Consider the following 274,903-nt stretch of genomic DNA (forward strand, 5'->3'; position numbering starts at 1 on the left):
TGTTCCGGTAAAACACCCGGGGTGGGGTCAGGTATAGGTCCCGATAAAAACACCCAGGGTCGGGTCGGTTGTCTGTTCCGGTAAAACACCCGAGGGGGGTGGGGTCAGGTATAGGTCCCGATAAAAACACCCGGGGTCGGGTCGGTTGTCTGTTCCGGTAAAACACCCGGGGTGGGGTCAGGTATAGGTCCCGATAAAAACACCCGGGGTCGGGTCAGTTGTCTGTTCCGGTAAAACACCCGGGGTGGGGTCAGGTATAGGTCCCGATAAAAACACCCAGGGTCGGGTCGGTTGTCTGTTCCGGTAAAACACCCGGGGTGGGGTCAGGTATAGGTCCATAGGTCCCGATAAAAACACCCGGGGTCGGGTCGGTTGTCTGTTCCGGTAAAACACCCGGGGTGGGGTCAGGTATAGGTCCCGATAAAAACACCCGGGGTCGGGTCGGTTGTCTGTTCCGGTAAAACACCCGAGGTGGGGTCAGGTATAGGTCCCGATAAAAACACCCAGGGTCGGGTCGGTTGTCTGTTCCGGTAAAACACCCGAGGGGGGGGGGATCAGGTATAGGTCCCGATAAAAACACCCAGGGTCGGGTCGGTTGTCTGTTCCGGTAAAACACCCGGGGTGGGGTCAGGTATAGGTCCCGATAAAAACACCCGGGGTCGGGTCGGTTGTCTGTTCCGGTAAAACACCCGGGGTGGGGTCAGGTATAGGTCCCGATAAAAACACCCGGGGTCGGGTCAGTTGTCTGTTCCGGTAAAACACCCGAGGGGGGGGGGGTCAGGTATAGGTCCCGATAAAAACACCCAGGGTCGGGTCAGTTGTCTGTTCCGGTAAAACACCCGAGGGGGGGGGGGGTCAGGTATAGGTCCCGATAAAAACACCCGGGGTCGGGTCGGTTGTCTGTTCCGGTAAAACACCCGAGGGGGGGTCAGGTATAGGTCCCGATAAAAACACCCGGGGTCGGGTCGGTTGTCTGTTCCGGTAAAACACCCGGGGTGGGTGGGGTCAGGTATAGGTCCCGATAAAAACACCCAGGGTCGGGTCGGTTGTCTGTTCCGGTAAAACACCCGAGGGGGGGGTGGGGTCAGGTATAGGTCCCGATAAAAACACCCAGGGTCGGGTCGGTTGCCTGTTCCGGTAAAACACCCGGGGTGGGGTCAGGTATAGGTCCCGATAAAAACACCCAGGGTCGGGTCGGTTGTCTGTTCCGGTAAAACACCCGGGGTGGGGTCAGGTATAGGTCCCGATAAAAACACCCAGGGTCGGGTCGGTTGTCTGTTCCGGTAAAACACCCGGGGTGGGGTCAGGTATAGGTCCCGATAAAAACACCCAGGGTCGGGTCGGTTGTCTGTTCCGGTAAAACACCCGGGGTCGGGTCAGGTATAGGTCCCGATAAAAACACCCGGGGTCGGGTCGGTTGTCTGTTCCGGTAAAACACCCGGGGTGGGGTCAGGTATAGGTCCCGATAAAAACACCCGGGGTCGGGTCGGTTGTCTGTTCCGGTAAAACACCCGGGGTGGGGTCAGGTATAGGTCCCGATAAAAACACCCGGGGTCGGGTCGGTTGTCTGTTCCGGTAAAACACCCGGGGTGGGGTCAGGTATAGGTCCCGATAAAAACACCCAGGGTCGGGTCGGTTGTCTGTTCCGGTAAAACACCCGAGGTGGGGTCAGGTATAGGTCCCGATAAAAACACCCGGGGTCGGGTCGGTTGTCTGTTCCGGTAAAACACCCGGGGGGGGTGGGGTCAGGTATAGGTCCCGATAAAAACACCCGGGGTCGGGTCGGTTGTCTGTTCCGGTAAAACACCCGAGGGGGGGGGGTCAGGTATAGGTCCCGATAAAAACACCCAGGGTCGGGTCGGTTGTCTGTTCCGGTAAAACACCCGGGGTGGGATCAGGTATAGGTCCCGATAAAAACACCCGGGGTCGGGTCGGTTGTCTGTTCCGGTAAAACACCCGGGGTGGGGTCAGGTATAGGTCCCGATAAAAACACCCAGGGTCGGGTCGGTTGTCTGTTCCGGTAAAACACCCGGGGTGGGGTCAGGTATAGGTCCCGATAAAAACACCCAGGGTCGGGTCGGTTGTCTGTTCCGGTAAAACACCCGGGGTGGGATCAGGTATAGGTCCCGATAAAAACACCCAGGGTCGGGTCGGTTGTCTGTTCCGGTAAAACACCCGAGGGGGGGGGGGGTCAGGTATAGGTCCCGATAAAAACACCCGGGGTCGGGTCGGTTGTCTGTTCCGGTAAAACACCCGGGGTGGGGTCAGGTATAGGTCCCGATAAAAACACCCAGGGTCGGGTCGGTTGTCTGTTCCGGTAAAACACCCGGGGTGGGGTCAGGTATAGGTCCCGATAAAAACACCCAGGGTCGGGTCGGTTGTCTGTTCCGGTAAAACACCCGGGGTGGGGTCAGGTATAGGTCCCGATAAAAACACCCGGGGTCGGGTCGGTTGTCTGTTCCGGTAAAACACCCGGGGTGGGGTCAGGTATAGGTCCCGATAAAAACACCCGGGGTCGGGTCGGTTGTCTGTTCCGGTAAAACACCCGGGGTGGGGTCAGGTATAGGTCCCGATAAAAACACCCAGGGTCGGGTCGGTTGTCTGTTCCGGTAAAACACCCGAGGGGGGTGGGGTCAGGTATAGGTCCCGATAAAAACACCCGGGGTCGGGTCGGTTGTCTGTTCCGGTAAAACACCCGGGGTGGGATCAGGTATAGGTCCCGATAAAAACACCCGGGGTCGGGTCAGGTATAGGTCCCGATAAAAACACCCAGGGTCGGGTCGGTTGTCTGTTCCGGTAAAACACCCGAGGGGGGGTCAGGTATAGGTCCCGATAAAAACACCCGGGGTCGGGTCGGTTGTCTGTTCCGGTAAAACACCCGGGGTGGGGTCAGGTATAGGTCCCGATAAAAACACCCAGGGTCGGGTCGGTTGTCTGTTCCGGTAAAACACCCGGGGTGGGGTCAGGTATAGGTCCCGATAAAAACACCCAGGGTCGGGTCGGTTGTCTGTTCCGGTAAAACACCCGGGGTGGGGTCAGGTATAGGTCCCGATAAAAACACCCGGGGTCGGGTCGGTTGTCTGTTCCGGTAAAACACCCGAGGTGGGGTCAGGTATAGGTCCCGAGAAAAACACCCGGGGTCGGGTCAGTTGTCTGTTCCGGTAAAACACCCGGGGTGGGGTCAGGTATAGGTCCCGATAAAAACACCCAGGGTCGGGTCAGTTGTCTGTTCCGGTAAAACACCCGGGGTGGGGTCAGGTATAGGTCCCGATAAAAACACCCGGGGTCGGGTCGGTTGTCTGTTCCGGTAAAACACCCGGGGTGGGGTCAGGTATAGGTCCCGATAAAAACACCCGGGGTCGGGTCGGTTGTCTGTTCCGGTAAAACACCCGGGGGGGGGTCAGGTATAGGTCCCGATAAAAACACCCGGGGTCGGGTCGGTTGTCTGTTCCGGTAAAACACCCGGGGGGGGGTCAGGTATAGGTCCCGATAAAAACACCCGGGGTCGGGTCGGTTGTCTGTTCCGGTAAAACACCCGGGGTGGGGTCAGGTATAGGTCCGATAAAAACACCCAGGGTCGGGTCGGTTGTCTGTTCCGGTAAAACACCCGGGGTGGGGTCAGGTATAGGTCCCGATAAAAACACCCAGGGTCGGGTCGGTTGTCTGTTCCGGTAAAACACCCGGGGTGGGGTCAGGTATAGGTCCCGATAAAAACACCCGGGGTCGGGTCGGTTGTCTGTTCCGGTAAAACACCCGGGGTGGGGTCAGGTATAGGTCCCGATAAAAACACCCGGGGTCGGGTCGGTTGTCTGTTCCGGTAAAACACCCGGGGGGGGTGGGGTCAGGTATAGGTCCCGATAAAAACACCCGGGGTCGGGTCAGTTGTCTGTTCCGGTAAAACACCCGGGGTGGGGTCAGGTATAGGTCCCGATAAAAACACCCGGGGTCGGGTCAGTTGTCTGTTCCGGTAAAACACCCGGGGTGGGGTCAGGTATAGGTCCCGATAAAAACACCCGGGGTCGGGTCGGTTGTCTGTTCCGGTAAAACACCCGGGGTGGGGTCAGGTATAGGTCCCGATAAAAACACCCAGGGTCGGGTCAGTTGTCTGTTCCGGTAAAACACCCGGGGTGGGGTCAGGTATAGGTCCCGATAAAAACACCCGGGGTCGGGTCGGTTGTCTGTTCCGGTAAAACACCCGGGGTGGGGTCAGGTATAGGTCCCGATAAAAACACCCGGGGTCGGGTCGGTTGTCTGTTCCGGTAAAACACCCGGGGTGGGGTCAGGTATAGGTCCCGATAAAAACACCCGGGGTCGGGTCAGTTGTCTGTTCCGGTAAAACACCCGAGGGGGGGGTCAGGTATAGGTCCCGATAAAAACACCCGGGGTCGGGTCGGTTGTCTGTTCCGGTAAAACACCCGGGGTGGGGTCAGGTATAGGTCCCGATAAAAACACCCGGGGTCGGGTCGGTTGTCTGTTCCGGTAAAACACCCGGGGTGGGGTCAGGTATAGGTCCCGATAAAAACACCCGGGGTCGGGTCGGTTGTCTGTTCCGGTAAAACACCCGAGGGGGGGGTGGGGTCAGGTATAGGTCCCGATAAAAACACCCGGGGTCGGGTCGGTTGTCTGTTCCGGTAAAACACCCGAGGTGGCTCAGGTATAGGTCCCGATAAAAACACCCGGGGTCGGGTCGGTTGTCTGTTCCGGTAAAACACCCGGGGTGGGGTCAGGTATAGGTCCCGATAAAAACACCCGGGGTCGGGTCGGTTGTCTGTTCCGGTAAAACACCCGGGGTGGGGTCAGGTATAGGTCCCGATAAAAACACCCAGGGTCGGGTCGGTTGTCTGTTCCGGTAAAACACCCGAGGGGGGTGGGGTCAGGTATAGGTCCCGATAAAAACACCCGGGGTCGGGTCGGTTGTCTGTTCCGGTAAAACACCCGGGGTGGGGTCAGGTATAGGTCCCGATAAAAACACCCGGGGTCGGGTCAGTTGTCTGTTCCGGTAAAACACCCGGGGTGGGATCAGGTATAGGTCCCGATAAAAACACCCAGGGTCGGGTCGGTTGTCTGTTCCGGTAAAACACCCGGGGTGGGGTCAGGTATAGGTCCCGATAAAAACACCCGGGGTCGGGTCGGTTGTCTGTTCCGGTAAAACACCCGGGGTGGGATCAGGTATAGGTCCCGATAAAAACACCCGGGGTCGGGTCGGTTGTCTGTTCCGGTAAAACACCCGGGGTGGGGTCAGGTATAGGTCCCGATAAAAACACCCGGGGTCGGGTCGGTTGTCTGTTCCGGTAAAACACCCGGGGTGGGGTCAGGTATAGGTCCCGATAAAAACACCCGGGGTCGGGTCGGTTGTCTGTTCCGGTAAAACACCCGGGGTGGGGTCAGGTATAGGTCCCGATAAAAACACCCGGGGTCGGGTCGGTTGTCTGTTCCGGTAAAACACCCGGGGTGGGGTCAGGTATAGGTCCCGATAAAAACACCCGGGGTCGGGTCGGTTGTCTGTTCCGGTAAAACACCCGGGGTGGGGTCAGGTATAGGTCCCGATAAAAACACCCAGGGTCGGGTCAGTTGTCTGTTCCGGTAAAACACCCGAGGGGGGGATCAGGTATAGGTCCCGATAAAAACACCCGGGGTCGGGTCGGTTGTCTGTTCCGGTAAAACACCCGGGGTGGGGTCAGGTATAGGTCCCGATAAAAACACCCGGGGTCGGGTCGGTTGTCTGTTCCGGTAAAACACCCGGGGTGGGATCAGGTATAGGTCCCGATAAAAACACCCAGGGTCGGGTCGGTTGTCTGTTCCGGTAAAACACCCGGGGTGGGGTCAGGTATAGGTCCCGATAAAAACACCCGGGGTCGGGTCGGTTGTCTGTTCCGGTAAAACACCCGGGGTGGGGTCAGGTATAGGTCCCGATAAAAACACCCGGGGTCGGGTCGGTTGTCTGTTCCGGTAAAACACCCGGGGTGGGGTCAGGTATAGGTCCCGATAAAAACACCCGGGGTGGGGTCGGTTGTCTGTTCCGGTAAAACACCCGGGGTGGGGTCAGGAATAGGTCCCGATAAAAACACCCGGGGTCGGGTCGGTTGTCTGTTCCGGTAAAACACCCGGGGTGGGGTCAGGTATAGGTCCCGATAAAAACACCCGGGGTCGGGTCGGTTGTCTGTTCCGGTAAAACACCCGAGGGGGGTGGGGTCAGGTATAGGTCCCGATAAAAACACCCGGGGTCGGGTCAGTTGTCTGTTCCGGTAAAACACCCGAGGGGGGGTCAGGTATAGGTCCCGATAAAAACACCCGGGGTCGGGTCGGTTGTCTGTTCCGGTAAAACACCCGGGGTGGGGTCAGGTATAGGTCCCGATAAAAACACCCGGGGTCGGGTCGGTTGTCTGTTCCGGTAAAACACCCGAGGGGGGGGTGGGGTCAGGTATAGGTCCCGATAAAAACACCCAGGGTCGGGTCGGTTGTCTGTTCCGGTAAAACACCCGGGGTGGGGTCAGGTATAGGTCCCGATAAAAACACCCGGGGTCGGGTCGGTTGTCTGTTCCGGTAAAACACCCGAGGGGGGGGTGGGGTCAGGTATAGGTCCCGATAAAAACACCCAGGGTCGGGTCGGTTGTCTGTTCCGGTAAAACACCCGGGGTGGGGTCAGGTATAGGTCCCGATAAAAACACCCGGGGTCGGGTCGGTTGTCTGTTCCGGTAAAACACCCGGGGTGGGGTCAGGTATAGGTCCCGATAAAAACACCCAGGGTCGGGTCGGTTGTCTGTTCCGGTAAAACACCCGAGGGGGGTGGGGTCAGGTATAGGTCCCGATAAAAACACCCAGGGTCGGGTCGGTTGTCTGTTCCGGTAAAACACCCGGGGTGGGATCAGGTATAGGTCCCGATAAAAACACCCAGGGTCGGGTCGGTTGTCTGTTCCGGTAAAACACCCGAGGGGGGTGGGGTCAGGTATAGGTCCCGATAAAAACACCCGGGGTCGGGTCGGTTGTCTGTTCCGGTAAAACACCCGAGGGGGGTGGGGTCAGGTATAGGTCCCGATAAAAACACCCGGGGTCGGGTCGGTTGTCTGTTCCGGTAAAACACCCGGGGTGGGGTCAGGTATAGGTCCCGATAAAAACACCCAGGGTCGGGTCGGTTGTCTGTTCCGGTAAAACACCCGGGGTGGGGTCAGGTATAGGTCCCGATAAAAACACCCGGGGTCGGGTCGGTTGTCTGTTCCGGTAAAACACCCGGGGTGGGGTCAGGTATAGGTCCCGATAAAAACACCCGGGGTCGGGTCGGTTGTCTGTTCCGGTAAAACACCCGGGGGGGGTGGGGTCAGGTATAGGTCCCGATAAAAACACCCAGGGTCGGGTCGGTTGTCTGTTCCGGTAAAACACCCGAGGGGTGGGGTCAGGTATAGGTCCCGATAAAAACACCCAGGGTCGGGTCGGTTGTCTGTTCCGGTAAAACACCCGGGGTGGGGTCAGGTATAGGTCCCGATAAAAACACCCGGGGTCGGGTCGGTTGTCTGTTCCGGTAAAACACCCGGGGTGGGGTCAGGTATAGGTCCCGATAAAAACACCCAGGGTCGGGTCGGTTGTCTGTTCCGGTAAAACACCCGGGGGGGGGTCAGGTATAGGTCCCGATAAAAACACCCGGGGTCGGGTCGGTTGTCTGTTCCGGTAAAACACCCGGGGTGGGGTCAGGTATAGGTCCCGATAAAAACACCCGGGGTCGGGTCGGTTGTCTGTTCCGGTAAAACACCCGAGGGGGGGGGGGTCAGGTATAGGTCCCGATAAAAACACCCGGGGTCGGGTCGGTTGTCTGTTCCGGTAAAACACCCGGGGTGGGGTCAGGTATAGGTCCCGATAAAAACACCCGGGGTCGGGTCAGTTGTCTGTTCCGGTAAAACACCCGGGGTGGGGTCAGGTATAGGTCCCGATAAAAACACCCAGGGTCGGGTCGGTTGTCTGTTCCGGTAAAACACCCGGGGTGGGGTCAGGTATAGGTCCCGATAAAAACACCCGGGGTCGGGTCGGTTGTCTGTTCCGGTAAAACACCCGGGTTGGGTCGGGTATAGGTCCCGATAAAAACACCCGGGGTCGGGTCAGTTGTCTGTTCCGGTAAAACACCCGGGGTGGGGTCAGGTATAGGTCCCGATAAAAACACCCAGGGTCGGGTCGGTTGTCTGTTCCGGTAAAACACCCGGGGTGGGGTCAGGTATAGGTCCCGATAAAAACACCCGGGGTCGGGTCGGTTGTCTGTTCCGGTAAAACACCCGGGGTGGGGTCAGGTATAGGTCCCGATAAAAACACCCGGGGTCGGGTCGGTTGTCTGTTCCGGTAAAACACCCGGGGTGGGGTCAGGTATAGGTCCCGATAAAAACACCCGGGGTCGGGTCGGTTGTCTGTTCCGGTAAAACACCCGGGGTGGGGTCAGGTATAGGTCCCGATAAAAACACCCAGGGTCGGGTCGGTTGTCTGTTCCGGTAAAACACCCGAGGTGGGTGGGGTCAGGTATAGGTCCCGATAAAAACACCCAGGGTCGGGTCGGTTGTCTGTTCCGGTAAAACACCCGGGGTGGGGTCAGGTATAGGTCCCGATAAAAACACCCGGGGTCGGGTCGGTTGTCTGTTCCGGTAAAACACCCGGGGTGGGGTCAGGTATAGGTCCCGATAAAAACACCCGGGGTCGGGTCGGTTGTCTGTTCCGGTAAAACACCCGGGGTGGGGTCAGGTATAGGTCCCGATAAAAACACCCAGGGTCGGGTCGGTTGTCTGTTCCGGTAAAACACCCGGGGTGGGGTCAGGTATAGGTCCCGATAAAAACACCCAGGGTCGGGTCGGTTGTCTGTTCCGGTAAAACACCCGGGGTGGGATCAGGTATAGGTCCCGATAAAAACACCCAGGGTCGGGTCGGTTGTCTGTTCCGGTAAAACACCCGAGGTGGGGTCAGGTATAGGTCCCGATAAAAACACCCGGGGTCGGGTCGGTTGTCTGTTCCGGTAAAACACCCGGGGTGGGGTCAGGTATAGGTCCCGATAAAAACACCCAGGGTCGGGTCGGTTGTCTGTTCCGGTAAAACACCCGGGGTGGGGTCAGGTATAGGTCCCGATAAAAACACCCGGGGTCGGGTCGGTTGTCTGTTCCGGTAAAACACCCGGGGGGGGTCAGGTATAGGTCCCGATAAAAACACCCGGGGTCGGGTCGGTTGTCTGTTCCGGTAAAACACCCGGGGTGGGGTCAGGTATAGGTCCCGATAAAAACACCCAGGGTCGGGTCGGTTGTCTGTTCCGGTAAAACACCCGGGGTGGGGTCAGGTATAGGTCCCGATAAAAACACCCGGGGTCGGGTCGGTTGTCTGTTCCGGTAAAACACCCGGGGTGGGGTCAGGTATAGGTCCCGATAAAAACACCCGGGGTCGGGTCAGTTGTCTGTTCCGGTAAAACACCCGGGGGGGGTGGGGTCAGGTATAGGTCCCGATAAAAACACCCGGGGTCGGGTCGGTTGTCTGTTCCGGTAAAACACCCGGGGTGGGGTCAGGTATAGGTCCCGATAAAAACACCCAGGGTCGGGTCGGTTGTCTGTTCCGGTAAAACACCCGGGGTGGGGTCAGGTATAGGTCCCGATAAAAACACCCAGGGTCGGGTCGGTTGTCTGTTCCGGTAAAACACCCGGGGTGGGGTCAGGTATAGGTCCCGATAAAAACACCCGGGGTCGGGTCAGTTGTCTGTTCCGGTAAAACACCCGGGGTGGGGTCAGGTATAGGTCCCGATAAAAACACCCGGGGTCGGGTCGGTTGTCTGTTCCGGTAAAACACCCGGGGTGGGGTCAGGTATAGGTCCCGATAAAAACACCCAGGGTCGGGTCAGTTGTCTGTTCCGGTAAAACACCCGGGGTGGGGTCAGGTATAGGTCCCGATAAAAACACCCGGGGTCGGGTCAGTTGTCTGTTCCGGTAAAACACCCGGGGTGGGATCAGGTATAGGTCCCGATAAAAACACCCAGGGTCGGGTCGGTTGTCTGTTCCGGTAAAACACCCGGGGGGGGTGGGGTCAGGTATAGGTCCCGATAAAAACACCCGGGGTCGGGTCGGTTGTCTGTTCCGGTAAAACACCCGGGGTGGGGTCAGGTATAGGTCCCGATAAAAACACCCGGGGTCGGGTCGGTTGTCTGTTCCGGTAAAACACCCGGGGTGGGGTCAGGTATAGGTCCCGATAAAAACACCCAGGGTCGGGTCGGTTGTCTGTTCCGGTAAAACACCCGGGGTGGGGTCAGGTATAGGTCCCGATAAAAACACCCAGGGTCGGGTCGGTTGTCTGTTCCGGTAAAACACCCGGGGTGGGGTCAGGTATAGGTCCCGATAAAAACACCCGGGGTCGGGTCGGTTGTCTGTTCCGGTAAAACACCCGGGGTGGGGTCAGGTATAGGTCCCGATAAAAACACCCGGGGTCGGGTCGGTTGTCTGTTCCGGTAAAACACCCGGGGTGGGGTCAGGTATAGGTCCCGATAAAAACACCCAGGGTCGGGTCAGTTGTCTGTTCCGGTAAACACCCGGGGTGGGGTCAGGTATAGGTCCCGATAAAAACACCCAGGGTCGGGTCAGTTGTCTGTTCCGGTAAAACACCCGGGGTGGGGTCAGGTATAGGTCCCGATAAAAACACCCAGGGTCGGGTCGGTTGTCTGTTCCGGTAAAACACCCGGGGTGGGGTCAGGTATAGGTCCCGATAAAAACACCCGGGGTCGGGTCGGTTGTCTGTTCCGGTAAAACACCCGGGGTGGGGTCAGGTATAGGTCCCGATAAAAACACCCGGGTCGGGTCGGTTGTCTGTTCCGGTAAAACACCCGAGGTGGGGTCAGGTATAGGTCCCGATAAAAACACCCAGGGTCGGGTCGGTTGTCTGTTCCGGTAAAACACCCGAGGGGGGGGGGATCAGGTATAGGTCCCGATAAAAACACCCAGGGTCGGGTCGGTTGTCTGTTCCGGTAAAACACCCGGGGTGGGGTCAGGTATAGGTCCCGATAAAAACACCCGGGGTCGGGTCAGTTGTCTGTTCCGGTAAAACACCCGAGGGGGGGGGGTCAGGTATAGGTCCCGATAAAAACACCCAGGGTCGGGTCAGTTGTCTGTTCCGGTAAAACACCCGAGGGGGGGGGGTCAGGTATAGGTCCCGATAAAAACACCCGGGGTCGGGTCGGTTGTCTGTTCCGGTAAAACACCCGGGGGGGGTGGGGTCAGGTATAGGTCCCGATAAAAACACCCAGGGTCGGGTCGGTTGTCTGTTCCGGTAAAACACCCGGGGTGGGGTCAGGTATAGGTCCCGATAAAAACACCCAGGGTCGGGTCAGTTGTCTGTTCCGGTAAAACACCCGGGGTGGGGTCAGGTATAGGTCCCGATAAAAACACCCGGGGTCGGGTCGGTTGTCTGTTCCGGTAAAACACCCGAGGGGGGGTCAGGTATAGGTCCCGATAAAAACACCCGGGGTCGGGTCGGTTGTCTGTTCCGGTAAAACACCCGGGGTGGGTGGGGTCAGGTATAGGTCCCGATAAAAACACCAGGGTCGGGTCGGTTGTCTGTTCCGGTAAAACACCCGAGGGGGGGGGGGTCAGGTATAGGTCCCGATAAAAACACCCGGGGTCGGGTCGGTTGTCTGTTCCGGTAAAACACCCGGGGTGGGGTCAGGTATAGGTCCCGATAAAAACACCCGGGGTCGGGTCGGTTGTCTGTTCCGGTAAAACACCCGGGGTGGGGTCAGGTATAGGTCCCGATAAAAACACCCAGGGTCGGGTCGGTTGTCTGTTCCGGTAAAACACCCGGGGTGGGGTCAGGTATAGGTCCCGATAAAAACACCCAGGGTCGGGTCGGTTGTCTGTTCCGGTAAAACACCCGGGGTGGGGTCAGGTATAGGTCCCGATAAAAACACCCGGGGTCGGGTCGGTTGTCTGTTCCGGTAAAACACCCGGGGTGGGGTCAGGTATAGGTCCCGATAAAAACACCCGGGGTCGGGTCGGTTGTCTGTTCCGGTAAAACACCCGGGGTGGGGTCAGGTATAGGTCCCGATAAAAACACCCGGGGTCGGGTCGGTTGTCTGTTCCGGTAAAACACCCGGGGTGGGGTCAGGTATAGGTCCCGATAAAAACACCCAGGGTCGGGTCGGTTGTCTGTTCCGGTAAAACACCCGGGGTGGGATCAGGTATAGGTCCCGATAAAAACACCCGGGGTCGGGTCGGTTGTCTGTTCCGGTAAAACACCCGGGGTGGGGTCAGGTATAGGTCCCGATAAAAACACCCAGGGTCGGGTCGGTTGTCTGTTCCGGTAAAACACCCGGGGTGGGGTCAGGTATAGGTCCCGATAAAAACACCCAGGGTCGGGTCGGTTGTCTGTTCCGGTAAAACACCCGGGGTGGGGTCAGGTATAGGTCCCGATAAAAACACCCAGGGTCGGGTCGGTTGTCTGTTCCGGTAAAACACCCGGGGTGGGGTCAGGTATAGGTCCCGATAAAAACACCCGGGGTCGGGTCGGTTGTCTGTTCCGGTAAAACACCCGGGGTGGGGTCAGGTATAGGTCCCGATAAAAACACCCGGGGTCGGGTCGGTTGTCTGTTCCGGTAAAACACCCGGGGTGGGGTCAGGTATAGGTCCCGATAAAAACACCCAGGGTCGGGTCGGTTGTCTGTTCCGGTAAAACACCCGAGGGGGGTGGGGTCAGGTATAGGTCCCGATAAAAACACCCGGGGTCGGGTCGGTTGTCTGTTCCGGTAAAACACCCGGGGTGGGATCAGGTATAGGTCCCGATAAAAACACCCGGGGTCGGGTCAGGTATAGGTCCCGATAAAAACACCCAGGGTCGGGTCGGTTGTCTGTTCCGGTAAAACACCCGGGGTGGGGTCAGGTATAGGTCCCGATAAAAACACCCAGGGTCGGGTCGGTTGTCTGTTCCGGTAAAACACCCGGGGTGGGGTCAGGTATAGGTCCCGATAAAAACACCCGGGGTCGGGTCGGTTGTCTGTTCCGGTAAAACACCCGGGGTGGGGTCAGGTATAGGTCCCGATAAAAACACCCGGGGTCGGGTCGGTTGTCTGTTCCGGTAAAACACCCGGGGGGGGGTCAGGTATAGGTCCCGATAAAAACACCCGGGGTCGGGTCGGTTGTCTGTTCCGGTAAAACACCCGGGGGGGGGTCAGGTATAGGTCCCGATAAAAACACCCAGGGTCGGGTCGGTTGTCTGTTCCGGTAAAACACCCGGGGTGGGGTCAGGTATAGGTCCCGATAAAAACACCCGGGGTCGGGTCGGTTGTCTGTTCCGGTAAAACACCCGGGGTGGGGTCAGGTATAGGTCCCGATAAAAACACCCGGGGTCGGGTCGGTTGTCTGTTCCGGTAAAACACCCGGGGGGGTGGGGTCAGGTATAGGTCCCGATAAAAACACCCGGGGTCGGGTCAGTTGTCTGTTCCGGTAAAACACCCGGGGTGGGGTCAGGTATAGGTCCCGATAAAAACACCCGGGGTCGGGTCAGTTGTCTGTTCCGGTAAAACACCCGGGGTGGGGTCAGGTATAGGTCCCGATAAAAACACCCGGGGTCGGGTCGGTTGTCTGTTCCGGTAAAACACCCGGGGTGGGGTCAGGTATAGGTCCCGATAAAAACACCCGGGGTCGGGTCGGTTGTCTGTTCCGGTAAAACACCCGGGGTGGGGTCAGGTATAGGTCCCGATAAAAACACCCGGGGTCGGGTCAGTTGTCTGTTCCGGTAAAACACCCGGGGTGGGGTCAGGTATAGGTCCCGATAAAAACACCCGGGGTCGGGTCGGTTGTCTGTTCCGGTAAAACACCCGAGGGGGGGGTGGGGTCAGGTATAGGTCCCGATAAAAACACCCGGGGTCGGGTCGGTTGTCTGTTCCGGTAAAACACCCGAGGTGGGGTCAGGTATAGGTCCCGATAAAAACACCCGGGGTCGGGTCGGTTGTCTGTTCCGGTAAAACACCCGGGGTGGGGTCAGGTATAGGTCCCGATAAAAACACCCGGGGTCGGGTCGGTTGTCTGTTCCGGTAAAACACCCGGGGTGGGATCAGGTATAGGTCCCGATAAAAACACCCGGGGTCGGGTCGGTTGTCTGTTCCGGTAAAACACCCGGGGTGGGGTCAGGTATAGGTCCCGATAAAAACACCCGGGGTCGGGTCGGTTGTCTGTTCCGGTAAAACACCCGGGGTGGGGTCAGGTATAGGTCCCGATAAAAACACCCGGGGTCGGGTCGGTTGTCTGTTCCGGTAAAACACCCGGGGTGGGGTCAGGTATAGGTCCCGATAAAAACACCCGGGGTCGGGTCGGTTGTCTGTTCCGGTAAAACACCCGGGGTGGGGTCAGGTATAGGTCCCGATAAAAACACCCAGGGTCGGGTCGGTTGTCTGTTCCGGTAAAACACCCGAGGGGGGGGGGGGTCAGGTATAGGTCCCGATAAAAACACCCAGGGTCGGGTCAGTTGTCTGTTCCGGTAAAACACCCGGGGTGGGGTCAGGTATAGGTCCCGATAAAAACACCCGGGGTCGGGTCGGTTGTCTGTTCCGGTAAAACACCCGGGGTGGGGTCAGGTATAGGTCCCGATAAAAACACCCGGGGTCGGGTCGGTTGTCTGTTCCGGTAAAACACCCGGGGTGGGATCAGGTATAGGTCCCGATAAAAACACCCGGGGTCGGGTCAGTTGTCTGTTCCGGTAAAACACCCGAGGTGGGGTCAGGTATAGGTCCCGATAAAAACACCCAGGGTCGGGTCGGTTGTCTGTTCCGGTAAAACACCCGAGGGGGGGGGGGTCAGGTATAGGTCCCGATAAAAACACCCGGGGTCGGGTCGGTTGTCTGTTCCGGTAAAACACCCGAGGTGGGGTCAGGTATAGGTCCCGATAAAAACACCCGGGGTCGGGTCGGTTGTCTGTTCCGGTAAAACACCCGGGGTGGGGTCAGGTATAGGTCCCGATAAAAACACCCGGGGTCGGGTCGGTTGTCTGTTCCGGTAAAACACCCGGGGTGGGGTCAGGTATAGGTCCCGATAAAAACACCCGGGGTCGGGTCGGTTGTCTGTTCCGGTAAAACACCCGGGGTGGGGTCAGGTATAGGTCCCGATAAAAACACCCGGGGTCGGGTCGGTTGTCTGTTCCGGTAAAACACCCGGGGTGGGGTCGGTGGGGTCAGGTATAGGTCCCGATAAAAACACCCGGGGTCGGGTCGGTTGTCTGTTCCGGTAAAACACCCGGGGTGGGGTCAGGTATAGGTCCCGATAAAAACACCCAGGGTCGGGTCGGTTGTCTGTTCCGGTAAAACACCCGAGGGGGGGGGGTCAGGTATAGGTCCCGATAAAAACACCCGGGGTCGGGTCGGTTGTCTGTTCCGGTAAAACACCCGGGGTGGGGTCAGGTATAGGTCCCGATAAAAACACCCGGGGTCGGGTCAGTTGTCTGTTCCGGTAAAACACCCGAGGGGGGGATCAGGTATAGGTCCCGATAAAAACACCCGGGGTCGGGTCGGTTGTCTGTTCCGGTAAAACACCCGGGGTGGGGTCAGGTATAGGTCCCGATAAAAACACCCGGGGTCGGGTCGGTTGTCTGTTCCGGTAAAACACCCGGGGTGGGATCAGGTATAGGTCCCGATAAAAACACCCGGGGTCGGGTCGGTTGTCTGTTCCGGTAAAACACCCGAGGTGGGGTCAGGTATAGGTCCCGATAAAAACACCCGGGGTCGGGTCGGTTGTCTGTTCCGGTAAAACACCCGGGGTGGGGTCAGGTATAGGTCCCGATAAAAACACCCGGGGTCGGGTCGGTTGTCTGTTCCGGTAAAACACCCGGGGTGGGGTCAGGTATAGGTCCCGATAAAAACACCCGGGGTCGGGACGGTTGTCTGTTCCGGTAAAACACCCGGGGTGGGGTCAGGTATAGGTCCCGATAAAAACACCCGGGGTCGGGTCGGTTGTCTGTTCCGGTAAAACACCCGGGGTGGGGTCAGGTATAGGTCCCGATAAAAACACCCGGGGTCGGGTCGGTTGTCTGTTCCGGTAAAACACCCGAGGGGGGGTCAGGTATAGGTCCCGATAAAAACACCCGGGGTCGGGTCGGTTGTCTGTTCCGGTAAAACACCCGGGGTGGGGTCAGGTATAGGTCCCGATAAAAACACCCAGGGTCGGGTCGGTTGTCTGTTCCGGTAAAACACCCGGGGTGGGGTCAGGTATAGGTCCCGATAAAAACACCCGGGGTCGGGTCGGTTGTCTGTTCCGGTAAAACACCCGGGGTGGGGTCAGGTATAGGTCCCGATAAAAACACCCGGGGTCGGGTCGGTTGTCTGTTCCGGTAAAACACCCGGGGTGGGGTCAGGTATAGGTCCCGATAAAAACACCCGGGGTGGGGTCGGTTGTCTGTTCCGGTAAAACACCCGGGGTGGGGTCAGGAATAGGTCCCGATAAAAACACCCGGGGTCGGGTCGGTTGTCTGTTCCGGTAAAACACCCGGGGTGGGGTCAGGTATAGGTCCCGATAAAAACACCCGGGGTCGGGTCGGTTGTCTGTTCCGGTAAAACACCCGGGGGGGGGTGGGGTCAGGTATAGGTCCCGATAAAAACACCCAGGGTCGGGTCGGTTGTCTGTTCCGGTAAAACACCCGGGGTGGGGTCAGGTATAGGTCCCGATAAAAACACCCGGGGTCGGGTCGGTTGTCTGTTCCGGTAAAACACCCGGGGTGGGGTCAGGTATAGGTCCCGATAAAAACACCCAGGGTCGGGTCGGTTGTCTGTTCCGGTAAAACACCCGAGGGGGGTGGGGTCAGGTATAGGTCCCGATAAAAACACCCAGGGTCGGGTCGGTTGTCTGTTCCGGTAAAACACCCGGGGTGGGATCAGGTATAGGTCCCGATAAAAACACCCAGGGTCGGGTCGGTTGTCTGTTCCGGTAAAACACCCGAGGGGGGTGGGGTCAGGTATAGGTCCCGATAAAAACACCCGGGGTCGGGTCGGTTGTCTGTTGCGGTAAAACACCCGAGGGGGGTGGGGTCAGGTATAGGTCCCGATAAAAACACCCGGGGTCGGGTCGGTTGTCTGTTCCGGTAAAACACCCGGGGTGGGGTCAGGTATAGGTCCCGATAAAAACACCCAGGGTCGGGTCGGTTGTCTGTTCCGGTAAAACACCCGGGGTGGGGTCAGGTATAGGTCCCGATAAAAACACCCGGGGTCGGGTCGGTTGTCTGTTCCGGTAAAACACCCGGGGTGGGGTCAGGTATAGGTCCCGATAAAAACACCCGGGGTCGGGTCGGTTGTCTGTTCCGGTAAAACACCCGGGGGGGGTGGGGTCAGGTATAGGTCCCGATAAAAACACCCGGGGTCGGGTCGGTTGTCTGTTCCGGTAAAACACCCGGGGTGGGGTCAGGTATAGGTCCCGATAAAAACACCCGGGGTCGGGTCGGTTGTCTGTTCCGGTAAAACACCCGAGGGGTGGGGTCAGGTATAGGTCCCGATAAAAACACCCAGGGTCGGGTCGGTTGTCTGTTCCGGTAAAACACCCGGGGTGGGGTCAGGTATAGGTCCCGATAAAAACACCCGGGGTCGGGTCGGTTGTCTGTTCCGGTAAAACACCCGGGGGGGGGGTCAGGTATAGGTCCCGATAAAAACACCCAGGGTCGGGTCGGTTGTCTGTTCCGGTAAAACACCCGGGGGGGGGTCAGGTATAGGTCCCGATAAAAACACCCGGGGTCGGGTCGGTTGTCTGTTCCGGTAAAACACCCGGGGTGGGGTCAGGTATAGGTCCCGATAAAAACACCCGGGGTCGGGTCGGTTGTCTGTTCCGGTAAAACACCCGAGGGGGGGGGGGTCAGGTATAGGTCCCGATAAAAACACCCGGGGTCGGGTCGGTTGTCTGTTCCGGTAAAACACCCGGGGTGGGGTCAGGTATAGGTCCCGATAAAAACACCCGGGGTCGGGTCAGTTGTCTGTTCCGGTAAAACACCCGGGGTGGGGTCAGGTATAGGTCCCGATAAAAACACCCAGGGTCGGGTCGGTTGTCTGTTCCGGTAAAACACCCGGGGTGGGGTCAGGTATAGGTCCCGATAAAAACACCCGGGGTCGGGTCGGTTGTCTGTTCCGGTAAAACACCCGGGTTGGGTCGGGTGTACGTCGCAATAAAACACCCGGGTTGGGTCGGGTGTACGTCGCAATAAAACACCCGGGTTGGGTCGGGTGTACGTCGCAATAAAACACCCGGGTTGGGTCGGGTGTACGTTCCGCTAAAGCACTTGGGGTCGGGTCGGGTGTACGTTCCGATAAAACTGGCTGCATCGGGTCCAATAAAAAGTTGAATTAAATGTATTACTAAGCCCATATATGTCACCATATACTACCCTGAGATTCGTTTTTTTGTGGGCATTCACAACAAATCTAAAGAAGCGCAATATAATTAATGAAAACCCGCACTCAAGGCGGACAATCAATGTGCAAAAAAATAATGTCCACAAATACAAAAATAAACCAAAATAATATCGTGGAGGATCCTGGAATCATGTGAATATACAGCAGATATTAATTCGAGCATCACCAGTCCTTCTGCAGGCAAATCGTAAATTGTTAGTGGTAACCTGAAGTTAAAAGCTCACCTTTGCAAATGAACAAGAGTCTGTATGAGAAATGATTTGCAGGGTGATGATCATGAGATATTTGTATATGTATCAGGCAAACGTTATGACAATGGGGTTGTGTTAATTGGCCTGCATCAATCCAGACAACTATGGGTTTCATCTTCCTCTCTATCTTCAGACTTGTTTTTTAAGAATATCTGTGCGAACTAGTCAATTACAATACTTTATACCTTATTGTCGCCAACAATTGATACTAGAACGTACAATCATCACAGCGATACTTGATTCTGCGCTTCCCGCTCCCTGGATTAAAAATCAATAGTAAATGTGCTTCCACTGTAAAAATGTACCTCAAAGAAACCATTTGTCAACCCAGAATATTATAGTAAACAGTATAATTGTAACTACTGACATTGTATTGAATGAGCCACTGCTAACTTTGATCTTAAGGGTATAAAATGTGGGTTTGTGAGCCTCTACTGAGGGTGTCTCCACCAAGAATGTCTCCTGATCATGATGAAAAAAGACTTTCATATCCACATCCTAGTGTCTCTCAGATGAATTCAATCACAGACACAGCTATAATGATGAATAAGTACAATAAATATTGAGAACTAGAGATGAAGAGTCATTCAATGTGAGTCCATGTGTTGTGTCTGTTTCAATGATGGGAGCGAGTGAAGTTAAATGAAGTTATCACCTCTGGTGCAAGAGCCTGATAGTTGAGGGGTAATAACTGTTCCTGAACTTGATGATGTGACTCCTGAGGCTCCTGTGCCTTCTTCCTGATGGCAGTAGTGAAAGATGGCGGGGGTCCGTGACGATGGTCGCTGCTTTGCTGTGACAGCATTTCATCTGGATATGTTCGATGGTGGGGAGGGCTATACCTGTGACGGACTGCGCTGTATTCACTACATTTTGTAGGTTTTTTCCAAAATTAGAATCAGGTTTAATATCACCGGCATATGTTGTGCAAATTTGTTGTTCTGGGGCAGAGGTACACTGTAATATATAATAAAAATGATAAATTAGGACAAGAAGTATACAGTGCCTATAAAAAGTACTCAACCCTTGGAGGTTTTCATGTTTGGTTGTTCTACAACAGCGGTCCCCAACCGCCGGGCCGCGGACCGCTACCGGGCCGCAGAGCGTGTGCTACCGGGCCGCGACGAAACGATATGAATTGGCGATAGGAGTCGCTGCACCTTTCCTCATTCCCTGTCACGCCCTGTTCAGCTTGAACGCATGCGAGGTCATTGCCCGCACGTCATCCATGTCAGCGCGGGAAGAAGATCAACTCCTCGAGCTTGCAAATGACGGCGGGCTGAAAAGTATGTTTGACATAACATCTCTGCCGGCATTCTGGATCAAAGTCAAGGCTAAATATCCTGAGATCGCCATGAAAGCACTGAAAACGTTGCTTCCATTTCCAACATATCTCTGCAATGAATGCAACGAAAACTAAATTGCGGAATAGACTGGACATTAGGAACCCCCTTCGAGTATCGCTGTCTCCTGTCAGCCCGCGATAGGGCCGTCTTGTTGCAGGAAAACAATCCCAGAGCTCCCACTGATTCAGCGATATTGGTGTGTTGCAATGGTGTGTTATATGTTCATACGGGGAAAATATATGCTGCGTGTTTAATGTCCAAACGATACTTAAAATGTTACGATGCGATTGACTTATATAACCATATAACAATTACAGCACGGAAACAGGCTATCTCTGCCCTCATAGTCCGTGCTGAACGCTACTCTCACCTAGTCCCACCGACCTGCACTCAGCCCATAACCCTCCATTCCTTTCCTGTCCATATAGCTGTCCAATTTTTCTTTAAATGATAATATCGAACCTGCCTCTACCACTTCTACTGGAAGTTCGTTCAACATTTACTTCGTTCCTCTGTCCTCCCCTGATAATTGACTTATCACTATATTCATGCGAGGAAAATATGCGCTGTGTGTTTAATATTAAATTCGTTAGATAAACCCTTTTAGAAACGAAATGGAGTGTATTAGCTAATTATCATCTGTATTCCGGTCGTGATTAACATCCCCCCCCCCCCCCGGAACAGAATCGCCAAAAACGGTAAGTTAAAAAAAAAATCGTACACGCATGCGCACTGGTGACCGCGCAAGGCTTCATGGTCATTGTAGTCTATCTTGGGGAATCCCAGCATATTTGACTGCTACTCTTGTTCGTTGACAACCCTTACCCCCCGCCCCACCCCGCCCCGTTCGGCCGGTCCGCAAGAATATTGACAATATGAAACCGGTCCGCAGTGCGAAAAAGATTGGGGACCCCTGTTCTACAACATTGAATCACAATGGATTTAATTTTGCTTTTTTGACATTCATCAACAGAAAAAGGCTTTCATGTCAAAGGGAAAACAGATCTCTACAAAGTGATCTAAATTAATTTCAAATGTAAACCACAGAATAACTGATTGCATAAGTATTCACCCCCTTCAAGTCAGCATTTAGTAAATGCACCTTTGGTAGCAATTACAGCCTTGAGTCTGTGAGGATAGGTCTCTATCAAATTTACACATCTTGCCACTGCAATTTCCCCCCATTCTTCTTTACAAAACTGTTCTCAATTGTATTGGGATCATGAGTGAACAGCCCTTTTCGAGTCCAGCCATAAATTTTAATTTGACTTGAGGTCTGGACTCTGACTTGGTCACTCCAGGAGATTAACTTTGTTGTTTTTAAGCCATTCCTGTGTAGCTTTGGCATAATGCTTGAGGTCATTGTCTTTCTGGAAAACAAATCTCCCAAGTCACAGTTCTCTTGCAGACTGCATCAGGTTTTCCTCCAGGATTTCCCTGTCTTTTGCTGGATTCATTTTGCCCTCTACATTCACAAGTCTTCCAGGGACTGCTGCAGTGAAGCATCCCCACAACATGATGCAGTCACCACCATGCTTCATGGCAGGGATGCTGTGTTTTTGATGATGTGTGGTGCTTGGCTTATGCCAAATATAGCGTTTAGTCTGATGGCCAAAAAACTCAATTTTGGTTTCAGCAGACCATCAAACCTTCTTCCAGCTGACTTCAGAGTCTCCCATATGCCTCCTAGCAAACTCTAGCCAAGATTTCATGTGAGTTTTCTTCAATGGTGGCTTTCTCGTTGCCACTCTCCCATAAAGTTGCAATTGGTGAAGCACCCAGGCAACAGCAACAGTATGCACAGTCTGTCCCATCTCAGCCACTGCAGACCGTAACTGCTCCAGAGTTCTCATAGGTTTCTTGGTGGTTGCCTTCTTGCAGCCACTCAGCTTTTGAGGACAGCCTGCTCTAGGCAGATTTACAGCTGTGCCATATACTTTCCATTTCTTGGTGATTAACTTAACTCTACTCCAAGGGATATTCAGTAACTTGGAAATTTTCTTGTATTCATCTCCTGACTTGCAGTTTTCAATAACCTTTTCATGGAGTTACTTAAGAGTGTTCTTTTGACTTCAAGATGTAGTTTTTGCCAGGATACTGACTCATCAGCAGTTGGACCTTCCAGATACAGGTGTATTTTTACTACAATCAATTGAAACACCTTGACTCCACATTAGTGATCTCCAGAGAGTCTTTGATAACATACCAATTCTCTTTAAGCTCCTAATGTGAATAATTACATGACTTCTAAAACCAATTGGCTGCACCAGTGATGATTTGGTGGGTCATATTAACGGGGGTGAATACTTACACTTTATATTTGTAATTAATTTAGATCACTTTGTAGAGATCTTTTTCACTTTGACATGAAAGAGTATTTTTCTGTTAATCAGTGTAAAAAAAAGCCATTTTAAATTCACTGTGTAAAACAATACAACATGAAAACTTCTGGGAAGGGGAGGGCGGTGAATACTTTTTACTGGCACTGTATATCATTAAGTTAGATAAGTATTGCAGCAAGTAGTAGTCATAGTACTCATACTTTATTGATCCTGAAGGAAATTGGTTTTTTGTTACAGTTGCATACTGGGGAATTGTTCAGAAATCCGATGGCAGAGGGGAAAAGGCTGTTCCTGAAACTTTGAGTGTGTGTCTTCAGGCTCTTATACCTCCTCCTTCATGGTAGCAATGAGAAGAGGGCATATTCTGGGTGATGAGGGTCTTTAATGATGGATGCCCACCTTTTTGATGCATCAGCTTATGAAAGTGTCCTCCATGTTGGGGAGGAGGTGGGGGGTGTGATAGCCCATGATGGAGTTGGCTGTGTTTCTAATGTTCTACAACTTTGTCCAGTCCTGTGCCGTTGCCCCTCCAGTATTACAACCAGCCAGAATGCTCTCCACCGTACATCTGTAGAAATTTACGAGAGTCTTTGATGACATACCAATTCTCTTCAAACTCCTAATGAAATATTTCTGCCTATTTCTAACTGCATCTATATGTTGGGCCCAGGGTAGATCTTCAGAGATTTTAATGCCAGGAACATGAAACTGCTCATCCTATTCACGACTGATCCCTCAATGAGAGCTGGTGTGTGTTCCCTTGACTTCCCCTTTCTGAAGTCCACAATCACTTGCTTGGTCTTAGTGACGTTGAGTGCAAGGTTGGTGTTGCACTCCAGGTTTGAGCACTCTATGCCTCCAGGTTTGAGCATTAGATGGGGTCAGAGGCTCAGGGTTTGGAGCTTGTTAATGAGAAGTGAGGGTACGATTGTGTTATACGAATGCTGAGCTGTCATCGATAAACAGCAGGCTGATGTACGTATTACTGTTGCCCAGGTGATCCAAGGTCAAATGCAGAGCCAGTGAGACTGCATCTGCCGTAGACCTATTGTGGCAATAGGCAAACTGCAGTGGGTCCAGGTCCTTGCCTCAGCAGGAGTTGATTTTTGCTATGACCAACCTTGCAAAGCACTTCAACACAGTAGATAAAAGTGCCACTGGATGATAGTCATTGATGCAGCTCACCCTGTTCTTCTTGGGCACTGGTATGATCATCACTCTTTTGAAGTGGGTGGGAACCTTCGACTGCAGCAGTGAGAGATTGAGAATGCCCTTGATTGATTGCACGGGTTTTCAATGCCCTACCAGGTACACCATCAGGGCCTGACACCTTGCAAGAGTTCATCCTCTTGAAAGATGTTCTGACATCGGCCTTCGAGACAGACATCATCAGGTCACCAGATGCTGCAGGATTCAGACAGGCTAGTTTTATTTTCCCTTTCGAAGTGTGCATGACTTATCTGGGAGTGAAGCATCACGGCCATTCACGATGTTAGGTTTCACTTCATAGGAAGAAATGGCCTGCAAACCCTGCCAGAGCTGATGTGCATCCAATTCTGACTCTAATCTCAATCGGAATTGGGTTTTTTTTTTGCCCTTAAAATAGCATTCCAAAGGTTGTACCTGGATTTAGTGTTTGGCTCTGGATCGGCAGTCTTGAATGCCACAGATCTAGCCCTCAGAAGACTACAGATCTCTGGGTTCATCCACAGCTTTAGGTTTGGGTATGTCCAGTATATTCCCAAAGGTAAACACTTATCCACACAGGTCTTGATGAAGTTGGTGACAATGGTGGGACCTCTTTTGGGGTAGGTGTGACCTGTACGAAAGGGACCGGTTGCACTTGAATCTGGGAGGAACCAATATCCTTGCGGACAGGTTTGATAGAGCTGTAGGGAGTGGTTTAAACTAATATGGCAGGTGGTTGTGAACCAGCAGGTTTACCAGTAGATGATGTAATATGTGATATCAACATAAGGAAGGACAAGCCAATGATTGGGTATACAGTAACTGCAGACAGAGCAAAGAGTTAAATTGTACCACAAAGGCAAAATTCAAAAGGGCAAAGAATGCAGGACTGAAGGTGCTGTATTTAAATGCACGTAGCAATCAGAATAAGGTGGATGAACTCATGGCACAATTAAAGATTGGTTGGTATGACGTTGTGGGCATCACTGAATCGTGGCTGAAAGAAGGTCATAGTTAAGAATTGAACATCAAAAGATATACTTTGTATTGAAAGGACAGGCAGGAAGGCATAGGTGGAGGTGTGGCTCTGTTGGTAAGAGATGGAAATACATCTTCAGAAAGAGGTGACATAGGGTCAGAGAATGTCAAATCTTTGCGGGTGGAGTTAAGAAACAGCAAGGGTGAGAAAACCATTACGGGAATCATACATAGGCCTCCAAATAGTAGCCAGGATGTGGGGTTGAGATTGCAGTGGGAGCTGGAAAAGGCATGTAATAAGAGTAATGACACAGTTGTATGGGGGCCTTCAATATGCAAGGAGATTAGGAAAATCAGACTGGTGTTGCAAGAGAGGGAATTTGTTGAATGCCTATGAGATGGCTTTTTAGAGTAGCTTGTGCTTGAGCCCACTAGGGGAAAGGCCATGTTAGATTGGATGTTGTGTAATAATCCAGATTTTATTAGTCAGATTAATGTAAAGCAACCCTTAGGAGGCAGTGATCATTTGAGGGGGAGAAACATAAGTCACATGTATCAGTATTACAATGGAATAAGGGGATTTACAGAGGCAAGAGAGAGGAGCTTTCCCACGTAGATTGGAGGGGGATACTGGTAGGGATGAGGGCAGAACAGAGGTGGCTGAAGTTTCTAGGAATAGTTCACAAGGCACAGGATAGATATGTCCCACAGAAGAAGAACTTCTCAAGTGGCAGGGCTAGATAACCGAGGCTGACAAGGATAGTTAAGGACTGCATAAAAGCCAAGGAAAGGGCATATAAGGAAGCAAAAGTGAGTGGGAGGTTGGATGATTTGGAAGCTTTTAAAATCCAACAAAAAGGCAACTACAAAAGCTATAACAAGGGAAAAGATGAAATATGAGGGCAATCTAGTCGGTAACATAAGGTCGGATACTAGAAGTATTCTCAATTATATAAAGAATAAAAGGGAGGTGAGACTTGACACTGGACCACTGGAAAATGATGCTAGTGAGGTAGTAATACGGAACAAAAAATGGCAGATGAACTTAATAAGTACTTTGTTTCAGTCTTTACTGTAGAAGACACTTAGCTGTATGCCAGAAGTCCAAGAGTGTCAGGGAACAGGAGTGAGTGCCATTGCGTTTACAAAGGAAAAAGTGCTAAGCAAACTGAAAGGTCTTAAGGTGGATAAGTCACTTGGATCAGACGGACTACATCCTGGACTCCTGAGAGAGGTTGCTGAGAACGGATACATTAGTCACAATCTTTCAAGAATCACTTGATACTAACATGGTCCTTGAGGACTGGAAAATTGCAGACGTCACTCCCCTCCTTAAGAAGGGAGGAAGACAAAAGAGAGGAAATTATAAGCCAAACTCAGTAGTTGGGAAAGAAATGGAGTCTTTATACTTTATTGTCACCAAACAATTGATACTAGAACGTACAATCATCATAATGATATTTGATTCTGCGCTTCTCGCTCCCTGGATTACAAATTGATAGTAAATATTAAAAATTTAAATTATAAATCATAAATCGAAAATAGAAAAATGGAAAGTAAGGTAGTGCAAAAAAACCAAGATGCAGGTCCAGATATTTGGAGGGTATGGCCCAGAGTCTATTATTAAGGACGAGGTTTTGGGGTACTTGGAGACTGATGATAAAATAAGTCAAAGTTAACATGGCTTCTGTAAAGAGAAATGTTGTCTTCTTCGAGGAAGTAACAAGCAGGGTGGACAAAGGAGAGGTAGTGGATGTCATTTACTTAGATTTTCAGAAGGCATTTGATAAGGTGCCACACACGAGGGTGCTTAACAAGATAAAATCCTATGGTGTTACAGGAAAGATACTAGCATGGACAGAGACTGACAGGCAGGAGGCAGTGAGTGGGAATAAAAGGGGCTTTTTCTGGTTGGCTGCCGGTGACTAGTGGTGTTCCCCAGGGTTCAGTATTGGGACCACTACTTTTCATATTGTTTGTCAATGATTTACATAGTGGAATTGATGGCTTTATGGCAAAGTTTGTGGATGATATAAAGATAGATGGGAGGGCAGGTAGTACTGAGGAAGCAATGTGATTGTAGCAGGACAGACAAATCGTAAGAATGGGCAAAAAGTGGCTGATGGAATAGTGTTGGGAAAATATGATAATACATTTTGGTAAAAGGATCAATAGTGCAATTTGTTATCTAAATGCCAGAAAATTCAAACATCAGAGGTGCAGAGGGACTTAGGAGTCTTTGTGTAAGACTCCCAGAAGGTTAATTCATAGGTTGAGTCTGTGGTAAAGAAGGCAAATGTAATGCTGCCATTTATTTCAAGAGGAGTAGAATATAAAAACAGGGAGATAATGCTGAAGCTTTATAAGACACTAATCAGGCTGCACTTGGGAGTATCGTTGCCAGTTTTGGGCCCCATATCTCAGAAAGGATGTGTTATCATTGGAGAGAGTCTAGAGGAGGTTCATGAGGATGATTCTGGGAATGAAGGGGTTAACATATGAGGAGCATTTGGCAGTTTTGGGCCTGTACTCACTGGAATTTAAAAGAATGCATGGGGATCTCATTGAAACCTACTGAATGTTGAAAGGACTAGATAAGGTGGATGTGGAGAGGATGTTTCCAATGGGAGCCTCAATTTTGAGGAGCGACCTTTTAGAATAGTAGAGAGAAATTTTTTTAGCCAAAGAGTCGTGAATCTGTGGAATGCTCTGCCAGCCACTGCGGTGGAGGCCAAGGCCGTGAGTATGTTCAATGTGGAAGTTGATAGCTCCTGAACGGCTGGGGCATCAAGGGATTTGGTGAGAGGGTGAGTGTGTGGGGTTGAACGGGATCCAGGATCAGCCACAATGAAATGGTGGAGCGCACTCAATGGCCTATGTTTTATAGCATTAACTGTGAGGTAGTCATTCAGATCTGAAGATGGTTCCCTGAATATTGTCCAGTCCACCAACTCAAAGCACTCCTCCGCCACCCTGATCATAACTTCTTAGTCCTCACCACTGGTCTGCCTATATGCTGGGAGTATAAGAACAGGTGATAAGAGTTTGCAAAGTTGGGCATGGGACAGTACAATAAGTGTTCTTGATGGCAGTTTAACAGTGGTCAAGTGTGTTGGCTCCTCTTGTTCCATTTAAGGGCACTGGTGTTTCCACACCAGGCCATGATGCAACCGGTCAGTATACTCTCCATCGCAATCTATAGAAGTCTGTCAATGCTTAGATGACTTGCCAAATCTACGCAACCTTCTAAGAAGTAGAGGTGTTGTGCTTTCTTTGTAATGGGGCTTATATCCTGGATCTAGGACAGATCCCCTGAAATGATAATGGTGAGGAACTTAAGGTTGCTGACCCTCTCCACCTCTGATCTCCTGTGAATACTGGTTCACAGACCTCCCAATTTCTCCTCCTGTAGTCAATAATCAGCTTTGGTTTTGCTCGCATCCAGCGAGAGGTCGTTGTTGTGGCACCACTCAACCAGATTTTCAATCTCCCTCCTACATGCTGATTCGACCTATGACATCGGCAAATTTAAATATGGCACTGGAGCTGTGCTTGGCCACACTTGCTTAAGTATAAAGTGTGTAGAGTGGGAGACTATGCACACAGCGATGTGGAGCACCTGTGCTGATGGAGATTCTGGAGGAGATGTTGTTGCCAATCCGAATTGTCAGGGATCCAGTTGCACAAGAAGGTATAGAGGTCTAGGCCTTGGAGCTTATTGATTAATTTTGAGTGGATGATAATGTTGAACGTCAAGCTGTAGTCAATGAAGAGCATCCTGATGTGTGCATCTTCACTGTTCAGATGTTCCAGGGTTGAGTGAAGGGCCAATGAAATGGCATCTGCTGCTCGGCCTGTTGTTACGGTAGGCAAAATGGAACGTATTCAATTCGCTCCTCAGGCTGATGATACAAAGCAATTCATGACAGTGGACGTATTACAACTGCTACAGGAAAAGCCTCGCTGAGGCAGGTTACCACGTTCTTCTAGATGTAAGACACTCTGGCTCGGGCCAGGTGTATGTTGTGATAAAACACCCAGAGTCAGTTCGGGTGTGCATCATGATAAAACACCGGGGTCGGGTCGGGTGTAGGTTCCAATAAGACACCCAGGGTCAGGTTAGGTGTGCGTCACGATGAAACATGAAACACTGGGTGTCTAGTGCTCTGTTAGGGTGTTGTAGGTACACATCCTTGGCTCTCATCTCCGAGTGTGGTGTCCGTTTGTGACACCATTTTGCCTAATTGCAGGGTTCAGTGGGGACACTACTAATCTGGATGAAAACCCAGCAAAATTTGGGCTCAGGGATGTCCTGTGCAGGTTGCGGAGACCCAGGGGATGAGCCAATTGGTGCAGCTAGTGCGGATCCGTCCAGTGCAGAAACGGGTTGATCATGGCTCCGCTCGCGGAGCAGTTCCCAACCACTCAAATGTCCTCGCTATGAACAGTCACAGGGATTGGGCGGGGGAGTTAACCTGGGCTTGTTATGGGGTTCAGGGAATACCCACAGCCTTTCACCATTCGGGAACCTTTACTGTTCCTGTGTGTGTGTGAGACAGTGAGAGAGAGTGTGTATGTGTGTGAGAGAGAGGGGGTGTATGTGTATGTGTGAGTGAGTGTGTGTGTGTGTGATGTGTGTGTGTGTGTGTGTGTGTGTGTGTGTGTGTGAGAGACAGCGAGAGAGAGGGGGTGTATGTGTGAGAGAGGGTGTGTGTGTGTGAGAGAGAGGGGGATGTATGTGTATGTGTGAGTGTGTATGAGAGAGTGTGTGTGTGAGAGAGAGGGGTGTGTATCTGTGTGAGAGAGAGGGGGTGTATGTGTATGTCTGAGTGTGCGTGTGTGTGAGAGAGCGAGCGAGAGGGGGGGTGTATGTGTGAGATAGAGAGGGGTGTGTATGCGTGTGAGCGAGTGGGGGTGTATGTGTGAGAGAGGGTGTGCATGTGTGAGTGTGTATGAGAGAGAGAGAGAGTGTGTGTGTGAGAGAGAGGACTGTGTATATATAAGTGCGTGTATGAGAGAGAGTGACAGTGTGTGAATGTGTGGGTGGTGTGTGTGTATATGAGTGTGAGTGTGTGATATTTGTATGTGTGTGTGTGTGTGTGTGCGCGCACGTACGCGACATTAACAGTGCAGTTTTGTCCGTGCTTCAGTACGATACGTTTTTCATTTGATGAATGTTTCACTGGTAAAACTGTGTTCAAATGAGCTTTCAGTGTGATTGTAGGTGACACTATTTGTAGGCGCGCCTGTTTGTGAGCCCCTCCCCATCCCCACCCCCACCCCTCTCTCTCAGTAACTGCGTAGGGACTGCCCTCTCTTGGTCAGTCTCCCCTGGGTCTGACTTTTAATGAACGGAGCCCCCGCGTCCAGTTCCCTTTAACAGAAGGAGCGAGAGCGTGTGACTGGGACGGAGACACGAGAGTGATCAGCAGCGGGAACAGACTGAAACGGGAATCGTTACAAAGGGAGCGCAACGCTTGAAATATCCGGATGGACGGGACGGGACGGGAGGAAGAGGAGGAGAGGGCAGAGGCCAGCGAGACCCGTTCGCGCTGAGAGTGGAGGTTTGTAAACGCTGGCCGCTGCCCCCTTCCTTATCTGTGAGCCGGAGCAGCTGCTTGCTGTTTTGTGGTCATTAAAGTGTCGCCTCCAGGAAGGAGGGTGGGAACGGGCAGAGAGGAAAATAGAGGAGCGTGCGTATGTACTGAACATGGCGACTGTTTTGAGCGGGGGGGACGCTGAAGATGCAGCGGGCAGTGGGTGGGGGGTCAGTGCGGGTTGGAGAACAGCGAGGACTCGGGGTGCGCTGCCCAGGAGACGGCCGAGATTGTGGAAGGGCCCACAGCTCCCGCACCTCCGTGCTCCTCACTCCCCTCTGTCCCTCTCTCTTTCCACTCTCCACCCCTTTCCTCTCTACAGCCCCCTTTCCCTCTCTCTGTCCACTCTCCACCTCTCTCCACTCCCCTTTTTCTCTTTCCACTGTCCACTTCTTTCAATTTTTCTCCACTTTTCTCCCCTTTCTCTCTCCTTCCATTTATCACTCCTTTCCTGTCTTTTCTGTTCTCTTCATTTCTATTTCCACACCATCTTCCTCTTTCCTTTCTTTCCCTCTTCCCCTTATCTCCTTCCCTGTCTCTCTCAACTCTCTCCTCTTCCTCATCTTTTCTCTCCTCTCTCTGCTTCGTTCTTTCTTTCTCCCTTTCCTTACTTTTTCAATCGTTTCATTTCTCCCTCCTTTTGCCCTCTAATTTGCTTCACCCTCTATCTCATTCACTCTCTCCTCCCTCTCTTCAACCCCTCCTGTTCTGTTTGAATATTCTCCTGATCATTGCATTAAATCTGAGATGTCCTCGTATGCACACCCACACACACAGACATCTCTATCTCAGTGGCATGCAAGGACACAATCGCACTGTTTTCTTTGACCAGCAGCTGAGGACCAAGGTTGCAGTTCCCCACCCTGACAAATTCCTCAATTCCTATTTCAGTCACAGAAAGGAGAAACACTTAAATGTTTTATTCTCATCCTGCCACAATCAGTATGTATGCCTGGATGAGATTAGGGTCATGCAGCACAGAGACAGGTTATTCTGCTCAGTGTTGACCAAGATCCCCAAACAAGTTAGGCCCCATTTCCCACCGAACCTTTCCTCTCCGTGTACCTGTCCAAGTGCCTTTTAAAGAATGGACACTCAAGAAGAGGGTCCCACCCACCAGCTGGAGTCTCTGCACATGAGGCTACCTAGATGTTCCTTCCTAATTCTATCATTGGATTGATCTAGCTGAATGCCCAGAACTGCAACCAGGTCTCTCTAACCATAAAAATAATCACACCCTTGAAAAAACAGCATCAGCCGCAGTCCTGACATCCATGATCAAAAGGCCACTCATAGCTAATGTTCACAAAACTATATAGACTCTTATTCACTTGCAACCTAGGCCATTAAATCTACAATTGGAGAGTCAGAGATGGGCAGTGTGTGACGGTGCGTCAGAGATGGGCTGTGTGTGACGGTGTAAGAGATGGGCTGTGTGTGATGGTGTCAGAGATGGGCTGTGCGTGATGGTGTGTCAGAGATGGGCTGTGCGTGACGGTGTGTCAGAGATGGGCTGTCTGTAATGGTGTCAGAGATAAGATGTGCGTGATGGTGTGTCAGAGATGGGCTGTGTGTGACGGTGTGTCAGAGATGGGCTGTGCGTGACGGTGCGTCAGAGATGGGCTGTGCGTGACGGTGTGTCAGAGATGGGCTGCGCGTGACAGTGTGTCAGAGATGGGCTGTGCGTGACGGTGTGTCAGAGATGGGCTGTGTGTGATGGTGTCAGAGATGGGCTGTGTGTGATGGTGTCAGAGATGGGCTGTGCGTGATGGTGTGTCAGAGATGGGCTGTGCGTGATGGTGTGTCAGAGATGGGCTGTGCGTGACGGTGTGTCAGAGATGGGCTGTCTGTAATGGTGTCAGAGATGAGATGTGCGTGATGGTGTGTCAGAGATGGGCTGTGCGTGACGGTGCGTCAGAGATGGGCTGTGCGTGACGGTGTGTCAGAGATGGGCTGTGCGTGACGGTGTGTCAGAGATGGGCTGTGTGCGATGCTGTGTCAGAGATGGGTTGTGTGCGATGGTGTTTGAGATAGGCTGTGTGTGACGGTGTCTGAGATGGGCTGTGTGCGACGGTGTGTCAGAGATGGGCTGTGTGTGACGGTGTGTCAGAGATGGGCTGTGTGTGATGGTGTCTGAGGTGGGCTGTGTGGGGCTGTGTGTGACTGTGTCAGAGATGGTCATTGTGTGACGGTGTCAGAGATGGGCTGTGTGTGATGGTATGTCAGAGATGGGCTGTGTGTGATGGTGTGTCAGAGATGGGCTGTGTGTGATGGTGTGTCGGAGATGGGCTGTGTGTGATGGTGTCAGAGATGCGTTGTGTGTGCCGGTGTGTCAGAGATGCGTTGTGTGTGATGGTGTCAGAGATGCGTTGTGTGTGACGGTGTGTCAGAGATGGGCTGTGTGTGACGGCGTCAGAGATGGGCTGTGTGCGATGGTGCCTCAGAGATGGGCTGTGCGCGACGGTGTGTCAGAGATGGGCTGTGTGTGACGGTGTCAGAGATGGACTGTGCGTCATGGGGTCAGAGATGGGCTGTGCGTGATGGTGTCAGAGATGGTCTGTGTGTGACGGTGTGTCAGAGATGGGCTATGTGTGACGGTGTGTCAGAGATGGGCTGTGTGTGACGGTGTCTGAGATGAGCTGTGTGTGACGGTGTCAGAGATGGGCTGTGTGTCATGGTGTCAGAGATGGGCTGTGCGTGATGGTGTCAGAGATGGGCTGTGTGTGACGGTGTGTCAGAGATGGGCTGTGTGTGACGGTGTGTCGGAGACGGGCTGTGTGTGATGTTGTCTGACGGGCTATGTGAGACGTCAGAGATGTCTCACACAGCCCGTGTGTGACTGTGTGAGTGTCAGAGTTGGGCTGTGTGAGACAGTGCGTCAGAGACGGGCTGTGTGTGACGGTGTGTCGGAGATGGGCTGTGTGTGACGGTGTGTCGGAGATGGGCTGTGTGTGACGGTGTGTCTGAGATGGGCTGTGCGTGATGGTGTCAGGGATGGATTGAGCGTGATGGTGTCAGGGATGAGCTATGTGTGACAGTGTGTCAGAGATTGGCTGTCTGTGACGGTGTGTCAGAGATGGGCTGTGCGTGACGGTGTGTCAGAGATGGGCTGTGCGTGACGGTGTGTCAGAGATGGGCTGTGCGTGACGGTGTCAGAGATGGGTTGTGCCTGACGGTGTCAGAGATGGGCTGTGCGTGACGGTGTCAGAGATGGGTTGTGCCTGATGGTGTCAGAGATGGGTTGTGCCTGATGGTGTCAGAGATGGGTTGTGCCTGATGGTGTCTGAGATGGGCTGTGTGTGATGGTGTGTCAGAGATGGGCTGTGTGCGATGGTGTCAGAGATGGGCTGAGTGCGATGGTGTCAGAGATGGGCTGTGTGTGATGGTGCGTCAGAGATGGGCTGTGTGCCGGTGCGTCAGAGATGGGCTGTGTGTGCCGGTGTGTCAGAGATGGGCTGTGTGTGACGGTGTCAGAGATGGGTTGTGTGTGACGGTGTCAGAGATGGTCTGTGCCTGATGGTGTCTGAGATGGGCTGTGTGTGACGGTGTATCAGAGATTGGCTGTGTGCGATGCTATCAGAGATGGGCTGAGTCCGATGGTGTCTGAGATGGGCTGTGTGCGATGGTGTGTCAGAGATGGGCTGTGTGCGATGGTGTGTCAGAGATGGGCTGTGTGCGATGGTGTCAGAGATGGGCTGAGTGCGATGGTGTCAGAGATGGGCTGTGTGTGCCGGTGCGTCAGAGATGGGCTGTGTGCGATGGTGTCAGAGATGGGCTGTGTGTCATGGTGTCAGAGATGGGCTGTGTGTGATGGTGTCAGAGATGGGCTGTGCGTGACGGTGCGTCAGAGATGGGCTGTGTGTGCCGGTGTGTCAGAGATGGGCTGTGTGTGACGGTGTCAGAGATGGGCTGTTCGTGACGGTGTGTCAGAGATGGGCTGTGCGTGACGGTGTGTCAGAGATGGGCTGTGCGTGACGGTGTCAGAGATGGACTGTGCGTGACGGTGTCAGAGATGGGCTGTGCGTGACGGTGTCAGAGATGGGTTGTGCCTGATGGTGTCAGAGATGGGTTGTGCCTGATGGTGTCTGAGATGGGCTGTGTGTGATGGTGTGTCAGAGATGGGCTGTGTGCGATGGTATCAGAGATGGGCTGAGTGCGATGGTGTCAGAGATGGGCTGAGTGCGATGGTGTCAGAGATGGGCTGTGTGTACCGGTGTGTCAGAGATGGGCTGTGTGTGACGGTGTCAGAGATGGGTTGTGTGTGACGGTCTCAGAGATGGTCTGTGCCTGATGGTGTCTGAGATGGGCTGTGTGTGACGGTGTATCAGAGATTGGCTGTGTGCGATGCTATCAGAGATGGGCTGAGTCCGATGGTGTCAGAGATGGGCTGTGTGTGATGGTGTGTCAGAGATGGGCTGTGTGTGATGGTGTCAGAGATGGGCTGTGTGTGACGGTGTCAACAGATGGGCTGTGTGAGATGGTGCGTCAGAGATGACTGTGTGTGACGGTGTGTCGGAGACGGGCTGTGTGTGATGTTGTCTGACGGGCTATGTGAGACGTCAGAGATGTCTCACACAGCCCGTGTGTGACTGTGTGAGTGTCAGAGACGGGCTGTGTGTGACGCTGTCAAAAGATGGGCTGTGTGTGACGGTGGGTCAGAGATGGCTGTGTGTGACGGTGTGTCGGAGATGGGCTGTGTATGATGGTGTCTGAGATGGGCTGTGTGTGATGGTGTCAGGGATGGATTGTGCGTGATGGTGTCAGAGATGAGCTGTGTGTGACGGTGTGTCAGAGATGGGCTGTGTGCGATGCTATCAGAGATGGGCTGAGTGCGATGGTGTCAGAGATGGGCTGTGTGTGATGGTGCGTCAGAGATGGGCTGTGTGCTGGTACGTCAGAGATGGGCTGTGTGTGATGGTGTCAGAGATGCGTTGTGTGTGCCGGTGTGTCAGAGATGCGTTGTGTGTGATGGTGTCAGAGATGCATTGTGTGTGACGGTGTGTCAGAGATGGGCTGTGTGTGACGGCGTCAGAGATGGGCTGTGTGCGATGGTGCCTCAGAGATGGGCTGTGCGCGACGGTGTGTCAGAGATGGGCTGTGTGTGACGGTGTCAGAGATGGACTGTGCGTCATGGGGTCAGAGATGGACTGTGCGTCATGGGGTCAGAGATGGTCTGTGTGTGACGGTGTGTCAGAGATGGGCTGTGTGTGACGGTGTGTCAGAGATGGGCTGTGTGTGACGGTGTCTGAGATGAGCTGTGTGTGACGGTGTCAGAGATGGGCTGTGTGTCATGGTGTCAGAGATGGGCTGTGTGTCATGGTGTCAGAGATGGGCTGTGCGTGATGGTGTCAGAGATGGGCTGTGTGTGACGGTGTGTCAGAGATGGGCTGTGTGTGATGGTGTCTGAGATGGGCTGTGTGCGACGGTGCGTCAGAGACGGGCTGTGTGTGATGTTGTCTGACGGGCTATGTGAGACGTCAGAGATGTCTCACACAGCCCGTGTGTGACTGTGTGAGTGTCAGAGATGGGCTGTGTGAGACAGTGCGTCAGAGACGGGCTGTGTGTAACGGTGTCAAGAGATGGGCTGTGTGTGACGGTGGGTCAGAGATGGTCTGTGCGTGATGGTGTCAGGGATGGATTGAGCGTGATGGTGTCAGGGATGAGCTATGTGTGACAGTGTGTCAGAGATTGGCTGTCTGTGACGGTGTGTCAGAGATGGGCTGTGCGTGACGGTGTGTCAGAGATGGGCTGTGCGTGACGGTGTGTCAGAGATGGGCTGTGTGTGATGGTGTCAGAGATGGGCTGTGTGTGACGGTGTCAACAGATGGGCTGTGTGTGACGGTCGGTCAGAGATGACTGTGTGTGACGGTGTGTCGGAGACGGGCTGTGTGTGATGTTGTCTGACGGGCTATGTGAGACGTCAGAGATGTCTCACACAGCCCGTGTGTGACTGTGTGAGTGTCAGAGATGGGCTGTGTGAGACAGTGCGTCAGAGACGGGCTGTGTGTAACGGTGTCAAGAGATGGGCTGTGTGTGACGGTGGGTCAGAGATGGCTGTGTGTGACGGTGTGTCGGAGATGGGCTGTGTATGATGGTGTCTGAGATGGGCTGTGTGTGATGGTGTCAGGGATGGATTGTGCGTGATGGTGTCAGAGATGAGCTGTGTGTGATGGTGTGTCAGAGATGGGCTGTCTGTGACGGTGTGTCAGAGATGGGCTGTGTGTGACGATGTGTCAGAGATGGGCTGTGCGTAACGGTGTGTCAGAGATGGGCTGTGTGTGTGACGGTGTGTCAGAGATGGGTTGTGCCTGATGGTGTCAGAGATGGGTTGTGCCTGATGGTGTCAGAGATGGGCTGTGTGCGATGGTATCAGAGATGGGCTGAGTGCGATGGTGTCAGAGATGGGCTGAGTGCGATGGTGTCAGAGATGGGCTGAGTGCGATGGTGTCAGAGATGGGCTGAGTGCGATGGTGTCAGAGATGGGCTGTGTGTGATGGTGCGTCAGAGATGGGCTGTGTGCCGGTGCGTCAGAGATGGGCTGTGTGTGATTGTGTCAGAGATGCGTTGTGTGTGATGGTGTCAGAGATGGGCTGTGTGTGATGGAGTCAGAGACGGGTTGTGTGTGACGGTGTCAGAGATGGGCTGTGTGTGACGGTGTGTCAGAGATGGGCTGTGTGTGACGGTGTGTCAGAGATGGGCTGTGTGTGACAGTGTGATGGTGTCAGAGATGGGCTGTGTGCGATGCTGTGTCAGATGGGCTGTGTGCGATGGTGCGTCAGAGATGGGTTGTGTGCGATGGTGCGTCAGAGATGGGCTGTGTGTGACGGTGTCAGAGATGGGTTGTGTGTGACGGTGTCAGAGATGGTCTGTGTGTGACGGTGTCAGAGATGGTCTGTGCCTGATGGTGTCTGAGATGGGCTGTGTGTGATGGTGTGTCAGAGATGGGCTGTGTGCGATGGTGTCAGAGATGGGCTGAGTGCGATGGTGTCTGAGATGGGCTGTGTGTGATGGTGTGTCAGAGATGGGCTGTGTGCGATGGTATCAGAGATGGGCTGAGTGCGATGGTGTCAGAGATGGGCTGAGTGCGATGGTGTCTGAGATGGGCTGTGTGTGATGGTGTGTCAGAGATGGGCTGTGTGCGATGGTATCAGAGATGGGCTGAGTGCGATGGTGTCAGAGATGGGCTGAGTGCGATGGTGTCAGAGATGGGCTGTGTGTGATGGTGCGTCAGAGATGGGCTGTGTGCCGGTGCGTCAGAGATGGGCTGTGTGTGCCGGTGTGTCAGAGATGGGCTGTGCGTGACGGTGTCAGAGATGGGCTGTGCGTGACGGTGTGTCAGAGATGGGTTGTGCGTGACGGTGTGTCAGAGATGGGCTGTGCGTGACGGTGTCAGAGATGGACTGTGCGTGACGGTGTCAGAGATGGGCTGTGCGTGACGGTGTGTCAGAGATGGGCTGTGCGTGACGGTGTGTCAGAGATGGGCTGTGCGTGACGGTGTCAGAGATGGACTGTGCGTGACGGTGTCAGAGATGGGCTGTGCGTGATGGTGTCAGAGATGGGTTGTGCCTGATGGTGTCAGAGATGGGTTGTGCCTGATGGTGTCTGAGATGGGCTGTGTGTGATGGTGTGTCAGAGATGGGCTGTGTGCGATGGTGTCAGAGATGGGCTGAGTGCGATGGTGTCAGAGATGGGCTGTGTGTGACGGTGTCAGAGATGGTCTGTGTGTGATGGTGTCAGAGATGGTCTGTGTGTGATGGTGTGTCAGAGATGGGCTGTGTGTGACGGTGTGTCAGAGATGGGCTGTGTGTGACGGTGTCAGAGATGGGTTGTGTGTGACGGTGTCAGAGATGGTCTGTGCCTGATGGTGTCTGAGATGGGCTGTGTGTGACGGTGTATCAGAGATTGGCTGTGTGCGATGCTATCAGAGATGGGCTGAGTCCGATGGTGTCAGAGATGGGCTGTGTGTGATGGTGTGTCAGAGATGGGCTGTGTGTGATGGTGCCAGAGATGGGCTGTGTGTGACGGTGTCAACAGATGGGCTGTGTGAGACGGTGCTTCAGAGATGACTGTGTGTGACGGTGTGTTGGAGACGGGCTGTGTGTGATGTTGTCTGACGGGCTATGTGAGACGTCAGAGATGTCTCACACAGCCCGTGTGTGACTGTGTGAGTGTCAGAGATGGGCTGTGTGAGACAGTGCGTCAGAGACGGGCTGTGTGTGACGGTGTCAAAAGATGGGCTGTGTGTGACGGTGGGTCAGAGATGGGCTGTGTGTGACGGTGGGTCAGAGATGGCTGTGTGTGACGGTGTGTCGGAGATGGGCTGTGTATGATGGTGTCTGAGATGGGCTGTGTGTGATGGTGTCAGGGATGGATTGTGCGTGATGGTGTCAGAGATGAGCTGTGTGTGACGGTGTGTCAGAGATGGGCTGTGCGTGACGGTGTGTCAGAGATGGGCTGTGCGTGACGGTGTGTCAGAGATGGGCTGTGCGTGACGGTGTGTCAGAGATGGGCTGTGTGTGTGACGGTGTGTCAGAGATGGGCTGTGCGTGACGGTGTGTCAGAGATGGGCTGTGCGTGACGGTGTGTCAGAGATGGGCTGTGCGTGACGGTGTCAGAGATGGGCTGTGCGTGACGGTGTCAGAGATGGGTTGTGCCTGATGGTGTCAGAGATGGGTTGTGCCTGATTGTGTCTGAGATGGGCTGTGTGCGATGGTGTGTCAGAGATGGGCTGAATGCACTGGTGTCAGAGATGGGCTGAGTGTGATGGTGCGTCAGAGATGGGCTGTGTGCCGGTGTGTCAGAGATGGGCTGTGTGTGATGGTGTCAGAGATGCGTTGTGTGTGCCGGTGCGTCAGAGATGCGTTGTGTGTGATGGTGTCAGAGATGGGCTGTGTGTGACGGCGTCAGAGATGGGCTGTGCGTGACGGTGTCACAGATGGTCTGTGCGTGACGGTGTCAGAGATGGTCTGTGCCTGATGGTGTCTGAGATGGGCTGCGTGTGATGGTGTGTCAGAGATGGGCTGCGTGTGATGGTGTGTCAGAGATGGGCTGTGTGTAATGGTGTCAGAGATGGGCTGTGCCTGATGGCGATGTTATCAGAGATGGGCTGTGCCTGATGGTGTCTGAGATGGGCTGTGTGTGATGGTGTGTCAGAGATGGGCTGTGTGTGACGGTGTCAGAGATGGGTTGTGTGTGACGGTGTCAGAGATGGTCTGTGCCTGATGGTGTCTGAGATGGGCTGTGTGTGACGGTGTATCAGAGATTGGCTGTGTGCGATGCTATCAGAGATGGGCTGAGTCCGATGGTGTCAGAGATGGGCTGTGTGTGACGGCGTCAGAGATGGGCTGTGCGTGATGGTGTCAGAGATGGTCTGTGCGTGACGGTGTCAGAGATGGTCTGTGCCTGATGGTGTCTGAGATGGGCTGTGTGTGATGGTGTGTCAGAGATGGGCTGTGTGTGATGGTGTGTCAGAGATGGGCTGTGTGTAATGGTGTCAGAGATGGGCTGTGCCTGATGGCGATGGTATCAGAGATGGGCTGTGCCTGATGGTGTCTGAGATGGGCTGTGTGTGATGGTGTGTCAGAGATGGGCTGTGTGTGACGGTGTCAGAGATGGGTTGTGTGTGACGGTGTCAGAGATGGTCTGTGCCTGATGGTGTCTGAGATGGGCTGTGTGCGACGGTGTATCAGAGATTGGCTGTGTGCGATGCTATCAGAGATGGGTTGAGTCCGATGGTGTCAGAGATGGGCTGTGTGTGATGGTGTCAGAGATGGGCTGTGTGTGACGGTGTCAACAGATGGGCTGTGTGTGACGGTCGGTCAGAGATGACTGTGTGTGACGGTGTGTCGTAGACGGGCTGTGTGTGATGTTGTCTGACGGGCTATGTGAGACGTCAGAGATGTCTCACACAGCCCGTGTGTGACTGTGTGAGTGTCAGAGATGGGCTGTGTGAGACAGTGCGTCAGAGACGGGCTGTGTGTGACGGTGTCAAGAGATGGGCTGTGTGTGACGGTGGGTCAGAGATGGCTGTGTGTGACGGTGTGTCGGAGATGGGCTGTGTGTGATGGTGTCTGAGATGGGCTGTGTGTGATGGTGTCAGGGATGGATTGTGCGTGATGGTGTCAGAGATGTGCTGTGTGTGACGGTGTGTCAGAGATGGGCTGTGCGTGACGGTGTGTCAGAGATGGGCTGTGCGTGACGGTGTGTCAGAGATGGGCTGTGCGTGACGGTGTGTCAGAGATGGGCTGTGTGTGTGACGGTGTGTCAGAGATGGGCTGTGCCTGATGGTGTCTGAGATGGGCTGTGTGTGATGGTGTGTCAGAGATGGGCTGTGCGTGACGGTGTCAGAGATGGACTGTGCGTGACGGTGTCAGAGATGGGTGGTGCCTGATGGTGTCAGAGATGGGCTGTGTGTGATGGTGTCAGAGATGGGCTGTGTGCGATGGTGTCAGAGATGGGCTGAGTGCGATGGTGTCAGAGATGGGCTGTGTGTGACGGTGGGTCAGAGATGGGCTGTGTGTGCCGGTGCGTCAGAGATGGGCTGTGTGCCGGTGCGTCAGAGATGGGCTGTGTGTGATGGTGTCAGAGATGCGTTGTGTGTGCCGGTGTGTCAGAGATGGGCTGTGTGTGATGGTGTCAGAGATGGGTTGTGTGTGACGGTGTGTCAGAGATGGGCTGTGCGTGACGGCGTCAGAGATGGGCTGTGCGTGACGGTGTCAGAGATGGTCTGTGCGTGACGGTGTCAGAGATGGTCTGTGCCTGATGGTTTCTGAGATGGGCTGTGTGTGATGGTGTGTCAGAGATGGGCTGTGTGTGATGGTGTGTCAGAGATGGGCTGTGTGTGATGGTGTGTCAGAGATGGGCTGTGTGTAATGGTGTCAGAGATGGGCTGTGCCTGATGGTGTCTGAGATGGGCTGTGTGTGATGGTGTGTCAGAGATGGTCTGTGCCTGATGGTGTCTGAGATGGGCTGTGTGTGACGGTGTATCAGAGATTGGCTGTGTGCGATGCTATCAGAGATGGGCTGAGTCCGATGGTGTCAGAGATGGGCTGTGTGTGATGGTGTGTCAGAGATGGGCTGTGTGTGATGGTGTCAGAGATGGGCTGTGTGTGATGGTGCGTCAGAGATGGGCTGTGTGCCGGTGCGTCAGAGATGGGCTGTGTGCCGGTGCGTCAGAGATGCGTTGTGTGAGATGGTGTCAGAGATGGGTTGTGTGTGACGGTGTGTCACAGATGGGCTGTGTGTGACGGCGTGAGAGATGGGCTGTGTGTGACGGTGTCAGAGATGGGTTGTGTGTGACGGTGTCAGAGATGGTCTGTGCCTGATGGTGTCTGAGATGGGCTGTGTGTGACGGTGTATCAGAGATTGGCTGTGTGCGATGCTATCAGAGATGGGCTGAGTCCGATGGTGTCAGAGATGGGCTGTGTGTGATGGTGTGTCAGAGATGGGCTGTGTGTGATGGTGTCAGAGATGGGCTGTGTGTGATGGTGTCAGAGATGGGCTGTGTGTGACGGTGTCAACAGATGGGCTGTGTGTGACGGTCGGTCAGAGGTGACTGTGTGTGACGGTGTGTCGGAGACGGGCTGTGTGTGATGTTGTCTGACGGGCTATGTGAGACATCAGAGATGTCTCACACAGCCCGTGTGTGACTGTGTGAGTGTCAGATATGGGCTGTATGAGACAGTGCGTCAGAGACGGGCTGTGTGTGACGGTGTCAAGAGATGGGCTGTGTGTGACGGTGTCAAGAGATGGGCTGTGTGTGACGGTGGGTCAGAGATGGCTGTGTGTGACAGTGTGTCGGAGATGGGCTGTGTATGATGGTGTCTGAGATGGGCTGTGTGTGATGGTGTCAGGGATGGATTGTGCGTGATGGTGTCAGAGATGAGCTGTGTGTGACAGTGTGTCAGAGATGGGCTGTCTGTGACGGTGTGTCAGAGATGGGCTGTGCGTGACGGTGTGTCAGAGATGGGCTGTGCGTGACGGTGTGTCAGAGATGGGCTGTGCGTGACGGTGTCAGAGATGGGTTGTGCCTGATGGTGTCAGAGATGGGTTGTGCCTGATGGTGTCTGAGATGGGCTGTGTGCGATGGTGTGTCAGAGATGGGCTGAGTGCGATGGTGTCAGAGATGGGCTGTGTGTGATGGTGTCAGAGATGGGCTGTGTGTGATGGTGTCAGAGATGGGCTGTGTGCCGGTGCGTCAGAGATGGGCTGTGTGCCGGTGCGTCAGAGATGGGCTGTGTGCCGGTGCGTCAGAGATGGGCTGTGTGTGATGGTGTCAGAGATGCGTTGTGTGTGCCGGTGCGTCAGAGATGCGTTGTGTGTGATGGTGTCAGAGATGGGTTGTGTGTGACGGTGTGTCAGAGATGGGCTGTGTGTGACGGCGTCAGAGATGGGCTGTGTGTGACGGCGTCAGAGATGGGCTGTGCGTGACGGTGTCAGAGATGGTCTGTGTGTGACGGTGTCAGAGATGGTCTGTGTGTGACGGTGTCAGAGATGGGTTGTGTGTGACAGTGTCAGAGATGGTCTGTGCCTGATGGTGTCTGAAATGGGCTGTGTGTGACGGTGTATCAGAGATTGGCTGTGTGCGATGCTATCAGAGATGGGCTGAGTCCGATGGTGTCAGAGATGGGCTGTGTGTGATGGTGTGTCAGAGATGGGCTGTGTGTGATGGTGTCAAGAGATGGGCTGTGTGTGACGGTGTCAACAGATGGGCTGTGTGTGACGGTTGGTCAGAGATGACTGTGTGTGACGGTGTGTCGGAGACGGGCTGTGTGTAATGTTGTCTGACGGGCTATGTGAGACATCAGAGATGTCTCACACAGCCCGTGTGTGACTGTGTGAGTGTCAGAGATGGGCTGTGTGAGAGAGTGCGTCAGAGACGGGCTGTGTGTGACGGTGTCAAGAGATGGGCTGTGCGTGACGGTTTCAGAGATGGGCTGTGCGTGACGGTGTGTCAGAGATGGGCTGTGTGTGTGACGGTGTGTCAGAGATGGGCTGTGCGTGACGGTGTGTCAGAGATGGGCTGTGCGTGACGGTGTCAGAGATGGGCTGTGCGTGACGGTGTCAGAGATGGGCTGTGCGTGACGGTTTCAGAGATGGGTTGTGCCTGATGGTGTCAGAGATGGGTTGTGCCTGATGGTGTCAGAGATGGGTTGTGCCTGATGGTGTCAGAGATGGGCTGTGTGCGATGGTGTGTCAGAGATGGGCTGAGTGCGATGGTGTCAGAGATGGGCTGAGTGTGATGGTGCGTCAGAGATGGGCTGTGTGCCAGTGCGTCAGAGATGGGCTGTGTGCCGGTGCGTCAGAGATGGGCTGTGTGTGATGGTGTCAGAGATGCGTTGTGTGTGCCGGTGCGTCAGAGATGCGTTGTGTGTGATGGTGTCAGAGATGGGTTGTGTGTGACGGTGTGTCAGAGATGGGCTGTGTGTGACGGCGTCAGAGATGGTCTGTGCGTGACGGTGTCAGAGATGGTCTGTGCGTGACGGTGTCAGAGATGGGCTGTGCGTGACGGTGTCAGAGATGGGTTGTGCCTGATGGTGTCAGAGATGGGTTGTGCCTGATGGTGTCAGAGATGGGTTGTGCCTGATGGTGTCAGAGATGGGCTGTGTGCGATGGTATCAGAGATGGGCTGAGTGCGATGGTGTCAGAGATGGGCTGAGTGCGATGGTGTCAGAGATGGGCTGAGTGCGATGGTGTCAGAGATGGGCTGTGTGTGATGGTGCGTCAGAGATGGGCTGTGTGTGCCGGTGCGTCAGAGATGGGCTGTGTGTGATGGTGTCAGAGATGCGTTGTGTGTGATGGTGTCAGAGATGGGCTGTGCGTGATGGTGTCAGAGATGGGCTGTGTGCGACGGTGTGTCAGAGATGGGCTGTGTGCGACGGTGTGTCAGAGATGGGGTGTGTGCGATGCTGTGTCAGAGATGGGGTGTGTGCGATGCTGTGTCAGAGATGGGGTGTCTGTGATGGTGTCAGAGATGGGCTGTCTGTGATGGAGTCAGAGACGGGTTGTGTGTGTCGGTGTCAGACATGGGCTGTGTGTGACGGTGTGTCAGAGATGGGCTGTGTGTGACGGTGTGATGGTGTCAGAGATGGGCTGTGTGCGATGCTGTGTCAGAGATGGGGTGTCTGTGATTGTGTCAGAGACGGGCTGTCTGTGATGGAGTCAGAGACGGGTTGTGTGTGACGGTGTCAGAGATGGGCTGTGTGTGACGGTGTGTCAGAGATGGGCTGTGTGTGACGGTGTGATGGTGTCAGAGATGGGCTGTGTGCGATGCTGTGTCAGATGGGCTGTGTGTGACGGTGTCAGAGATGGGTTGTGTGTGACGGTGTCAGAGATGGGTTGTGTGTGACGGTGTCAGAGATGGTCTGTGCCTGATGGTGTCTGAGATGGGCTGTGTGTGACGGTGTGTCAGAGATTGGCTGTGTGTGATGGTGTCAGAGATGGGCTGTGTGTGACGGTGTCAACAGATGGGCTGTGTGTGACGGTCGGTCAGAGATGACTGTGTGTGACGGTGTGTCGTAGACGGGCTGTGTGTGATGTTGTCTGACGGGCTATGTGAGACGTCAGAGATGTCTCACACAGCCCGTGTGTGACTGTGTGAGTGTCAGAGATGGGCTGTGTGAGACAGTGCGTCAGAGACGGGCTGTGTGTGACGGTGTCAAGAGATGGGCTGTGTGTGACGGTGGGTCAGAGATGGCTGTGTGTGACGGTGTGTCGGAGATGGGCTGTGTGTGATGGTGTCTGAGATGGGCTGTGTGTGATGGTGTCAGGGATGGATTGTGCGTGATGGTGTCAGAGATGTGCTGTGTGTGACGGTGTGTCAGAGATGGGCTGTGCGTGACGGTGTGTCAGAGATGGGCTGTGCGTGACGGTGTGTCAGAGATGGGCTGTGCGTGACGGTGTGTCAGAGATGGGCTGTGTGTGTGACGGTGTGTCAGAGATGGGCTGTGCCTGATGGTGTCTGAGATGGGCTGTGTGTGATGGTGTGTCAGAGATGGGCTGTGCGTGACGGTGTCAGAGATGGACTGTGCGTGACGGTGTCAGAGATGGGTGGTGCCTGATGGTGTCAGAGATGGGCTGTGTGTGATGGTGTCAGAGATGGGCTGTGTGCGATGGTGTCAGAGATGGGCTGAGTGCGATGGTGTCAGAGATGGGCTGTGTGTGACGGTGGGTCAGAGATGGGCTGTGTGTGCCGGTGCGTCAGAGATGGGCTGTGTGCCGGTGCGTCAGAGATGGGCTGTGTGTGATGGTGTCAGAGATGCGTTGTGTGTGCCGGTGTGTCAGAGATGGGCTGTGTGTGATGGTGTCAGAGATGGGTTGTGTGTGACGGTGTGTCAGAGATGGGCTGTGCGTGACGGCGTCAGAGATGGTCTGTGCCTGATGGTTTCTGAGATGGGCTGTGTGTGATGGTGTGTCAGAGATGGGCTGTGTGTGATGGTGTGTCAGAGATGGGCTGTGTGTGATGGTGTGTCAGAGATGGGCTGTGTGTAATGGTGTCAGAGATGGTCTGTGCCTGATGGTGTCTGAGATGGGCTGTGTGTGACGGTGTATCAGAGATTGGCTGTGTGCGATGCTATCAGAGATGGGCTGAGTCCGATGGTGTCAGAGATGGGCTGTGTGTGATGGTGTGTCAGAGATGGGCTGTGTGTGATGGTGTCAGAGATGGGCTGTGTGTGATGGTGCGTCAGAGATGGGCTGTGTGCCGGTGCGTCAGAGATGGGCTGTGTGCCGGTGCGTCAGAGATGCGTTGTGTGAGATGGTGTCAGAGATGGGTTGTGTGTGACGGTGTGTCACAGATGGGCTGTGTGTGACGGCGTGAGAGATGGGCTGTGTGTGACGGTGTCAGAGATGGGTTGTGTGTGACGGTGTCAGAGATGGTCTGTGCCTGATGGTGTCTGAGATGGGCTGTGTGTGACGGTGTATCAGAGATTGGCTGTGTGCGATGCTATCAGAGATGGGCTGAGTCCGATGGTGTCAGAGATGGGCTGTGTGTGATGGTGTGTCAGAGATGGGCTGTGTGTGATGGTGTCAGAGATGGGCTGTGTGTGACGGTGTCAACAGATGGGCTGTGTGTGACGGTCGGTCAGAGGTGACTGTGTGTGACGGTGTGTCGGAGACGGGCTGTGTGTGATGTTGTCTGACGGGCTATGTGAGACATCAGAGATGTCTCACACAGCCCGTGTGTGACTGTGTGAGTGTCAGATATGGGCTGTGTGAGACAGTGCGTCAGAGACGGGCTGTGTGTGACGGTGTCAAGAGATGGGCTGTGTGTGACGGTGGGTCAGAGATGGCTGTGTGTGACAGTGTGTCGGAGATGGGCTGTGTATGATGGTGTCTGAGATGGGCTGTGTGTGATGGTGTCAGGGATGGATTGTGCGTGATGGTGTCAGAGATGAGCTGTGTGTGACAGTGTGTCAGAGATGGGCTGTCTGTGACGGTGTGTCAGAGATGGGCTGTGCGTGACGGTGTGTCAGAGATGGGCTGTGCGTGACGGTGTGTCAGAGATGGGCTGTGCGTGACGGTGTCAGAGATGGGTTGTGCCTGATGGTGTCAGAGATGGGTTGTGCCTGATGGTGTCTGAGATGGGCTGTGTGCGATGGTGTGTCAGAGATGGGCTGAGTGCGATGGTGTCAGAGATGGGCTGTGTGTGATGGTGTCAGAGATGGGCTGTGTGTGATGGTGTCAGAGATGGGCTGTGTGCCGGTGCGTCAGAGATGGGCTGTGTGCCGGTGCGTCAGAGATGGGCTGTGTGCCGGTGCGTCAGAGATGGGCTGTGTGTGATGGTGTCAGAGATGCGTTGTGTGTGCCGGTGCGTCAGAGATGCGTTGTGTGTGATGGTGTCAGAGATGGGTTGTGTGTGACGGTGTGTCAGAGATGGGCTGTGTGTGACGGCGTCAGAGATGGGCTGTGTGTGACGGCGTCAGAGATGGGCTGTGCGTGACGGTGTCAGAGATGGTCTGTGTGTGACGGTGTCAGAGATGGTCTGTGTGTGACGGTGTCAGAGATGGGTTGTGTGTGACAGTGTCAGAGATGGTCTGTGCCTGATGGTGTCTGAAATGGGCTGTGTGTGACGGTGTATCAGAGATTGGCTGTGTGCGATGCTATCAGAGATGGGCTGAGTCCGATGGTGTCAGAGATGGGCTGTGTGTGATGGTGTGTCAGAGATGGGCTGTGTGTGATGGTGTCAAGAGATGGGCTGTGTGTGACGGTGTCAACAGATGGGCTGTGTGTGACGGTTGGTCAGAGATGACTGTGTGTGACGGTGTGTCGGAGACGGGCTGTGTGTAATGTTGTCTGACGGGCTATGTGAGACATCAGAGATGTCTCACACAGCCCGTGTGTGACTGTGTGAGTGTCAGAGATGGGCTGTGTGAGACAGTGCGTCAGAGACGGGCTGTGTGTGACGGTGTCAAGAGATGGGCTGTGCGTGACGGTTTCAGAGATGGGCTGTGCGTGACGGTGTGTCAGAGATGGGCTGTGTGTGTGACGGTGTGTCAGAGATGGGCTGTGCGTGACGGTGTGTCAGAGATGGGCTGTGCGTGATGGTGTCAGAGATGGGCTGTGCGTGACGGTGTCAGAGATGGGCTGTGCGTGACGGTTTCAGAGATGGGTTGTGCCTGATGGTGTCAGAGATGGGTTGTGCCTGATGGTGTCAGAGATGGGTTGTGCCTGATGGTGTCAGAGATGGGCTGTGTGCGATGGTGTGTCAGAGATGGGCTGAGTGCGATGGTGTCAGAGATGGGCTGAGTGTGATGGTGCGTCAGAGATGGGCTGTGTGCCAGTGCGTCAGAGATGGGCTGTGTGCCGGTGCGTCAGAGATGGGCTGTGTGTGATGGTGTCAGAGATGCGTTGTGTGTGCCGGTGCGTCAGAGATGCGTTGTGTGTGATGGTGTCAGAGATGGGTTGTGTGTGACGGTGTGTCAGAGATGGGCTGTGCGTGACGGCGTCAGAGATGGTCTGTGCGTGACGGTGTCAGAGATGGTCTGTGCGTGACGGTGTCAGAGATGGGCTGTGCGTGACGGTGTCAGAGATGGGTTGTGCCTGATGGTGTCAGAGATGGGTTGTGCCTGATGGTGTCAGAGATGGGTTGTGCCTGATGGTGTCAGAGATGGGCTGTGTGCGATGGTATCAGAGATGGGCTGAGTGCGATGGTGTCAGAGATGGGCTGAGTGCGATGGTGTCAGAGATGGGCTGAGTGCGATGGTGTCAGAGATGGGCTGTGTGTGATGGTGCGTCAGAGATGGGCTGTGTGTGCCGGTGCGTCAGAGATGGGCTGTGTGTGATGGTGTCAGAGATGCGTTGTGTGTGATGGTGTCAGAGATGGGCTGTGCGTGATGGTGTCAGAGATGGGCTGTGTGCGACGGTGTGTCAGAGATGGGCTGTGTGCGACGGTGTGTCAGAGATGGGGTGTGTGCGATGCTGTGTCAGAGATGGGGTGTGTGCGATGCTGTGTCAGAGATGGGGTGTCTGTGATGGTGTCAGAGATGGGCTGTCTGTGATGGAGTCAGAGACGGGTTGTGTGTGACGGTGTCAGACATGGGCTGTGTGTGACGGTGTGTCAGAGATGGGCTGTGTGTGACGGTGTGATGGTGTCAGAGATGGGCTGTGTGCGATGCTGTGTCAGAGATGGGGTGTCTGTGATTGTGTCAGAGACGGGCTGTCTGTGATGGAGTCAGAGACGGGTTGTGTGTGACGGTGTCAGAGATGGGCTGTGTGTGACGGTGTGTCAGAGATGGGCTGTGTGTGACGGTGTGATGGTGTCAGAGATGGGCTGTGTGCGATGCTGTGTCAGATGGGCTGTGTGTGACGGTGTCAGAGATGGGTTGTGTGTGACGGTGTCAGAGATGGGTTGTGTGTGACGGTGTCAGAGATGGTCTGTGCCTGATGGTGTCTGAGATGGGCTGTGTGTGACGGTGTGTCAGAGATTGGCTGTGTGTGATGGTGTCAGAGATGGGCTGTGTGCGATGGTGTCAGAGATGGGCTGTGTGCGATGATGTCAGAGATGCGCTGTGTGTGATGATGTCAGAGCTGCGCTGGGTGTGATGATGTCAGAGATGCGCTGGGTGCGATGGTGTCAGAGATGGGCTGTGTGCGACGGTGTGTCAGAGATGGGGTGTGTGCGATGCTGTGTCAGAGATGGGGTGTGTGCGATGCTGTGTCAGAGATGGGGTGTCTGTGATGGTGTCAGAGATGGGCTGTCTGTGATGGAGTCAGAGACGGGTTGTGTGTGACGGTGTCAGACATGGGCTGTGTGTGATGGTGTGTCAGAGATGGGCTGTGTGTGACGGTGTGATGGTGTCAGAGATGGGCTGTGTGCGATGCTGTGTCAGAGATGGGGTGTCTGTGATTGTGTCAGAGACGGGCTGTCTGTGATGGAGTCAGAGACGGGTTGTGTGTGACGGTGTCAGAGATGGGCTGTGTGTGACGGTGTGTCAGAGATGGGCTGTGTGTGACGGTGTGATGGTGTCAGAGATGGGCTGTGTGCGATGCTGTGTCAGATGGGCTGTGTGTGACGGTGTCAGAGATGGGTTGTGTGTGACGGTGTCAGAGATGGGTTGTGTGTGACGGTGTCAGAGATGGTCTGTGCCTGATGGTGTCTGAGATGGGCTGTGTGTGACGGTGTGTCAGAGATTGGCTGTGTGTGATGGTGTCAGAGATGGGCTGTGTGCGATGGTGTCAGAGATGGGCTGTGTGCGATGATGTCAGAGATGCGCTGTGTGTGATGATGTCAGAGCTGCGCTGGGTGTGATGATGTCAGAGATGCGCTGGGTGCGATGGTGTCAGAGATGGGCTGTGTGCGACTGTGCGTCAGAGATGGGCTGGGCGCGATGGTGTGTCAGAGATGGGCTGTGCGCGATGGTGTGTCAGAGATAGGCTGTGCCTGATGGTGTGTCAGAGATGGGCTGTGTGAGACGGTGTCAGAGATGGGCTGTGTGCGATGGTGTGCCAGAGATGGGCTGTGTGCGACGGTGTGTCAGAGTTGGGCTGTGTGCGACGGTGTGTCAGAGACGGGCTGTGTGCGACGGTGTGTCAGAGACGGGCTGTGTGTGACGGTGCGTCAGAGACGGGCTGTGGAACGGTGTCAGAGACGGGCTGTGTGCGACGGTGCGTCAGAGACGGGCTGTGTGTTGCGACGGTGCGTCAGAGACGGGCTGTCTGCGACGGTGCGTCAGAGACGGGCTGTCTGCGACGGTGCGTCAGAGACGGACTGTGTGCGACGGTGTGTCAGAGACGGGCTGTGTGTGACGGTGTGATGGTGTCAGAGATGGGCTGTGTGCGATGCTGTGTCAGATGGGCTGTGTGCGATGGTGTGTCAGAGATGTGTTGTGTGTGACGGTGCGTCACAGATGGGCTGTGTGTGACTGTGTTAGAGATGGTCTATATGTGACGGTGTCAGAGATGGTCTATGTGTGGGTGTCTGAGATGGGCTGTGTGTGACGGTGTCTGAGATGGGCTGTGCCTGATGGTGTCAGATGGGCTGTGTGTGACGGTGTGTCAGAGGTGGGCTGTGTGTGATGGTGGCAGAGATGGTCTGTGTGTAATTGTGGCAGAGATGGTCTGTGCCTGATGGTGTCTGAGATGGGCTGTGTGTGACGGTGTGTCAGAGATGGGCTGTGTGCGATGGTGTCTGAGATGGGCTGTGTGCGACGGTGCGTCAGAGACAGGCTGTGTGTTGCGACGGTGCGTCAGAGACGGGCTGTCTGCGACGGTGCGTCAGAGACGGGCTGTCTGCGACGGTGCGTCAGAGACGGACTGTGTGCGACGGTGTGTCAGAGACGGGCTGTGTGTGACGGTGTGATGGTGTCAGAGATGGGCTGTGTGCGATGCTGTGTCAGATGGGCTGTGTGCGATGGTGTGTCAGAGATGTGTTGTGTGTGACGGTGCGTCACAGATGGGCTGTGTGTGACTGTGTTAGAGATGGTCTATATGTGACGGTGTCAGAGATGGTCTATGTGTGGGTGTCTGAGATGGGCTGTGTGTGATGGTGTCTGAGATGGGCTGTGCCTGATGGTGTCAGATGGGCTGTGTGTGACGGTGTGTCAGAGGTGGGCTGTGTGTGATGGTGGCAGAGATGGTCTGTGTGTAATTGTGGCAGAGATGGTCTGTGCCTGATGGTGTCTGAGATGGGCTGTGTGTGACGGTGTGTCAGAGATGGGCTGTGTGCGATGGTGTCTGAGATGGGCTGTGTGTGACGGTGTGTCAGAGATTCGCTGTGTGTGACGGTGTCAGAGATGGGCTGTGTGTGACGGTGTCAGAGATGGGCTGTGTCTGATGGTGTCTGAGATGGGCTGTGTGTGACGGTGTGTCAGAGATGGTGTGTGTGTGACTGTGTTAGAGATGGTCTATGTGTGACGGTGTCAGAGATGGTCTATGTGTGGGTGTCTGAGATGGGCTGTGTGAGACGGTGTCTGAAATGGGCTGTGCCTGATGGTGTCAGAGATGGGCTGTGTGCGACGGTGCGTCAGAGATGGGCTGTGTGCGACGGTGTGTCAGAGATGGGCTGTGTGTGAGACGGTGCGTCAGAGACGGTGCGTCAGAGACGGGCTGTCTGCGACGGTGCCTCACAAATGGGTGTGTGCCTTGGTGTGTCAGAGATAGGCTGTGTGTGACGGTGCATCAGAGACGGGCTGTGTGTGATGGTGTGATGGTGTCAGAGACGGGCTGTGTGTGACAGTGTCTGAGATGGGCTGTGTGTGACGGTGTCTGAGATGGGCTGTGCCTGATGTCAGAGATGCGCTGGGTGTGACGGTGTCAGAGATGGGCTGTGTGAGACGGTGTCAGAGATGGGCTGTGTGCGACTGTGCGTCAGAGATGGGCTGTGTGCGACTGTGCGTCAGAGATGGGCTGTGTGCGACTGTGCGTCAGAGATGGGCTGTGCGCGACTGTGCGTCAGAGATGGGCTGTGCGCAATGGTGTGTCAGAGATGGGCTGTGCCTGATGGTGTGTCAGAGATGGGCTGTGTGAGACGGTGTCAGAGATGGGCTGTGTGAGACGGTGTCAGAGATGGGCTGTGTGCGACGGTGTGTCAGAGATGGGCTGTGTGCGACGGTGTGTCAGAGACGGGCTGTGTGCGACGGTGTGTCAGAGACGGGCTGTGTGTGACGGTGTGTCAGAGACGGGCTGTGGAACGGTGTCAGAGATGGTCTCTGTGTGACGGTGTCAGAGACGGGCTGTGTGTGATGGTGTCTGAGATGGGCTGTGTGTGATGGTGTGATGGTGTCAGAGACGGGCTGTGTGCGATGCTGTGACAGATGGGCTGTGTGCGATGGTGCGTCAGAGATAGGTTGTGTGTGATGGTGCGTCAGAGATGGGCTGTGTGTGATGGTGCATCAGAGATGGGTTGTGTGTGGTGGTGCGTCAGAAACGGACTGTGTGCGACGGTGTGTCAGAGACGGGCTGTGTGTGACGGTGTGATGGTGTCAGAGATGGGCTGTGTGCGATGCTGTGTCAGATGGGCTGTGTGCGATGGTGTGTCAGAGATGTGTTGTGTGTGACGGTGCGTCACAGATGGGCTGTGTGTGACTGTGTTAGAGATGGTCTATGTGTGACGGTGTCAGAGATGGTCTATGTGTGGGTGTCTGAGATGGGCTGTGTGTGACGGTGTCTGAGATGGGCTGTGCCTGATGGTGTCAGATGGGCTGTGTGTGACGGTGTGTCAGAGGTGGGCTGTGTGTGATGGTGGCAGAGATGGTCTGTGTGTAATTGTGGCAGAGATGGTCTGTGCCTGATGGTGTCTGAGATGGGCTGTGTGTGACGGTGTGTCAGAGATGGGCTGTGTGCGATGGTGTCTGAGATGGGCTGTGTGTGACGGTGTGTCAGAGATTCGCTGTGTGTGACGGTGTCAGAGATGGGCTGTGTGTGACGGTGTCAGAGATGGGCTGTGTCTGATGGTGTCTGAGATGGGCTGTGTGTGACTGTGTTAGAGATGGTCTATGTGTGACGGTGTCAGAGATGGTCTATGTGTGGGTGTCTGAGATGGGCTGTGCGTGACGGTGTCTGAAATGGGCTGTGCCTGATGGTGTCTGAGATGGGCTGTGTGTGACGGTGCGTCAGAGATGGGCTGTGTGTGACGGTGCGTCAGAGATGGGCTGTGTGTGACGGTGCGTCAGAGATGGGCTGTGTGCCGGTGCGTCAGAGATGGGCTGTGTGTGATGGTGTCAGAGATGCGTTGTGTGTGCCGGTGCGTCACAGATGCGTTGTGTGTGATGGTGTCAGAGATGGGTTGTGTGTGACGGTGTGTCAGAGATGGGCTGCGTGTGACGGCGTGAGAGATGGGCTGTGTGTGACGGTGTCAGAGATGGGTTGTGTGTGACGGTGTCAGAGATGGTCTGTGCCTGATGGTGTCTGAGATGGGCTGTGTGCGATGCTATCAGAGATGGGCTGAGTCCGATGGTGTCAGAGATGGGCTGTGTGTGATGGTGTGTCAGAGATGGACTGTGTGTGACGGTGTCAACAGATGGGCTGTGTGTGACGGTCGGTCAGAGATGACTGTGTGTGACGGTGTGTCGGAGACGGGCTGTGTGTGATGTTGTCTGACGGGCTATGTGAGACGTTAGAGATGTCACACACAGCCCGTGTGTGACTGTGTGAGTGTCAGAGATGGGCTGTGTGAGACAGTGCGTCAGAGACGGGCTGTGTGTGACGGTGTCAAGAGATGGGCTGTGTGTGACGGTGGGTCAGAGATGGCTGTGTGTGACAGTGTGTCGGAGATGGGCTGTGTATGATGGTGTCTGAGATGGGCTGTGTGTGATGGTGTCAGGGATGGATTGTGCGTGATGGTGTCAGAGATGAGCTGTGTGTGAAAGTGTGTCAGAGATGGGCTGTCTGTGACGGTGTGTCAGAGATGGGCTGTGCGTGACGGTGTGTCAGAGATGGGCTGTGCGTGACGGTGTGTCAGAGATGGGCTGTGCGTGACGGTGTCAGAGATGGACTATGCGTGACGGTGTCAGAGATTGGCTGTGCGTGACGGTGTCAGAGATGGGTTGTGCCTGATGGTGTCAGAGATGGGTTGTGCCTGATGGTGTCTGAGATGGGCTGTGTGCGATGGTGTGTCAGAAATGGGCTGAGTGCGATGGTGTCAGAGATGGGCTGTGTGTGATGGTGTCAGGGATGGATTGTGCGTGATGGTGTCAGAGATGAGCTGTGTGTGACGGTGTGTCAGAGATGGGCTGTCTGTGACGGTGTGTCAGAGATGGGCTGTGCGTGACGGTGTGTCAGAGATGGGCTGTGTGTGTGACGGTGTGTCAGAGATGGGCTGTGCGTGACGGTGTGTCAGAGATGGGCTGTGCGTGACGGTGTCAGAGATGGACTGTGCGTGACGGTGTCAGAGATGGGCTGTGCGTGACGGTTTCAGAGATGGGTTGTGCCTGATGGTGTCAGAGATGGGTTGTGCCTGATGGTGTCTGAGATGGGCTGTGTGCGATGGTGTGTCAGAGATGGGCTGAGTGCGATGGTGTCAGAGATGGGCTGAGTGTGATGGTGCATCAGAGATGGGCTGTGTGCCAGTGCGTCAGAGATGGGCTGTGTGCCGGTGCGTCAGAGATGGGCTGTGTGTGATGGTGTCAGAGATGCGTTGTGTGTGCCGGTGCGTCAGAGATGCGTTGTGTGTGATGGTGTCAGAGATGGGCTGTGTGCGATGGTGTCAGAGATGCGTTGTGTGTGCCGGTGCGTCAGAGATGCGTTGTGTGTGATGGTGTCAGAGATGGGTTGTGTGTGACGGTGTGTCAGAGATGGGCTGTGTGTGACGGCGTCAGAGATGGTCTGTGCGTGACGGTGTCAGAGATGGTCTGTGCGTGACGGTGTCAGAGATGGTCTGTGCGTGACGGTGTCAGAGATGGTCTGTGCCTGATGGTGTCAGAGATGGGCTGTGTGTGATGGTGTGTCAGAGATGGGCTGTGTGTGATGGTGTGTCAGAGATGGGCTGTGTGTAATGGTGTCAGAGATGGTCTGTGCCTGATGGCGATGGTATCAGAGATGGGCTGTGCCTGATGGTGTCTGAGATGGACTGTGTGTGACGGTGTATCAGAGATTGGCTGTGTGCGATGCTATCAGAGATGGGTTGAGTCCAATGGTGTCAGAGATGGGCTGTGTGTGATGGTGTCAGAGATGGGCTGTGTGTGACGGTCGGTCAGAGATGACTGTGTGTGACGGTGTGTCGGAGACGGGCTGTGTGTGATGTTGTCTGAGGGGCTATGTGAGACGTCAGAGATGTCTCACACAGCCCGTGTGTGACTGTGTGAGTGTCAGAGATGGGCTGTGTGAGACAGTGCGTCAGAGACGGGCTGTGTGTAACGGTGTCAAGAGATGGGCTGTGTGTGACGGTGGGTCAGAGATGGCTGTGTGTGACGGTGTGTCAGAGATGGGCTGTGTATGATGGTGTCTGAGATGGGCTGTGTGTGATGGTGTCAGGGATGGATTGTGCGTGATGGTGTCAGGGATGAGCTGTGTGTGACGGTGTGTCAGAGATGGGCTGTCTGTGACGGTGTGTCAGAGATGGGCTGTGCGTGACGGTGTGTCAGAGATGGGCTGTGCGTGACGGTGTGTCAGAGATGGGCTGTGTGTGTGACGGTGTGTCAGAGATGGGCTGTGCGTGACGGTGTCAGAGATGGACTGTGCGTGCCGGTGTCAGAGATGGGCTGTGCGTGACGGTGTCAGAGATGGGTTGTGCCTGATGGTGTCAGAGATGGGTTGTGCCTGATGGTGTCAGAGATGGGCTGTGTGCGATGGTATCAGAGATGGGCTGAGTGCGATGGTGTCAGAGATGGGCTGAGTGCGATGGTGTCAGAGATGGGCTGAGTGCGATGGTGTCAGAGATGGGCTGAGTGCGATGGTGTCAGAGATGCGTTGTGTGTGATGGTGTCAGAGATGGGCTGTGCGTGATGGTGTCAGAGATGGGCTGTGCGTGATGGTGTCAGAGATGGGCTGTGTGTGACGGTGGGTCAGAGATGGCTGTGTGTGACGGTGTGTCAGAGATGGGCTGTGTATGATGGTGTCTGAGATGGGCTGTGTGTGATGGTGTCAGGGATGGATTGTGCGTGATGGTGTCAGGGATGAGCTGTGTGTGACGGTGTGTCAGAGATGGGCTGTCTGTGACGGTGTGTCAGAGATGGGCTGTGCGTGACGGTGTGTCAGAGATGGGCTGTGCGTGACGGTGTGTCAGAGATGGGCTGTGTGTGTGACGGTGTGTCAGAGATGGGCTGTGCGTGACGGTGTGTCAGAGATGGGCTGTGCGTGACGGTGTCAGAGATGGACTGTGCGTGACGGTGTCAGAGATGGGCTGTGCGTGACGGTGTCAGAGATGGGTTGTGCCTGATGGTGTCAGAGATGGGTTGTGCCTGATGGTGTCAGAGATGGGCTGTGTGCGATGGTATCAGAGATGGGCTGTGTGCGATGCTGTGTCGGATGGGCTGTGTGCGATGGTGCGTCAGAGATGGGTTGTGTGTGATGGTGCGTCAGAGATGGGCTGTGTGTGACGGTGTCAGAGATGGGTTGTGTGTGACGGTGTCAGAGATGGGTTGTGTGTGACGGTGTCAGAGATGGTCTGTGCCTGATGGTGTCTGAGATGGGCTGAGTGCGATGGTGTCAGAGATGGGCTGTGTGTGATGGTGCGTCAGAGATGGGCTGAGTGCCGGTGCGTCAGAGATGGGCTGTGTGTGATGGTGTCAGAGATGCGTTGTGTGTGATGGTGTCAGAAATGGGCTGTGCGTGATGGTGTCAGAGATGGGCTGTGCGTGATGGTGTCAGAGATGGGCTGTGTGCGACGGTGTGTCAGAGATGGGCTGTGTGCGACGGTGTGTCAGAGATGGGGTGTGTGCGATGCTGTGTCAGAGATGGGGTGTGTGCGATGCTGTGTTAGAGATGGGGTGTCTGTGATGGTGTCAGAGATGGGGTGTCTGTGATGGTGTCAGAGATGGGCTGTGTGTGATGGAGTCAGAGACGGGTTGTGTGTGACGGTGTCAGAGATGGGCTGTGTGTGACGGTGTGATGGTGTCAGAGATGGGCTGTGTGCGATGCTGTGTCAGATGGGCTGTGTGCGATGGTGCGTCAGAGATGGGTTGTGTGTGATGGTGCGTCAGAGATGGGCTGTGTGTGACGGTGTCAGAGATGGGTTGTGTGTGACGGTGTCAGAGATGGGTTGTGTGTGACGGTGTCAGAGATGGTCTGTGCCTGATGGTGTCTGAGATGGGCTGTGTGTGACGGTGTCTGAGATGGGCTGTGCCTGATGGTGTCAGATGGGCTGTGTGTGACGGTGTGTCAGAGGTGGGCTGTGTGTGATGGTGGCAGAGATGGTCTGTGTGTAATTGTGGCAGAGATGGTCTGTGTCTGATGGTGTCTGAGATGGGCTGTGTGTGACGGTGTGTCAGAGATGGGCTGTGTGCGATGGTGTCTGAGATGGGCTGTGTGTGACGGTGTGTCAGAGATTCGCTGTGTGTGACGGTGTCAGAGATGGGCTGTGTGTGACGGTGTCAGAGATGGGCTGTGTCTGATGGTGTCTGAGATGGGCTGTGTGTGACTGTGTTAGAGATGGTCTATGTGTGACGGTGTCAGAGATGGTCTATGTGTGGGTGTCTGAGATGGGCTGTGCGTGACAGTGTCTGAAATGGGCTGTGCCTGATGGTGTCTGAGATGGGCTGTGTGTGACGGTGCGTCAGAGATGGGCTGTGTGTGACGGTGCGTCAGAGATGGGCTGTGTGTGACGGTGCGTCAGAGATGGGCTGTGTGCCGGTGCGTCAGAGATGGGCTGTGTGTGATGGTGTCAGAGATGCGTTGTGTGTGCCGGTGCGTCAGAGATGCGTTGTGTGTGATGGTGTCAGAGATGGGTTGTGTGTGACGGTGTGTCAGAGATGGGCTGCGTGTGACGGCGTGAGAGATGGGCTGTGTGTGACGGTGTCAGAGATGGGTTGTGTGTGACGGTGTCAGAGATGGTCTGTGCCTGATGGTGTCTGAGATGGGCTGTGTGTGACGGTGTATCAGAGATTGGCTGTGTGCGATGCTATCAGAGATGGGCTGAGTCCGATGGTGTCAGAGATGGGCTGTGTGTGATGGTGTGTCAGAGATGGGCTGTGTGTGATGGTGTCAGAGATGGGCTGTGTGAGACAGTGCGTCAGAGACGGGCTGTGTGTGACGGTGTCAACAGATGGGCTGTGTGTGACGGTCGGTCAGAGATGACTGTGTGTGACGGTGTGTCGGAGACGGGCTGTGTGTGATGTTGTCTGACGGGCTATGTGAGACGTTAGAGATGTCACACACAGCCCGTGTGTGACTGTGTGAGTGTCAGAGATGGGCTGTGTGAGACAGTGCGTCAGAGACGGGCTGTGTGTGACGGTGTCAAGAGATGGGCTGTGTGTGACGGTGGGTCAGAGATGGCTGTGTGTGACAGTGTGTCGGAGATGGGCTGTGTATGATGGTGTCTGAGATGGGCTGTGTGTGATGGTGTCAGGGATGGATTGTGCGTGATGGTGTCAGAGATGAGCTGTGTGTGAAAGTGTGTCAGAGATGGGCTGTCTGTGACGGTGTGTCAGAGATGGGCTGTGCGTGACGGTGTGTCAGAGATGGGCTGTGCGTGACGGTGTGTCAGAGATGGGCTGTGCGTGACGGTGTCAGAGATGGACTGTGCGTGACGGTGTCAGAGATGGGCTGTGCGTGACGGTGTCAGAGATGGGTTGTGCCTGATGGTGTCAGAGATGGGTTGTGCCTGATGGTGTCTGAGATGGGCTGTGTGCGATGGTGTGTCAGAAATGGGCTGAGTGCGATGGTGTCAGAGATGGGCTGTGTGTGATGGCGTCAGAGATGGGCTGTGTGCCAGTGCGTAAGAGATGGGCTGTGTGCCGGTGCGTCAGAGATGGGCTGTGTGTGATGGTGTCAGAGATGGGCTGTGTGCCAGTGCGTAAGAGATGGGCTGTGTGCCGGTGCGTCAGAGATGGGCTGTGTGTGATGGTGTCAGAGATGCGTTGTGTGTGCCGGTGCGTCAGAGATGGGTTGTGTGTGACGGTGTGTCAGAGATGGGCTGCGTGTGACGGCGTCAGAGATGGGCTGTGCGTGACGGTGTCAGAGATGGTCTGTGCCTGATGGTGTCTGAGATGGGCTGTGTGTGATGGTGTGTCAGAGATGGGCTGTGTGTGATGGTGTGTCAGAGATGGGCTGTGCGTGACGGTGTGTCAGAGATGGGCTGTGTGTGTGACGGTGTGTCAGAGATGGGCTGTGCGTGACGGTGTGTCAGAGATGGGCTGTGCGTGACAGTGTCAGAGATGGACTGTGCGTGACGGTGTCAGAGATGGGCTGTGCGTGACGGTGTCAGAGATGGGTTGTGCCTGATGGTGTCAGAGATGGGCTGTGTGCGATGGTGTCAGAGATGGGCTGTGCGTGATGGTGTCAGAGATGGGCTGAGTGCGATGGTGTCAGAGATGGGCTGTGTGCGACGGTGTGTCAGAGATGGGGTGTGTGCGATGCTGTGTCAGAGATGGGGTGTCTGTGATGGTGTCAGAGACGGGCTGTGTGTGATGGAGTCAGAGACGGGTTGTGTGTGACGGTGTCAGAGATGGGCTGTGTGTGACGGTGTGATGGTGTCAGAGATGGGCTGTGTGCGATGCTGTGTCAGATGGGCTGTGTGCGATGGTGCGTCAGAGATGGGTTGTGTGTGATGGTGCGTCAGAGATGGGCTGTGTGTGACGGTGTCAGAGATGGGTTGTGTGTGACGGTGTCAGAGATGGTCTGTGCCTGATGGTGTCTGAGATGGGCTGAGTGCGATGGTGTCAGAGATGGGCTGTGTGTGATGGTGCGTCAGAGATGGGCTGTGTGCCGGTGCGTCAGAGATGGGCTGTGTGTGATGGTGTCAGAGATGCGTTGTGTGTGATGGTGTCAGAAATGGGCTGTGCGTGATGGTGTCAGAGATGGGCTGTGCGTGATGGTGTCAGAGATGGGCTGTGTGCGACGGTGTGTCAGAGATGGGCTGTGTGCGACGGTGTGTCAGAGATGGGGTGTGTGCGATGCTGTGTCAGAGATGGGGTGTGTGCGATGCTGTGTCAGAGATGGGGTGTCTGTGATGGTGTCAGAGATGGGGTGTCTGTGATGGTGTCAGAGATGGGCTGTGTGTGATGGAGTCAGAGACGGGTTGTGTGTGACGGTGTCAGAGATGGGCTGTGTGTGACGGTGTGATGGTGTCAGAGATGGGCTGTGTGCGATGCTGTGTCAGATGGGCTGTGTGCGATGGTGCGTCAGAGATGGGTTGTGTGTGATGGTGCGTCAGAGATGGGCTGTGTGTGACGGTGTCAGAGATGGTCTGTGCCTGATGGTGTCTGAGATGGGCTGAGTGCGATGGTGTCAGAGATGGGCTGTGTGTGATGGTGCGTCAGAGATGGGCTGTGTGCCGGTGCGTCAGAGATGGGCTGTGTGTGATGGTGTCAGAGATGCGTTGTGTGTGATGGTGTCAGAAATGGGCTGTGCGTGATGGTGTCAGAGATGGGCTGTGCGTGATGGTGTCAGAGATGGGCTGTGTGCGACGGTGTGTCAGAGATGGGCTGTGTGCGACGGTGTGTCAGAGATGGGGTGTGTGCGATGCTGTGTCAGAGATGGGGTGTGTGCGATGCTGTGTCAGAGATGGGGTGTCTGTGATGGTGTCAGAGATGGGGTGTCTGTGATGGTGTCAGAGATGGGCTGTGTGTGATGGAGTCAGAGACGGGTTGTGTGTGACGGTGTCAGAGATGGGCTGTGTGTGACGGTGTGATGGTGTCAGAGATGGGCTGTGTGCGATGCTGTGTCAGATGGGCTGTGTGCGATGGTGCGTCAGAGGTGGGTTGTGTGTGATGGTGCGTCAGAGATGGGCTGTGTGTGACGGTGTCAGAGATGGGTTGTGTGTGACGGTGTCAGAGATGGGTTGTGTGTGACGGTGTCAGAGATGGTCTGTGCCTGATGGTGTCTGAGATGGGCTGTGTGTGACGGTGTCTGAGATGGGCTGTGCCTGATGGTGTCAGATGGGCTGTGTGTGACGGTGTGTCAGAGGTGGGCTGTGTGTGATGGTGGCAGAGATGGTCTGTGTGTAATTGTGGCAGAGATGGTCTGTGCCTGATGGTGTCTGAGATGGGCTGTGTGTGACGGTGTGTCAGAGATGGGCTGTGTGCGATGGTGTCTGAGATGGGCTGTGTGTGACGGTGTGTCAGAGATTCGCTGTGTGTGACGGTGTCAGAGATGGGCTGTGTGTGACGGTGTCAGAGATGGGCTGTGTGTGACGGTGTCTGAGATGGGCTGTGTGTGACTGTGTTAGAGATGGTCTATGTGTGACGGTGTCAGAGATGGTCTATGTGTGGGTGTCTGAGATGGGCTGTGCGTGACGGTGTCTGAAATGGGCTGTGCCTGATGGTGTCTGAGATGGGCTGTGTGTGACGGTGCGTCAGAGATGGGCTGTGTGTGACGGTGCGTCAGAGATGGACTGTGTGTGACGGTGCGTCAGAGATGGGCTGTGTGCCGGTGCGTCAGAGATGGGCTGTGTGTGATGGTGTCAGAGATGCGTTGTGTGTGCCGGTGCGTCAGAGATGCGTTGTGTGTGATGGTGTCAGAGATGGGTTGTGTGTGACGGTGTGTCAGAGATGGGCTGCGTGTGACGGCGTGAGAGATGGTCTGTGCCTGATGGTGTCTGAGATGGGCTGTGTGCGACGGTGTATCAGAGATTGGCTGTGTGCGATGCTATCAGAGATGGGTTGAGTCCGATGGTGTCAGAGATGCGTTGTGTGTGATGGTGTCAGAGATGGGTTGTGTGTGACGGTGTGTCAGAGATGGGCTGCGTGTGACGGCGTGAGAGATGGGCTGTGTGTGACGGTGTCAGAGATGGGTTGTGTGTGACGGTGTCAGAGATGGTCTGTGCCTGATGGTGTCTGAGATGGGCTGTGTGTGACGGTGTATCAGAGATTGGCTGTGTGCGATGCTATCAGAGATGGGCTGAGTCCGATGGTGTCAGAGATGGGCTGTGTGTGATGGTGTGTCAGAGATGGGCTGTGTGTGATGGTGTCAGAGATGGGCTGTGTGTGACGGTGTCAACAGATGGGCTGTGTGTGACGGTCGGTCAGAGATGACTGTGTGTGACGGTGTGTCGGAGACGGGCTGTGTGTGATGTTGTCTGACGGGCTATGTGAGACGTTAGAGATGTCACACACAGCCCGTGTGTGACTGTGTGAGTGTCAGAGATGGGCTGTGTGAGACAGTGCGTCAGAGACGGGCTGTGTGTGACGGTGTCAAGAGATGGGCTGTGTGTGACGGTGGGTCAGAGATGGCTGTGTGTGACAGTGTGTCGGAGATGGGCTGTGTATGATGGTGTCTGAGATGGGCTGTGTGTGATGGTGTCAGGGATGGATTGTGCGTGATGGTGTCAGAGATGAGCTGTGTGTGAAAGTGTGTCAGAGATGGGCTGTCTGTGACGGTGTGTCAGAGATGGGCTGTGCGTGACGGTGTGTCAGAGATGGGCTGTGCGTGACGGTGTGTCAGAGATGGGCTGTGCGTGACGGTGTCAGAGATGGACTGTGCGTGACGGTGTCAGAGATGGGCTGTGCGTGACGGTGTCAGAGATGGGTTGTGCCTGATGGTGTCAGAGATGGGTTGTGCCTGATGGTGTCTGAGATGGGCTGTGTGCGATGGTGTGTCAGAAATGGGCTGAGTGCGATGGTGTCAGAGATGGGCTGTGTGTGATGGCGTCAGAGATGGGCTGTGTGCCAGTGCGTAAGAGATGGGCTGTGTGCCGGTGCGTCAGAGATGGGCTATGTGTGATGGTGTCAGAGATGGGCTGTGTGCCAGTGCGTAAGAGATGGGCTGTGTGCCGGTGCGTCAGAGATGGGCTGTGTGTGATGGTGTCAGAGATGCGTTGTGTGTGCCGGTGCGTCAGAGATGGGTTGTGTGTGACGGTGTGTCAGAGATGGGCTGCGTGTGACGGCGTCAGAGATGGGCTGTGCGTGACGGTGTCAGAGATGGTCTGTGCCTGATGGTGTCTGAGATGGGCTGTGTGTGATGGTGTGTCAGAGATGGGCTGTGTGTGATGGTGTGTCAGAGATGGGCTGTGCGTGACGGTGTGTCAGAGATGGGCTGTGTGTGTGACGGTGTGTCAGAGATGGGCTGTGCGTGACGGTGTGTCAGAGATGGGCTGTGCGTGACAGTGTCAGAGATGGACTGTGCGTGACGGTGTCAGAGATGGGCTGTGCGTGACGGTGTCAGAGATGGGTTGTGCCTGATGGTGTCAGAGATGGGCTGTGTGCGATGGTGTCAGAGATGGGCTGTGCGTGATGGTGTCAGAGATGGGCTGAGTGCGATGGTGTCAGAGATGGGCTGTGTGCGACGGTGTGTCAGAGATGGGGTGTGTGCGATGCTGTGTCAGAGATGGGGTGTCTGTGATGGTGTCAGAGACGGGCTGTGTGTGATGGAGTCAGAGACGGGTTGTGTGTGACGGTGTCAGAGATGGGCTGTGTGTGACGGTGTGATGGTGTCAGAGATGGGCTGTGTGCGATGCTGTGTCAGATGGGCTGTGTGCGATGGTGCGTCAGAGATGGGTTGTGTGTGATGGTGCGTCAGAGATGGGCTGTGTGTGACGGTGTCAGAGATGGGTTGTGTGTGACGGTGTCAGAGATGGTCTGTGCCTGATGGTGTCTGAGATGGGCTGAGTGCGATGGTGTCAGAGATGGGCTGTGTGTGATGGTGCGTCAGAGATGGGCTGTGTGCCGGTGCGTCAGAGATGGGCTGTGTGTGATGGTGTCAGAGATGCGTTGTGTGTGATGGTGTCAGAAATGGGCTGTGCGTGATGGTGTCAGAGATGGGCTGTGCGTGATGGTGTCAGAGATGGGCTGTGTGCGACGGTGTGTCAGAGATGGGCTGTGTGCGACGGTGTGTCAGAGATGGGGTGTGTGCGATGCTGTGTCAGAGATGGGGTGTGTGCGATGCTGTGTCAGAGATGGGGTGTCTGTGATGGTGTCAGAGATGGGGTGTCTGTGATGGTGTCAGAGATGGGCTGTGTGTGATGGAGTCAGAGACGGGTTGTGTGTGACGGTGTCAGAGATGGGCTGTGTGTGACGGTGTGATGGTGTCAGAGATGGGCTGTGTGCGATGCTGTGTCAGATGGGCTGTGTGCGATGGTGCGTCAGAGATGGGTTGTGTGTGATGGTGCGTCAGAGATGGGCTGTGTGTGACGGTGTCAGAGATGGGTTGTGTGTGACGGTGTCAGAGATGGGTTGTGTGTGACGGTGTCAGAGATGGTCTGTGCCTGATGGTGTCTGAGATGGGCTGTGTGTGATGGTGTGTCAGAGATGGGCTGTGTGTGACGGTGTGTCAGAGATGGGCTGTGCGTGACGGTGTGTCAGAGATGGGCTGTGTGTGTGACGGTGTGTCAGAGATGGGCTGTGCGTGACGGTGTGTCAGAGATGGGCTGTGCGTGACGGTGTCAGAGATGGACTGTGCGTGACGGTGTCAGAGATGGGCTGTGCGTGACGGTGTCAGAGATGGGTTGTGCCTGATGGTGTCAGAGATGGGCTGTGTGCGATGGTATCAGAGATGGGCTGAGTGCGATGGTGTCAGAGATGGGCTGAGTGCGATGGTGTCAGAGATGGGCTGTGTGTGATGGTGCGTCAGAGATGGGCTGTGTGCCGGTGCGTCAGAGATGGGCTGTGTGTGATGGTGTCAGAGTTGCGTTGTGTGTGATGGTGTCAGAGATGGGCTGTGCGTGATGGTGTCAGAGATGGGCTGTGCGTGATGGTGTCAGAGATGGGCTGTGTGCGACGGTGTGTCAGAGATGGGGTGTGTGCGATGCTGTGTCAGAGATGGGGTGTCTGTGATGGTGTCAGAGACGGGCTGTGTGTGACGGAGTCAGAGACGGGTTGTGTGTGACGGTGTCAGAGATGGGCTGTGTGTGACGGTGTGATGGTGTCAGAGATGGGCTGTGTGCGATGCTGTGTCAGATGGGCTGTGTGCGATGGTGCGTCAGAGATGGGTTGTGTGTGATGGTGCGTCAGAGATGGGCTGTGTGTGACGGTGTCAGAGATGGGTTGTGTGTGACGGTGTCAGAGATGGGTTGTGTGTGACGGTGTCAGAGATGGTCTGTGCCTGATGGTGTCTGAGATGGGCTGAGTGCGATGGTGTCAGAGATGGGCTGTGTGTGATGGTGCGTCAGAGATGGGCTGTGTGCCGGTGCGTCAGAGATGGGCTGTGCGTGATGGTGTCAGAGATGGGCTGTGCGTGATGGTGTCAGAGATGGGCTGTGTGCGACGGTGTGTCAGAGATGGGCTGTGTGCGACGGTGTGTCAGAGATGGGGTGTGTGCGATGCTGTGTCAGAGATGGGGTGTGTGCGATGCTGTGTCAGAGATGGGGTGTCTGTGATGGTGTCAGAGATGGGGTGTCTGTGATGGTGTCAGAGATGGGCTGTGTGTGATGGAGTCAGAGACGGGTTGTGTGTGACGGTGTCAGAGATGGGCTGTATGTGACGGTGTGATGGTGTCAGAGATGGGCTGTGTGCGATGCTGTGTCAGATGGGCTGTGTGCGATGGTGCGTCAGAGATGGGTTGTGTGTGATGGTGCGTCAGAGATGGGCTGTGTGTGACGGTGTCAGAGATGGGTTGTGTGTGACGGTGTCAGAGATGGGTTGTGTGTGACGGTGTCAGAGATGGTCTGTGCCTGATGGTGTCTGAGATGGGCTGTGTGTGACGGTGTCTGAGATGGGCTGTGCCTGATGGTGTCAGATGGGCTGTGTGTGACGGTGTGTCAGAGGTGGGCTGTGTGTGATGGTGGCAGAGATGGTCTGTGTGTAATTGTGGCAGAGATGGTCTGTGCCTGATGGTGTCTGAGATGGGCTGTGTGTGACGGTGTGTCAGAGATGGGCTGTGTGCGATGGTGTCTGAGATGGGCTGTGTGTGACGGTGTGTCAGAGATTCGCTGTGTGTGACGGTGTCAGAGATGGGCTGTGTGTGACGGTGTCAGAGATGGGCTGTGTGTGACGGTGTCTGAGATGGGCTGTGTGTGACTGTGTTAGAGATGGTCTATGTGTGACGGTGTCAGAGATGGTCTATGTGTGGGTGTCAGAGATGGGCTGTGCGTGATGGTGTCAGAGATGGGCTGTGCGTGATGGTGTCAGAGATGGGCTGTGTGCGACGGTGTGTCAGAGATGGGGTGTGTGCGATGCTGTGTCAGAGATGGGGTGTCTGTGATGGTGTCAGAGACAGGCTGTGTGTGATGGAGTCAGAGACGGGTTGTGTGTGACGGTGTCAGAGATGGGCTGTGTGTGACGGTGTGATGGTGTCAGAGATGGGCTGTGTGCGATGCTGTGTCAGATGGGCTGTGTGCGATGGTGCGTCAGAGATGGGTTGTGTGTGATGGTGCGTCAGAGATGGGCTGTGTGTGACGGTGTCAGAGATGGGTTGTGTGTGACGGTGTCAGAGATGGGTTGTGTGTGACGGTGTCAGAGATGGTCTGTGCCTGATGGTGTCAGATGGGCTGTGTGTGACGGTGTGTCAGAGGTGGGCTGTGTGTGATGGTGGCAGAGATGGTCTGTGTGTAATTGTGGCAGAGATGGTCTGTGCCTGATGGTGTCTGAGATGGGCTGTGTGTGACGGTGTGTCAGAGATGGGCTGTGTGCGATGGTGTCTGAGATGGGCTGTGTGTGACGGTGTGTCAGAGATTCGCTGTGTGTGACGGTGTCAGAGATGGGCTGTGTGTGACGGTGTCAGAGATGGGCTGTGTCTGATGGTGTCTGAGATGGGCTGTGTGTGACTGTGTTAGAGATGGTCTATGTGTGACGGTGTCAGAGATGGTCTATGTGTGGGTGTCTGAGATGGGCTGTGCGTGACGGTGTCTGAAATGGGCTGTGCCTGATGGTGTCTGAGATGGGCTGTGTGTGACGGTGCGTCAGAGATGGGCTGTGTGTGACGGTGCGTCAGAGATGGGCTGTGTGTGACGGTGCGTCAGAGATGGGCTGTGTGCCGGTGCGTCAGAGATGGGCTGTGTGTGATGGTGTCAGAGATGCGTTGTGTGTGCCGGTGCATCAGAGATGCGTTGTGTGTGATGGTGTCAGAGATGGGTTGTGTGTGACGGTGTGTCAGAGATGGGCTGCGTGTGACGGCGTGAGAGATGGGCTGTGTGTGACGGTGTCAGAGATGGGTTGTGTGTGACGGTGTCAGAGATGGTCTGTGCCTGATGGTGTCTGAGATGGGCTGTGTGTGACGGTGTATCAGAGATTGGCTGTGTGCGATGCTATCAGAGATGGGCTGAGTCCGATGGTGTCAGAGATGGGCTGTGTGTGATGGTGTGTCAGAGATGGGCTGTGTGTGATGGTGTCAGAGATGGGCTGTGTGTGACGGTGTCAACAGATGGGCTGTGTGTGACGGTCGGTCAGAGAGGACTGTGTGTGACGGTGTGTCGGAGACGGGCTGTGTGTGATGTTGTCTGACGGGCTATGTGAGACGTTAGAGATGTCACACACAGCCCGTGTGTGACTGTGTGAGTGTCAGAGATGGGCTGTGTGAGACAGTGCGTCAGAGACGGGCTGTGTGTGACGGTGTCAAGAGATGGGCTGTGTGTGACGGTGGGTCAGAGATGGCTGTGTGTGACAGTGTGTCGGAGATGGGCTGTGTATGATGGTGTCTGAGATGGGCTGTGTGTGATGGTGTCAGGGATGGATTGTGCGTGATGGTGTCAGAGATGAGCTGTGTGTGAAAGTGTGTCAGAGATGGGCTGTCTGTGACGGTGTGTTAGAGATGGGCTGTGCGTGACGGTGTGTCAGAGATGGGCTGTGCGTGACGGTGTGTCAGAGATGGGCTGTGCGTGACGGTGTCAGAGATGGACTGTGCGTGACGGTGTCAGAGATGGGCTGTGCGTGACGGTGTCAGAGATGGGTTGTGCCTGATGGTGTCAGAGATGGGTTGTGCCTGATGGTGTCTGAGATGGGCTGTGTGTGATGGTGTCAGAGATGGGCTGTGTGCCAGTGCGTAAGAGATGGGCTGTGTGCCGGTGCGTCAGAGATGGGCTGTGTGTGATGGTGTCAGAGATGCGTTGTGTGTGCCGGTGCGTCAGAGATGGGTTGTGTGTGACGGTGTGTCAGAGATGGGCTGCGTGTGACGGCGTCAGAGATGGGCTGTGCGTGACGGTGTCAGAGATGGTCTGTGCCTGATGGTGTCTGAGATGGGCTGTGTGTGATGGTGTGTCAGAGATGGGCTGTGTGTGATGGTGTGTCAGAGATGGGCTGTGTGTAATGGTGTCAGAGATGGGCTGTGCCTGATGGCGATGGTATCAGAGATGGGCTGTGCCTGATGGTGTCTGAGATGGGCTGTGTGTGACGGTGCGTCAGAGATGGGCTGTGTGTGACGGTGCGTCAGAGATGGGCTGTGTGTGACGGTGCGTCAGAGATGGGCTGTGTGCCGGTGCGTCAGAGATGGGCTGTGTGCCGGTGCGTCAGAGATGGGCTGTGTGTGATGGTGTCAGAGATGCGTTGTGTGTGCCGGTGCGTCAGAGATGCGTTGTGTGTGATGGTGTCAGAGATGGGTTGTGTGTGACGGTGTGTCAGAGATGGGCTGCGTGTGACGGCGTGAGAGATGGGCTGTGTGTGACGGTGTCAGAGATGGGTTGTGTGTGACGGTGTCAGAGATGGTCTGTGCCTGATGGTGTCTGAGATGGGCTGTGTGTGACGGTGTATCAGAGATTGGCTGTGTGCGATGCTATCAGAGATGGGCTGAGTCCGATGGTGTCAGAGATGGGCTGTGTGTGATGGTGTGTCAGAGATGGGCTGTGTGTGATGGTGTCAGAGATGGGCTGTGTGTGACGGTGTCAACAGATGGGCTGTGTGTGACGGTCGGTCAGAGATGACTGTGTGTGACGGTGTGTCGGAGACGGGCTGTGTGTGATGTTGTCTGACGGGCTATGTGAGACGTTAGAGATGTCACACACAGCCCGTGTGTGACTGTGTGAGTGTCAGAGATGGGCTGTGTGAGACAGTGCGTCAGAGACGGGCTGTGTGTGACGGTGTCAAGAGATGGGCTGTGTGTGACGGTGGGTCAGAGATGGCTGTGTGTGACAGTGTGTCGGAGATGGGCTGTGTATGATGGTGTCTGAGATGGGCTGTGTGTGATGGTGTCAGGGATGGATTGTGCGTGATGGTGTCAGAGATGAGCTGTGTGTGAAAGTGTGTCAGAGATGGGCTGTCTGTGACGGTGTGTCAGAGATGGGCTGTGCGTGACGGTGTGTCAGAGATGGGCTGTGCGTGACGGTGTGTCAGAGATGGGCTGTGCGTGACGGTGTGTCAGAGATGGGCTGTGCGTGACGGTGTCAGAGATGGACTGTGCGTGACGGTGTCAGAGATGGGCTGTGCGTGACGGTGTCAGAGATGGGTTGTGCCTGATGGTGTCAGAGATGGGTTGTGCCTGATGGTGTCTGAGATGGGCTGTGTGCGATGGTGTGTCAGAAATGGGCTGAGTGCGATGGTGTCTGAGATGGGCTGAGTGCGATGGTGTCAGAGATGGGCTGTGTGCCAGTGCGTAAGAGATGGGCTGTGTGCCGGTGCGTCAGAGATGGGCTGTGTGTGATGGTGTCAGAGATGCGTTGTGTGTGCCGGTGCGTCAGAGATGGGTTGTGTGTGACGGTGTGTCAGAGATGGGCTGCGTGTGACGGCGTCAGAGATGGGCTGTGCGTGACGGTGTCAGAGATGGTCTGTGCCTGATGGTGTCTGAGATGGGCTGTGTGTGATGGTGTGTCAGAGATGGGCTGTGTGTGATGGTGTGTCAGAGATGGGCTGTGTGTAATGGTGTCAGAGATGGGCTGTGCCTGATGGCGATGGTATCAGAGATGGGCTGTGCCTGATGGTGTCTGAGATGGGCTGTGTGTGACGGTGTTAGAGATGGGTTGTGTGTGACGGTGTCAGAGATGGTCTGTGCCTGATGGTGTCTGAGATGGGCTGTGTGTGATGGTGTGTCAGAGATGGGCTGTGTGCGATGGTGTGTCAGAGATGGGCTGTGTGCGATGGTATCAGAGATGGGCTGAGTGCGATGGTGTCAGAGATGGGCTGTGTGTGCCGGTGCGTCAGAGATGGGCTGTGTGCCGGTGTGTCAGAGATGGGCTGTGTGTGATGGTGTCAGAGATGAGTTGTGTGTGACGGTGTGTCAGAGATGGGCTGTGTGTGACGGCGTCAGAGATGGGCTGTGCGTGACGGTGTCAGAGATGGTCTGTGTGTGACGGTGTCAGAGATGGTCTGTGTGTGACGGTGTCAGAGATGGGTTGTGTGTGACAGTGTCAGAGATGGTCTGTGCCTGATGGTGTCTGAAATGGGCTGTGTGTGACGGTGTATCAGAGATTGGCTGTGTGCGATGCTATCAGAGATGGGCTGAGTCCGATGGTGTCAGAGATGGGCTGTGTGTGATGGTGTGTCAGAGATGGGCTGTGTGTGATGGTGTCAAGAGATGGGCTGTGTGTGACGGTGTCAACAGATGGGCTGTGTGTGACGGTCGGTCAGAGATGACTGTGTGTGACGGTGTGTCGGAGACGGGCTGTGTGTGATGTTGTCTGACGGGCTATGTGAGACGTCAGAGATGTCTCACACAGCCCGTGTGTGACTGTGTGAGTGTCAGAGATGGGCTGTGTGAGACAGTGCGTCAGAGACGGGCTGTGTGTGACGGTGTGTCAGAGACGGGCTGTGTGTGACGGTGGGTCAGAGATGGGCTGTGTGTGACGGTGCGTCAGAGATGGGCTGTGTGCCGGTGCGTCAGAGATGGGCTGTGTGTGATGGTGTCAGAGATGCGTTGTGTGTGCCGGTGCGTCAGAGATGCGTTGTGTGTGATGGTGTCAGAGATGGGTTGTGTGTGACGGTGTGTCAGAGATGGGCTGCGTGTGACGGCGTGAGAGATGGGCTGTGTGTGACGGTGTCAGAGATGGGTTGTGTGTGACGGTGTCAGAGATGGTCTGTGCCTGATGGTGTCTGAGATGGGCTGTGTGTGACGGTGTATCAGAGATTGGCTGTGTGCGATGCTATCAGAGATGGGCTGAGTCCGATGGTGTCAGAGATGGGCTGTGTGTGATGGTGTCAGAGATGGGCTGTGTGTGACGGTGTCAACAGATGGGCTGTGTGTGACGGTCGGTCAGAGATGACTGTGTGTGACGGTGTGTCGGAGACGGGCTGTGTGTGATGTTGTCTGACGGGCTATGTGAGACGTTAGAGATGTCACACACAGCCCGTGTGTGACTGTGTGAGTGTCAGAGATGGGCTGTGTGAGACAGTGCGTCAGAGACGGGCTGTGTGTGACGGTGTCAAGAGATGGGCTGTGTGTGACGGTGGGTCAGAGATGGCTGTGTGTGACAGTGTGTCGGAGATGGGCTGTGTATGATGGTGTCTGAGATGGGCTGTGTGTGATGGTGTCAGGGATGGATTGTGCGTGATGGTGTCAGAGATGAGCTGTGTGTGAAAGTGTGTCAGAGATGGGCTGTCTGTGACGGTGTGTCAGAGATGGGCTGTGCGTGACGGTGTGTCAGAGATGGGCTGTGCGTGACGGTGTGTCAGAGATGGGCTGTGCGTGACGGTGTCAGAGATGGACTGTGCGTGACGGTGTCAGAGATGGGCTGTGCGTGACGGTGTCAGAGATGGGTTGTGCCTGATGGTGTCAGAGATGGGTTGTGCCTGATGGTGTCTGAGATGGGCTGTGTGCGATGGTGTGTCAGAAATGGGCTGAGTGCGATGGTGTCAGAGATGGGCTGTGTGTGATGGCGTCAGAGATGGGCTGTGTGCCAGTGCGTAAGAGATGGGCTGTGTGCCGGTGCGTCAGAGATGGGCTGTGTGTGATGGTGTCAGAGATGGGCTGTGTGCCAGTGCGTAAGAGATGGGCTGTGTGCCGGTGCGTCAGAGATGGGCTGTGTGTGATGGTGTCAGAGATGCGTTGTGTGTGCCGGTGCGTCAGAGATGGGTTGTGTGTGACGGTGTGTCAGAGATGGGCTGCGTGTGACGGCGTCAGAGATGGGCTGTGCGTGACGGTGTCAGAGATGGTCTGTGCCTGATGGTGTCTGAGATGGGCTGTGTGTGATGGTGTGTCAGAGATGGGCTGTGTGTGATGGTGTGTCAGAGATGGGCTGTGCGTGACGGTGTGTCAGAGATGGGCTGTGTGTGTGACGGTGTGTCAGAGATGGGCTGTGCGTGACGGTGTGTCAGAGATGGGCTGTGCGTGACGGTGTCAGAGATGGACTGTGCGTGACGGTGTCAGAGATGGGCTGTGCGTGACGGTGTCAGAGATGGGTTGTGCCTGATGGTGTAAGAGATGGGCTGTGTGCGATGGTATCAGAGATGGGCTGAGTGCGATGGTGTCAGAGATGGGCTGAGTGCGATGGTGTCAGAGATGGGCTGTGTATGATGGTGCGTCAGAGATGGGCTGTGTGCCGGTGCGTCAGAGATGGGCTGTGTGTGATGGTGTCAGAGATGCGTTGTGCGTGATGGTGTCAGAGATGGGCTGTGCGTGATGGTGTCAGAGATGGGCTGTGCGTGATGGTGTCAGAGATGGGCTGTGTGCGACGGTGTGTCAGAGATGGGGTGTGTGCGATGCTGTGTCAGAGATGGGGTGTCTGTGATGGTGTCAGAGACGGGCTGTGTGTGATGGAGTCAGAGACGGGTTGTGTGTGACGGTGTCAGAGATGGGCTGTGTGTGACGGTGTGATGGTGTCAGAGATGGGCTGTGTGCGATGCTGTGTCAGATGGGCTGTGTGCGATGGTGCGTCAGAGATGGGTTGTGTGTGATGGTGCGTCAGAGATGGGCTGTGTGTGACGGTGTCAGAGATGGGTTGTGTGTGACGGTGTCAGAGATGGGTTGTGTGTGACGGTGTCAGAGATGGTCTGTGCCTGATGGTGTCTGAGATGGGCTGAGTGCGATGGTGTCAGAGATGGGCTGTGTGTGATGGTGCGTCAGAGATGGGCTGTGTGCCGGTGCGTCAGAGATGGGCTGTGTGTGATGGTGTCAGAGATGCGTTGTGTGTGATGGTGTCAGAAATGGGCTGTGCGTGATGGTGTCAGAGATGGGCTGTGCGTGACGGTGTCAGAGATGGGCTGTGTGCGACGGTGTGTCAGAGATGGGCTGTGTGCGACGGTGTGTCAGAGATGGGGTGTGTGCGATGCTGTGTCAGAGATGGGGTGTCTGTGATGGTGTCAGAGACGGGTTGTGTGTGACGGTGTCAGAGATGGGCTGTGTGTGACGGTGTGATGGTGTCAGAGATGGGCTGTGTGCGATGCTGTGTCAGATGGGCTGTGTGCGATGGTGCGTCAGAGATGGGTTGTGTGTGATGGTGCGTCAGAGATGGGCTGTGTGTGACGGTGTCAGAGATGGGTTGTGTGTGACGGTGTCAGAGATGGGTTGTGTGTGACGGTGTCAGAGATGGTCTGTGCCTGATGGTGTCTGAGATGGGCTGTGTGTGACGGTGTCTGAGATGGGCTGTGCCTGAAGGTGTCAGATGGGCTGTGTGTGACGGTGTGTCAGAGGTGGGCTGTGTGTGATGGTGGCAGAGATGGTCTGTGTGTAATTGTGGCAGAGATGGTCTGTGCCTGATGGTGTCTGAGATGGGCTGTGTGTGACGGTGTGTCAGAGATGGGCTGTGTGCGATGGTGTCTGAGATGGGCTGTGTGTGACGGTGTGTCAGAGATTCGCTGTGTGTGACGGTGTCAGAGATGGGCTGTGTGTGACGGTGTCAGAGATGGGCTGTGTCTGATGGTGTCTGAGATGGGCTGTGTGTGACTGTGTTAGAGATGGTCTATGTGTGACGGTGTCAGAGATGGTCTATGTGTGGGTGTCTGAGATGGGCTGTGCGTGACGGTGTCTGAAATGGGCTGTGCCTGATGGTGTCTGAGATGGGCTGTGTGTGACGGTGCGTCAGAGATGGGCTGTGTGTGACGGTGCGTCAGAGATGGGCTGTGTGTGACGGTGCGTCAGAGATGGGCTGTGTGCCGGTGCGTCAGAGATGGGCTGTGTGTGATGGTGTCAGAGATGCGTTGTGTGTGCCGGTGCGTCAGAGATGCGTTGTGTGTGATGGTGTCAGAGATGGGTTGTGTGTGACGGTGTGTCAGAGATGGGCTGCGTGTGACGGCGTGAGAGATGGGCTGTGTGTGACGGTGTCAGAGATGGGTTGTGTGTGACGGTGTCAGAGATGGTCTGTGCCTGATGGTGTCTGAGATGGGCTGTGTGTGACGGTGTATCAGAGATTGGCTGTGTGCGATGCTATCAGAGATGGGCTGAGTCCGATGGTGTCAGAGATGGGCTGTGTGTGATGGTGTGTCAGAGATGGGCTGTGTGTGATGGTGTCAGAGATGGGCTGTGTGTGACGGTGTCAACAGATGGGCTGTGTGTGACGGTCGGTCAGAGATGACTGTGTGTGACGGTGTGTCGGAGACGGGCTGTGTGTGATGTTGTCTGACGGGCTATGTGAGACGTTAGAGATGTCACACACAGCCCGTGTGTGACTGTGTGAGTGTCAGAGATGGGCTGTGTGAGACAGTGCGTCAGAGACGGGCTGTGTGTGACGGTGTCAAGAGATGGGCTGTGTGTGACGGTGGGTCAGAGATGGCTGTGTGTGACAGTGTGTCGGAGATGGGCTGTGTATGATGGTGTCTGAGATGGGCTGTGTGTGATGGTGTCAGGGATGGATTGTGCGTGATGGTGTCAGAGATGGGCTGTGTGTGATGGTGTCAGAGATGGGCTGTGTGCCAGTGCGTAAGAGATGGGCTGTGTGCCGGTGCGTCAGAGATGGGCTGTGTGTGATGGTGTCAGAGATGCGTTGTGTGTGCCGGTGCGTCAGAGATGGGTTGTGTGTGACGGTGTGTCAGAGATGGGCTGCGTGTGACGGCGTCAGAGATGGGCTGTGCGTGACGGTGTCAGAGATGGTCTGTGCCTGATGGTGTCTGAGATGGGCTGTGTGTGATGGTGTGTCAGAGATGGGCTGTGTGTGATGGTGTGTCAGAGATGGGCTGTGTGTAATGGTGTCAGAGATGGGCTGTGCCTGATGGCGATCGTATCAGAGATGGGCTGTGCCTGATGGTGTCTGAGATGGGCTGTGTGTGACGGTGTTAGAGATGGGTTGTGTGTGACGGTGTCAGAGATGGTCTGTGCCTGATGGTGTCTGAGATGGGCTGTGTGTGATGGTGTGTCAGAGATGGGCTGTGTGCGATGGTATCAGAGATGGGCTGAGTGCGATGGTGTCAGAGATGGGCTGTGTGTGCCGGTGCGTCAGAGATGGGCTGTGTGCCGGTGTGTCAGAGATGGGCTGTGTGTGATGGTGTCAGAGATGAGTTGTGTGTGACGGTGTGTCAGAGATGGGCTGTGTGTGACGGCGTCAGAGATGGGCTGTGCGTGACGGTGTCAGAGATGGTCTGTGTGTGACGGTGTCAGAGATGGTCTGTGTGTGACGGTGTCAGAGATGGGTTGTGTGTGACAGTGTCAGAGATGGTCTGTGCCTGATGGTGTCTGAAATGGGCTGTGTGTGACGGTGTATCAGAGATTGGCTGTGTGCGATGCTATCAGAGATGGGCTGAGTCCGATGGTGTCAGAGATGGGCTGTGTGTGATGGTGTGTCAGAGATGGGCTGTGTGTGGTGGTGTCAAGAGATGGGCTGTGTGTGACGGTGTCAACAGATGGGCTGTGTGTGACGGTCGGTCAGAGATGACTGTGTGTGACGGTGTGTCGGAGACGGGCTGTGTGTGATGTTGTCTGACGGGCTATGTGAGACGTCAGAGTTGTCTCACACAGCCCGTGTGTGACTGTGTGAGTGTCAGAGATGGGCTGTGTGAGACAGTGCGTCAGAGACGGGCTGTGTGTGACGGTGTGTCAGAGACGGGCTGTGTGTGACGGTGGGTCAGAGATGGCTGTGTGTGACGGTGTGTCGGAGATGGGCTATGTATGATGGTGTCTGAGATGGGCTGTGTGTGATGGTGTCAGGGATGGATTGTGCGTGATGGTGTCAGAGATGAGCTGTGTGTGACGGTGTGTCAGAGATGGGCTGTCTGTGACGGTGTGTCAGAGATGGGCTGTGCGTGACGGTGTGTCAGAGATGGGCTGTGTGTGTGACGGTGTGTCAGAGATGGGCTGTGCGTGACGGTGTGTCAGAGATGGGCTGTGCGTGACGGTGTCAGAGATGGACTGTGCGTGACGGTGTCAGAGATGGGCTGTGCGTGACGGTTTCAGAGATGGGTTGTGCCTGATGGTGTCAGAGATGGGTTGTGCCTGATGGTGTCTGAGATGGGCTGTGTGCGATGCTGTGTCAGAGATGGGCTGAGTGCGATGGTGTCAGAGATGGGCTGAGTGTGATGGTGCATCAGAGATGGGCTGTGTGCCAGTGCGTCAGAGATGGGCTGTGTGCCGGTGCGTCAGAGATGGGCTGTGTGTGATGGTGTCAGAGATGCGTTGTGTGTGCCGGTGCGTCAGAGATGCGTTGTGTGTGATGGTGTCAGAGATGGGTTGTGTGTGACGGTGTGTCAGAGATGGGCTGTGTGTGACGGCGTCAGAGATGGTCTGTGCGTGACGGCGTCAGAGATGGTCTGTGCGTGACGGTGTCAGAGATGGTCTGTGCGTGACGGTGTCAGAGATGGTCTGTGCGTGACGGTGTCAGAGATGGTCTGTGCCTGATGGTGTCTGAGATGGGCTGTGTGTGATGGTGTGTCAGAGATGGGCTGTGTGTGATGGTGTGTCAGAGATGGGCTGTGTGTAATGGTGTCAGAGATGGTCTGTGCCTGATGGCGATGGTATCAGAGATGGGCTGTGCCTGATGGTGTCTGAGATGGACTGTGTGTGACGGTGTATCAGAGATTGGCTGTGTGCGATGCTATCAGAGATGGGTTGAGTCCGATGGTGTCAGAGATGGGCTGTGTGTGATGGTGTCAGAGATGGGCTGTGTGTGACGGTCGGTCAGAGATGACTGTGTGTGACGGTGTGTCGGAGACGGGCTGTGTGTGATGTTGTCTGACGGGCTATGTGAGACGTCAGAGATGTCTCACACAGCCCGTGTGTGACTGTGTGAGTGTCAGAGATGGGCTGTGTGAGACAGTGCGTCAGAGACGGGCTGTGTGTAACGGTGTCAAGAGATGGGCTGTGTGTGACGGTGGGTCAGAGATGGCTGTGTGTGACGGTGTGTCAGAGATGGGCTGTGTATGATGGTGTCTGAGATGGGCTGTGTGTGATGGTGTCAGGGATGGATTGTGCGTGATGGTGTCAGGGATGAGCTGTGTGTGACGGTGTGTCAGAGATGGGCTGAGTGCGATGGTGTCAGAGATGGGCTGAGTGCGATGGTATCAGAGATGGGCTGAGTGCGATGGTGTCAGAGATGGGCTGAGTGCGATGGTGTCAGAGATGGGCTGTGTGTGATGGTGCGTCAGAGATGGGCTGTGTGCCGGTGCGTCAGAGATGGGCTGTGTGTGATGGTGTCAGAGATGCGTTGTGTGTGATGGTGTCAGAGATGGGCTGTGCGTGATGGTGTCAGAGATGGGCTGTGCGTGATGGTGTCAGAGATGGGCTGTGTGCGACGGTGTGTCAGAGATGGGGTGTGTGCGATGCTGTGTCAGAGATGGGGTGTCTGTGATGGTGTCAGAGATGGGCTGTGTGCCAGTGCGTAAGAGATGGGCTGTGTGCCGGTGCGTCAGAGATGGGCTGTGTGTGATGGTGTCAGAGATGCGTTGTGTGTGCCGGTGCGTCAGAGATGGGTTGTGTGTGACGGTGTGTCAGAGATGGGCTGCGTGTGACGGCGTCAGAGATGGGCTGTGCGTGACGGTATCAGAGATGGTCTGTGCCTGATGGTGTCTGAGATGGGCTGTGTGTGATGGTGTGTCAGAGATGGGCTGTGTGTGATGGTGTGTCAGAGATGGGCTGTGTGTAATGGTGTCAGAGATGGGCTGTGCCTGATGGCGATGGTATCAGAGATGGGCTGTGCCTGATGGTGTCTGAGATGGGCTGTGTGTGACGGTGTTAGAGATGGGTTGTGTGTGACGGTGTCAGAGATGGTCTGTGCCTGATGGTGTCTGAGATGGGCTGTGTGTGATGGTGTGTCAGAGATGGGCTGTGTGCGATGGTATCAGAGATGGGCTGAGTGCGATGGTGTCAGAGATGGGCTGTGTGTGCCGGTGCGTCAGAGATGGGCTGTGTGCCGGTGTGTCAGAGATGGGCTGTGTGTGATGGTGTCAGAGATGAGTTGTGTGTGACGGTGTGTCAGAGATGGGCTGTGTGTGACGGCGTCAGAGATGGGCTGTGCGTGACGGTGTCAGAGATGGTCTGTGTGTGACGGTGTCAGAGATGGTCTGTGTGTGACGGTGTCAGAGATGGGTTGTGTGTGACGGTGTCAGAGATGGTCTGCGCCTGATGGTGTCTGAAATGGGCTGTGTGTGACGGTGTATCAGAGATTGGCTGTGTGCGATGCTATCAGAGATGGGCTGAGTCCGATGGTGTCAGAGATGGGCTGTGTGTGATGGTGTGTCAGAGATGGGCTGTGTGTGATGGTGTCAAGAGATGGGCTGTGTGTGACGGTGTCAACAGATGGGCTGTGTGTGACGGTCGGTCAGAGATGACTGTGTGTGACGGTGTGTCGGAGACGGGCTGTGTGTGATGTTGTCTGACGGGCTATGTGAGACGTCAGAGATGTCTCACACAGCCCGTGTGTGACTGTGTGAGTGTCAGAGATGGGCTGTGTGAGACAGTGCGTCAGAGACGGGCTGTGTGTGACGGTGTGTCAGAGACGGGCTGTGTGTGACGGTGGGTCAGAGATGGCTGTGTGTGACGGTGTGTCGGAGATGGGCTATGTATGATGGTGTCTGAGATGGGCTGTGTGTGATGGTGTCAGGGATGGATTGTGCGTGATGGTGTCAGAGATGAGCTGTGTGTGACGGTGTGTCAGAGATGGGCTGTCTGTGACGGTGTGTCAGAGATGGGCTGTGCGTGACGGTGTGTCAGAGATGGGCTGTGTGTGTGACGGTGTGTCAGAGATGGGCTGTGCGTGACGGTGTGTCAGAGATGGGCTGTGCGTGACGGTGTCAGAGATGGACTGTGCGTGACGGTGTCAGAGATGGGCTGTGCGTGACGGTTTCAGAGATGGGTTGTGCCTGATGGTGTCAGAGATGGGTTGTGCCTGATGGTGTCTGAGATGGGCTGTGTGCGATGGTGTGTCAGAGATGGGCTGAGTGCGATGGTGTCAGAGATGGGCTGAGTGTGATGGTGCATCAGAGATGGGCTGTGTGCCAGTGCGTCAGAGATGGGCTGTGTGCCGGTGCGTCAGAGATGGGCTGTGTGTGATGGTGTCAGAGATGCGTTGTGTGTGCCGGTGCGTCAGAGATGCGTTGTGTGTGATGGTGTCAGAGATGGGTTGTGTGTGACGGTGTGTCAGAGATGGGCTGTGTGTGACGGCGTCAGAGATGGTCTGTGCGTGACGGCGTCAGAGATGGTCTGTGCGTGACGGTGTCAGAGATGGTCTGTGCGTGACGGTGTCAGAGATGGTCTGTGCCTGATGGTGTCTGAGATGGGCTGTGTGTGATGGTGTGTCAGAGATGGGCTGTGTGTGATGGTGTGTCAGAGATGGGCTGTGTGTAATGGTGTCAGAGATGGTCTGTGCCTGATGGCGATGGTATCAGAGATGGGCTGTGCCTGATGGTGTCTGAGATGGACTGTGTGTGACGGTGTATCAGAGATTGGCTGTGTGCGATGCTATCAGAGATGGGTTGAGTCCGATGGTGTCAGAGATGGGCTGTGTGTGATGGTGTCAGAGATGGGCTGTGTGTGACGGTCGGTCAGAGATGACTGTGTGTGACGGTGTGTCGGAGACGGGCTGTGTGTGATGTTGTCTGACGGGCTATGTGAGACGTCAGAGATGTCTCACACAGCCCGTGTGTGACTGTGTGAGTGTCAGAGATGGGCTGTGTGAGACAGTGCGTCAGAGACGGGCTGTGTGTAACGGTGTCAAGAGATGGGCTGTGTGTGACGGTGGGTCAGAGATGGCTGTGTGTGACGGTGTGTCAGAGATGGGCTGTGTATGATGGTGTCTGAGATGGGCTGTGTGTGATGGTGTCAGGGATGGATTGTGCGTGATGGTGTCAGGGATGAGCTGTGTGTGACGGTGTGTCAGAGATGGGCTGTCTGTGACGGTGTGTCAGAGATGGGCTGTGCGTGACGGTGTGTCAGAGATGGGCTGTGCGTGACGGTGTGTCAGAGATGGGCTGTGTGTGTGACGGTGTGTCAGAGATGGGCTGTGCGTGACGGTGTGTCAGAGATGGGCTGTGCGTGACGGTGTCAGAGATGGACTGTGCGTGACGGTGTCAGAGATGGGCTGTGCGTGACGGTGTCAGAGATGGGTTGTGCCTGATGGTGTCAGAGATGGGCTGTGTGCGATGGTATCAGAGATGGGCTGAGTGCGATGGTGTCAGAGATGGGCTGAGTGCGATGGTGTCAGAGATGGGCTGTGTGTGATGGTGCGTCAGAGATGGGCTGTGTGTGATGGTGTCAGAGATGCGTTGTGTGTGATGGTGTCAGAGATGGGCTGTGCGTGATGGTGTCAGAGATGGGCTGTGCGTGATGGTGTCAGAGATGGGCTGTGTGCGACGGTGTGTCAGAGATGGGGTGTGTGCGATGCTGTGTCAGAGATGGGGTGTCTGTGATGGTGTCAGAGATGGGCTGTGTGTGATGGAGTCAGAGACGGGTTGTGTGTGACGGTGTCAGAGATGGGCTGTGTGTGACGGTGTGATGGTGTCAGAGATGGGCTGTGTGCGATGCTGTGTCAGATGGGCTGTGTGCGATGGTGCGTCAGAGATGGGTTGTGTGTGATGGTGCGTCAGAGATGGGCTGTGTGTGACGGTGTCAGAGATGGGTTGTGTGTGACGGTGTCAGAGATGGGTTGTGTGTGACGGTGTCAGAGATGGTCTGTGCCTGATGGTGTCTGAGATGGGCTGAGTGCGATGGTGTCAGAGATGGGCTGTGTGTGATGGTGCGTCAGAGATGGGCTGTGTGCCGGTGCGTCAGAGATGGGCTGTGTGTGATGGTGTCAGAGATGCGTTGTGTGTGATGGTGTCAGAAATGGGCTGTGCGTGATGGTGTCAGAGATGGGCTGTGCGTGATGGTGTCAGAGATGGGCTGTGTGCGACGGTGTGTCAGAGATGGGCTGTGTGCGACGGTGTGTCAGAGATGGGGTGTGTGCGATGCTGTGTCAGAGATGGGGTGTGTGCGATGCTGTGTCAGAGATGGGGTGTCTGTGATGGTGTCAGAGATGGGGTGTCTGTGATGGTGTCAGAGATGGGCTGTGTGTGATGGAGTCAGAGACGGGTTGTGTGTGACGGTGTCAGAGATGGGCTGTGTGTGACGGTGTGATGGTGTCAGAGATGGGCTGTGTGCGATGCTGTGTCAGATGGGCTGTGTGCGATGGTGCGTCAGAGATGGGTTGTGTGTGATGGTGCGTCAGAGATGGGCTGTGTGTGACGGTGTCAGAGATGGGTTGTGTGTGACGGTGTCAGAGATGGGTTGTGTGTGACGGTGTCAGAGATGGTCTGTGCCTGATGGTGTCTGAGATGGGCTGTGTGTGACGGTGTGTCAGAGATTGGCTGTGTGCGATGGTGTCAGAGATGGGCTGTGTGCGATGATGTCAGAGATGCGCTGTGTGTGATGATGTCAGAGCTGCGCTGGGTGTGATGATGTCAGAGATGCGCTGGGTGCGATGGTGTCAGAGATGGGCTGTGTGCGACTGTGCGTCAGAGATGGGCTGTGTGCGACTGTGCGTCAGAGATGGGCTGTGCGCGATGGTGTGTCAGAGATGGGCTGTGCCTGATGGTGTGTCAGAGATGGGCTGTGCCTTATGGTGTGTCAGAGATGGGCTGTGTGAGACGGTGTCAGAGATGGGCTGTGTGCGACGGTGCGTCAGAGATGGGCTGTGTGCGACGGTGTGTCAGAGATGGGCTGTGTCTGACGGTGTCTGAGATGGGCTGTGCCTGATGTCAGAGATGCGCTGGGTGCGATGGTGTCAGAGATGGGCTGTGTGCGACTGTGCGTCAGAGATGGGCTGTGTGCGACTGTGCGTCAGAGATGGGCTGTGTGTGACGGTGCGTCAGAGATGGGCTGTGTGCGACTGTGCGTCAGAGATGGGCTGTGCCTGATGGTGTGTCAGAGATGGGCTGTGCGCAATCGTGTGTCAGAGATGGGCTGTGCGCAATGGTGTGTCAGAGATGGGCTGTGCCTGATGGTGTGTCAGAGATGGGCTGTGTGAGACGGTGTCAGAGATGGGCTGTGTGCGACGGTGTGTCAGAGACGGGCTGTGTGCGACGGTGTGTCAGAGACGGGCTGTGTGTGACGGTGTGTCAGAGACGGGCTGTGGAACGGTGTCAGAGACGGGCTGTGTGCGACGGTGCGTCAGAGACGGGCTGTGTGTGACGGTGTCTGAGATGGGCTATGTGACGGTGTGTCAGAGATGGGCTGTGTGCGATGGTGTCTGAGATGGGCTGTGTGTGACGGTGTGTCAGAGATTGGCTGTGTGTGATGGTGTGATGGTGTCAGAGACGGGCTGTGTGCGATGCTGTGACAGATGGGCTGTGTGCGATGGTGCGTCAGAGATGGGTTGTGTGTAATGGTGCGTCAGAGATGGGCTGTGTGTGATGGTGCGTCAGAGATGGGCTGTGTGTGATGGTGTGATGGTGTCAGAGACGGGCTGTGTGCGATGCTGTGACAGATGGGCTGTGTGCGATGGTGCGTCAGAGATGGGCTCTGTGCCGGTGCGTCAGAGATGGGCTGTGTGTGATGGTGTCAGAGATGCGTTGTGTGTGCCGGTGCGTCAGAGATGCGTTGTGTGTGATGGTGTCAGAGATGGGTTGTGTGTGACGGTGTGTCAGAGATGGGCTGTGTGTGACGGCGTCAGAGATGGTCTGTGCGTGACGGTGTCAGAGATGGTCTGTGCGTGACGGTGTCAGAGATGGTCTGTGCGTGACGGTGTCAGAGATGGTCTGTGCGTGACGGTGTCAGAGATGGTCTGTGCCTGATGGTGTCTGAGATGGGCTGTGTGTGATGGTGTGTCAGAGATGGGCTGTGTGTGATGGTGTGTCAGAGATGGGCTGTGTGTAATGGTGTCAGAGATGGTCTGTGCCTGATGGCGATGGTATCAGAGATGGGCTGTGCCTGATGGTGTCTGAGATGGACTGTGTGTGACGGTGTATCAGAGATTGGCTGTGTGCGATGCTATCAGAGATGGGTTGAGTCCGATGGTGTCAGAGATGGGCTGTGTGTGATGGTGTCAGAGATGGGCTGTGTGTGACGGTCGGTCAGAGATGACTGTGTGTGACGGTGTGTCGGAGACGGGCTGTGTGTGATGTTGTCTGACGGGCTATGTGAGACGTCAGAGATGTCTCACACAGCCCGTGTGTGACTGTGTGAGTGTCAGAGATGGGCTGTGTGAGACAGTGCGTCAGAGACGGGCTGTGTGTAACGGTGTCAAGAGATGGGCTGTGTGTGACGGTGGGTCAGAGATGGCTGTGTGTGACGGTGTGTCGGAGATGGGCTGTGTATGATGGTGTCTGAGATGGGCTGTGTGTGATGGTGTCAGGGATGGATTGTGCGTGATGGTGTCAGGGATGAGCTGTGTGTGACGGTGTGTCAGAGATGGGCTGTCTGTGACGGTGTGTCAGAGATGGGCTGTGCGTGACGGTGTGTCAGAGATGGGCTGTGCGTGACGGTGTGTCAGAGATGGGCTGTGTGTGTGACGGTGTGTCAGAGATGGGCTGTGCGTGATGGTGTCAGAGATGGTCTGTGCGTGACGGCGTCAGAGATGGTCTGTGCGTGACGGTGTCAGAGATGGTCTGTGCGTGACGGTGTCAGAGATGGTCTGTGCGTGACGGTGTCAGAGATGGTCTGTGCCTGATGGTGTCTGAGATGGGCTGTGTGTGATGGTGTGTCAGAGATGGGCTGTGTGTGATGGTGTGTCAGAGATGGGCTGTGTGTAATGGTGTCAGAGATGGTCTGTGCCTGATGGCGATGGTATCAGAGATGGGCTGTGCCTGATGGTGTCTGAGATGGACTGTGTGTGACGGTGTCAACAGATGGGCTGTGTGTGACGGTCGGTCAGAGATGACTGTGTGTGACGGTGTGTCGGAGACGGGCTGTGTGTGATGTTGTCTGACGGGCTATGTGAGACGTCAGAGATGTCTCACACAGCCCGTGTGTGACTGTGTGAGTGTCAGAGATGGGCTGTGTGAGACAGTGCGTCAGAGACGGGCTGTGTGTAACGGTGTCAAGAGATGGGCTGTGTGTGACGGTGGGTCAGAGATGGCTGTGTGTGACGGTGTGTCGGAGATGGGCTGTGTATGATGGTGTCTGAGATGGGCTGTGTGTGATGGTGTCAGGGATGGATTGTGCGTGATGGTGTCAGGGATGAGCTGTGTGTGACGGTGTGTCAGAGATGGGCTGTCTGTGACGGTGTGTCAGAGATGGGCTGTGCGTGACGGTGTGTCAGAGATGGGCTGTGTGTGTGACGGTGTGTCAGAGATGGGCTGTGCGTGATGGTGTCAGAGATGGGCTGTGCGTGATGGTGTCAGAGATGGGCTGTGTGCGACGGTGTGTCAGAGATGGGCTGTGTGCGACGGTGTGTCAGAGATGGGGTGTGTGCGATGCTGTGTCAGAGATGGGGTGTGTGCGATGCTGTGTCAGAGATGGGGTGTCTGTGATGGTGTCAGAGATGGGGTGTCTGTGATGGTGTCAGAGATGGGCTGTGTGTGATGGAGTCAGAGACGGGTTGTGTGTGACGGTGTCAGAGATGGGCTGTGTGTGACGGTGTGATGGTGTCAGAGATGGGCTGTGTGCGACGGTGTGTCAGAGATGGGCTGTGTGCGACGGTGTGTCAGAGATGGGGTGTGTGCGATGCTGTGTCAGAGATGGGGTGTGTGCGATGCTGTGTCAGAGATGGGGTGTCTGTGATGGTGTCAGAGATGGGGTGTCTGTGATGGTGTCAGAGATGGGCTGTGTGTGATGGAGTCAGAGACGGGTTGTGTGTGACGGTGTCAGAGATGGGCTGTGTGTGACGGTGTGATGGTGTCAGAGATGGGCTGTGTGCGATGCTGTGTCAGATGGGCTGTGTGCGATGGTGCGTCAGAGATGGGTTGTGTGTGATGGTGCGTCAGAGATGGGCTGTGTGTGACGGTGTCAGAGATGGGTTGTGTGTGACGGTGTCAGAGATGGGTTGTGTGTGACGGTGTCAGAGATGGTCTGTGCCTGATGGTGTCAGAGATGGGCTGTGCGTGACGGTGTGTCAGAGATGGGCTGTGTGTGTGACGGTGTGTCAGAGATGGGCTGTGCGTGATGGTGTCAGAGATGGGCTGTGTGCGATGGTGCGTCAGAGATGGGTTGTGTGTGATGGTGCGTCAGAGATGGGCTGTGTGTGACGGTGTCAGAGATGGGTTGTGTGTGACGGTGTCAGAGATGGGTTGTGTGTGACGGTGTCAGAGATGGTCTGTGCCTGATGGTGTCTGAGATGGGCTGTGTGTGACGGTGTGTCAGAGATTGGCTGTGTGCGATGGTGTCAGAGATGGGCTGTGTGTGATGGAGTCAGAGACGGGTTGTGTGTGACGGTGTCAGAGATGGGCTGTGTGTGACGGTGTGATGGTGTCAGAGATGGGCTGTGTGCGATGCTGTGTCAGATGGGCTGTGTGCGATGGTGCGTCAGAGATGGGTTGTGTGTGATGGTGCGTCAGAGATGGGCTGTGTGTGACGGTGTCAGAGATGGGTTGTGTGTGACGGTGTCAGAGATGGGTTGTGTGTGACGGTGTCAGAGATGGGCTGTGTGCGACTGTGCGTCAGAGATGGGCTGTGTGCGACTGTGCGTCAGAGATGGGCTGTGCGCGATGGTGTGTCAGAGATGGGCTGTGCCTGATGGTGTGTCAGAGATGGGCTGTGCCTTATGGTGTGTCAGAGATGGGCTGTGTGAGACGGTGTCAGAGATGGGCTGTGTGCGACGGTGCGTCAGAGATGGGCTGTGTGCGACGGTGTGTCAGAGATGGGCTGTGTGTGAGACGGTGCGTCAGAGACGGGCTGTGTGTGATGGTGTGATGGTGTCAGAGACGGGCTGTGTGTGACAGTGTCTGAGATGGGCTGTGCCTGATGTCAGAGATGCGCTGGGTGCGATGGTGTCAGAGATGGGCTGTGTGCGACTGTGCGTCAGAGATGGGCTGTGTGCGACTGTGCGTCAGAGATGGGCTGTGTGTGACGGTGCGTCAGAGATGGGCTGTGTGTGACGGTGCGTCAGAGATGGGCTGTGTGTGATGGTGTGATGGTGTCAGAGACGGGCTGTGTGTGACAGTGTCTGAGATGGGCTGTGTCTGACGGTGTCTGAGATGGGCTGTGCCTGATGTCAGAGATGCGCTGGGTGCGATGGTGTCAGAGATGGGCTGTGTGCGACTGTGCGTCAGAGATGGGCTGTGTGCGACTGTGCGTCAGAGATGGGCTGTGTGTGACGGTGCGTCAGAGATGGGCTGTGTGCGACTGTGCGTCAGAGATGGGCTGTGCCTGATGGTGTGTCAGAGATGGGCTGTGCGCAATCGTGTGTCAGAGATGGGCTGTGCGCAATGGTGTGTCAGAGATGGGCTGTGCCTGATGGTGTGTCAGAGATGGGCTGTGTGAGACGGTGTCAGAGATGGGCTGTGTGCGACGGTGTGTCAGAGACGGGCTGTGTGCGACGGTGTGTCAGAGACGGGCTGTGTGCGACGGTGTGTCAGAGACGGGCTGTGGAACGGTGTCAGAGACGGGCTGTGTGCGACGGTGCGTCAGAGACGGGCTGTGTGTGACGGTGTCTGAGATGGGCTATGTGACGGTGTGTCAGAGATGGGCTGTGTGCGATGGTGTCTGAGATGGGCTGTGTGTGACGGTGTGTCAGAGATTGGCTGTGTGTGATGCTGTGACAGATGGGCTGTGTGCGATGGTGCGTCAGAGATGGGTTGTGTGTAATGGTGCGTCAGAGATGGGCTGTGTGTGATGGTGCGTCAGAGATGGGCTGTGTGTGATGGTGTGATGGTGTCAGAGACGGGCTGTGTGCGATGCTGTGACAGATGGGCTGTGTGCGATGGTGCGTCAGAGATGGGCTCTGTGCCGGTGCGTCAGAGATGGGCTGTGTGTGATGGTGTCAGAGATGCGTTGTGTGTGCCGGTGCGTCAGAGATGCGTTGTGTGTGATGGTGTCAGAAATGGGCTGTGCGTGATGGTGTCAGAGATGGGCTGTGCGTGATGGTGTCAGAGATGGGCTGTGTGCGACGGTGTGTCAGAGATGGGCTGTGTGCGACGGTGTGTCAGAGATGGGGTGTGTGCGATGCTGTGTCAGAGATGGGGTGTGTGCGATGCTGTGTCAGAGATGGGGTGTCTGTGATGGTGTCAGAGATGGGGTGTCTGTGATGGTGTCAGAGATGGGCTGTGTGTGATGGAGTCAGAGACGGGTTGTGTGTGACGGTGTCAGAGATGGGCTGTGTGTGACGGTGTGATGGTGTCAGAGATGGGCTGTGTGCGATGCTGTGTCAGATGGGCTGTGTGCGATGGTGCGTCAGAGATGGGTTGTGTGTGACGGTGCGTCAGAGATGGGCTGTGTGTGACGGTGTCAGAGATGGGTTGTGTGTGACGGTGTCAGAGATGGGTTGTGTGTGACGGTGTCAGAGATGGTCTGTGCCTGATGGTGTCTGAGATGGGCTGTGTGTGACGGTGTGTCAGAGATTGGCTGTGTGCGATGGTGTCAGAGATGGGCTGTGTGCGATGATGTCAGAGATGCGCTGTGTGTGATGATGTCAGAGCTGCGCTGGGTGTGATGATGTCAGAGATGCGCTGGGTGCGATGGTGTCAGAGATGGGCTGTGTGCGACTGTGCGTCAGAGATGGGCTGTGTGCGACTGTGCGTCAGAGATGGGCTGTGCGCGATGGTGTGTCAGAGATGGGCTGTGCCTGATGGTGTGTCAGAGATGGGCTGTGCCTTATGGTGTGTCAGAGATGGGCTGTGTGAGACGGTGTCAGAGATGGGCTGTGTGCGACGGTGCGTCAGAGATGGGCTGTGTGCGACGGTGTGTCAGAGATGGGCTGTGTCTGACGGTGTCTGAGATGGGCTGTGCCTGATGTCAGAGATGCGCTGGGTGCGATGGTGTCAGAGATGGGCTGTGTGCGACTGTGCGTCAGAGATGGGCTGTGTGCGACTGTGCGTCAGAGATGGGCTGTGTGTGACGGTGCGTCAGAGATGGGCTGTGTGCGACTGTGCGTCAGAGATGGGCTGTGCCTGATGGTGTGTCAGAGATGGGCTGTGCGCAATCGTGTGTCAGAGATGGGCTGTGCGCAATGGTGTGTCAGAGATGGGCTGTGCCTGATGGTGTGTCAGAGATGGGCTGTGTGAGACGGTGTCAGAGATGGGCTGTGTGCGACGGTGTGTCAGAGACGGGCTGTGTGCGACGGTGTGTCAGAGACGGGCTGTGTGTGACGGTGTGTCAGAGACGGGCTGTGGAACGGTGTCAGAGACGGGCTGTGTGCGACGGTGCGTCAGAGACGGGCTGTGTGTGACGGTGTCTGAGATGGGCTATGTGACGGTGTGTCAGAGATGGGCTGTGTGCGATGGTGTCTGAGATGGGCTGTGTGTGACGGTGTGTCAGAGATTGGCTGTGTGTGATGGTGTGATGGTGTCAGAGACGGGCTGTGTGCGATGCTGTGACAGATGGGCTGTGTGCGATGGTGCGTCAGAGATGGGTTGTGTGTAATGGTGCGTCAGAGATGGGCTGTGTGTGATGGTGCGTCAGAGATGGGCTGTGTGTGATGGTGTGATGGTGTCAGAGACGGGCTGTGTGCGATGCTGTGACAGATGGGCTGTGTGCGATGGTGCGTCAGAGATGGGCTCTGTGCCGGTGCGTCAGAGATGGGCTGTGTGTGATGGTGTCAGAGATGCGTTGTGTGTGCCGGTGCGTCAGAGATGCGTTGTGTGTGACGGGGTGTCAGAGATGGGTTGTGTGTGACGGTGTGTCAGAGATGGGCTGTGTGTGACGGCGTCAGAGATGGTCTGTGCGTGACGGTGTCAGAGATGGTCTGTGCGTGACGGTGTCAGAGATGGTCTGTGCGTGACGGTGTCAGAGATGGTCTGTGCGTGACGGTGTCAGAGATGGTCTGTGCCTGATGGTGTCTGAGATGGGCTGTGTGTGATGGTGTGTCAGAGATGGGCTGTGTGTGATGGTGTGTCAGAGATGGGCTGTGTGTAATGGTGTCAGAGATGGTCTGTGCCTGATGGCGATGGTATCAGAGATGGGCTGTGCCTGATGGTGTCTGAGATGGACTGTGTGTGACGGTGTATCAGAGATTGGCTGTGTGCGATGCTATCAGAGATGGGTTGAGTCCGATGGTGTCAGAGATGGGCTGTGTGTGATGGTGTCAGAGATGGGCTGTGTGTGACGGTCGGTCAGAGATGACTGTGTGTGACGGTGTGTCGGAGACGGGCTGTGTGTGATGTTGTCTGACGGGCTATGTGAGACGTCAGAGATGTCTCACACAGCCCGTGTGTGACTGTGTGAGTGTCAGAGATGGGCTGTGTGAGACAGTGCGTCAGAGACGGGCTGTGTGTAACGGTGTCAAGAGATGGGCTGTGTGTGACGGTGGGTCAGAGATGGCTGTGTGTGACGGTGTGTCGGAGATGGGCTGTGTATGATGGTGTCTGAGATGGGCTGTGTGTGATGGTGTCAGGGATGGATTGTGCGTGATGGTGTCAGGGATGAGCTGTGTGTGACGGTGTGTCAGAGATGGGCTGTCTGTGACGGTGTGTCAGAGATGGGCTGTGCGTGACGGTGTGTCAGAGATGGGCTGTGCGTGACGGTGTGTCAGAGATGGGCTGTGTGTGTGACGGTGTGTCAGAGATGGGCTGTGCGTGATGGTGTCAGAGATGGTCTGTGCGTGACGGCGTCAGAGATGGTCTGTGCGTGACGGTGTCAGAGATGGTCTGTGCGTGACGGTGTCAGAGATGGTCTGTGCGTGACGGTGTCAGAGATGGTCTGTGCCTGATGGTGTCTGAGATGGGCTGTGTGTGATGGTGTGTCAGAGATGGGCTGTGTGTGATGGTGTGTCAGAGATGGGCTGTGTGTAATGGTGTCAGAGATGGTCTGTGCCTGATGGCGATGGTATCAGAGATGGGCTGTGCCTGATGGTGTCTGAGATGGACTGTGTGTGACGGTGTCAACAGATGGGCTGTGTGTGACGGTCGGTCAGAGATGACTGTGTGTGACGGTGTGTCGGAGACGGGCTGTGTGTGATGTTGTCTGACGGGCTATGTGAGACGTCAGAGATGTCTCACACAGCCCGTGTGTGACTGTGTGAGTGTCAGAGATGGGCTGTGTGAGACAGTGCGTCAGAGACGGGCTGTGTGTAACGGTGTCAAGAGATGGGCTGTGTGTGACGGTGGGTCAGAGATGGCTGTGTGTGACGGTGTGTCGGAGATGGGCTGTGTATGATGGTGTCTGAGATGGGCTGTGTGTGATGGTGTCAGGGATGGATTGTGCGTGATGGTGTCAGGGATGAGCTGTGTGTGACGGTGTGTCAGAGATGGGCTGTCTGTGACGGTGTGTCAGAGATGGGCTGTGCGTGACGGTGTGTCAGAGATGGGCTGTGTGTGTGACGGTGTGTCAGAGATGGGCTGTGCGTGATGGTGTCAGAGATGGGCTGTGCGTGATGGTGTCAGAGATGGGCTGTGTGCGACGGTGTGTCAGAGATGGGCTGTGTGCGACGGTGTGTCAGAGATGGGGTGTGTGCGATGCTGTGTCAGAGATGGGGTGTGTGCGATGCTGTGTCAGAGATGGGGTGTCTGTGATGGTGTCAGAGATGGGGTGTCTGTGATGGTGTCAGAGATGGGCTGTGTGTGATGGAGTCAGAGACGGGTTGTGTGTGACGGTGTCAGAGATGGGCTGTGTGTGACGGTGTGATGGTGTCAGAGATGGGCTGTGTGCGACGGTGTGTCAGAGATGGGCTGTGTGCGACGGTGTGTCAGAGATGGGGTGTGTGCGATGCTGTGTCAGAGATGGGGTGTGTGCGATGCTGTGTCAGAGATGGGGTGTCTGTGATGGTGTCAGAGATGGGGTGTCTGTGATGGTGTCAGAGATGGGCTGTGTGTGATGGAGTCAGAGACGGGTTGTGTGTGACGGTGTCAGAGATGGGCTGTGTGTGACGGTGTGATGGTGTCAGAGATGGGCTGTGTGCGATGCTGTGTCAGATGGGCTGTGTGCGATGGTGCGTCAGAGATGGGTTGTGTGTGATGGTGCGTCAGAGATGGGCTGTGTGTGACGGTGTCAGAGATGGGTTGTGTGTGACGGTGTCAGAGATGGGTTGTGTGTGACGGTGTCAGAGATGGTCTGTGCCTGATGGTGTCAGAGATGGGCTGTGCGTGACGGTGTGTCAGAGATGGGCTGTGTGTGTGACGGTGTGTCAGAGATGGGCTGTGCGTGATGGTGTCAGAGATGGGCTGTGTGCGATGGTGCGTCAGAGATGGGTTGTGTGTGATGGTGCGTCAGAGATGGGCTGTGTGTGACGGTGTCAGAGATGGGTTGTGTGTGACGGTGTCAGAGATGGGTTGTGTGTGACGGTGTCAGAGATGGTCTGTGCCTGATGGTGTCTGAGATGGGCTGTGTGTGACGGTGTGTCAGAGATTGGCTGTGTGCGATGGTGTCAGAGATGGGCTGTGTGTGATGGAGTCAGAGACGGGTTGTGTGTGACGGTGTCAGAGATGGGCTGTGTGTGACGGTGTGATGGTGTCAGAGATGGGCTGTGTGCGATGCTGTGTCAGATGGGCTGTGTGCGATGGTGCGTCAGAGATGGGTTGTGTGTGATGGTGCGTCAGAGATGGGCTGTGTGTGACGGTGTCAGAGATGGGTTGTGTGTGACGGTGTCAGAGATGGGTTGTGTGTGACGGTGTCAGAGATGGGCTGTGTGCGACTGTGCGTCAGAGATGGGCTGTGTGCGACTGTGCGTCAGAGATGGGCTGTGCGCGATGGTGTGTCAGAGATGGGCTGTGCCTGATGGTGTGTCAGAGATGGGCTGTGCCTTATGGTGTGTCAGAGATGGGCTGTGTGAGACGGTGTCAGAGATGGGCTGTGTGCGACGGTGCGTCAGAGATGGGCTGTGTGCGACGGTGTGTCAGAGATGGGCTGTGTGTGAGACGGTGCGTCAGAGACGGGCTGTGTGTGATGGTGTGATGGTGTCAGAGACGGGCTGTGTGTGACAGTGTCTGAGATGGGCTGTGCCTGATGTCAGAGATGCGCTGGGTGCGATGGTGTCAGAGATGGGCTGTGTGCGACTGTGCGTCAGAGATGGGCTGTGTGCGACTGTGCGTCAGAGATGGGCTGTGTGTGACGGTGCGTCAGAGATGGGCTGTGTGTGACGGTGCGTCAGAGATGGGCTGTGTGTGATGGTGTGATGGTGTCAGAGACGGGCTGTGTGTGACAGTGTCTGAGATGGGCTGTGTCTGACGGTGTCTGAGATGGGCTGTGCCTGATGTCAGAGATGCGCTGGGTGCGATGGTGTCAGAGATGGGCTGTGTGCGACTGTGCGTCAGAGATGGGCTGTGTGCGACTGTGCGTCAGAGATGGGCTGTGTGTGACGGTGCGTCAGAGATGGGCTGTGTGCGACTGTGCGTCAGAGATGGGCTGTGCCTGATGGTGTGTCAGAGATGGGCTGTGCGCAATCGTGTGTCAGAGATGGGCTGTGCGCAATGGTGTGTCAGAGATGGGCTGTGCCTGATGGTGTGTCAGAGATGGGCTGTGTGAGACGGTGTCAGAGATGGGCTGTGTGCGACGGTGTGTCAGAGACGGGCTGTGTGCGACGGTGTGTCAGAGACGGGCTGTGTGCGACGGTGTGTCAGAGACGGGCTGTGGAACGGTGTCAGAGACGGGCTGTGTGCGACGGTGCGTCAGAGACGGGCTGTGTGTGACGGTGTCTGAGATGGGCTATGTGACGGTGTGTCAGAGATGGGCTGTGTGCGATGGTGTCTGAGATGGGCTGTGTGTGACGGTGTGTCAGAGATTGGCTGTGTGTGATGCTGTGACAGATGGGCTGTGTGCGATGGTGCGTCAGAGATGGGTTGTGTGTAATGGTGCGTCAGAGATGGGCTGTGTGTGATGGTGCGTCAGAGATGGGCTGTGTGTGATGGTGTGATGGTGTCAGAGACGGGCTGTGTGCGATGCTGTGACAGATGGGCTGTGTGCGATGGTGCGTCAGAGATGGGCTCTGTGCCGGTGCGTCAGAGATGGGCTGTGTGTGATGGTGTCAGAGATGCGTTGTGTGTGCCGGTGCGTCAGAGATGCGTTGTGTGTGATGGTGTCAGAGATGGGTTGTGTGTGACGGTGTGTCAGAGATGGGCTGTGTGTGACGGCGTCAGAGATGGTCTGTGCGTGACGGTGTCAGAGATGGTCTGTGCGTGACGGTGTCAGAGATGGTCTGTGCGTGACGGTGTCAGAGATGGTCTGTGCCTGATGGTGTCAGAGATGGGCTGTGTGTGATGGTGTGTCAGAGATGGGCTGTGTGTAATGGTGTCAGAGATGGTCTGTGCCTGATGGCGATGGTATCAGAGATGGGCTGTGCCTGATGGTGTCTGAGATGGACTGTGTGTGACGGTGTATCAGAGATTGGCTGTGTGCGATGCTATCAGAGATGGGTTGAGTCCGATGGTGTCAGAGATGGGCTGTGTGTGATGGTGTCAGAGATGGGCTGTGTGTGACGGTCGGTCAGAGATGACTGTGTGTGACGGTGTGTCGGAGACGGGCTGTGTGTGATGTTGTCTGACGGGCTATGTGAGACGTCAGAGATGTCTCACACAGCCGTGTGTGACTGTGTGAGTGTCAGAGATGTGCTGTGTGAGACAGTGCGTCAGAGACGGGCTGTGTGTAACGGTGGGTCAGAGATGGGCTGTGTGTGTGATGGTGTGTCAGAGATGGGCTGTGCGTGACGGTGTGTCAGAGATGGGCTGTGCGTGACGGTGTCAGAGATGGGCTGTGCGTGACGTTGTCAGAGATGGGTTGTGCCTGATGGTGTCAGAGATGGGTTGTGCCTGATGGTGTCAGAGATGGGCTGTGTGCGATGGTATCAGAGATGGGCTGAGTGCGATGGTGTCAGAGATGGGCTGAGTGCGATGGTGTCAGAGATGCGTTGTGTGTGATGGTGTCAGAGATGGGCTGTGCGTGATGGTGTCAGAGATGGGCTGTGCGTGATGGTGTCAGAGATGGGCTGTGCGTGATGGTGTCAGAGATGGGCTGTGTGCGACGGTGTGTCAGAGATGGGCTGTGTGCGACGGTGTGTCAGAGATGGGGTGTGTGCGATGCTGTGTCAGAGATGGGGTGTGTGCGATGCTGTGTCAGAGATGGGGTGTCTGTGATGGTGTCAGAGATGGGCTGTGTGTGACGGAGTCAGAGACGGGTTGTGTGTGACGGTGTCAGAGATGGGCTGTGTGTGACGGTGTGATGGTGTCAGAGATGGGCTGTGTGCGATGCTGTGTCAGATGGGCTGTGTGCGATGGTGCGTCAGAGATGGGTTGTGTGTGATGGTGCGTCAGAGATGGGCTGTGTGTGACGGTGTCAGAGATGGGTTGTGTGTGACGGTGTCAGAGATGGGTTGTGTGTGACGGTGTCAGAGATGGTCTGTGCCTGATGGTGTCTGAGATGGGCTGAGTGCGATGGTGTCAGAGATGGGCTGTGTGTGATGGTGCGTCAGAGATGGGCTGTGTGCCGGTGCGTCAGAGATGGGCTGTGTGTGATGGTGTCAGAGATGCGTTGTGTGTGATGGTGTCAGAAATGGGCTGTGCGTGATGGTGTCAGAGATGGGCTGTGCGCGATGGTGTCAGAGATGGGCTGTGTGCGATGCTGTGTCAGAGATGGGGTGTGTGCGATGCTGTGTCAGAGATGGGGTGTCTGTGATGGTGTCAGAGATGGGCTGTGTGTGATGGAGTCAGAGACGGGTTGTGTGTGACGGTGTCAGAGATGGGCTGTGTGTGACGGTGTGATGGTGTCAGAGATGGGCTGTGTGCAATGCTGTGTCAGATGGGCTGTGTGCGATGGTGCGTCAGAGATGGGTTGTGTGTGATGGTGCGTCAGAGATGGGCTGTGTGTGACGGTGTCAGAGATGGGTTGTGTGTGACGGTGTCAGAGATGGGTTGTGTGTGACGGTGTCAGAGATGGTCTGTGCCTGATGGTGTCTGAGATGGGCTGTGTGTGACGGTGTGTCAGAGATTGGCTGTGTGCGATGGTGTCAGAGATGGGCTGTGTGCGATGATGTCAGAGATGCGCTGTGTGTGATGATGTCAGAGCTGCGCTGGGTGTGATGATGTCAGAGATGCGCTGGGTGCGATGGTGTCAGAGATGGGCTGTGTGCGACTGTGCGTCAGAGATGGGCTGTGTGCGACTGTGCGTCAGAGATGGGCTGTGCGCGATGGTGTGTCAGAGATGGGCTGTGCCTGATGGTGTGTCAGAGATGGGCTGTGCCTTATGGTGTGTCAGAGATGGGCTGTGTGAGACGGTGTCAGAGATGGGCTGTGTGCGACGGTGCGTCAGAGATGGGCTGTGTGCGTCGGTGTGTCAGAGATGGGCTGTGTGTGAGACGGTGCGTCAGAGACGGGCTGTCTGCGACGGTGCCTCACAAATGGGTGTGTGCCTTGGTGTGTCAGAGATAGGCTGTGTGTGACGGTGCATCAGAGACGGGCTGTGTGTGATGGTGTGATGGTGTCAGAGACGGGCTGTGTGTGACAGTGTCTGAGATGGGCTGTGTGTGACGGTGTCTGAGATGGGCTGTGCCTGATGTCAGAGATGCGCTGGGTGCGATGGTGTCAGAGATGGGCTGTGTGCGACTGTGCGTCAGAGATGGGCTGTGTGCGACTGTGCGTCAGAGATGGGCTGTGTGTGACGGTGCGTCAGAGATGGGCTGTGTGCGACTGTGCGTCAGAGATGGGCTGTGCCTGATGGTGTGTCAGAGATGGGCTGTGCGCAATGGTGTGTCAGAGATGGGCTGTGCCTGATGGTGTGTCAGAGATGGGCCGTGTGAGACGGTGTAAGAGATGGGCTGTGTGAGACGGTGTCAGAGACGGGCTGTGTGCGACGGTGCGTCAGAGACGGGCTGTGTGCGACGGTGTGTCAGAGACGGGCTGTGTGTGACGGTGTGTCAGAGACGGGCTGTGGAACGGTGTCAGAGACGGGCTGTGTGCGACGGTGCGTCAGAGACGGGCTGTGTGTGACGGTGCGTCAGAGACGGGCTGTGTGTTGCGACGGTGCGTCAGAGACGGACTGTCTGCGACGGTGCGTCAGAGACGGGCTGTGTGCCTTGGTGTGTCAGAGATGGGCTGTGTGTGATGGTGTGTCAGAGATGGGCTGTGTGTGACGGTGTGTCAGAGATGGTCTGTGTGTGACTGTGTCAGAGATGGGCTGTGTGTGACGGTGCGTCAGAGACGGGCTGTGTGTGATGGTGTGATGGTGTCAGAGACGGGCTGTGTGCGATGCTGTGACAGATGGGCTGTGTGCGATGGTGCGTCAGAGATGGGTTGTGTGTGATGGTGCGTCAGAGATGGGCTGTATGTGATGGTGCGTCAGAGATGGGCTGTGTGTGATGGTGTGATGGTGTCAGAGATTGGCTGTGTGCGATGCTATCAGAGATGGGCTGAGTCCGATGGTGTCAGAGATGGGCTGTGTGTGATGGTGTCAGAGATGGGCTGTGTGTGACGGTGTCAACAGATGGGCTGTGTGTGACGGTCGGTCAGAGATGACTGTGTGTGACGGTGTGTCGGAGACGGGCTGTGTGTGATGTTGTCTGACGGGCTATGTGAGACGTCAGAGATGTCTCACACAGCCCGTGTGTGACTGTGTGAGTGTCAGAGATGGGCTGTGTGCGATGCTGTGTCAGAGATGGGGTGTGTGCGATGCTGTGTCAGAGATGGGGTGTCTGTGATGGTGTCAGAGATGGGCTGTGTGTGACGGAGTCAGAGACGGGTTGTGTGTGACGGTGTCAGAGATGGGCTGTGTGTGACGGTGTGATGGTGTCAGAGATGGGCTGTGTGCGATGCTGTGTCAGATGGGCTGTGTGCGATGGTGCGTCAGAGATGGGTTGTGTGTGATGGTGCGTCAGAGATGGGCTGTGTGTGACGGTGTCAGAGATGGGTTGTGTGTGACGGTGTCAGAGATGGGTTGTGTGTGACGGTGTCAGAGATGGTCTGTGCCTGATGGTGTCTGAGATGGGCTGAGTGCGATGGTGTCAGAGATGGGCTGTGTGTGATGGTGCGTCAGAGATGGGCTGTGTGCCGGTGCGTCAGAGATGGGCTGTGTGTGATGGTGTCAGAGATGCGTTGTGTGTGATGGTGTCAGAAATGGGCTGTGCGTGATGGTGTCAGAGATGGGCTGTGCGCGATGGTGTCAGAGATGGGCTGTGTGCGATGCTGTGTCAGAGATGGGGTGTGTGCGATGCTGTGTCAGAGATGGGGTGTCTGTGATGGTGTCAGAGATGGGCTGTGTGTGATGGAGTCAGAGACGGGTTGTGTGTGACGGTGTCAGAGATGGGCTGTGTGTGACGGTGTGATGGTGTCAGAGATGGGCTGTGTGCAATGCTGTGTCAGATGGGCTGTGTGCGATGGTGCGTCAGAGATGGGTTGTGTGTGATGGTGCGTCAGAGATGGGCTGTGTGTGACGGTGTCAGAGATGGGTTGTGTGTGACGGTGTCAGAGATGGGTTGTGTGTGACGGTGTCAGAGATGGTCTGTGCCTGATGGTGTCTGAGATGGGCTGTGTGTGACGGTGTGTCAGAGATTGGCTGTGTGCGATGGTGTCAGAGATGGGCTGTGTGCGATGATGTCAGAGATGCGCTGTGTGTGATGATGTCAGAGCTGCGCTGGGTGTGATGATGTCAGAGATGCGCTGGGTGCGATGGTGTCAGAGATGGGCTGTGTGCGACTGTGCGTCAGAGATGGGCTGTGTGCGACTGTGCGTCAGAGATGGGCTGTGCGCGATGGTGTGTCAGAGATGGGCTGTGCCTGATGGTGTGTCAGAGATGGGCTGTGCCTTATGGTGTGTCAGAGATGGGCTGTGTGAGACGGTGTCAGAGATGGGCTGTGTGCGACGGTGCGTCAGAGATGGGCTGTGTGCGTCGGTGTGTCAGAGATGGGCTGTGTGTGAGACGGTGCGTCAGAGACGGGCTGTCTGCGACGGTGCCTCACAAATGGGTGTGTGCCTTGGTGTGTCAGAGATAGGCTGTGTGTGACGGTGCATCAGAGACGGGCTGTGTGTGATGGTGTGATGGTGTCAGAGACGGGCTGTGTGTGACAGTGTCTGAGATGGGCTGTGTGTGACGGTGTCTGAGATGGGCTGTGCCTGATGTCAGAGATGCGCTGGGTGCGATGGTGTCAGAGATGGGCTGTGTGCGACTGTGCGTCAGAGATGGGCTGTGTGCGACTGTGCGTCAGAGATGGGCTGTGTGTGACGGTGCGTCAGAGATGGGCTGTGTGCGACTGTGCGTCAGAGATGGGCTGTGCCTGATGGTGTGTCAGAGATGGGCTGTGCGCAATGGTGTGTCAGAGATGGGCTGTGCCTGATGGTGTGTCAGAGATGGGCCGTGTGAGACGGTGTAAGAGATGGGCTGTGTGAGACGGTGTCAGAGACGGGCTGTGTGCGACGGTGCGTCAGAGACGGGCTGTGTGCGACGGTGTGTCAGAGACGGGCTGTGTGTGACGGTGTGTCAGAGACGGGCTGTGGAACGGTGTCAGAGACGGGCTGTGTGCGACGGTGCGTCAGAGACGGGCTGTGTGTGACGGTGCGTCAGAGACGGGCTGTGTGTTGCGACGGTGCGTCAGAGACGGACTGTCTGCGACGGTGCGTCAGAGACGGGCTGTGTGCCTTGGTGTGTCAGAGATGGGCTGTGTGTGATGGTGTGTCAGAGATGGGCTGTGTGTGACGGTGTGTCAGAGATGGTCTGTGTGTGACTGTGTCAGAGATGGGCTGTGTGTGACGGTGCGTCAGAGACGGGCTGTGTGTGATGGTGTGATGGTGTCAGAGACGGGCTGTGTGCGATGCTGTGACAGATGGGCTGTGTGCGATGGTGCGTCAGAGATGGGTTGTGTGTGATGGTGCGTCAGAGATGGGCTGTATGTGATGGTGCGTCAGAGATGGGCTGTGTGTGATGGTGTGATGGTGTCAGAGATTGGCTGTGTGCGATGCTATCAGAGATGGGCTGAGTCCGATGGTGTCAGAGATGGGCTGTGTGTGATGGTGTCAGAGATGGGCTGTGTGTGACGGTGTCAACAGATGGGCTGTGTGTGACGGTCGGTCAGAGATGACTGTGTGTGACGGTGTGTCGGAGACGGGCTGTGTGTGATGTTGTCTGACGGGCTATGTGAGACGTCAGAGATGTCTCACACAGCCCGTGTGTGACTGTGTGAGTGTCAGAGATGGGCTGTGTGAGACAGTGCGTCAGAGACGGGCTGTGTGTGACGGTGTCAAGAGATGGGCTGTGTGTGACGGTGGGTCAGAGATGGCTGTGTGTGACAGTGTGTCGGAGATGGGCTGTGTATGATGGTGTCTGAGATGGGCTGTGTGTGATGGTGTCAGGGATGGATTGTGCGTGATGGTGTCAGAGATGAGCTGTGTGTGACAGTGTGTCAGAGATGGGCTGTCTGTGACGGTGTGTCAGAGATGGGCTGTGCGTGACGGTGTGTCAGAGATGGGCTGTGCGTGACGGTGTGTCAGAGATGGGCTGTGTGTGTGACGGTGTGTCAGAGATGGGCTGTGTGTGATAGTGTCAGAGATGGGCTGTGTGCCAGTGCGTCAGAGATGGGCTGTGTGCCGGTGCGTCAGAGATGGGCTGTGTGTGATGGTGTCAGAGATGCGTTGTGTGTGCCGGTGCGCCAGAGATGGGTTGTGTGTGACGGTGTGTCAGAGATGGGCTGTGTGTGACGGCGTCAGAGATGGGCTGTGCGTGACGGTGTCAGAGATGGTCTGTGCCTGATGGTGTCTGACATGGGCTGTGTGTGATGGTGTGTCAGAGATGGGCTGTGTGTGATGGTGTGTCAGAGATGGGCTGTGTGTAATGGTGTCAGAGATGGGCTGTGCCTGATGGCGATGGTATCAGAGATGGGCTGTGCCTGATGGTGTCTGAGATGGGCTGTGTGTGACGGTGTTAGAGATGGGTTGTGTGTGACGGTGTCAGAGATGGTCTGTGCCTGATGGTGTCTGAGATGGGCTGTGTGTGATGGTGTGTCAGAGATGGGCTGTGTGCGATGGTGTCAGAGATGGGCTGTGCCTGATGGTGTCTGAGATGGGCTGTGCCTGATGGTGTGTCTGAGATGGGCTGTGTGTGACGGTGTCTGAGATGGGCTGTGTGTGACGGTGTCAGATATGGGTTGTGTGTGACGGTGTCAGAGATGGTCTGTGCCTGATGGTGTCTGAGATGGGCTGTGTGTGACGGTGTATCAGAGATTGGCTGTGTGCGATGCTATCAGAGATGGGCTGAGTCCGATGGTGTCAGAGATGGGTTGTGTGTGATGGTGTCTGAGATGGGCTGTGTGTGATGGTGTGTCAGAGATGGGCTGTGTGCGATGGTGTCAGAGATGGTCTGTGCCTGATGGTGTCTGAGATGGGCTGTGTGTGATGGTGTGTCAGAGATGGGCTGTGTGCGATGGTATCAGAGATGGGCTGAGTGCGATGGTGTCAGAGATGGGCTGTGTGTGCCGGTGCGTCAGAGATGGGTTGTGTGTGATGGTGCGTCAGAGATGGGCTGTGTGCCGGTGCGTCAGAGATGGGCTGTGTGTGATGGTGTCAGAGATGCGTTGTGTGTGATGGTGTCAGAGATGGGCTGTGCGTGATGGTGTCAGAGATGGGCTGTGTGCGACGGTGTGTCAGAGATGGGCTGTGTGCGACGGTGTGTCAGAGATGGGGTGTGTGCGATGCTGTGTCAGAGATGGGGTGTGTGCGATGCTGTGTCAGAGATGGGGTGTCTGTGATGGTGTCAGAGACGGGCTGTGTGTGATGGAGTCAGAGACGGGTTGTGTGTGACGGTGTCAGAGATGGGCTGTGTGTGACGGTGTGATGGTGTCAGAGATGGGCTGTGTGTGACGGTGTGATGGTGTCAGAGATGGGCTGTGTGCGATGCTGTGTCAGATGGGCTGTGTGCGATGGTGCGTCAGAGATGGGTTGTGTGTGATGGTGCGTCAGAGATGGGCTGTGTGTGACGGTGTCAGAGATGGGTTGTGTGTGACGGTGTCAGAGATGGTCTGTGCCTGATGGTGTCAGAGATGGGCTGTGTGTGACGGTGCGTCAGAGACGGGCTGTGTGTTGCGACGGTGCGTCAGAGACGGACTGTCTGCGACGGTGCGTCAGAGACGGGCTGTGTGCCTTGGTGTGTCAGAGATGGGCTGTGTGTGACGGTGTGTCAGAGATGGGCTGTGTGTGACGGTGTGTCAGGGATGGTCTGTGTGTGACTGTGTCAGAGATGGTCTCTGTGTGACGGAGTCAGAGATGGGCTGTGTGTGATGGTGTCTGAGATGGGCTGTGTGTGATTGTGTCAGTGATGGGCTGTGTGTGACGGTGCGTCAGAGACGGGCTGTGTGTGATGGTGTGATGGTGTCAGAGACGGGCTGTGTGCGATGCTGTGACAGATGGGCTGTGTGCGATGGTGCGTCAGAGATGGGTTGTGTGTGATGGTGCGTCAGAGATGGGCTGTGTGTGATGGTGCGTCAGAAACGGACTGTGTGCGACGGTGTGTCAGAGACGGGCTGTGTGTGACGGTGTGATGGTGTCAGAGATGGGCTGTGTGCGATGCTGTGTCAGATGGGCTGTGTGCGATGCTGTGTCAGAGATGTGTTGTGTGTGACGGTGCGTCAGAGATGGGCTGTGTGTGATGGTGTCTGAGATGGTCTGTGACTGATGGTGTCAGAGATGGGCTGTGTGTGACGGTGTGTCAGAGATGGGCTGTGTGTGATGGTGTGTGAGATGGTCTGTGTGTCATTGTGTCAGAGATGGGCTGTGTGTGACGGTGTGTCAGAGATGGGCTGTGTGTGACAGTGTCAGAGATGGGCTGTGCGTGATGGTGTCAGAGATGGGCTGTGCCTGATGGTGTCTGAGATGGGCTGTGCGTGACGGTGTGTCAGAGGTGGCCTGTGTGTGATGGTGGCAGAGATGGTCTGTGTGTAATTGTGTCAGAGATGGTCTGTGCCTGATGGTGTCTGAGATGGGCTATGTGACGGTGTGTCAGAGATGGGCTGTGTGCGATGGTGTCTGAGATGGGCTGTGTGTGACGGTGTGTCAGAGATTGGCTGTGTGTGATGGTGTGATGGTGTCAGAGACGGGCTGTGTGCGATGCTGTGACAGATGGGCTGTGTGCGATGGTGCGTCAGAGATGGGTTGTGTGTGATGGTGCGTCAGAGATGGGCTGTGTGTGATGGTGCGTCAGAGATGGGCTGTGTGTGATGGTGCGTCAGAGATGGGTTGTGTGCGACGGTGTGTCAGAGACGGGCTGTGTGTGACGGTGTGATGGTGTCAGAGATGGACTGTGTGTGATGGTGTCTGAAATGGGTTGTGTGTGACGGTGTGTCAGTGATGGGCTGTGTGTAACGGTGTCAGAGATGGTCTGTGACTGATGGTGTCTGAGATGGGCTGTGCGTGATGGTGTCAGATGGGCTGTGCGTGATGGTATCAGAGATGGTCTGTGCCTGATGGTGTCAGAGATGGGCTGTGTGTGATGGTGTGTCAGAGATGGGCTGTGTGCGATGGTGTCAGAGATGGGCTGTGCCTGATGGTGTCTGAGATGGGCTGTGCCTGATGGTGTGTCTGAGATGGGCTGTGTGTGACGGTGTCTGAGATGGGCTGTGTGTGATTGTGTCAGTGATGGGCTGTGTGTAACGGTGTCAGAGATGGGCTGTGTGTGATGGTGTCAGAGATGGGCTGTGTGTGATGGTGTCTGAGATGGTCTGTGACTGATGGTGTCTGAGATGGGCTGTGTGTGACGGTGTGTCGGAGATGGGCTGTGTGTGATGGTGTGTGAGATGGTCTGTGTGTCATTGTGTCAGAGATGGGCTGTGTGTGACGGTGTGTCAAAGATGGGCTGTGTGTGACAGTGTCAGAGATGGGCTGTGCGTGATGGTGTCAGAGATGGTCTGTGCCTGATGGTGTCTGAGATGGGCTGTGTGCGATGGTGTCAGAGATGGGCTGTGCCTGATGGTGTCTGAGATGGGCTGTGCCTGATGGTGTCTGAGATGGGCTGTGCGTGACGGTGTGTCAGAGGTGGCCTGTGTGTGATGGTGGCAGAGATGGTCTGTGTGTAATTGAGTCAGAGATGGTCTGTGCCTGATGGTGTCTGAGATGGGCTATGTGACGGTGTGTCAGAGATGGGCTGTGTGCGATGGTGTCTGAGATGGGCTGTGTGTGACGGTGTGTCAGAGATTGGCTGTGTGTGATGGTGTGATGGTGTCAGAGACGGGCTGTGTGCGATGCTGTGACAGATGGGCTGTGTGCGATGGTGCGTCAGAGATGGGTTGTGTGTGATGGTGCGTCAGAGATGGGCTGTGTGTGATGGTGCGTCAGAGATGGGCTGTGTGCGAATGTGCGTCAGAGATGGGCTGTGTGCGACTGTGCGTCAGAGATGGGCTGTGTGCGATGGTGTCACAGATGGGCTGTGCCTGATGGTGTCTGAGATGGGCTGTGCCTGATGGTGTGTCTGAGATGGGCTGTGTGTGACGGTGTCTGAGATGGGCTGTGTGTGATTGTGTCAGTGATGGGCTGTGTGTAACGGTGTCAGAGATGGGCTGTGTGTGATGGTGTCAGAGATGGGCTGTGTGTGATGGTGTCTGAGATGGTCTGTGACTGATGGTGTCTGAGATGGGCTGTGTGTGACGGTGTGTCAGAGATGGGCTGTGTGTGATGGTGTGTGAGATGGTCTGTGTGTCATTGTGTCAGAGATGGGCTGTGTGTGACGGTGTGTCAAAGATGGGCTGTGTGTGACAGTGTCAGAGATGGGCTGTGCGTGATGGTGTCAGAGATGGTCTGTGCCTGATGGTGTCTGAGATGGGCTGTGTGCGATGGTGTCAGAGATGGGCTGTGCCTGATGGTGTCTGAGATGGGCTGTGCCTGATGGTGCCTGAGATGGGCTGTGCGTGACGGTGTGTCAGAGGTGGCCTGTGTGTGATGGTGGCAGAGATGGTCTGTGTGTAATTGAGTCAGAGATGGTCTGTGCCTGATGGTGTCTAAGATGGGCTATGTGACGGTGTGTCAGAGATGGGCTGTGTGCGATGGTGTCTGAGATGGGCTGTGTGTGACGGTGTGTCAGAGATTGGCTGTGTGTGATGGTGTGATGGTGTCAGAGACGGGCTGTGTGCGATGCTGTGACAGATGGGCTGTGTGCGATGGTGCGTCAGAGATGGGTTGTGTGTGATGGTGCGTCAGAGATGGGCTGTGTGTGATGGTGCGTCAGAGATGGGCTGTGTGCGAATGTGCGTCAGAGATGGGCTGTGTGCGACTGTGCGTCAGAGATGGGCTGTGCGCGATGGTGTGTCAGAGATAGGCTGTGCCTGATGGTGTGTCAGAGATGGGCTGTGTGAGACGGTGTGTCAGAGATGGGCTGTGTGTGATGGTGGCAGAGGTGATCTGTGTGTAATTGTGTCAGAGATGGTCTGTGACTGATGGTGTCTGAGATGGGCTGTGTGTGACGGTGTGTCAGAGATGGGCTGTGTGTGATGGTGTCTGAGATGGTCTGTGTGTCATTGTGTCAGAGATGGGCTGTGTGTGACGGTGTGTCAGAGATGGGCTGTGTGTGACGGTGTGTCAGAGATGGGCTGTGCGTGATGGTGTCAGAGATGGGCTGTGTGTGATGGTGTTTCAGAGATGGGCTGTGTGCGATGGTGTCAGAGATGGGCTGTGCCTGATGGTGTCTGAGATGGGCTGTGCCTGATGGTGTGTCTGAGATGGGCTGTGTGTGACGGTGTCTGAGATGGGCTGTGTGTGACGGTGTCAGAGATGGGTTGTGTGTGACGGTGTCAGAGATGGTCTGTGCCTGATGGTGTCTGAGATGGGCTGTGTGTGACGGTGTATCAGAGATTGGCTGTGTGCGATGCTATCAGAGATGGGCTGAGTCCGATGGTGTCAGAGATGGGTTGTGTGTGATGGTGTCAGAGATGGGCTGTGTGTGATGGTGTCAGAGATGGGCTGTGTGTGATGATGTCAGAGATGCGCTGTGTGCGATGGTGTCAGAGATGGGCTGTGTGCGACTGTGCGTCAGAGATGGGCTGTGTGCGACTGTGCGTCAGAGATGGGCTGTGTGAGACGGTGTCAGAGATGGGCTGTGTGAGACGGTGTCAGAGATGGGCTGTGTGAGACCGTGTCAGAGATGGACTGTGTGCGACGGTGTGTCAGAGATTGGCTGTGTGTGATGGTGTCAGAGATGGGCTGTGTGCGACGGTGCCTCACAGATGGGCTGTGTGCCTTGGTGTGTCAGAGATAGGCTGTGTGTGACGGTGTGTCAGAGACGGGCTGTGTGTGACGGTGTGATGGTGCGTCAGCGATGGAATGTGTGTGATGCTGTGTCAGATGGGCTGTGTGTGATTGTGTCAGTGATGGACTGTGTGTGATGGTGTCTGAGATGGGCTGTGTGTGATTGTGTCAGTGATGGGCTGTGTGTAACGGTGTCAGAGATGGGCTGTGTGTGATGGTGTCAGAGATGGGCTGTGTGTGATGGTGTCTGAGATGGTCTGTGACTGATGGTGTCTGAGATGGGCTGTGTGTGACGGTGTGTCAGAGATGGGCTGTGTGTGATGGTGTCTGAGATGGTCTGTGTGTCATTGTGTCAGAGATGGGCTGTGTGTGACGGTGTGTCAGAGATGGGCTGTGTGTGACAGAGATGGGCTGTGCGTGACGGTGTCAGAGATGGGCTGTGCCTGATGGTGTCTGAGATGGGCTGTGTGTGATGGTGTGTCAGAGATGGGCTGTGTGTAATGGTGTCTGAGATGGACTGTGTGTGATGGTGTCTGAGATGGGCTGTGTGTGATTGTGTCAGTGATGGGCTGTGTGTAACGGTGTCAGAGATGGGCTGTGTGTGATGCTGTCAGAGATGGGCTGTGTGTGATGGTGTCTGAGATGGTCTGTGACTGATGGTGTCTGAGATGGGCTGTGTGTGACGGTGTGTCAGAGATGGGCTGTGTGTGATGGTGTCTGAGATGGTCTGTGTGTCATTGTGTCAGAGATGGGCTGTGTGTGACGGTGTGTCAGAGATGGGCTGTGTGTGACGGTGTCAGAGATGGGCTGTGCCTGATGGTGTCTGAGATGGGCTGTGTGTGATGGTGTGTCAGAGATGGGCTGTGTGTAATGGTGTCAGAGATGCGCTGTATGTGATTGTGTCAGAGATGGTCTGTGCCTGATGGTGTCTGAGATGGGCTGTGTGACGGTGTGTCAGAGATGCGCTGTGTGTGATGATGTCAGAGCTGCGCTGGGTGCGATGATGTCAGAGATGCGCTGGGTGCGATGGGGTCAGAGATGGGCTGTGTGCGACTGTGCGTCAGAGATGGGCTGTGTGCGACTGTGCGTCAGAGATGGGCTGTGGGCGACTGTGCGTCAGAGATGGGCTGTGTGCGACGGTGTGTCAGAGGTGGGCTGTGTGTGATGGTGGCAGAGATGATCTGTGTGTAATTGTGGCAGAGATGGTCTGTGTGTGATGGTGTCTGAGATGGGCTGTGTGTGACGGTGTGTCAGAGATGGGCTGTGCGCGATGGTGTGTCAGAGATAGGCTGTACCTGATGGTGTGTCAGAGATGGGCTGTGCCTGATGGTGTGTCAGAGATGGGCTGTGTGTGATGGTGTCAGAGATGGGCTGTGTGCGACTGTGCGTCAGAGATGGGCTGTGTGCGACGGTGTCAGAGATGGTCTGTGCCTGATGGTGTCTGAGATGGGCTGTGTGTGACGGTGTATCAGAGATTGGTTGTGTGCGATGCTATCAGAGATGGGCTGAGTCCGATGGTGTCAGAGATGGGTTGTGTGTGATGGTGTCAGAGATGGGCTGTGTGTGATGGTGTGTCAGAGATGCGCTGTGTGCGATGATGTCAGAGATGCGCTGGGTGCGATGGTGTGTCAGAGATGGGCTGTGCCTGATGGTGTGTCAGAGATGGGCTGTGTGAGACGGTGTCAGAGACGGGCTGTGTGTGACGGTGTGATGGTGCGTCAGCGATGGAATGTGTGTGATGCTGTGTCAGATGGGCTGTGTGCGATGGTGTTGCAGAGATGGGTTGTGTGTGATGGTGTCAGAGATGGACTGTGTGTGATGGTGTCTGAGATGGGCTGTGTGTGATTGTGTCAGTGATGGGCTGTGTGTAACGGTGTCAGAGATGGGCTGTGTGTGATGGTGTCAGAGATGGGCTGTGTGTGATGGTGTGTCAGAGATGGGCTGTGTGTAATGGTGTCAGAGATGCGCTGTATGTGATTGTGTCAGAGATGGTCTGTGCCTGATGGTGTCTGAGATGGGCTGTGTGACGGTGTGTCAGAGATGGGCTGTGTGCGATGGTGTCTGAGATGGGCTGTGTGTGACGGTGTGTCAGAGATTGGCTGTGTGCGATGGTGTCAGAGATGGTCTGTGCCTGATGGTGTCAGAGATGGGCTGTGTGACGGTGTGTCAGAGATGGGCTGTGTGCAATGATGTCAGAGATGCGCTGTGTGCGATGATGTCAGAGCTGCGCTGGGTGCGATGATGTCAGAGCTGTGCTGGGTGCGATGATGTCAGAGATGCGCTGGGTGCGATGGTGTCAGAGATGGGCTGTGTGCGACTGTGCGTCAGAGATGGGCTGTGTGCGACTGTGCGTCAGAGATAGGCTGTGCGCGATGGTCTGTCAGAGATGGGCTGTGTGTGACGGTGTGTCAGAGATGGGCTGTGTGTGACGGTGTCAGAGATGGGCTGTGCCTGATGGTGTCTGAGATGGGCTGTGTGTGATGGTGTGTCAGAGATGGGCTGTGTGTAATGGTGTCAGAGATGCGCTGTATGTGATTGTGTCAGAGATGGTCTGTGCCTGATGGTGTCTGAGATGGGCTGTGTGACGGTGTGTCAGAGATGCGCTGTGTGTGATGATGTCAGAGCTGCGCTGGGTGCGATGATGTCAGAGATGCGCTGGGTGCGACTGTGCGTCAGAGATGGGCTGTGTGCGACTGTGCGTCAGAGATGGGCTGTGGGCGACTGTGCGTCAGAGATGGGCTGTGCGCGATGGTGTGTCAGAGATGGGCTGTGCCTGATGGTGTGTCAGAGATGGGCTGTGTGCGACGGTGCGTCAGAGATGGGCTGTGTGCGACGGTGCGTCAGAGATGGGCTGTGTGCGACTGTGCGTCAGAGATGGGCTGTGTGCGACTGTGCGTCAGAGATGGGCTGTGCGCGACTGTGCGTCAGAGATAGGCTGTGCGCGATGGTCTGTCAGAGATGGGCTGTGCCTGATGGTGTGTCAGAGATAGGCTGTGTGAGACGGTGTCAGAGATGGGCTGTGTGCGATGGTGTCTGAGATGGGCTGTGTGTGACGGTGTGTCAGAGATTGGCTGTGTGCGATGATGTCAGAGATGGGCTGTGCGTGACGGTGTGTCAGAGATGGGCTGTGCCTGATGGTGTGTCAGAGATGGGCTGTGTGCGACGGTGCGTCAGAGATGGGCTGTGTGCGACGGTGCGTCAGAGATGGGCTGTGTGCGACGGTGTGTCAGAGGTGGGCTGTGTGTGATGGTGGCAGAGATGATCTGTGTGTAATTGTGGCAGAGATGGTCTGTGTGCGATGATGTCAGAGATGGACTGTGTGCGACGGTGTGTCAGAGATGGGCTGTGTGTGATGGTGTCAGAGATGGGCTGTGTGCGACGGTGCGTCAGAGATGGGCTGTGTGCGACGGTGTGTCAGAGGTGGGCTGTGTGTGACGGTGTCAGAGATGGTCTGTGCCTGATGGTGTCTGAGATGGGCTGTGTGTGACGGTGTATCAGAGATTGGTTGTGTGCGATGCTATCAGAGATGGGCTGAGTCCGATGGTGTCAGAGATGGGTTGTGTGTGATGGTGTCAGAGATGGGCTGTGTGTGATGGTGTGTCAGAGATGCGCTGTGTGCGATGATGTCAGAGATGCGCTGGGTGCGATGGTGTGTCAGAGATGCGCTGTGTGTGATGATGTCAGAGATGCGCTGGGTGCGATGGTGTCAGAGATGGGCTGTGTGCGACTGTGCGTCAGAGATGGGCTGTGTGCGACTGTGCGTCAGAGATGGGCTGTGCGCGACGGTGTGTCAGAGATGGGCTGTGCCTGATGGTGTGTCAGAGATGGGCTGTGTGAGACGGTGTCAGAGACGGGCTGTGTGTGACGGTGTGATGGTGCGTCAGCGATGGAATGTGTGTGATGCTGTGTCAGATGGGCTGTGTGCGATGGTGTTGCAGAGATGGGTTGTGTGTGATGGTGTCAGAGATGGACTGTGTGTGATGGTGTCTGAGATGGGCTGTGTGTGATTGTGTCAGTGATGGGCTGTGTGTAACGGTGTCAGAGATGGGCTGTGTGTGATGGTGTCAGAGATGGGCTGTGTGTGATGGTGTGTCAGAGATGGGCTGTGTGTAATGGTGTCAGAGATGCGCTGTATGTGATTGTGTCAGAGATGGTCTGTGCCTGATGGTGTCTGAGATGGGCTGTGTGACGGTGTGTCAGAGATGGGCTGTGTGCGATGGTGTCTGAGATGGGCTGTGTGTGACGGTGTGTCAGAGATTGGCTGTGTGCGATGGTGTCAGAGATGGTCTGTGCCTGATGGTGTCAGAGATGGGCTGTGTGACGGTGTGTCAGAGATGGGCTGTGTGCAATGATGTCAGAGATGCGCTGTGTGCGATGATGTCAGAGCTGCGCTGGGTGCGATGATGTCAGAGCTGTGCTGGGTGCGATGATGTCAGAGATGCGCTGGGTGCGATGGTGTCAGAGATGGGCTGTGTGCGACTGTGCGTCAGAGATGGGCTGTGTGCGACTGTGCGTCAGAGATAGGCTGTGCGCGATGGTCTGTCAGAGATGGGCTGTGTGTGACGGTGTGTCAGAGATGGGCTGTGTGTGACGGTGTCAGAGATGGGCTGTGCCTGATGGTGTCTGAGATGGGCTGTGTGTGATGGTGTGTCAGAGATGGGCTGTGTGTAATGGTGTCAGAGATGCGCTGTATGTGATTGTGTCAGAGATGGTCTGTGCCTGATGGTGTCTGAGATGGGCTGTGTGACGGTGTGTCAGAGATGCGCTGTGTGTGATGATGTCAGAGCTGCGCTGGGTGCGATGATGTCAGAGATGCGCTGGGTGCGATGGGGTCAGAGATGGGCTGTGTGCGACTGTGCGTCAGAGATGGGCTGTGTGCGACTGTGCGTCAGAGATGGGCTGTGGGCGACTGTGCGTCAGAGATGGGCTGTGCGCGATGGTGTGTCAGAGATGGGCTGTGCCTGATGGTGTGTCAGAGATGGGCTGTGTGCGACGGTGCGTCAGAGATGGGCTGTGTGCGACGGTGCGTCAGAGATGGGCTGTGTGCGACTGTGCGTCAGAGATGGGCTGTGTGCGACTGTGCGTCAGAGATAGGCTGTGCGCGATGGTCTGTCAGAGATGGGCTGTGCCTGATGGTGTGTCAGAGATAGGCTGTGTGAGACGGTGTCAGAGATGGGCTGTGTGCGATGGTGTCTGAGATGGGCTGTGTGTGACGGTGTGTCAGAGATTGGCTGTGTGCGATGATGTCAGAGATGGGCTGTGTGCGACGGTGCGTCAGAGATGGGCTGTGTGCGACGGTGCGTCAGAGATGGGCTGTGTGCGACGGTGTGTCAGAGGTGGGCTGTGTGTGATGGTGGCAGAGATGATCTGTGTGTAATTGTGGCAGAGATGGTCTGTGTGCGATGATGTCAGAGATGGACTGTGTGCGACGGTGTGTCAGAGATGGGCTGTGTGTGATGGTGTCAGAGATGGGCTGTGTGCGACGGTGCGTCAGAGATGGGCTGTGTGCGACGGTGTGTCAGAGGTGGGCTGTGTGTGACGGTGTCAGAGATGGTCTGTGCCTGATGGTGTCTGAGATGGGCTGTGTGTGACGGTGTATCAGAGATTGGTTGTGTGCGATGCTATCAGAGATGGGCTGAGTCCGATGGTGTCAGAGATGGGTTGTGTGTGATGGTGTCAGAGATGGGCTGTGTGTGATGGTGTGTCAGAGATGCGCTGTGTGCGATGATGTCAGAGATGCGCTGGGTGCGATGGTGTGTCAGAGATGCGCTGTGTGTGATGATGTCAGAGATGCGCTGGGTGCGATGGTGTCAGAGATGGGCTGTGTGCGACTGTGCGTCAGAGATGGGCTGTGTGCGACTGTGCGTCAGAGATGGGCTGTGCGCGACGGTGTGTCAGAGATGGGCTGTGCCTGATGGTGTGTCAGAGATGGGCTGTGTGAGACGGTGTCAGAGATGGGCTGTGTGAGACCGTGTCAGAGATGGACTGTGTGCGACGGTGTGTCAGAGATTGGCTGTGTGTGATGGTGTCAGAGATGGGCTGTGTGCGACGGTGCCTCACAGATGGGCTGTGTGCCTTGGTGTGTCAGAGATAGGCTGTGTGTGACGGTGTGTCAGAGACGAGCTGTGTGTGACGGTGTGATGGTGCGTCAGCGATGGAATGTGTGTGATGCTGTGTCAGATGGGCTGTGTGCGATGGTGTTGCAGAGATGGGTTGTGTGTGATGGTGTCAGAGATGGACTGTGTGTGATGGTGTCTGAGATGGGCTGTGTGTGATTGTGTCAGTGATGGGCTGTGTGTAACGGTGTCAGAGATGGGCTGTGTGTGATGGTGTCAGAGATGGGCTGTGTGTGATGGTGTCTGAGATGGTCTGTGACTGATGGTGTCTGAGATGGGCTGTGTGTGACGGTGTGTCAGAGATGGGCTGTGTGTGATGGTGTCTGAGATGGTCTGTGTGTCATTGTGTCAGAGATGGGCTGTGTGTGATGGTGTCTGAGATGGTCTGTGTGTCATTGTGTCAGAGATGGGCTGTGTGTGACGGTGTGTCAGAGATGGGCTGTGTGTGATGGTGTCAGAGATGGGCTGTGTGCGACGGTGCCTCACAGATGGGCTGTGTGCCTTGGTGTGTCAGAGATAGGCTGTGTGTGACGGTGTGTCAGAGATGGGCTGTGTGTGATGGTGCGTCAGAGATGGGCTGTGTGCGACTGTGCGTCAGAGATGGGCTGTGTGCGACTGTGCGTCAGAGATGGGCTGTGTGCGACTGTGCGTCAGAGATGGGCTGTGCCTGATGGTGTGTCAGAGATGGGCTGTGTGAGACGGTGTGTCAGAGATGGGCTGTGTGTGATGGTGGCAGAGATGATCTGTGTATAATTGTGTCAGAGATGGTCTGTGACTGATGGTGTCTGAGATGGGCTGTGTGTGACGGTGTGTCAGAGATGGGCTGTGTGTGATGGTGTCTGAGATGGTCTGTGTGTCATTGTGTCAGAGATGGGCTGTGTGTGACGGTGTGTCAGAGATGGGCTGTGTGTGACGGTGTGTCAGAGATGGGCTGTGCGTGATGGTGTCAGAGATGGGCTGTGCGTGATGGTGTCAGAGATGGGCTGTGCGTGATGGTGTCAGAGATGGTCTGTGCCTGATGGTGTCAGAGATGGGCTGTGTGTGACGGTGTCTGAGATGGGCTGTGTGTGACGGTGTCAGAGATGGGTTGTGTGTGACGGTGTCAGAGATGGTCTGTGCCTGATGGTGTCTGAGATGGGCTGTGTGTGACGGTGTATCAGAGATTGGCTGTGTGCGATGCTATCAGAGATGGGCTGAGTCCGATGGTGTCAGAGATGGGTTGTGTGTGATGGTGTCAGAGATGGGCTGTGTGTGATGGTGTCAGAGATGGGCTGTGTGTGATGGTGTCAGAGATGGGCTGTGTGTGATGGTGTCAGAGATGGGCTGTGTGTGATGGTGTCAGAGATGCGCTGTGTGTGATGATGTCAGAGATGCGCTGTGTGCGATGGTGTGTCAGAGATGCGCTGTGTGCGATGATGTCAGAGATGCGCTGTGTGCGATGGTGTCAGAGATGGGCTGTGTGCGACTGTGCGTCAGAGATGGGCTGTGTGCGACTGTGCGTCAGAGATGGGCTGTGTGAGACGGTGTCAGAGATGGGCTGTGTGAGACGGTGTCAGAGATGGGCTGTGTGAGACCGTGTCAGAGATGGACTGTGTGCGACGGTGTGTCAGAGATTGGCTGTGTGTGATGGTGTCAGAGATGGGCTGTGTGCGACGGTGCCTCACAGATGGGCTGTGTGCCTTGGTGTGTCAGAGATAGGCTGTGTGTGACGGTGTGTCAGAGACGGGCTGTGTGTGACGGTGTGATGGTGCGTCAGCGATGGAATGTGTGTGATGCTGTGTCAGATGGGCTGTGTGTGATTGTGTCAGTGATGGACTGTGTGTGATGGTGTCTGAGATGGGCTGTGTGTGATTGTGTCAGTGATGGGCTGTGTGTAACGGTGTCAGAGATGGGCTGTGTGTGATGGTGTCAGAGATGGGCTGTGTGTGATGGTGTCTGAGATGGTCTGTGACTGATGGTGTCTGAGATGGGCTGTGTGTGACGGTGTGTCAGAGATGGGCTGTGTGTGATGGTGTCTGAGATGGTCTGTGTGTCATTGTGTCAGAGATGGGCTGTGTGTGACGGTGTGTCAGAGATGGGCTGTGTGTGACAGAGATGGGCTGTGCGTGACGGTGTCAGAGATGGGCTGTGCCTGATGGTGTCTGAGATGGGCTGTGTGTGATGGTGTGTCAGAGATGGGCTGTGTGTAATGGTGTCTGAGATGGACTGTGTGTGATGGTGTCTGAGATGGGCTGTGTGTGATTGTGTCAGTGATGGGCTGTGTGTAACGGTGTCAGAGATGGGCTGTGTGTGATGCTGTCAGAGATGGGCTGTGTGTGATGGTGTCTGAGATGGTCTGTGACTGATGGTGTCTGAGATGGGCTGTGTGTGACGGTGTGTCAGAGATGGGCTGTGTGTGATGGTGTCTGAGATGGTTTGTGTGTCATTGTGTCAGAGATGGGCTGTGTGTGACGGTGTGTCAGAGATGGGCTGTGTGTGACAGAGATGGGCTGTGCGTGACGGTGTCAGAGATGGGCTGTGCCTGATGGTGTCTGAGATGGGCTGTGTGTGATGGTGTGTCAGAGATGGGCTGTGTGTAATGGTGTCAGAGATGCGCTGTATGTGATTGTGTCAGAGATGGTCTGTGCCTGATGGTGTCTGAGATGGGCTGTGTGACGGTGTGTCAGAGATGCGCTGTGTGTGATGATGTCAGAGCTGCGCTGGGTGCGATGATGTCAGAGATGCGCTGGGTGCGATGGGGTCAGAGATGGGCTGTGTGCGACTGTGCGTCAGAGATGGGCTGTGTGCGACTGTGCGTCAGAGATGGGCTGTGGGCGACTGTGCGTCAGAGATAGGCTGTGCGCGATGGTGTGTCAGAGATGGGCTGTGCCTGATGGTGTGTCAGAGATGGGCTGTGTGCGACGGTGCGTCAGAGATGGGCTGTGTGCGACGGTGCGTCAGAGATGGGCTGTGTGCGACGGTGTGTCAGAGGTGGGCTGTGTGTGATGGTGGCAGAGATGATCTGTGTGTAATTGTGGCAGAGATGGTCTGTGTGTGATGGTGTCTGAGATGGGCTGTGTGTGACGGTGTGTCAGAGATGGGCTGTGCGCGATGGTGTGTCAGAGATAGGCTGTACCTGATGGTGTGTCAGAGATGGGCTGTGCCTGATGGTGTGTCAGAGATGGGCTGTGTGTGATGGTGTCAGAGATGGGCTGTGTGCGACTGTGCGTCAGAGATGGGCTGTGTGCGACGGTGTCAGAGATGGTCTGTGCCTGATGGTGTCTGAGATGGGCTGTGTGTGACGGTGTATCAGAGATTGGTTGTGTGCGATGCTATCAGAGATGGGCTGAGTCCGATGGTGTCAGAGATGGGTTGTGTGTGATGGTGTCAGAGATGGGCTGTGTGTGATGGTGTGTCAGAGATGCGCTGTGTGCGATGATGTCAGAGATGCGCTGGGTGCGATGGTGTGTCAGAGATGGGCTGTGCCTGATGGTGTGTCAGAGATGGGCTGTGTGAGACGGTGTCAGAGACGGGCTGTGTGTGACGGTGTGATGGTGCGTCAGCGATGGAATGTGTGTGATGCTGTGTCAGATGGGCTGTGTGCGATGGTGTTGCAGAGATGGGTTGTGTGTGATGGTGTCAGAGATGGACTGTGTGTGATGGTGTCTGAGATGGGCTGTGTGTGATTGTGTCAGTGATGGGCTGTGTGTAACGGTGTCAGAGATGCGCTGGGTGCGATGGTGTGTCAGAGATGCGCTGTGTGCGATGATGTCAGAGATGCGCTGGGTGCGATGGTGTCAGAGATGGGCTGTGTGCGACTGTGCGTCAGAGATGGGCTGTGTGCGACTGTGCGTCAGAGATGGGCTGTGTGAGACGGTGTCAGAGATGGGCTGTGTGAGACGGTGTCAGAGATGGGCTGTGTGAGACCGTGTCAGAGATGGACTGTGTGCGACGGTGTGTCAGAGATTGGCTGTGTGTGATGGTGTCAGAGATGGGCTGTGTGCGACGGTGCCTCACAGATGGGCTGTGTGCCTTGGTGTGTCAGAGATAGGCTGTGTGTGACGGTGTGTCACAGACGGGCTGTGTGTGACGGTGTGATGGTGCGTCAGCGATGGAATGTGTGTGATGCTGTGTCAGATGGGCTGTGTGTGATTGTGTCAGTGATGGACTGTGTGTGATGGTGTCTGAGATGGGCTGTGTGTGATTGTGTCAGTGATGGGCTGTGTGTAACGGTGTCAGAGATGGGCTGTGTGTGATGGTGTCAGAGATGGGCTGTGTGTGATGGTGTCTGAGATGGTCTGTGACTGATGGTGTCTGAGATGGGCTGTGTGTGACGGTGTGTCAGAGATGGGCTGTGTGTGATGGTGTCTGAGATGGTCTGTGTGTCATTGTGTCAGAGATGGGCTGTGTGTGACGGTGTGTCAGAGATGGGCTGTGCGTGACGGTGTCAGAGATGGGCTGTGCCTGATGGTGTCTGAGATGGGCTGTGTGTGATGGTGTGTCAGAGATGGGCTGTGTGTAATGGTGTCTGAGATGGACTGTGTGTGATGGTGTCTGAGATGGGCTGTGTGTGATTGTGTCAGTGATGGGCTGTGTGTAACGGTGTCAGAGATGGGCTGTGTGTGATGCTGTCAGAGATGGGCTGTGTGTGATGGTGTCTGAGATGGTCTGTGACTGATGGTGTCTGAGATGGGCTGTGTGTGACGGTGTGTCAGAGATGGGCTGTGTGTGATGGTGTCTGAGATGGTCTGTGTGTCATTGTGTCAGAGATGGGCTGTGTGTGACGGTGTGTCAGAGATGGGCTGTGTGTGACAGAGATGGGCTGTGCGTGACGGTGTCAGAGATGGGCTGTGCCTGATGGTGTCAGAGATGGGCTGTGTGTAATGGTGTCAGAGATGCGCTGTATGTGATTGTGTCAGAGATGGTCTGTGCCTGATGGTGTCTGAGATGGGCTGTGTGACGGTGTGTCAGAGATGCGCTGTGTGTGATGATGTCAGAGCTGCGCTGGGTGCGATGATGTCAGAGATGCGCTGGGTGCGATGGGGTCAGAGATGGGCTGTGTGCGACTGTGCGTCAGAGATGGGCTGTGTGCGACTGTGCGTCAGAGATGGGCTGTGGGCGACTGTGCGTCAGAGATGGGCTGTGCGCGATGGTGTGTCAGAGATGGGCTGTGCCTGATGGTGTGTCAGAGATGGGCTGTGTGCGACGGTGCGTCAGAGATGGGCTGTGTGCGACGGTGCGTCAGAGATGGGCTGTGTGCGACGGTGTGTCAGAGGTGGGCTGTGTGTGATGGTGGCAGAGATGATCTGTGTGTAATTGTGGCAGAGATGGTCTGTGTGTGATGGTGTCTGAGATGGGCTGTGTGTGACGGTGTGTCAGAGATGGGCTGTGCGCGATGGTGTGTCAGAGATAGGCTGTACCTGATGGTGTGTCAGAGATGGGCTGTGCCTGATGGTGTGTCAGAGATGGGCTGTGTGTGATGGTGTCAGAGATGGGCTGTGTGCGACGGTGTGTCAGAGATGGGCTGTGTGTGACGGTGTCAGAGATGGGCTGTGACTGATGGTGTCTGAGATGGGCTGTGTGTGACGGTGTGTCAGAGATGGGCTGTGTGTGATGGTGTCTGAGATGGTCTGTGTGTCATTGTGTCAGAGATGGGCTGTGTGTGATGGTGTCTGAGATGGTCTGTGTGTCATTGTGTCAGAGATGGGCTGTGTGTGACGGTGTGTCAGAGATGGGCTGTGTGTGACAGTGTCAGAGATGGGCTGTGCGTGACGGTGTCAGAGATGGGCTGTGCCTGATGGTGTCTGAGATGGGCTGTGTGTGATGGTGTGTCAGAGATGGGCTGTGTGTAATGGTGTCAGAGATGCGCTGTATGTGATTGTGTCAGAGATGGTCTGTGCCTGATGGTGTCTGAGATGGGCTGTGTGACGGTGTGTCAGAGATGGGCTGTGTGCGATGGTGTCTGAGATGGGCTGTGTGTGACGGTGTGTCAGAGATTGGCTGTGTGCGATGGTGTCAGAGATGGGCTGTGTGCGATGGTGTCAGAGATGGGCTGTGTGCGATGATGTCAGAGATGGGTTGTGCGTGACGGTGTGTCAGAGGTGGGCTGTGTGTGATTGTGTCAGAGATGGTCTGTATGTGATTGTGTCAGAGATGGTCTGTGCCTGATGGTGTCAGAGATGGGCTGTGTGACGGTGTGTCAGAGATGGGCTGTGTGCGATGATGTCAGAGCTGCGCTGGGTGCGATGATGTCAGAGCTGTGCTGGGTGCGATGATGTCAGAGATGCGCTGGGTGCGATGGGGTCAGAGATGGGCTGTGTGCGACTGTGCGTCAGAGATGGGCTGTGTGCGACTGTGCGTCAGAAATGGGCTGTGCGCGATGGTCTGTCAGAGATGGGCTGTGCCTGATGGTGTGTCAGAGATAGGCTGTGTGAGACGGTGTCAGAGATGGGCTGTGTGCGATGGTGTCTGAGATGGGCTGTGTGTGACGGTGTGTCAGAGATTGGCTGTGTGCGATGATGTCAGAGATGGGCTGTGCGTGACGGTGTGTCAGAGATGGGCTGTGTGCGACGGTGCGTCAGAGATGGGCTGTGTGCGACGGTGCGTCAGAGATGGGCTGTGTGCGACGGTGTGTCAGAGGTGGGCTGTGTGTGATGGTGGCAGAGATGATCTGTGTGTAATTGTGGCAGAGATGGTCTGTGTGTGATGGTGTCTGAGATGGGCTGTGTGTGACGGTGTGTCAGAGATGGGCTGTGCGCGATGGTGTGTCAGAGATAGGCTGTGCCTGATGGTGTGTCAGAGATGGGCTGTGCCTGATGGTGTGTCAGAGATGGGCTGTGTGTGACGGTGTCAGAGATGGGTTGTGTGTGACGGTGTCAGAGATGGGTTGTGTGTGACGGTGTCAGAGATGGTCTGTGCCTGATGGTGTCTGAGATGGGCTGTGTGTGACGGTGTGTCAGAGATTGGCTGTGTGCGATGGTGTCAGAGATGGGCTGTGTGCGATGATGTCAGAGATGCGCTGTGTGTGATGATGTCAGAGCTGCGCTGGGTGTGATGATGTCAGAGATGCGCTGGGTGCGATGGTGTCAGAGATGGGCTGTGTGCGACTGTGCGTCAGAGATGGGCTGTGTGCGATGCTGTGTCAGATGGGCTGTGTGCGATGGTGCGTCAGAGATGGGTTGTGTGTGATGGTGCGTCAGAGATGGGCTGTGTGTGACGGTGTCAGAGATGGGTTGTGTGTGACGGTGTCAGAGATGGGTTGTGTGTGACGGTGTCAGAGATGGTCTGTGCCTGATGGTGTCTGAGATGGGCTGTGTGTGACGGTGTGTCAGAGATTGGCTGTGTGCGATGGTGTCAGAGATGGGCTGTGTGCGATGATGTCAGAGATGCGCTGTGTGTGATGATGTCAGAGCTGCGCTGGGTGTGATGATGTCAGAGATGCGCTGGGTGCGATGGTGTCAGAGATGGGCTGTGTGCGACTGTGCGTCAGAGATGGGCTGTGTGCGACTGTGCGTCAGAGATGGGCTGTGCGCGATGGTGTGTCAGAGATGGGCTGTGCCTGATGGTGTGTCAGAGATGGGCTGTGCCTTATGGTGTGTCAGAGATGGGCTGTGTGAGACGGTGTCAGAGATGGGCTGTGTGCGACGGTGCGTCAGAGATGGGCTGTGTGCGACGGTGTGTCAGAGATGGGCTGTGTCTGACGGTGTCTGAGATGGGCTGTGCCTGATGTCAGAGATGCGCTGGGTGCGATGGTGTCAGAGATGGGCTGTGTGCGACTGTGCGTCAGAGATGGGCTGTGTGCGACTGTGCGTCAGAGATGGGCTGTGTGTGACGGTGCGTCAGAGATGGGCTGTGTGCGACTGTGCGTCAGAGATGGGCTGTGCCTGATGGTGTGTCAGAGATGGGCTGTGCGCAATCGTGTGTCAGAGATGGGCTGTGCGCAATGGTGTGTCAGAGATGGGCTGTGCCTGATGGTGTGTCAGAGATGGGCTGTGTGAGACGGTGTCAGAGATGGGCTGTGTGCGACGGTGTGTCAGAGACGGGCTGTGTGCGACGGTGTGTCAGAGACGGGCTGTGTGTGACGGTGTGTCAGAGACGGGCTGTGGAACGGTGTCAGAGACGGGCTGTGTGCGACGGTGCGTCAGAGACGGGCTGTGTGTGACGGTGTCTGAGATGGGCTATGTGACGGTGTGTCAGAGATGGGCTGTGTGCGATGGTGTCTGAGATGGGCTGTGTGTGACGGTGTGTCAGAGATTGGCTGTGTGTGATGGTGTGATGGTGTCAGAGACGGGCTGTGTGCGATGCTGTGACAGATGGGCTGTGTGCGATGGTGCGTCAGAGATGGGTTGTGTGTAATGGTGCGTCAGAGATGGGCTGTGTGTGATGGTGCGTCAGAGATGGGCTGTGTGTGATGGTGTGATGGTGTCAGAGACGGGCTGTGTGCGATGCTGTGACAGATGGGCTGTGTGCGATGGTGCGTCAGAGATGGGCTCTGTGCCGGTGCGTCAGAGATGGGCTGTGTGTGATGGTGTCAGAGATGCGTTGTGTGTGCCGGTGCGTCAGAGATGCGTTGTGTGTGACGGGGTGTCAGAGATGGGTTGTGTGTGACGGTGTGTCAGAGATGGGCTGTGTGTGACGGCGTCAGAGATGGTCTGTGCGTGACGGTGTCAGAGATGGTCTGTGCGTGACGGTGTCAGAGATGGTCTGTGCGTGACGGTGTCAGAGATGGTCTGTGCGTGACGGTGTCAGAGATGGTCTGTGCCTGATGGTGTCTGAGATGGGCTGTGTGTGATGGTGTGTCAGAGATGGGCTGTGTGTGATGGTGTGTCAGAGATGGGCTGTGTGTAATGGTGTCAGAGATGGTCTGTGCCTGATGGCGATGGTATCAGAGATGGGCTGTGCCTGATGGTGTCTGAGATGGACTGTGTGTGACGGTGTCAACAGATGGGCTGTGTGTGACGGTCGGTCAGAGATGACTGTGTGTGACGGTGTGTCGGAGACGGGCTGTGTGTGATGTTGTCTGACGGGCTATGTGAGACGTCAGAGATGTCTCACACAGCCCGTGTGTGACTGTGTGAGTGTCAGAGATGGGCTGTGTGAGACAGTGCGTCAGAGACGGGCTGTGTGTAACGGTGTCAAGAGATGGGCTGTGTGTGACGGTGGGTCAGAGATGGCTGTGTGTGACGGTGTGTCGGAGATGGGCTGTGTATGATGGTGTCTGAGATGGGCTGTGTGTGATGGTGTCAGGGATGGATTGTGCGTGATGGTGTCAGGGATGAGCTGTGTGTGACGGTGTGTCAGAGATGGGCTGTCTGTGACGGTGTGTCAGAGATGGGCTGTGCGTGACGGTGTGTCAGAGATGGGCTGTGTGTGTGACGGTGTGTCAGAGATGGGCTGTGCGTGATGGTGTCAGAGATGGGCTGTGCGTGATGGTGTCAGAGATGGGCTGTGTGCGACGGTGTGTCAGAGATGGGCTGTGTGCGACGGTGTGTCAGAGATGGGGTGTGTGCGATGCTGTGTCAGAGATGGGGTGTGTGCGATGCTGTGTCAGAGATGGGGTGTCTGTGATGGTGTCAGAGATGGGGTGTCTGTGATGGTGTCAGAGATGGGCTGTGTGTGATGGAGTCAGAGACGGGTTGTGTGTGACGGTGTCAGAGATGGGCTGTGTGTGACGGTGTGATGGTGTCAGAGATGGGCTGTGTGCGACGGTGTGTCAGAGATGGGCTGTGTGCGACGGTGTGTCAGAGATGGGGTGTGTGCGATGCTGTGTCAGAGATGGGGTGTGTGCGATGCTGTGTCAGAGATGGGGTGTCTGTGATGGTGTCAGAGATGGGGTGTCTGTGATGGTGTCAGAGATGGGCTGTGTGTGATGGAGTCAGAGACGGGTTGTGTGTGACGGTGTCAGAGATGGGCTGTGTGTGACGGTGTGATGGTGTCAGAGATGGGCTGTGTGCGATGCTGTGTCAGATGGGCTGTGTGCGATGGTGCGTCAGAGATGGGTTGTGTGTGATGGTGCGTCAGAGATGGGCTGTGTGTGACGGTGTCAGAGATGGGTTGTGTGTGACGGTGTCAGAGATGGGTTGTGTGTGACGGTGTCAGAGATGGTCTGTGCCTGATGGTGTCAGAGATGGGCTGTGCGTGACGGTGTGTCAGAGATGGGCTGTGTGTGTGACGGTGTGTCAGAGATGGGCTGTGCGTGATGGTGTCAGAGATGGGCTGTGTGCGATGGTGCGTCAGAGATGGGTTGTGTGTGATGGTGCGTCAGAGATGGGCTGTGTGTGACGGTGTCAGAGATGGGTTGTGTGTGACGGTGTCAGAGATGGGTTGTGTGTGACGGTGTCAGAGATGGTCTGTGCCTGATGGTGTCTGAGATGGGCTGTGTGTGACGGTGTGTCAGAGATTGGCTGTGTGCGATGGTGTCAGAGATGGGCTGTGTGTGATGGAGTCAGAGACGGGTTGTGTGTGACGGTGTCAGAGATGGGCTGTGTGTGACGGTGTGATGGTGTCAGAGATGGGCTGTGTGCGATGCTGTGTCAGATGGGCTGTGTGCGATGGTGCGTCAGAGATGGGTTGTGTGTGATGGTGCGTCAGAGATGGGCTGTGTGTGACGGTGTCAGAGATGGGTTGTGTGTGACGGTGTCAGAGATGGGTTGTGTGTGACGGTGTCAGAGATGGGCTGTGTGCGACTGTGCGTCAGAGATGGGCTGTGTGCGACTGTGCGTCAGAGATGGGCTGTGCGCGATGGTGTGTCAGAGATGGGCTGTGCCTGATGGTGTGTCAGAGATGGGCTGTGCCTTATGGTGTGTCAGAGATGGGCTGTGTGAGACGGTGTCAGAGATGGGCTGTGTGCGACGGTGCGTCAGAGATGGGCTGTGTGCGACGGTGTGTCAGAGATGGGCTGTGTGTGAGACGGTGCGTCAGAGACGGGCTGTGTGTGATGGTGTGATGGTGTCAGAGACGGGCTGTGTGTGACAGTGTCTGAGATGGGCTGTGCCTGATGTCAGAGATGCGCTGGGTGCGATGGTGTCAGAGATGGGCTGTGTGCGACTGTGCGTCAGAGATGGGCTGTGTGCGACTGTGCGTCAGAGATGGGCTGTGTGTGACGGTGCGTCAGAGATGGGCTGTGTGTGACGGTGCGTCAGAGATGGGCTGTGTGTGATGGTGTGATGGTGTCAGAGACGGGCTGTGTGTGACAGTGTCTGAGATGGGCTGTGTCTGACGGTGTCTGAGATGGGCTGTGCCTGATGTCAGAGATGCGCTGGGTGCGATGGTGTCAGAGATGGGCTGTGTGCGACTGTGCGTCAGAGATGGGCTGTGTGCGACTGTGCGTCAGAGATGGGCTGTGTGTGACGGTGCGTCAGAGATGGGCTGTGTGCGACTGTGCGTCAGAGATGGGCTGTGCCTGATGGTGTGTCAGAGATGGGCTGTGCGCAATCGTGTGTCAGAGATGGGCTGTGCGCAATGGTGTGTCAGAGATGGGCTGTGCCTGATGGTGTGTCAGAGATGGGCTGTGTGAGACGGTGTCAGAGATGGGCTGTGTGCGACGGTGTGTCAGAGACGGGCTGTGTGCGACGGTGTGTCAGAGACGGGCTGTGTGCGACGGTGTGTCAGAGACGGGCTGTGGAACGGTGTCAGAGACGGGCTGTGTGCGACGGTGCGTCAGAGACGGGCTGTGTGTGACGGTGTCTGAGATGGGCTATGTGACGGTGTGTCAGAGATGGGCTGTGTGCGATGGTGTCTGAGATGGGCTGTGTGTGACGGTGTGTCAGAGATTGGCTGTGTGTGATGCTGTGACAGATGGGCTGTGTGCGATGGTGCGTCAGAGATGGGTTGTGTGTAATGGTGCGTCAGAGATGGGCTGTGTGTGATGGTGCGTCAGAGATGGGCTGTGTGTGATGGTGTGATGGTGTCAGAGACGGGCTGTGTGCGATGCTGTGACAGATGGGCTGTGTGCGATGGTGCGTCAGAGATGGGCTCTGTGCCGGTGCGTCAGAGATGGGCTGTGTGTGATGGTGTCAGAGATGCGTTGTGTGTGCCGGTGCGTCAGAGATGCGTTGTGTGTGATGGTGTCAGAGATGGGTTGTGTGTGACGGTGTGTCAGAGATGGGCTGTGTGTGACGGCGTCAGAGATGGTCTGTGCGTGACGGTGTCAGAGATGGTCTGTGCGTGACGGTGTCAGAGATGGTCTGTGCGTGACGGTGTCAGAGATGGTCTGTGCCTGATGGTGTCAGAGATGGGCTGTGTGTGATGGTGTGTCAGAGATGGGCTGTGTGTAATGGTGTCAGAGATGGTCTGTGCCTGATGGCGATGGTATCAGAGATGGGCTGTGCCTGATGGTGTCTGAGATGGACTGTGTGTGACGGTGTATCAGAGATTGGCTGTGTGCGATGCTATCAGAGATGGGTTGAGTCCGATGGTGTCAGAGATGGGCTGTGTGTGATGGTGTCAGAGATGGGCTGTGTGTGACGGTCGGTCAGAGATGACTGTGTGTGACGGTGTGTCGGAGACGGGCTGTGTGTGATGTTGTCTGACGGGCTATGTGAGACGTCAGAGATGTCTCACACAGCCCGTGTGTGACTGTGTGAGTGTCAGAGATGTGCTGTGTGAGACAGTGCGTCAGAGACGGGCTGTGTGTAACGGTGGGTCAGAGATGGGCTGTGTGTGTGATGGTGTGTCAGAGATGGGCTGTGCGTGACGGTGTGTCAGAGATGGGCTGTGCGTGACGGTGTCAGAGATGGGCTGTGCGTGACGTTGTCAGAGATGGGTTGTGCCTGATGGTGTCAGAGATGGGTTGTGCCTGATGGTGTCAGAGATGGGCTGTGTGCGATGGTATCAGAGATGGGCTGAGTGCGATGGTGTCAGAGATGGGCTGAGTGCGATGGTGTCAGAGATGCGTTGTGTGTGATGGTGTCAGAGATGGGCTGTGCGTGATGGTGTCAGAGATGGGCTGTGCGTGATGGTGTCAGAGATGGGCTGTGCGTGATGGTGTCAGAGATGGGCTGTGTGCGACGGTGTGTCAGAGATGGGCTGTGTGCGACGGTGTGTCAGAGATGGGGTGTGTGCGATGCTGTGTCAGAGATGGGGTGTGTGCGATGCTGTGTCAGAGATGGGGTGTCTGTGATGGTGTCAGAGATGGGCTGTGTGTGACGGAGTCAGAGACGGGTTGTGTGTGACGGTGTCAGAGATGGGCTGTGTGTGACGGTGTGATGGTGTCAGAGATGGGCTGTGTGCGATGCTGTGTCAGATGGGCTGTGTGCGATGGTGCGTCAGAGATGGGTTGTGTGTGATGGTGCGTCAGAGATGGGCTGTGTGTGACGGTGTCAGAGATGGGTTGTGTGTGACGGTGTCAGAGATGGGTTGTGTGTGACGGTGTCAGAGATGGTCTGTGCCTGATGGTGTCTGAGATGGGCTGAGTGCGATGGTGTCAGAGATGGGCTGTGTGTGATGGTGCGTCAGAGATGGGCTGTGTGCCGGTGCGTCAGAGATGGGCTGTGTGTGATGGTGTCAGAGATGCGTTGTGTGTGATGGTGTCAGAAATGGGCTGTGCGTGATGGTGTCAGAGATGGGCTGTGCGCGATGGTGTCAGAGATGGGCTGTGTGCGATGCTGTGTCAGAGATGGGGTGTGTGCGATGCTGTGTCAGAGATGGGGTGTCTGTGATGGTGTCAGAGATGGGCTGTGTGTGATGGAGTCAGAGACGGGTTGTGTGGGACGGTGTCAGAGATGGGCTGTGTGTGACGGTGTGATGGTGTCAGAGATGGGCTGTGTGCAATGCTGTGTCAGATGGGCTGTGTGCGATGGTGCGTCAGAGATGGGTTGTGTGTGATGGTGCGTCAGAGATGGGCTGTGTGTGACGGTGTCAGAGATGGGTTGTGTGTGACGGTGTCAGAGATGGGTTGTGTGTGACGGTGTCAGAGATGGTCTGTGCCTGATGGTGTCTGAGATGGGCTGTGTGTGACGGTGTGTCAGAGATTGGCTGTGTGCGATGGTGTCAGAGATGGGCTGTGTGCGATGATGTCAGAGATGCGCTGTGTGTGATGATGTCAGAGCTGCGCTGGGTGTGATGATGTCAGAGATGCGCTGGGTGCGATGGTGTCAGAGATGGGCTGTGTGCGACTGTGCGTCAGAGATGGGCTGTGTGCGACTGTGCGTCAGAGATGGGCTGTGCGCGATGGTGTGTCAGAGATGGGCTGTGCCTGATGGTGTGTCAGAGATGGGCTGTGCCTTATGGTGTGTCAGAGATGGGCTGTGTGAGACGGTGTCAGAGATGGGCTGTGTGCGACGGTGCGTCAGAGATGGGCTGTGTGCGTCGGTGTGTCAGAGATGGGCTGTGTGTGAGACGGTGCGTCAGAGACGGGCTGTCTGCGACGGTGCCTCACAAATGGGTGTGTGCCTTGGTGTGTCAGAGATAGGCTGTGTGTGACGGTGCATCAGAGACGGGCTGTGTGTGATGGTGTGATGGTGTCAGAGACGGGCTGTGTGTGACAGTGTCTGAGATGGGCTGTGTGTGACGGTGTCTGAGATGGGCTGTGCCTGATGTCAGAGATGCGCTGGGTGCGATGGTGTCAGAGATGGGCTGTGTGCGACTGTGCGTCAGAGATGGGCTGTGTGCGACTGTGCGTCAGAGATGGGCTGTGTGTGACGGTGCGTCAGAGATGGGCTGTGTGCGACTGTGCGTCAGAGATGGGCTGTGCCTGATGGTGTGTCAGAGATGGGCTGTGCGCAATGGTGTGTCAGAGATGGGCTGTGCCTGATGGTGTGTCAGAGATGGGCCGTGTGAGACGGTGTAAGAGATGGGCTGTGTGAGACGGTGTCAGAGACGGGCTGTGTGCGACGGTGCGTCAGAGACGGGCTGTGTGCGACGGTGTGTCAGAGACGGGCTGTGTGTGACGGTGTGTCAGAGACGGGCTGTGGAACGGTGTCAGAGACGGGCTGTGTGCGACGGTGCGTCAGAGACGGGCTGTGTGTGACGGTGCGTCAGAGACGGGCTGTGTGTTGCGACGGTGCGTCAGAGACGGACTGTCTGCGACGGTGCGTCAGAGACGGGCTGTGTGCCTTGGTGTGTCAGAGATGGGCTGTGTGTGATGGTGTGTCAGAGATGGGCTGTGTGTGACGGTGTGTCAGAGATGGTCTGTGTGTGACTGTGTCAGAGATGGGCTGTGTGTGACGGTGCGTCAGAGACGGGCTGTGTGTGATGGTGTGATGGTGTCAGAGACGGGCTGTGTGCGATGCTGTGACAGATGGGCTGTGTGCGATGGTGCGTCAGAGATGGGTTGTGTGTGATGGTGCGTCAGAGATGGGCTGTATGTGATGGTGCGTCAGAGATGGGCTGTGTGTGATGGTGTGATGGTGTCAGAGATTGGCTGTGTGCGATGCTATCAGAGATGGGCTGAGTCCGATGGTGTCAGAGATGGGCTGTGTGTGATGGTGTCAGAGATGGGCTGTGTGTGACGGTGTCAACAGATGGGCTGTGTGTGACGGTCGGTCAGAGATGACTGTGTGTGACGGTGTGTCGGAGACGGGCTGTGTGTGATGTTGTCTGACGGGCTATGTGAGACGTCAGAGATGTCTCACACAGCCCGTGTGTGACTGTGTGAGTGTCAGAGATGGGCTGTGTGAGACAGTGCGTCAGAGACGGGCTGTGTGTGACGGTGTCAAGAGATGGGCTGTGTGTGACGGTGGGTCAGAGATGGCTGTGTGTGACAGTGTGTCGGAGATGGGCTGTGTATGATGGTGTCTGAGATGGGCTGTGTGTGATGGTGTCAGGGATGGATTGTGCGTGATGGTGTCAGAGATGAGCTGTGTGTGACAGTGTGTCAGAGATGGGCTGTCTGTGACGGTGTGTCAGAGATGGGCTGTGCGTGACGGTGTGTCAGAGATGGGCTGTGCGTGACGGTGTGTCAGAGATGGGCTGTGTGTGTGACGGTGTGTCAGAGATGGGCTGTGTGTGATAGTGTCAGAGATGGGCTGTGTGCCAGTGCGTCAGAGATGGGCTGTGTGCCGGTGCGTCAGAGATGGGCTGTGTGTGATGGTGTCAGAGATGCGTTGTGTGTGCCGGTGCGCCAGAGATGGGTTGTGTGTGACGGTGTGTCAGAGATGGGCTGTGTGTGACGGCGTCAGAGATGGGCTGTGCGTGACGGTGTCAGAGATGGTCTGTGCCTGATGGTGTCTGACATGGGCTGTGTGTGATGGTGTGTCAGAGATGGGCTGTGTGTGATGGTGTGTCAGAGATGGGCTGTGTGTAATGGTGTCAGAGATGGGCTGTGCCTGATGGCGATGGTATCAGAGATGGGCTGTGCCTGATGGTGTCTGAGATGGGCTGTGTGTGACGGTGTTAGAGATGGGTTGTGTGTGACGGTGTCAGAGATGGTCTGTGCCTGATGGTGTCTGAGATGGGCTGTGTGTGATGGTGTGTCAGAGATGGGCTGTGTGCGATGGTGTCAGAGATGGGCTGTGCCTGATGGTGTCTGAGATGGGCTGTGCCTGATGGTGTGTCTGAGATGGGCTGTGTGTGACGGTGTCTGAGATGGGCTGTGTGTGACGGTGTCAGATATGGGTTGTGTGTGACGGTGTCAGAGATGGTCTGTGCCTGATGGTGTCTGAGATGGGCTGTGTGTGACGGTGTATCAGAGATTGGCTGTGTGCGATGCTATCAGAGATGGGCTGAGTCCGATGGTGTCAGAGATGGGTTGTGTGTGATGGTGTCTGAGATGGGCTGTGTGTGATGGTGTGTCAGAGATGGGCTGTGTGCGATGGTGTCAGAGATGGTCTGTGCCTGATGGTGTCTGAGATGGGCTGTGTGTGATGGTGTGTCAGAGATGGGCTGTGTGCGATGGTATCAGAGATGGGCTGAGTGCGATGGTGTCAGAGATGGGCTGTGTGTGCCGGTGCGTCAGAGATGGGTTGTGTGTGATGGTGCGTCAGAGATGGGCTGTGTGCCGGTGCGTCAGAGATGGGCTGTGTGTGATGGTGTCAGAGATGCGTTGTGTGTGATGGTGTCAGAGATGGGCTGTGCGTGATGGTGTCAGAGATGGGCTGTGTGCGACGGTGTGTCAGAGATGGGCTGTGTGCGACGGTGTGTCAGAGATGGGGTGTGTGCGATGCTGTGTCAGAGATGGGGTGTGTGCGATGCTGTGTCAGAGATGGGGTGTCTGTGATGGTGTCAGAGACGGGCTGTGTGTGATGGAGTCAGAGACGGGTTGTGTGTGACGGTGTCAGAGATGGGCTGTGTGTGACGGTGTGATGGTGTCAGAGATGGGCTGTGTGTGACGGTGTGATGGTGTCAGAGATGGGCTGTGTGCGATGCTGTGTCAGATGGGCTGTGTGCGATGGTGCGTCAGAGATGGGTTGTGTGTGATGGTGCGTCAGAGATGGGCTGTGTGTGACGGTGTCAGAGATGGGTTGTGTGTGACGGTGTCAGAGATGGTCTGTGCCTGATGGTGTCAGAGATGGGCTGTGTGTGACGGTGCGTCAGAGACGGGCTGTGTGTTGCGACGGTGCGTCAGAGACGGACTGTCTGCGACGGTGCGTCAGAGACGGGCTGTGTGCCTTGGTGTGTCAGAGATGGGCTGTGTGTGACGGTGTGTCAGAGATGGGCTGTGTGTGACGGTGTGTCAGGGATGGTCTGTGTGTGACTGTGTCAGAGATGGTCTCTGTGTGACGGAGTCAGAGATGGGCTGTGTGTGATGGTGTCTGAGATGGGCTGTGTGTGATTGTGTCAGTGATGGGCTGTGTGTGACGGTGCGTCAGAGACGGGCTGTGTGTGATGGTGTGATGGTGTCAGAGACGGGCTGTGTGCGATGCTGTGACAGATGGGCTGTGTGCGATGGTGCGTCAGAGATGGGTTGTGTGTGATGGTGCGTCAGAGATGGGCTGTGTGTGATGGTGCGTCAGAAACGGACTGTGTGCGACGGTGTGTCAGAGACGGGCTGTGTGTGACGGTGTGATGGTGTCAGAGATGGGCTGTGTGCGATGCTGTGTCAGATGGGCTGTGTGCGATGCTGTGTCAGAGATGTGTTGTGTGTGACGGTGCGTCAGAGATGGGCTGTGTGTGATGGTGTCTGAGATGGTCTGTGACTGATGGTGTCAGAGATGGGCTGTGTGTGACGGTGTGTCAGAGATGGGCTGTGTGTGATGGTGTGTGAGATGGTCTGTGTGTCATTGTGTCAGAGATGGGCTGTGTGTGACGGTGTGTCAGAGATGGGCTGTGTGTGACAGTGTCAGAGATGGGCTGTGCGTGATGGTGTCAGAGATGGGCTGTGCCTGATGGTGTCTGAGATGGGCTGTGCGTGACGGTGTGTCAGAGGTGGCCTGTGTGTGATGGTGGCAGAGATGGTCTGTGTGTAATTGTGTCAGAGATGGTCTGTGCCTGATGGTGTCTGAGATGGGCTATGTGACGGTGTGTCAGAGATGGGCTGTGTGCGATGGTGTCTGAGATGGGCTGTGTGTGACGGTGTGTCAGAGATTGGCTGTGTGTGATGGTGTGATGGTGTCAGAGACGGGCTGTGTGCGATGCTGTGACAGATGGGCTGTGTGCGATGGTGCGTCAGAGATGGGTTGTGTGTGATGGTGCGTCAGAGATGGGCTGTGTGTGATGGTGCGTCAGAGATGGGCTGTGTGTGATGGTGCGTCAGAGATGGGTTGTGTGCGACGGTGTGTCAGAGACGGGCTGTGTGTGACGGTGTGATGGTGTCAGAGATGGACTGTGTGTGATGGTGTCTGAAATGGGTTGTGTGTGACGGTGTGTCAGTGATGGGCTGTGTGTAACGGTGTCAGAGATGGTCTGTGACTGATGGTGTCTGAGATGGGCTGTGCGTGATGGTGTCAGATGGGCTGTGCGTGATGGTATCAGAGATGGTCTGTGCCTGATGGTGTCAGAGATGGGCTGTGTGTGATGGTGTGTCAGAGATGGGCTGTGTGCGATGGTGTCAGAGATGGGCTGTGCCTGATGGTGTCTGAGATGGGCTGTGCCTGATGGTGTGTCTGAGATGGGCTGTGTGTGACGGTGTCTGAGATGGGCTGTGTGTGATTGTGTCAGTGATGGGCTGTGTGTAACGGTGTCAGAGATGGGCTGTGTGTGATGGTGTCAGAGATGGGCTGTGTGTGATGGTGTCTGAGATGGTCTGTGACTGATGGTGTCTGAGATGGGCTGTGTGTGACGGTGTGTCGGAGATGGGCTGTGTGTGATGGTGTGTGAGATGGTCTGTGTGTCATTGTGTCAGAGATGGGCTGTGTGTGACGGTGTGTCAAAGATGGGCTGTGTGTGACAGTGTCAGAGATGGGCTGTGCGTGATGGTGTCAGAGATGGTCTGTGCCTGATGGTGTCTGAGATGGGCTGTGTGCGATGGTGTCAGAGATGGGCTGTGCCTGATGGTGTCTGAGATGGGCTGTGCCTGATGGTGTCTGAGATGGGCTGTGCGTGACGGTGTGTCAGAGGTGGCCTGTGTGTGATGGTGGCAGAGATGGTCTGTGTGTAATTGAGTCAGAGATGGTCTGTGCCTGATGGTGTCTGAGATGGGCTATGTGACGGTGTGTCAGAGATGGGCTGTGTGCGATGGTGTCTGAGATGGGCTGTGTGTGACGGTGTGTCAGAGATTGGCTGTGTGTGATGGTGTGATGGTGTCAGAGACGGGCTGTGTGCGATGCTGTGACAGATGGGCTGTGTGCGATGGTGCGTCAGAGATGGGTTGTGTGTGATGGTGCGTCAGAGATGGGCTGTGTGTGATGGTGCGTCAGAGATGGGCTGTGTGCGAATGTGCGTCAGAGATGGGCTGTGTGCGACTGTGCGTCAGAGATGGGCTGTGTGCGATGGTGTCAGAGATGGGCTGTGCCTGATGGTGTCTGAGATGGGCTGTGCCTGATGGTGTGTCTGAGATGGGCTGTGTGTGACGGTGTCTGAGATGGGCTGTGTGTGATTGTGTCAGTGATGGGCTGTGTGTAACGGTGTCAGAGATGGGCTGTGTGTGATGGTGTCAGAGATGGGCTGTGTGTGATGGTGTCTGAGATGGTCTGTGACTGATGGTGTCTGAGATGGGCTGTGTGTGACGGTGTGTCAGAGATGGGCTGTGTGTGATGGTGTGTGAGATGGTCTGTGTGTCATTGTGTCAGAGATGGGCTGTGTGTGACGGTGTGTCAAAGATGGGCTGTGTGTGACAGTGTCAGAGATGGGCTGTGCGTGATGGTGTCAGAGATGGTCTGTGCCTGATGGTGTCTGAGATGGGCTGTGTGCGATGGTGTCAGAGATGGGCTGTGCCTGATGGTGTCTGAGATGGGCTGTGCCTGATGGTGCCTGAGATGGGCTGTGCGTGACGGTGTGTCAGAGGTGGCCTGTGTGTGATGGTGGCAGAGATGGTCTGTGTGTAATTGAGTCAGAGATGGTCTGTGCCTGATGGTGTCTAAGATGGGCTATGTGACGGTGTGTCAGAGATGGGCTGTGTGCGATGGTGTCTGAGATGGGCTGTGTGTGACGGTGTGTCAGAGATTGGCTGTGTGTGATGGTGTGATGGTGTCAGAGACGGGCTGTGTGCGATGCTGTGACAGATGGGCTGTGTGCGATGGTGCGTCAGAGATGGGTTGTGTGTGATGGTGCGTCAGAGATGGGCTGTGTGTGATGGTGCGTCAGAGATGGGCTGTGTGCGAATGTGCGTCAGAGATGGGCTGTGTGCGACTGTGCGTCAGAGATGGGCTGTGCGCGATGGTGTGTCAGAGATAGGCTGTGCCTGATGGTGTGTCAGAGATGGGCTGTGTGAGACGGTGTGTCAGAGATGGGCTGTGTGTGATGGTGGCAGAGGTGATCTGTGTGTAATTGTGTCAGAGATGGTCTGTGACTGATGGTGTCTGAGATGGGCTGTGTGTGACGGTGTGTCAGAGATGGGCTGTGTGTGATGGTGTCTGAGATGGTCTGTGTGTCATTGTGTCAGAGATGGGCTGTGTGTGACGGTGTGTCAGAGATGGGCTGTGTGTGACGGTGTGTCAGAGATGGGCTGTGCGTGATGGTGTCAGAGATGGGCTGTGTGTGATGGTGTTTCAGAGATGGGCTGTGTGCGATGGTGTCAGAGATGGGCTGTGCCTGATGGTGTCTGAGATGGGCTGTGCCTGATGGTGTGTCTGAGATGGGCTGTGTGTGACGGTGTCTGAGATGGGCTGTGTGTGACGGTGTCAGAGATGGGTTGTGTGTGACGGTGTCAGAGATGGTCTGTGCCTGATGGTGTCTGAGATGGGCTGTGTGTGACGGTGTATCAGAGATTGGCTGTGTGCGATGCTATCAGAGATGGGCTGAGTCCGATGGTGTCAGAGATGGGTTGTGTGTGATGGTGTCAGAGATGGGCTGTGTGTGATGGTGTCAGAGATGGGCTGTGTGTGATGATGTCAGAGATGCGCTGTGTGCGATGGTGTCAGAGATGGGCTGTGTGCGACTGTGCGTCAGAGATGGGCTGTGTGCGACTGTGCGTCAGAGATGGGCTGTGTGAGACGGTGTCAGAGATGGGCTGTGTGAGACGGTGTCAGAGATGGGCTGTGTGAGACCGTGTCAGAGATGGACTGTGTGCGACGGTGTGTCAGAGATTGGCTGTGTGTGATGGTGTCAGAGATGGGCTGTGTGCGACGGTGCCTCACAGATGGGCTGTGTGCCTTGGTGTGTCAGAGATAGGCTGTGTGTGACGGTGTGTCAGAGACGGGCTGTGTGTGACGGTGTGATGGTGCGTCAGCGATGGAATGTGTGTGATGCTGTGTCAGATGGGCTGTGTGTGATTGTGTCAGTGATGGACTGTGTGTGATGGTGTCTGAGATGGGCTGTGTGTGATTGTGTCAGTGATGGGCTGTGTGTAACGGTGTCAGAGATGGGCTGTGTGTGATGGTGTCAGAGATGGGCTGTGTGTGATGGTGTCTGAGATGGTCTGTGACTGATGGTGTCTGAGATGGGCTGTGTGTGACGGTGTGTCAGAGATGGGCTGTGTGTGATGGTGTCTGAGATGGTCTGTGTGTCATTGTGTCAGAGATGGGCTGTGTGTGACGGTGTGTCAGAGATGGGCTGTGTGTGACAGCGATGGGCTGTGCGTGACGGTGTCAGAGATGGGCTGTGCCTGATGGTGTCTGAGATGGGCTGTGTGTGATGGTGTGTCAGAGATGGGCTGTGTGTAATGGTGTCTGAGATGGACTGTGTGTGATGGTGTCTGAGATGGGCTGTGTGTGATTGTGTCAGTGATGGGCTGTGTGTAACGGTGTCAGAGATGGGCTGTGTGTGATGCTGTCAGAGATGGGCTGTGTGTGATGGTGTCTGAGATGGTCTGTGACTGATGGTGTCTGAGATGGGCTGTGTGTGACGGTGTGTCAGAGATGGGCTGTGTGTGATGGTGTCTGAGATGGTCTGTGTGTCATTGTGTCAGAGATGGGCTGTGTGTGACGGTGTGTCAGAGATGGGCTGTGTGTGACGGTGTCAGAGATGGGCTGTGCCTGATGGTGTCTGAGATGGGCTGTGTGTGATGGTGTGTCAGAGATGGGCTGTGTGTAATGGTGTCAGAGATGCGCTGTATGTGATTGTGTCAGAGATGGTCTGTGCCTGATGGTGTCTGAGATGGGCTGTGTGACGGTGTGTCAGAGATGCGCTGTGTGTGATGATGTCAGAGCTGCGCTGGGTGCGATGATGTCAGAGATGCGCTGGGTGCGATGGGGTCAGAGATGGGCTGTGTGCGACTGTGCGTCAGAGATGGGCTGTGTGCGACTGTGCGTCAGAGATGGGCTGTGGGCGACTGTGCGTCAGAGATGGGCTGTGCGCGATGGTGTGTCAGAGATGGGCTGTGCCTGATGGTGTGTCAGAGATGGGCTGTGTGCGACGGTGCGTCAGAGATGGGCTGTGTGCGACGGTGCGTCAGAGATGGGCTGTGTGCGACGGTGTGTCAGAGGTGGGCTGTGTGTGATGGTGGCAGAGATGATCTGTGTGTAATTGTGGCAGAGATGGTCTGTGTGTGATGGTGTCTGAGATGGGCTGTGTGTGACGGTGTGTCAGAGATGGGCTGTGCGCGATGGTGTGTCAGAGATAGGCTGTACCTGATGGTGTGTCAGAGATGGGCTGTGCCTGATGGTGTGTCAGAGATGGGCTGTGTGTGATGGTGTCAGAGATGGGCTGTGTGCGACTGTGCGTCAGAGATGGGCTGTGTGCGACGGTGTCAGAGATGGTCTGTGCCTGATGGTGTCTGAGATGGGCTGTGTGTGACGGTGTATCAGAGATTGGTTGTGTGCGATGCTATCAGAGATGGGCTGAGTCCGATGGTGTCAGAGATGGGTTGTGTGTGATGGTGTCAGAGATGGGCTGTGTGTGATGGTGTGTCAGAGATGCGCTGTGTGCGATGATGTCAGAGATGCGCTGGGTGCGATGGTGTGTCAGAGATGGGCTGTGCCTGATGGTGTGTCAGAGATGGGCTGTGTGAGACGGTGTCAGAGACGGGCTGTGTGTGACGGTGTGATGGTGCGTCAGCGATGGAATGTGTGTGATGCTGTGTCAGATGGGCTGTGTGCGATGGTGTTGCAGAGATGGGTTGTGTGTGATGGTGTCAGAGATGGACTGTGTGTGATGGTGTCTGAGATGGGCTGTGTGTGATTGTGTCAGTGATGGGCTGTGTGTAACGGTGTCAGAGATGGGCTGTGTGTGATGGTGTCAGAGATGGGCTGTGTGTGATGGTGTGTCAGAGATGGGCTGTGTGTAATGGTGTCAGAGATGCGCTGTATGTGATTGTGTCAGAGATGGTCTGTGCCTGATGGTGTCTGAGATGGGCTGTGTGACGGTGTGTCAGAGATGGGCTGTGTGCGATGGTGTCTGAGATGGGCTGTGTGTGACGGTGTGTCAGAGATTGGCTGTGTGCGATGGTGTCAGAGATGGTCTGTGCCTGATGGTGTCAGAGATGGGCTGTGTGACGGTGTGTCAGAGATGGGCTGTGTGCAATGATGTCAGAGATGCGCTGTGTGCGATGATGTCAGAGCTGCGCTGGGTGCGATGATGTCAGAGCTGTGCTGGGTGCGATGATGTCAGAGATGCGCTGGGTGCGATGGTGTCAGAGATGGGCTGTGTGCGACTGTGCGTCAGAGATGGGCTGTGTGCGACTGTGCGTCAGAGATAGGCTGTGCGCGATGGTCTGTCAGAGATGGGCTGTGTGTGACGGTGTGTCAGAGATGGGCTGTGTGTGACGGTGTCAGAGATGGGCTGTGCCTGATGGTGTCTGAGATGGGCTGTGTGTGATGGTGTGTCAGAGATGGGCTGTGTGTAATGGTGTCAGAGATGCGCTGTATGTGATTGTGTCAGAGATGGTCTGTGCCTGATGGTGTCTGAGATGGGCTGTGTGACGGTGTGTCAGAGATGCGCTGTGTGTGATGATGTCAGAGCTGCGCTGGGTGCGATGATGTCAGAGATGCGCTGGGTGCGACTGTGCGTCAGAGATGGGCTGTGTGCGACTGTGCGTCAGAGATGGGCTGTGGGCGACTGTGCGTCAGAGATGGGCTGTGCGCGATGGTGTGTCAGAGATGGGCTGTGCCTGATGGTGTGTCAGAGATGGGCTGTGTGCGACGGTGCGTCAGAGATGGGCTGTGTGCGACGGTGCGTCAGAGATGGGCTGTGTGCGACTGTGCGTCAGAGATGGGCTGTGTGCGACTGTGCGTCAGAGATGGGCTGTGCGCGACTGTGCGTCAGAGATAGGCTGTGTGCGATGGTGTCTGAGATGGGCTGTGTGTGACGGTGTGTCAGAGATTGGCTGTGTGCGATGATGTCAGAGATGGGCTGTGCGTGACGGTGTGTCAGAGATGGGCTGTGCCTGATGGTGTGTCAGAGATGGGCTGTGTGCGACGGTGCGTCAGAGATGGGCTGTGTGCGACGGTGCGTCAGAGATGGGCTGTGTGCGACGGTGTGTCAGAGGTGGGCTGTGTGTGATGGTGGCAGAGATGATCTGTGTGTAATTGTGGCAGAGATGGTCTGTGTGCGATGATGTCAGAGATGGACTGTGTGCGACGGTGTGTCAGAGATGGGCTGTGTGTGATGGTGTCAGAGATGGGCTGTGTGCGACGGTGCGTCAGAGATGGGCTGTGTGCGACGGTGTGTCAGAGGTGGGCTGTGTGTGACGGTGTCAGAGATGGTCTGTGCCTGATGGTGTCTGAGATGGGCTGTGTGTGACGGTGTATCAGAGATTGGTTGTGTGCGATGCTATCAGAGATGGGCTGAGTCCGATGGTGTCAGAGATGGGTTGTGTGTGATGGTGTCAGAGATGGGCTGTGTGTGATGGTGTGTCAGAGATGCGCTGTGTGCGATGATGTCAGAGATGCGCTGGGTGCGATGGTGTGTCAGAGATGCGCTGTGTGTGATGATGTCAGAGATGCGCTGGGTGCGATGGTGTCAGAGATGGGCTGTGTGCGACTGTGCGTCAGAGATGGGCTGTGTGCGACTGTGCGTCAGAGATGGGCTGTGCGCGACGGTGTGTCAGAGATGGGCTGTGCCTGATGGTGTGTCAGAGATGGGCTGTGTGAGACGGTGTCAGAGACGGGCTGTGTGTGACGGTGTGATGGTGCGTCAGCGATGGAATGTGTGTGATGCTGTGTCAGATGGGCTGTGTGCGATGGTGTTGCAGAGATGGGTTGTGTGTGATGGTGTCAGAGATGGACTGTGTGTGATGGTGTCTGAGATGGGCTGTGTGTGATTGTGTCAGTGATGGGCTGTGTGTAACGGTGTCAGAGATGGGCTGTGTGTGATGGTGTCAGAGATGGGCTGTGTGTGATGGTGTGTCAGAGATGGGCTGTGTGTAATGGTGTCAGAGATGCGCTGTATGTGATTGTGTCAGAGATGGTCTGTGCCTGATGGTGTCTGAGATGGGCTGTGTGACGGTGTGTCAGAGATGGGCTGTGTGCGATGGTGTCTGAGATGGGCTGTGTGTGACGGTGTGTCAGAGATTGGCTGTGTGCGATGGTGTCAGAGATGGTCTGTGCCTGATGGTGTCAGAGATGGGCTGTGTGACGGTGTGTCAGAGATGGGCTGTGTGCAATGATGTCAGAGATGCGCTGTGTGCGATGATGTCAGAGCTGCGCTGGGTGCGATGATGTCAGAGCTGTGCTGGGTGCGATGATGTCAGAGATGCGCTGGGTGCGATGGTGTCAGAGATGGGCTGTGTGCGACTGTGCGTCAGAGATGGGCTGTGTGCGACTGTGCGTCAGAGATAGGCTGTGCGCGATGGTCTGTCAGAGATGGGCTGTGTGTGACGGTGTGTCAGAGATGGGCTGTGTGTGACGGTGTCAGAGATGGGCTGTGCCTGATGGTGTCTGAGATGGGCTGTGTGTGATGGTGTGTCAGAGATGGGCTGTGTGTAATGGTGTCAGAGATGCGCTGTATGTGATTGTGTCAGAGATGGTCTGTGCCTGATGGTGTCTGAGATGGGCTGTGTGACGGTGTGTCAGAGATGCGCTGTGTGTGATGATGTCAGAGCTGCGCTGGGTGCGATGATGTCAGAGATGCGCTGGGTGCGATGGGGTCAGAGATGGGCTGTGTGCGACTGTGCGTCAGAGATGGGCTGTGTGCGACTGTGCGTCAGAGATGGGCTGTGGGCGACTGTGCGTCAGAGATGGGCTGTGCGCGATGGTGTGTCAGAGATGGGCTGTGCCTGATGGTGTGTCAGAGATGGGCTGTGTGCGACGGTGCGTCAGAGATGGGCTGTGTGCGACGGTGCGTCAGAGATGGGCTGTGTGCGACTGTGCGTCAGAGATGGGCTGTGTGCGACTGTGCGTCAGAGATAGGCTGTGCGCGATGGTCTGTCAGAGATGGGCTGTGCCTGATGGTGTGTCAGAGATAGGCTGTGTGAGACGGTGTCAGAGATGGGCTGTGTGCGATGGTGTCTGAGATGGGCTGTGTGTGACGGTGTGTCAGAGATTGGCTGTGTGCGATGATGTCAGAGATGGGCTGTGCGTGACGGTGTGTCAGAGATGGGCTGTGCCTGATGGTGTGTCAGAGATGGGCTGTGTGCGACGGTGCGTCAGAGATGGGCTGTGTGCGACGGTGCGTCAGAGATGGGCTGTGTGCGACGGTGTGTCAGAGGTGGGCTGTGTGTGATGGTGGCAGAGATGATCTGTGTGTAATTGTGGCAGAGATGGTCTGTGTGCGATGATGTCAGAGATGGACTGTGTGCGACGGTGTGTCAGAGATGGGCTGTGTGTGATGGTGTCAGAGATGGGCTGTGTGCGACGGTGCGTCAGAGATGGGCTGTGTGCGACGGTGTGTCAGAGGTGGGCTGTGTGTGACGGTGTCAGAGATGGTCTGTGCCTGATGGTGTCTGAGATGGGCTGTGTGTGACGGTGTATCAGAGATTGGTTGTGTGCGATGCTATCAGAGATGGGCTGAGTCCGATGGTGTCAGAGATGGGTTGTGTGTGATGGTGTCAGAGATGGGCTGTGTGTGATGGTGTGTCAGAGATGCGCTGTGTGCGATGATGTCAGAGATGCGCTGGGTGCGATGGTGTGTCAGAGATGCGCTGTGTGTGATGATGTCAGAGATGCGCTGGGTGCGATGGTGTCAGAGATGGGCTGTGTGCGACTGTGCGTCAGAGATGGGCTGTGTGCGACTGTGCGTCAGAGATGGGCTGTGCGCGACGGTGTGTCAGAGATGGGCTGTGCCTGATGGTGTGTCAGAGATGGGCTGTGTGAGACGGTGTCAGAGATGGGCTGTGTGAGACCGTGTCAGAGATGGACTGTGTGCGACGGTGTGTCAGAGATTGGCTGTGTGTGATGGTGTCAGAGATGGGCTGTGTGCGACGGTGCCTCACAGATGGGCTGTGTGCCTTGGTGTGTCAGAGATAGGCTGTGTGTGACGGTGTGTCAGAGACGAGCTGTGTGTGACGGTGTGATGGTGCGTCAGCGATGGAATGTGTGTGATGCTGTGTCAGATGGGCTGTGTGCGATGGTGTTGCAGAGATGGGTTGTGTGTGATGGTGTCAGAGATGGACTGTGTGTGATGGTGTCTGAGATGGGCTGTGTGTGATTGTGTCAGTGATGGGCTGTGTGTAACGGTGTCAGAGATGGGCTGTGTGTGATGGTGTCAGAGATGGGCTGTGTGTGATGGTGTCTGAGATGGTCTGTGACTGATGGTGTCTGAGATGGGCTGTGTGTGACGGTGTGTCAGAGATGGGCTGTGTGTGATGGTGTCTGAGATGGTCTGTGTGTCATTGTGTCAGAGATGGGCTGTGTGTGATGGTGTCTGAGATGGTCTGTGTGTCATTGTGTCAGAGATGGGCTGTGTGTGACGGTGTGTCAGAGATGGGCTGTGTGTGATGGTGTCAGAGATGGGCTGTGTGCGACGGTGCCTCACAGATGGGCTGTGTGCCTTGGTGTGTCAGAGATAGGCTGTGTGTGACGGTGTGTCAGAGATGGGCTGTGTGTGATGGTGCGTCAGAGATGGGCTGTGTGCGACTGTGCGTCAGAGATGGGCTGTGTGCGACTGTGCGTCAGAGATGGGCTGTGTGCGACTGTGCGTCAGAGATGGGCTGTGCGCGATGGTGTGTCAGAGATAGGCTGTGCCTGATGGTGTGTCAGAGATGGGCTGTGTGAGACGGTGTGTCAGAGATGGGCTGTGTGTGATGGTGGCAGAGATGATCTGTGTATAATTGTGTCAGAGATGGTCTGTGACTGATGGTGTCTGAGATGGGCTGTGTGTGACGGTGTGTCAGAGATGGGCTGTGTGTGATGGTGTCTGAGATGGGCTGTGTGTCATTGTGTCAGAGATGGGCTGTGTGTGACGGTGTGTCAGAGATGGGCTGTGTGTGACGGTGTGTCAGAGATGGGCTGTGCGTGATGGTGTCAGAGATGGGCTGTGCGTGATGGTGTCAGAGATGGGCTGTGCGTGATGGTGTCAGAGATGGTCTGTGCCTGATGGTGTCAGAGATGGGCTGTGTGTGACGGTGTCTGAGATGGGCTGTGTGTGACGGTGTCAGAGATGGGTTGTGTGTGACGGTGTCAGAGATGGTCTGTGCCTGATGGTGTCTGAGATGGGCTGTGTGTGACGGTGTATCAGAGATTGGCTGTGTGCGATGCTATCAGAGATGGGCTGAGTCCGATGGTGTCAGAGATGGGTTGTGTGTGATGGTGTCAGAGATGGGCTGTGTGTGATGGTGTCAGAGATGGGCTGTGTGTGATGGTGTCAGAGATGGGCTGTGTGTGATGGTGTCAGAGATGGGCTGTGTGTGATGGTGTCAGAGATGCGCTGTGTGTGATGATGTCAGAGATGCGCTGTGTGCGATGGTGTGTCAGAGATGCGCTGTGTGCGATGATGTCAGAGATGCGCTGTGTGCGATGGTGTCAGAGATGGGCTGTGTGCGACTGTGCGTCAGAGATGGGCTGTGTGCGACTGTGCGTCAGAGATGGGCTGTGTGAGACGGTGTCAGAGATGGGCTGTGTGAGACGGTGTCAGAGATGGGCTGTGTGAGACCGTGTCAGAGATGGACTGTGTGCGACGGTGTGTCAGAGATTGGCTGTGTGTGATGGTGTCAGAGATGGGCTGTGTGCGACGGTGCCTCACAGATGGGCTGTGTGCCTTGGTGTGTCAGAGATAGGCTGTGTGTGACGGTGTGTCAGAGACGGGCTGTGTGTGACGGTGTGATGGTGCGTCAGCGATGGAATGTGTGTGATGCTGTGTCAGATGGGCTGTGTGTGATTGTGTCAGTGATGGACTGTGTGTGATGGTGTCTGAGATGGGCTGTGTGTGATTGTGTCAGTGATGGGCTGTGTGTAACGGTGTCAGAGATGGGCTGTGTGTGATGGTGTCAGAGATGGGCTGTGTGTGATGGTGTCTGAGATGGTCTGTGACTGATGGTGTCTGAGATGGGCTGTGTGTGACGGTGTGTCAGAGATGGGCTGTGTGTGATGGTGTCTGAGATGGTCTGTGTGTCATTGTGTCAGAGATGGGCTGTGTGTGACGGTGTGTCAGAGATGGGCTGTGTGTGACAGAGATGGGCTGTGCGTGACGGTGTCAGAGATGGGCTGTGCCTGATGGTGTCTGAGATGGGCTGTGTGTGATGGTGTGTCAGAGATGGGCTGTGTGTAATGGTGTCTGAGATGGACTGTGTGTGATGGTGTCTGAGATGGGCTGTGTGTGATTGTGTCAGTGATGGGCTGTGTGTAACGGTGTCAGAGATGGGCTGTGTGTGATGCTGTCAGAGATGGGCTGTGTGTGATGGTGTCTGAGATGGTCTGTGACTGATGGTGTCTGAGATGGGCTGTGTGTGACGGTGTGTCAGAGATGGGCTGTGTGTGATGGTGTCTGAGATGGTTTGTGTGTCATTGTGTCAGAGATGGGCTGTGTGTGACGGTGTGTCAGAGATGGGCTGTGTGTGACAGAGATGGGCTGTGCGTGACGGTGTCAGAGATGGGCTGTGCCTGATGGTGTCTGAGATGGGCTGTGTGTGATGGTGTGTCAGAGATGGGCTGTGTGTAATGGTGTCAGAGATGCGCTGTATGTGATTGTGTCAGAGATGGTCTGTGCCTGATGGTGTCTGAGATGGGCTGTGTGACGGTGTGTCAGAGATGCGCTGTGTGTGATGATGTCAGAGCTGCGCTGGGTGCGATGATGTCAGAGATGCGCTGGGTGCGATGGGGTCAGAGATGGGCTGTGTGCGACTGTGCGTCAGAGATGGGCTGTGTGTGATGGTGGCAGAGATGATCTGTGTGTAATTGTGGCAGAGATGGTCTGTGTGTGATGGTGTCTGAGATGGGCTGTGTGTGACGGTGTGTCAGAGATGGGCTGTGCGCGATGGTGTGTCAGAGATAGGCTGTACCTGATGGTGTGTCAGAGATGGGCTGTGCCTGATGGTGTGTCAGAGATGGGCTGTGTGTGATGGTGTCAGAGATGGGCTGTGTGCGACTGTGCGTCAGAGATGGGCTGTGTGCGACGGTGTCAGAGATGGTCTGTGCCTGATGGTGTCTGAGATGGGCTGTGTGTGACGGTGTATCAGAGATTGGTTGTGTGCGATGCTATCAGAGATGGGCTGAGTCCGATGGTGTCAGAGATGGGTTGTGTGTGATGGTGTCAGAGATGGGCTGTGTGTGATGGTGTGTCAGAGATGCGCTGTGTGCGATGATGTCAGAGATGCGCTGGGTGCGATGGTGTGTCAGAGATGGGCTGTGCCTGATGGTGTGTCAGAGATGGGCTGTGTGAGACGGTGTCAGAGACGGGCTGTGTGTGACGGTGTGATGGTGCGTCAGCGATGGAATGTGTGTGATGCTGTGTCAGATGGGCTGTGTGCGATGGTGTTGCAGAGATGGGTTGTGTGTGATGGTGTCAGAGATGGACTGTGTGTGATGGTGTCTGAGATGGGCTGTGTGTGATTGTGTCAGTGATGGGCTGTGTGTAACGGTGTCAGAGATGCGCTGGGTGCGATGGTGTGTCAGAGATGCGCTGTGTGCGATGATGTCAGAGATGCGCTGGGTGCGATGGTGTCAGAGATGGGCTGTGTGCGACTGTGCGTCAGAGATGGGCTGTGTGCGACTGTGCGTCAGAGATGGGCTGTGTGAGACGGTGTCAGAGATGGGCTGTGTGAGACGGTGTCAGAGATGGGCTGTGTGAGACCGTGTCAGAGATGGACTGTGTGCGACGGTGTGTCAGAGATTGGCTGTGTGTGATGGTGTCAGAGATGGGCTGTGTGCGACGGTGCCTCACAGATGGGCTGTGTGCCTTGGTGTGTCAGAGATAGGCTGTGTGTGACGGTGTGTCACAGACGGGCTGTGTGTGACGGTGTGATGGTGCGTCAGCGATGGAATGTGTGTGATGCTGTGTCAGATGGGCTGTGTGTGATTGTGTCAGTGATGGACTGTGTGTGATGGTGTCTGAGATGGGCTGTGTGTGATTGTGTCAGTGATGGGCTGTGTGTAACGGTGTCAGAGATGGGCTGTGTGTCATGGTGTCAGAGATGGGCTGTGTGTGATGGTGTCTGAGATGGTCTGTGACTGATGGTGTCTGAGATGGGCTGTGTGTGACGGTGTGTCAGAGATGGGCTGTGTGTGATGGTGTCTGAGATGGTCTGTGTGTCATTGTGTCAGAGATGGGCTGTGTGTGACGGTGTGTCAGAGATGGGCTGTGCGTGACGGTGTCAGAGATGGGCTGTGCCTGATGGTGTCTGAGATGGGCTGTGTGTGATGGTGTGTCAGAGATGGGCTGTGTGTAATGGTGTCTGAGATGGACTGTGTGTGATGGTGTCTGAGATGGGCTGTGTGTGATTGTGTCAGTGATGGGCTGTGTGTAACGGTGTCAGAGATGGGCTGTGTGTGATGCTGTCAGAGATGGGCTGTGTGTGATGGTGTCTGAGATGGTCTGTGACTGATGGTGTCTGAGATGGGCTGTGTGTGACGGTGTGTCAGAGATGGGCTGTGTGTGATGGTGTCTGAGATGGTCTGTGTGTCATTGTGTCAGAGATGGGCTGTGTGTGACGGTGTGTCAGAGATGGGCTGTGTGTGACAGAGATGGGCTGTGCGTGACGGTGTCAGAGATGGGCTGTGCCTGATGGTGTCTGAGATGGGCTGTGTGTGATGGTGTGTCAGAGATGGGCTGTGTGTAATGGTGTCAGAGATGCGCTGTATGTGATTGTGTCAGAGATGGTCTGTGCCTGATGGTGTCTGAGATGGGCTGTGTGACGGTGTGTCAGAGATGCGCTGTGTGTGATGATGTCAGAGCTGCGCTGGGTGCGATGATGTCAGAGATGCGCTGGGTGCGATGGGGTCAGAGATGGGCTGTGTGCGACTGTGCGTCAGAGATGGGCTGTGTGCGACTGTGCGTCAGAGATGGGCTGTGGGCGACTGTGCGTCAGAGATAGGCTGTGCGCGATGGTGTGTCAGAGATGGGCTGTGCCTGATGGTGTGTCAGAGATGGGCTGTGTGCGACGGTGCGTCAGAGATGGGCTGTGTGCGACGGTGCGTCAGAGATGGGCTGTGTGCGACGGTGTGTCAGAGGTGGGCTGTGTGTGATGGTGGCAGAGATGATCTGTGTGTAATTGTGGCAGAGATGGTCTGTGTGTGATGGTGTCTGAGATGGGCTGTGTGTGACGGTGTGTCAGAGATGGGCTGTGCGCGATGGTGTGTCAGAGATAGGCTGTACCTGATGGTGTGTCAGAGATGGGCTGTGCCTGATGGTGTGTCAGAGATGGGCTGTGTGTGATGGTGTCAGAGATGGGCTGTGTGCGACGGTGTGTCAGAGATGGGCTGTGTGTGACGGTGTCAGAGATGGGCTGTGACTGATGGTGTCTGAGATGGGCTGTGTGTGACGGTGTGTCAGAGATGGGCTGTGTGTGATGGTGTCTGAGATGGTCTGTGTGTCATTGTGTCAGAGATGGGCTGTGTGTGATGGTGTCTGAGATGGTCTGTGTGTCATTGTGTCAGAGATGGGCTGTGTGTGACGGTGTGTCAGAGATGGGCTGTGTGTGACAGTGTCAGAGATGGGCTGTGCGTGACGGTGTCAGAGATGGGCTGTGCCTGATGGTGTCTGAGATGGGCTGTGTGTGATGGTGTGTCAGAGATGGGCTGTGTGTAATGGTGTCAGAGATGCGCTGTATGTGATTGTGTCAGAGATGGTCTGTGCCTGATGGTGTCTGAGATGGGCTGTGTGACGGTGTGTCAGAGATGGGCTGTGTGCGATGGTGTCTGAGATGGGCTGTGTGTGACGGTGTGTCAGAGATTGGCTGTGTGCGATGGTGTCAGAGATGGGCTGTGTGCGATGGTGTCAGAGATGGGCTGTGTGCGATGATGTCAGAGATGGGTTGTGCGTGACGGTGTGTCAGAGGTGGGCTGTGTGTGATTGTGTCAGAGATGGTCTGTATGTGATTGTGTCAGAGATGGTCTGTGCCTGATGGTGTCAGAGATGGGCTGTGTGACGGTGTGTCAGAGATGGGCTGTGTGCGATGATGTCAGAGCTGCGCTGGGTGCGATGATGTCAGAGCTGTGCTGGGTGCGATGATGTCAGAGATGCGCTGGGTGCGATGGGGTCAGAGATGGGCTGTGTGCGACTGTGCGTCAGAGATGGGCTGTGTGCGACTGTGCGTCAGAAATGGGCTGTGCGCGATGGTCTGTCAGAGATGGGCTGTGCCTGATGGTGTGTCAGAGATAGGCTGTGTGAGACGGTGTCAGAGATGGGCTGTGTGCGATGGTGTCTGAGATGGGCTGTGTGTGACGGTGTGTCAGAGATTGGCTGTGTGCGATGATGTCAGAGATGGGCTGTGCGTGACGGTGTGTCAGAGATGGGCTGTGTGCGACGGTGCGTCAGAGATGGGCTGTGTGCGACGGTGCGTCAGAGATGGGCTGTGTGCGACGGTGTGTCAGAGGTGGGCTGTGTGTGATGGTGGCAGAGATGATCTGTGTGTAATTGTGGCAGAGATGGTCTGTGTGTGATGGTGTCTGAGATGGGCTGTGTGTGACGGTGTGTCAGAGATGGGCTGTGCGCGATGGTGTGTCAGAGATAGGCTGTGCCTGATGGTGTGTCAGAGATGGGCTGTGCCTGATGGTGTGTCAGAGATGGGCTGTGTGAGACGGTGTCAGAGATGGGCTGTGTGAGACGGTGTCAGAGATGGGCTGTGTGAGACGGTGTCAGAGATGGACTGTGTGCGACGGTGTGTCAGAGATGGGCTGTGTGTGATGGTGTCAGAGATGGGCTGTGTGCGACGGTGCGTCAGAGATGGGCTGTGTGCGACGGTGTGTCAGAGGTGGGCTGTGTGTGACGGTGTCAGAGATGGTCTGTGCCTGATGGTGTCTGAGATGGGCTGTGTGTGACGGTGTATCAGAGATTGGTTGTGTGCGATGCTATCAGAGATGGGCTGAGTCCGATGGTGTCAGAGATGGGTTGTGTGTGATGGTGTCAGAGATGGGCTGTGTGTGATGGTGTGTCAGAGATGCGCTGTGTGCGATGATGTCAGAGATGCGCTGGGTGCGATGGTGTGTCAGAGATGCGCTGTGTGTGATGATGTCAGAGATGCGCTGGGTGCGATGGTGTCAGAGATGGGCTGTGTGCGACTGTGCGTCAGAGATGGGCTGTGTGCGACTGTGCGTCAGAGATGGGCTGTGCGCGACGGTGTGTCAGAGATGGGCTGTGCCTGATGGTGTGTCAGAGATGGGCTGTGTGAGACGGTGTCAGAGATGGGCTGTGTGAGACCGTGTCAGAGATGGACTGTGTGCGACGGTGTGTCAGAGATTGGCTGTGTGTGATGGTGTCAGAGATGGGCTGTGTGCGACGGTGCCTCACAGATGGGCTGTGTGCCTTGGTGTGTCAGAGATAGGCTGTGTGTGACGGTGTGTCAGAGACGGGCTGTGTGTGACGGTGTGATGGTGCGTCAGCGATGGAATGTGTGTGATGCTGTGTCAGATGGGCTGTGTGCGATGGTGTTGCAGAGATGGGTTGTGTGTGATGGTGTCAGAGATGGACTGTGTGTGATGGTGTCTGAGATGGGCTGTGTGTGATTGTGTCAGTGATGGGCTGTGTGTAACGGTGTCAGAGATGGGCTGTGTGTGATGGTGTCAGAGATGGGCTGTGTGTGATGGTGTCTGAGATGGTCTGTGACTGATGGTGTCTGAGATGGGCTGTGTGTGACGGTGTGTCAGAGATGGGCTGTGTGTGATGGTGTCTGAGATGGTCTGTGTGTGATTGTGTCAGAGATGGGCTGTGTGTGATGGTGTCTGAGATGGTCTGTGTGTCATTGTGTCAGAGATGGGCTGTGTGTGACGGTGTGTCAGAGATGGGCTGTGTGTGATGGTGTCAGAGATGGGCTGTGTGCGACGGTGCCTCACAGATGGGCTGTGTGCCTTGGTGTGTCAGAGATAGGCTGTGTGTGACGGTGTGTCAGAGACGGGCTGTGTGTGACGGTGTGATGGTGCGTCAGCGATGGAATGTGTGTGATGCTGTGTCAGATGGGCTGTGTGTGATTGTGTCAGTGATGGACTGTGTGTGATGGTGTCTGAGATGGGCTGTGTGTGATTGTGTCAGTGATGGGCTGTGTGTAACGGTGTCAGAGATGGGCTGTGTGTGATGGTGTCAGAGATGGGCTGTGTGTGATGCTGTCTGAGATGGTCTGTGACTGATGGTGTCTGAGATGGGCTGTGTGTGACGGTGTGTCAGAGATGGGCTGTGTGTGATGGTGTCTGAGATGGTCTCTGTGTCATTGTGTCAGAGATGGGCTGTGTGTGACGGTGTGTCAGAGATGGGCTGTGTGTGACAGAGATGGGCTGTGCGTGACGGTGTCAGAGATGGGCTGTGCCTGATGGTGTCTGAGATGGGCTGTGTGTGATGGTGTGTCAGAGATGGGCTGTGTGTAATGGTGTCAGAGATGCGCTGTATGTGATTGTGTCAGAGATGGTCTGTGCCTGATGGTGTCTGAGATGGGCTGTGTGACGGTGTGTCAGAGATAGGCTGTGTGCGATGATGTCAGAGATGGGCTGTGCGTGACGGTGTGTCAGAGGTGGGCTGTGTGTGATGGTGGCAGAGATGGTCTGTATGTGATTGTGTCAGAGATGGTCTGTGCCTGATGGTGTCTGAGATGGACTGTGTGTGATGGTGTCTGAGATGGGCTGTGTGTGATTGTGTCAGTGATGGGCTGTGTGTAACGGTGTCAGAGATGGGCTGTGTGTGATGCTGTCAGAGATGGGCTGTGTGTGATGGTGTCTGAGATGGTCTGTGACTGATGGTGTCTGAGATGGGCTGTGTGTGACGGTGTGTCAGAGATGGGCTGTGTGTGATGGTGTCTGAGATGGTCTGTGTGTCATTGTGTCAGAGATGGGCTGTGTGTGACAGAGATGGGCTGTGCGTGACGGTGTCAGAGATGGGCTGTGCCTGATGGTGTCAGAGATGGGCTGTGTGTGACGGTGTGTCAGAGATGGGCTGTGTGTGACAGAGATGGGCTGTGCGTGACGGTGTCAGAGATGGGCTGTGCCTGATGGTGTCTGAGATGGGCTGTGTGTGATGGTGTGTCAGAGATGGGCTGTGTGTAATGGTGTCAGAGATGCGCTGTATGTGATTGTGTCAGAGATGGTCTGTGCCTGATGGTGTCTGAGATGGGCTGTGTGACGGTGTGTCAGAGATGCGCTGTGTGTGATGATGTCAGAGCTGCGCTGGGTGCGATGATGTCAGAGATGCGCTGGGTGCGATGGGGTCAGAGATGGGCTGTGTGCGACTGTGCGTCAGAGATGGGCTGTGTGCGACTGTGCGTCAGAGATGGGCTGTGGGCGACTGTGCGTCAGAGATAGGCTGTGCGCGATGGTGTGTCAGAGATGGGCTGTGCGCGATGGTGTGTCAGAGATGGGCTGTGCCTGATGGTGTGTCAGAGATGGGCTGTGTGCGACGGTGCGTCAGAGATGGGCTGTGTGCGACGGTGCGTCAGAGATGGGCTGTGTGCGACGGTGTGTCAGAGGTGGGCTGTGTGTGATGGTGGCAGAGATGATCTGTGTGTAATTGTGGCAGAGATGGTCTGTGTGTGATGGTGTCTGAGATGGGCTGTGTGTGACGGTGTGTCAGAGATGGGCTGTGCGCGATGGTGTGTCAGAGATAGGCTGTACCTGATGGTGTGTCAGAGATGGGCTGTGCCTGATGGTGTGTCAGAGATGGGCTGTGTGTGATGGTGTCAGAGATGGGCTGTGTGCGACGGTGCGTCAGAGATGGGCTGTGTGCGACGGTGTCAGAGATGGTCTGTGCCTGATGGTGTCTGAGATGGGCTGTGTGTGACGGTGTATCAGAGATTGGTTGTGTGCGATGCTATCAGAGATGGGCTGAGTCCGATGGTGTCAGAGATGGGTTGTGTGTGATGGTGTCAGAGATGGGCTGTGTGTGATGGTGTGTCAGAGATGCGCTGTGTGCGATGATGTCAGAGATGCGCTGGGTGCGATGGTGTGTCAGAGATGGGCTGTGCCTGATGGTGTGTCAGAGATGGGCTGTGTGAGACGGTGTCAGAGATGGGCTGTGTGAGACCGTGTCAGAGATGGACTGTGTGCGACGGTGTGTCAGAGATTGGCTGTGTGTGATGGTGTCAGAGATGGGCTGTGTGCGACGGTGCCTCACAGATGGGCTGTGTGCCTTGGTGTGTCAGAGATAGGCTGTGTGTGACGGTGTGTCAGAGACGGGCTGTGTGTGACGGTGTGATGGTGCGTCAGCGATGGAATGTGTGTGATGCTGTGTCAGATGGGCTGTGTGCGATGGTGTTGCAGAGATGGGTTGTGTGTGATGGTGTCAGAGATGGACTGTGTGTGATGGTGTCTGAGATGGGCTGTGTGTGATTGTGTCAGTGATGGGCTGTGTGTCACGGTGTCAGAGATGGGCTGTGTGTGATGGTGTCAGAGATGGGCTGTGTGTGATGGTGTCTGAGATGGTCTGTGTGTCATTGTGTCGGAGATGGGCTGTGTGTGACGGTGTGTCAGAGATGGGCTGTGTGTGACAGTGTCAGAGATGGGCTGTGCCTGATGGTGTCTGAGATGGGCTGTGTGTGATGGTGTGTCAGAGATGGGCTGTGTGTAATGGTGTCAGAGATGCGCTGTATGTGATTGTGTCAGAGATGGTCTGTGCCTGATGGTGTCTGAGATGGGCTGTGTGACGGTGTGTCAGAGATGGGCTGTGTGCGATGGTGTCTGAGATGGGCTGTGTGTGACGGTGTGTCAGAGATTGGCTGTGTGCGATGATGTCAGAGATGGGCTGTGCGTGACGGTGTGTCAGAGATGGGCTGTGCCTGATGGTGTGTCAGAGATGGGCTGTGTGCGACGGTGCGTCAGAGATGGGCTGTGTGCGACGGTGCGTCAGAGATGGGCTGTGCGCGATGGTGTGTCAGAGATAGGCTGTGCCTGATGGTGTGTCAGAGATGGGCTGTGCCTGATGGTGTGTCAGAGATGGGCTGTGTGAGACGGTGTCAGAGATGGGCTGTGTGAGACGGTGTCAGAGATGGGCTGTGTGAGACGGTGTCAGAGATGGACTGTGTGCGACGGTGTGTCAGAGATGGGCTGTGTGTGATGGTGTCAGAGATGGGCTGTGTGCGACGGTGCGTCAGAGATGGGCTGTGTGCGACGGTGTGTCAGAGGTGGGCTGTGTGTGACGGTGTCAGAGATGGGCTGTGACTGATGGTGTCTGAGATGGGCTGTGTGTGACGGTGTGTCAGAGATGGGCTGTGTGTGATGGTGTCTGAGATGGTCTGTGTGTCATTGTGTCAGAGATGGGCTGTGTGTGACGGTGTGTCAGAGATGGGCTGTGTGTGACAGTGTCAGAGATGGGCTGTGCGTGACGGTGTCAGAGATGGGCTGTGCCTGATGGTGTCTGAGATGGGCTGTGTGTGATGGTGTGTCAGAGATGGGCTGTGTGTAATGGTGTCAGAGATGCGCTGTATGTGATTGTGTCAGAGATGGTCTGTGCCTGATGGTGTCTGAGATGGGCTGTGTGACGGTGTGTCAGAGATGGGCTGTGTGCGATGGTGTCTGAGATGGGCTGTGTGTGACGGTGTGTCAGAGATTGGCTGTGTGCGATGGTGTCAGAGATGGGCTGTGTGCGATGATGTCAGAGATGGGTTGTGCGTGACGGTGTGTCAGAGGTGGGCTGTGTGTGATTGTGTCAGAGATGGTCTGTATGTGATTGTGTCAGAGATGGGCTGTGTGTGATGGTGTCTGAGATGGTCTGTGTGTCATTGTGTCAGAGATGGGCTGTGTGTGATGGTGTCTGAGATGGTCTGTGTGTCATTGTGTCAGAGATGGGCTGTGTGTGACGGTGTGTCAGAGATGGGCTGTGTGTGACAGTGTCAGAGATGGGCTGTGCGTGACGGTGTCAGAGATGGGCTGTGCGTGACGGTGTCAGAGATGGGCTGTGCCTGATGGTGTCTGAGATGGGCTGTGTGTGATGGTGTGTCAGAGATGGGCTGTGTGTAATGGTGTCAGAGATGCGCTGTATGTGATTGTGTCAGAGATGGTCTGTGCCTGATGGTGTCTGAGATGGGCTGTGTGACGGTGTGTCAGAGATGGGCTGTGTGCGATGGTGTCTGAGATGGGCTGTGTGTGACGGTGTGTCAGAGATTGGCTGTGTGCGATGGTGTCAGAGATGGGCTGTGTGCGATGATGTCAGAGATGGGTTGTGCGTGACGGTGTGTCAGAGGTGGGCTGTGTGTGATTGTGTCAGAGATGGTCTGTATGTGATTGTGTCAGAGATGGTCTGTGCCTGATGGTGTCAGAGATGGGCTGTGTGACGGTGTGTCAGAGATGGGCTGTGTGCGATGATGTCAGAGATGCGCTGTGTGCGATGATGTCAGAGCTGCGCTGGGTGCGATGATGTCAGAGCTGTGCTGGGTGCGATGATGTCAGAGATGCGCTGGGTGCGATGGGGTCAGAGATGGGCTGTGTGCGACTGTGCGTCAGAGATGGGCTGTGTGCGACTGTGCGTCAGAGATAGGCTGTGCGCGATGGTCTGTCAGAGATGGGCTGTGCCTGATGGTGTGTCAGAGATAGGCTGTGTGAGACGGTGTCAGAGATGGGCTGTGTGCGATGGTGTCTGAGATGGGCTGTGTGTGACGGTGTGTCAGAGATTGGCTGTGTGCGATGATGTCAGAGATGGGGTGTGCGTGACGGTGTGTCAGAGATGGGCTGTGCCTGATGGTGTGTCAGAGATGGGCTGTGTGCGACGGTGCGTCAGAGATGGGCTGTGTGCGACGGTGCGTCAGAGATGGGCTGTGTGCGACGGTGTGTCAGAGGTGGGCTGTGTGTGATGGTGGCAGAGATGATCTGTGTGTAATTGTGGCAGAGATGGTCTGTGTGCGATGATGTCAGAGATGGACTGTGTGCGACGGTGTGTCAGAGATGGGCTGTGTGTGATGGTGTCAGAGATGGGCTGTGTGCGACGGTGCGTCAGAGATGGGCTGTGTGCGACGGTGTGTCAGAGGTGGGCTGTGTGTGACGGTGTCAGAGATGGTCTGTGCCTGATGGTGTCTGAGATGGGCTGTGTGTGACGGTGTATCAGAGATTGGTTGTGTGCGATGCTATCAGAGATGGGCTGAGTCCGATGGTGTCAGAGATGGGTTGTGTGTGATGGTGTCAGAGATGGGCTGTGTGTGATGGTGTGTCAGAGATGCGCTGTGTGCGATGATGTCAGAGATGCGCTGGGTGCGATGGTGTGTCAGAGATGCGCTGTGTGTGATGATGTCAGAGATGCGCTGGGTGCGATGGTGTCAGAGATGGGCTGTGTGCGACTGTGCGTCAGAGATGGGCTGTGTGCGACTGTGCGTCAGAGATGGGCTGTGCGCGACGGTGTGTCAGAGATGGGCTGTGCCTGATGGTGTGTCAGAGATGGGCTGTGTGAGACGGTGTCAGAGATGGGCTGTGTGAGACCGTGTCAGAGATGGACTGTGTGCGACGGTGTGTCAGAGATTGGCTGTGTGTGATGGTGTCAGAGATGGGCTGTGTGCGACGGTGCCTCACAGATGGGCTGTGTGCCTTGGTGTGTCAGAGATAGGCTGTGTGTGACGGTGTGTCAGAGACGGGCTGTGTGTGACGGTGTGATGGTGCGTCAGCGATGGAATGTGTGTGATGCTGTGTCAGATGGGCTGTGTGCGATGGTGTTGCAGAGATGGGTTGTGTGTGATGGTGTCAGAGATGGACTGTGTGTGATGGTGTCTGAGATGGGCTGTGTGTGATTGTGTCAGTGATGGGCTGTGTGTAACGGTGTCAGAGATGGGCTGTGTGTGATGGTGTCTGAGATGGTCTGTGACTGATGGTGTCTGAGATGGGCTGTGTGTGACGGTGTGTCAGAGATGGGCTGTGTGTGATGGTGTCTGAGATGGTCTGTGTGTCATTGTGTCAGAGATGGGCTGTGTGTGATGGTGTCTGAGATGGTCTGTGTGTCATTGTGTCAGAGATGGGCTGTGTGTGACGGTGTGTCAGAGATGGGCTGTGTGTGATGGTGTCAGAGATGGGCTGTGTGCGACGGTGCCTCACAGATGGGCTGTGTGCCTTGGTGTGTCAGAGATAGGCTGTGTGTGACGGTGTGTCAGAGATGGGCTGTGTGTGATGGTGCGTCAGAGATGGGCTGTGTGCGACTGTGCGTCAGAGATGGGCTGTGTGCGACTGTGCGTCAGAGATGGGCTGTGTGCGACTGTGCGTCAGAGATGGGCTGTGCGCGATGGTGTGTCAGAGATAGGCTGTGCCTGATGGTGTGTCAGAGATGGGCTGTGTGTGACGGTGTGTCAGAGATGGGCTGTGCCTGATGGTGTGTCAGAGATGGGCTGTGTGAGACGGTGTCAGAGATGGGCTGTGTGAGACGGTGTCAGAGATGGGCTGTGTGAGACGGTGTCAGAGATGGACTGTGTGCGACGGTGTGTCAGAGATGGGCTGTGTGTGATGGTGTCAGAGATGGGCTGTGTGCGACGGTGCGTCAGAGATGGGCTGTGTGCGACGGTGTGTCAGAGGTGGGCTGTGTGTGACGGTGTCAGAGATGGTCTGTGCCTGATGGTGTCTGAGATGGGCTGTGTGTGACGGTGTATCAGAGATTGGTTGTGTGCGATGCTATCAGAGATGGGCTGAGTCCGATGGTGTCAGAGATGGGTTGTGTGTGATGGTGTCAGAGATGGGCTGTGTGTGATGGTGTGTCAGAGATGCGCTGTGTGCGATGATGTCAGAGATGCGCTGGGTGCGATGGTGTGTCAGAGATGGGCTGTGCCTGATGGTGTGTCAGAGATGGGCTGTGTGAGACGGTGTCAGAGATGGGCTGTGTGAGACCGTGTCAGAGATGGACTGTGTGCGACGGTGTGTCAGAGATTGGCTGTGTGTGATGGTGTCAGAGATGGGCTGTGTGCGACGGTGCCTCACAGATGGGCTGTGTGCCTTGGTGTGTCAGAGATAGGCTGTGTGTGACGGTGTGTCAGAGACGGGCTGTGTGTGACGGTGTGATGGTGCGTCAGCGATGGAATGTGTGTGATGCTGTGTCAGATGGGCTGTGTGCGATGGTGTTGCAGAGATGGGTTGTGTGTGATGGTGTCAGAGATGGACTGTGTGTGATGGTGTCTGAGATGGGCTGTGTGTGATTGTGTCAGTGATGGGCTGTGTGTCACGGTGTCAGAGATGGGCTGTGTGTGATGGTGTCAGAGATGGGCTGTGTGTGATGGTGTCTGAGATGGTCTGTGTGTCATTGTGTCGGAGATGGGCTGTGTGTGACGGTGTGTCAGAGATGGGCTGTGTGTGACAGTGTCAGAGATGGGCTGTGCCTGATGGTGTCTGAGATGGGCTGTGTGTGATGGTGTGTCAGAGATGGGCTGTGTGTAATGGTGTCAGAGATGCGCTGTATGTGATTGTGTCAGAGATGGTCTGTGCCTGATGGTGTCTGAGATGGGCTGTGTGACGGTGTGTCAGAGATGGGCTGTGTGCGATGGTGTCTGAGATGGGCTGTGTGTGACGGTGTGTCAGAGATTGGCTGTGTGCGATGATGTCAGAGATGGGCTGTGCGTGACGGTGTGTCAGAGATGGGCTGTGCCTGATGGTGTGTCAGAGATGGGCTGTGTGCGACGGTGCGTCAGAGATGGGCTGTGTGCGACGGTGCGTCAGAGATGGGCTGTGCGCGATGGTGTGTCAGAGATAGGCTGTGCCTGATGGTGTGTCAGAGATGGGCTGTGCCTGATGGTGTGTCAGAGATGGGCTGTGTGAGACGGTGTCAGAGATGGGCTGTGTGAGACGGTGTCAGAGATGGGCTGTGTGAGACGGTGTCAGAGATGGACTGTGTGCGACGGTGTGTCAGAGATGGGCTGTGTGTGATGGTGTCAGAGATGGGCTGTGTGCGACGGTGCGTCAGAGATGGGCTGTGTGCGACGGTGTGTCAGAGGTGGGCTGTGTGTGACGGTGTCAGAGATGGGCTGTGACTGATGGTGTCTGAGATGGGCTGTGTGTGACGGTGTGTCAGAGATGGGCTGTGTGTGATGGTGTCTGAGATGGTCTGTGTGTCATTGTGTCAGAGATGGGCTGTGTGTGACGGTGTGTCAGAGATGGGCTGTGTGTGACAGTGTCAGAGATGGGCTGTGCGTGACGGTGTCAGAGATGGGCTGTGCCTGATGGTGTCTGAGATGGGCTGTGTGTGATGGTGTGTCAGAGATGGGCTGTGTGTAATGGTGTCAGAGATGCGCTGTATGTGATTGTGTCAGAGATGGTCTGTGCCTGATGGTGTCTGAGATGGGCTGTGTGACGGTGTGTCAGAGATGGGCTGTGTGCGATGGTGTCTGAGATGGGCTGTGTGTGACGGTGTGTCAGAGATTGGCTGTGTGCGATGGTGTCAGAGATGGGCTGTGTGCGATGATGTCAGAGATGGGTTGTGCGTGACGGTGTGTCAGAGGTGGGCTGTGTGTGATTGTGTCAGAGATGGTCTGTATGTGATTGTGTCAGAGATGGGCTGTGTGTGATGGTGTCTGAGATGGTCTGTGTGTCATTGTGTCAGAGATGGGCTGTGTGTGATGGTGTCTGAGATGGTCTGTGTGTCATTGTGTCAGAGATGGGCTGTGTGTGACGGTGTGTCAGAGATGGGCTGTGTGTGACAGTGTCAGAGATGGGCTGTGCGTGACGGTGTCAGAGATGGGCTGTGCCTGATGGTGTCTGAGATGGGCTGTGTGTGATGGTGTGTCAGAGATGGGCTGTGTGTAATGGTGTCAGAGATGCGCTGTATGTGATTGTGTCAGAGATGGTCTGTGCCTGATGGTGTCTGAGATGGGCTGTGTGACGGTGTGTCAGAGATGGGCTGTGTGCGATGGTGTCTGAGATGGGCTGTGTGTGACGGTGTGTCAGAGATTGGCTGTGTGCGATGGTGTCAGAGATGGGCTGTGTGCGATGATGTCAGAGATGGGTTGTGCGTGACGGTGTGTCAGAGGTGGGCTGTGTGTGATTGTGTCAGAGATGGTCTGTATGTGATTGTGTCAGAGATGGTCTGTGCCTGATGGTGTCAGAGATGGGCTGTGTGACGGTGTGTCAGAGATGGGCTGTGTGCGATGATGTCAGAGATGCGCTGTGTGCGATGATGTCAGAGCTGCGCTGGGTGCGATGATGTCAGAGCTGTGCTGGGTGCGATGATGTCAGAGATGCGCTGGGTGCGATGGGGTCAGAGATGGGCTGTGTGCGACTGTGCGTCAGAGATGGGCTGTGTGCGACTGTGCGTCAGAGATAGGCTGTGCGCGATGGTCTGTCAGAGATGGGCTGTGCCTGATGGTGTGTCAGAGATAGGCTGTGTGAGACGGTGTCAGAGATGGGCTGTGTGCGATGGTGTCTGAGATGGGCTGTGTGTGACGGTGTGTCAGAGATTGGCTGTGTGCGATGATGTCAGAGATGGGGTGTGCGTGACGGTGTGTCAGAGATGGGCTGTGCCTGATGGTGTGTCAGAGATGGGCTGTGTGCGACGGTGCGTCAGAGATGGGCTGTGTGCGACGGTGCGTCAGAGATGGGCTGTGTGCGACGGTGTGTCAGAGGTGGGCTGTGTGTGATGGTGGCAGAGATGATCTGTGTGTAATTGTGGCAGAGATGGTCTGTGTGCGATGATGTCAGAGATGGACTGTGTGCGACGGTGTGTCAGAGATGGGCTGTGTGTGATGGTGTCAGAGATGGGCTGTGTGCGACGGTGCGTCAGAGATGGGCTGTGTGCGACGGTGTGTCAGAGGTGGGCTGTGTGTGACGGTGTCAGAGATGGTCTGTGCCTGATGGTGTCTGAGATGGGCTGTGTGTGACGGTGTATCAGAGATTGGTTGTGTGCGATGCTATCAGAGATGGGCTGAGTCCGATGGTGTCAGAGATGGGTTGTGTGTGATGGTGTCAGAGATGGGCTGTGTGTGATGGTGTGTCAGAGATGCGCTGTGTGCGATGATGTCAGAGATGCGCTGGGTGCGATGGTGTGTCAGAGATGCGCTGTGTGTGATGATGTCAGAGATGCGCTGGGTGCGATGGTGTCAGAGATGGGCTGTGTGCGACTGTGCGTCAGAGATGGGCTGTGTGCGACTGTGCGTCAGAGATGGGCTGTGCGCGACGGTGTGTCAGAGATGGGCTGTGCCTGATGGTGTGTCAGAGATGGGCTGTGTGAGACGGTGTCAGAGATGGGCTGTGTGAGACCGTGTCAGAGATGGACTGTGTGCGACGGTGTGTCAGAGATTGGCTGTGTGTGATGGTGTCAGAGATGGGCTGTGTGCGACGGTGCCTCACAGATGGGCTGTGTGCCTTGGTGTGTCAGAGATAGGCTGTGTGTGACGGTGTGTCAGAGACGGGCTGTGTGTGACGGTGTGATGGTGCGTCAGCGATGGAATGTGTGTGATGCTGTGTCAGATGGGCTGTGTGCGATGGTGTTGCAGAGATGGGTTGTGTGTGATGGTGTCAGAGATGGACTGTGTGTGATGGTGTCTGAGATGGGCTGTGTGTGATTGTGTCAGTGATGGGCTGTGTGTAACGGTGTCAGAGATGGGCTGTGTGTGATGGTGTCTGAGATGGTCTGTGACTGATGGTGTCTGAGATGGGCTGTGTGTGACGGTGTGTCAGAGATGGGCTGTGTGTGATGGTGTCTGAGATGGTCTGTGTGTCATTGTGTCAGAGATGGGCTGTGTGTGATGGTGTCTGAGATGGTCTGTGTGTCATTGTGTCAGAGATGGGCTGTGTGTGACGGTGTGTCAGAGATGGGCTGTGTGTGATGGTGTCAGAGATGGGCTGTGTGCGACGGTGCCTCACAGATGGGCTGTGTGCCTTGGTGTGTCAGAGATAGGCTGTGTGTGACGGTGTGTCAGAGATGGGCTGTGTGTGATGGTGCGTCAGAGATGGGCTGTGTGCGACTGTGCGTCAGAGATGGGCTGTGTGCGACTGTGCGTCAGAGATGGGCTGTGTGCGACTGTGCGTCAGAGATGGGCTGTGCGCGATGGTGTGTCAGAGATAGGCTGTGCCTGATGGTGTGTCAGAGATGGGCTGTGTGTGACGGTGTGTCAGAGATGGGCTGTGCCTGATGGTGTGTCAGAGATGGGCTGTGTGAGACGGTGTCAGAGATGGGCTGTGTGAGACGGTGTCAGAGATGGGCTGTGTGAGACGGTGTCAGAGATGGACTGTGTGCGACGGTGTGTCAGAGATGGGCTGTGTGTGATGGTGTCAGAGATGGGCTGTGTGCGACGGTGCGTCAGAGATGGGCTGTGTGCGACGGTGTGTCAGAGGTGGGCTGTGTGTGACGGTGTCAGAGATGGTCTGTGCCTGATGGTGTCTGAGATGGGCTGTGTGTGACGGTGTATCAGAGATTGGTTGTGTGCGATGCTATCAGAGATGGGCTGAGTCCGATGGTGTCAGAGATGGGTTGTGTGTGATGGTGTCAGAGATGGGCTGTGTGTGATGGTGTGTCAGAGATGCGCTGTGTGCGATGATGTCAGAGATGCGCTGGGTGCGATGGTGTGTCAGAGATGCGCTGTGTGTGATGATGTCAGAGATGCGCTGGGTGCGATGGTGTCAGAGATGGGCTGTGTGCGACTGTGCGTCAGAGATGGGCTGTGCGCGACGGTGTGTCAGAGATGGGCTGTGCCTGATGGTGTGTCAGAGATGGGCTGTGTGAGACGGTGTCAGAGATGGGCTGTGTGAGACCGTGTCAGAGATGGACTGTGTGCGACGGTGTGTCAGAGATTGGCTGTGTGCGACGGTGCCTCACAGATGGGCTGTGTGCCTTGGTGTGTCAGAGATAGGCTGTGTGTGACGGTGTGTCAGAGACGGGCTGTGTGTGACGGTGTGATGGTGCGTCAGCGATGGAATGTGTGTGATGCTGTGTCAGATGGGCTGTGTGCGATGGTGTTGCAGAGATGGGTTGTGTGTGATGGTGTCAGAGATGGACTGTGTGTGATGGTGTCTGAGATGGGCTGTGTGTGATTGTGTCAGTGATGGGCTGTGTGTGATGGTGTCAGAGATGGGCTGTGTGTGATGGTGTCTGAGATGGTCTGTGACTGATGGTGTCTGAGATGGGCTGTGTGTGACGGTGTGTCAGAGATGGGCTGTGTGTGATGGTGTCTGAGATGGTCTGTGTGTCATTGTGTCAGAGATGGGCTGTGTGTGACGGTGTGTCAGAGATGGGCTGTGTGTGATGGTGTCAGAGATGGGCTGTGTGCGACGGTGCCTCACAGATGGGCTGTGTGCCTTGGTGTGTCAGAGATAGGCTGTGTGTGACGGTGTGTCAGAGATGGGCTGTGTGTGATGGTGCGTCAGAGATGGGCTGTGTGCGACTGTGCGTCAGAGATGGGCTGTGTGCGACTGTGCGTCAGAGATGGGCTGTGTGCGACTGTGCGTCAGAGATGGGCTGTGCGCGATGGTGTGTCAGAGATAGGCTGTGCCTGATGGTGTGTCAGAGATGGGCTGTGTGTGACGGTGTGTCAGAGATGGGCTGTGTGTGATGGTGTCTGAGATGGGCTGTGTGTGACGGTGTGTCAGAGATGGGCTGTGTGTGACGGTGTCAGAGATGGGCTGTGCGTGACGGTGTGTCAGAGATGGGCTGTGCCTGATGGTGCGTCAGAGATGGGCTGTGTGCGACGGTGCGTCAGAGATGGGCTGTGTGCGACGGTGTGTCAGAGGTGGGCTGTGTGTGATGGTGGCAGAGATGATCTGTGTGTAATTGTGGCAGAGATGGTCTGTGTGTGATGGTGTCTGAGATGGGCTGTGTGTGACGGTGTGTCAGAGATGGGCTGTGCGCGATGGTGTGTCAGAGATAGGCTGTGCCTGATGGTGTGTCAGAGATGGGCTGTGCCTGATGGTGTGTCAGAGATGGGCTGTGTGAGACGGTGTCAGAGATGGGCTGTGTGAGACGGTGTCAGAGATGGACTGTGTGCGACGGTGTGTCAGAGATGGGCTGTGTGTGATGGTGTCAGAGATGGGCTGTGTGCGACGGTGCGTCAGAGATGGGCTGTGTGCGACGGTGTGTCAGAGGTGGGCTGTGTGTGACGGTGTCAGAGATGGTCTGTGCCTGATGGTGTCTGAGATGGGCTGTGTGTGACGGTGTATCAGAGATTGGTTGTGTGCGATGCTATCAGAGATGGGCTGAGTCCGATGGTGTCAGAGATGGGTTGTGTGTGATGGTGTCAGAGATGGGCTGTGTGTGATGGTGTGTCAGAGATGCGCTGTGTGCGATGATGTCAGAGATGCGCTGGGTGCGATGGTGTGTCAGAGATGCGCTGTGTGTGATGATGTCAGAGATGCGCTGGGTGCGATGGTGTCAGAGATGGGCTGTGTGCGACTGTGCGTCAGAGATGGGCTGTGTGCGACTGTGCGTCAGAGATGGGCTGTGCGCGACGGTGTGTCAGAGATGGGCTGTGCCTGATGGTGTGTCAGAGATGGGCTGTGTGAGACGGTGTCAGAGATGGGCTGTGTGAGACCGTGTCAGAGATGGACTGTGTGCGACGGTGTGTCAGAGATTGGCTGTGTGTGATGGTGTCAGAGATGGGCTGTGTGCGACGGTGCCTCACAGATGGGCTGTGTGCCTTGGTGTGTCAGAGATAGGCTGTGTGTGACGGTGTGTCAGAGACGGGCTGTGTGTGACGGTGTGATGGTGCGTCAGCGATGGAATGTGTGTGATGCTGTGTCAGATGGGCTGTGTGCGATGGTGTTGCAGAGATGGGTTGTGTGTGATGGTGTCAGAGATGGACTGTGTGTGATGGTGTCTGAGATGGTCTGTGACTGATGGTGTCTGAGATGGGCTGTGTGTGACGGTGTGTCAGAGATGGGCTGTGTGTGATGGTGTCTGAGATGGTCTGTGTGTCATTGTGTCAGAGATGGGCTGTGTGTGATGGTGTCTGAGATGGTCTGTGTGTCATTGTGTCAGAGATGGGCTGTGTGTGACGGTGTGTCAGAGATGGGCTGTGTGTGACAGTGTCAGAGATGGGCTGTGCGTGACGGTGTCAGAGATGGGCTGTGCCTGATGGTGTCTGAGATGGGCTGTGTGTGATGGTGTGTCAGAGATGGGCTGTGTGTAATGGTGTCAGAGATGCGCTGTATGTGATTGTGTCAGAGATGGTCTGTGCCTGATGGTGTCTGAGATGGGCTGTGTGACGGTGTGTCAGAGATGGGCTGTGTGCGATGGTGTCTGAGATGGGCTGTGTGTGACGGTGTGTCAGAGATTGGCTGTGTGCGATGGTGTCAGAGATGGGCTGTGTGCGATGATGTCAGAGATGGGCTGTGCGTGACGGTGTGTCAGAGGTGGGCTGTGTGTGATTGTGTCAGAGATGGTCTGTATGTGATTGTGTCAGAGATGGTCTGTGCCTGATGGTGTCAGAGATGGGCTGTGTGACGGTGTGTCAGAGATGGGCTGTGTGCGATGATGTCAGAGATGCGCTGTGTGCGATGATGTCAGAGCTGCGCTGGGTGCGATGATGTCAGAGCTGTGCTGGGTGCGATGATGTCAGAGATGCGCTGGGTGCGATGGGGTCAGAGATGGGCTGTGTGTGACGGTGCGTCAGAGATTGGCTGTGTGTGACGGTGCGTCAGAGATGGGCTGTGTGTGACGGTGTGTCAGAGATGGGCTGTGTGTGACGGTGTCAGAGAAGGGCTGTGTGTGACGGTGCGTCAGAGATTGGCTGTGTGTGACAGTGTCAGAGATGGTCTGTGTGTGACGGTGTCAGAGATGGTCTGTGTGTGACGGTGTGTCAGAGATGGTCTGTGTGTGACGGTGTCAGAGATGGTCTGTGTGTGACGGTGTCAGAGATGCGCTGTGTGTGATTGTGTCGGAGATGAGCTGTGCCTGATGGTGTCTGAGATGAGCTGTGCCTGATGGTGTCTGAGATGGGCTGTGTGTGATGGTGTCAGAGATGGGCTGGGTGCGACGGTGCGTCAGAGATGGGCTGTGCGTGATGGTGCGTCAGGGATGGGCTGTGCGTGATGGTGTGTCAGAGATGGGCTGTGCGTGATGGTGTATCAGGGATGGGCTGTGCGTGATGGTGTGTCAGAGATGGGCTGTCTGTGACGGTGTGTCAGAGATGGGCTGTGCGTGATGGTGCGTCAGGGATGGGCTGTGCGTGATGGTGTGTCAGAGATGGGCTGTGCGTGATGGTGCGTCAGGGATGGGCTGTGCGTGATGGTGTGTCAGAGATGGGCTGTGCGTGATGGTGTGTCAGAGATGGGCTGTGCGTGATGGTGTGTCAGAGATGGGCTGTGCGTGATGGTGTGTCAGCGACGGGCTATGTGTGTTGGTGTGTCAGAGACGGGCTGTGTGTGATGGTGTGTCAGAGATGGGCTGTGCGTGATGGTGCATCAGGGATGGGCTGTGCGTGATGGTCTGTCAGAGATGATCTGTGTGTGATGGTGTCAGAGATGATCTGTGTGTGCTGGTGTCAGAGATGGGCTATGTGTGTTGGTGTGTCAGTGATGGGCTATGTGTGTTGGTGTATCAGAGGTGGGCTGTGTGTGACGGTGCGTCAGAGATGGGCTGTGTGTGACGGTGTGTCAGAGATGGGCTGTGTGTGATGGTGCGTCAGAGACGGGCTGTGTGTGTTGGTGCGTCAGAGATGGGCTGTGTGTGACGGTGTGTCAGAGATGGGCTGTGTGTGATTGTATGTTTTGGTATGTCGGACATGGGCAGTGTAGTGGGTTGCGGGTGATGGTGTGTCAATGTCTGTGTTGGAGCATCAGGTTATATTTAATCAGGATGGTGTAGGAGGATACAGACAAATGGGATCAGTGTGGGGAGGGGGTGGAGGGAAGGTGGGACTGAATGGAATGGAGCATAAGACTATTTCTGTGCTGGAGAAGACTGACTATGGACTGGGCCTGGGTTAGGCCCCATTTGGAGGATTGGATAATTGTTTCAGGAGGCCAAATGCAGGAGGAAAGTGTGCAGTTCATGACAGGGCACCTGGGGGCATTGGTGTACAGAGGGATACTGGGGTGCAAGTCCACAGCTCTCTAAGAGTGGCAAAACAAGCAGATAGATTGGGAAAGAGGGCATCAGTCGGGGCACTAGAATAAATGGTGGGAACTCATGAGCAGCTGGACATAACTGGCTACAAACAGATTCTGCAGATGTTGGAAATCTTGAGCAACACACTCAGTGAATCCTGATGAAGAGCCTCAGCTGTAAACGTCAACTATTTATTTGTCACCAGGCAAGCTGCCTGACCTGCTCAGTTCCTCCAGTACTTTCAGTGTAAGACTTTGCAATCTTGTGCGCTGTACTATGGAAAAGATGTGAGGAGTTTAGAAAGCTTGCCAGGGAGGCTAACCAGGATGTTGCCTGGATTAGAGAGCATTAACTGGAAGGAGAGTTTGATTGTTTTCTCTGCAGTGGTGGAGACTGAGGGGAGGTCTGGTAGAAGCTTGTAAGTTGTGAGAGGCACAGATGCTCTTTTTCAAGGGAGAAAATATCAAATTAAGATTTAAGATTAGTTCTATTTGTCGAACATACATTGAAACTTTCAGTGAAATGCATCCTTTGCATCAATGTCCAACACAGTCTGAGGATGTGATGGGGGCAATTCACAAGTGTTGCTAAGCTCCTAGCGCCAACACAGCATGCGCACAACAACGCGCAGCCTAACTGCACGTCTTTGGAATGCGGGAGGAAACCAGAGCACCCAGAGGAGACCCACACAGTCAAGTGGAGAACGTACAAACTTCACAGACCGAGGTGGGAATTGGACCCCAATCACTGGCAATGTATTGCTATGCTAGCTGCTATGTACTGTGCCACCCGAATACCAAAGGCCTTAGGTTTAAGGTGAGAGGTGGAAAGTTTAAAGGAGATTTAAGGGGTATATCCTTTTATACAGATAGTGATGGGTGTCTGGAATAGGCTGCCAGGGGAGATGGTTGAAGCAGATATAATAGCGACATTTAAGAAACATTTAGCCAGACATATTAATAGTTGGGGAATGGAGGACACTTACAAAATGCTGGAGGAACTCAGAAGGTCAGGCAGAATTGATGGAGGGGAATAAACAGTCAACGTTTCAGACCGAGACTCTTCATCAGGACTGGAAAAGAAGGGGGAAGGGAAAGGTGGGGGTGGAGAAGGAACACAAGCCAGCAGATGATAAAGGAAACCAGGTGAGGGGGAAAGGGGAGATGAAGTCAGAAACTGGGAGATGAAAGGTGGAAGAGGTGATGGGCTTGAGAGGGAATGTTTTGTACACTATTCACAGATCTTTTCATCACATCAGTACATTGAGGGAGCACAAGTGAAAAACAATAACATAAATGCACAGTTAAGGGGAAAGTGCAGTTCATGCATACAATAAGGTGCAAGGCCAGAACAAGGTAGATTGTGAGATTGATTCCATCTTATTGCACCTAAGATCCGTTCAATAGCCTATAACAGCCGATAAAAGCTGTCCTTGAGCTGTCAGGCTTCTTCTGGCCAGAGATAGATAAAATGATTAGTGATAGGGAAACTTTTCCTCTTATAAGAGCATAAGATAGAAGCAGAATTAGATTCCATTCAGCCAATTAAGTCTGTTCTGCCGTTCCATCATGGCTGATTTATTTTCCCTCTCAACACCATTCTCCTGCCTTCTCTCCGTAACCTTTGACACACTGACTAATCGAGAACCTATCCACCACCGTTTTAAATACAGTGGATTCTGGTTAATTGGGGCAGCCCATTAACCTGAGACTTCTATTACAGGATGACCAGAAGGCATAAGTAGGAACGTTCAAAGGGGATCTGAGGGACGACATTTTCTCTCAGAGGGTGGTTGCTATCAGGGGCAGCAAAGGCAGAGGCATACCCTACCGCCTCCCCACACGCCAACACTGAGGGAGTATCCGGATGCGCACTTGAACCTGAGGCGGCAGAGGACGTCAGAGCAAGTGCTGGTAAACAGGATTAGTGCTGATGGTCGATGGTCAAGGAGAGCTGAAGGGCCTAGTTCTGTGTGATTCCACGTGGACTCGTAACAAAGGAGGAGAAAGGTCACCAGGGAACATCCAGTCGAGGCTGCCATCAGATAATCTGCAATTGTCTAGAATGGGGAAGGGGAAGGCTAGAAGGGCCAAATGGCCTCTCCACACTCCTTAATTGTACCCATAGATCTGAACTTGACTGGGCGATCCAGGCAGAAATTGGCTGCCGGAGCGATGGATTAAATGCAGCAGCTGGGCAGCCCCCAGTTCCCAAGGCAGACTCCTGGAGACACAAGGGACTGCAGATGCTGGAGGAACTCAGCTGATGAGGAGGCAGAGGGAAAACCCCCTGGGTCCTCCAGCAGTTTGTTTTTCTTAGCCCAGGCCCAGTTAACCTCCAGCCCCAATACTGTCAGTTGAACAAGAGTTCCAACTGCCTGGAGAGTTACTTAGCCAGTGGCTAGCCTCTTTGGCTCAACGATCCACCTGGCCATATTCCCCTTGCTCATTCTCCCTCTCCCCATGACCTCTTTATCACTTGCTCAGTCACACCTTTCTCTGTGACCTTGTCTCACTCCCTCGCTCACCCCTCTCCTCTCCCTGTGACTGCTTGTCCTACTCACTCCTTCACCTGCTTAACTCTTCCTCTTCATCTCTCTCTCATATACATTTATTGCAACACAGAGGTGGGGGTGCAGTTTTGCCCCATCTCCATGGGGAGCAACTCCTGTCCTCTATGACACTCCCATCAAATCCCTGGGGCTGGGAGGTGACAGCTCTAAATACTGGGCCGCTAGGTCGTTCACATCTGGTCAGGGAAATTTTGATACTGCTGTAACAGCTTATGCATAGTAGGATCTCTCAGCCAAAGCTATAGCAATGATTGGATTGCCTTTACTGGGGTCAGTGAGATTCAAAGTCAGAGCCATATTTAGATATTGTTTAAATTATTCAAGCATTTACAGGAAAATAAAGAAATACAATAGAATTTATGAAAAGCTATACATAGACCGATTAGAGATAAAGATGGGAAGATGTGCCTGGAGGCTGTGGAAGTGAGCGAGGTCCTCAATGAATACTTCTCTTCGGTATTCACCAATGAGAGGGAACTTGATGATGGTGAGGACAATATGAGTGAGGTTGATGTTCTGGAGCATGATGATATTAAGGGAGAGGAGATGTTGGAGTTGTTAAAATACATTAGGACAGATAAGTCCCCGGGGCCTGATGGAATATTCCCCAGGCTGCTCCATGAGGCGAGGGAAGAGATTGCTGAGCCTCTGGCTAGGATCTTCATGTCCTCGTTGTCCACGGGAATGGTACCGGAGGATTGGAGGGCAGCAAATGTTGTCCCCTTGTTCAAAAAAGGTAGTAGGGATAGTCCAGTTAACTATAGACCAGTGAGCCTTACGTCTGTGGTGGGAAAGCTGTTGGAAAAGATTCTTAGAGATAGGATCTATGGGCATTTAGAGAATCATGGTCTGATCAGGGACAGTCAGTATGGCTTTGTGAAGGGCAGATCGTGTCTAACAAGCCTGATAGAGTTCTTTGAGGAGGTGACCAGGCATTATAGATGAGGGTAGTGCAGTGGATGTGATCTATATGAATTTTAGTAAGGCATTTCACAAGGTTCCACACAGTAGGCTTATTCAGAAAGTCAGAAGGCATGGGATCCAGGTAAGTTTGGCCAGGTGGATTCAGAATTGGCTCGCCTGCAGAAAGAAAGGGGTCATGGTGGAGGGAGCACATTCAGATTGGAGGATTGTGACTAGTGATGTCCCACAAGGATCTGCTCTGGGACCTTTACTTTTCATGATTTTTATTAATGACCTGGATGTGGGGGTAGAAGGGTGGGTTGGCAAGTTTGCAGATGACACAAAGGTTGGTGGTGTTGTAGATAGTGTAGAGGATTGTCGAAGATTGCAGAGAGACATCGATAGGATGCAGAAGTTGGCTGAGTAAGTGGCAGATGGAGTTCAACCTGGAGAAGTGTGAGGTGATACACTTTGGAAGGACAAACTCCGAGGCAGAGTACAAGTAAATGGCAGGATACTTGGTAGTGTGGAGGAGCAGAGGGATCTCGGGGTACATGTCCACAGATCCCTGAAAGTTGCCTCACAGGTAGATAGGGTAGTTAAGAAAGCTTGCTTTCATAAGTCGAGGGATAGAGTTTAAGAGTCGTGATGTAATGATGCAGCTCTATAAAACTCTGGTTAGGCCACACTTGAAGTACTGTGTCCAGTTCTGGTCACCTCACTATAGGAAGGATGTGGAAGCATTGGAAAGGGTACAGAGGGGTTTTACCAGGATGCTGCCTGGTTTAGAAAGTATGCATTATGATCAGAGATTAAGGGAGCTAGGGCTTTACTCTTTGGAGAGAAGGAGGATGAGAGGAGACATGATAGAGGTGTACAAGATAATAAGAGGAATAGATAGAGTGGATAGCCAGTGCCTCTTTCCCAGGGCGCCACTGCTCAATACAAGAGGACATGGCTTTAAGGTAAGGGGTGTGAAGTTCAAGGGGGATATTAGAGGAAGGTTCTTTACTCAGAGAGTGGTTGGTGCGTGGAATGCAGTGCCTGAGTCAGTGGTGGAGGCAGATACACTAGTGAAGTTTAAGAGACTGCTAGACAGGTATATGGAGGAATTTAAGGTGAGGGGTTATATGGGAGGTAGGGTTTAAGGGTTGGCACAAAGGCCTGTACTGTACTGTGCTGTACTATTCTACGTTCTAAACAAAGACTGATGAACAACCAATGTGCAAAAGAAGACAAAAGTACAAGTAAATATATAACATACTGATCCTGGAAAGTGAGTCTGTAGGTCGTGGGATCAGTTCAGGGTTGAGGTGAGTGAAGTTATCCATGCCGGTTCAGGAGACCGATGGTTGACGGGTAATAACTGTTCATGAACCTGATGGTGTGGGTCCTGAGGCTTCTGCCCGGTGGTAGTAGGGAGAAGGGAGGATGGCCTGGATGCTTTCTTGTGGCAGGAGTCCTTGTAGATGTGCTCAGTCCAGCACAGAAGCAGGTTCTCAGGTCATACTATCCATGCACCTATCCAAATTTCTCTTAACTGTTGAAATTGAGCTCTCATGCACCGCTTCTGCTGTCAGCTCATTCCATACTCTCATGACCCTCTGAGTGAAGAAGTTGCTCCTCATGTTCCACTTGAACTTTCACCCTTAACCCATGACCTACCCAACCTCAGTATCCACAGACCACTCATTTACATGGATCTGATTTAATTCTCCTCGCATTCCCATCAAAGAAAGCTTCTGGCACATTGGCCTTCATAAATCAAAGTACTGAGTACAGGAGATGGGATGTTATGTTGAAGTTGAATGAGACATTGGTGAGACCTAATTTGGAGTACTGTGTGCACGTTTGGGCACCTATCTACAGGAAAGATGTAAATAAGGTTGAAAAAGTACAGAGAAAATTTACAAGGATGATGCCAGTCTGCAGGACCTGAGTTGTAAGAAAAGATTGAGTAGGTTAGGATTCTATTCCTTAGAATATAGAAGATTGAGAGATTTGATAGAGATACAGTTTATAAAGTTTTGAGGGGTATAGATGGGTAAATGCAAGCAGACTTTTTCCACTGAGGTTGGGTAGGTCATGGGTTAAGGGTGAAAGTTCAAGTGGAACATGAGGAGCAACTTCTTCACTCAGAGGGTCATGAGAGTATGGAATGAGCTGACAGCAGAAGCGGTGCATGAGAGCTCAACTTCAACAGTTAAGAAAAATTTGGATAGGTGCATGGATAGTAGGGGTACGGAGGGCTATAGGCTCGGTACAGATCGATGGGAGTAGGCAGTTTAAATGGTTTTAGCATGGACTAGTTGCGGCGAAGGACCTGTTTCTGTGCTGTACTTTTCTATGACTCTATAACTCCCAAGATTCCACTACTTACCCACACAATGAGGGGGGAGGAGGTGGCTTACAATTTCCAGTGGCCAATTAACCCACCCACTCGCGTGTCTCTGGAACTGCAGCCCCCAGGGGAAGCCCAAAGGGTCACAAGCAGAGTGTGCAAACTCCAAACACGCAGTGGCAGAGTTTGGGATTGAAGCCAGGTCTCTGGAGGTTGGAGATCAGTGGGGTGATGCAAGGCGGGAGAGAGTACATACCCTGACCACACTATGCTCCACCCACAGGAATGTGCAGCAGAGACCGACTGACTCTCTGACTCCCTCCAGAATGGCGGCCAAGCGCAAGTCCAGCGCTCCACAACCGGTGGGGCTGAATGGACAGGAGAGGGCGGCAGGTGAGACTGAGGAAGGGGGCTGGTCCAGGCCTGGGGCCCCTGAGGTGTTGTATGACCGGGAGCAGGACCGGGAGCGAGTGCTGGGAGCCAGTCGACGCTGGGAGAGGGAAGAGGACAAGGACCAGGAAGAGGATGGAATTGAGGACGAGGAGGGGCCAGAGGGATACCACTGCCAGATCTGCGGGTACCATGCTGACCAGTTGCAGCCCTTCAACCTCCATCTTCACACTGTCCACCCAGCTGTGGTGCTGCAGGAGCTGTACGGCCTGTTGGGCCTACCTGCAAGCCTCGTGCCTGGCCTCCTGGGGGCCCCTGTCCCGGGACTGGGTGTAACTATCAGTCCCCGGCCCATCCTCAGCCCTAACCATGTTAGAGGTCCCATCCCTGGCCGGGGACCCGAGCATATCTGGGGACTCCTCTCGAGGCTAGGGCCTACCGGGGGCCTGCATCCCGGTCTGGGACTGACTGGAGGGCCTATTGCTGGCCTAGGACTGACTGAAGAGTCCCACCTCAGCCTGGGAGTGACCGGAGGCCCCCATCCCAGCCTGGGATTGAGAGGGAGGCCCATTGCTGGCTACGGACTGACCAAGGATCCCCAACCCAGCCTGAGACTGACTGGAGATCTTTATCCCAGCCTGGAACTGACTGGTGGCCCTACCAAAGGACCTCACCCCAACCTGTCCCGGGGGACAACCTCAGGCCTGGGCCAAACAGCACATATGCTCCTGGGCCAGCCCGAAGGCCACAGCCCCAGGGCAGAAGGCGAATGTGGGGGCAGGGAGTCAGCTATCGTGCAGATCGACCTGACAGGCGAGGATGAGGCCGAAGCAGGCGGGGAAGCTGAGTCTGGGCCAAGAGCTGCAGCCAGCCCAGAGAAGGCAGCTCCCATTCCCTCAGCAGTGACAGTGGAGGGCACCTCCTCCTCCTCCCAGTGCAAGCTACCAGAGCCTACCACTGAGCCAGATCCAGACAACGAGCTGGAGCTGGAGGCCAGTGGGCCCCTGGCTGAGTCCTTCAGCCGCTTCCCTTACCCGAGCCCGGCCGAGCTGGCCCGCTGTGGCCTGTCAGCAGGGCTACCGGCAGAGCGGGTCAGGGTGTGGTTCGCTGTGCAGAGACTGCGACACGGCATTAGCTGGACCCCTGAGGAGGTGTGGGAAGCCCGCGATAAGCTGCAGCAGGGCCGCAGCCCACTACGACTCCCACTGCCCACAATGGTGCCAGGGTCCAAGTGTGTCCCGGGACCGTGTGGCCTTAAGGGCCAGGCTCACCCAGCGGGCCTTAGGAGTGGCTCCTCCCCCGGCCACCTTCCTCTAGAGCAAACAGAGTGCTGGAATTCCAAGGCCCGCGACAGCCCGGGAGGGGAAGCTGGTCCTGAGAGCAAACCCCTCCTTCAGCAGGATGGGGAGGAGGAGGAGGAGGGGGAGATGGATGAGGAGGAGGGGCCGCAAGAAGCCGCCCCCAGGCTGGCCAGTCCCCGCCTCCAACCCCCCCTGCTAGGCCGTCCCCGTAAGTCCAAGGAGCAGCTGGCCGTGTTGAAGGGCTTCTTCCTGCGATGCCGCTGGCCGAGTGCTGATGACTACAGCAGGCTGGTGCAGAGCACTGGCCTGGCCCGTGCAGACATCATCCAGTGGTTTGGTGACACCCGCTACGCCCTGAAGAATGGGCAGCTCAAGTGGGTCCACCGGGGCTCAGCGGCCTTGGCCGGGGTCCGAGGGGGAGGAAGCCGGGCAGGGGGCGGTGGCTGCCCAAGGCGGGGAGAGATGACCCGGGGGCCGCAGGAAGCCGGCTCTGAGAAGGAGCGGCTGGAGGGTGAAGAGGAGAAGGTGGTGGGCAAACGTGGGCTGAACCAGGAGATATCTGGTCATGGCAACCCTGTTGTCAGGCTGGTGCTTTAACTCTGGGAAGGGTTGGATGAGAAGGCTGAAAAGGGAGGTGATCCTCCTGGGATCTCGTCTGCCTGGGATTGAGGGGTCGACTGCCAGGAATGAAGGGTTCACCTTTGCCTTAGGTGAGGAGTCAATTCTGCCCAGGGTGAGTGGTCATTTCCAACGAAAGCAGGGGGTGAACTCTGAATGAAGTGAGAATTCCACTCTGCCCAGTCCAGATTGGCCAACTGTACCCCCACTGTCCACCCCAGCTGTCCCTTTACCTGCTCAGGCGGGAAGAGAAAGTGGGGAGGGGTAGTGGGGGGGATTTATGTCGATATGGAGAGGGTCAATCCTGCCTGTGCTGGCAGAGTGTCAACAAGCTCAGCTCCCTGGGCACTGAGGACCACTTGTATGGTTAAGGAGCAAGGGTGTGTGGCCCTCATTACTCCAGGGGCTCTGCCTTCTTCACCATCAGCACCTGCACCCCCTCCCCACTGCCATGCTCCCTTATCTGGTCCAGTGATGGGATGACCTTACCCTGGCCTTGGGACTAACATGGAAGAGTAGTGGTTGGGTCCTTCGAGAGTCCCATCCCACAGCGGTCAGTCCCACTCCGGACTGTTGTTCAGGTGGGAGTTCCAGAAATGCACCCCCCCTCCATAGTAGAGAATTCCACCCCATCTCTGTCCGGAGTGACACCCTCATCTTGCCTCTAGGCTCCTTAGCCAGACAAAACATTGGCCATGTTGAGCCCTGAATGACTTTTTGGCTTTCAGTGGGTTCTTCAATCACTGACGGTTGTGAGACCATGTTTAAGTGCTGATCCCAACACATAACAGGGAAGAATGGGATCTGCGCACAGCATCCCCTTGCTCCCATTGAACTCCCCACCACCACCACTATAGCCTCTTCCAAGCCAGGGATGCAATACCATGTTTGACTTCAGTGAACCCTGCACATCCTCGTGATCTGGTGAACGTCTTCAGGATGAGGTGGTGTTGGGGGCAAGAGATGTCTCTTCATAGAAGAGGGTAATTGGGAAGAAAATGCCACTCCCAGCATTGACCTATGTTGGGATTCACAAGACCTTTACCTATTCTAACCTCACCCTCCCACTCCTGTATCACCGTCTCTTCCTGGAATGAATTGGACTGCTGGCTCCCACAAAGATCGAATCCTTGACCCCAGTCTGACCCACTCCATCGCCTTGTCCACCTTGGGAAGACATATTGGATGACTGGGAGCGTCTCAGAACCAGTATGCACTGGTGTTGCTCATCCTGATTGGCTGTGTGGACTGACCAGAATTGTGTTGCTATTTCCAAAAAAAAAACTTTTTATTAATCAACCCACCCTGTGTCTGGCTCCTTCTCTTTCTCGGAAATCTCTTAAGCTAACACGGACTTGGGTGAGAATATAGGAATGGAATTAAGACATTTAATATAATTAACTGGGATGAATGCTCGGTGTAAATCCGTGTTTGACAGTAGACGTGGACTGTGGGCTGAAGGTGTTTGTTTCTGTGTTACATCTCCATCCCCATGGTCTCTGCGTTGTAAACTGCCAACTGGGTATGAGGGGCAGAATGTAGTGGAAGATACTAGGCAGACCAGGTTACAGGGAGACAAGTGGAATGAGGGCAGGAGGAATGAAGAGAGGAATATTGCACTGAAAGCTAGCATAGATTTGATAGGTCAAATGGCCTCTGCTGTTGTGAGGAAATATGAGAACGGTATGAATATGGCCGGAGGCAGGCCACTTGACGAGGCACTACACTCCTGCCCACAGCTACGTCATCTCAACCCAAAGCCTGTCTGTCACTTGGACAACCTTTGAGATAAGACCATAAGCCATAGGAGCAGAATTAGGCTGTCCAGCCCACAGAGCCTTCTCTGCTCCTCAATCATGGCTAACTTACTTTCCTTTCAACCCCAGTCTCCTGCCTTCTACAGTTTGACTCCCTTACTAATTAAGAACCCATCAGCCTCCCTTTTAAATACGTATACCCAGTGACTGGGTCTCCAGTCATCTGCGGCAATAAATTCCATATTCACCATCCTGCTGGCTAAAGAAATTCCTCCTCAACTCTGTTCTAAAGGGACATCCTTCTATTCCGAGCTATGCCCTCTGATCCTAGACACTTACTGTTGGAAACATCCTCGCTATCCAGGCTTTTCAATATTTGGTTTGTTTCAAATAGATTAAGATTAATCTAAACTCCAGCAAGTATAGACCCACAGCCATCAAACAATCCTCATACATTAACCCTTTCATTCCCAGGATTATTTTTGTAAACTTTCTCGGGACCTTCACCACCCAAAACTGCCCAGCATGACATCCTTGCTTAGGCAGAGGGTCACACTGCACAAGAGGTGGCCTGGAGATAGGGAAAAGTGCTGGCCTTCCTCGCCACCCCCTCCTCTGCAGCACTCTGTACCCTGGATTAATGTATATGTTTTTTAAAAGCAGACAAACATACAGGGGGCAGCACATAGCTTCATGTGAATGTCTTTAATGGGCATCCTCCTGCCTAGAGTTCCACTAGAGCACAGACAGAGATGGGAGAAGGGTTTGAAGGTTTTTTTTTCCTGTCTGTCAGGTCCACATGGGCTGTGATCCTTGACTTCCCTGGGCTGTGGGGGGCCAGGGTTTCCCCACACCCCATCTCTCATACTGCTGCACTTCTGGACGGTGGCCTGCAATAGAGCACAGGGGTATATCCCAGGTTGGAAGAACACTATCAGGAGCCCTTCAAGTGCACTTCAGTAAGATTACAGCTCATCTACCTTGGCACTCTTTCCCTCCCCTAGCCCTGCATCCCACCAATCCCCTCCTTGCTACCCCACCAATTCTCACCCTGTACAGCCACCTCTGCTCTGGATGAACTCAGTAGCTGAGCCTCCAGGGAGTAAGCCCAAGGATATTCCTCTCCCTCTCAGGGAAGGAATGTCTCCTCCCCTCCGCCCTGAGCAGCTGACAACCCTCTTGCTCCTGAACCACGACTCCTGCTCCCGGGACTCCTCAGGAACATCTTGCCTGCTGCATGCACCCTGGGACCATTTCATATCCTTCAATGAGATGCCCTCCCATTCCTGCAAACCGCAGTCCCAGTTCACTCAGTTTCTCCTCGGGGGCCCAGTCTGGTGCATTTTCTCTGCAGTCCCGCTGTGCTGAGTTCATCCTTTGGTAAGGAGACCAGGATTCTACAGGGTACTCCACCTGTGGCCTCGTGGTCCCCCACACAGCTGCGGGGCCAGTACCCAAACCCTCCTAGAACAGAGGCCAGCACACCACCTGCCCTGCTGACTTGCTGATGATGGTCTTACCCAGTATCTCCTTCCCCCGCCAATAAGGTTTGGTGGATATCACCCCAAACCCTGCCATCGATGAGTGGGAGCTGGTTTCTGAACAGCCCAACACCCACTCCATCTTCCAATAAGACGTGACAGGCCAACTCTTCCTCTCCTCAGGAATGATGGGAATTGGCAGATCAGGTTTGGTGGGTGAGGAACCTGGGCACCGCCCCACACAAACTCTGGAGGTAGGTGGTCTGAGTGAGAACCTGGAGTGGGATCCGCGGTGTAAAGATAAAGCAGCGAGGAGTACTCACGCAGAAGGCTGGCGGAAGATGTCCATCTGTGGTGTGGTGGTCAGCTTTTGAGGAGAGGCAGAGCATCAGAGAGTTAGTACAGAACAGGGCTGATCACTTGTGGTCCCTGGATCAGTGAGACTGAAGCTGATGAGATACCTCTGTCTGCACTGCAAGGACGTCAAGTGTAATTACAGCCACACACATCACAGTAATCACACTCTCTGCACTGAGTAATTGAATCCCATTCACTACAGTCTATTCACACCCAAACTCACAGTAATCCCACGCCCCACTGACTATTCTAGTCCCATTCCCAAATTTTATTAACACACGCAAACTCACAACATCCAGCCTCAGTCATAGTCTAGTTCCTGCAAACTGCACACATACACAAATTCACTAATCCAACGTCACTCATACAGTCTAACAGTCCCACACTCACTGCTAAGTCCAAACCCACTACACGGTGTAGTGTAAGATTATTAATGTGATCTGCTGTGAAAACTCTTAATTGTAACAAACACTTTGAAATGTTAGCTCATAGTCACTGGAGAGATCTGCAGTATACTGCCTGACCTGTGGGCAGAATGCTGGGAAACCACTGCCACAGGTTATGTGAGAAAAGGTGCAACACACATGATGTACAATAACACGAAGACAGAGTGAGAGAACGGAGACCCACGAGACTGCAGACACCATAATCTGGAGTAAGAAACAAACTGCTGGAGGAACATAGCAGGTGAAGCAGCATCTGTGGAGGCACTCGGGTGGTCAACATTTCAGGCTGAGACCCTGCGTCAGGACTGAGAGACACGTGGCCAGTAGAAAGTGGTGGCAGGTGAACCAGCTGAGGATGGGGCTGGTGGGAAAGGAGGTGTTTGGAGGACAGTGATGATAGGTGGAAGCAGATAATCAGGGAGATGGAGGTAAACTGGAAGGTGATAAGGGTGGGGTAATGGGGAAATGCACCCAGGTGGGGGTTGGTGGAATGTATCAGAAGGGGTAGCCAAAGGAGAGAACCCCAGGAGGATAGGTGTGTAGGTACCAGGTTGCAGAGACTGAAGAATCCAGGTAATGTGATGGGGACATGGGGCCTCCATCTACTCATTATCCCCCCATTTCACTTGTTTCCACCTGTCCAATGACAGCATCTGCCCTGTTCCAGACCACAACACACTTTGCCAGGTACATGGATTGGAAAGGTTTAGAAAGTTATGGAGCCAGATGCTGGCAAATGGAAACCTTGGTTATCATAGACCAGTTGGGCCAAAAGACCTGTTTCAGAGCTTTATGACCTCTTTATACTGGAAATCTCCTGTCTGCCCTCCCAGACCTAATACAGGACCTTGACCCAAAACGTCGGCCATCCATTTGCCTCCACAGACACTGCTCGATCTGCTGACTCTTTTCACCTAACACATGGGAGAGGGCTGTCCTGTCAAGAGTGGGTTGCCCTACTACACAGTCTGATCCCACTCCACAACTACTACACAGACCAATCCCGCCTCTCACCCACTGCACATCCAATTCCACTCTCCCATTCATGTAACTATCCAAACTTCTCCAAACTGAACCCACCATCTACCACTTCTGTTGGCTGCTCACTTCGCATTTGCACTTCTTCTGCGTGAAGAAGTTTCTCTTTGGATTCCCCTTAAATATTTCATAAACCTACTGTATGACCTCTGTTTCTCATCCCACCCAACCTGAGGGGAAAAACCTTGCATGAAGTCACCCTATAAGATACCCCTCATCATCTTGTATACAGTACCTTTATCAAATCTCCCCTTATTCTCCTGCAGGGAAAAAATTCCCAACCTATTCAATCTTTCCCTTAAAAAATCAGGTCCTGGAGTTCGGGCAACATCCATGTAAATTTTTCTCAGCACTCTTTTAAATGAATCTCAGCATAGTATATCAAATCACAAACAACAGAAAATCTGCAGATGCTGGAACTCATTTCCATAGATGCTGCCTGGCCTGCTGAGTTCCTCCGGCATTTTGTGTGTGTTGCTCAGCGTAGTATATGGTGACATTATGTACAGTATTTACTTAGAAGCTTATCGATATCTTTGTGTAGGTAAGTGACCAGAGCCCCACACAATACTCTAAATTCAGCCTCCTGCACTCAATGCCCTGATTTATGAAGGCCAATGTTTTAGTGGTTGCTCTCCTTACAACCTATCTATCTGCGACACCACTTTCGGGGTATTATGGATCTGTATTACCAGACTCCTCTGTTCTACCCCACTCCTCACAGCTCAACCATTTACTGTGTAAGTCCTAAACTGGTCACTGGGGCAAGACATTGTTACTAAAAGAGGATTTCCATATTTCCTAACATCCCAGGAAGTCATTTGGTCCAGTGATTCTATGCCGACTCTGACCAATCCCACCAATTCCAGCCCCCACGTTTCCCTGTAACCTAATACCTGACACATGCTCACTAATGTGCTAAGATATTTCATGAGAGCTGGAAAAGGAGGGGGCAGAAGTCTTGATGAAAGATCTCAACCCAGAACATCGACTGTTCATTTCCCTCCATCACTGTTACATGACCTGCCAAGTTCCTCCAGTATTTTGTGCATGAAGCTTAAGACTATCATAGAACCTCACATCTTATGTGCCATTCTAGAGTGGTTATGGAGGGGGTGAAGTGGAGAGACAGGGCATTGGGCATGGAATGCCTACAAAACTGGGTGCTAGTAGAGATCCTCAGCACCACATCCCCTGGCTCCCCCCTCTTCTGAACTGTCTCCTCCCCCTAAACTGTTCAAAAAGCAGAGAGGACTGTTTTTTTAACTAGCCATGCTGGCCACTCTTCCTCAATCTCCTCCACCTTGGGAATATTTTGGCGATTCAGCAGGGGTGCATTCGGACACTTTGCAGGATTGGAGGAGGAACTGGTGCCCCCCACCCCCACACTCCTGACAGAAGGAACAAGGAAGGAAATCACAGCAGAGCTGCTGCCTCACAGTTCCAGGTCTATCCTGACCTCAGGCACTGTGTACGTGCGGGTGTGTGTGTGTGGAGTTTGTATGCTCTGCCTGTGACCACACGGGCTCCCTCCCATGTCTCAAAAACACACAGGGTTGACCCTCCAGTGCGTGGGTGAGGGCTGAAATCTGGGTGCAGTTGATGGCAAAGTGGGGAGAATGAAATGGGATCAGTGCAAATGAGTGGTTAATAATCAGCACCGAGCAGGCTGAATGGCCTGTTTCCATGGTGATTAACTCTATGACTTCTTTCTGGCACCTGCCTAAATAACCCTGGGGGGGATGGGGTGGAGGGGATTGTTTGATCTCTGCTCAAGGAGCCGTTTGCTGTGTGGAATTCGATATTCCAGCTTCCCTGTGAAGGGATGCGTTTGCCAAAGTCCTCTCTCTGTGGGCTCTGCTTTGAATTCTTCTTCTGGCCTCGTTACCCTCCTGCTGGGGGCGGAGGAGTAACAAGCTATCTGGTCATCGTTTACCTTCCCCCACCCTCGAAAACTGGCCCTATAGAGACAGTTTAATTTGACCTCAGGGCACTCACACAGGATGGAGGAGGGGGTGGGAAGAGCTGAGGCTGAAAGAGGAACAAAGAAGATGGAGAGTGTGGGGGCTGGGGACCTTTGTGCCTCCGAAGCAGAGGGTAAAGGACACCTCCCACCAACCTGCCCTCACCCACAAGTCCACGGGGACTGACAGAGAAACAGCCTCTACCAGCAACAGAGCAGTGCGAACGTGGTGCTCGCTAGCATATGGAATATGGGTAGGACGGTTGTGCAGCAGTTAGAGCCTCCTGCTGCGCAGCTCCACTGACCCAGGTTTGATCCTGACCTCTCGTACTATGTGTGCGTGAGACGCAAGAGATTCTGCAGATGCTGGAACTGCTGAGCAACCCAAGCAAAGTGCTGGAGGAACTCAGCACCTCAGGCAGCATGGAGGGAAATGAATAGCAGACTTTTCGGGCTGAGACCCTTCATCAGGACAAGTGTGTTGAGAGAGAGAGGGCTGACACTCTGTGTGTGTGTGTGTGTGTGTGTGAGAGAGAGAAAGTTGACTATGTCTGAGTGAGAGAGATAAAGTTGACTCTGTGTGTGTCTGCACCTTCTCCCTGTGGCACCCCTTTCCCAGGTGGTCTGGTTTCCTCCGACATCCCAGAAGCATGTGAGTGGGTTAACTGGCTTTATCCCAGTGTGTGGGTAGGAGGGGGGCAGGATCCGGAGACAGCTGATGTAAATGCAGGAAGAATAGATTACAAGCAATGAGATTGCTTGACCATTATAGAGTTTTGTAGTTGGCTGGGCAACATCCTATGAATCTGGAATTGCAACATAGACAGAGGCATCCTGTACAGCAGATTATCAAGGGGGCATATTGCCTGGCAAGTAAAGAAGAAAGTCCTTGGTAAATCTGCAGCGTTTCCACTTGCTGGAAGAAGTTGTGGTGCACAGTTGCTCACAGTGGAACAACCGCTTTGGGGAACTTCCCATTCCGGTTTATCAGGAGGGCCTATCCCCACTCCTCCTCCTCCCTCTCCTGGCAGCCACCCTTGCCCTCAGAGTCCACCCTCCTCCTCCAGGGGTCCGCCACAGAGGCAGGGTAGGGTTATTCCTTAGCCGACACCAGGAGCGAACAGTTCACGGCTGCACCACTGATCCTGGGACAGGTGGATGTTAGCTCTTCTTTCATTACAATTACATCAATGGATTAGGACATTCAGCCCATCTAGTGCACAGTGACCCATTTAAAGTTTCCCCACATTCCCATTGACATCCCAGATTCTGCTCCTCACCACACACAACTCACAGCAGCTGATTAACCCACCGAATCCTGTATCTCTGGGAAGTGGGAGACTAATGCTTCTGGGGGTGGGGCAACCCCTGGAGTCCCAGGGAGAATGTCCAAATAGACGGAGGCAGCCTGGAAGTGGGGATTTAACCCAGGGCTGTGTTGATGAGAAGCAGCAGCTAGGCCATGCTGTCATGGTGCAGCAGTTAATTGTCTCTGCCATTCTCGCTTCCCAGCCAGTCCATGGTCATCTGTACCTCAGGAATAAGGCCTCAACAATGGGAAGAATGGATTCACGATATTCAAAGGAAACCTCTGTCTCTCCATGCTCTGGTCCTCAGTCAGGAGGCTGAAGATCCAGAACCAGGACTTGCTATCTGGTTTTGTTTGACTGCCAGAGGCGACGTCTCCCCAGAAGGGGAGGGGTCACCTGGTGCTCAGTCAGTGGGGAGGAAGAGGGCGACTGTGGGCAGATGTTAATGCGCCTTCAGGATGAGACTCGAGTCTCAGAGTAAAGTCTGTGATCTGCCGAGCCCAGCTGACCAGGAGAGAGAGCAGATGCCAGCCAATAATGACGGTTTAGAAACCAAGGAATTGACAGGAACACTCACAACACGCTGGAGGAACTCAGCTGGTTGGGCATCTCAGCATCTGCAGATTATTTTGTTAAGGAATTAACAGGAGCAGGTGGGGGTAGGGGTGCTTGGTAGAGAATGACAGGGATGCAATGGGTAGGTAGTAATGAATGTAGAGTAGAGGTGAAGTGGGGGAGAGGCGGTGAAGGAAAGGGAAGGGGCAGGAGAGAAGAATGAGAAGAGAAAGGGGGAAGGAGAGAGGGAAGCAGGTGAAGAGGAAGAGATCAGAACAGAGAGGGGGAGTGTGGGGAAGGGAACGGTGGGGAAAGAAGGATGAGAGAGGGTGGAGAGAAAGGGGAGAGGAGACAGTGGGACAGGGAGAGAAAAGGGCGGGAAACAGAGTTTATAAGGGGGCAGGGGAGAGAGTGGGGAGAGAGTGGGAAGAATAGAGGGGGAGGGTGGGGTAGGGAAGGATGGGGAAAGGGGCAGAAGAAAGGGTGGCTAGCGGGGTGAGAAGAGAGGAGGATGGGAGACAGTTTGTGGGAGAAAGGGGCAGAGGAGAGAAAAATGCAGAGAAGGTGGAAGAGGGAGTGTGGCGAAAGTGGGGAAGAGTTGGAGTGAGAGGGGGTGGAAAATAGAGAAAGGGGAAGGTGGAAGTGAAGAAGGGAGAGAGAGAGAGAAATTCCATGGGAGAAGAATATTGCACTGGTATCTACACCTTGGAGAAAGGCCAAGACTGATTCAGCATTTCCCAGTTAGCAAGCTGAAATGTGCGAAGGAGCTGCAGCGGAGTTTCTTCAATTCACAGAGGCAGAAGCAATGTGTTTCTCTAGGCCTTTGGCCAGCTTAGGCCTAGGGAGCTGTGCAACCAACAACTGTACAAAAGGACAGCCAGTTTCCACAGCAAATTCTGGCAAATGGTCATGAGAGACTGTTGCCTGAGATAAATGCTGGGCCAGGAACCAGACAAAATATTCACTCACAAAATAAAAGATGTGGCCATTCTGCCCATTGTATCTGTGCCACCCCACTGCAAACTCTTCTCTATAATTGTTAGAGAAAATGCATTTAAGATAAGAGGGGGAAAGTCCAAAGGAGATGTCTGGAGAAAATTCTTTTTTACGTGGAGAGTGGTAGGTACCTGGAATGGGCTTCCAGGGATGGAAATAGGAGTAGATATGATAAAAGGCATTTAGAGAGATGCATATTTAGAAATATGGACGGTTACAGGTAAGAATGTAAAAAAATAGGAACAGGAGTAGCCCATCTGGCACGTCAAGTCTGCTCCACCATTTAATAAGAGTAAGGTTATACTGCCCTGGATTCAGCTCCTCTACCTGCCTTTTCACGAAAACCTTTAATTACCCTGCAATGCAAAAATCTATCAACTGTGTGTTAAATATATGCAATGATAAAGTCTCTGTCTCATTGAGCTTGGTGCAATTAGTGTCCTGAGCTGTGTGTATGTCAATGCAAGAAGTATCGTAGGAAAGGCAGATGAGCTCAGGGCACGGATCAACACCTGGAATTATACACTGTAGACATTAGTGAGACTTGGCTGCAGGAGTGGCAGCTCAATATACCAGGGTTCTGTTGTTTTAGACACACTCAGAGTGAGAAGTGGGAGGGCTGGCGTTACTAGTCTGGGAAAATGTCGCGCCAGTGCTCCGTCAGGACAGGCTGGAGAACTCGTCTAGTGAAGCATTATGGGTGGAACTGAGAAATAAGAGAGGTATGACCATGTTAATGGAGCTATATTACAGACCACCATGGGGGGAGGGGGGAGAGAGAGAAACACCAGGTGATAGGTGAAACTTGGAGAGGGAGGGATGAAGCAAAGAGCTAGGAAGTTGGTTCGTGAAAGGGATTGAATGCCATGGAAGAAATAAGAAGGGGCGGGGGGGGGGGAGAAGCACCAGAGGGAGTCAATGGACGGGCAAGGAGATACATGAGAGAGGGACAAGGGGATAGGAAATGGTAAGTGGGCGGGGGGGGGGTGGAGGCATTACTGGAAGTTTGAAATTTTGATGTTCATACCATCAGGTTGGAGGCTACCCAAACAGAATATAAGGTGTAGTTCCTCCAACCTAAGTGTGGCCTTATCCTGATAGTGGAGGAAGCCATGGATGGACATATGGGAATGGGCAGTGGAATTAAAATGGGTGGCTACTGGGAGATCCCATTTGTTCTGGTGGACGGAGTGTAGATGTTTGGTGAAGCGCTCTCCCAATCTACGAAGGGTCTCACCGACATATAAGATGCCACACCAGGAGCACCAAACTCAGTATATGACCCCAACAGACTCACAGGTGAAGTTTTGGCTCACCTGGAAGGACTGTTTGGGGCCCTGAATGGTCATGAGGGAGAAGGTGAAGCACTTGTTCTGCATGCAAGGTTAAGTGCCAGGAGGGAGATCAGTGGGAAGGGATGAATGGACAAGGGAGTCGCATAGGGAGCGATCCCTGTGGAAAGCAGAAAGTGGGGGGGAAGGAAAGATGTGTTTGGTGGTGGGATCCAGTTGGAGATGGCAGAAGCTTTGGAGAATTATGTACTGGACACGGAGGCGGGGTGGTAGGTGAGGACAAGGGGAACCATGGCAGGAGGATGGGGTAAGAGCGGACGTGTGTGAAATGGAAGAGATGCAGTTGAGGGCAGCGTTAATGGTGGAGGAAGGGAAGCCCCTTTCTTTGAAAAAGGAAGACATCTCCTTCGTTCTAGAATGAAAAGCCTCATCCTGACAGCAGAAGCAATTGAGAGAAGGAGGTGGCATTTTTACAAGTAGCAGGGTGGGACAAGGTATAGTTCTGGTAACTGTGAGAGTCCATTGGGTTATAATAGACATAGGTAGATAAGCTGTCTCTGGAGATAGAGACAGTGAGATCAAGAAAGGGAAGGGAAGTGTTGGAAATGGACCAGGTGAATTTGAGGGCAGCGTGGAATTTGGAGGCAAAGTGGATGAAATCAAGGAGTTCAGCATGGGTGCAGGAAGCAGCACCAATGCAGTTGTCCATGTAGCGTAAGAAAAGTGCGGGACGCTTACCAGTGTAGGCTTGCAAAATAGACTGTGCCATGTAGCCAACAAACAGCAGGCATAGCTGGGACCCATGGCTACCCCTTTTGTTTTAAGGAAGTGGGAGGACCCAAACGAGAAATTATTTAGAGTGAGGACATGTTCCGCAATCTCCATCAGCTTAGGAGCACCACAGGGATGTGTACTTAGCCCCCTGCTCTATTCGCTTTTCATCTATGACTGTGTGGTTAAGTACAGATCCAACAGTATTAACAAGTTTGCTGATGACACCACTGTTGTGGGCTGTATCAAAGAGGGTGATAAATCAGTATACAGGAGGGAGATTGAAAACTTGGCTGAGCAGTGTAATAACAACAACATCTCACTCTATGTCAATGACCAAGGAACTGATAGACTTCAGGCGAGGGAAACCAGAGGCCCATGAGCCAATAATCATTGGAGGACATAGGTGGAGATGGTCAGTAACTTTAAATTCCTAGATGTCACTATCTCGGAGGACCCACCATATAAGTGTAATTACAAAAAAAGCATGACAGTGTCTACGTCCTCAGGAGTTTGTGGAGTTTGGCATATCATCAAAAACCTTGGCAAACTTCTATATTTGTGATGGAAAGTGTGCTGACTAGCTGCATTATGGCTTGGCATGGGAACACCAATGCCTTTGAGCGGAAAATCCTACAAAAGTTAGTGGATTCGGCCCAGTACATTGCAAGTAAAATCCTCCCAACCATTGAGCACATCTACCATAGAAAAGCAGCAATCATCAGCAAAGATTCTCACCACCCAGGCCATGCTCTTTTCTCGCTGCTGCCATCAGGTAGAAGGTACAGGTGCCTCAGGACTCATACCAACAGGTTCAAGAACAGCTACTACCCTTCAGTTATCAGGCTCTTGACCAAAAGGGGATAACTAAACTCATTTAAGGACTCTTTATCTTGTCTACCTTGTTATTTCATGCTTGTTATTTATTGCTATTTATTATCTGCATTTGCAGTTTACAGCTTACAGATCCTGTTTGGTGACATGTATGTACTCTGATAATAAATTTTACTTTGAACTTTTTGAGTTATAAGGAAAGATTGAATAGGTTAGGACTGTATTATTTAGAACACAGAATATTGAGAAGTGATTTGAGGGGTATAAATAGCATAAAAGCAAGCAGGCTTTTTCCAGAGGCTGGGTGGGACTGCAACCAGAGGTCATGGGTTAAGGGTGAAAGGAGAGAAGTTTAAGGGGGAGATAAGAGGAACTTCTTCAGAGGCTCATGAGAATTGGAATGAGCTGCCAACCCAACTGGTACATGTGAGCTTGATATCAACGTTTAAGAGAAGTTTGGATAGGTACATGGATAGGAGGGATATGGAGGGCTATGGTTCCAGTGCACATCGATGGTTTCAGCATGGACTAGATGGGCTAAAGGGCCTGTTTCTGGGCCGTACTTCTCTATGGGCAAAGAATTCCACAGATTCACCACACTCTGGGAAAAACAGAGTTCTCCTTGTGTTAAGAAATAGCAAGGTCAAAATGACCCTGATGGGAGTTATATGCAGGCCTCTGAACTGTAGCCAGGATGTGGAATATAAATTACAATGGAAAATCGAAAGGGCATGTAAAAAGGGCAATGTTACGATTGTCATGGGGGATTTCAATATACAGGTAGATTGGGAAAATCTAGTTGGTGCTGGATCCAAAGAGAGGTAATTTATAGGATGCCAATGAGAAGCCTTCTTAGAGCAGCTTATGGCTGACCCCACTAGGGGAAAGGCAATTCTTGACTGGATGTTGTGTAATGAAACAGATTTGATTAAGTATCTTAAGGTAAAGGGACCCTGAGGAGGCATTGGTCATAATATGATAGAATTCACCCTGTAGTTTGAGAAGGAGAAGCTATATCAATAACTTAGATGATAATAGGTTAAGTGGATCAGGAAGTTTGTAGATGACATCAATATTGGGGTTGCAGTGAACAGCAAGGAAGGCTATCATGGCTTGCAGTGAGATCTCAATCAGCTGAAAAAATGGCTGAAAAATGGCAGATGGAATTTAATGCAGACAAGTGCAAGGTGTTGTATTTTGGTAGGACCAACCAGGGTAGGTCTTACTTACACAGTGAACGGTAAGGCACTGAGGAGTGCGGTAGAACAAAGGGATCTGGGAATACAGGTCCATAATTCATTGAAAGTGGTGTCACAGGTAGATAGGGTCATAAAGAAAACTTTTGGCACATTGGCCTTCATAAATCAAAGTATTCAGTATAGGAGATGTTAAAGTTGCTTAAGACTTTGGTGAGGTCTAATATTGAGTACTGTGTGCAGTTTTGGTCACCTACCTACAGAAAGATGTAAATAAGGTTGGAAGATTACAGACAAAATTTACAAGGATTTTGCCAGGTCTAGAGGACCTGAGTTATAAGGAAAGATTGAATAGGTTAGGACTTTATTCCTTGGAATGTAGAAGATTGACAGGAGATTTGATAGAGGTATACAAAATTATGAGGGGTATAGATAGGGTAAATGAAAGCAGGCTTTTTCCACTGAGGTTGGGTGGGACTACAACCAGAGGGTCATGGGTTATGCGTGAAAGGTGAAATGTTTAAGGGGAACACGAGGGGAATCTTCTTCACTCAGAGGGTCGTGAGAGTGTGGAAGGAGCTGCCAGCACAAGTGATGCATGCGAGCTCAATTTCAATGTTGAAGAGAAGTCTGGATAGGTACAGGGATAGTCTGGAAGCTATGGTCCAGGTGCAGGTCGATGGGAGTAGTCAGTTTAAATGGTTCCGCATGGACTAAATGGGCCAAGGGCCTGTTTCTGTGCTGTACTTTTCTATGCCTCTACAGTCAGATGTTTCACTACTACAGTGAAGTAAAGGGAATTGCAGAGGCATGAGAGTGGAGCGGAACAAAGTTGATTGGAAGGAGACGCTAGTAGAGGTGACAGCAGAACAGTAATATGTGGAGTTTCAGAGAGCATCTCAGAAGGTGCAGGACAGATTCATCCCAAAGGAGAAGTATTCTAAAAGGAGGATGAGGCAACTGTGGTGGACAAGTGAAGTCAAAGACAGCATAGAAGCCAAAGAAAGGGCATATAACAAAAAAAAAAATTGTGTGAAGTTAGAGGATTGGGAAACTTTTAAAAAGCAACAGAAGACAACTCAAAATATGGAATATAACAGGAAGCTAGCCAATATCAAAGAGAATGCAAAAAGTTTTTTAAAGATATATAAAGAGTAAAATAGTGGCGAGAGTGGATATCAGACTGTTGGAAAATGATGCTGGAGTGATAGTTTGTGGAATAAAGAAGTGGTGAACAAACTTAATAAGTATTTGTGTAAGTCTTCACTTACACTAGAAAACACTAGCAGAATGCCGGAAATCCGAGAGTGTTGGGGCTGAAGTGAGCATAGCTGGTACTAGTAAGGAAAAGGTCCTTGGCAAGCTGAAAGGTCTGAAGGTAAATAAGTCACCTGAATCAGATAGACTACACCCTAGAGTTCTGAAAGAGGTACCGTACCTGAAGAGATTGTGGAGGCATTAGTAGTGATCTTTCAAGAATCACTAGACTCTGGAATAGTTTCGGAGGATGGGAAAATTGCAAATGTCTCTCCACTCTTTAAGAGAGGGAGGCCGAAGAAAGGAAATTAAGGGGCAGTTAGCCTGACTTCAATGGTCGGGAAGGTGTAGGAGTCCATTATTAAGGTTTCAGGATAATCAGTGGTACATAATAAAATAGTCCAAAGTCAGTATAGTTTCCTTAAGGGGAAACCTTGCCTGATAAATCTGTTGAAATTCTTTGAGGAATTAACAGGATACACAAAGGAGAGTCAGTGAATGTTGTCTACTTGGATTTTCAGAAGACCTTTGACAAGGTATCACACAAGGTTACTTAACAAGATAAGAGCCCATGGTATCACAGGAAGGATACTAGCATGGATAGAAGATTGACTGACTGGCAAGAGGCAAAGAGTGGGAATAAAGGGGGCCTTTTCAGGCTGGCTATCAATGACCAGTGGTATTCTGCATGGGTCAGTATTGAGACCGATTCTTTTCATGTTGTATGTCAATAATTTGGATTATGGAATTAATGGCATTGTGGCCAAGTTTGCGGATGATACGAAAGTAGGTGAAGGGGCAGGTAGTGTTGAGGCTGCAGATAGATGGATAGATTAGAGGAATGGGCAAATAAATGGCAGATGGGATTCTTGTGTAGGGAAGTGTATGATCACACACTTTGGTAGAAGGAATAAAAGCACAAACTAATTTCTAAACAAAGAGAAATTACAAATACCTGAGCTGCAAAGGGACTTGGGAGTCGTTGTGCAGGATTCCTTAAAGGTTAACTTGCAGGTTGAGTAGGTGATAAGGAAGGCAAATGCAATGTTAGCATTCATTTCAAGAAGACTAGAATATAAGATAGATAGATAGATACTCAATTGATCCCAAAGGAAATTACAGTAGCATTACATGTGCACAGATAGAAATATTAGAAGAAAGTAGAAGATTTTTAAAAAATAGGTTACCTCAGGAGAGGGTTATCACTTCCCCAGATGAATGTTGACTCATTACAGAGCCTAATGGCTGAGGGTAAGAATGATCCCTTTGGAACAGCAGAGTTGTCTTACTCTCACTAAAAGTGCTACTCTGTTCAGCCAAGGTGGCATGCAGAGGGTGAGAAACTTTGTCCAGAATTGCCAGGATTTTCTCTAGGATCTTTTGTTCTACTACAGCCTCCAGAGTGTCCAGTTTGACTCCTACAACAGAGACAGCCTTTCTAATCAGTTTACTGAGCTTGTTGGCATGACCCATGTTGATCCATTGTCCTAGCACACCACCAGATAGAAGATTGTACTGGCGACAACAGACTGGTAGGCCTGCATACTCCAAAGGACCTCAGTCTCCTCATGAACTAGAGGCGCCTCTGGTCCTTCTTGTACACGACCTGTGGTGTTGGTGCTCCACTCAAGTCTCTTAGCCAGATGCACCCCAGGTATTTATAGGTCCCCACCACATCCACATCCTCACCGTCAATAGTAACAGGGAGCAGTGCAGGCTTAGTCTCCCTAAAGTCCATCACCATCTCCTTTGTCTTACTGATATTGAGCTGCAGATGATTCAGCTTGCACCATCTGACAAAGTCCTCCACCAAGGCCCTGTATTCCTCCTGTCCTCCCTTTATACGCCCAACTATTGCTGAGTCATCAGAGAATTTCTGCAGATGACATGACTCACCATTGTACCTAAAGTCCAAGGTACACAGGGTAAACAAGAAGGCGGCCAATACAGTCCCCTGTGGGGCCCCAGCGCTGCTTTTAGTGATGTCTGACACATAGCTCTGAAGACACACATACTGTGGTCTGACAGTCAGGTAGTCCATTATCCAGGATACAATGGAATTGCCAATCTGCATTGAAAGGAGAAGGCAGGAGATTGGGGCTGAGAGGAAAATTGGATCAGCTATGATGAAATGACGGAGCAGACTCGATGGGCCAAATGGCCCAATTCTGCTCCTATATCTTATGGACTATTCAAGACCTTGACCATTTCCACATTCTCTGATATAATTTCCCTTTCTCATCTTCCAAGGGATCTGTGCTCACTTTTGCCACCCTTTTCCACTTTATGTAATTACAAAACTATTGCTATCTGTTTTATATATTTGTACGAGTTGACTCCCATAATTTAACTTGTTATCATGTTCAGCAGGTATCTTAAGCCGAAGGGCCTGTTCCAGTACAGTACTGTTTTATGCTCTTTGTATGTTAACTCTTCCCAGATTCTGCCCCTCACCATGGACAGGGTCGGGAGGGGTGGGAAAGTAGGCACAGTACAAAGCAGCAGATTAATTCACTGACTTGCATATCTTTGGGACGTGGGAGTAAACTGGAGAACCCAAGAAGGTCCCACTGGGTCATAGAAGAATATGCTAACTTTACACACACCCAGACAACGCCAGAGGTCAGGATCAAGCCCAGATCATCCACCCAGTATAGAGGATCCCATGTTAGTTGCTTACATTACGGAAACCGCCGCTTACAGAATATACAAATCACTATCCAAAACTATGAGATAGGAGACAAAACAAGCTCTTGCAGAATTCATGTGCCGAAAACAACATGCAAAAGAAACAACAAAATCTCCTATTGAAGGGTCTTGGCCTGGAACTCCATGGATGCTGCCTCACCTAATGAATTCCTGTAGCATGTTGTGTGTGTTGCTCAATATTTCCAGCAGCTGCAGAATCTGTGGTGTTTAAAAATTTGTCTGGTATCATTTTTAATCACAGTACTGTGGGGCACTATGATCTGAATATGATATTACCACATCGATTAGATTGGCAGTTACAAGTCTCTCCCTTGCCACTCACTCTCCAGTTGAGGAAAGGTGAACAAACATCTCAGAGTGCAGCGAGGGGATCACCTGTACAGTAATAAATACTCCCATTACTTGGGAGGCTCTGGGCTCATGCCAAACTGTCAGATTTTCCCAGTTTCCAGATATTATTGCTATAGGTCGTCCAATGCTCCTCAAAATCACTTTGTTTCAGGTAAAGTATTACAATAAATCTTCCAGGGACCTTGGTAAGGACAGAAAGGAAAAGGTCAAGACTCTCCATCCAGGGGCTCGCAACCTAGCATCCATGGACCCTTGCTTAATGGTATACAGTAGGTCCATGGCATTAAAAGTTTGAGAACTACTGATAGACTGAAAGAGGGGAGACAGCCAGTACAAAGAGGTGAGGGAAAGGAGTAAGACAGGAGTTGGCAAGCGACAGGTGGATCCAGGTAAGGAGGGGTTGGTAGACAGTTGGGAGTCAGGTGGAGGGAAAGGTGGTAATAAAGGCTAGGAAATGAGAGTTGGAGATAACTAAGGGCTCTACATTGTGGAGCACAGAACCAAATAAGGAAGGTGGGGTTGTGGTGGATGGGGAAGATCCTAGTGGAAAGTGTGCAGAAATGGGCAGATGGAGTAGAAGAAAAACAACAGAGTGATTGGGGCTGGGAGTTGGATGTGTGTAGGTGCAACCGGATGCACTAGCAGGTGAAAGGGACAGAGGGGAAGAAGGTTACCCAAAATTGTTCATTTTGTTGGACATAGACCACCCAGGTGAAATAGTAGCTGCTGCTTCTCTAGTTTGTGACTTGCCTCACCAGCAGAGGAGGAGGCCAAGGACTGACAAGTCGATATATTAGTGTGAGAAAAGGGAGCACCAGGTGGCCAGTATAGACAGAGCATTGGTTGAAGCAAGGTGGGTAAACTGTCCTACTCTACACAGAGTAAAGTGTTTGCGGATACAGGAACCACAGTGAGTTTTAGGGTTGTAGGGATGGGGACCCAGTGAGTTTCAGGGTTGTGGGGATGGGGACCCAGTGAGTTTCAGGGTTGTGGGGATGGGGACCAGTGAGTTTCAGGGTTGTGGGATGGAGACCCAGTGAGTTTCAGGGTTGTAGTGATGGGGACCCAGTGAGTTTCAGGGTTGTGGGGATGGGGACTCAGTGAGTTTCAGGGGTTGTAGGGATGGGGACTCAGTGAGTTTCAGGGTTGTAGGGATGGGGACTCAGTGAGTTTCAGGGTTGTAGTGATGGGGACTCAGTGAGTTTCAGGGTTGTAGTGCTGGGGAGCCAGTGAGTTTCAGGGTTGTAGTGATGGGGACCCAGTGAGTTTCAGGGTTGTGGTGATGGGGACCCAGTGAGTTTCAGGGTTGTGGGATGGGGACCCAGTGAGTTTCAGGGTTGTGGGGATGGGGACTCAGTGAGTTTCAGGGTTGTGGTGATGGGGACCCAGTGAGTTTCAGGGTTGTGGGGATGGGGACCCAGTGAGTTTCAGGGTTGTGGGATGGGGACCCAGTGAGTTTCAGGGTTGTGGGATGGGGACCCAGTGAGTTTCAGGGGTTGTAGTGATGGGGACTCAGTGAGTTTCAGGGGTTGTAGGGATGGGGACTCGGTGAGTTTCAGGGTTGTGGGGATGGGGTCTCAGTGAGTTTCAGGGTTGTAGTGATGGGGACCCAGTGAGTTTCAGGGTTGTGGGATGGGGACCCAGTGAGTTTCAGGGGTTGCAGGGATGGGGACTCAGTGAGTTTCAGGGTTGTAGGGATGGGGACTCAGTGAGTTTCAGGGTTGTGGGGATGGGGACTCAGTGAGTTTCAGGGGTTGTCGGGATGGGGACTCAGTGAGTTTCAGGGTTGTAGGCATGGGGACTCAGTGAGTTTCAGGGTTGTAGGCATGGGGACTCAGTGAGTTTCAGGGTTGTAGTGATGGGGACTCAGTGAGTTTCAGGGTTGTAGTGATAGGGAGCCAGTGAGTTTCAGGGTTGTAGTGATGGGGACCCAGTGAGTTTCAGGGTTGTGGGGATGGGGACCCAGTGAGTTTCAGGGTTGTGGGATGGGGACTCCGTGAGTTTCAGGGTTGTAGTGATGGGGACCCAGTGAGTTTCAGGGTTGTGGGGATGGGGACCCAGTGAGTTTCAGGGTTGTGGGATGGGGACCCAGTGAGTTTCAGGGTTGTAGTGATGGGGACTCAGTGAGTTTCAGGGTTGTAGTGATGGGGAGCCAGTGAGTTTCAGGGTTGTGGGATGGGGACCCAGTGAGTTTCAGGGTTGTAGTGATGGGGACTCAGTGAGTTTCAGGGTTGTAGTGATGGGGACCCAGTGAGTTTCAGGGTTGTGGGGATGGGGACCCAGTGAGTTTCAGGGTTGTGGGATGGGGACCCAGTGAGTTTCAGGGGTTGTAGGGTTGGGGACCCAGTGAGTTTCAGGGTTGTGGGATGGGGACCCAGTGAGTTTCAGGGTTGTAGTGATGGGGAGCCAGTGAGTTTCAGAGTTGTGGGATGGGGACCCAGTGAGTTTCAGGGTTGTAGTGATGGGGACTCAGTGAGTTTCAAGGTTGTAGTGATGGGGACTCAGTGAGTTTCAGGGTTGTAGTGATGGGGACTCAGTGAGTTTCAGGGTTGTAGTGATGGGGAGCCAGTGAGTTTCAGGGTTGTAGTGATGGGGAGCCAGTGAGTTTCAGGGTTGTGGGGATGGGGACTCAGTGAGTTTCAGGGTTGTAGTGATGGGGAGCCAGTGAGTTTCAGGGTTGTGGGGATGGGGACCCAGTGAGTTTCAGGGTTGTGGGGATGGGGACCCAGTGAGTTTCAGGGTTGTGGGGATGGGGACCCAGTGAGTTTCAGGGTTGTGGGATGGGGACCCAGTGAGTTTCAGGGGTTGTAGGGTTGGGGACTCAGTGAGTTTCAGGGGTTGTAGGGTTGGGGACTCAGTGAGTTTCAGGGTTGTGGGGATGGGGACTCAGTGAGTTTCAGGGTTGTGGGGATGGGGACTCAGTGAGTTTCAGGGTTGTAGTGATGGGGACCCAGTGAGTTTCAGGGTTGTGGGATGGGGACCCAGTGAGTTTCAGGGGTTGTAGGGTTGGGGACTCAGTGAGTTTCAGGGGTTGTAGGATGGGGACTCAGTGAGTTTCAGGGTTGTGGGGATGGGGACTCAGTGAGTTTCAGGGTTGTAGTGATGGGGAGCCAGTGAGTTTCAGGGTTGTAGTGATGGGGACCCAGTGAGTTTCAGGGTTGTGGGGATGGGGACCCAGTGAGTTTCAGGGTTGTGGGATGGGGACCCAGTGAGTTTCAGGGGTTGTAGGGTTGGGGACCCAGTGAGTTTCAGGGTTGTGGGATGGGGACCCAGTGAGTTTCAGGGTTGTAGTGATGGGGACTCAGTGAGTTTCAGGGTTGTAGTGATGGGGAGCCAGTGAGTTTCAGGGTTGTGGGATGGGGACCCAGTGAGTTTCAGGGTTGTAGTGATGGGGACTCAGTGAGTTTCAAGGTTGTAGTGATGGGGACTCAGTGAGTTTCAGGGTTGTAGTGATGGGGAGCCAGTGAGTTTCAGGGTTGTAGTGATGGGGAGCCAGTGAGTTTCAGGGTTGTGGGGATGGGGACTCAGTGAGTTTCAGGGTTGTAGTGATGGGGAGCCAGTGAGTTTCAGGGTTGTGGGGATGGGGACCCAGTGAGTTTCAGGGTTGTGGGGATGGGGACCCAGTGAGTTTCAGGGTTGTGGGATGGGGACCCAGTGAGTTTCAGGGGTTGTAGGGTTGGGGACTCAGTGAGTTTCAGGGGTTGTAGGGTTGGGGACTCAGTGAGTTTCAGGGTTGTGGGGATGGGGACTCAGTGAGTTTCAGGGTTGTGGGGATGGGGACTCAGTGAGTTTCAGGGTTGTAGTGATGGGGACCCAGTGAGTTTCAGGGTTGTGGGATGGGGACCCAGTGAGTTTCAGGGGTTGTAGGGTTGGGGACTCAGTGAGTTTCAGGGGTTGTAGGATGGGGACTCAGTGAGTTTCAGGGTTGTGGGGATGGGGACTCAGTGAGTTTCAGGGTTGTAGTGATGGGGAGCCAGTGAGTTTCAGGGTTGTAGTGATGGGGAGCCAGTGAGTTTCAGGGTTGTAGTGATGGGGACCCAGTGAGTTTCAGGGTTGTGGGGATGGGGACCCAGTGAGTTTCAGGGTTGTGGGATGGGGACCCAGTGAGTTTCAGGGTTGTGGGGATGGGGACTCAGTGAGTTTCAGGGTTGTAGTGATGGGGACCCAGTGAGTTTCAGGGTTGTGGGGATGGGGACCCAGTGAGTTTCAGGGTTGTGGGATGGGGACCCAGTGAGTTTCAGGGGTTGCAGGGATGGGGACTCAGTGAGTTTCAGGGTTGTAGGGATGGGGACTCAGTGAGTTTCAGGGTTGTAGTGATGGGGACCCAGTGAGTTTCAGGGTTGTGGGATGGGGACCCAGTGAGTTTCAGGGGTTGCAGGGATGGGGACTCAGTGAGTTTCAGGGTTGTAGGGATGGGGACTCAGTGAGTTTCAGGGTTGTGGGGATGGGGACTCAGTGAGTTTCAGGGGTTGTCGGGATGGGGACTCAGTGAGTTTCAGGGTTGTAGGCATGGGGACTCAGTGAGTTTCAGGGTTGTAGGGATGGGGACTCAGTGAGTTTCAGGGTTGTAGTGATGGGGACTCAGTGAGTTTCAGGGTTGTAGTGATAGGGAGCCAGTGAGTTTCAGGGTTGTAGTGATGGGGACCCAGTGAGTTTCAGGGTTGTGGGGATGGGGACCCAGTGAGTTTCAGGGTTGTGGGATGGGGACTCAGTGAGTTTCAGGGTTGTCGTGATGGGGACCCAGTGAGTTTCAGGGTTGTGGGGAAGGGGACCCAGTGAGTTTCAGGGTTGTGGGATGGGGACCCAGTGAGTTTCAGGGTTGTAGTGATGGGGACTCCGTGAGTTTCAGGGTTGTAGTGATGGGGAGCCAGTGAGTTTCAGGGTTGTGGGATGGGGACCCAGTGAGTTTCAGGGTTGTAGTGATGGGGACTCAGTGAGTTTCAGGGTTGTAGTGATGGGGACCCAGTGAGTTTCAGGGTTGTGGGGATGGGGACCCAGTGAGTTTCAGGGTTGTGGGATGGGGACCCAGTGAGTTTCAGGGGTTGTAGGGTTGGGGACCCAGTGAGTTTCAGGGTTGTGGGATGGGGACCCAGTGAGTTTCAGGGTTGTAGTGATGGGGACTCAGTGAGTTTCAGGGTTGTAGTGATGGGGAGCCAGTGAGTTTCAGGGTTGTGGGATGGGGACCCAGTGAGTTTCAGGGTTGTAGTGATGGGGACTCAGTGAGTTTCAAGGTTATAGTGATGGGGACTCAGTGAGTTTCAGGGTTGTAGTGATGGGGACTCAGTGAGTTTCAGGGTTGTAGTGATGGGGAGCCAGTGAGTTTCAGGGTTGTAGTGATGGGGAGCCAGTGAGTTTCAGGGTTGTGGGGATGGGGACTCAGTGAGTTTCAGGGTTGTAGTGATGGGGAGCCAGTGAGTTTCAGGGTTGTGGGGATGGGGACCCAGTGAGTTTCAGGGTTGTGGGGATGGGGACCCAGTGAGTTTCAGGGTTGTGGGATGGGGACCCAGTGAGTTTCAGGGGTTGTAGGGTTGGGGACTCAGTGAGTTTCAGGGGTTGTAGGGTTGGGGACTCAGTGAGTTTCAGGGTTGTGGGGATGGGGACTCAGTGAGTTTCAGGGTTGTGGGGATGGGGACTCAGTGAGTTTCAGGGTTGTAGTGATGGGGACCCAGTGAGTTTCAGGGTTGTGGGATGGGGACCCAGTGAGTTTCAGGGGTTGTAGGGTTGGGGACTCAGTGAGTTTCAGGGGTTGTAGGATGGGGACTCAGTGAGTTTCAGGGTTGTGGGGATGGGGACTCAGTAAGTTTCAGGGTTGTAGTGATGGGGAGCCAGTGAGTTTCAGGGTTGTAGTGATGGGGAGCCAGTGAGTTTCAGGGTTGTAGTGATGGGGAGCCAGTGAGTTTCAGGGTTGTGGGATGGGGACCCAGTGAGTTTCAGGGTTGTGGGATGGGGAGCCAGTGAGTTTCAGGGGTTGTAGGGTTGGGGACTCAGTGAGTTTCAGGGTTGTAGTGATGGGGAGCCAGTGAGTTTCAGGGTTGTAGTGATGGGGAGCCAGTGAGTTTCAGGGTTGTGGGGATGGGGACTCAGTGAGTTTCAGGGTTGTAGTGATGGGGAGCCAGTGAGTTTCAGGGTTGTGGGGATGGGGACCCAGTGAGTTTCAGGGTTGTGGGGATGGGGACCCAGTGAGTTTCAGGGTTGTGGGATGGGGACCCAGTGAGTTTCAGGGTTGTGGGGATGGGGACTCAGTGAGTTTCAGGGTTGTGGGGATGGGGACTCAGTGAGTTTCAGGGTTGTAGTGATGGGGACCCAGTGAGTTTCAGGGTTGTGGGATGGGGACCCAGTGAGTTTCAGGGGTTGTAGGGTTGGGGACTCAGTGAGTTTCAGGGGTTGTAGGATGGGGACTCAGTGAGTTTCAGGGTTGTGGGGATGGGGACTCAGTGAGTTTCAGGGTTGTGGGATGGGGACCCAGTGAGTTTCAGGGTTGTGGGGATGGGGACTCAGTGAGTTTCAGGGTTGTAGTGATGGGGACCCAGTGAGTTTCAGGGTTGTGGGGATGGGGACCCAGTGAGTTTCAGGGTTGTGGGATGGGGACCCAGTGAGTTTCAGGGGTTGCAGGGATGGGGACTCAGTGAGTTTCAGGGTTGTAGGGATGGGGACTCAGTGAGTTTCAGGGTTGTAGTGATGGGGACCCAGTGAGTTTCAGGGTTGTGGGATGGGGACCCAGTGAGTTTCAGGGGTTGCAGGGATGGGGACTCAGTGAGTTTCAGGGTTGTAGGGATGGGGACTCAGTGAGTTTCAGGGTTGTGGGGATGGGGACTCAGTGAGTTTCAGGGGTTGTCGGGATGGGGACTCAGTGAGTTTCAGGGTTGTAGGCATGGGGACTCAGTGAGTTTCAGGGTTGTAGGGATGGGGACTCAGTGAGTTTCAGGGTTGTAGTGATGGGGACTCAGTGAGTTTCAGGGTTGTAGTGATAGGGAGCCAGTGAGTTTCAGGGTTGTAGTGATGGGGACCCAGTGAGTTTCAGGGTTGTGGGGATGGGGACCCAGTGAGTTTCAGGGTTGTGGGATGGGGACTCAGTGAGTTTCAGGGTTGTCGTGATGGGGACCCAGTGAGTTTCAGGGTTGTGGGGAGGGGGACCCAGTGAGTTTCAGGGTTGTGGGATGGGGACCCAGTGAGTTTCAGGGTTGTAGTGATGGGGACTCCGTGAGTTTCAGGGTTGTAGTGATGGGGAGCCAGTGAGTTTCAGGGTTGTGGGATGGGGACCCAGTGAGTTTCAGGGTTGTAGTGATGGGGACTCAGTGAGTTTCAGGGTTGTAGTGATGGGGACCCAGTGAGTTTCAGGGTTGTGGGGATGGGGACCCAGTGAGTTTCAGGGTTGTGGGATGGGGACCCAGTGAGTTTCAGGGGTTGTAGGGTTGGGGACCCAGTGAGTTTCAGGGTTGTGGGATGGGGACCCAGTGAGTTTCAGGGTTGTAGTGATGGGGACTCAGTGAGTTTCAGGGTTGTAGTGATGGGGAGCCAGTGAGTTTCAGGGTTGTGGGATGGGGACCCAGTGAGTTTCAGGGTTGTAGTGATGGGGACTCAGTGAGTTTCAAGGTTATAGTGATGGGGACTCAGTGAGTTTCAGGGTTGTAGTGATGGGGACTCAGTGAGTTTCAGGGTTGTAGTGATGGGGAGCCAGTGAGTTTCAGGGTTGTAGTGATGGGGAGCCAGTGAGTTTCAGGGTTGTGGGGATGGGGACTCAGTGAGTTTCAGGGTTGTGGGGATGGGGAGCCAGTGAGTTTCAGGGTTGTAGTGATGGGGACCCAGTGAGTTTCAGGGTTGTGGGGATGGGGACCCAGTGAGTTTCAGGGTTGTGGGGATGGGGACCCAGTGAGTTTCAGGGTTGTGGGATGGGGACCCAGTGAGTTTCAGGGGTTGTAGGGTTGGGGACTCAGTGAGTTTCAGGGGTTGTAGGGTTGGGGACTCAGTGAGTTTCAGGGTTGTGGGGATGGGGACTCAGTGAGTTTCAGGGTTGTGGGGATGGGGACTCAGTGAGTTTCAGGGTTGTAGTGATGGGGACCCAGTGAGTTTCAGGGTTGTGGGATGGGGACCCAGTGAGTTTCAGGGGTTGTAGGGTTGGGGACTCAGTGAGTTTCAGGGGTTGTAGGATGGGGACTCAGTGAGTTTCAGGGTTGTGGGGATGGGGACTCAGTAAGTTTCAGGGTTGTAGTGATGGGGAGCCAGTGAGTTTCAGGGTTGTAGTGATGGGGAGCCAGTGAGTTTCAGGGTTGTAGTGATGGGGAGCCAGTGAGTTTCAGGGTTGTGGGATGGGGACCCAGTGAGTTTCAGGGTTGTGGGATGGGGAGCCAGTGAGTTTCAGGGGTTGTAGGGTTGGGGACTCAGTGAGTTTCAGGGGTTGTAGGGATGGGGACTCGGTGAGTTTCAGGGTTGTGGGGATGGGGACTCAGTGAGTTTCAGGGGTTGTAGGGATGGGGACTCAGTGAGTTTCAGGGTTGTGAGGATGGGGACTCAGTGAGTTTCAGGGTTGTGGGGATGGGGACTCAGTGAGTTTCAGGGTTGTGGGGATGGGGACTCAGTGAGTTTCAGGGTTGTAGTGATGGGGACCCAGTGAGTTTCAGGGTTGTGGGATGGGGACCCAGTGAGTTTCAGGGGTTGTAGGGTTGGGGACTCAGTGAGTTTCAGGGTTGTAGGGATGGAGACCCAGTGAGTTTCAGGGGTTGTAGGGATGGGGACTCAGTGAGTTTCAGGGTTGTGGGGATGGGGACTCAGTGAGTTTCAGGGTTGTGGGGATGTGGACTCGGTGAGTTTCAGGAGTGGGGATGGTGTGGGGACAGATCCTGGTGAGTTTCAGGAGTGGGGATGGTGTCGGAACAGGGACTCAGTGAGTTTCAGGAGTGGTGATGGTGTGGGGACAGGAACCCAGTGAGGTTCAGGAATGGGGATGGTGTCGGGGCAGGGATCCCGTTGAATTTCAGGAATGGGGATGGCGTGCGAACAGGGACCTGGTGAGTTTCAGGTGTGGCGACAGGGATCCCATTGAATTTCAGGAATGGGGATGGTGTGGGGACAGGGATCTGGTGAGTTTCGGGAGTGGGGATGGTGTGGGGACAGGGATCCTGTTGAATTTCAGGAATGGGGATGGTGTGGGGACAGGGATCTGGTGAGTTTCAGGAGTGGGGATGGTGTGGAGACAGGGATCCTGTTGAATTTCAGGAATGGGGATGGTGTGAGGGCAGCGATCCTGTTGTGTTTCAACAGAGTGTGGGAATGGGAACCCAGTTAAGTTTTAGGGGTGTGGGTACATGGATCTCAATGAAATTTAAGAGAGTATTGGGTCTGCAAGAGAAGTAGGAGAAGGTGTGATCCCAATACTGGGACTTCTTTTTTTGCAAGAACTGTCACCTCTCTTCAAACATGGGCACCTTGGTAAAGTGTTGGGAGGTGGAGGGTCCCTGCAAATTTTGGGGAGCACAGGAAATACTGCCAGAATGCAGAACCATGGGGAGTTTGAGGTAACAGATTATTAGGGGTTTAATTTGTTCCACAATCACCACCTCCTTATTTCAGACTGAATAACTTATTCGACATTCCCCACGATGGGCATCAGCCTCAGACGGCAGCACAACAATTGAAATACTGTGCGAATGACCCCAAACAGCAGGAATCACAAATGCAGGGGCAACCTTGGGTCTGTGTGCAGTGTCCCGAGGAAACCCACTTACCACGCACCCTGTACTGCTCTCACCTGCATCTGCTGGCGAGGATCACCACTCACAGAGGTGGTTTGGTGGCTGCCACTCGTTCCTGAAAAGACAAGTGCTTGTTTAGTTGGTCTGATGGGATGAAGCCACGGCCCATCCCCATCCCTATTTCTCAATTCTACAAGATTGTGGCCGATTTGACTGTGACCCTGACCTCCACCTGCCCCAGTGACCTGGCATCCTGTCTAGCCAATAGGGAATCTGTCTCTCTTCACTTCACAAAAATCCCCAGTCTCTGTTCCCACCATCTTCACAACAAATAGAACTTTCCCTGGAGCTGGATACAATAGTTGGAGAACATACCTACATTTTAAGCTACTGCTTATGTTCCAGCATAGGATCAAATAAAATTCAAATGTGTGTGTATATGTATATACTGAAAGTGTTTGTGCCTGTGTTTATGTGTGTATATCTATGTACAGGGGTGGGTGGGTGGGTGTGTGTGTGTGTGACCCTGTGGTTGGTTCCTTCCCCTGTCCCAGAGACATTCAGGTTGGTGTGATAATACAACACCGTGTATTGCCACAGTGTGTGGGTGGTGGCATCTGGGAGAAGTTGACAGCAACGTGGGGGACGGAATGGGATCAGTGAAATGGATAGTTGATGGTCCTATCTGTGCTCGATGGATCCGCGACATTGGTTGAGCCACGGTGAAGTGTCACATCACATCCGGATTCAGCCATGAGGAAAGACAGGAAAGTCCCAGAGAGGGTGCGTTTGAAGTCACCGTGCGGCTGCCAGGGACCAGCTCCATGATGCGGAGTGCTCAGCAGTCATGGTCTGTCCCTGAGGGTGGGGGTTGCAAGGAGAAGATCTGATTAGACTGTGAAGTATTTAGACGGAGGCAGTTGGTGTTAATGGATGGTTTGAGAATGAGGGCAAAAACAAAATCAGGTCTATTATCACTGACATGAAATATGTTGTTTTGCGGCAGCAGCACAGTGCAAAACATAAAGATGCCTAAAAGTACACACTGGATAAAAAAGATTTTGCTTCCTCAATACTTTTGGTTGTATCTTATAGATTTTGGGCTGCTGATTATGAAAATCACCATAAATTTCCCTATCATGTACCATTTTTTTGGAATCATCTATATTTGTTATTTCAATTTATAATTCAAGTAAATTAAAATGTTGCCCACAAAGTAAGCAGAAAAGTTTTCTATCTTGTCCAGGCATGTTGGTCCGACTAATCAGCCTCCATGCTACGGGACTGCTTCCATGATGAGGATGTCTCCGAGTTCATGGAAGGGGTCACGAGTTTTGTCCAGAAGTGCATCGAGGATGTTGTTCCCCAGAAATCAGTCAGGGTCTATCCAAACCAAAAGCCCTGGATCAACATTTCCGTGCAAGCAGCACTGACCGCGTGACACAGAGCTTACGTTGCCGGTAACCAACAGGAACTCAAGAAATAGAGCTACGATCTATACAAGGTCATCAAGGCAACGGAACGACAATATAGGGACAAGGTCCAGACACAACTCTCCACCAACAACACACACAGCTTATGGCAAGGTCTGCACACCATTGCAGACTTCAAAGCTAAACACAGTGGTGTTTCCAACATCGCTGCCCCCTCCCAGATGAGCTAAATCTTTTTTGCGTTCGACTCAATGCTGCCGACACGGAGCCCCTGAGGAGAGCCGCTGAAGATACCTGCAGCTTGGTCATCTCTGGGGCTGAAATATGCAGGTGCTTCCAACGACTGGACAGTCACAAGGCTGAGGGACCGGACAGCATCCCACGGCGAGTACTCAGAGTGTGCGCGGCACAACTGCAAGGTGTTTTTACAGACATTTTTAATCTCTCCCTCTTCCAGTGCAGAGTGCCCTGCTGCTTCAAAACATCCACCATTGTTCCTGTACCTAAAAACACTAAGGAAACATACCTAAACAAGTGGCGTCCTGTCGCACTCACCTCAATAATAAGGAAATGCTTAGAGAGGCCGGTCAGGGACTATATCTGCAGCAGGCTGCCACCCACACTGGACCCACTACAATTTGCCTACCAACACAACCAACTGACAGATGACGCAATAGCCACAGCTCTACACACTGTCCTTACACATCTGGAAAAGAAGGATGCTTATGTGAGAATGCTGTTCTTGGACTACAGTTCAGTATTCAACATCATAATTCCTTCCAGGCTCAATAAGAAGCTCAGAGACCTTAGCCTTCACCCTGCCTTGTGTAGCTGGATCCTGGACATCCTGTCAAATCACGCAGGTGGTAGGAGTGGGCTCCCTCACCTCTCTCCCTCAAAACAGGTCTGTATCCTAAACAACCTCCTTTATTCTCTGTATACCCATGACTGTGTCACCACCCACAACTCCAATCTGCTAATTAAATTTGTTGACGACACTACATTGATTGGCCTAATCTCAAATAATAACGGGGCAGCCTACAGAGAAGTCATCACCCTGACACAATGGTGTCAAGAAAACAACCTCTCCCTCAATTTCACAAACACAAAGGAGCTGGTTGTGGACTATAAGAGGAATGGAGACGGGCTAACTCCTATTGACATCAATGGACCTGGGGTTGAGAGGGTGAACAGCTTCAAGTTCCATGGCATCCACACCACCGAGGGTCTCACGTGGTCTGTACATACCAGCTGTGTGGTGAAAAAGGCACAACAGCACCTCTTTCACCTCAGACGGTTGAGGAAGTTTGATATGGGTCCCCAAATCCTAAGAGCTTTCTACAGAGGCACAACTGTGAGCATCCTGACTGGCTGTATCACTGCCTGGTATGGGAACTGTACTTCCCTCAATCGTAGGACTCTGTAGAGAGTGGTGTGGACAGCCCAGTGCATCTGTAGATGTGAACTTCCCACTATTCAGGACATTTACAAAGACAGGTATGTGAAAAGAGCCCGAAGGATCACTGGGGACCCAAGTCACCCCAACCACAAACTGTTCCAGGTGCTACCATCCGGGAAACGCTTCCACAGCATGAAAGCCAGGATAGCTTCTTCCAGCAGGCCATCAGACTGATTAATTCATGCTGACACAATTGCACTTCTATGTTATATTGACTGTCCTGTTGTACGTGCTGCTTATTATAAATTACTATCAATTGCACATTGCACATTCAGACGGAGGTGTAACGTAAAGATTTTTACTCCTAAAGTATATGAAGGATGTAAGTAATAAAGTCAATTCAATTCAATTTGGGTTGCCAGCATGACCCACAACAATGGCATCTTTTTATTGATTCTTCAGTGTTAAGCCTGAAGCCTGAAAGCTGTGCTGCTATACACAATGGCAATGTCCACCCTTCCACACCAATCAGCTATTCAATACACATAAAATTCCCAAAATTTGGAAATCTCGTTGAAACACATACAATACTGTAACAACAGCTGGAACACCTGTGGTGACCTGAAAGTAGTTGTGCTGCTACTAGGACTGCAGTTCAGATATACCAAGTACTGTCATTTCAATTGTGAATGGGACAGCTGTGCTAAAGACTCTCATTACATTAAAAAGGATTGGCCACTCCGGAAGCAGTTGGTTCCAGGGCAGAAAAGTGTGGCACAAAAGCCACTTGTAGACCCCCAGGAAGGGGGGAGGGTCATCACTACCCCACTGTAGGTTGACTCATCATAGAATCTGATGGCCAAGGGTAAGAATGACCTCATATAACACTCTTTGGAGCAGCACAGTTGTCTTAGCCTATTACTAAAAGTGCTCCTCTGTTCAACCAAGGTGGCATACAGAAGGTGGGAAACATTGTCCAAAATTGCCAGAATTTTCCATAGGGGCTTTTACTGAGAATATGAGGTGAACATAGAACATAGAATAGTACAGCACATTACAGGCCCTTCAGCCCACATGTTGTGCTGACCCTCAAACCCTGCCTCGCATATAACCCCCCATCTTAAATTCCTCCATATACCTGTCTAGTAGTCTCTTAAACTTCACTAGTGTATCTGCCTCCACCACTGACTCAGGCAGTGTACTGCACGCACCAACCACTCTGAGTAAAAAACCTTCCTCTAATATCCCCCTTGAACTTCCCACACCTTACCTTAAAGCCATGTCCTCTTGTATTGAGCAGTGGTGCCCTGGGGAAGAGGCGCTGGCTATCCACTCTATCTATTCCTCTTATTATCTTGTACACCTCTATCATGTCCCCTCTCATCCTCCTTCTCTCCAAAGGGTAAAGCCCTAGCTCCCTCTGATCATAATGCATACTCTCTAGACCAGGCAGCATCCTGGTAAACCTCCTCTGTACCCTTTCCAATGCTTCCACATCCTTCCTATAGTGAGGTGACCAGAACTAGACACAGTACTCCAAGTGTGGCCTAACCAGAGTTTTATAGAGCTGCATCATTACATTGCGACTCTTAAACTCTATCCCTCGACTTATGAAAGCTAACACCCCATAAGCTTTCTTAACTACCCTATCCACCTGTGAGGCAATTTTCAGGGATCTATGGACATGTACCCCCAGATCCCTTGCTCCTCCACACTACCAAGTATCCTGCCATTTACTTTGTACTCTGCCTTGGAGTTTGTCCTTCCAAAGTGTACCACCTCACACTTCTCCGGGTTGAACTCCATCTGACAACTTCTCAGCCCACTTCTGCATCCTATCAATGTCTTTCTGCAATCTTCGACAATCCTCTACACTATCTACAACACCACCAACCTTTGTGTCATCTGCAAACTTGCCCACCCACCCTTCTACCCTTACATCCAGGTCGTTAATAAAAATCACAAAAAGTAGAGGTCCCAGAACCACTAGTCACAATCCTTCAATCTGAATGTGCTCCCTCCACCACGACCCTCTGCCTTCGGCAGGCAAGCCAATTCTGAATCCACCTGGCCAAACTTCCTTGGATCCCATGCCTTCTGATTTTCTGAACAAGCCTACCGTGTGAAACCTTGTCAAATGCCTTACTAAAATCCATACAGATCACATCCACTGCACTACTCTCATCTATATACCTGGTCACCTCCTGAAAGAACTCTATCAGGCTTGTTAGACACGATCTGCCCTTCACAAAGCCATGCTGACTGTCCCTGATCAGACCATGATTCTCTAAATGCCCATAGATCCTATCTCTAAGAATCTTTTCCAACAGCTTTCCCACCACAGATGTAAGGCTCACTTTTCTATAATTACCTGGACTATCCCTACTACCTTTTTTGAACAAGGGGACAACATTCACCTCCCTCCAATCCTCCGCTACCATTCCTGTGGACAACGAGGACATAAAGATCCTAGCCAGAGGCTCAGCAATCTCTTCCCTCGCCTCATGGAGCAGCCTGGGGAATATTCCGTCAGGCCCCGGGGACTTATCTGTCCTAATGTATTTTAACAACTCCAACACCTCCTCTCCCTTAATATCAACATGCTCCAGAACATCAACCTCACTCATATTGTCCTCACCATCATCAAGTTCCCTCTCATTGGTGAATACCAAAGAGAAGTATTCATTGAGGACCTCACTCACTTCCACAGCCTCCAGGCACATCTTCCCACCTTTATCTCTAATCGGTCCTACCTTCACTCCTGTCATCCTTTTTTTCTTCACATAATTGAAGAATGCCTTGGAATTTTCCTTTACCCTACTTGCCAAGGCCTTCTCAGGCCCCCTTCTTGCTCTTCTCAGCTCCTTCTTAAGCTCCTTTCTTGCTTCCCTATATTCCTCAATAGACCTATCTCATCCTTGCTTCCTAAACCTCATGTATGCTGCCTTCTTCCACCTGACTAGATCTTCCACCTCACTTGTCACCCGTGGTTCCTTCACCCTACCATTCTTTATCTTCCTCACTGGGACAAATTTATCCCTAACATCCTGCAAGAGATTTCTCAACATCGACCACATGTCCATAGTACATTTCCCTGCAAAAACACCCTCAATTCACACTCACAAGTTCTAGCCTTATAGCCTCATAATTTGCCCTTCCCCAATTAAAAATTTTCCTGTCCCCTCTGATTCTATCCTTTTCCATTATAATGCTAAAGGCCAGGGAGCAGTGGTCACTGTTCCCCAGAAGCTCACCCACTGAGAGATCTGTGACCTGACCCGGTTCATTACCTAGTACTAGATCTAGTATGGCATTCCCCCTCGTCGGCCTGTCCACGTACTGTGACAGGAATCCGTCCTGGACACACTTAACAAACTCTGCCCCATCTAAGCCCTTGGAACTAATCAGGTGACAATCAATGTTAAAGTCACCTATGATAACAACCCTGTTATTTTTGCACCTTTCCAAAATCTGCCTCCTAATCTGCTCCTCTGTATCTCTGCTGCTACCAAGGGGCCTATAGAATACCCCCAATAGAGTAACTGCTCCTTTCCTGTTCCTGACTTCCACCCATACTGACTCAAAAGAGGATCCTGCTACATTACCCACCCTTTCTGTAGCTGTAATAGTATCCCTGACCAGTAATGCCACCCCTCCTCCCCAATCCCTTTTAAAGCACTGAAATCCAGGAATATTGAGAATCCATTCCTGCCCTGGTGCCAGCCAAGTTTGTTCTACCAGAGTCTCCGCTGTGTCCAGTTTGACTCCTACAACAGAGACAGCCTCTCTGATCAGTTTATTGAGCCTGTTGGCATCACCCGTGTTGATGCCATTGCCCCAGCAAACCACCACATAGAAGATTGTACTGCAACAATGGACTGGCAGAACATGTGAAGGAGAGGCCTGCATACCCCAAAGGACTTCAGTCTCCTCAGGAAGTAGAGGCGACTCTGACCCTTCTTATCCTCGGCCTCTGTGTTGGTGCTCCACTCAAGTCTGTCATCCAGATGCACCCCCAGGTACTTGTAGGTCCTCACCACATCCTCACCATCAATGGTAACAGGGAGCAGTGCAGGATTAGTCTTCCAGAAGTCCATCTCCATCTACTTCGTCTTACTGATGTTGAGCTGCAGATGATTCAGCTTGCACCTCTTGATAAAGTTCTCCGCCAGGGCCCTGTATTCACTCCCTTTATACACCCATCAGAGATTTCTGTAGATGCAATGAATGAGGTATACAGGGTAAACAGAAAGGGAGCCAAAACTGCCTTATAGCTGCTTATAGCAATGTCTGACACACAGCTCCGAAGCCGCACAAACTGATGTTTCCCAGAATAACTCATGCCAAGATTAAGGAATGCATTTTTGTTGGTCCACAAATCAAACATGTCAGCAATGACAGGCAATTCAAAGAACTTCTCGTGAGACTGGAGAAAACAACATGGAAGACATTCAAGGATGTTGTTGAAAATTTTTTTGGCAACTATGTGCAGCTGGTTGACAACATGCTTCAAGCATACAAAACCATGAAGTGCAACATGTCACTAAAGAACATTGCAGTCATCGAGAGAGCGGCATCTTCTTCTCTTTGGCTGTCCATCGATTTTCGATGTTGACTGAGGCCTGTGCAAGGTTGTATGGAAGACGAGTAGTAGCCCATGCTGCAAGTCTCCCCTCTCCACACCACCGATGTTGCCCAAGGGAAGGGCACTAGAACCCATACAGCTTGGCACCGGTGTCATCGCAGAGCAATGTGTGGTTAAGTGCCTTGCTCAAGGACACAACACGCTGCCTCACCTGAGGCTCGAACTAGCGACCTTCAGATCACTACACCAGTGCCTTAACCACTTGGCCATGCGCCACAGAAGCGGTAAGAGGGCAACTGGAATCCATCATTGCCTGCTGATTACTTTTGCACACTCAAGCAAGAAGCCTCAGACACTGAGTACAAGAGTACAAACAAAAATCAACAATTAAACGCATAATATTTGTGCTTCAAGCAATCTATCGTAACCATAGATAATTTCTGAGGAAGCAACACTTTTGAAAAAATTTGCTGTCCAGTGAAATAAATAAATAGTGCAAAACAGTGAATAACAAGGGACAGGCGGAAGGTACGGAATGGGGGAGTGGGGAGTAGGTTCAAGGCCTAACTCATGACACTTATTGTGAGAACCAGAAACCATTACTCTGCCCGCCCTATCTCCTCACACTGGGACACCCTGGGACAGAATTGGCAGGTGGAGGAATTGTGAGCAGCAGACTTACCCCCTAGCTGCAGTGGGTTGGTGTAGGTTCCAATCGCTGATTGAACTGCACTATGAGAGAGCAGGCCAAGATCTCCGAGCCCTTGGGATTGCGAGGAGTCTCGGCCTCCGCTCAGAGAGAGGGTGAGCAGGGTCGGGGTTCTGCCCAAGGACCTGACGAAGAGATGGTGATATTAATCTCCTCCAGCACAGGGGTCCAGAGCAAAATCTATACCCAAGTCCCAGCCTCAGAGTTAACATGATTTCTAGCCCACCTGTTAACCTTCAGATTCCCAATCCCTACAGTTAAACCTGATTCTCAGCCCCCAGACAACCCTCCCATTCCCAGCCCCCGGAGGTCACCTGACTCTCAGTTAAACCCCACCACCGACTCCCAGATTTAACTCCCTGACCCTCGAGTTAACTCTCTGACTCCCAGTCCTCAGAGTTAACCCGACTCCTAGAGTGAACCCCCAACTCCCAGCCCAGATTTAAGCTCCTGACTCATTACCAGTCCTCAGTTAACCCCAACTTCCAGTCCCCAGAATTAACTCTAGACAGAGTCTCTAACTGAACCTCAAACTCCCAGTCTCATTAGTTAACCCCGACACCCAGTCAATGCATGACCCCAGTCCTTACAGTTAACCCGATTCCCAGTCATCAAAGTTAACTCTCACAACATCCAGTCCTCTGAATTAACCCCACTCCCAGTCTCTAGAGTTAAGCCCCCCCCACTGATTCCCAGTCCTCATGGTTAACATCCCTTAGGAACATCAGAAGTGTTTCAATAAAGCATTAGAAGTGGACACAGAGTGTGATGTAAATACTCAACATGTCAGGCAGTGGACAAGCAGAGTTAACAATTCATGTCGACAATCTGAACTAGGACAAACTGCTGGAGGAGCTCAGTAGGTCAGGCAGCAGCTATGGAAAAGAGTAAACAGTCGACGTTTCAGGCTGAAATCCTTCATCAGGACACACAAAATGCTGGAGAAACTCAGCAGATCAGGCAGCATCTATGGAAATGAATAAACCGTCAGCCTGAAATGTTGACTGCTTACTCTTTTTCCTAAATGCTCCCTGGCCTGCTGAGTTCTTTCAGTCATTTTGTGTATGTTACTTTCATTTCCAGCATCTGCAGATTTTCTCATGTTTGTGACAATTTGAACTACACATTTTAAATTGCAGAGAAAAGGAAAGATTGGAAAAGGGCTAAAAGGGGTATCCGTGACAGGTTGGAGATCAGGAAAGACTGACTGATGTGCCTGCTGGAAAATGGGGGTGAAGGCTTGTTCTTTGCAGCTGACCTGAATGAGGAGCAGGTAGGAGGATGAAAATGAGGAGGGAGGGAGGAAAAAGGTGAAAGAACAAGAGAATAGAAAATCTTCAGGCATGGATATCTGAAATAAAAATAGGAAGAGCGGGTCAGACTGCTCCCATGGAAGAAGAATCAGTAAATGCCTCAGGGCTGGGACCCTTCATCAGAAAGTAAAGGAGTTGAACTGTAGCATGAAGAAGATCAGAGAAGTGAAATACTGCAGATACAGGAAGTCTGGAATAAAAAACAAAGGAACCTGTTAACACTCAGTGAATCAGTCAGCAGCTATAAAGAGGGGAACAGAATTATGTTTCAGGTTGACAACCACTCATCAGAATTGGAAGGTAAATCACTGGGAAGGGTTTGGGGAGCAAGAATACACAGGGCTGTCAGCATCAAGTTTGGAAACAAGGAGAAAACTGAATGAGATCAGTTGAGGATGTAACACATAAAATGCCGAAGGAACTCTTGAGCAACACACGCAAGTGCTGGAGGAACTCAGCAGGTCAGGCAACATCTAAGTCGATGTTCCATGTTGAGACTCTTCATCAGAATTGAAAAAGAATGGGGAAGGAGCCAGGATAAGGTGGAGGGGGAAAGGAGTACAAGCTGGCAAATGATAGCTGAGACCAGGTGAGGGGGAAGGTGAATGAGAAGGGGAGTGAAGTGAGAAGCTGGGAGTTGATAGGTGGAAGAGGTAAAGAGCTAAAGAAAAGAAATTTAATAGGAGAGGACAGTAGACCATGGAATAAAGGGAATGAGGAGGAGAACCAGAGTGAGGAGATGGGCAGGTGAGAAGAGAAAGGGTAAGAGAGCAGCCAGAATGGGGAATGGAAAAAGGGAGGGCAGAGGAGGAAAATTATCAGTAGTTTCAGAAATCGATGTTAATGCCATCAGATTGGAGGATACCCAGATGGAATATAAAGTGTTGCTTCACGAAACAGAGTGGCTTGATCATGGCTACAAAGGGAGGTACGTGAGAATGGGAATGGGAAGTTAATTAAAATGGGTGACCACTGGAAAATTCCACCTTTCATGGTGGACACAGCGCATGTGCTTGATGAAATGGTCCTCCAATCTACATTGTGTCTCATTGATGTTGAGGAGGACGTACTGAGAGCACTGGATACAGCAGATGACCCGAAAAGACTTACAGGTGAAGTGTCGCCTGACCTGGAAGAACTGTTTGGGGCCCTGAAGGGTGGTGAGGGAAGAGGTGTATGGGTAGATGTAGCACTTGTACTGCTCGTAGGGTTAAGGCCAGAAGGGAGATCATTGGGAAAGGATAAGTGGACAAGGCAGTCACAAAGACCACAATCCCTGCAGAAAGCAGCGAGTGGAGGGAGGTGCGGGAGCGAGGATAAAGGTGTTTAGTGGAAGATTGTGGAAGCTGCAGAGAATGATGCTCTGGATGTGGATGCTGTGGGGTGTTTGGTAAGGGCAAAGAGAACTGTATCCCTGTTACAGCAGCGGGAAGATAGGGTGAGGGCAGATATCTAGGAAACGGAGGCAATGCAGGTGAGAGCCACATTGATGGTAGAAGAAAGGAAGCCCCATTCTTTGAAGGTGAACATCTTAGATTATCACTGCCATATGACATGAAATTTGGTGTTTTGTGACAGCTGTGCAGCATAAAGACATAAAAATCTACAAATTACATAACATTTCACAAAAGGGAATAATAAGGCAGTGTTGACAGACTGTTAAGAAATCTGTTGAATCACAGCTGAAGAGGTACAGACCCCCTGGGTGGCACGGTAGCGTAGTGGTCAGCACAAAGCTTTACAGTACCAGTGACCCGAGTTCAATTCTCGCTGCTGCCTGTAAGGAATTTGTACATTCTCTCTGTGACAGTGTGCGTTTCATCCCTGTGCTCCGGTTTTCTCCAAAAGGCATAGCGGTTGTAGGTTAATTGGATATTGCAAATTAGTCTGTGATCAGGCTAGAATTAAATTTGGGAACGCTGGGTGGCACTTCTCGAAGGGCCGGAAGGGGATGGATGGGTGGATAAAGATCAACAGGAATAAAGAACTGTGATGCGCTGCACACCACAGGTGCCAGAAGCCTGAAATAAAACTGCTGTAAATATTCAACTTATAGCCAGAATCTGTGAAAGAAGGAATGGAGTAAGTATTTGAGATCAGTGGGTTTTTCTCAGTAATTTGCTTAAGTTAAACTTTAACATCATATGTGATGTGGCAGAACACTAGGCAGAGCTGCAGAGCTGCTGTCCAACACCTCCAGAAACCTAGATTTAGTGCTGACATTTGCCTGTGTGTGTGGAGTTCGCACGTTCTCCCTGTGACCTCATGTGTTTCTCCAGGGGGCCTGGTTTCCTCTGACAACCAGAGATGTGAGTTAATCAGACTCCGCAGTGTGTGAGTGAGGGGCAGAATCTGGTGGGAGTTGGTGGACATATGAAGGGAATGAAATGGGGTCAGTTTCAATGGGTGTTTGGTGGTTCACATGGACAGTGGGCTGAGGGGCCTGCCTGCATGCTGGATGAATCTATAAGGCAGGGTAAATGGTGGCCTTTATTGACATGCATGGCATAGCTTGCTTTCCCTGAAACCTGTCTAGCACTAGGGTCCAGTCTGGGGCTGTAACTGTGACCCCCTCCCTTCAGCCAGGAGTGACACAAGAACACAAGATATAGGACAGGAGTTGGCCATCTGGCCTGTCCAGCCTGCACCACCATTAAATAAGATCATGACTATCTGGCCATAGACTCAGCGCCACTGACCTGCCTTCTCCCCATAACCCTTAATTCCTCTGCTAGGCAAAACTCCATGTAACTGTGTGTTAAATACATTTAATGAGGTAGACTGTACTGCCTCTCTGGGCAGAGAACTCCACCGATACACTAGTCTCTGGGAAAAGCAGTTTCTCCTCATTTCTGTACTAAAGCTATTCACCTGAATCTTGAGGCTATGTCCCTTAGTTCTAGACTGACCTTTCAAAGGAACAAACTGTCTTGCCTCTATCTAATCAATCTGTTTTATAGTTTTATATGTTTCTATAAAACCAAAGTATGGACACGTGGCCAAGTGGTTAAGGCATTAGACTAGCGACTTGAAGGTTGTGAGTTCGAGCCCCAGCCGAGGCAGTGTGTTGTGTCCCTGAGCAAGGCACTTAACCACACATTGCTCTGCGATGACACTGGTGCCAAGCTGTATGGGTCCTAATGCCCTTTGCTTGGACAACATCGGTGGCGTGGAGAGGGGAGACTTGCAGGTCTTCCATACAACCTTGTCCAGGCCTGCGCCCTGGAGAGTGAAGACTTTCCAGGCGCAGATCCATGGTCTCGCAAGACTAATGGAGGCCTTTTTTTATAAAACCAAAGCAACCAAGGGGGAACCCCACTGACACAGGGGAAAGGTGCAAACTCAACGTGCTGGAGGCCAGGATCGAAACGAGATCCCTGGAGCTGTGGTGCAACACCGTTTTGCTCCACTTCTAAAAGGACACAAGGGGTTGTCCCAGCTGCTTCATAATCCTCTTGAGGATCAGCGCCAAGGGGAACAGCAATTAGTCGGGATCCTTCCCCTCAACTGCTGTAGTTGCCTGCTTGATAAGTTGGACGGAAGGGATAGGTGAGGTATAGAGAGGGGGGAGGTGAGGCATAGAGGGGGGTAGTGAGGCAGAAAGAGGGAGTGGTGAGGCAGAAAGAGGGAGTGGTGAAGTATAGAGAAGGAGTGGTGAGGTATAGAGAGAGGGAAGGTGAGGCAGAGAGAGGGAGGAAGTGAGGCAGGGGGAAGGTGAAGCAGAGAGAGAGATTGAGTCAGCGAGTAGGGCTGTTGAGACACAGAGAAGGGGAGGTGAGGCATAGAGAAAGGGGGAAGATGATGCAGAGAGAGGGGGAAGGTAAGGCAGAGAAAAGGGGAAAGTGATGCAGGGGGGAGGTGAGGCAGATAGAGAGGGGAAGGTGATGCAAGAGATGGGGAGGTGAGGCAGAGAGAGAGGGAAGGTAAGGCAGGGGCAGGGGAGGTGAAGCAGAGAGACAAAGGTGAGGCAGTGAGTGGGAGAGTTGAGGCATAGGGAGGAGGGAAACTTATGCAGAGACAGGGGGAGGTGAGTCAGAGAGAGACATAGGAGAGCCAAAGAGGGTGGAGGTGAGGTAGAGGGTGGAGGTGAGGTAGAGAGGGGAGGTGAGGCAGAGAGAGGGGAGGTGAGGCAGAGAGAGGGGAGGGGAGGCAGAGAGAAAGGAGGAAGGTGATGCAGAGAGAGGGGGAAGGTGAGGCAGAGAGAAAGTGGGATGGTGATGGGGAGAGGGAAAATGGGGTAAAATGAGGTAGAGAGAGGGGGAGAAAAGGCAGAGAGGGGTTTGAGGCAGAGAGAGGGTGAGGCAGAAAGAAGGGAGGTGAAGCAGAGAGAATGGGTGATGCAGAGGGAGGGGGATGGTGAGACAGAGGAAGGGGAATAGTGAGGCAGAGGGAGGGGGATAGTGAGGCAGAGATAGTAGCAGTGAGTCTGAGAATTAGTGAAGAGGAAGGTAGTCAGGGACCAAGTCAGAGGCTCTGTCATTACCTGTACAGTAAACTGTCTCCAGACTCTGTAGAAGGTGAATCTGAAATGAAAAGGGATTTGTTACTGGTAGGAAAGGCAGACACTATCAAGTCTCAGTAGGTCACAATGCCAGGAGCAGCAGCAGCTCCACAAACTGCGCAGTCCAAGGTTTCCAAGCTTGCCTGCAGCATTATCTGATTGCAGGTAAAGGAACTGGTCTCACACACACACACTCACACAGAGCGGCAGTAAAGGCTTAAAGGAGTTCCTGCCACTGCCCACAACATAGTGACCACAGGCACAGGGGTGGAGGCAACTTTCCAGAAGAGCAGCAAGGCCACACCAGTTGCAGTGACTTGCGAACTTGAGTTATAGGGAGAGGCTGGGCAGAATAGGGCCTCGTTCCTTGGAATATTGGACACTGAGGAGTCATCTCAGGGAGATGTCTAAAATCATAAGGGTCACAGATAGGGTGAATGTACACAATTTTTTCCCAAGGGAAAGAGCATCAAAAACTAGAGGGCACGGGTTTAAGGTAAGAGGAGAAATACTTGAAGAAGACCTGAGGAATAACTTCTTCGCATATAGGTTGGTACATACAGTATACAGAACAATCTGCCAGAGGAAGTGATTGATGTGGGTATAATAATAAGATTTTAAAATACTGGGAGAGGCACGTCAGTAGGAAAGGTTTAAAGGGATGGGACCAATTTAGATGGGCACCTTGGTTGGCATAGCCCAACTGCACCTAAGGTTTTGTTTTCATACTGGGGACCGTGGGCTATTCAAAATGATGAAGGTCGGATCAGTGTGGTTCACAGTGTACTCAGGTAGACTTCAGTCAACCTGACCTCACACAGTGCCTCTCCCTCTGAACTCAGTTACTCCCCCTGCAGCCCATCCCTTGGCACCTCCAACTACCTCCCACACTCCCCACATCACCTCTCCTTCCCTGGGTCCTGCCCCCCTTTCCTCCTCCCCAATCATCTAGAAATCCTCTCGCCTTGTGCCCCTTACCTCTTACCTCCTCCCTTTTCCCTGGCAACTCCCCTGCTCCATCAGGGTCCTGCTGCCCTCTTCTGTACATCCTGCACCCATCCACCCCGTCTGCGCTTCCTGTCCCTTAGGACCTCTCATCCCCCATCCCACCCCTGTCCCCTTGGTCTGCCCGCCCAGCCTCTCCCTAGATCCAACCTCACCCTAGATCCAATCTCACACGTGAGGTAACAACGCCCTTGCCTCACCCTGACCCTCCCCTCCAGCACTCTCTCAGCAGGAGTCCTACTCACTCATGATGATGTCCCGAGGTGTGCTCCTCCCTGAGGCCACTGAGCTCCCCCTGGATGCCTGCAGGCAACAGAGAACAAACTTACACCATCAGTAAAACACCTTTGGCTTATTTTGGTGAGAGGAAGAGGATTCAAAGGGGATCAGCTTTTGAACCAACCTATACAATGCTAATTCGCTACTTCAGTCTAACAGATTGAGATTTGTCATCACCGACATACCTTGTGAAATTTGTCATTTTACGACAGCGGTACAGTGCAAGACATAAAAGTATTTTCTTAATTAAACAAAATAAACTTTATTCATAATAAAAATTACTCACAAGAATGAACTGTTCCATGCCTTTCCATGCATCACATACATGGTCAATGTTTTCCATACCGTTTTTGGACTGCTGACACACATGTGGCACACCGGGCTTTATACTAAATACTACAATATCTGAGGGGCTTCCTCCCCACAGCCAGACCCTCCCTCTCCAGTAGGTGGACATCCCTTCTGAGTGCTCATATGAACAAATCAATCGTGCAAGGAGCAGAATAGTGAAGCAGTGTTCATGGGTTGACAGGCTGTTCAGAAAACTGATGGTGGAGGGCAAGATGCTGCTGCTGAAATGTTGAGTGTAGGTCTTCAGGCTCCTGTGCCTGCTCTCTGATGGTAGTAACGAGAAGAAGGCATTTCCCTGGTGGTGAGGGTCCTTAATTATGGATGCTGCCTTCTTGAGACATAAGATGTCCTCGACAGTGGGGAGGCATGTGCCCATGAAGGAGGTGACTGAGTTTTCAGCACTCTGCAGCCTCTTGTGATCCTGCACCTTGGAGTGTCAGAATGCTCTCTACCGTACATCTGTAGGAATTTGCTGGACCAAGTTAACACCGCCGAAACCACTTGCACTGCAGTTGACCTCCTTTTTGTTCCGTTCTTTTTTGAAAAGTTTGTGAATATTTAAACTTGTGTTTTTCCTTCTGAATATTGTGTATCTGATTATCTGCACCTACGATGATGCTGCTGCAAGGAAGCTTTTTCCATCGAATTTACGCATCTATGCACTTGTGCAGATGACAGTGAACTCAACTTTGATGATATTCATTATAATTTTGTGGAGATATAGTTACCGTATCAAGAGAGTTCTGATGGTCGTTTTACACTCATTACTTAGGAATGCCCTGTTCTACGTTTAAACAGTAATTATACAGACACTTGAAAAGGCACAGTGTAGAAGCCTAAATGCTGGCAAATAGGATTACTGAAGGTGAGCAAAAAAGGTCAGTTTAGATGAATCGGGATGAAGAGCTTATGACGCTGTGACTCTTTTTTGTCCTCTCTCACCAGGTCTTCTGGGGAGAATGATTGCTCAGGAGTGCATCGGGAACCATCAGTCGCACACAGCCTCCCTGGGGTGCCCACAGGAGCCATGCAATGAGACACCCCCCCCCCCACCCCGTCTGGCAGAAGCAGGGAGGCAAGTTGCAAATAACAGCAGGCCACCCACCAAATGGTGGGTCCCCACCTACCTACCACTCTAGTGGGGTTTGTGAATGTCCTGGTCGAGGGTGGTACCGTCCAGGTATGAGGGATATGAGTTAGGGAGGGGAGCATAGGGGCTTCAGCTGAGGCAAAGGGGGCAGCAGCAATCGAACACACCTTCTCCTCCCCTGCAGTAAGGCACGGTTAGGAGGGCTTCAATGCACTGGATTGAAAGAGGCTGCGAACACCCACATCCAAATCATTCGTGTAACAATTGAATAACAGACGTCTCACCACTAGTCACAGGCCTCCAGTTGGAGAATCAACCTTCAACCATTACCCTCTGCTTCCTATCATCGAGCCAGCTTTGAATAAGGTTGCCCTTCAATCTTTGAAACACCAAGGAACACAGGCCCAACCTATTTAGAATCTCTTAGCAGGAAAACCCTCCTCCCAAAACCAGACTGGTGCACCTCTGTTGCAGTGCCTCCAGTGTTTTAATATATATAAGTGAATGGGGGCCAAAATTGTAGTATTCTGGATGAAACCTCAACAACGGCCTGTACCGTTGAAACAACGTCTCTCAGCCAAAATACTGTTTGCCTTAAGTACTTGTTGGACATTCCAACTAGCTTTTTGTGATTCATGCACCTAGACCAGGCGTTCCCCAACCTTTCTTTTAATGCCATGGATCAATATCATTAAGCAAGGGGCCTGTGGATGCCAGGTTGGGACCCCCTGACCTGGACACTTTGCTCATTTACAGTCTTTCTCTCCGTGCCGATGATAATCACCCTTTTGATTGTTCTTGCTTACAGTGCGTGACCCTGCACATTGTACTCCATTTGCCCTCTCACTCAATCTACCAATATCCTGTTGCAGAATTGCTATGTCCTTGTTACAACGTGCCCTTTCACCTAATGTCATATCAGAGAAAACCCTGACACCTTGTGCGCCGTTCCTTGAACCAGTTCACTGAAGTAAATAGTGCACTGATCCCTGGTCCCACTAGTACCTCTTTCCAGCCTGAAAAGGACCCACTAATTCCATCGCTATAAAGCAGCCATTTCTCAATCCACAGAGACAAGGCCAAATACAGATGCTGCATACTGGAACAATCAATCGAATGCTGGAGGAACTCAGATGGTCAGGTGATACTTATGGAAGGAAATGGATAGTGAATGTTTCAGGACAGAGTGAAGGGCCCCAAATCAACATGTTGACTGTCCATTTCCCTCCACTGATGGTGCCTCACCTGCCGGGAATTTGAGCAAGTTTATCAATCATGCTTCACTTTCCGTAAAGCCTGGTGGACTTAATTTGATAATATTAAGAGGGAGGAGGGGATGGGCAATGACCAGATGGAGAGGTCACACTACACAGCACTACAGATCAGAGGAGGGTAAGGTCACACTGCACAGGATTACAGACCAGAGGAAGGTGAGGTCACACTACACAGGATTACAGACCAGAGGAGGGTGAGGTCACACTACACAGGATTACAGACCAGAGAAGGGTGAGGTCACACTACACAGGGTCACAGACCAGAGGAGGAGGAGGTCACACTGCACAGGATTACAGACCAGAGGAAGGTGAGGTCACACTACACAGGATTACAGACCAGAGGAAGGTGAGGTCACACTACACAGGATTACAGACCAGAGGAGGGTGAGGTCACACTACACAGGATTACAGACCAGAGAAGGGTGAGGTCACACTACACAGGGTCACAGACCAGAGGAGGAGGAGGTCACACTGCACAGGATTACAGACCAGAGGAAGGTGAGGTCACACTACACAGGATTACAGACCAGAGGAGGGTGAGGTCACACTACACAGGATTACAGACCAGAGAAGGGTGAGGTCACACTACACAGGGTCACAGACCAGAGGAGGAGGAGGTCACACTGCACAGGATTACAGACCAGAGGAAGGTGAGGTCACACTACACAGGATTACAGACCAGAGGAAGGTGAGGTCACACTGCACAGGATTACAGACCAGAGAAGGGTGAGGTCACACTACACAGGATTACAGACCAGAGGAAGGTGAGGTCACACTATACAAGGGTCACAGACCAGGGGAAGGTGAGGTCACACTACACAGGGTCACAGACCAGAGGAGGGTGAGGTCATACTACACAGGATTACAGATCAGAGGGTGAGGTCACATTATACAGGGTCACAGACCAGGGGAAGGTGAGGTCACACTACACAGGATTACAGACCAGAGGAAGGTGAGGTCACACTACACAGGGTCACAGACCAGGGGAAGGTGAGGTCACACTACACAGGGTCACAGACCAGAGGAGGGTGAGGTCATACTACACAGGATTACAGACCAGGGGAAGGTGAGGTCACATTATACAGGGTCACAGACCAGAGGAAGGTGAGGTCACACCATACAAGGGTCACAGACCAGAGAAGGGTGAGGTCACACTACACAGGGTCACAGACCAGAGGAGGAGGAGGTCACACTACACAGGATTACAGACCAGGGGAAGGTGTGGTCACACCATACAAGGGTCACAGACCAGAGGAGGGTGAGGTCACATCATACAGGGTCACAGACCAGAGGAAGGTGAGGTCACACTATACAAGGGTCACAGACCAGAGAAGGGTGAGGTCACACTACACAGGGTCACAGACCAGAGGAGGAGGAGGTCACACTACACAGGATTACAGACCAGGGGAAGGTGAGGTCACACTACACAGGGTCACAGACCAGAGGAGGAGGAGGTCACACTGCACAGGATTACAGACCAGAGAAGGGTGAGGTCACACTGCACAGGATTACAGACCAGGGGAAGGTGAGGTCACACTATACAAGGGTCACAGACCAGAGGAAGGTGAGGTCACACTACACAGGGTCACAGACCAGAGGAGGAGGAGGTCACACTGCACAGGATTACAGACCAGAGAAGGGTGAGGTCACACTACACAAGATTACAGACCAGGGGAAGGTGAGGTCACACTATACAGGGTCACAGACCAGAGGAGGGTGAGGTCACAGACCAGGGGAAGGTGAGGTCACAATATACAGGATTACAGACCAGAGGAGGAGGAGGAGGTCACACTACACAGGATTACAGACCAGAGAAGGGAGAGGTCACAGACCAGAGGAAGGTGAGGTCACACTATACAGGGTCACAGACCAGAGGAGGAGGTCGAGGTCACACTACACAGGATTACAGACCAGAGAAGGGAGAGGTCACAGACCAGGGGAAGGTGAGGTCACAATATACAGGGTTACAGACCAGAGGAGGGTGAGGTCACAATATACAGGGTTACGGATGAAAGGTAGGAGAGTTCACACTACACAGGGTCACAGACCAGAGGACGAAGAGCTCACAGACAGAGACAGGAATCAGAGGAGGGAGAGGTCACATTGCACAAAGACAGGGACCAGAAGGGATGGTACCTACTTACCACCAGCCCTCCAGACCTTGAAACGCTGCTCCCAGTCACTTGTGATATTAACTCAGATCTGGAAATTGAAAAAGTCATGGAGGAACTTAAACCTGTTGAATCTTTTCCAACACTTCCCCAGATGTCAGCAAGCCAACTTCAGTGCATACTCTCAGGAAATCCGTCTCTACAGTCCCCATGAATGCTTCCTGCTGTACCTCACTCCACCTCAATCTGGTGTGGATTTAGACATGACCTAATTAAACAGTGTCCTAAAACACTGTTTTAATGCCAGTGGATAAGATTTATTCCCAGAATTCTGGGGCAGCTAATATTCAATGCCCAGATAATGATTTAGTAGAATACTAAATGGGGAAACAGTGTCCAGCAGGATCTGAAAGAGGTTGGACCAGTGTCCTAATGCAGTTTGGACTCAAACGATTGCTTTGCCTTCACTGATGCTGTTTGACGCACTGAGTTCTTCCAGTATTTATTTTGGAGGGATTCAATAGGAAGGATGGCCAATGTTTTCAATTGGGATTCGAGGGGATGGAGCCTGAATCATGTGAGCCGAAGGGCTCATTTCTCCAACTTGATGGGCCAGATGGATTGGAAAGACAGGGCATCAGGACCTGAGGTGAGGGTTGGGCCGGTTCTGCTCGCCACTCCACGACACTTACTTGACTCTGCGCTGAACTGAGGCTGAGGCTACGGCCTGCTCCGGTTGCGGCAGCTTCATGTCTGAGGGCTCTGTGCCATTTAGAAACAAAAAACCTACAGCACGATACAGGCCCTTCGGCCCACTATGCTGTGCCAAACATGTACTTACTTTAGAAATTACCTACAGTTACCCATAGCCCTCTGTTTTTCTAAGCTACATGTACCTATCCAGGAGTCTCTTAAAAGACCCTGTCATATCTGCCTCCACCACAATTGCTAGCAGCCCATTCCATGCACTCACCTCTCTGCGTAAAAAACTTACCCCTAACATCTCCTCTGCACCTACTTACAAGCACCTTAAAACTGTGCCCTCTTGTGCTAGCCATTTCAACTCTAGGAAAAACCCTCTGACTATCCACACAATCAATGCCTCTCATCATCTTGTACACCTCTATCAGGTCACCTCTCATCCTCCGCTGCTCCAAACAGAAAACGTCGAGTTCACTCAACCTATTCTCATGGCATGCTCCCCAATCCAGGCAACATCCTTGTGAATCTCCTCTGCACCCTTTCTATGGTTTCCACATCCTTCCTGTAGTGAGGCGACCAGAATTGAGCACAGTACTCCAAATGGGGTCTGACCAGGGTCCTATATAGCTGTAACATTACCTCTTGACTCTTAAATTCAATCCCACGGTTGATAAAGGCCAATGTACCGTCTGCCTTCTTAACCATAGAGTCAACCTGTGCAGCAGCTTTGAGTGTCCTATGGACCCCAAGATCCCTCTGATCCTCCACACTGCCAAGGGTCTTACCATTAATACTATGTCATCATACTTGGCCTACTAAAATGAACCACTTCACACTTATCTGGGTTGAACTCCATCCGCCACTTCTCAGCCCAGTTTTGCATCCTATTGATGTCTTGCTGTACCTTCTGACAGCCCTCCACACTATCCACAATACCCCCAACCTTTGTATCATCAGCAAATTTACTAACCCGTCCCTCCACTTCCTCATCCAGGTCAATTATAAAAATCAGGAAGGGATCCCAGAACAGTTCCCTGAGGCACACCACTGGTCACCAACCTCCATGCAGCATATGACCCATCTACAACCACTCTTTGCCTTCTGCGAGCAAGCCAATTCTGGATCCACAAAGCAAGGTCCCCTTAGATCCTATGCCTTCTTAATTTCTCAATAACCCTTGCACAGGGTACCTTATCTAATGCATTGCTGAAATTGATATACACTACATGTACTGCTCTACCTCCCTGCCAGGAAATTGGTCCCCCTTGGATTCAAGTGCAACCCGTCCTTTTTGTACAGGTCACACCTGCCCCAAAAGAGCTCCCAATGATCCAGAAATCTGAATCTCTGCCCCCTGCTCCAATCCCTCAGCCATGCATTTATCCTCCACCTCACTCTATTCCTATGCTCACTGTCATGTGGCACAGTACATCACCTCAGACTTATCTGGGTTGAAGTCCATCCGCCACTTCTCAGCTCAGTTTTAAGGTCCTGCTTCTCAACTCCCTTCCTAACTCCCTGTAGTCTGTTTTCAGGACCTCCTCCCTTTTCCCACCTATGTCGTTGGTACCAATATGTACCATGACCTCTGGCCATTCACCTTCCCACTTCAGAATATTGTGAACATGATCAGAAACATCCTGGACCCTGGCACCTGGGAGGCAAACAACCATCTGTGTTTCTTTCCTGTGTCCACAGAATCGTCTGTCTGACCCCCAACTATAGAGACCCTTATTACTGTTGCCTTCCTTTCCCTACCCTTCTGAGCCACAAGGCCAGACTCTGTGCCAGAGGTGTGGCCACTGTTGCTTCCCCCAGGTAGGCCGTCCCCAATAGTACTCTAACAGAAGTACTTACTGTTAAGGGGGACAGCCACAGGTGTACTCTCTAGTATCTAACCCTTGCCCTTCCCTTTCCTGACTGTTACCCACTTACCTATCTCCTGAGGCCCCGGTGTGACTACTTGCCTATAGCTCTTCTCTATTACTTCCTCACTCTCCCTGATCAGACGAAGTTCATTGAGCTGCAGCTCCCGTTCCTTAACGCGGTCCCCAAGGAGCTGCAGCTCAACGCACTTGACGCACATGTGGGCTTCCCACATCTGACACCAATACAGAACACCGGCCTCACAGACGTACTTCCTGTTTCTATTCTTCACAGATAACCTACCTCTCTTGACCGGTTATTGCTGAAGCCCTGTTGAGCCAAAGCCCTCCTACTCTGTCTACCTCTACTCTTACACCCACTCTATAAAGTTGTCTTCTTTTTATACTCTTCCTACCAGTCTAACCCACTGACGTCCACACGCCTGCACAGTCATTCCTCCACTCTGCATTGAACTGAGGCTGAGGCTGTGGCCTTTGCCGGCTGCTTCAGACGTCAGGTCTGTGGGCTCCATGATGTTTACTTGGCTCTGTGCTGAACTGAGACTGAGGCTGTGCCCTGCTCCGGCTGCCCCAGGCTTCGTGTCTGTGCACTCACTTTTGTTCTGAATGCTATTTGCTTACTTTTATTGTTGGCACAAATTTTTTTCTCTCTGCACATTGGACATTTGAAGGTCTTTTTTGGGGGGGTTCTTTTGGTGAGTCACTGATGGAGAGACGCTCTGGGACATACTTGATGCGTGGGGTAGGAAACAGTGTCCACAGTCCTCAGACAGGGATTGGCTAACGGACATTGGGATGAGCAATAGTGTGAAACATCTCCATGGGCCAGAGCATTCAGGCATTGCTTGGACTGACTATTCAAGGACTCAGGAACAGGCCTTCAGGTCCATGACATTGTGCTGAACTAATTGAACAACTAGTTAAATGCCCAACTAAACATATCTTTTCTGTCTACACAATGTCCGTATCCCTCCATTCTCTGTACATTCACGTGCCCATCGAAGAGCCCCTTGAACACCGTTATATCTGCCTCCACCAGTGCATTAACTCTTGAACTCAATGTCTCACTAATAGAGGCAAGCATGCCATATGCCTTCTTTACCACCCTATCAACCTGTGTAACCTCTTTCAGCCAGCTATGAACTTGACTCCAAGATCCCTCTGTACATCAACACTGGATTCTGCCATTAACAGTGTACTGTCCCCTTACATTTGGCCAGGTTAAACTCCATCCGCCATTTCTGTGCAGATATTGATCGTACCTGCAATTCACCTTTACCCATTGTATCCTTTGGAAACCTTCTACACATCTAAGCACAAACAATCTTTCTATAATGTGCAAACTTAGCAAACCACCCATCTACACTTTCATCCAGGTTACTTATAAGTATCAGCAACTACAGAGGTTCCAGCACCGGTCCCTGTGAAGTAATACTAGTCATGGACCTCAGACCAAAATAGGTCCCATGGGCACACCACTCTCAATGAGCAAGCTGCAGTCAATGTTTTCGGATCAGTGTTTTTCCCCTCCTCCCCCAGATTTCTGAATGGTTCATGAACGTTACCTTGTTATTCATCCTTACTCTACTTACTTTGTAACTGATAGAAATTTTATGTTTCGCACAGTTGTTGAAAAATAACTAACTTCTCAACATGTCAGTGATAATAGAGGAACACAACATGCAGGTGGAACTCAGCAGGTCAGGTAGCAACCATGAAGGAGAATAAGCATTCGAACAGTCAGCCTCTGCCCAAAACGTCAGCTGTTCGACTGTTTATTCTCCTCCATAGACACTGCCTGTGTTGCTCTGGATTTTCAGCATCTGTAGAATACCTTGTGTCAGTGATAATAAATCTGATTCCAATTCAAATCTGAATCCAAGCAGTCATGCCACGGTGGATCCCATGGTAGATTAGTGTCGCACGTTCCTCTTCTATAATGAAGGCAGCTGGGCAAGGATCACTGGCTGGCCCCTGGATTATGTAGCTGGATCAGCAAGAGGCCTCTCATCTAATGAGGTTGTGGCTGATCTGGTTGTACTTTCACCTCCACGTTCCCGCTCCACTCCAGTGACCTTTCATGACATCCGCCCCTGCTGTATGAAGAGCAGCAGAGTGGTGCTGGTCACAGCTCCAGTGACCCAGGATAAAGCCCCGCCAGCAGCACTGCCTCTGTGTGTGTGTGTGTGTGTGTGTGTGTGTGTGGAGTCTATGTGGGTTTCTCTGGTTCCCTCCCTCTCCTTCACCACACCCTCCACACCTTCATCCCCCTTTGGAGATCAGCAGGGATCACTTCACAGGATCAGAGAGGGGAAGGTTCCTCCCTCTGTTCCCGAGAGAAGGAAGAAGACTCACCAGTGCAGGTCGCAAGGCTGCAGCATCACAGCTTAATTGATCCGCATTCAATCCTGGCCGTGTGCGGGTTTATGTTCTCCCTTTGACCTATGCATTTCCATTGGCAGCTCCAGTTCCTTCTCAAGTCATGAGGTGTCCCACCCCTGTGTGTGAGTGTGTGTGTGTGTGTGTGTGTGTGTGAGTGTGTGTGTGTGAGAGAGAGAGAGAGAGAGAGAGAGAGAGAGAGAGACAGACAGACAGAGAGAGAGAGAGAGAGAAAGAGAGAGAGAGTGGGGGGGGGAGAGGGAGGGGGGGACCAGATTCTGGGGAAGTTGATGGGAATGGGGGAATGGGGGGAGATGGAATGGGATCAGTGAGTTGAGGTGTTGGGAATGTGAGAGAATTAAAGTGGAATCAGTGCAGGGAAGTGGGAGGTTGATGGTTGGTACAGATCCAGTGGGCCGAAGGGCCTGTATCCAAGTTTGATGACGCCACAGTCTACCCACCTCTGACAGATGTCCCTAGGCTCTGCTCCCACCACCCTTTGTATCAAAATCAGAATCAAGATTAATATCACTGGCATATGTTGTGAAATATATTGCTTTGCAGCAGCAGTACATTACAACACATCATTAAAAACATAAATTACAGTAAGAAATATATATAGTATATAAAAATAATTCAAAATGAGCAAAAAAATAGAGGTAGTGTAATGGATTCTTTGTCCATTCAGAAATCTGATAGCAATGGAGAAGCTGTTCCTAAAACATTGAGTGTATGTCTTCAAGTTCCTGTACCTCCTTGATGGTAGCAATGAGAAGGGGATATGTCCTGGCTGATGGGGGTCCTTCATGACAGATGCTGCCTTTTTGAGGCATCGCCTTTTGAAGATGTCCTCAATGCTGAGGAAGCTTGTGCCTACAATGGAGCTGGCTGAGTTTGCAACTTTCTGAGGCTTTTTCCAATCCTGTGCAGTGGTTCCTCCATACCAGGGGTGATGCAGACAATCATGGTACATCTGTAGAAATTTTCAAGAGTTTTTGGTGATATACAAAGTCCCCTCAAATTCCCAATGAAATATATCTGCTGCCATGCCTTCTTTGAAATTGCATCAATGTGTTGGGTCCAGGATAGAGTTTCAGAGATGTTGGTACCCAGAAACTTGAAACTGCTCATCCTTTCCACTGCAGATCCCTCGATGAAGAGATGAAGAGTGATGTGTGTTCCTTCAACTCCCTCTTCCTGAAACCCACAATCAATTCCTTGGTCTTACTGACGTTGAGTGCAAGATCATCGTTTTTACATTACTCAACCAGCTGCTCTGCCTCACTTCTGTACACCTCCCCATAACCATCTGAAATTCCGCCAACAATAGTTGCATCACTGGCAAATTTATAGATGGTGTTTGAGCTGTGCCTAGCCACACAAATCATGGGTGTAGGGAGAGTAGAGCAGTGGGCTAAGCACATATTTTTGAGGTGTGCCAATATTGATCGCCAGTGAGGAAGAGATGTTATTCCCAGAAGGTCATAACATATAGGAGCAGATTTAGGCTATTTGGCCCGTCACGTCTGCTCTGCCATTTCATCATGGCTGATCCAATTTTCCTCTCAGTCCCAATCTCCTGTCGTCTCCCTGTACCCTTGCATGCCCTGAACAATCAAAAATCTCTCAACCTCTGCCTTAAATATACATAAAGACGGCCTCCACAGCTGAGTGTGGCAAAGAATTCCACAGATTCAGCACCCTCTGGCTAAAGAAATTCCTCATCTCCGTTCTAAAAGGAAGCCCCTCTATTCTGAGGATGTGTCCTCTAGTATTAGACTCTCCCACCATAGGAAACATCCTCTCCACATCCACCCTATCAAGACCTTTCACCATTTGATAGGTTTCAATTAGGTCACCCTTCGTTCTTCTGAATTCTAGCATAGACAGGCCCAGAGCCATCAAAGACTCTTCATTTGACAAGCCATTCAATCCTGGAATCATTTTCGTGAACTCTCTCCAGTTTCAGCACATTCATTCTAACATAAGGGGCCCAAACCTGCTCACAATACTCCAAGTGAAGCCTCACCAGTGCTTACATTACACCCTTGCTTTCATATTCTAGTCCTCTTGAAATGAATGCTAACATCACATTTGCCTTCCTCACCACAGACTCAATCAACCTGCAAATTAACCTTTAGGGAGTCCTGCACAAGGACTCTCCAGTCCCTTTGTATCTCATTTTTTTGTATTTTCTCTCCATTTAGAAAAGTCAACCCTTTCATTACTTCTACCAAAAGCATGACAATCAACTTCCCAACACGGTATTTCAACTGCCATTACTTTGCCCATTCTCCTAATCAGTCTGCCCTTCTGTAGCTTCTCTACTTCCTCAAAACTACCTGCCCCTCTACCTTTCTTCATATCGTCCGCAAACCTTGCAACACAGCCATTAATTTCCATCATCCAAATCACTGACATGTAAAAAGAATTGGTCCCAACACAGACCACTGTGGAACACCACTAGTCACTGGCAGCCAGCAGAAAAGGCTCCCTTTATTCCCACTCTTTGCCTCCTGCCAATCAGCCACTACTTTATCCATGCTAGAATCTTTCCTGTAATACGATGGGCTCTTAGCTTATTAAGGAGCCTCATGTGTGGCACCTTGTCAGAGGCCTTCTGAAAATCCAAGTACACAACATCAAGCAATTCTCCTTTTCCATCCTGCTTGCAATTTCTTCAAAGAATTCCAAAATATTTGGCAGGCGAAGTTTTCCCTTGAGGAAATCATGCTGACTCGGGCCTATTTTGTCATGAGCATAAAATTCCGATTGCACTGACTGGGGAAGGCAAGGATCCAGTTACAGAGAGAGGTGCAGAGGCACAGGTTTTGGAGCTTGTTGAACAGTACTGAGGGTATGATGGTGTTGAATGCTGAACTGTAATTGACAAACAGTAGCCTGATATAAGTATTGCTATTGTCTACATGATTCAAGACAGAGAGGAGTACCAGTGAGGTTGCATCCCCTGTAAACCTATTGTGTTGATAGGCAAATTGCAGTGGATCCAAGTCCTTGCTTAGGGTGGAGTTGATTTTTGCCATGACTAGACCAACCTCTTAAAGCACTTCATCACAGTAGATGTGAGTACAAACACAAAATACTCTGAAGACGCTGGGGTCAAGGTTGTGAGTACAACTGGGCGATAGTCATTGAGGCAGTTCACCCTGCTCCACTTGGGCACTGGTATGATTGTCACACTTTTGAAGCAGGTAGGAACCTCTGCCTGCAGCAGTGAGATATTGAAGATGTCCTTCAACACAACCACCAGTTGGTTGGCACAGGTTTTCAATGTCCGACCAAGTACACCATCAGGGCCTGACGTCTTGAGAGGGTTTGTCCAAATGGAAGCTGTTTTGATGTCAACCTCCAAGACAGAGATCTTTTGATGAAAAGAGTTCCAAACACCCACTCGGCCCCATGTTTCCCTTCCAGATGGACCACCCCTTTATCTTTACACAGTGATCCACAGGAAAAACACTTCCATTCCACCTGCAGCACAACTTCCTGAGCTCTGCCTCCATCCCTGGACCTCCAGGTTTCCTCTTGAGTTCTGCCTGCAGTGCAGCGCTCGGTGTCAGGGACACTACCAGCAGGAAGGAGAGCTGCTGCTTAACATTAGGTCAGGAGGGAAGGTGGGCAGTGTGCCGAGTACCACCACCTGTGCCCCCACAACCCCAGCTCTTTGCTGATCCCAGTCTCAAAGGAAGGCTGCTGACACCCTTCACTCCACACCCCCAAATCCATCCCCGACACAATCTGTGCTGTGGGAGGGTGTCAGCCTTTCCCAGACTCATCCCAGTAGGCAGGAGCCCCCAGTCCGTCAACCCATGTCCCTTTAGGTGAGCTCAGCTCCTCGCACTCAGACCACCATCAACTCCACTCCCCCATTGCCTGCGTCCCACCAATCTGTGTGGGGCGAGGGGTTCCTGCTGCAGGTGAGGAGAAGCTGATGGAGGGAGAGAAGGGGGAAGGTAGGGGAGAGGGAGGGAAGGCAGAGCGAGGAAAGAGGGTGGAAGGGCAAGGGAGAGGAAGGGAGGGGTAAGGGAGGAAGGAGTAGGAGAGAGGATAAAAGAGAGAGACAGGCCAATGATGAGAGGACAGAGAATTTGAGTTAAGAGAAATCGGAAGGAGGGAGGCCAGGATGAGAGGGCAAGAGGGAGGGGAGACCAGGTTTTGAGAAAAAAACAGAGAATGAGAGAGAAAGGGAGGGAGGGAGGGGGAGGGAGAGGGAGAGGTGGAGAGAGAGAGAGAGAAGGGAGGGACAGACATAGAAGTGGGGACAAGTGCTCCCCTGTTGATATTCATGCCCTAACAGCATACTGCCCTTTCACCATTCCACTTCCCATTTCTACATCCTCCCACAGACCTGTTAGCTCGGGATTTGGAACTCCCTCCTCACCTGACCGTGGATGCCTGCTTTACCACCATACACCACCCCACCCCAGCTTCTACCCCCGCAACACTGGCAAGAGGCATCGCGCGAACCTGAGCCCTGGAGATCTGGCTGTAACACAGACCGGAATGCGCACCCCTCCTTTCCACGCTCCCCACTTCATGTACCTGCTGGCGTTCATGATGCTCTGTGGCGTTTGCTTCGGTGTGACTGGTTCGGAAGACAAGACTCATGTCAGCAACAGGCCATTCTTATCCGCATCAATTCCCCCCACCTTCCCACCCCACCCACCCTGAACCCAACCAAAGACACATGGTTCCCACCTACCCCTCCACACTGGGAACTCCAGGGTCACCCAATCCAGGCTAGTTCTGCCCACTGTCAGTCATGGATGGGGTCAGGGGTATGAAATCCCACCCACTGTGGGCAATATAGAGAGAGGGTAGTTATATCCTGTCAGTCAAAGAGAGAGATTAGATCCCACCTACTTTGGGAGTTACACAGCAGGGGAAGCAGTTCTGCCCTCCATACGTCACCCACAGGATCTGGAGTATGAGATCCACCCAATGTGGGGAATGGAGAGAGAGAGGGGGTTTGGGCAGTTCTCTCCTTTTGGTCAAGGAGGGGGGTCTGGGGTATTAGATATTGAGAGATATTGGGGGGAGGGTCTGAGGAATGAGGTCCCACTGACAAAAGGACAGACAGATGACCGCAACTGCCCTTCTCTTTCCACCCAGACTCCTGCCCCCTGAAGGCAGCTGACTCAGAGGGAGACTTGGGTGTGGAAGTCAGCTCTCAGTGAATCAAAGAACCTTCTACTCAGACCTATCACACGGGAACAAGGAGGAAGCCATTCAGCCCCTCCTGTGCCTGTCACATGAGGGCTGGATCTCAGCAGCACTCCCAGTTCAGTATCTTTCTGCCTTTACCCAGGTGAGAGGGTTGACGAAGTCTGAGATACCGTGGGCTGTGGACAAACAGTATGCTGTTGCTGTGGGATCACTCGCAGACCTGGGTCACCATCTCCTCCCCTTCCCAGTGACCTGTCAGAGGAAAGTGGAGAACAGACCTCAGCTGGTCCGCCTTGGGGAGGGAGCAATCCCAGACCCAATTCACTTACCCCTGCTGGAGGGAGAAGTGATGGCGACAGGTCGCGGCGTCATGGACCTGCAGGAGGAGAAGGCATTTAGAAGAGAGAGGTATGGAGGATGGAGGTTTGACGCATAGAACCTCAGGGCCTTCAAGGGGAGTTTAGCAGCTCAGCCCCGCCTCTTTCAACATCACCACCTCATCTCTCAAATATCCTCTGACTTCAGATCTGAACTCCAAATTAAGTCTGGTTTGCTCTGGGGAGAGGGCAGGAAGCAGAGATGTTCTGGTTGCACAATTTAACCAAGTTCACATTGATGGTAACAGAACACACTACAGCACAGGGAGAGGCCCTTCAGTCCATCATGTGTGTGCTGACCTTACTGACTTTAACCAATCCCACCTGCCTGCATATGGTCCATACAGTGCCTATAAAAAGTATTCCCCCCCCCACCCCAGAAGTTTTCATGTTTTATCGTTTTACAATATTGAATCATAGTGGATTTAATGTGGCTTTTTTTACACCGATTTAATTTGGCTTCTTTCGTGTCAAAGTAAAAACAGATCTCTACAAAGTGATCAAAATTAATTACAAATATAAAACACAAAAAAATTGATTGCACAACTATTCACCCCCTTCAAGTCAGTATTTAGTAGATGCACCTTTGGCAGCAATTACACTTTGAGTCTGTGTGGATAGGTCTCTATCAGCTTTGCACATCTGGACACTGCGATTTTCCCCTAAACTTCCTTACAAAACTGCTCAAGCTCTGTCAGACTGCATGGGGATCGTAAGTGAACTGCGCGGGGATTGTAAGTGAACTGCCCGTTTCAAGTCCAGCCACAAATTCTCAATTGGATTGAGGTCTGGACTCTGATTTGGCCACTCCAGGACATTAACTTCGTTGTTTTTAAGCTTTGGCTTTATGCTTAGGGTCATTGTCTTGCTGGAAAACAAATCTTCTCCCAAGTTGCAGTTCTCTTGCAGACTGCATTAGGTTTCCCTCTAGAACTTCCCTGTATTTTGCTGCATTCATTTTACCCTCTACCTTCACAAGCCTTCCAGGGCTGCACCAGTGAAGCATTCCCACAGCATGATGCAGCCACCACCAAGCTTCACGGTAGGGAATATGCATTTTTGATGATGTGCTGTGTTTGGCTTACGCCAAACATAGCATTTAGTCTGATGGCAAAAAAGCTCAATTTTGATTTCATCAGACCACAGAACCTTCTTCCAGCTGACTTCAGTCTCCCAATTGCCTTCTGGCAAACTCCAAACAGGTCTCCAAAAACAGATCTCAATTTAACGAATTAAGTGACTTCTAAAACCACTGGCTGCACCAGTGATGATTTGGTGTGTCATATTAAAGAGGGGTGAATACTTAATGCAATCAATTACTTTGTGTTTTATATTTATGATCAATGTAGATCACTTTGTAGAGCTCTCTTTTCACTTTGACATGAAAGAGCCTTTTCCTGGTGATCAGTGTCAGAAAAGCCAAATTAAATCCACTGTGATTCAATGTTGTAAAACAATAAAGCACAAAAACCTCCCGGGTGGGTGAATACTTATTATAGACACTGTTACCTCCCCATTCCATGTGCCTGTAAACATGCCTCTAAACTTTGCTGTTTCGTCTGTTTCTACCACCTCTCCAGCAGCCAATTCCAGGCACCAGCACTCCCTGTGTAAAAAAACTGCCTCGTAAAATCTCCTTTAAACTTCCCCCTTTCACCTTTACACTTTGAGTATTAGAAATTGCTAGCCTGGCAAAACAAATTTGTCTACACCAGGGGATCCCAACTTTTTTATGCCACGGATGCCTGTCATTAATTGAGGGTCTGTGGACCCCAGACTGGGATCCCCTGATCTACACTAATAATGTCCCTCATAGTTATATATATTTCCATCAAGTACAGTTTGAGTCTCCATTTCTGAATTCTTCAGTTGTTTTAAACCCTTGATCTGCTTAAGCTCAAAAGAATGAAAGCCTGCACCATGCATGCAGACTTAGTTTAACCCTCGCAGCCCCAGTATTGCTCTGGAGAAACCCTGTTCCCTTCTCTCCATTTGGGATATCCTGCCTGAGCTGAGCAGCCAGCTGTTCATTTTTGTAACCTGAATTTTAACTTTTCTGTCTTGCACCATAGCATTGCCATAAGCACAACAAATTTCATAACATATGTCAGTGATAAAAGTGAATGGCAGGATTCTTAACAGTGAGGAGGTAAAGAGGGGTCATGAGGTCCACGTCTATAGATCCTTCAAAATTGATTGGGCGGTTTACAGTTTATCCAGTAAAGTCTATCAATAAAGGTGTTTTACAGAAAAAAAATTGATTGGGTGGTTAAGAAGGCATATGGTGTGCTGGCTCCCGTAAATCAGGAGATTGAGTTTAAGAGTGCAAGGTAATGTTGCAGCTCCATAAAACTTTGGTTATATCATACTTGCAATATTATATTCAGTTCTGGTCACAGAATTATAGGATGAATGTGGAAGCTTTAGAGAGGTGCAGAGAAGATTTACCAGGATGCTGCCTGGATTAGAGATCATATCTGAAGTGGAAAGGTCAAACGAGCTGGAACGAGGAAGGACTGAGGGACTGGACAACCAGTGCCTTTTTCCCCAGGGCAGCCAGGGTTGTTAGCAGAGAAAATACCATTAAGATGATGAAGGAAAGAGGGGAGATGTCAGAAGAAGGTTGAATTACACAGAGTGATGAGTGGCTGGAATGCACTGCCGGATGGTGGTTGTTGTGCCGATCCAACTAAATTAGCAATCAACTGGCCAAACGAACTAATCCCCTCTGCAGACATAATCCACGTACCCTTCCATTTTACTCACAATCATGTGCCTATCTAAAACTCTTTTAAACGTCCCGAATGTGTCTGCCTCTACCATCACCCCAGGCAGTGCATTCCGCACACCTACAACTCTGTCTCTCACGTCTCCTCTGAAAATACAACCTCTCACTTAGAGAACATGCCCTCTGGTATTACACCTATCAATTTGACATTTCTCCACTTCTTCCCAGCTCTACTCCTTTCTCTGCTTGGCAAGATTCAGTTAATGGGAGAGAGGAGAAGGGGGACTGTGTGGGAATAGAAGTGGGGACAGGACAGTGTAAGGAGACAGAAGGGGGGAGAGGGGAGGGGCATGAGACAGTGATGGGAGAGGTAAGGGGGGGATGGGACAGTGTGGAAAGGGGAAAAGGACAGTGAAGGGAGAGGGGATTGGAGGGTACAATGTGCAGAGGGGGAGTGAACAGTGTGGGAAAAGGGGAAGGTGGGAACAGTGTGAGGAGAGGGGACAGAGTGAGGAAAGGGGAGGGGAGGGAACAGTGAGGAGAGGGGATGGGACAATGTGAGGAGAGAGGAGGGAAGAGGACAGTATGGGGAGAGGGGAGGGAAGGGGACAGTGTGGGGAGAGGGGGGAGGTGAAGGGTCAGTGTGGGGAGAGGGAAGGGGACAGTGTGGGGAGAGGGGGAAAGTGGAGCGGACAGTGTGAGAGGGGTAAGGGGAAGGGAGAGTGTGGAGGGAACAGTGTGGGGAGTGGGGGAGGTGAAGGATCAGTGTAAGGTGAAGGGAGGGGAGGGGACAATGTGAGGAGAGGGGAGTGGACAGTCTGAGAGGGGTTAAGGGGGAGGGAGAGTGTGGGGAGTGGGGGGAGGTGAAGGGTCAGTGTAAGGAAAGGGGAGGTGACAGTGCAAGCGGAAGGGAAGGAGACTGTGGGACGGGACAGTATGGGGAGTGAGAGGAGTGTGTGGTCAGTGTAGGGAGAGGGGAGGGGAACAGGACAGTGTGAGAAGTGCGCAGGGAGTGTTGACAGTGTGGGGCGGGTGCAGGGAGGGGACACTGTGGTAAAAGAGGAGGGGACATTGTGGGCACAGCGGAGGGGAGGAGATAGTGTGGGGAGAGAGTACAGTGTGGGGTGAAGGGAGGACACTGCGTAGGGAAGTAGAGGGACAGAGTGGGGGGAGGGTAGCGGAGGTGGAGGGAACTGGGCTGCAAAGGGAGGGGGAGGGGACTCTGTGGAGAGGAGAGTGAGAGAGGACAGAGTGGGGAGAGGAGAGTGAGATGGGATATTGAGGGGAAAGGAGAGTAGGAAGGGACAATGTGCGGAGAGGGGAGGGGGAGGGAACTGTGGTGATAGGGGAGAGTGAGGGGACAGTGTGGGAAGAGGGAAGGGGAGGGGTTCTTGATTAGCCAGGGTATGGGGAGAAGGCAGGGAAGTGGAAAAAAAAGGAAATTGCCTTTTTTAAACTCAGGAGAGAGGAGGGGCCATCAACTTTTTGCTGTTGATTTTCCGCAGCAGGCAATTTCTTTGTTACAGGTGAACTTAGTAGCTCGACGCTCAACCGCGCACGGATGGAAAGCATGCTAGGGGAGCCGGCTGGGTTCGAACTCTGGAGCCTTCACTCCAAAGTCTGGCGCGGATGCCACTATGCCACTGGCTAGCGAGGGGAGTGGGGATGACTGGAATAATTGGATCAGCCCATAATTGACTATAGAACAGACTCGATAGTCTGAATGGCCTACTTCAGCTCCTATATCTAATAGTCTTATGGGTCAGTGTGGAGTAGGAGAGGGGATGGAACAGTGTGGGGAGGGGTAGAGGACAAAATGGAGACAGGGGGATGGGACAGTGTGAAGAGAGAGGAGAGGACAGAGTGGGAGGAGAGGGGATGGAACAGTGTGCGGAGGGGTTGAGGACAAAATGCAGAGGGGGATGTGACGGTGTGAAGAGAGAGGAGAGGACAGAGTGGGAGGAGAGGGGATGGAACAGTGTGGGGAGGGGTAGAGGAGAAAATAGAGAGAGGGGGATGGGACAGTGTGAAGAGAGAGGAGAGGACAGAGTGGGAGGAAAGGGGATGGAACGATGTGGGGAGGGGTAGTGGACAAAATGGAGACAGGCGGATGGGACGGTGTGAAGAGAGAGGAGAGGACAGAGTGGGAGGAGAGGGGATGGAACAGTGTGGGGAGGGGTAGAGGAGAAAATAGAGAGAGGGGGATAGGACGGTGTGAAGAGAGAGGAGAGGACAGAGTGGGAGGAGAGGGGATGGAACACTGTGCGGAGGGTTAAGGAGAAAATGGAGAGAGGGGGATGGGACAGTGTGAAGAGTGAGGAGAGGCCAGTGGGAGGTGAGGGGATGGAACAGTGTGGGGAGGAGTAGAGGACATAATGGAGAGAGGAGGATGGGACAGTGAGAAGAGATAAGAGAGGACAGAGTGGGAGGTGAGGCGATGGAACAGTGTGGGGAGGGGTAGAGGACAAAATGGAGAGAGGGGGATGGGGCAGTGTGAAGAGTGAGGAGAGGACAGAGTGGGAGGACAGGGGATGGAACGATGTGGGGAGCGGTAGACGACAAACTGGAGAGACGGGGATGAGATGGTGTGAAGAGAAAGGTGAGGACAGAGTGGGAGGAGAGGGGCTGGAACAGTGTGGGGAGGGGTAGGGGACAAAATGTAGAGGGGGGATGGGACGGTGTGAAGAGAGAGGAGAGGACAGAGTGGGAGGAGAGGGGCTGGAACAGTGTGGGGAGGGGTAGAGGACAAAATGGAGAGGGCGGATAGGACTGTGTGAAGAGAGAGGAGAGGACAGAGTGGGAGGAGAGGGAATGGAACAGTGTGGGGAGGGGTAGAGGACAAATTGGAGAAAGGGGATGGTACGGTGTGACGAGAGAGGAGAGGACAGAGTGGGAGGAGAGGGGATGGAATAATGTGGGGAGGGGTAGTGGACAAAATGGAGAGAGGGGGATGGGACGGTGTGAAGAGAGAGGAGAGGACAGCGTGGGAAGAGAGGGGATGGAATGATGTGGGGAGGGGTAGAGGACAAAATAGAGAGAAGGGGATGGGACGGCGTGAAGAGAGGAGAGGACAGTGGGAGGAGAGAGGACGGAACAGTGTGGGGAGAGGTAGGTGACAAAATGGAAAGAGGGGGATGGGACAGTGTGAAGAGAGAGGAGAGGACAGAGTGGGAGGAGAAGGGATGGAACAGTGTGGGGAGGGGTAGAGGACAAAATGGAGAGAGGGGGATGGGACGGTGTGAAGAGAGAGGAGAGGACAGAGTGGGAGGAGAAGGGATGGAACAGTGTGGGGAGGGGTAGAGGACAAAATGGAGAGAGGGGGATGGGACGGTGTGAAGAGAGAGGAGAAGACAGAGTGGGAGGAGATAGGATGGAACAGTGTGGGGAGGCGTAGAGGAGAAAATAGAGAGAGGGGGATGGGACGGTGTGAAGAGAGAGGAGAGGACAGAGTGGGAGGAGACGCGATGGAACAGTGTGGGGAGGGGTAGTGGACAAAATGGAGACAGACAGGTGGGACGGTGTGAAGAGAGAGGAGAGAACAGAGTGGGAGGAGGGGGGATGGAACAGTGTGCGGAGGGGTAAAGGAGAAAATGGAGACAGGGGGATGGGACAGTGTGAAGAGTGAGGAGAGGACAGAGTGGGAGTTGAGGGGATGGAACAGTGTGGGGAGGGGTAGAGGACAAATTGGAGAAAGGGGATGGTACTGTGTGACGAGAGAGGAGAGGACAGAGTGGGAGGAGAAGGAATGGAAGAGTGTGGGGAGGGGTAGAGGACAAAATGGAGAGAGGGGGATGGGACAGTGTGAAGATAGAGGAGAGGACAGAGTGGTAAGAGACGGGATGGAACAATGTTGGGAGGGGTAGAGGACAAAATGGAGAGAGGGGGATGGGATGGTGTGAATACAGAGGAGAGGACAGAGTGGGAGAAGAAGGGTTGGCATGATGTGGGGAGGGGTAGCGGACAAAATGGAGAGAGGAGGATGGGATGGTGTGAATAGAGAGGAGAGGACAGAGTGGGAGGAGAGGGGATGGAACAGTGTGGGGAGGGGTAAAGGAGAAAATGGAGAGAGGAGGATGGGACGGTGTGAAGAGAGAGGTGAGGACAGAGTGGGATGAGAAGGGATGGAACAGTGTGGGGAGGGGTAGAGGACAAAATGGAGAGAGGGGGAGGGGACGGTGTGAAGAGAGAGGAGAGGACAGAGTGGGAGGAGATAGGATGGAACAGTGTGGGGAGGCGTAGAGGAGAAAATAGAGAGAGGGGGATGGGACATGTGAAGAGAGAGGAGAGGACAGAGTGGGAGGAGACGCGATGGAACAGTGTGGGGAGGGGTAATGGACAAAATGGAGACAGGCGGATGGGACGGTGTGAAGAGAGAGGAGAGAACAGAGTGGGAGGAGGGGGGATGGAACAGTGTGCGGAGGGGTAAAGGAGAAAATGGAGACAGGGGGATGGAACAGTGTGAAGAGTGAGGAGAGGACAGAGTGGGAGGTGAGGGGATGGAACAGTGTGGGGAGGGGTAGAGGACAAATTGGAGAAAGGGGATGGTACTGTGTGAAGAGAGAGGAGAGGACAGAGTGGGAAGAGAGGGGATGGAATGATGTGGGGAGGGGTAGAGGACAAAATAGAGAGAAGGGGATGGGACGGCGTGAAGAGAGGAGAGGACAGTGGGAGGAGAGAGGATGGAACAGTGTGGGGAGAGGTAGGTGACAAAATGGAAAGAGGGGGATGGGACAGTGTGAAGAGAGAGGAGAAGACAGAGTGGGAGGAGAAGGGATGGAACAGTGTGGGGAGGGGTAGAGGAGAAAATAGAGAGAGGGGGATAGGACGGTGTGAAGAGTGAGGAGAGGCCAGTGGGAGGTGAGGGGATGGAACAGTGTGGGGAGGAGTAGAGGACATAATGGAGAGAGGAGGATGGGACAGTGAGAAGAGATAAGAGAGGACAGAGTGGGAGGTGAGGGGATGGAACAGTGTGGGGAGGAGTAGAGGACATAATGGAGAGAGGAGGATGGGACAGTGAGAAGAGATAAGAGAGGACAGAGTGGGAGGTGAGGCGATGGAACAGTGTGGGGAGGGGTAGAGGACAAAATGGAGAGAGGGGGATGGGGCAGTGTGAAGAGTGAGGAGAGGACAGAGTGGGAGGACAGGGGATGGAACGATGTGGGGAGCGGTAGACGACAAACTGGAGAGACGGGGATGAGATGGTGTGAAGAGAAAGGTGAGGACAGAGTGGGAGGAGAGGGGCTGGAACAGTGTGGGGAGGGGTAGGGGACAAAATGTAGAGGGGGGATGGGACGGTGTGAAGAGAGAGGAGAGGACAGAGTGGGAGGAGAGGGGCTGGAACAGTGTGGGGAGGGGTAGAGGACAAAATGGAGAGGGCGGATAGGACTGTGTGAAGAGAGAGGAGAGGACAGAGTGGGAGGAGAGGGAATGGAACAGTGTGGGGAGGGGTAGAGGACAAATTGGAGAAAGGGGATGGTACGGTGTGACGAGAGAGGAGAGGACAGAGTGGGAGGAGAGGGGATGGAATAATGTGGGTAGGGGTAGTGGACAAAATGGAGAGAGGGGGATGGGACGGTGTGAAGAGAGAGGAGAGGACAGAGTGGGAAGAGAGGGGATGGAATGATGTGGGGAGGGGTAGAGGACAAAATAGAGAGAAGGGGATGGGACGGCGTGAAGAGAGGAGAGGACAGTGGGAGGAGAGAGGACGGAACAGTGTGGGGAGAGGTAGGTGACAAAATGGAAAGAGGGGGATGGGACAGTGTGAAGAGAGAGGAGAGGACAGAGTGGGAGGAGAAGGGATGGAACAGTGTGGGGAGGGGTAGAGGACAAAATGGAGAGAGGGGGATGGGACGGTGTGAAGAGAGAGGAGAGGACAGAGTGGGAGGAGAAGGGATGGAACAGTGTGGGGAGGGGTAGAGGACAAAATGGAGAGAGGGGGATGGGACGGTGTGAAGAGAGAGGAGAAGACAGAGTGGGAGGAGATAGGATGGAACAGTGTGGGGAGGCGTAGAGGAGAAAATAGAGAGAGGGGGATGGGACGGTGTGAAGAGAGAGGAGAGGACAGAGTGGGAGGAGACGCGATGGAACAGTGTGGGGAGGGGTAGTGGACAAAATGGAGACAGACAGGTGGGACGGTGTGAAGAGAGAGGAGAGAACAGAGTGGGAGGAGGGGGGATGGAACAGTGTGCGGAGGGGTAAAGGAGAAAATGGAGACAGGGGGATGGGACAGTGTGAAGAGTGAGGAGAGGACAGAGTGGGAGTTGAGGGGATGGAACAGTGTGGGGAGGGGTAGAGGACAAATTGGAGAAAGGGGATGGTACTGTGTGACGAGAGAGGAGAGGACAGAGTGGGAGGAGAAGGAATGGAAGAGTGTGGGGAGGGGTAGAGGACAAAATGGAGAGAGGGGGATGGGACAGTGTGAAGATAGAGGAGAGGACAGAGTGGTAAGAGACGGGATGGAACAATGTTGGGAGGGGTAGAGGACAAAATGGAGAGAGGGGGATGGGATGGTGTGAATACAGAGGAGAGGACAGAGTGGGAGAAGAAGGGTTGGCATGATGTGGGGAGGGGTAGCGGACAAAATGGAGAGAGGAGGATGGGATGGTGTGAATAGACAGGAGAGGACAGAGTGGGAGGAGAGGGGATGGAACAGTGTGGGGAGGGGTAAAGGAGAAAATGGAGAGAGGGGGATGGGACGGTGTGAAGAGAGAGGTGAGGACAGAGTGGGATGAGAAGGGATGGAACAGTGTGGGGAGGGGTAGAGGACAAAATGGAGAGAGGGGGAGGGGACGGTGTGAAGAGAGAGGAGAGGACAGAGTGGGAGGAGATAGGATGGAACAGTGTGGGGAGGCGTAGAGGAGAAAATAGAGAGAGGGGGATGGGACATGTGAAGAGAGAGGAGAGGACAGAGTGGGAGGAGACGCGATGGAACAGTGTGGGGAGGGGTAATGGACAAAATGGAGACAGGCGGATGGGACGGTGTGAAGAGAGAGGAGAGAACAGAGTGGGAGGAGGGGGGATGGAACAGTGTGCGGAGGGGTAAAGGAGAAAATGGAGACAGGGGGATGGAACAGTGTGAAGAGTGAGGAGAGGACAGAGTGGGAGGTGAGGGGATGGAACAGTGTGGGGAGGGGTAGAGGACAAATTGGAGAAAGGGGATGGTACTGTGTGAAGAGAGAGGAGAGGACAGAGTGGGAAGAGAGGGGATGGAATGATGTGGGGAGGGGTAGAGGACAAAATAGAGAGAAGGGGATGGGACGGCGTGAAGAGAGGAGAGGACAGTGGGAGGAGAGAGGATGGAACAGTGTGGGGAGAGGTAGGTGACAAAATGGAAAGAGGGGGATGGGACAGTGTGAAGAGAGAGGAGAAGACAGAGTGGGAGGAGAAGGGATGGAACAGTGTGGGGAGGGGTAGAGGAAAAAATGGAGAGAGGGGGATGGGACGGTGTGAAGAGAGAGGAGAAGACAGAGTGGGAGGAGATGGGATGGAACAGTGTGGGGAGGCGTAGAGGAGAAAATAGAGAGAGGGGGATGGGACGGTGTGAAGAGAGAGGAGAGGACAGAGTGGGAGGAGACGCGATGGAAGAGTGTGGGGAGGGGTAGAGGACAAAATGGAGAGAGGGGGATGGGACGGTGTGAAGAGAGAGGAGAGGACAGAGTGGGAGGAGAGGCGATGGAACAGTGTGCGGAGGGGTAAAGGAGAAAATGGAGACAGGGGGATGGGACAGTGTGAAGAGTGAGGAGAGGACAGAGTGGGAGGTGAGGGGATGGAACAGTGTGGGGAGGGGTAGAGGACAAAATGGAGAGAGGGGGATGGGAAGCTGTGAAGAGAGAGGAGAGGACAGAGTGGGAGGGGAGGGGATGGAACAGTGTGGGGAGGAGTAGAGGACAAAATAGAGAGAAGGGGATGGGACGGCGTGAAGAGAGGAGAGGACAGTGGGAGGAGAGAGGATGGAACAGTGTGGGGAGGGGTAGGTGACAAAATGGAAAGAGGGGGATGGGACGGTGTGAAGAGAGAGGAGAGGACAGAGTGGGAGGAGAAGGGATGGAACAGTGTGGGGAGGGGAGAGGACAAAATGGAGAGAGGGGGATGGGACGGTGTGAAGAGAGAGGAGAAGACAGAGTGGGAGGAGATAGGATGGAACAGTGTGGGGAGGCGTAGAGGAGAAAATAGAGAGAGGGGGATGGGACGGTGTGAAGAGAGAGGAGAGGACAGAGTGGGAGGAGACGCGATGGAACAGTGTGCGGAGGGGTAAAGGAGAAAACGGAGACAGGGGGATGGGACAGTTTGAAGAGTGAGGAGAGGACAGAGTGGGAGGTGAGGGGATGGAACAGTGTGGGGAGGGGTAGAGGACAAATTAGAGAAAGGGGATGGTACTGTGTGACGAGAGAGGAGAGGACAGAGTGGGAGGAGAAGGGATGGAAGAGTGTGGGGAGGGGTAGAGGACAAAATGGAGAGAGGGGGATGGGACGGTGTGAAGAGAGAGGAGAGGACAGAGTAGTAAGAGAGGGGATGGAATGATGTGGGGAGGGGTAGAGGACAAAATGCAGAGGGGCTGGGAGAGTGTGAAGAAAGAGGAGAGGACGGAGTGGGAGGAGAGGGGATGGACCGATATGGGGAGGGGTAGAGGACAAAATGGAGAGAGGGGCTGGGACAGTGTGAAGATAGAGGAGAGGACCGAGTGGGATGAGAGGGCATGGAACAATGTTGGGAGGGGTAGAGGACAAAATGGAGAGAGGGGGATGCGATGGTGTGAATACAGAGGAGAGGACAGAGTGGGAGAAGAAGGGTTGGCATGATGGGGGGAGGGGTAGCGGACAAAATGGAGAGAGGAGGATGGGATGGTGTGAATAGAGAGGAGAGGACAGAGTGGGAGGAGAGGGGATGGAACAGTGTGGGGAGGGGTAAAGGAGAAAATGGAGAGAGGGGGATGGGACGGTGTGAAGAGAGAGGAGAGGACAGTGGGAGGAGAGAGGATGGAACGATGCGGGGAGGGGTAGGTGACAAAATGGAAAGAGGGGGATGGGACGGTGTGAAGAGAGAGGAGAGGACAGAGTGGGAGGAGATAGGATGGAACAGTGTGGGGAGGCGTAGAGGAGAAAATAGAGAAAGGGGGATGGGACATGTGAAGAGAGAGGAGAGGACAGAGTGGGAGGAGACGCGATGGAACAGTGTGGGGAGGGGTAATGGACAAAATGGAGACAGGCGGATGGGACGGTGTGAAGAGAGAGGAGAAGACAGAGTGGGAGGTGAGGGGATGGAACAGTCTGGGGAGGGGTAGAGGACAAATTGGAGAAAGGGGATGGTACTGTGTGACGAGAGAGGAGAGGACAGAGTGGGAGGAGAGGGGATGGAATAATGTGGGTAGGGGTAGTGGACAAAATGGAGAGAGGGGGAGGGGACGGTGTGAAGAGAGAGGAGAGGACAGCTGGGAAGAGAGGGGATGGAACAGTGTGGGGAGAGGTAGAGGAGAAAATGGGGAGTGGGGGATGGGACAGTGTGAAGAGAGAGCAGAAGACAGAGTGAGAGGTGAGGGGATGGAACAGTGTTGGGAGGGGTAGAGGACAAATTGGAGAAAGGGGCTGGTACTGTGTGACGAGAGAGGAGAGGACAGAGTGGGAGGAGAGGGGATGGAATAATGTGGGTAGAGGTAGTGGACAAAATGGAGAGAAGGGGATGGGACGGTGTGAAGAGAGAGGAGAGAACAGAGTGGGAAGAGAGGGGATGGAATGATGTGGGGTGGGGTAGAGGACAAAATAGAGAGAAGGGGATGGGACGGCGTGAAGAGAGGAGAGGACAGTGGGAGGAGAGAGGATGGAACAGTGTGGGGAGGGGTAGGTGACAAAATGGAAAAAGGGGGATGGGACGGTGTGAAGAGAGAGGAGAAGACAGAGTGGGAGGAGATAGGATGGAACAGTGTGGGGAGGCGTACAGGAGAAAATAGAGAGAGGGGGATGGGACGGTGTGAAGAGAGAGGAGAGGACAGAGTGGTAGGAGACGCGATGGAACAGTGTGGGGAGGGGTAGTGGACAAAATGGAAAGAGGGGGATGGGACGGTGTGAAGAGAGAGGAGAGGACAGAGTGGGAGGAGAAGGGATGGAAGAGTGTGGGGAGGGGTAGAGGACAAAATGAAGAGAGGGGGATGGGACGGTGTGAAGAGAGAGGAGAGGACAGAGTGGGAGGAGAGGCGATGGAACAGTGTGCGGAGGGGTAAAGGAGAAAATGGAGACAGGGGGATGGGACAGTGTGAAGAGTGAGGAGAGGACAGAGTGGGAGGTGAGGGGATGGTACACTGTGGGGAGGGGTAGAGGACAAAATGGAGAGAGGGGGATGGGAAGGTGTGAAGACAGAGGAGAGGACAGAGTGGGAGGAGAGGGGATGGAACAGTGTGGGGAGGAGTAGAAGACAAAATAGAGAGAAGGGGATGGGACGGCGTGAAGAGAGGAGAGGACAGTAGGAGGAGAGAGGATGGAACAGTGTGGGGAGGGGTAGGTGACAAAATGGAAAGAGGGGGATGGGACGGTGTGAAGAGAGAGGAGAGGACAGAGTGGGAGGAGAAGGGATGGAACAGTGTGGGTAGGGGAGAGGACAAAATGGAGAGAGGGGGATGGGACGGTGTGAAGAGAGAGGAGAAGACAGAGTGGGAGGAGATAGGATGGAACAGTGTGGGGAGGCGTAGAGGAGAAAATAGAGAGAGGGGGATGGGACGGTGTGAAGAGAGAGGAGAGGACAGAGTGGGAGGAGACGCGATGGAACAGTGTGGGGAGGGGTAGTGGACAAAATGGAGACAGACAGATGGGACGGTGTGAAGAGAGAGGAGAGAACAGAGTGGGAGGAGGGGGGATGGAACAGTGTGCGGAGGGGTAAAGGAAAAAATGGAGACGGGGATGGGAGAGTGTGAAGAGTGAGGAGAGGACAGAGTGGGAGGTGAGGGGATGGAACAGTGTGGGGAGGGGTAGAGGACAAATTAGAGAAAGGGGATGGTACTGTGTGTCGAGAGAGGAGAGGACAGAGTGGGAGGAGAAGGGATGGAAGAGTGTGGGGAGGGGTAGAGGACAAAATGGAGAGAGGGGGATGGGACGGTGTGAAGAGAGAGGAGAGGACAGAGTAGTAAGAGAGGGGATGGAATGATGTGGGGAGGGGTAGAGGACAAAATGCAGAGGGGCTGGGAGAGTGTGAAGAAAGAGGAGAGGACGGAGTGGGAGGAGAGGGGATGGACCGATATGGGGAGGGGTAGAGGACAAAATGGAGAGAGGGGCTGGGACAGTGTGAAGATAGAGGAGAGGACCGAGTGGGATGAGAGGGCATGGAACAATGTTGGGAGGGGTAGAGGACAAAATGGAGAGAGGGGGATGCGATGGTGTGAATACAGAGGAGAGGACAGAGTGGGAGAAGAAGGGTTGGCATGATGGGGGGAGGGGTAGCGGACAAAATGGAGAGAGGAGGATGGGATGGTGTGAATAGAGAGGAGAGGACAGAGTGGGAGGAGAGGGGATGGAACAGTGTGGGGAGGGGTAAAGGAGAAAATGGAGAGAGGGGGATGGGACGGTGTGAAGAGAGAGGAGAGGACAGTGGGAGGAGAGAGGATGGAACGATGCGGGGAGGGGTAGGTGACAAAATGGAAAGAGGGGGATGGGACGGTGTGAAGAGAGAGGAGAGGACAGAGTGGGAGGAGATAGGATGGAACAGTGTGGGGAGGCGTAGAGGAGAAAATAGAGAAAGGGGGATGGGACATGTGAAGAGAGAGGAGAGGACAGAGTGGGAGGAGACGCGATGGAACAGTGTGGGGAGGGGTAATGGACAAAATGGAGACAGGCGGATGGGACGGTGTGAAGAGAGAGGAGAAGACAGAGTGGGAGGTGAGGGGATGGAACAGTCTGGGGAGGGGTAGAGGACAAATTGGAGAAAGGGGATGGTACTGTGTGACGAGAGAGGAGAGGACAGAGTGGGAGGAGAGGGGATGGAATAATGTGGGTAGGGGTAGTGGACAAAATGGAGAGAGGGGGAGGGGACGGTGTGAAGAGAGAGGAGAGGACAGCTGGGAAGAGAGGGGATGGAACAGTGTGGGGAGAGGGAGAGGAGAAAATGGGGAGTGGGGGATGGGACAGTGTGAAGAGAGAGCAGAAGACAGAGTGAGAGGTGAGGGGATGGAACAGTGTTGGGAGGGGTAGAGGACAAATTGGAGAAAGGGGCTGGTACTGTGTGACGAGAGAGGAGAGGACAGAGTGGGAGGAGAGGGGATGGAATAATGTGGGTAGAGGTAGTGGACAAAATGGAGAGAAGGGGATGGGACGGTGTGAAGAGAGAGGAGAGAACAGAGTGGGAAGAGAGGGGATGGAATGATGTGGGGTGGGGTAGAGGACAAAATAGAGAGAAGGGGATGGGACGGCGTGAAGAGAGGAGAGGACAGTGGGAGGAGAGAGGATGGAACAGTGTGGGGAGGGGTAGGTGACAAAATGGAAAAAGGGGGATGGGACGGTGTGAAGAGAGAGGAGAAGACAGAGTGGGAGGAGATAGGATGGAACAGTGTGGGGAGGCGTACAGGAGAAAATAGAGAGAGGGGGATGGGACGGTGTGAAGAGAGAGGAGAGGACAGAGTGGTAGGAGACGCGATGGAACAGTGTGGGGAGGGGTAGTGGACAAAATGGAAAGAGGGGGATGGGACGGTGTGAAGAGAGAGGAGAGGACAGAGTGGGAGGAGAAGGGATGGAAGAGTGTGGGGAGGGGTAGAGGACAAAATGAAGAGAGGGGGATGGGACGGTGTGAAGAGAGAGGAGAGGACAGAGTGGGAGGAGAGGCGATGGAACAGTGTGCGGAGGGGTAAAGGAGAAAATGGAGACAGGGGGATGGGACAGTGTGAAGAGTGAGGAGAGGACAGAGTGGGAGGTGAGGGGATGGTACACTGTGGGGAGGGGTAGAGGACAAAATGGAGAGAGGGGGATGGGAAGGTGTGAAGACAGAGGAGAGGACAGAGTGGGAGGAGAGGGGATGGAACAGTGTGGGGAGGAGTAGAAGACAAAATAGAGAGAAGGGGATGGGACGGCGTGAAGAGAGGAGAGGACAGTAGGAGGAGAGAGGATGGAACAGTGTGGGGAGGGGTAGGTGACAAAATGGAAAGAGGGGGATGGGACGGTGTGAAGAGAGAGGAGAGGACAGAGTGGGAGGAGAAGGGATGGAACAGTGTGGGTAGGGGAGAGGACAAAATGGAGAGAGGGGGATGGGACGGTGTGAAGAGAGAGGAGAAGACAGAGTGGGAGGAGATAGGATGGAACAGTGTGGGGAGGCGTAGAGGAGAAAATAGAGAGAGGGGGATGGGACGGTGTGAAGAGAGAGGAGAGGACAGAGTGGGAGGAGACGCGATGGAACAGTGTGGGGAGGGGTAGTGGACAAAATGGAGACAGACAGATGGGACGGTGTGAAGAGAGAGGAGAGAACAGAGTGGGAGGAGGGAGGATGGAACAGTGTGCGGAGGGGTAAAGGAAAAAATGGAGACGGGGATGGGAGAGTGTGAAGAGTGAGGAGAGGACAGAGTGGGAGGTGAGGGGATGGAACAGTGTGGGGAGGGGTAGAGGACAAATTGGAGAAAGGGGATGGTACTGTGTGACGAGAGAGGAGAGGACAGAGTGGGAGGAGAGGGGATGGAATAATGTGGGGAGGGGTAGGGGACAAAATGGAAAGAGGGGGATAGGACGGTGTGAAGAGAGAGGAGAGGACAGAGTGGGAGGAGAAGGGATGGAAGAGTGTGGGGAGGGGTAGAGGACAAAATGGAGAGAGGGGGATGGGACGGTGTGAAGAGAGAGGAGAGGACAGAGTGGGAGGAGATGGGATGGAACAGTGTGGGGAGGGGTAGAGGAGAAAATGGAGAGAGGGGGATGGGAAGGTGTGAAGAGAGAGGAGAGGACAGAGTGGGAGGAGAGGGGATGGAACAGTGTGGGGAGGAGTAGAGGACAAAATAGAGAGAAGGGGATGGGACGGTGTGAAGAGAGAGGAGAGGACAGAGTGGTAAGAGAGGGGATGGAATGATGTGGGGAGGGGTAGAGGACAAAATGGAGAGGGGCTGGGAGAGTGTGAAGAAAGAGGAGAGGACGGAGTGGGAGGAGAGGGGATGGACCGATGTGGGGAGGGGTAGAGGACAAAATGGAGAGAGGGGCTGGGACAGTGTGAAGATAGAGGAGAGGACAGAGTGGGAGGAGAGGGGATGGAACAGTGTGGGGAGGGGTAAAGGAGAAAATGGAGAGAGGGGGATGGGACGGTGTGAAGAGAAAGGAGAGGACAGTGGGAGGAGAGAGGATGGAACGATGCGGGGAGGGGTAGGTGACAAAATGGAAAGAGGGGGATGGGACGGTGTGAAGAGAGAGGAGAGAACAGAGTGGGAGGAGAAGGGATGGAACAGTGTGGGGAGGCGTAGAGGAGAAAATAGAGAGAGGGGGATGGGACATGTGAAGAGAGAGGAGAGGACAGAGTGGGAGGAGACGCGATGGAACAGTGTGGGGAGGGGTAATGGACAAAATGGAGACAGGCGGATGGGACGGTGTGAAGAGAGAGGAGAGAACAGAGTGGGAGGAGGGGGGATGGAACAGTGTGCGGAGGGGTAAAGGAGAAAATGGAGACAGGGGGATGCGACAGTGTGAAGAGTGAGGAGAGGACAGAGTGGGAGGTGAGGGGATGGAACAGTGTGGGGAGGGGTAGAGGACAAATTGGAGAAAGGGGATGGTACTGTGTGACGAGAGAGGAGAGGACAGAGTGGGAGGAGAGGGGATGGAATAATGTGGGTAGGGGTAGTGGACAAAATGGAGAGAGGGGGATGGGACGGTGTGAAGAGAGAGGAGAGGACACAGTGGGAAGAGAGGGGATGGAACAGTGTGGGGAGAGGTAGAGGAGAAAATGGGGAGTGGGGGATGGGACGGTGTGAAGAGAGAGCAGAGGACAGAGTGGGAGGTGAGGGGATGGAACAGTGTTGGGAGGGGTAAAGGAGAAAATGGAGACGGGGGATGGGACAGTGTGAAGAGAGAGGAGAGGACAGAGTGGGAGGTGAGGGGATGGAACAGTGTGGGGAGGGGTAGAGGACAAAATGGAGAGAGGGGGATGGGAAGGTGTGAAGAGAGAGGAGAGGACAGAGTGGGAGGAGAGGGGATGGAACGATGTGGGGAGCAGTAGATGACAAACTGGAGAGACGGGGATGAGATGGTGTGAAGAGAGAGGAGGGGACAGAGTGGGAGGAGAGGGGATGGAATAATGTGGGGAGGGGTAGTGGACAAAATGGAGAGAGGGGGATGGGACGGTGTGAAGAGAGAGGAGAGGACAGAGTGGTAAGAGAGGGGATGGAATGATGTGGGGAGGGGTAGAGGACAAAATGGAGAGGGGCTAGGAGAGTGCGAACAAAGAGGAGAGGACGGAGTGGGAGGAGAGGGTATGGACCGATGTGGGGAGGGGTAGAGGACAAAATGGAGAGAGGGGCTGGGACAGTCTGAAGATAGAGGAGAGGACAGAGTGGGAGGAGAGGGCACGGAACAGTGTTGGGAGGGGTAGAGGACAAAATGGAGAGAGGGGGATGGGATGGTGTGAATACAGAGGAGAGGACAGAGTGGGAGAAGAAGGGTTGGCATGATGTGGGGAGGTGTAGCGGACAAAATGGAGAGAGGGGGATGGGATGGTGTGAATAGAGAGGAGAGGACAGAGTGGGAGGAGAGGGGATGGAACAGTGTGGGGAGGGGTAAAGGAGAAAATGGAGAGAGGGGGATGGGACGGTGTGAAGAGAGAGGAGAGGACAGAGTGGGAGGAGAGGGGATGGAGCGATGTGGGGAGGGGTAGAGGACAAAATGGAGAGAGGGGCTGGGAAAGTGTGAAGATAGAGGAGAGGACAGAGTGGGAGGAGAGGGGATGGAACACTGTGGGGAGGAGTAGTGGACAAAATAGAGAGAAGGGGATGGGATGGTGTGAAGAGAGAGGAGAAGACAGAGTGGGAGGAGAGGGGATGGAACGATGTGGGGAGGGTAGAGGAGAAAATAGAGAGAGGGGGATGGGACGGTGTGAAGAGAGAGGAGAGGACAGAGTGGGAGGAGAGGAGATGGAACAGTGTGGGGAGGGGTAGACGTCAAAATGTAGAGAGGGGGATGGGACGGTGTGAAGAGATAAGAGAGGACAGAGTGGGACGAGAGGGGATGGGACAGTGTGGGGAGGGGTAGAGGAGAAAATAGAGAGAGGGGGATGGGACGATGTGAAGAGAGAGGAGAGGACAGAGTGGGAGGAGAGGGGATGGAGCGATGTGAGGAGGGGTAGAGGACAAAATGGAGAGAGGGGGATGGGACGGTGTGAAGAGAGAGGAGAGGACAGAGTGGGAGGAGAGGGGATGAACAGTGTCGGGAGGGGTAGGGGACAAAATGGAAAGAGGTGGATAGGGCGGTGTGAAGAGAGAGGAGAGGACAGAGTGGGAGGAGAAGGGATGGAAGAGTGTGGGGAGGGGTAGAGGACAAAATGGAGAGAGGGGGATGGGACGGTGTGAAGAGAGAGGAGAGGACAGAGTGGGAGGAGATGGGATGGAACAGTGTGGGGAGGGGTAGAGGAGAAAATGGAGAGAGGGGGATGGGAAGGTGTGAAGAGAGAGGAGAGGACAGAGTGGGAGGAGAGGGGATGGAACAGTGTGGGGAGGAGTAGAGGACAAAATAGAGAGAAGGGGATGGGACGGTGTGAAGAGAGAGGAGAGGACAGAGTGGTAAGAGAGGGGATGGAATGATGTGGGGAGGGGTAGAGGACAAAATGGAGAGGGGCTGGGAGAGTGTGAAGAAAGAGGAGAGGACGGAGTGGGAGGAGAGGGGATGGACCGATGTGGGGAGGGGTAGAGGACAAAATGGAGAGAGGGGCTGGGACAGTGTGAAGATAGAGGAGAGGACAGAGTGGGAGGAGAGGGGATGGAACAGTGTGGGGAGGGGTAAAGGAGAAAATGGAGAGAGGGGGATGGGACGGTGTGAAGAGAGAGGAGAGGACAGTGGGAGGAGAGAGGATGGAACGATGCGGGGAGGGGTAGGTGACAAAATGGAAAGAGGGGGATGGGACGGTGTGAAGAGAGAGGAGAGAACAGAGTGGGAGGAGAAGGGATGGAACAGTGTGGGGAGGCGTAGAGGAGAAAATAGAGAGAGGGGGATGGGACATGTGAAGAGAGAGGAGAGGACAGAGTGGGAGGAGACGCGATGGAACAGTGTGGGGAGGGGTAATGGACAAAATGGAGACAGGCGGATGGGACGGTGTGAAGAGAGAGGAGAGAACAGAGTGGGAGGAGGGGGGATGGAACAGTGTGCGGAGGGGTAAAGGAGAAAATGGAGACAGGGGGATGCGACAGTGTGAAGAGTGAGGAGAGGACAGAGTGGGAGGTGAGGGGATGGAACAGTGTGGGGAGGGGTAGAGGACAAATTGGAGAAAGGGGATGGTACTGTGTGACGAGAGAGGAGAGGACAGAGTGGGAGGAGAGGGGATGGAATAATGTGGGTAGGGGTAGTGGACAAAATGGAGAGAGGGGGATGGGACGGTGTGAAGAGAGAGGAGAGGACAGAGTGGTAAGAGAGGGGATGGAATGATGTGGGGAGGGGTAGAGGACAAAATGGAGAGGGGCTAGGAGAGTGCGAACAAAGAGGAGAGGACGGAGTGGGAGGAGAGGGTATGGACCGATGTGGGGAGGGTAGAGGACAAAATGGAGAGAGGGGCTGGGACAGTCTGAAGATAGAGGAGAGGACAGAGTGGGAGGAGAGGGCACGGAACAGTGTTGGGAGGGGTAGAGGACAAAATGGAGAGAGGGGGGATGGGATGGTGTGAATACAGAGGAGAGGACAGAGTGGGAGAAGAAGGGTTGGCATGATGTGGGGAGGTGTAGCGGACAAAATGGAGAGAGGGGGATGGATGGTGTGAATAGAGAGGAGAGGACAGAGTGGGAGGAGAGGGGATGGAACAGTGTGCGGAGGGGTAAAGGAAAAAATGGAGACGGGGATGGGAGAGTGTGAAGAGTGAGGAGAGGACAGAGTGGGAGGTGAGGGGATGGAACAGTGTGGGGAGGGGTAGAGGACAAATTGGAGAAAGGGGATGGTACTGTGTGACGAGAGAGGAGAGGACAGAGTGGGAGGAGAGGGGATGGAATAATGTGGGTAGGGGTAGTGGACAAAATGGAGAGAGGGGGATGGGACGGTGTGAAGAGAGAGGAGAGGACAGAGTGGGAAGAGAGGGGATGGAATGATGTGGGGAGGGGTAGGGGACAAAATGGAAAGAGGGGGATAGGACGGTGTGAAGAGAGAGGAGAGGACAGAGTGGGAGGAGAAGGGATGGAAGAGTGTGGGGAGGGGTAGAGGACAAAATGGAGAGAGGGGGATGGGACGGTGTGAAGAGAGAGGAGAGGACAGAGTGGGAGGAGATGGGATGGAACAGTGTGGGGAGGGGTAGAGGACAAAATGGAGAGAGGGGGGATGGGAAGGTGTGAAGAGAGAGGAGAGGACAGAGTGGGAGGAGAGGGGATGGAACAGTGTGGGGAGGAGTAGAGGACAAAATAGAGAGAAGGGGATGGGACGGTGTGAAGAGAGAGGAGAGGACAGAGTGGTAAGAGAGGGGATGGAATGATGTGGGGAGGGGTAGAGGACAAAATGGAGAGGGGCTGGGAGAGTGTGAAGAAAGAGGAGAGGACGGAGTGGGAGGAGAGGGGATGGACCGATGTGGGGAGGGGTAGAGGACAAAATGGAGAGAGGGGCTGGGACAGTGTGAAGATAGAGGAGAGGACAGAGTGGGAGGAGAGGGGATGGAACAGTGTGGGGAGGGGGTAAAGGAGAAAATGGAGAGAGGGGGATGGGACGGTGTGAAGAGAGAGGAGAGGACAGTGGGAGGAGAGAGGATGGAACGATGCGGGGAGGGGTAGGTGACAAAATGGAAAGAGGGGGATGGGACGGTGTGAAGAGAGAGGAGAGAACAGAGTGGGAGGAGAGGGGATGGAACAGTGTGCGGAGGGGTAAAGGAAAAAATGGAGACGGGGATGGGAGAGTGTGAAGAGTGAGGAGAGGACAGAGTGGGAGGTGAGGGGATGGAACAGTGTGGGGAGGGGTAGAGGACAAATTGGAGAAAGGGGATGGTACTGTGTGACGAGAGAGGAGAGGACAGAGTGGGAGGAGAGGGGATGGAATAATGTGGGTAGGGGTAGTGGACAAAATGGAGAGAGGGGGATGGGACGGTGTGAAGAGAGAGGAGAGGACAGAGTGGGAAGAGAGGGGATGGAATGATGTGGGGAGGGGTAGGGGACAAAATGGAAAGAGGGGGATAGGACGGTGTGAAGAGAGAGGAGAGGACAGAGTGGGAGGAGAAGGGATGGAACAGTGTGGGGAGGGGTAGAGGACAAATTAGAGAAAGGGGATGGTACTGTGTGTCGAGAGAGGAGAGGACAGAGTGGGAGGAGAAGGGATGGAAGAGTGTGGGGAGGGGTAGAGGACAAAATGGAGAGAGGGGGATGGGACGGTGTGAAGAGAGAGGAGAGGACAGAGTAGTAAGAGAGGGGATGGAATGATGTGGGGAGGGGTAGAGGACAAAATGCAGAGGGGCTGGGAGAGTGTGAAGAAAGAGGAGAGGACGGAGTGGGAGGAGAGGGGATGGACCGATATGGGGAGGGGTAGAGGACAAAATGGAGAGAGGGGCTGGGACAGTGTGAAGATAGAGGAGAGGACCGAGTGGGATGAGAGGGCATGGAACAATGTTGGGAGGGGTAGAGGACAAAATGGAGAGAGGGGGATGCGATGGTGTGAATACAGAGGAGAGGACAGAGTGGGAGAAGAAGGGTTGGCATGATGGGGGGAGGGGTAGCGGACAAAATGGAGAGAGGAGGATGGGATGGTGTGAATAGAGAGGAGAGGACAGAGTGGGAGGAGAGGGGATGGAACAGTGTGGGGAGGGGTAAAGGAGAAAATGGAGAGAGGGGGATGGGACGGTGTGAAGAGAGAGGAGAGGACAGTGGGAGGAGAGAGGATGGAACGATGCGGGGAGGGGTAGGTGACAAAATGGAAAGAGGGGGATGGGACGGTGTGAAGAGAGAGGAGAGGACAGAGTGGGAGGAGATAGGATGGAACAGTGTGGGGAGGCGTAGAGGAGAAAATAGAGAAAGGGGGATGGGACATGTGAAGAGAGAGGAGAGGACAGAGTGGGAGGAGACGCGATGGAACAGTGTGGGGAGGGGTAATGGACAAAATGGAGACAGGCGGATGGGACGGTGTGAAGAGAGAGGAGAAGACAGAGTGGGAGGTGAGGGGATGGAACAGTCTGGGGAGGGGTAGAGGACAAATTGGAGAAAGGGGATGGTACTGTGTGACGAGAGAGGAGAGGACAGAGTGGGAGGAGAGGGGATGGAATAATGTGGGTAGGGGTAGTGGACAAAATGGAGAGAGGGGGAGGGGACGGTGTGAAGAGAGAGGAGAGGACAGCTGGGAAGAGAGGGGATGGAACAGTGTGGGGAGAGGGAGAGGAGAAAATGGGGAGTGGGGGATGGGACAGTGTGAAGAGAGAGCAGAAGACAGAGTGAGAGGTGAGGGGATGGAACAGTGTTGGGAGGGGTAGAGGACAAATTGGAGAAAGGGGCTGGTACTGTGTGACGAGAGAGGAGAGGACAGAGTGGGAGGAGAGGGGATGGAATAATGTGGGTAGAGGTAGTGGACAAAATGGAGAGAAGGGGATGGGACGGTGTGAAGAGAGAGGAGAGAACAGAGTGGGAAGAGAGGGGATGGAATGATGTGGGGTGGGGTAGAGGACAAAATAGAGAGAAGGGGATGGGACGGCGTGAAGAGAGGAGAGGACAGTGGGAGGAGAGAGGATGGAACAGTGTGGGGAGGGGTAGGTGACAAAATGGAAAAAGGGGGATGGGACGGTGTGAAGAGAGAGGAGAAGACAGAGTGGGAGGAGATAGGATGGAACAGTGTGGGGAGGCGTACAGGAGAAAATAGAGAGAGGGGGATGGGACGGTGTGAAGAGAGAGGAGAGGACAGAGTGGTAGGAGACGCGATGGAACAGTGTGGGGAGGGGTAGTGGACAAAATGGAAAGAGGGGGATGGGACGGTGTGAAGAGAGGGGAGAGGACAGAGTGGGAGGAGAAGGGATGGAAGAGTGTGGGGAGGGGTAGAGGACAAAATGAAGAGAGGGGGATGGGACGGTGTGAAGAGAGAGGAGAGGACAGAGTGGGAGGAGAGGCGATGGAACAGTGTGCGGAGGGGTAAAGGAGAAAATGGAGACAGGGGGATGGGACAGTGTGAAGAGTGAGGAGAGGACAGAGTGGGAGGTGAGGGGATGGTACACTGTGGGGAGGGGTAGAGGACAAAATGGAGAGAGGGGGATGGGAAGGTGTGAAGACAGAGGAGAGGACAGAGTGGGAGGAGAGGGGATGGAACAGTGTGGGGAGGAGTAGAAGACAAAATAGAGAGAAGGGGATGGGACGGCGTGAAGAGAGGAGAGGACAGTAGGAGGAGAGAGGATGGAACAGTGTGGGGAGGGGTAGGTGACAAAATGGAAAGAGGGGGATGGGACGGTGTGAAGAGAGAGGAGAGGACAGAGTGGGAGGAGAAGGGATGGAACAGTGTGGGTAGGGGAGAGGACAAAATGGAGAGAGGGGGATGGGACGGTGTGAAGAGAGAGGAGAAGACAGAGTGGGAGGAGATAGGATGGAACAGTGTGGGGAGGCGTAGAGGAGAAAATAGAGAGAGGGGGATGGGACGGTGTGAAGAGAGAGGAGAGGACAGAGTGGGAGGAGACGCGATGGAACAGTGTGGGGAGGGGTAGTGGACAAAATGGAGACAGACAGATGGGACGGTGTGAAGAGAGAGGAGAGAACAGAGTGGGAGGAGGGAGGATGGAACAGTGTGCGGAGGGGTAAAGGAAAAAATGGAGACGGGGATGGGAGAGTGTGAAGAGTGAGGAGAGGACAGAGTGGGAGGTGAGGGGATGGAACAGTGTGGGGAGGGGTAGAGGACAAATTGGAGAAAGGGGATGGTACTGTGTGACGAGAGAGGAGAGGACAGAGTGGGAGGAGAGGGGATGGAATAATGTGGGGAGGGGTAGGGGACAAAATGGAAAGAGGGGGATAGGACGGTGTGAAGAGAGAGGAGAGGACAGAGTGGGAGGAGAAGGGATGGAAGAGTGTGGGGAGGGGTAGAGGACAAAATGGAGAGAGGGGGATGGGACGGTGTGAAGAGAGAGGAGAGGACAGAGTGGGAGGAGATGGGATGGAACAGTGTGGGGAGGGGTAGAGGACAAAATGGAGAGAGGGGGATGGGAAGGTGTGAAGAGAGAGGAGAGGACAGAGTGGGAGGAGAGGGGATGGAACAGTGTGGGGAGGAGTAGAGGACAAAATAGAGAGAAGGGGATGGGACGGTGTGAAGAGAGAGGAGAGGACAGAGTGGTAAGAGAGGGGATGGAATGATGTGGGGAGGGGTAGAGGACAAAATGGAGAGGGGCTGGGAGAGTGTGAAGAAAGAGGAGAGGACGGAGTGGGAGGAGAGGGGATGGACCGATCTGGGGAGGGGTAGAGGACAAAATGGAGAGAGGGGCTGGGACAGTGTGAAGATAGAGGAGAGGACAGAGTGGGAGGAGAGGGGATGGAACAGTGTGGGGAGGGGTAAAGGAGAAAATGGAGAGAGGGGGATGGGACGGTGTGAAGAGAAAGGAGAGGACAGTGGGAGGAGAGAGGATGGAACGATGCGGGGAGGGGTAGGTGACAAAATGGAAAGAGGGGGATGGGACGGTGTGAAGAGAGAGGAGAGAACAGAGTGGGAGGAGAAGGGATGGAACAGTGTGGGGAGGCGTAGAGGAGAAAATAGAGAGAGGGGGATGGGACATGTGAAGAGAGAGGAGAGGACAGAGTGGGAGGAGACGCGATGGAACAGTGTGGGGAGGGGTAATGGACAAAATGGAGACAGGCGGATGGGACGGTGTGAAGAGAGAGGAGAGAACAGAGTGGGAGGAGGGGGGATGGAACAGTGTGCGGAGGGGTAAAGGAGAAAATGGAGACAGGGGGATGCGACAGTGTGAAGAGTGAGGAGAGGACAGAGTGGGAGGTGAGGGGATGGAACAGTGTGGGGAGGGGTAGAGGACAAATTGGAGAAAGGGGATGGTACTGTGTGACGAGAGAGGAGAGGACAGAGTGGGAGGAGAGGGGATGGAATAATGTGGGTAGGGGTAGTGGACAAAATGGAGAGAGGGGGATGGGACGGTGTGAAGAGAGAGGAGAGGACACAGTGGGAAGAGAGGGGATGGAACAGTGTGGGGAGGGGCAGAGGAGAAAATGGAGACAGGGGGATGGGACGGTGTAAAGAGAGAGGAGAGGACAGAGTGGCAGGAGATGGAATCGAACAGTGTGGGGAGGGGTAGAGGACAAAATGGAACGAGGGGGATGGGATGGTGTGAATAGAGAGGAGATAGAGTGGGAGGAGAGAGGATGGAACAGTGTGGGGAGGAGTAGAGGACAAAATAGAGAGAGGGGGATAGGACGGTGTGAAGGGACAGGAGAGGACAGAGTGGGAGCAGAAGGGATGAACAGTGTGCGGAGGGGTAAAGGAGAAAATGGAGAAAGGGGGATGGGACAGTGTGAAGATAGAGGAGAGGACAGAGTGGGAGGAGAGGGCATGGAAAAGTGTTGGGAGGGGTAGAGGACAAAATGGAGAGAGGGGGATGGGATGGTGTGAATACAGAGGAGAGGACAGAGTGGGAGGAGAGGGGATGGAACAGTGTGGGGAGGGGTAAAGGAGAAAATGGAGAGGAAGAGATGGGACGGTGTGAAGAGAGAGGAGAGGACAGAGTGGGACGAGATGGGATGGAGCGATGTGGGGAGGGGTTGTGGACAAAATGGAGAGGGGGTATGGGACGGTGTGAAGAGAGAGGGGAGGACAGCGTGGGAGGAGAGGGGATGGAACAGTGTGGGGAGGGGCAGAGGAGAAAATGGAGACAGGGGGATGGGACGGTGTAAAGAGAGAGGAGAGGACAGAGTGGGAGGAGAGCGGATGGAGCGATGTGGGGAGGGGTTGTGGACAAAATGGAGAGGGGGTATGGGACGGTGTGAAGAGAGAGGGGAGGACAGCGTGGGAGGAGAGGGGATGGAACAGTGTGGGGAGGGGCAGAGGAGAAAATGGAGACAGGGGGATGGGACCGTGTAAAGAGAGAGGAGAGGACAGAGTGGCAGGAGATGGAATCGAACAGTGTGGGGAGGGGTAGAGGACAAAATGGAACGAGGGGGATGGGATGGTGTGAATAGAGAGGAGATAGAGTGGGAGAGAGAGGATGGAACAGTGTGGGAGGAGTAGAGGACAAAATAGAGAGAGGGGGATAGGACGGTGTGAAGGGACAGGAGAGGACAGAGTGGGAGCAGAAGGGATGAACAGTGTGCGGAGGGGTAAAGGAGAAAATGGAGAAAGGGGGATGGGACAGTGTGAAGAGTGAGGAGAGGACAGAGTGGGAGGAGAGGGGATGGAGCGATGTGGGGAGGGGTAGAGGACAAAATGGAGAGAAGGGGATGGGACGGTGTGAAGAGAGAGGAGAGGACAGAGTGGGAGGAGAGTGGATGGAACAGTGTGGGGAGGGGTAGAGGACAAAATGGAGAGAGGGGGATGGGACGGGGTGAAGAGAGAGGAGAGGACAGAGTGGGAGGAGAGGGGATGAACAGTGTGGGGAGGGGTAGAAGAGAAAATGCAGAGAGGGGGATGGGACAGTGTGAAGAGAGAGGAGAGGACAGAGTGGGAGGAGAGGGGATGGAGCGATGTGGGGAGGGGTAGAGGACAAAATGGAGAGAGGGGGATGGGACGGTGTGAAGAGAGAGGAGAGGACAGAGTGGGAGGAGATGGGATGGAACAGTGTGGGGAGGGGTCGAGGACAAAATGGAGAGAGGGGGTGCGACGGTGTGAAGAGATAGGAGAGGACAGTGGGAGGAGAGAGGATGGAACACTGTGGGGAGGGGTAGGGGACAAAATGTAGAGGGGGGATGGGACGGTGTGAAGAGAGAGGAGAGGAGAGACTGGGATGAGAGCGGATGGAATGATGTGGGAGGGGTAGAGGACAAAATGGAGAGAGGGGGATGGGACAGTGTGAACAGAGAGGAGAGGACAGAATGGGAGGAGAAGGGATGGAACAGTGTGGGGAGGGATAGAGGACAAAATGGAGAGAGGGGGATGGGACGGTGTGAAGAGAGAGGAGAGGACAGAGTGGGAGGAGAGGGGATGGAACAGTGTGGGGAGGGATAGAGGACAAAATGGAGAGAGGGAGATGGGACGGTGTGAAGAGAGAGGAGAGGACAGAGTGGGAGGAGAGGGGATGAACAGTGTAGGGAGGCGTAGAGGAGAAAATGGAGAGAGGGGATGGGATGGTGTGAATAGAGAGGAGATAGAGTGGGAGGAGAGAGGATGGAACAGTGTGGGGAGGAGTAGAGGACAAAATAGAGAGAGGGGGATAGGACGGTGTGAAGGGACAGAGAGGACAGAGTGGGAGCAGAAGGGATGAACAGTGTGCGGAGGGGGTAAAGGAGAAAATGGAGAAAGGGGGATGGGACAGTGTGAAGATAGAGGAGAGGACAGAGTGGGAGGAGAGGGCATGGAAAAGTGTTGGGAGGGGTAGAGGACAAAATGGAGAGAGGGGGATGGGATGGTGTGAATACAGAGGAGAGGACAGAGTGGGAGGAGAGGGGATGGAACAGTGTGGGGAGGGGTAAAGGAGAAAATGGAGAGGAAGAGATGGGACGGTGTGAAGAGAGAGGAGAGGACAGAGTGGGACGAGATGGGATGGAGCGATGTGGGGAGGGGTTGTGGACAAAATGGAGAGGGGGTATGGGACGGTGTGAAGAGAGAGGGGAGGACAGCGTGGGAGGAGAGGGGATGGAACAGTGTGGGGAGGGGCAGAGGAGAAAATGGAGACAGGGGGATGGGACGGTGTAAAGAGAGAGGAGAGGACAGAGTGGGAGGAGAGCGGATGGAGCGATGTGGGGAGGGGTTGTGGACAAAATGGAGAGGGGGTATGGGACGGTGTGAAGAGAGAGGGGAGGACAGCGTGGGAGGAGAGGGGATGGAACAGTGTGGGGAGGGGCAGAGGAGAAAATGGAGACAGGGGGATGGGACGGTGTAAAGAGAGAGGAGAGGACAGAGTGGCAGGAGATGGAATCGAACAGTGTGGGGAGGGGTAGAGGACAAAATGGAACGAGGGGGATGGGATGGTGTGAATAGAGAGGAGATAGAGTGGGAGGAGAGAGGATGGAACAGTGTGGGGAGGAGTAGAGGACAAAATAGAGAGAGGGGGATAGGACGGTGTGAAGGGAGAGGAGAGGACAGAGTGGGAGCAGAAGGGATGAACAGTGTGCGGAGGGGTAAAGGAGAAAATGGAGAAAGGGGGATGGGACAGTGTGAAGAGTGAGGAGAGGACAGAGTGGGAGGAGAGGGGATGGAGCGATGTGGGGAGGGGTAGAGGACAAAATGGAGAGAAGGGGATGGGACGGTGTGAAGAGAGAGGAGAGGACAGAGTGGGACGAGAGTGGATGGAACAGTGTGGGGAGGGGTAGAGGACAAAATGGAGAGAGGGGGATGGGACGGGGTGAAGAGAGAGGAGAGGACAGAGTGGGAGGAGAGGGGATGGAGCGATGTGGGGAGGGGTAGAGGACAAAATGGAGAGAGGGGGATGGGACAGTGTGAAGAGAGAGGAGAGGACAGAGTGGGAGGAGATGGGATGGAACAGTGTGGGGAGGGGTCGAGGACAAAATGGAGAGAGGGGGTGCGACGGTGTGAAGAGATAGGAGAGGACAGTGGGAGGAGAGAGGATGGAACACTGTGGGGAGGGGTAGGGGACAAAATGTAGAGGGGGGATGGGACGGTGTGAAGAGAGAGGAGAGGAGAGACTGGGATGAGAGCGGATGGAATGATGTGGGAGGGGTAGAGGACAAAATGGAGAGAGGGGGATGGGACAGTGTGAAGAGAGAGGAGAGGACAGAATGGGAGGAGAAGGGATGGAACAGTGTGGGGAGGGATAGAGGACAAAATGGAGAGAGGGGGATGGGACGGTGTGAAGAGAGAGGAGAGGACAGAGTGGGAGGAGAGGGGATGAACAGTGTAGGGAGGGGTAGAGGAGAAAATGGAGAGAGGGGGATGGGACAATGTGAAGAGAGAGGAGAGGACAGAGTGGGAGGAGATGAAATCGAACAGTGTGGGGAGGGTTAGAGGACAAAATGGAGAGAGGGGCTGGGACAGTGTGAAGAGAGAGGAGAGGACAGAGTGGGAGGAGAGGGGATGGAACGGTGTGGGGAGGGGTAGAGGACAAAATGGAGAGAGGGTGATGGGAGAGAGTGAAGAGAGAGGAGAGGACAGAGTGGGAGGAGAGGGGTTGCAATGATGTGGGGAGGGGTAGAGGACAAAATGGAGAGAGGGGGATGGGACGGTGTGAAGAGAGAGGAGAGGGCAGAGTGGGAGGAGAGGGGATGGAACAGTGTGGGGAGGGATAGAGGAGAAAATGGTGAGAGGGGGATGGGACGGTGTGAAGAGAGAGGAGAGGACAGAGTGGGAGGAGAGGCGATGGAACGGTGTGGGCAGGGGTAGAGGACAAAATAGAGAGAGGGGGATGGTACGGTGTGAAGAGAGAGGAGAGGACAGAGTGGGAGGAGAGGGGATGGAACAGTGTGGGGAGGGGTAGAGGACAAAATGGAGAGAGGGGGATGGGACGGTGTGAATAGAGAGGAGAGGACAGAGTGGGAGGAGAGGGGTTGGAATGATGTGAGGAGGGGTAGAGGACAAAATAGAGAGAGGGAAAGGACGGTGTAAAGAGAGAGGAGAGGACAGAGTGGGAGGAAAGTGGATGGAACGATGTGGGGAGGGGTAGTGGGCAAAATGGAGAGAGGCGGATGGGACAGTGTGAAGAGAGAGGAGAGGACAGAGTGGGAGGAGAGGGGATGGAACAGTGTGGGGAGGGATAGAGGACAAAATGGAGAGAGGGGGATGGGACGGTGTGAAGAGAGAGGAGAGGACAGAGTGGGAGGAGAGGGGATGAACAGTGTAGGGAGGGGTAGAGGAGAAAATGGAGAGAGGGGGATGGGACAATGTGAAGAGAGAGGAGAGGACAGAGTGGGAGGAGATGAAATCGAACAGTGTGGGGAGGGTTAGAGGACAAAATGGAGAGAGGGGCTGGGACAGTGTGAAGAGAGAGGAGAGGACAGAGTGGGAGGAGAGGGGATGGAACGGTGTGGGGAGGGGTAGAGGACAAAATGGAGAGAGGGTGATGGGAGAGAGTGAAGAGAGAGGAGAGGACAGAGTGGGAGGAGAGGGGTTGCAATGATGTGGGGAGGGGTAGAGGACAAAATGGAGAGAGGGGGATGGGACGGTGTGAAGAGAGAGGAGAGGGCAGAGTGGGAGGAGAGGGGATGGAACAGTGTGGGGAGGGATAGAGGACAAAATGGAGAGGGGAGACGGGACGGTGTGAAGAGAGAGGAGAGGACAGAGTGGGAGGAGAGGGGATGGAACAGTGTGGGGAGGGGTAGAGGAGAAAATGGAGAGAGGGGGATGGGACGGTGTGAAGAGAGAGGAGAGGACAGAGTGGGAGGAGAGGGGATGGAGCGATGTGGGGAGGGGTCGAGGACAAAATGGAGAGAGGGGCTGGGACAGTGTGAAGATAGAGGAGAGGACAGAGTGGGAGGAGAGGGCATGGAAAAGTGTCGGGAGGGGTAGAGGACAAAATGGAGAGAGGGGGATGGGATGGTGTGAAGAGAGAGGAGAGAACAGAGTGGGAGGAGTGCGGATGGAACAGTGTGCGGAGGGGTAAAGGAGAAAATGGAGAGAGGGGGATGGGACAGTGTGAAGAGTGAGGAGAGGACAGAGTGGGAGGTGAGGGGATGGAACAGTGTGGGGAGGGGTAAAGGACAAAATGGAGAGAGGGGGATAGGACGGTGTGAAGAGGGAGGAGAGGACAGAGTGGGAGGAGAGGGGTTGCAATGATGTGGGGAGGGGTAGAGGACAAAATGGAGAGAGGGGGATGGGACGGTGTGAAGAGAGAGGAGAGGGCAGAGTGGGAGGAGAGGGGATGGAACAGTGTGGGGAGGGATAGAGGAGAAAATGGTGAGAGGGGGATGGGACGGTGTGAAGAGAGAGGAGAGGACAGAGTGGGAGGAGAGGCGATGGAACGGTGTGGGCAGGGGTAGAGGACAAAATAGAGAGAGGGGGATGGTACGGTGTGAAGAGAGAGGAGAGGACAGAGTGGGAGGAGAGGGGATGGAACAGTGTGGGGAGGGGTAGAGGACAAAATGGAGAGAGGGGGATGGGACGGTGTGAATAGAGAGGAGAGGACAGAGTGGGAGGAGAGGGGTTGGAATGATGTGAGGAGGGGTAGAGGACAAAATAGAGAGAGGGAAAGGACGGTGTAAAGAGAGAGGAGAGGACAGAGTGGGAGGAAAGTGGATGGAACGATGTGGGGAGGGGTAGTGGGCAAAATGGAGAGAGGCGGATGGGACAGTGTGAAGAGAGAGGAGAGGACAGAGTGGGAGGAGAGGGGATGGAACAGTGTGGGGAGGGATAGAGGACAAAATGGAGAGAGGGGGATGGGACGGTGTGAAGAGAGAGGAGAGGACAGAGTGGGAGGAGAGGGGATGAACAGTGTAGGGAGGGGTAGAGGAGAAAATGGAGAGAGGGGGATGGGACAATGTGAAGAGAGAGGAGAGGACAGAGTGGGAGGAGATGAAATCGAACAGTGTGGGGAGGGTTAGAGGACAAAATGGAGAGAGGGGCTGGGACAGTGTGAAGAGAGAGGAGAGGACAGAGTGGGAGGAGAGGGGATGGAACGGTGTGGGGAGGGGTAGAGGACAAAATGGAGAGAGGGTGATGGGAGAGAGTGAAGAGAGAGGAGAGGACAGAGTGGGAGGAGAGGGGTTGCAATGATGTGGGGAGGGGTAGAGGACAAAATGGAGAGAGGGGGATGGGACGGTGTGAAGAGAGAGGAGAGGGCAGAGTGGGAGGAGAGGGGATGGAACAGTGTGGGGAGGGATAGAGGACAAAATGGAGAGGGGAGACGGGACGGTGTGAAGAGAGAGGAGAGGACAGAGTGGGAGGAGAGGGGATGGAACAGTGTGGGGAGGGGTAGAGGAGAAAATGGAGAGAGGGGGATGGGACGGTGTGAAGAGAGAGGAGAGGACAGAGTGGGAGGAGAGGGGATGGAGCGATGTGGGGAGGGGTCGAGGACAAAATGGAGAGAGGGGCTGGGACAGTGTGAAGATAGAGGAGAGGACAGAGTGGGAGGAGAGGGCATGGAAAAGTGTCGGGAGGGGTAGAGGACAAAATGGAGAGAGGGGGATGGGATGGTGTGAAGAGAGAGGAGAGAACAGAGTGGGAGGAGTGCGGATGGAACAGTGTGCGGAGGGGTAAAGGAGAAAATGGAGAGAGGGGGATGGGACAGTGTGAAGAGTGAGGAGAGGACAGAGTGGGAGGTGAGGGGATGGAACAGTGTGGGGAGGGGTAAAGGACAAAATGGAGAGAGGGGGATAGGACGGTGTGAAGAGGGAGGAGAGGACAGAGTGGGAGGAGAGGCGATGGAACGGTGTGGGCAGGGGTAGAGGACAAAATAGAGAGAGGGGGATGGTACGGTGTGAAGAGAGAGGAGAGGACAGAGTGGGAGGAGAGGGGATGGAACGGTGTGGGGAGGGGTAGAGGACAAAATAGAGAGAGGGGGATGGTACGGTGTGAAGAGAGAGGAGAGGACAGAGTGGGAGGAGAGGGCATGGAACAGTGTGGGGAGGGGTAGACGTCAAAATGTAGAGATGGGGATGGGACGGTGTGAAGAGATAGGAGAGGACAGAGTGCGACGAGAGGGGATGGGACAGTGTGGGGAGGGGCAGAGGAGAAAATGGTGAGAGGGGGATGGGACGGTGTGAACAGAGAGGAGAGGACAGAGTGGGAGGAGATGGAATTGAACAGTGTGTGGAGGCGTAGAGGACAAAATGGAGAGGGTCTGGGAGAGTGTGAAGAAAGAGGAGAGGACGGAGTGGGAGGAGAGTGGATGGAGCGATGTGGGGAGGAGTAGAGGACAAAATACAGAGAAGGGGATGGGACGGTGTGAAGAGAGAGGAGAGGACAGAGTGGGAGGAGAGGGGATCGAGCGATGTGGGGAGGGGTTGAGGACAAAATGGAGAGGGGGGATGGGACGGTGTGAAGAGAGAGGAGAGGACAGAGTGGGAGGAGATGGAATCGAACACTGTGGGGAGGGGTAGAGGACAAAATGGAGAGAGAGGGATGGGAGAGTGTGAAGAGAGAGGAGAGGACAGAGTAGGAGGAGAGGGGTTGGAATGATGTGGGTTGGGGTAGAGGACAAAATGGAGAGAGGGGGATGGGATGGTGTGAAGAGAGAGGAGAGGACAGAGTGGGAGGAGAGGGGATGGAACAGTGTGGGGAGGGGTAGAGGACAAAATGGAGAGAGAGGGATGGGACGGTGTGAAGAGAGAGGAGAGGACAGAGTGGGAGGAGAGGGGATGGAACAGTGTGGGGAGGGGTAGAGGACAAAGTAGAGAGAGGGGGTACCACGGTGTGAAGAGAGAGGAGAGGACAGAGTGGGAGGAGAGGGGATGAACAGTGTGGGGAGGGGTAGAGGAGAAAATAAAGAGAGGGGGATGGGACGGTGTGAAGAGAGAGGAGAGGACAGAGTGGGAGGAGAGGGGTTGGAATGATGTGGGTTGGGGTAGAGGACAAAATGGAGAGAGGGGGATGGGACGGTGTGAAGAGAGAGAAGAGGACAGAGTGGGAGGAGATGAAATCGAACAGTGTGGGGAGGGGTAGAGGACAAAATGGAGAGAGGGGCTGGGACAGTGTGAAGAGAGAGGAGAGGACAGACTGGGAGGAGAGGGGATGGAGCGATGTGGGGAGGGGTAGAAGACAAAATGGAGAGAGGGGGATGGGACGGTGTGAAGAGAGAGGAGAGGACAGAGTGGGAGGAGAGGGCATGGAACAGTGTTGGGAGGGGTAGAGGACAAAATGGAGAGAGGGGGATGGGATGGTGTGAATAGAGAGGAGAGGACAGAGTGGGAGGAAAGGGGATGGAACAGTGTGGGGAGGAGTAGAGGACAAAATAGAGAGAGGGGGATGGGACGGTGTGAAGAGAGAGGAGAGGGCAGAGTGGGAGGAGAGGGGATGGAACAGTGTGGGGAGGGATAGAGGAGAAAATGGTGAGAGGGGGATGGGACGGTGTGAAGAGAGAGGAGAGGACAGAGTGGGAGGAGAGGGGATGGAACAGTGTGGGGAGGGGTAGAGGACAAAATGGAGAGAGGGGGATGGGACGGTGTGAAGAGAGAGGAGAGGACAGACTGGGAGGAGATGGAATTGAACAGTGTGTGGAGGCGTAGAGGACAAAATGGAGAGGGTCTGGGATAGTGTGAAGAAAGAGGAGAGGACGGAGTGGGAGGAGAGGGGATGGAGCGATGTGGGGAGGAGTAGAGGACAAAATACAGAGAAGGGGATGGGACGGTGTGAAGAGAGAGGAGAGGACAGAGTGGGAGGAGAGGGGATGGAACGGTGTGGGGAGGGGTAGAGGACAAAATGGAGAGAGGGTGATGGGAGAGAGTGAAGAGAGAGGAGAGGACAGAGTGGGAGGAGAGGGGTTGCAATGATGTGGGGAGGGGTAGAGGACAAAATGGAGAGAGGGGGATGGGACGGTGTGAAGAGAGAGGAGAGGGCAGAGTGGGAGGAGAGGGGATGGAACAGTGTGGGAGGGATAGAGGAGAAAATGGTGAGAGGGGGATGGGACGGTGTGAAGAGAGAGGAGAGGACAGAGTGGGAGGAGAGGCGATGGAACGGTGTGGGCAGGGGTAGAGGACAAAATAGAGAGAGGGGGATGGTACGGTGTGAAGAGAGAGGAGAGGACAGAGTGGGAGGAGAGGGGATGGAACAGTGTGGGGAGGGGTAGAGGACAAAATGGAGAGAGGGGGATGGGACAGTGTGAAGAGTGAGGAGAGGACAGAGTGGGAGGTGAGGGGATGGAACAGTGTGGGGAGAGATAGAGGACAAAATGGAGAGAGGGGGAGAGGACGGTGTGAAGAGGGAGGAGAGGACAGAGTGGGAGGAGAGGGGATGGAACGGTGTGGGCAGGGGTAGAGGACAAATTAGAGAGAGGGGGATGGGATGGTGTGAATAGAGAGGAGAGGACAGAGTGGGAGGAGAGGGGATGGAGCGATGTGGGGAGGGGTCGAGGACAAAATGGAGAGAGGGGCTGGGACAGTGTGAAGATAGAGGAGAGGACAGAGTGGGAGGAGAGGGCATGGAAAAGTGTTGGGAGGGGTAGAGGACAAAATGGAGAGAGGGGGATGGGATGGTGTGAATACAGAGGAGAGGACAGAGTGGGAGGAGAGGGGATGGAACAGTGTGGGGAGGGGTAAAGGAGAAAATGGAGAGGAAGAGATGGGACGGTGTGAAGAGAGAGGAGAGGACAGAGTGGGACGAGATGGGATGGAGCGATGTGGGGAGGGGTTGTGGACAAAATGGAGAGAGGGGGATGGGACGGTGTGAAGAGAGAGGAGAGGGCAGAGTGGGAGGAGAGGGGATGGAACTGTGTGGGGAGGGGCAGAGGAGAAAATGGAGACAGGGGGATGGGACGGTGTAAAGAGAGAGGAGAGGACAGAGTGGCAGGAGATGGAATCGAACAGTGTGGGGAGGGGTAGAGGACAAAATGGAACGAGGGGGATGGGATGGTGTGAATAGAGAGGAGATAGAGTGGGAGGAGAGAGGATGGAACAGTGTGGGGAGGAGTAGAGGACAAAATAGAGAGAGGGGGATAGGACGGTGTGAAGGGACAGGAGAGGACAGAGTGGGAGCAGAAGGGATGAACAGTGTGCGGAGGGGTAAAGGAGAAAATGGAGAAAGGGGGATGGGACAGTGTGAAGATAGAGGAGAGGACAGAGTGGGAGGAGAGGGCATGGAAAAGTGTTGGGAGGGGTAGAGGACAAAATGGAGAGAGGGGGATGGGATGGTGTGAATACAGAGGAGAGGACAGAGTGGGAGGAGAGGGGATGGAACAGTGTGGGGAGGGGTAAAGGAGAAAATGGAGAGGAAGAGATGGGACGGTGTGAAGAGAGAGGAGAGGACAGAGTGGGACGAGATGGGATGGAGCGATGTGGGGAGGGGTTGTGGACAAAATGGAGAGGGGGTATGGGACGGTGTGAAGAGAGAGGGGAGGACAGCGTGGGAGGAGAGGGGATGGAACAGTGTGGGGAGGGGCAGAGGAGAAAATGGAGACAGGGGGATGGGACGGTGTAAAGAGAGAGGAGAGGACAGAGTGGGAGGAGAGCGGATGGAGCGATGTGGGGAGGGGTTGTGGACAAAATGGAGAGGGGGTATGGGACGGTGTGAAGAGAGAGGGGAGGACAGCGTGGGAGGAGAGGGAATGGAACAGTGTGGGGAGGGGCAGAGGAGAAAATGGAGACAGGGGGATGGGACGGTGTAAAGGGAGAGGAGAGGACAGAGTGGCAGGAGATGGAATCGAACAGTGTGGGGAGGGGTAGAGGACAAAATGGAACGAGGGGGATGGGATGGTGTGAATAGAGAGGAGATAGAGTGGGAGGAGAGAGGATGGAACAGTGTGGGGAGGAGTAGAGGACAAAATAGAGAGAGGGGGATAGGACGGTGTGAAGGGACAGGAGAGGACAGAGTGGGAGCAGAAGGGATGAACAGTGTGCGGAGGGGTAAAGGAGAAAATGGAGAAAGGGGGATGGGACAGTGTGAAGAGTGAGGAGAGGACAGAGTGGGAGGAGAGGGGATGGAGCGATGTGGGGAGGGGTAGAGGACAAAATGGAGAGAAGGGGATGGGACGGTGTGAAGAGAGAGGAGAGGACAGAGTGGGAGGAGAGTGGATGGAACAGTGTGGGGAGGGGTAGAGGACAAAATGGAGAGAGGGGGATGGGACGGGGTGAAGAGAGAGGAGAGGACAGAGTGGGAGGAGAGGGGATGAACAGTGTGGGGAGGGGTAGAAGAGAAAATGCAGAGAGGGGGATGGGACAGTGTGAAGAGAGAGGAGAGGACAGAGTGGGAGGAGAGGGGATGGAGCGATGTGGGGAGGGGTAGAGGACAAAATGGAGAGAGGGGGATGGGACGGTGTGAAGAGAGAGGAGAGGACAGAGTGGGAGGAGATGGGATGGAACAGTGTGGGGAGGGGTCGAGGACAAAATGGAGAGAGGGGGTGCGACGGTGTGAAGAGATAGGAGAGGACAGTGGGAGGAGAGAGGATGGAACACTGTGGGGAGGGGTAGGGGACAAAATGTAGAGGGGGGATGGGACGGTGTGAAGAGAGAGGAGAGGAGAGACTGGGATGAGAGCGGATGGAATGATGTGGGAGGGGTAGAGGACAAAATGGAGAGAGGGGGATGGGACAGTGTGAAGAGAGAGGAGAGGACAGAATGGGAGGAGAAGGGATGGAACAGTGTGGGGAGGGATAGAGGACAAAATGGAGAGAGGGGGATGGGACGGTGTGAAGAGAGAGGAGAGGACAGAGTGGGAGGAGAGGGGATGGAACAGTGTGGGGAGGGATAGAGGACAAAATGGAGAGAGGGAGATGGGACGGTGTGAAGAGAGAGGAGAGGACAGAGTGGGAGGAGAGGGGATGAACAGTGTAGGGAGGCGTAGAGGAGAAAATGGAGAGAGGGGGATGGGATGGTGTGAATAGAGAGGAGATAGAGTGGGAGGAGAGAGGATGGAACAGTGTGGGGAGGAGTAGAGGACAAAATAGAGAGAGGGGGATAGGACGGTGTGAAGGGACAGGAGAGGACAGAGTGGGAGCAGAAGGGTATGAAACAGTGTGCGGAGGGGTAAAGGAGAAAATGGAGAAAGGGGGATGGCACAGTGTGAAGATAGAGGAGAGGACAGAGTGGGAGGAGAGGGCATGGAAAAGTGTTGGGAGGGGTAGAGGACAAAATGGAGAGAGGGGGATGGGATGGTGTGAATACAGAGGAGAGGACAGAGTGGGAGGAGAGGGGATGGAACAGTGTGGGGAGGGGTAAAGGAGAAAATGGAGAGGAAGAGATGGGACGGTGTGAAGAGAGAGGAGAGGACAGAGTGGGACGAGATGGGATGGAGCGATGTGGGGAGGGGTTGTGGACAAAATGGAGAGGGGGTATGGGACGGTGTGAAGAGAGAGGGGAGGACAGCGTGGGAGGAGAGGGGATGGAACAGTGTGGGGAGGGGCAGAGGAGAAAATGGAGACAGGGGGATGGGACGGTGTAAAGAGAGAGGAGAGGACAGAGTGGGAGGAGAGCGGATGGAGCGATGTGGGGAGGGGTTGTGGACAAAATGGAGAGGGGGTATGGGACGGTGTGAAGAGAGAGGGGAGGACAGCGTGGGAGGAGAGGGGATGGAACAGTGTGGGGAGGGGCAGAGGAGAAAATGGAGACAGGGGGATGGGACGGTGTAAAGAGAGAGGAGAGGACAGAGTGGCAGGAGATGGAATCGAACAGTGTGGGGAGGGGTAGAGGACAAAATGGAACGAGGGGGATGGGATGGTGTGAATAGAGAGGAGATAGAGTGGGAGGAGAGAGGATGGAACAGTGTGGGGAGGAGTAGAGGACAAAATAGAGAGAGGGGGATAGGACGGTGTGAAGGGACAGGAGAGGACAGAGTGGGAGCAGAAGGGATGAACAGTGTGCGGAGGGGTAAAGGAGAAAATGGAGAAAGGGGGATGGGACAGTGTGAAGAGTGAGGAGAGGACAGAGTGGGAGGAGAGGGGATGGAGCGATGTGGGGAAGGGTAGAGGACAAAATGGAGAGAAGGGGATGGGACGGTGTGAAGAGAGAGGAGAGGACAGAGTGGGACGAGAGTGGATGGAACAGTGTGGGGAGGGGTAGAGGACAAAATGGAGAGAGGGGGATGGGACGGGGTGAAGAGAGAGGAGAGGACAGAGTGGGAGGAGAGGGGATGGAGCGATGTGGGGAGGGGTAGAGGACAAAATGGAGAGAGGGGGATGGGACAGTGTGAAGAGAGAGGAGAGGACAGAGTGGGAGGAGATGGGATGGAACAGTGTGGGGAGGGGTCGAGGACAAAATGGAGAGAGGGGGTGCGACGGTGTGAAGAGATAGGAGAGGACAGTGGGAGGAGAGAGGATGGAACACTGTGGGGAGGGGTAGGGGACAAAATGTAGAGGGGGGATGGGACGGTGTGAAGAGAGAGGAGAGGAGAGACTGGGATGAGAGCGGATGGAATGATGTGGGAGGGGTAGAGGACAAAATGGAGAGAGGGGGATGGGACAGTGTGAAGAGAGAGGAGAGGACAGAATGGGAGGAGAAGGGATGGAACAGTGTGGGGAGGGATAGAGGACAAAATGGAGAGAGGGGGATGGGACGGTGTGAAGAGAGAGGAGAGGACAGAGTGGGAGGAGAGGGGATGGAACAGTGTGGGGAGGGATAGAGGACAAAATGGAGAGAGGGAGATGGGACGGTGTGAAGAGAGAGGAGAGGACAGAGTGGGAGGAGAGGGGATGAACAGTGTAGGGAGGCGTAGAGGAGAAAATGGAGAGAGGGGGATGGGATGGTGTGAATAGAGAGGAGATAGAGTGGGAGGAGAGAGGATGGAACAGTGTGGGGAGGAGTAGAGGACAAAATAGAGAGAGGGGGATAGGACGGTGTGAAGGGACAGGAGAGGACAGAGTGGGAGCAGAAGGGATGAACAGTGTGCGGAGGGGTAAAGGAGAAAATGGAGAAAGGGGGATGGGACAGTGTGAAGATAGAGGAGAGGACAGAGTGGGAGGAGAGGGCATGGAAAAGTGTTGGGAGGGGTAGAGGACAAAATGGAGAGAGGGGGATGGGATGGTGTGAATACAGAGGAGAGGACAGAGTGGGAGGAGAGGGGATGGAACAGTGTGGGGAGGGGTAAAGGAGAAAATGGAGAGGAAGAGATGGGACGGTGTGAAGAGAGAGGAGAGGACAGAGTGGGACGAGATGGGATGGAGCGATGTGGGGAGGGGTTGTGGACAAAATGGAGAGGGGGTATGGGACGGTGTGAAGAGAGAGGGGAGGACAGCGTGGGAGGAGAGGGGATGGAACAGTGTGGGGAGGGGCAGAGGAGAAAATGGAGACAGGGCGATGGGACGGTGTAAAGAGAGAGGAGAGGACAGAGTGGGAGGAGAGCGGATGGAGCGATGTGGGGAGGGGTTGTGGACAAAATGGAGAGGGGGTATGGGACGGTGTGAAGAGAGAGGGGAGGACAGCGTGGGAGGAGAGGGGATGGAACAGTGTGGGGAGGGGCAGAGGAGAAAATGGAGACAGGGGGATGGGACGGTGTAAAGAGAGAGGAGAGGACAGAGTGGCAGGAGATGGAATCGAACAGTGTGGGGAGGGGTAGAGGACAAAATGGAACGAGGGGGATGGGATGGTGTGAATAGAGAGGAGATAGAGTGGGAGGAGAGAGGATGGAACAGTGTGGGGAGGAGTAGAGGACAAAATAGAGAGAGGGGGATAGGACGGTGTGAAGGGACAGGAGAGGACAGAGTGGGAGCAGAAGGGATGAACAGTGTGCGGAGGGGTAAAGGAGAAAATGGAGAAAGGGGGATGGGACAGTGTGAAGAGTGAGGAGAGGACAGAGTGGGAGGAGAGGGGATGGAGCGATGTGGGGAGGGGTAGAGGACAAAATGGAGAGAAGGGGATGGGACGGTGTGAAGAGAGAGGAGAGGACAGAGTGGGACGAGAGTGGATGGAACAGTGTGGGGAGGGGTAGAGGACAAAATGGAGAGAGGGGGATGGGACGGGGTGAAGAGAGAGGAGAGGACAGAGTGGGAGGAGAGGGGATGGAGCGATGTGGGGAGGGGTAGAGGACAAAATGGAGAGAGGGGGATGGGACAGTGTGAAGAGAGAGGAGAGGACAGAGTGGGAGGAGATGGGATGGAACAGTGTGGGGAGGGGTCGAGGACAAAATGGAGAGAGGGGGTGCGACGGTGTGAAGAGATAGGAGAGGACAGTGGGAGGAGAGAGGATGGAACACTGTGGGGAGGGGTAGGGGACAAAATGTAGAGGGGGGATGGGACGGTGTGAAGAGAGAGGAGAGGAGAGACTGGGATGAGAGCGGATGGAATGATGTGGGAGGGGTAGAGGACAAAATGGAGAGAGGGGGATGGGACAGTGTGAAGAGAGAGGAGAGGACAGAATGGGAGGAGAAGGGATGGAACAGTGTGGGGAGGGATAGAGGACAAAATGGAGAGAGGGGGATGGGACGGTGTGAAGAGAGAGGAGAGGACAGAGTGGGAGGAGAGGGGATGAACAGTGTAGGGAGGGGTAGAGGAGAAAATGGAGAGAGGGGGATGGGACAATGTGAAGAGAGAGGAGAGGACAGAGTGGGAGGAGATGAAATCGAACAGTGTGGGGAGGGTTAGAGGACAAAATGGAGAGAGGGGCTGGGACAGTGTGAAGAGAGAGGAGAGGACAGAGTGGGAGGAGAGGGGATGGAACGGTGTGGGGAGGGGTAGAGGACAAAATGGAGAGAGGGTGATGGGAGAGAGTGAAGAGAGAGGAGAGGACAGAGTGGGAGGAGAGGGGTTGCAATGATGTGGGGAGGGGTAGAGGACAAAATGGAGAGAGGGGGATGGGACGGTGTGAAGAGAGAGGAGAGGGCAGAGTGGGAGGAGAGGGGATGGAACAGTGTGGGGAGGGATAGAGGAGAAAATGGTGAGAGGGGGATGGGACGGTGTGAAGAGAGAGGAGAGGACAGAGTGGGAGGAGAGGCGATGGAACGGTGTGGGCAGGGGTAGAGGACAAAATAGAGAGAGGGGGATGGTACGGTGTGAAGAGAGAGGAGAGGACAGAGTGGGAGGAGAGGGGATGGAACAGTGTGGGGAGGGGTAGAGGACAAAATGGAGAGAGGGGGATGGGACGGTGTGAATAGAGAGGAGAGGACAGAGTGGGAGGAGAGGGGTTGGAATGATGTGAGGAGGGGTAGAGGACAAAATAGAGAGAGGGAAAGGACGGTGTAAAGAGAGAGGAGAGGACAGAGTGGGAGGAAAGTGGATGGAACGATGTGGGGAGGGGTAGTGGGCAAAATGGAGAGAGGCGGATGGGACAGTGTGAAGAGAGAGGAGAGGACAGAGTGGGAGGAGAGGGGATGGAACAGTGTGGGGAGGGATAGAGGACAAAATGGAGAGAGGGGATGGACGGTGTGAAGAGAGAGGAGAGGACAGAGTGGGAGGAGAGGGGATGAACAGTGTAGGGAGGGGTAGAGGAGAAAATGGAGAGAGGGGGATGGGACAATGTGAAGAGAGAGGAGAGGACAGAGTGGGAGGAGATGAAATCGAACAGTGTGGGGAGGGTTAGAGGACAAAATGGAGAGAGGGGCTGGGACAGTGTGAAGAGAGAGGAGAGGACAGAGTGGGAGGAGAGGGGATGGAACGGTGTGGGGAGGGGTAGAGGACAAAATGGAGAGAGGGTGATGGGAGAGAGTGAAGAGAGAGGAGAGGACAGAGTGGGAGGAGAGGGGTTGCAATGATGTGGGGAGGGGTAGAGGACAAAATGGAGAGAGGGGGATGGGACGGTGTGAAGAGAGAGGAGAGGGCAGAGTGGGAGGAGAGGGGATGGAACAGTGTGGGGAGGGATAGAGGACAAAATGGAGAGGGGAGACGGGACGGTGTGAAGAGAGAGGAGAGGACAGAGTGGGAGGAGAGGGGATGGAACAGTGTGGGGAGGGGTAGAGGAGAAAATGGAGAGAGGGGGATGGGACGGTGTGAAGAGAGAGGAGAGGACAGAGTGGGAGGAGAGGGGATGGAGCGATGTGGGGAGGGGTCGAGGACAAAATGGAGAGAGGGGCTGGGACAGTGTGAAGATAGAGGAGAGGACAGAGTGGGAGGAGAGGGCATGGAAAAGTGTCGGGAGGGGTAGAGGACAAAATGGAGAGAGGGGGATGGGATGGTGTGAAGAGAGAGGAGAGAACAGAGTGGGAGGAGTGCGGATGGAACAGTGTGCGGAGGGGTAAAGGAGAAAATGGAGAGAGGGGGATGGGACAGTGTGAAGAGTGAGGAGAGGACAGAGTGGGAGGTGAGGGGATGGAACAGTGTGGGGAGGGGTAAAGGACAAAATAGAGAGAGGGGGATAGGACGGTGTGAAGAGGGAGGAGAGGACAGAGTGGGAGGAGAGGCGATCGAACGGTGTGGGCAGGGGTAGAGGACAAAATAGAGAGAGGGGGATGGTACGGTGTGAAGAGAGAGGAGAGGACAGAGTGGGAGGAGAGGGGATGGAACGGTGTGGGGAGGGGTAGAGGACAAAATAGAGAGAGGGGGATGGTACGGTGTGAAGAGAGAGGAGAGGACAGAGTGGGAGGAGAGGGCATGGAACAGTGTTGGGAGGGGTAGAGGACAAAATGGAGAGAGGGGGATGGGATGGTGTGAATAGAGAGGAGAGGACAGAGTGGGAGGAGAGGGGATGGAGCGATGTGGGGAGGGGTCGAGGACAAAATTGAGAGAGGGGCTGGGACAGTGTGAAGATAGAGGAGAGGACAGAGTGGGAGGAGAGGGCATGGAAAAGTGTTGGGAGGGGTAAAGGACAAAATGGAGAGAGGGGGATGGGATGGTGTGAATACAGAGGAGAGGACAGAGTGGGAGGAGATGCGATGGAGCGATGTGGGGAGGGGTTGTGGACAAAATGGAGAGGGGGTATGGGACGGTGTGAAGAGAGAGGGGAGGACAGCGTGGGAGGAGAGGGGATGGAACAGTGTGGGGAGGGGTAGAGCAGAAAATGGAGACAGGGGGATGGGACGGTGTAAAGAGAGAGGAGAGGACAGAGTGGCAGGAGATGGAATCGAACAGTGTGGGGAGGGGTAGAGGACAAAATGGAACGAGGGGGATGGGATGGTGTGAATAGAGAGGAGATAGAGTGGGAGGAGAGAGGATGGAACAGTGTGGGGAGGGGTAGACGTCAAAATGTAGAGATGGGGATGGGACGGTGTGAAGAGATAGGAGAGGACAGAGTGCGACGAGAGGGGATGGGACAGTGTGGGGAGGGGCAGAGGAGAAAATGGTGAGAGGGGGATGGGACGGTGTGAACAGAGAGGAGAGGACAGAGTGGGAGGAGATGGAATTGAACAGTGTGTGGAGGCGTAGAGGACAAAATGGAGAGGGTCTGGGAGAGTGTG

General features: G+C 54.0%; 1 protein-coding gene across 1 annotated transcript; it reads left to right on the top strand.

The window, feature by feature from the left end:
• Window positions 1–29,757: 29,757 nt before the first annotated feature.
• Window positions 29,758–172,814, top strand: LOC140193372 (uncharacterized). The gene is made up of 2 exons (XM_072250704.1): window positions 29,758–30,039; window positions 169,490–172,814. Exon 2 carries the CDS (start codon window positions 169,533–169,535, stop codon window positions 171,492–171,494), a length of 1,962 nt encoding a protein of 653 aa, XP_072106805.1. The 5' UTR covers window positions 29,758–30,039; window positions 169,490–169,532; the 3' UTR covers window positions 171,495–172,814.
• The last annotated feature ends 102,089 nt before the right edge of the window (window positions 172,815–274,903 follow it).

Source organism: Mobula birostris, unplaced genomic scaffold (assembly GCF_030028105.1).
Source record: "Mobula birostris isolate sMobBir1 unplaced genomic scaffold, sMobBir1.hap1 scaffold_566, whole genome shotgun sequence".
In the NCBI taxonomy this organism is placed as follows: Eukaryota; Metazoa; Chordata; class Chondrichthyes; order Myliobatiformes; family Myliobatidae; genus Mobula; species Mobula birostris.

Bases quoted from the DNA above. Each gene is read 5' to 3' on its own strand.
- LOC140193372 (XM_072250704.1), top strand. From the start codon at position 169,533: ATGGCGGCCAAGCGCAAGTCCAGCGCTCCACAACCGGTGGGGCTGAAT.